A 276,834-nucleotide genomic window follows, 5' to 3' on the forward strand; every position below is an offset into this window, starting at 1 on the left:
GACATAGGTCCACATACGTCCGTATGTATAAGTCCTAATAGGTCACTAGCACGCATTCCAACACCTTTGAAGGAAATTCGAGTCATCTTGCCGATGAGACATGATTCACACGTGCCATATGTAGAAAAATCGAATGCGGGAATAGTCCCATTATCGACGAGTTTTTTCACGCGTTTCTCATTTATGTGTCCCATTCGACAATGCCATAGATAGGTTTGATCTTTGTCACCAACCTTTATTTTCTTATTATTCACGTGTAATACATCCGTGGTTTGGTCTAAGATGTAAATTTCATTCATGGAAACTGCTTTGCCATAAATCATTTCATTAAAAGAGAAAATACAGCTATTATCCTTTATTGAAAATGCAAAACCGTCTTTAGCAAGTACGGAAACAGAAATAATGTTCTTGGACAAACTGGGTACATAGTAACAGTTATTTAAAAATAATTCAAAACCACTAGGGAGTTGGATTACATATGTTCCCTTCGAGACAGCAGCAACTCGTGCTCCATTCCCGACTCGCAGGTCTACATCACCTTTTTTGAGAGGTATGATGTTCTTTAGGCCCTGCAAATGATTACACATATGAGAACCAACCCCAGTATCAAGTACCCAAGTTCCGAAATTTGCATGGTTAATCTCAATCATATGAATATAAGATGACATACCAATAGGAACAACGCGGCCTGCTTTGATGTCATCACGGTAGACGGGACAATTCCTCCTCCAATGTCCAGTCTTGTGACAATGGTGGCACTCTATGTCACCGCCCTTACTCTTTGCCTTGCCCTGTGAGCCACTAGTGTCACCAGGCGCACTCTTACCGTTTCTTGGCTTTTTAAACTTTGGCTTACCTACAGCTAGGTCGCCATGAGCCTTGCCCTTACCTTTACCCTTGTTTGAAATCATGAGAACATCCTGCTTCATGCTCCCACTCAATTTCATATCCTTCTCGGTCTGTACGAGAAGGGAGTGTAGCTCATGAGGACTCTTTTTCAAGTCATTCATGTAGTAGTTCGCCCTGAAAAGGGCAAAACCTTCATGAAGAGAATGAAGCATACGGTCAATGAAAATGCTCTCACTGATTTTACAATTCAGTGCCTCCAGCTTCTCGACATTCTCAATCATGTGAAGAATGTGTGGGCTAACCGGTTGGCCCTTCTGGAGTTTCGCATCAAAGAAGCGACAGGTATGCTCATATGTAACGATTCTCGGTGCTTTTGAGAACTCGTTAGTGAGCGTGGTGAATATCTTGTTTGCACCTTGGGCAATGAAGCGTCTCTGCAAATTGGTTTCCATTACAAAGATGAGTACGTTCTTTATCGCACCCGCTTCCATAACGAAGTCACTATAAGCGAGTGACTCATTGACTCCTGCATTGGGGCCTGGGTTGACCGGTATTGGCTCAGTTAAGTACTTGAGCTTACCGTCAGCAATGGCAGCATTCCGTAGTGCCGCCTCCCAGTCCGCAAAGTTGGACCCGTCGTTTTTCAGACGTGTGAACTGATTCATCTGGTCCACAAAAATTTTAAGCAAGGATGCGCGATCAAGTGTGGCACTAGGCATTGGGATTGAGTTATTTCCAGCCATTTAGTTGTAACAGTATTATCAAAATAAACGTGTTCTACACTGCGAGAAGAAGAATAAAATTAATAAGCATGTGTATCGTTTATATTTTTAAGTCTAATGAACTATTGTCATAACGCGAAGACTCAAAACATTTATACAATTGGCCTCCCTCAAGAATTATATAAATGATCCCAAGACTCAATTCTCTTTAAATTGATAAGCTAACCTTTTAGCTAATTCTACCGTTAGAATTCTTGGTCGATAAATTTCTGTAAATTCTATCTTTAGTCCATCATAATCACGAGAAACTCTTCGAACTATGATGTTGAGGTAAACTAAGTCAACACAACTACTTACCCAACGTAGAAGGGGTCATATTATGCCTACCGACGAATAAGTGATTCATAGTTGTTTGCCCTTATAAAGACTAGTCTCAATTTCCGTTTTAGAGAAAGATCTCATCAACTTTATTTTAATTCATTTTAAGTGAACTAATATCTAGCATGCGAGAATGAATAAACTAAGGTGATGGCTTAAAAGTCTGTGACATCTGTATATCCATGAAAACTAACATACAACCTATATGAGTCAATTTTCATGCATTTTAGTAGTAGGTTGTTTGGTTTTAGGCGGAATATGATGCATAAACTATCATGTGAATGAAAAGCAATACGAATGAAAACGTAAAAATAATAAAAGTCCTAGTGTGGCCTATCCTATCAAAATGAACAATAAATACAAGTTTGGAATCCATCCTTGGACCCGAGAAGCTTGTCTTGATGTTCCATCTTGATCCATGTAGCGGGAGTGAGCTCCAATCTCCATCTTTAGTCTTCTTTTGAAAAATACAATAAATAAAATTTACATAATAAACCTATTTATTACATTCTAATTTCAAAACCCAAAAACTAAAGAAAAAGGAGATTCGAGATCTCATAATTACATAAAAAATCATGTTTCCTTCATTACGAAAACATAATTTGACTAAGGCCACACTAAGTATTACAAATTACAACTGGTTGCAAAAATACGTAAATTAAATTCATTCAATCGATTCATTCAACAAAATTAAAATAAAATGCATCAACTAAAATAAATTAAACATACATGACACAATTCCTTAATTATGTTGATTAATTTATCCAAACCACCTATTTAAATTAACAAATTAAGTGACAATTCCTCAATTAATCACATTAATTTCAAACTTAATTCATATTAAACTTGTAATATGAATTTTATCCATCAAAATTTTAAACTGCTTTAAAATAATATGGTATCTTTAAATTGTGAACCGTTTCACAATAACTAATTGGCCAAAACAAACAAGTTTTTTTTTTTTTTTTATTATTTTTTTTTTTTTTTGTCTCAATAACGGCAAAATAAAAAAAATAAAATTTTGTTTTTTTTTTAATTCCCAGCTGCTCACGGCTGGAATAAAAAAAAACAGCCTAAAATTTTTCCCAATTCGGCAATTTGGCAAAAAACGAAAGAAAAAAAACTTTTCTAATTATTATTTTTTTCTTTTCCGACATTTCAGGAAAAAAAAAAACAAACACAAAAAAAACAAATTTTTTTTTTTCCTTTTGAGCTCACGGCAAACCCTAAAAAAATAAGCCGTCACTTTTTTTCTTTTGCGGCAAAAAGCCCTAATACAAAAATTCGATGAAGAAAATGTTTACAGTTGCTATTAGAACATGATTTAGCAAATGAATTAATGAACATGATTAATCGTATATGCTAAAACTATATAGCAAAAACAAGTTCTTGTATCATCGATATGATGATTCTATTTGCATTTTAACTTAATCTTCATTAAATCAAAATCTACCAATTTTTCATATGATAATTTCAACTGATTAAAACAATGACATGAAAAATGAAATTGGAAATAAATCATCAAGCGAAAGAAAAAAAACGAAAAAAACAGACCGAAAAAAAAAATTACCTCTCAGCAAAAAAAAATTGGGATATTCTCTCGTGTACCCCTCAACTTTTTCATTTTCTATGATATGCCCCTATTTTCATGCCAAAAAACTTTGACCGTCAATAATTCTTGGCTACAACTTCAGAATACGATAAACTTTTTTTTCCAAATTGACCGTCTTTAAGAGGTCTTTCGTTTGAAAAAAAATTCACCGCCGTCTCAACTCGTAGTCGGGAATTATGGTCGGTCAAAGTTTATTTGTTAAAAAATGTTTGACCAACCATAACTACCGGCTAAGAGTTCAAAAGCGGTGAATTTTTTTTTTCAAATTGAAGGCCTTGACGAGATAATTGGTTTGGGAAAAAAAAATTACCGTTTTCTAAACTCGTAATAGAGAATTATTGTCGGTCAAAGTTTTTTTGCAAAAAATGAGGGATACACCATAGAAAATGCAAAGGTTCAAGGGTACACGAGAGAATATCCCAAAAAAATTTTAGCCGAAATATTTTTTTTCTTATTTTTCGAAATTCCTCATATTGTTTACATACAATTTTATGAAAATCATCAAAATTAAAATTCGTGGCCTTGGCTCTGATACCACTTGTGGGATTTATCTGTATGAATCCCTTTATATTCAAGGATTATAACGAATTTTATGAAGATGATCACTAGTCATAAAATAAAATTACATAAACAAAAGTAAAGGATTAAGAAGTAACCTTCGGTCCTAGCAAATATGGCCTATGAACAATATCGCAATGATATTCTCCTATCAGTTGCACCCAAGATGATATGAGATATGCCCTTTGATTGTGGTAGAATCGATCAAAATTTTCTGTAAAAATTTAGGTTATTTTTGTGTTTTTCTGATGAAAGGAGAGATTAGGTTAAAAGAGAATTAGGGTTAGAAAATGATCTCCCTTTCTCCTCTTATGGAAACCGAAAATGGGAGTGAATAATGGAGATATTATCTTCCCTAATTCGGCCCATATCACCGAAATAATGAGTATATTTTCCTTATTTTCGGTTATTCCAAAAATGTATAAAATGTGTTAAATAAGGCCCTAAGTCCTTATAAGAACCCTTGGATGGAAGGGATGGAGGGGTGAGATTACATCTAAATTGGATGGCCACTAACCAATCTACCCTAATTTGCTCCTCATTGCAATTAAAGTTCTCACTAATCCACTCATCCTCCTCCCATAATCATAATCCCCTCCCTCTCTCTATATCTCATTTCCCTCACATTTCCTCTCATAATACCTGACAAACAAAAAAAAAACCAATTTATCTCTAAAAATCCCAACAAAATTAAAAACCAAAAAAAAAAAACCTTTCTCTCCTCCTCACCAACTCACCAACCCAGCCACCCCACCACATCTCCTAACCCGGCTCACCAACCCAACCACCTCTCCCTCTCCTTCTCGGTGACCACGAGGCCACCACTTACGCCCACCACCAGCCACAACCTTCACCAGCCGTCCTCGTCCAGATCGAACCGCACAACGACAACCACAATCACAAACCCGACTACACCACCCGATCAACAACCCAACTCACCCCAAAAAGACCGATTACAACACCACACGCCACCATCCCCTCATGCCGACACCACCCACAACCTCCATCAGTCGTCCTCCCTCCTCTCCTCCACCACCGCAACCCTTTTTTCTGCGTTCTCTTTTTTTTTTTTTTTTTGGTCGTGGTTCTGCTGCCGCCGCTCTATCCCTCCCACTCTTCTCTTTTTTGTGTTGCAGCTTTTTTTTTTTCAATCTATGATTTTTTGTTTTTGATGTTTACAATTTGAATTTTGAGTTTGTGTTGGTTTTGGTTTTGTTTTATGGTTTTTTGTGTTGCAGCTTTCTTTCCCATTTTTTGTTGTTCATTTGTTTTTTTGGTTGTTCATTTTTTCAGATTCTTTGTTGTTCATTTTTGTTGTTCATTTTTTCAGATTTACCTTTTTGTTTTGTGTTTGTTTTTTGTTTTTTGTTTTTGTTATTTTTTTTTTTATTTTTTTATTTTGTTGTTATTGTTATTTGGTTTTGTTATTGTTATTTGGTTGTTATTGTTATTTGATTTTTTGGACTAAAGTTATACATCTTGTCTATTAAAGTTATACACTTCGTGCATTAGAGTTATACACACGATATTTAAATTTGGTTTTTTTTTATTGTTATTTGGTTTATTTCAGATTTCGGGTTTGGTTGGGTTGTTGGTTTTTTGGTTTTATTATTGTTATTTGGTTTTTTGTTTTTGTTATTATGAGTTTTTTTGGTTTTTGTTATTATTTAATTTTTTTTTCAGATTTAATATTTGTTGATTAATTAGGATTTTTCATATTTATTTGGTTTTTATAAAAGTTATACTATTTACGACTAAAGTTATACACTTAAAACATTAAAGTTATACACTGGGTGCATTAAAGTTATACATCTTGTCTATTAAAGTTATGCACTGCGTGCATTAAAGTTATACAATTTTGGACTAAAGTTATACAATTTTGGACTGAAGTTATACAAAAAATGACTGAAGTTATACAAAAATAGACCAAAGTTATACAAAAAAAGACTAAAGTTATACAAAAATTGTACTAAAGTCATACACCAATGGACTAAAGTTATACAAAAAAGGACTGAAGTTATACAAAAATAGACCAAAGTTATACAAAAAAAGACTAAAGTTATACAAAATTTGGACTAAAGTCATACAAAAATGAGCCAAAGTTATACAAAAATAGACAAGAGTTATTCAAAAATGCATCAAAGTTATAAAAAAATGAACCAAAGTTATACAAAAATAGACCAGAGTTATACAAAAATAGACCAGAGTTATACAAAAATGCACCAAAGTTATACAAAAAATGGACTAAAGTTATAAAAAAAATTGGACTAAAGTTATACAAAAATGAACCAAAGTTATACAAAAATGAACCAAAGTTATACAAAAATTGACTAAAGTTAGTCTATATTTGTCTAACTTTAGTCCATATTTGTATAACTTTGGTCCATTTTTGTATAACTTTGGTTCATTTTTGTATAACTTTGGTTCATTTTTGTATAACTTTAGTCCATTTTTTGTATAACTTTGGTGCATTTTTGTATAACTCTGGTGCATTTTTGTATAACTCTGGTGCATTTTTGTATAACTTTGGTTCATTTTTGTATAACTTTGGTCCATTTTTGTATAACTTTAGTCCTTATTTGTATAACTTTAGCCCATATTTGTATAACTCTGGTGCATTTTTGTATAACTTTGGTTCATTTTTGTATAACTTTGGTTCATTTTTGTATAACTTTGGTTCATTTTTTTATAACTTTAGTCCAATTTTTTGTATAACTTTGGTCTATTTTTGTATAACTTTGGTTCATTTTTGTATAACTTTACTCCATTTTTGTCTTAGATGAAAAAAAAGTATCTCACAAAAAAAGAACGAGATTTAAAACACGAAATCTTAAAAAAAAAGTATAACAAGAAGCGATTTAAGAAAATGACTAAAAAATGATAACTAACAAAATAAAAGACAACTAAAATAAAATAAAAGACAAAAAAAATAATAAATGGAAAAAACAACTAAAAACATACAAATTAATACAAAACGAAAAAAAAAAACGAGTTGAAAAAAAAAAAAAAAAAAAAAAAAAAAAAAAAAAGGTCAGCGGCGGTGGGGTGGCGGCGGCAGGGGTGGTGGGTGGTTATTTGGTGTCGGGTGGGGTGGTGGTGGGTGGTGGTGAATGAGGAAGAGAGGAATGAATGATTTATTTGAGTTTTTTGATTTATTTGGATTTTTTGGGTTTTTTATTTATTTGGATTTTTGGGTTTTTTTTATTTATTTGGGTTTTTTTTTAGAGTTTGAGAGAAGAGATAAATGAAATGTGTAAGATGAAAGAGAAATGGATGAGTGGAAAACAAATATATAGGAAATTAGTGATTAATTAGAGTGGATTAGTGAAGGAGGAGAGAGATGGTGAGATTAGCTTATAAACACACTTTTTGGGGTTGATCTCATCCCTCCATTTCCCTCCATCCAATGGCACATAATAGAACTTATGGACTCAATATAAATGTGGACCTTAGTTGATCTCTTCTCTCTCTCTCTCTCTCTATATATATATATATATATGTCGAATTTTAAGAATAAAAAAATATGAAAGTTTTAAGAAAAAAAAATATTAACTCAGCTCTTAGTATATTAGTATAATCTATAACATAATTTTATCATTAGTATAACTTGCAATATAATTTTATCCTTATGTATTAAATTATATTACCTGAGAGTAGTATTACGTAAACCCGTGCACTTTTTGCACGGGATTAAAACTAAGCTAGTGTCTTATTATATCTAAGTTATGTTATTTAACCTATTAATTTTAAGACGGATATTATCGTCTTAACAGAGAGTCAGAGATTAGCTGCAAATTAGGAATATCTAGTCTTTAAATTAACCTCTAAATTTTTTATTTAGTAAATAAATGAAAATGATTGTCTTAAGAGCTTTGAAATTAGTGAGTACTTGTATATTATCACACAATTAAGGTATTTATACTACATAATGCAACATAATGAGGCGTAGGATCAATCAAAGTACAGTCCGTCTTATTATAGACGGACACTATCCGTCTATAACTATAGACGGATAGTGTCCCTCTCACAAATTAAAGTGGGTAGTGCAAGTAGGGGTATCCATTTTCCACCCACTTGCACTACCCACTTTAATTTGTGAGAGGGACACTATCGGTCTATGGCTAAAGACGGATAGTGTCCGTCTATAATAAGAATTTGTGATCAAAGTAATGGTCAATAAAGTGTAACACGTGGGGATAGAGTGAAACCTGGATTTACATAGAGCATTACTACATTAAGGGAATAGTACTGTACAGACTGCACAGCATCTATTGTCCATTAATAGTTGTGGTCGTAAACTAGGAATATCGAGATTATATAAATATATGCAAAGCGTTTGCCGTATTGCTTGTTACGGGCTAATTCCATCACAAGCTAAAAACCTTTTACAAAAAGAGAGAGAGGACAAGGTGGGGCACCCTCCATTGCTTCCCCCATTCACCTCTCATGGATATTTTGTGAGAGAAAATAATATCCGTCACAAGCTTGTGATAGATATCGCCGTCTTCAATGAAATTTTGTGAAATATATGTCATCAATTATTTGATGAAACTAATTAAGGTATATGTATACTGTTGGGTGCAAACTCATGTCCCATATCGGTAGTGTAAGGTGAAAGCTCATCTTTATAAGTACCGACTAAATATAATAGTATAGGGCCTTTTGGGAAGAAGGCCAAGAGTAAATCCGTGAGGACTTGGCCCGAAGCGGACAATATCATACTATTAGTTTTATACGCGTACAAAAAATATACGGGTCGTAATAAGAGACGTTATAATTAGATACAGGAGCATATCGGTTGAGCGCGAAAGTGGTAATTAGGCCCCTTAACTCTGATCAATTGTGAAATTAGGCCCCATAACTTTTATTTGGAGCAATCAAGCCCCTTAAGTTTCATCAAAAGTGAAATTCAACTCCATTTTTTAAATTTACACAAGAATTTTAATTAAAAACAATTTATATTAGTATTAAACAATTTATTAAATAACTAAAAATTACTAATTGCAACTTTACGAATTTTTACATAATTTATTAATCATTGAAGAGCACTTTTACATACATATTTAGTAAATTGTTTATAATTTAATAACATTCATACATACTATATAATAAATTATCTATATATTATAAAATTCAAAATAAAATAATTCTCAATATTTAATATAAATATAAAAGTTCTAAAATTATAAAAAAAAAATTTATATTTGATAAATTATATTAAAAGTGATATGAATATAAGAATTTGGTGAAAATTATGAAAATGGGGTTGAATTTCACTTTTGGTGAAACTTAAGGGGTTTGATTGCTCTAAATAAAGCTTATGGAGACTAATTTCACAATTGAACAGAGTTAAGGGGCCTAATTACCACTTTCCCGTATAATTGAGCGTGATTAAATATTCAATACCGTGACAATATAAATAGTCAAATTAGGAATTCGAATATTTGATAAATATTAGATTTAAATATCAGATAGTATACATCTGTATTTTATTAGTAGAATTTTATTTTAGGTATTTGACATGTTAGACTAGTTGAATGTATGTAAATTGTAACATTTTATGTAAATTGTGATATTTTAACTTATATTTTAACATAAACTAGGAAGAATAGTTAAATTAGGAATATGAGATTGAAATAGGAGGAATTATTGAAGAGAGATGATAATTAAATTTACATATTATAAAAGCTAAGTTTTTTAAACACTTCTAATTGGTTGTTGAGTTCCTACATGTGGGTCCCCCATATTTTATATTCCATTTAAATACACTCTCTCCTCAATCCAGTTCATATTTCTATTTTAATTACTTATGTTAAAACATAAGTTAAATTGTTGCAATTTACATACATTCAACTGGTCTAACATGTCAAATACCTAAAATATAATTCTAATAAAATATGGTTGTATATTATCTGATATTCAAATCCAATATTTATCAAATATTCGCATCTCCAAATATGACTATTCATATTGTCACTGTAGTCTGTATTGAACACTTAATCACGCTCAATTACATACTCATGTATCTAATGATAGCGTATGCTATTACGACCCGTACATTTTTTGTACGGGTATAAAACTAGTAGAATAGAACTCATGGGGGGATCCACATGTTAAAACTCAACAACCAATGAGAACTCTTTAAAAAACTCAACTTTTATACTATATAGATTATGGACTGTGGACATTAATGCAACAGAGGCCCAACACGAGGTATTTACGCTTCCGCACAACATGTACCTTCACCACTTAGGTTATTTCGTACTCCCATGTCTCGATCAATAATTAGTTTTTATTTTTTGCATATGAAGAGACCCTAAAAAATATGTTAAAAATGAAAATTGATAACTATTAACCGACACACTCAAAAATAAAAACTGATAGACTCGAGCCGAGAAATTTAAATTTCCTACAAATTGAAACTCGTATTCATGCTTGAAAAAGAAGTGGTATAAGAAAACCATATTATATATATATACACACACCATAATAATGTTAACACGAGGTTTAATATTCACTAATTTAAACGAATTTTAAAAATGTTTACTGAATTCAAATTTAACCGTGTGTTAAAAACCGTAAAACTTTAAAATAGAATCTTTGGAAAATTGCAAAAAGAGAGGCGCGGTTTCCTTCTCAAAAATCATAATCCATGTGATGTTTGTCATTGCATGTTGTAGTAGTTGTTGTTGCTAAAGATGAAGTGCCCTTTAATTTACTTTGCTCTTTCTCCCAACTTTTTCTTTAGATGTAGTGCGGTATGTGGCCTAATGCCCTAATGTGACTATGTGAGGATAAAAAAAGTTGCACATTTTCGAATATTGTACATAATTTTCTTAGGGCTTGTTTGATTGCCTATCTATTTCATGGGAAAATTAAAATTCCATGAATTGTAAAAAAGGGTGAGTGTTTGGTAGTCATTTTCTTTGACAAAATATAGGAATTCAATTTTTTTAGGAGTTTTGAATGCTTATATGATGTAGGAGTTTGATTACCTACTCCCCCAGGAGCGTCTCGAATAATTCGGAGGCCCCGTGCAAAGTGAAAACGGAGGCCCTACCTACTCCCGTAACTCCCTCCTAGGTAGTTGACAACTCCTAGGAATACAACTCCTACATCCGCAACCAAACAAGTTTTCCGGATTCATGTGAATTTGTATATGGGAAAATAATTCACGTGAATTGCATTTTTCGGTGTTAGTCAAACTCCAAGATGAACCAAACGAGGCCTTAGTCTGAAAGTCAAAAGGGCATCAAGGAGATTTATGTTATTATGATTATAGTAATGTCCTGTTCTTTTGGACTTAAAGTCACTTAGTTTAAGTTCACTTCAGATCTTATAAGTTCAGTTCACTTCAGTTCAGATCCTTTAAGTTCAGTTTAGATCATATAAGTTCAGTTCAGTTCAGATCTCATAAATTAAGTTCAAAAAGTTATATACGGAGTATTATTTTAAAAACCGACACAAAAACATTTGACATTAATTATTCGATACATATATACATTATTATTTTTAAAACAAAATTATCACTCATCTCATTATTTTTTTATAGAAATGTAATCGTAGTATAATGTATGAACAAACTAATATATATAAAGCAGAAAAATGTTATTATCTTACCTTGTGTTTTAGATTATATTTTCTTATCAATATTCTCTTTTGGCAGCCCACTAATTTGTTGTACAAATTTTGTTTAATATCAATAAAAGTTTGGATTTTTTATAACAACAACAACAATAATAACAATAATAAAGTTAAATTAAATTAATTTAAGTTAAATTCGGATCCTGTAAGTTTAGCTCAGTTCCTATAAGTTCAGTTCAGATTCAATAAGTTCAGTTCAATTCAGATCCTATAAGTTCAAAAAAGTTCAGATCTAAGTTCAGTTCAGATTCTATAAGTTCAGATACTATAAGTTCAGTTCAGTTCAGATCAGATCCGTTTTAGTCCAAGAGAATAGGGCATAAGACATTTTCGGTAAATTGTAGACTTCTAATTCAATAATGCAAGACCTTCTACGATAGCAACGTTTAGTTTTTCATGATTTTACCACACCTATAGTTGATGACTTTTTTTTGAGGGAACTATAGTTGATGATTTTTCATGATGAGTTATTGTCCATATTGAAGTATTTTGAAATAAAACGGCATCTTACATTCGTCATTGAGTTCATAAATACAGAGTAAGTTTGTACTATACTAACTATAGACGAAGCAAACGGGTACAAACACCTAGAGCTGCAAAGGAGGCCCAATCCGTGATCCAAATGACCAGAAAAGTGTTACCGAGACTTAACACAACTTGAAGTGAGCTGAAATGATATGATTGACTCAAAATGATCTAATTAAGGTATATCCTGACCTAAAATGACCCAAAATGATCTAGAATAACCCGACTCAAAACATAAATGACTCGAAATGACCCATAATGAGTGGATTTTAAAATCAGATTTTTAACAAAAAAATCGAATATTTATTGGATTTTTCTCAACTGTTAATTTGGATAGATTTGTAAACATAGAGACAAGTTTAAAATCGTTGTTTACTGACACAAGAAGTGTCACTAACCGAACATGAAATGAAGATAAGTGTATCAATCAACAAGCTGGAACACCAGACAATAGTTTGCTACTTGTAGAAGCTACACTTCACATCACCCGTGTCAAATTAATTATCAAACTATATATGGAAACTAATTTTTGACTAAAAATAAAATAATAAAAGGCCCAAAATTTCAAGTTGCAATCATCAAAATTGTAAATATCACAACTAACCGTTTTTCAGCTTGTGACAGATAATGTCCGCTGTCTGTCATAAGCAATACGCTTTGTATATCACAAATTCATATATTGATTTCATATTTATAGACTTAGCTGGTTTAATTCTAACAGAAGGTCATGCTTGTGACCTTTTACGACCACTCTTCCGCTTGCTCTTCAAGCTTTTGGCTAAAAGTGTCCATCACAAATGAGATTTTGTATAATCTAAAAGAAGTCTTTGTTCTGTGATTGTTATTTGTTTACATTTGTTTAAAATACGTTTCATAAATAACAGAAAAAGTAAATAATTGATTGAGACCAAAAATTCAAATATCTTTTCACATTTTGATGTATGGATTGAAAATTTGATAATATGAAACTAGTGTACGAAAAACAAATCAAGCATTAAAAACACAATTTAATATATAAAAAACGGGCGAAAAATAAAACATTGGTTGGATATAACTTGTATCTTTATTCCTTTGAATTTTTGTTGTTAACCATATACCGCAAAATAAAAGGTACTCCTATCTCTATATGTCCCTTGGACCTTTTATTTATTTTTCTAAAACAATAATTAAATTTGACAAAAGAAAAAACAAAAATAGGAAATAACTGTTCTCAAAAATAGCTTACACGGCACTCACCAGTTGCTCTTGCTCCCCCATGTGCTTCTGCCTACCACCAGATTCCGACCCGACCCGGTTTTGCTATCATGGCCCGATTCAGCCCGGCCCGTAACTTCCATTTTTGGACTTACCCGGAAATTGATTACCAATCTCACTTGATCAATGATCCAATGTCCATATCTTCAAAAATTCACCATTACATCTTTGAAAAATAAAAAAATAAATTAAAACTCAACCCCACAATATATGCTTCCCAACCACGTGTCCACATTAATACTTTCGCGAATAAAAAAACCGTCTCATCCTGTAAGACAGAATTATTCTATAACTTGTATGAGACTATTACAAGGTGTACAACGACTTTATAACACGATACAAAATTATTATAAATTCGGTGTACGCCTTGTAACTGTCTTATGTAAGACTAACTGGATTAATCTCATCATTACCGGAATTATTATCATTATCATTATCATTACCACTTCCTTCATCATCGTCGTCGTAATCATTATCTTCATCATCCCCGCTGTCATTACCGCCTTGCCACCGCTGCTCCGCCCGGGCCACCGTGGTCAAATTCTCGACCCGTGTCGGTTGAGGCACACTGGTAGGACTAAAACTGGTAACATTGTCAATCCTAGGAGTTTTACCACGGTAAAGAGCATCTAATTGGTGAAAATAAGGACATGTTTTAGAATCCTCTGGCCGTCTTTTATTACTTTCTTTAACTTTCTTGAAATACTTGTTTATATTCTCCCATTTTTCCTTGCACCTTTTCGTGTTCCGATTATACCCCAGCTTCTTCATGTTGGCTGAGATCTCCTCCCAAAGCGGGCCTTTGGGCCCGTTTTCTTGGTATTTCTCGTCTAATTGAGTCCTTAGACTGATTAATGCTTCCACCTCGGCTTTCGGCCATCTTGATGAACTTGCTTCTATTGGATCATTCTCACCACCAGCTTTGCTCGCTGTGTTCACGAGCCGAGTTGGTGATGGCTGAGGCTGAGGCTGAGACTGAGGCTGAGGTTGAGGCTGTGCTTGTATTGGTATTGCTGCAGGCAATACCTGAGATTTATTTGGTAGTTTTTGTGAAGGTTGGGATAAATCCGCGGTGCCAGTAACCACATTTGGACTCTGGACAATCCGCGGATCATTACATAATTTTTGAAGAAATTGCATCAAAGCAGCATCTTTAGCCGCGGCCATAGACCGCTCTTGAACAAGAACATCGTGTTCTCGATTCAATCGGTTAACCTCTTGAGTCCGCCAAGCCTCATCCCTAACCAATCTATCCCGCTCCCTTTTCTCAATCGCCTCAAGAAACCGCTTTTGCAATTCCTCTTGTTTATCAATTACCTCCTTAGTCAACCTTTCAAAAAACTCCTTCCATTTCCGCTTCTTCCTCCTCCTCCTCGTTCCTACCACCTCGTCCTCGTCTGATCCAGACAACGACGAGGATGACAGTGTTATCGACGGGCTACTATAATAAGTCGGCGGCACTGGACATTGTTGTTGTTGTTGTTGTTGTATTACTCGTGTTACATGTGGTTGCGCGGTAATTGGCGTAACCACACTAGATGTAACAGTGATTCCAGCTGGGACTGGATTAGTCCCAGCTGGAATCACCATACTAACCGGAACCGCAGCCTGAACAGGTTCAGGCTGTGGTTGCGGAAATGAAGAAGAAGAAGAAGACGGATTAAGTTGTTCTAAAGCTTGTAACTCTTCAAAAAATCGATACGTCTTACCATCTGATTTCCCAACTCTACCATCTTTAGTCCTCTTATGATATTTATAAACATTTTCAAACTTCTCTTTGCATTTCTTTGAACTTCGATGATATCCAAGCTCCCCCATTTTCCTATATATTAATTAATTCAACTAATTAATTCCTCAATTTTTATTATTTTATCCGATAAATTTAACGCAGGATAAAACTGCAGAAAAAAAACGTATACAATCAAATGGAACAGACAGAGAGACGTATCCAGTACCTGGAGACGTCTTCCCATAAAGGGCCTTTAAGAGTGGAATCACGGAAAACAGCATCCATATCAGACCTTATCTTAAGCAAAGCAAGTGCCTCTTGTTTCGGCCACCGGTTACCGCCTGTACTCCGGTCACCTTCGTAGAATTCACCACCGCCACCGCCTCCGCCATCGGCTTTATCGTCTTCTCCAATACCTCCACTCATAATTGAGCTTCCAACCGGTTCAGTGGTTGAACCAAGCATCAAAACTTTATGTTATACGTTTTATTTTATTTTATTTTATTTTTATTTTTTTGTGAGTGAGATAAGAGGAGATATACACAAGGTGAAGGTGGTGAGGTGGGGAATAGAGAGAAAGTGAGGTGATGTGGGGAAAATGAGAGGAATGAGGGGGTAATAATTTATTTTTGAAACAGAGTTTGGAGGGTTAAAATTTTAAACTAACTATTGTTGGATTTTTTTTTTTTTTTTTTTTTTTTTAAATAATGTTTGTTTTGAGTGATTTAATTTAGTAGCGGAGCGAGGCGAGATTGAACGGTTTCGATCAGGATAGGAATTAAAAAATGCTACGTGTATCGGTTCGAATTTTTAACAATTATTGAAGAATTTGTTACTTATCTGGTTAGCTTTATAAATCAATGTATACTCCCTCCATTCAACTCCACTTTACAAGTTTCTTTTATCACGTTTGCCAACGCAGCTTTTACACGATAAATATCATTAGCTGCGTATTTGCAAAAATTATAAAAGTTAGATATTTTTAATGTACTCTTAAAAGACGAATCAAATAAGATCCCACGTGAATATATTTTCACTTATGTATCAAGAGAAAATTAAAGTTGAATGTCCGCTTGTGAATAGTGCGCAAAATAAAAAGTTGCAAAGTGGAGTTGAATGGAGGGAGGAGTTTTTTTAGGGGTCGTTTGGTTACCCACTAAACAATGCAGGAACTTAAATTCATGTGAATTGCAAAATGGGTATATTGTTTGGTTACCCAATTCACATGAATTGGAAGTTCCCATGAATTCCAATTCCTCCACAATGGAGGAAGTTGTTTACCTAGGCCCCCCTAGGTAAGTTAGAATGCCTACATGAATTGCACTTCCTCCCTGGCAACCAAATATTTTTTTGCAATTCACATGAATTCCAAATTCACGTGTTTTATGACTTCCTAGGAAATACAAATTCCTATATGCAACCAAACGACCCCTTAGTTTGATTTGGTCCCGCAAAAAAATATTAAATAGTTAATCAAATCTCATTTTCTTTTAGTTTATGTGAATTTAGTTTTGACCCGATTATGAATAAAAAAAATGTCAGAATTTTAGTTTAGAATTAAATTATGTTTGATTAAGTTTGATTTGATCGATTTAATTTAGTTTTAAAACATATCCATTACGAGTAATTTGTTTCTTGTCTTGTCAGAATTTTGAAATTCCACTACATATTTTTTAACTTAATTTGTTACCCAAAAAATAAATAATATATTTACATTTTGGGGGAGTAATGAAATGAATACAACGCAAATGAGGAAAGGGGGAAGAGGGCAATATGGTTTAGTTCAATGAATTTCAATATTTAATAAATGGGTTGTCATTATTTAATCTCATCAAATCTCCGTTTGTGACGGGTGTATCCGTCATAAGGTTGCAACGAGAGTAATAATTTGTTTTGTCTTATCTATTCACATGGGCAGTGGCGAATTTAGGGGGATAACAAGGGCGCTCACACCCACTAGACATTGAAATTTTCGAATTTCTTAGGTAAAATTTCTGATTTTTTTCGAGATTTACTTTACGGAATTACCAGTTTGTTCCCGCTGCAATTTTTCGCCCCCTGGCGAAAAATCCTAGTTCCGCCACTGCACATGGATAGTACTTGATTCGTCGTAAGTTATAACGATTATGCCCGTCATAAATATGTCCGTCATAAATGAGAATTTGTGATTTAATTTTATTAATTTATTTTTGATGTGGGGATCTGGCTGTCTAAATATGTCAATTTTTTTAATTAGTAATAGTACCTTTTAGCTGTAGGAATCTTTACTCCACATCTCTGCCTTTTTTTCTTTTTTTCCTTTTTTTTTTGTCTGTCTAATTTTATCTAGTTTATTTATTTTAAAATTATATCAACAAAGTGGTCCACTTCTGACTTTCTGAGGTGGAAATGAAGTGGGCAGTAATGCAATAGTGTAATTGTCACTACAATATACTCCTTGTTCTTCGATTTTTGAATAAACCTCAAAAGAAAAAAAAATCTAAAATAATGTGTGAGAGTGTGACATGATTATTCATATATACTCGAAGTGGAATTTCTGGTGTTTGTATTATAAATTCACAACCGTTAATAATCATTTTTGAGATGTCGAAAAAAATTAAATTTAGTTATGAATGTAATGTCGGAGTCAGGGTGTGAACTTAACACAAGCAAAATATTAACGGGGATGAATGGGCTATGGTATAAACAAAACTGAGAATAGGAAGAACATTTTAACTAAATGTATCAAATCTACATCCATTAGCTCGGACGAGTGCTCCTATTAGGCCCCTAATTGGCTAGTTCCACCATTAATTATGAATATATTTAACAGGTTAGTTTTTTTAACTCTTTGAGGATGCATCAATTTACAACTAAAGACTCTGAATTCTTATTTAAGACGAGCAAACCTAAAAAGTGAAAATGCAACTAGTTAGAATTTTGATTTATACTACATGGTTCTTTGTGTTTTTCGCTTAGTTTCACTTTTTAAATTTTGTTCTTTTGAATTTAACTTTTTAAAATATTCTTTAATTGAATTTATAAGATTTAACGTTTTTAAAGATTTAAACTAAATTTAAAGGATCTCATTATAAAAAGTGGATATAAAGTGTTTGATTGATAAGTTGTTCTAATAACATTGCATATTGATTTTCCACTTATAGCTAGGTCACACAAAACTGACCCGATCCGAATAACTCTAATCGATATTCGAACTCAAGACCTAAGTTTGACCCGAACCAAATAGATCCGACCCAAAATAACCCGACACGAATGTTTGTTGTTACACACTGATTATTATGCATAAATAGCTTGATAATAATTGACCAAAAAATGATTCGAACCCGATCCGAAGTCTGCAAACACAAAAGTGACCCGACCCAAACTCCCAACTCGAACCCATCTCAGTTAACCCATTTACCAGATCTACTTATAACAATGGCAATGTAACAACAAAGTTAACAAAGTTGGTTGATATGAGTGATAAGGGTTATCAAGTCTTAAACAAGTGGCCAGAGGTTCGATTCCTGACTCTTACGAATGAAAAAACCAAACTTGGGAGGAATCTACCCATTAAATTGCTTTTAGTACCCCAAAAGAGATTGCCTAGCTGTCGCCTATCGGTTACGTCTAAAGGATACTCTGGTCAAGACAAAAAAAAAAAAAAAAAAAAAAAGTTCTGGTAACAATGTAACATAACAGGATTGAAGCACATTGGCCCCGAGAAGCAGGCCCACGATGCCCCACCATTTTGCTTATTTTGGCGGAATGATTGGGCCGACACTACAATTGTGTGCTAGACTTGAATTGATTCAACCCAAAGTCTAGGCTCTAGCTACCAATCACTCTTCTCAAATTTTTTTTTTTTTTTTTTTTTTTTTATCCGAGTTAGTCTTCCTAAAGATGGATATATTCATTTTAAATGTAAAACGTGTCGACTACTACCATATATAGGTGGATACGCTAAGAGTTTGGCATTCCCTAAACATTCTGCCTTTTTTTATCCAGTCCATATATTTGACCCGTTTTATTGATTAAGACGATTATGAGCATCTTAAACAAGAATTTGTAATTAGGGATGCCGTTGGGGAATGACGGTGGTGGATGTAGATTCCCCCATTCCCATACGCAACAAAAATACTCATACCCATACCCGCCCACCACCCACGGTGGACACAAGTTTCCAAACCCATTCCCACCATTTAGAAATCTAAACCCATACCTATCTCATTTATCCACTAACCCGCTATATCATAAATTTTCATCAATATTTTTTCTCAATAAAATGTAGTTTAATTTTTCGAATCTCCAGAAAATTTTATTTTAACTTGATAACTTAAATTTTCAACAAATTGTTAAAAAACACTTTATAAATGGTCATACTAAATATTAATTTTATTAAAAGTTGGTGGGTAGACGACTAGACGAGTATGAGATGGATAAGACGCAAAATTCACCCCTGCCCCACCACCCATGACGGTGGAATTTTTAGTCTCATGTCGCACCACCATCCGCAAAAGCTCTATCCATATTCTTTCCAACGGGAACGGACACCGTACAATACTCACTTCGTCGCTTATACCCGTCCAACTGACATCCCTCTAGTCCCACTTTATTGCAAGTAACATTAGGAAATCCCCCTTTTTCTACCAAAGTCCAAACAAGAGACCAATTACGGAAATACTCCCTTCATCTCCGTTATTTGTTGTCTTATACTATTTTTGGTGTCTAAGTCAACTGTTATCCGTTTTATTTTAAAATTGCATTTAATGGACAATTTGATCTTTCACACTCAATTTGGTTCATTATATCTTATAATTTGGGCCCGCCTCTTTCATTAGTCTTTGTGCCAAAACCAAAGGACAACAATTAACCGGTACAGACGAGTATAAAACTAAAGAGCGTGGTTTTCATGTTCTCCTTGTACTTTCAACGCATTTCATGACTCATGTTCATCATTTGAAACCCCCATAGATAAGTTACATACTCCTTTCATTGGTTATGTTCGTTGACATTTGACCTTCTCCTTGCTTTATGGCATTCAAAAACGTTTATGTTACTGTAGTTTGTTGTGGAACTTTGGATTTTAGTGATTGGTTTTTGACATTTCACGTGAATTAAGGTTTTTTTTATGTGGTTGATTGTGTATTTATAGTTTTTGGGTGGTTTTTTGTGATCAACATTAGTTTTTAAGAATTGGGTTTGAGTTAACTAAACTACCCATCTTCAATAATTCAAAATTTATCGAAAATTATTTTAGTATCTGTGCATCGCACAGGCAACCATCCTAGTATAATAATATGGCGAGTAATAATAATCTATCATTAGGAAATGTGTTGTCTTTTGGTGGTCCTAGTTGTTTAGGCCTTAATTTACAAGGACCGGTGGTGTCGCGACAGGAGTTAACATTAGGACTTAATCATGATTTAGGGAAAAACCCGGAGAGTGACGAGGAAGGGAATAGTTTTAGTGAAGAGGGAATAATGGACGGGCATTGTGGTTCGTGTAAGGTGAATAGGGTGCATTGGCCGCGAGTGAAGTGGGTTGATTCGATGGTTAAGTTGTTAATTACCGCGGTGTCTTATTTGGGTGAAGATGCTCTTGTAGAGAGTGATGGGTTTGGGGGGAAGAAAATTTTATCCCTTCATAAGAAAGAGAAGTGGAAATTGGTGTCGAAAGTTTTGGCTGAAAGGGGTTGTCTTGTTTCGCCTCAACAATGTGAGGATAAGTTTAATGATCTGAATAAGAGGTTTAAGAAATTGAATGATATTCTTGGAAGAGGGACGGCGTGTCAGGTTGTTGAGAAACCGGGGCTTTTAGATATGATGGATCGATTAACTGAGAAAAAGAAAGATGATGTGAGGAAAATTTTGAACTCGAAGCATTTGTTTTATGAGGAAATGTGTTCGTATCATAATAATAATCGGTTGCATTTGCCTCATGACCCTGATCTTCAGCGGTCATTGCATTCGCTGTTGAAAAGTACAGATGATGTCGATTTCTGTTGTGAGATGCATAGACATGATAATGATTTCGAGGCTGATGTTCATGAGGGGTATGACGAAACCTATGGTAGGGTTTCGTCTAAGAGGGTAAGGTTAGGTCGTGGTTTAGACGAGTTTAATTTTGTGAACCCAAATTCGGTTCAGGATGTCAGAATCGGCTTGCAATTGCATCCTGAAAACCCACAAACTGATATGAATCTGGGTTTTCCTGATGGTCGTAGAGGGTCTTTTTCGGAGCAGCAGTGGTTAAAAGCCTGGTCACTTGAATTAGAAGAGCGTAGGCTGAAAATTGAAGCGGGGGCACTGGAGTTGGAGAAGCAGCGGTTTAAGTGGCAGCGATTCTGTAAGAAAAAAGATCATCAGTTGGAAATGTGGAAGATAGAAAATAAGAAAATGAAGCTTAAAAATGAGCGTGCTGCGTTAGAATTGAAGCGTAGGGAGATGACCATTAACTGTAACCGGTGATCAAATATTCCGACCTCTTTGGTTTGCTAGCCGCTTTTGCTGTAGAAATTCTTGCAAACGAGACTGTCTACCGCTGAAAAGTGGGAAACTCCGGTGTCTTAATAATTGCTATATTGTCTGAACTTAGTTCCTGATAAATTTCCCGTTTTATAATTTCGGTCTTTTTTCAGTTTCAGTAATTTAAATTGTCTTGTACTGGCATTTAAGTTTCTCTGCTTAGCTTCTATAATACTCCGTATGTCTCGAACATATTATTTAGTAATAATGAGATTTTCCGGGTATGAATGCATTCAGCGCTGTACTGTACAAAGTTTTTTATTACAAAAGTGACAATCAGTTGATGAAATTCTGGTTTTTCAACGCGCCTGTACACTATGTCGTCTTAGCGGATAATACACTATTACACTGATAGCTTTCGGAAAATTTCACCTTTTGGAATCGCACAACCAAGGTGCGAATAGTTTTTTCTGAACTGTAATGACAAAGATAGGATTTAGGTCGGGTTGGATAGGACTGCAGGAAAGAGGACAATAGCACAGGAGTTCAGAAAATAAATTCTGATGCAGTATGTTATGACAACCGGAGGCGTGCTTTTGGAAACAGTATTCGCAATCATGAAGGGACAGTGGCAGGCGCCATGCGCAGACAAGTTAACCGCCACTGGAGTGCAGATATCATATCATTGAGGCCAAGGCGAAGGAGTTCGGCCTGCTAATGGCACTGCATCAAGGTACTCCGTATAAAGGATGTTGAGGGTGCAAATGTCGCAAGTTTTAGTTAAAATTTTCAATTTTGTTTCGAGTTTATCTTTTTTTGATTAAAAAGAGGGTATAAAACCCGAGACCTACAGAGAGTAGGGTCCCAAACAAGCAAAACAACCCAAAACAATAAGACACAAAAACACCAACTACAAGCATTCTCATCTCACCCTTAATCCACTTTCTAAATGTCAAAAGCCTATTCTTTTCCTTCCAAGTTCTAAAAGATTTTCAGTGTTGTAGTCATTCTTCCATAGCGTATGGCAACCGTTCTTTCCAATCTTTGCACCCCATTCCAACTCGTAAAAGCACCCCTTTTCAAGCCTCTCGAAATTATCTTCCTTTCATTGCTCCCATAAATGACCATCCACAAAAAGAAAGTCACACCATTCCAATAAAGCCTCCTCGAACTCACACGGGTAGAACCGAGTCATCTATCAATCACCACACAAACTTGACCAAAGGTTCCAGAACATAAATGGGGTGCCTTATTGCTGTGATAATTTTCGTAATAATTGTCGTCAAGACTCCTCCATACTCGAATTCCATGCTGCTGTAGTAATTTTCGAGAGGACTCGGAATTTCCTTACCTTCCAGATATCATACTCCATTTGTCCCCCCATACACCACGTACTCGTCTAAGATTATTAGCAACCCACAAAAGAACCAGAAGCTATTTCTTAATAGGTGTAGATTTACCCCGACTCCTAAAGCTCCTTAAAATCCAAGCAACACATCTCATCTAGTACACTTCTATTTTAATAGCTCCTCAATACTAAGCATTTTACCCCCGCCGAATCCCAACAAAACTCCAACTTCTCTTGACTTTCGACTTTCCACTTCAGGATCAGATTCATAATCATCCTCAGACCATGGCTCAATGCTATCAGTTGATCCCAACTCCACTCCTTCAGTAATCTCATTTAATAAAAGCTGGTTTCTTGCCTTTGATTTCACCATCTTTTTCCTAACACCAGAATTACTGTTTTTTAACAATTGATGGCTGACTCCTCGTTTCTTCCCCTTATTTCTAACAACTCTTTGGAATCCAGGAGGGCAGTCCTCCTCACTACTCAAGGGTACGAAAGATTTGTCAAAATTTGTATTAGACTTACGCATTGCAATTAATTCTTTATCCTCATTAATATCATACATCACAGTACCAATATGGGTAACTGACTCTTCAGTTTCTGCAATACAATCCCTGCTCACAGGGGAAACTTGAACACCGACCCCACTTGCTGCCACATTATCCACCCCTACTGCATCCCCTTCCTCATAAGGATCAACTATGTTAACATTACCGCTCGTCAAACTATCATCCCACTGGAACGATGACGAAATACGATTGACTCCCGGTTGTTTAATGTAACAGGTAGTAAGATTGGACCCTTCCCTTACATAGATGGACTTTCCAATACATTGCTCCTCAATGCTTATATACAATACCTACGAAATATAGGACATGACGTTTGTATCAACCATCATTCGACATGACACAAAGCTGTCAGGGTTCTCCGAGCTAGAGTCTAAGCAAACTAGCGTCCCGAATTTAGACGCAATCAACTCACACGTCTCTCTTGACCAAACTTGAGGCGGAATACCCATCACTTCTACCCAAATTCTCCTAGTATCCCCCTGTTGGTAAATGTCCCATGGGCTAATATGGCTAAAATCTTAGTTATTGAAAACCATTGAGACGTCAGGGCTTGAGAAAGAACCTCCACCGATCTTGGTTCATCGCTTTCACCAACTAGGCTTCTTTCCAATTCCTCGAGGATAGACGGATTAATTTTGGCTTTTATGAATTTATCCTCATCAATTGGTTTTAATTCATCCTCTACTGCATTTTGCTGGTGCCTTCTAGCCCGCCAATCCCCGTCTAATGGACGGTTCCCAGAGCTCTTCCATACATCATTAGCCTTCCCCCCAACACGGTCCTTTGACTCCTTCTTGAATCTGGCCTCTTTAACGAAGATTTTGGAATTGTAGATCCATTTTCCCCTCAAAATCCTAATAGCTCTAAATGCTCTTGCTGGTCCTTTCATCTTCACAAACCCAAAATGGTTCGGATTTGATCCCCTATATTTTCTGGATATGTAGATATCACTCACCTCCCCAAATGGTGTAAAAAGCTCCTTAATCGTTTCCATTGATGCCCTCGGATCTAAATTATCGACAAAGATCGTAATTACTTCATCTTTCTGCCTCCATTCCTTACTTCCTGTCCACTTCGAATCCTCCCCTTTGTCTCCATCGAAAGTAATGATTCCATCTCCTATTGCGATTTGAGTAGTATCGTGGACGTCCGCCGGTCCCCCAATCTTTCCAGAATCCGTCAGGCGACCCCATACCATCTACCGCAGCAGCTCCCGGAGCCTAGAACACCATGATGTCTAGTATACCCCCTGTTTCGAGTTTATCTTAGTATTATTTTTTGTTCGCCCTCGCTCGCTGGAATTTTTCGCCCCTCTAACCCCAAATCCTGGCTCCGCCAGTGAGTGTGTGGAAACACCGATGCTTTTAAAAGAATTGTAAAGAGATACTCTGATTTGAACGGTTTTTAGATTTAACTTATTAGAACCTAGAGTAGTTGTAACTTGTAATTATGTAAATCAAAATCATTCTTAGCCAAATATAACCTGATACAACCCAATTTGTTTCAACACGCCTAAACCAAATCAACATTACTCATAACCTGAAAAAAAAAAAAAGTTAAAAACTCGAGATTGAACAACAATAAATTACTCTTAGCGGCTTAAATTTAATTATCTCCACGACTCGACAATTAACTTTTATAATCCAACCCTTTTACAACCGGATCTAAAACCCAATTAATCCAACAAAAACCGAACCAAATATATTCGACTCAATTTAACACGGTATATAACCGACCCGATTAACCCGACTGCAGTTTCCTGCCTGCCAAAACTTGGAATAATCGTCTTTTTCCCTCTTCTCACTCCAAATTTCCCTACATACTCTCTTTCTCTCTCTTCGAAAATGGCGGAAGAAGAAAGCGCAGTAAAGGAGCCTTTGGACTTGATTCGACTTAGTCTCGATGAACGTATCTACGTCAAGCTTCGTTCTGATCGCGAACTCCGTGGCAAACTTCACGTATGTTTTTTTAATTTCCCTAAAATTATGAATTTAGTGTAATTCATTGCTTTGTTATTGTTGTTATTCAGCTAATTTAACTTTGATTGTTGTTGTTTTTAAAAATTATTGAGTCTTTATTGTTTGATACTAGAATTAGGGTTTAGAAGTCTACTATTGGAATTAGGGTTTATTCATTTAGTGCTGGAATTAGGGTTTATTCATTTAGTACTGGAATTAGGGTTGATTCGTTTGGTATGGGAATTAGGGTTTACTCGTTTGGTATGGGAATTAGGTTTTATTCGTTTAGCACTGGAATTAAGGTTTGTTCGTTGGTGCTTTGGCTTCCAAATGTAGTTTTAAGGAGGCTATGCTTGTATTAGAGGTTAATTAGGAAACAAAGATGTTGGGATGAGCTTAGAATTGAATTTTTAGGGCTTTATGGAATTAGGGTTTGTTAGAAACAGTTGGTGTGCTGGAATTTGGGTTATTACTTATTAGGTAGCTTGCGTTTACATTACATTGAATTTTGTATGACAGTTGGTTTAGAGGTGAGGACTTTGGATGAGCTTGGAATTGAATTTTTGGAGTTTTATGGGATTAGGGTTGTTTTGGACAGTTGGTAGAATTTGGGTTATTAGGTAGCTGGCATTTAAATTGAATTTGGTCTAGCAGTTGATGTAGAGGTAAAATTACGGGGACAAAGGACTTGGGATGACCTTGTAGTTGAATATTTGAGGGTTTTAGTTTACTATGTTACTCCGGCACTTCACTTAACTGCCGTGTCGCGTGTCAGACACGTGTCGGCATCCGACACGACACGACACGACACTTCGACACTTCAATTTAGACCACAAAACAGGAAAATTCACCCCAAATCGCCGTGTCTGACATGCCGACACGTGTCGGCGTGTCTGAGTAACAGTAGGTTTTATACATTTAAGGTTTGTCATGGACAGTTGCTAACATATGGGTTTATTGGGTAGTTTGCGTTGAAATAGACTTTGGTTTGAGTGTTCATTTTTGAGTATTCGATAGTTGGCCACTCAAGTTGGACTACTAGAATCAATTGAGGTTTGAGGTAAAAGAAGCTCACGGTGAGGTGTTTGGTTCATGAGACAGGATAGAAAGTGAAATAAAAGGATCAAGGATGACAATGAAAAGAAAAGAAAACTCGTAAATGAAAGGCCTGGTGGTGACGATTTGTATAGATGCGAAGGGAAAAAGGGTCTTGCCCTTCTTTTATGGATTTTGATGAGCGCTATGTTTTGTCAAACATTGATACGCTAATAGAAACCTTGATTATCACCATTAATGAGTGAGTCGACAAGCCACAATCACCTCATTTTGTTTGGGAAAAGTTAGTGACAAGCTGGAAGAGGACAATGGTGATACTTTAGATGAGGACCATACCAAATGGGTGACAAAGGTGATCTTCACATACATTATGTATTATGGTCTACAAGTTCATAAAACATGTATTGAGTCTATTGACTACCAAGACCTAGGCATAGTGGCAAATCTTTGAGGGAAAAAATTAAGAGGCTCAGTTTGAAGTTTGAACCCATGACCTGAAGGTTGAATATTCATCACTCTAGCATTGAGGCAAGGGAGGTTATATGATAATTTATGCACTTCTATACACTATAATCTGCCACTGCTAGGCCAATAGCTGATATTTTCACAGCGTAGAAGACCTTTGATTTCTTTTGAATTTTATTAATTTTCGTTATATTAGAACTTCGGTGATATCATGTATAGAAGTTTGGTGCCGTGGTCCAACGTATGAGTTAGTGGATATTGAACACTTTGGGTATAATATTTGCAGTTGTCAGGGGGAACAGGGTGGTGAATTAGTTTATTTATTAAGGGGGATTGAGGTGTTTGGGGGTGGGCCTCGGGTGGTGGGAGCTGTCATAGCGGTCTCAAAGGTAGTTAAGTATCTTAGTGAATGGAATTGGGTAGTGGTGTCTACTGTCTTGGGCTCAGGTGTACAATCGGAGCTGTAGGTTTGAAAAAATTATGATGTGGATGCATGAGGATTGAGGGAATAAAAATTGGGAACAAACTAGTGGACAGAAATTGAAAAAGAAAAGTGAATCAAACACTAGCAGACAGAAATGCAATCGTGTCTCCCTTTCATGTACTCCCTTAGAATTTAGAAATAGACTGGTGTGCTAACTTGCAAAGTTCCCTGCCTGAGGATTGTAGCTGCCTTACTGCCGTTTTAATTTCTGTATTCACTTAGTATCGCATAATTCGCATTGTTCACTTGTTCATCATTCTAGGAGTCATAAACTGTACTTGCCCTATGTCTATGAATCTCCAAAGTGGCATATCTGTGAATTTGAACTGATTCACATGTATTTCCGTATTACCACGTATTGTGATAATTTGTTAAAATCCTTCATATTACAGCGTAATAAGTGCTCGTCTTGCGTATTTTTTATGCGTATTACGCGTTCGTATTGGGCTTTATGAGCTAGGCATCCTTGGCCTGACTTTAATTAAAGCAATAATGAGGTGTTTTCATAATTGCTAAATGTGACAGTTGGACTCACACCCCCTATCGGATACGTCTATCTGATCCCGAGTGACCTGTACTTGCCTAATGTGATCTTTCAACTTTTTAGCAGCTACAGTGGGTTTTTATTTCCTTTCACTATGTTCAATCATTATGAGATGAGGCTTGTATTTGCTGCTAATGCATAAAATGTATTCACTTTAGCTAAATTTAGTAAGGGTACCAGGGTAACTTGAATTGTGTCGATCCTAACAGCCTTTATGAAGAATGAAATTAGCATTCCTTTTATTCCTTTTCCCTTCTAAGTTAGTGGCATTGCATTTTCATCATTCGCAGGCTTATGATCAGCATTTAAATATGATTCTTGGAGATGTGGAAGAAGTTGTGACAACTGTTGAAATAGATGATGAGACTTATGAAGAGATTGTGCGGGTATGCCATTTTTACACGTTCTTTTTTCCCCGTAGAAAAATATTGTTGAAATTGGAGAAAAAGCCTGTTGACCTGTCCACCCTGGAGATATCCATTTAAAACTGGTCTCAACGACATCTTAAACCATCCAACTGATTAATCTGTTCTGTTTCTGAGAAGGGATTTGATAAATATTTGACAGCGTCAATGAAATTGACATCAAACCTAGTTGCTATGACACTTTAATGCAAAAATTTTCATCATAGCGGTATATATATGTTTTTTTTGTAACCGTGTTAAAGCATTAATTTCTTTGGCTGAAAGGGACCAGTCTGCTCAAAATACCTGTGTGATACATACTATTTACCTTGATTTTACTGAATCCATTGAGAAGAAATAGGCATTCAGCGGAGCCAATATTTTATGTTGCTTTGGCTATATTATAATGTCCGCAAGTGAAACAAGTCCTTGTACTTTTTTTGGCCTAAACCATATTGGTCTTGATGATAAATTGAGTTGAGGGGGCTAGACGTAATTTTCTATAAGCTCGCGAATGTTACCTCATAGTGTTGGGTGGAACTTACTGCAGAAAGGCTATTCAACGTATCTAATTGGTTGTTTTGTTGTTCTAATGCTAATCTAGTACCTACCTATTCTGCGATGATGTTTCTCACAAATTGCTTATTACTCTGTTTTGCAGACCACAAAGCGTACTGTTCCATATCTCTTTGTTAGAGGAGATGGCGTTATTTTGGTATCACCACCTCTGAGGACTGCTTGAAGGAGTTATGGGTTTCGGATCATTGGACCTGTGTGTCGGTTGTTGCACTTTTTGTTATCTTACACCAAGATGTTGTAACACTTCCAGGATGAATGTGAGCCTTAATTTAATTAGTATTAACTCCTATTTATATTTCTGCCTGAAAAAGCTTTTCTTTTGTGTTTCCTTCTGTTAGATGAATTTTTCATTTTTAATTTTTATTAATGGATAAAAGGCTAAAAGCATAGAGAGATCAAATCTGCTCGCCGATTGTTGGTTTTATGTCAACATATTGATCCACATTTAGATATTTTTCATTAAAATGTTTCAGAAGGATTAATTACCAAAACAAATGAATTTTACGGAGTATACTTGTGGAAAATTCTACGATATTTAAGGAGTAAAATACAAGTATATTTCGAGGCCATAACAAATGAATTTTACGAGCTTCTTGTGCCCACGTTTTGAGTATAGTGATGATCTATGATCTCTACGAGTAGAAGATGGGAGTAAATAGCTGCATATTGTGTCTAGAAGGTGATGACTTATAGGGACGGGCCATGTTGCACTCCGAGGCACGTCCCAAGGCCACCCACTCATTTCATGAAAGAAGGTGATGACTTATAGCTTGCAGTATTGGAAATCAAGCGAGGTCCTTGAAGATGTGATTAACAAGATCCGCCTAACAACTCCATCCTGTGCTTGAGGCACCAAGTCGCAACACCACATACATTGCATTGTATTGCACAAACTGAGAACGAAGGTGTATTTAAGTTGTCAGATTTCATACTTCATAACACAGCTAAAATATTGGAATGTTTGCACCACTTATGTTTACTCGATTGATGTACATTACGTCACCACTGAGAAAACGGATATCACGACAAAGTAAACCTCAAACAATGACCAATCGCAAATTAAAGCTCTACAATGGAAGAAGTCACTCGAATAAACTACTTTTCAGAAAAGGACTTGCGATTTAATTTATCCTCAGCTGATACAATGGCGTTATACTTGATTCAGTTCGATAAATGGCGTTCATAAATTTGCAAAGCAACCCAGTACATTAATACAATGACATAACACAAGGTATTTTTCTTATTAACAAAACAAAAAAAAAAAAGAATTGACACTACACTGACGCTTGAATAAAATATGCATAAAGAATGAGACCAAAACTGTGCAAAAATAGAGGCGTAGATAGAAAGAAAGAAATAGAATAGAATAGAATACACAGACTGGAATACAAGGCTGGGCTCATCTACGGCGTTGTTGGGAGTAGGAAGGGGAAGAAGTAGCAACTTGGGCACCTCTGTAATTCTTGCTGGGAGAATCCAAAGGTCCCCTGAAGGATGCATATGCTGATTTCGCCACATCTGGGACCGAATCCAACGGTAGAGATTCTGCAAAGCATGCTGTATTGATACGTGTCCTCTCAAGCTCTCCTTCTAGAAGCTCTGCACTACACACCTGTCCGAGTGCCTGAAAGATAACGAACAATATGATACGATGACAACTTGTAAAATCAAGAATCATGGAACCACGCTTAATTTGTTTCATATTCCTGGCAAGTCCTATCATAAATTATAATTTCGTACTTGAAACAATAAAAGGGAGAATTGATCGCAACATCACCCCAATGCCACAATGGCGAGGTACTACAGTCGCACAAAATCTTATACTCCTACCCGTGAGATAGCAGCACAGACAGGTTGTACCAATATAACCCATAATGAAAATTGTATTGAGAATAACATCAAATAACAAGCCGTTTTGCTTTATACAAACACTAATATGCTATTAGAGTATACCCAATTAAAAGTGAGTTCCAGAACAGTATTGAGAGCCATCCTGAGCCTCCAAGGCAAAGGAAGCGACGACAATTTATCCTCCTATTTATCCCTCATCCCTTGTTACTTTTAATTAAAAAAATTCAAGCTTCTGATTAGCATGGAATGCAGAAGCTGCAACCAAGCAATATATACTTTGATTATAGTGTCACTGGCTTTTGTGAATAACAGAAGCAGAGAACACGGATATAGAACTAGGGTAGTAGCGCAGTAGAACAATGTGTAAGAAAGTGTGTACCAGAATTCTTCTATTAGGATTTTGCTATACCTTACATATTAATATTTCCCCCTCGTTTAGAACTTCCCTTCTTTCCTTTTTTTTTTTTTTTTTTTTATTAAGCACATCCTGAGAATATTGCATAACACAAAAATCCACTTACAATGAGGTCATCTGGAGACATGCCTAGTCCTTGCTGTCTTTCATCAGCAAGAACATCTTCACCACCACGAGTCGGTCTCCTATGATGCCCAGGATTCTCAACAGCCTCCGTCATACTTTCAGTGGCTTTTTCAAGAAGTGTGCCTTGTAGTGATTTTAACGATTCACTCGCATCATTGGTAAAGTAAGGATTTAATACTGTCTCAAAGTATTCAAGCTGCAAACAACGAAGCACACATTTCAAGATATAATAGAACGTGCGAGGATAGTTAATCCATTCCTCTAAGAGAATGTGTTGCATGAGTAATAACTACAATGGAACTTGTTAGCAAGTGACAGAAAACCTTTGGGAACAGATAAGACATTCATCAATCTTGAGTATCATACTATCATGATCATACTGTTTGTTGACAGTTACCAAAAATTTAAGTCACTAGATACTTGTTGAACAGGATTACCAATATGCCATAATACAAGCAGTATGTAGGTTTTCCCAAGGTTATTATACCATGCCTTAGTATAGTTTGTACTCAAAAGCACTACTGAAAAGGTCATATATCGAAGAGTGTCTTCTTTAGCAATTGTTGACTTATTAATGAGAATCATTAAGGAGTAGTCATCTACGCTATGCGAAGACACTAGTTTTGTTGTGCACATTAAAGTGAAGGGCAAAAGAACATTAAATATTGTCAGTTGTCATCTCTGTATTTGTTCCTACTGAATACTTACAACTGCAATCAGCTTCTGCACAGTTTAACATTCAGAAAAATTCTTCCTAAAGCATACCTACCTCAAGCATAAGCTGACAGAAACCATTGACATCCAGTGACTTGAGTTCTTTGCTCTCATTTTCATGGAATATGCTTAGAAGCGTATCAATGAGGCCTTCAACAAGAATACCAAGTGTCTTGTCAAGAAGCGGCTTCGCACCACAAAAGACCTGCATCGAAGGAACAGTTCTATAAAAAAATGTATAAACAAATAGGAGATGATTTGTACCAGGAGTTAACTCCTAAATCTTAGGCTTGAAGACTTCGAACCAGGAACATACAGGAGTGAAAAGTGTCAGGAGCAAACTTATCACTTTATAAAAGAGTTCCAGAAAAGGAGTAACAGAAATCACAAGAGAATATTTTTCTCATCTCATAAAAAGAACAATTTTTGAATGATTAGTCAAGGTTAACAACGCTATATACAGGCCCAAGGAGGATATGTACAAGTTGAGATGTGATAATCGTAAAATACCAGATGAGCTAGTAAATACCTCAGCATGCACAGCTACAAGTGTGTGTAATAATTCAACAGCTGCATCACGTACACCCTGCATTTATATGTTCTTTAATAAGAAGATAATCTATCAAAAGTTAGCAGTTCACCCAACTGATGAATTCAGGACTTACTTTGACTGAAGGGGCTGCTCCCCAATATATTCCGGCATCCAACAAGTAATTCATTGCAGCTGTTCTGATCAAGTTTGCCTGATAGCAATACAAAAAAATTTAATTACACCATGTCCGTGAATCAAAGGTGTTTGAAGGGATTTTGCTTCTAAGTACTACATATTCAGATGCTAAACGGTTAATTCCTTAGAGGAAGGGGATAATTACCCTCCTATATCGAGGATGAAGTAATTACATATTCAGATGCCCAATGGCTAATTCCTTGGGGCAAAGAGATAATTACCCTCCTGTATGGAGGATGAAGTAATCAACAACAAAAACCAACACCAAGAATACTACTACTACTACTACTACTTTTTTGCCATCTTATCTTTAATAGATACAACTCTTAATTACACAATAACACCCATTTTTTTTATACGGAGTAGATCATTTCTTATATGTCCAGATATCCACTATATCATATGCATTCTACATTCATCTTGTGAACATGACGATGTTTTACGGTCTAGCACTTGGTGCTATATACAATGCATATATCATTGCAGTGCGGCAAAACCGTTTGAATATATGAGGTATGCGAGGCTCACATAGGAACTCTATCAAGTTACACCCTTACAATTCAACCAACCAATTTTAATTCTATGAGCTACATGTCTATCCAATTCACCATCATTTTGGATAACAAATCCTACATGCCGAAAAAGCCGGATTTGTTAACAACCTTTCCATCTAAGGTGATCATTCCGACTTTTCTGCCTTTGTTCCCATTAAACCTACACTTTAAAAAGTCAATCTTACTCCTGCTAACTTAAAGCCCTCAGGCTTACAAATTTTGCCTCCAAAGGTTCCAACTTCCTCTCAGCACCTTTGTTCGTCTCATCAATCAACACATTATGGTCCGCAAACATAATAGACCATGGAATTATTGGAATATCGCCTTGAACTAAGCTCGTCAATTTGTCCACGACTATGGCAAAGAGAAATAGACTAAGAGCTGAGTTGCTAGTTCAGAACTGAGAAGTGCTTTGAGAAAAAAGAAACATTTTCCTTGGATATGAAAACTGAATAGAGCTGGAGTTACTAACTGAAGACTACCGAAGAATCAGTTAAGCGCTGATCTAAGGGTTTCACTACGACTATGGTAAGAAAAACAACCATTGTAATAGGCTTTAAAGACAAAACAGAGTGAGCTAAATTCCAGTTCTTTGAAAATTTTAAAAACTGCATCCTGAGACAGCATAGAAGTGCCTAAAAGTCAGCGAGTAAAAGTGGAAGATTCAAAGATAAGAAGCGAGAGCTTCACTAATGCAAGTCTGCTCTTACAAAAGAGATGCAATAAATAGAGCCATAGAGGTATAGACATAAAATTCAATCATGGCACTGAAATGCGAAAAACATGGTCATCTACTTTAGCCTTATATCTCTCACACTAGTCTTCTTACTTAATGTGACAAAAAGGTCAAGAAACGAGTAAAACAAACCTAGGAAACGACACTATCATCTAGTTATGAGCAAGCACTAAGTTGGTTTAGAAAACAGAATAGGACAACATCCTTACAAAAAAGGAAGTTCTGCTGGTATCAGAGATAAATAGAGAACAGAAAGCTTGCAATCTGGCTGAAGCGCGTCAATTACCTTTGCGAGAGTATACTGTTCAAGAACCTTTTCTTCAAGAGCAGAAAAGGCCATTACCAAATCGACCTTGTCAGAATCCTCATCGTCTCTTTCCCTGCAATGGCAAAATGGAAAGTATATGACCGGTACTGACATACAAGCATGTCTTTTTTTAGAAGTGAACGACAAGCATGTGAAGCAAGCAAAAATTGTAGAAAGAACTATCAGAGTAACCCGTACTTGATTTTACAGAGCAGTTAATGCTATCAAAAAACAGGTCAAAGACTCAAGAACACTACTTCGGTCAAATTTCATATCTAAGGACATCCACCAGACGTTGTAATGCTTAAAAAAAAAAAAAAGTAAAAGTGAAAGTAGCATACAAATTTTGTAGATCAATTACTTCCAAAGTCCTAACTTCTTTTAATGATTAGATTATGTACATTAAGTACCATGTATAACATTACATAATCCGTCATTTTGGGCTCTTGAATCTCCCAAAGTTTAGATGATTGACAGCTAACATAGAGAAGCAGAATGCAAGATAGCGACATAGAAAGTTCATTCAGTAAGCAGACCAAGGCATGAGAAAAATACTAACCCAGAACGAGCCCATATATGTTTGTATTTATTGTAAAGCTCATAACACAGTTCATCTTTGCAGTATCCAACATTACTCAAAACCATGAGCAACCGTTGATGAGGATCAACAATACTTCCTGGTGAAAGATCTGAAGACAATTCTGGATTTTCATCAGAATGCCCATTCAGCAGATGTGGACTGCCTCTGTTTGATCTACTTTGTGACAACTCACTTCCAATACGCTCAAGATGACCTAAAAATCGGATATCATCAAATATTATGCTCCAAAACTGTTTTTGTAAAAGATTCTTGAGCATATACCAGAAATTAATAAATCAGACAAGTACTTTCACGTTTTTTTTTTCATTCTCAAAATTTGGAGTGTTAAGGATTATGTGCATGTTTAATGCTACAGAATGGAACACCCACATACCAGCAAAATCCAGGAAACAGTTCAAAAACGAAAGTCTGACTGATTCTTGAATTTCTTGGAAAGGAATAAAGACATCCTCTGCCTTCGCTGCTTCACTCTTTAACGCCTGAAGCATCCTGGAAAAGCATGGGATTTTATATTATGGACAGAAATGGTGCCTAGAGAAAAAAGGGAGAAGTTATTTTGCTTTGTGAATGACCGCATTAAGCAGGTCATCTTGAAACACAGGCAAAATAAAGACACACTCACTGATATATCAACTCAAAAGTTACACAAAGTACATGGGGATAAAATGGTTACTCGTGTCCCCTAAGGTATAGAAGTCAACAAGAAAAATCAACTATTACTTCTGGAACACAGGCAAACACACGGTACCGACCTACTGACCTATTTAACTCTAATGGTTAATCTAGATAGCTAGGGGTAAAATCGTTTACTCATACCTCCTACATATTGGACATCCACAAGAAAAATCAATGGTCAATCCTAAAACACGGGCAAACACACACCACTTGACCACTGACCTGTCTCAAATATTAAGCGGTATAGGTGAGGGTAGAATGTTAACTAATACCCCATACAAAATGCAACACATACTAAAAAATTCAATGGTCAGCACTCCTGATTAGCGAAATAATTTTGGACTTTGGGAATGACAAACTGCATTCACTTACAATTACCTTCTGGCCAATAACATTATCTCTATCAAGGCCAAATCAAACAGCTTAAACTCCAAACTCAATCAGCATCTTCTTTATTAGAAGAAAGCCATTAACGAACGAGCATAACGGATTGATTTTGATTATAAATTACCAAATGCTCGAACATACCATCTCTACAGATTACAATTACCCTCCTACATGCAGCATAGAATTACTCTCAATCACATATACTTACTGATGAACTTGATCTATTGCTGAAATAACAATCGAACGGAATGCGAGAGGCAGGTAAGAGATCCTGTAAGGAGATTTATTCCTTTCAATTATTGAAACTGAAACCCATGTTTCGTCTCTTGACAATTCTTCAATAGTAGTCCTCATCCATGAGCACAGCCTTAGTATGTAAGTCTTTGAAACTTCTGCATGAACTGCTCTGAGTGCCATAACTGTGAAGACAAGAAAACACACTCTGAAATAGCATCAGGCAGCAGATGCAGCATAACAGTCATAACTAGCAACATCAGAGTGTATGATACCAATAATAGCAGGAGCTGATTCTTTGGCTTCTAACACCTGGCAAGCCTTGGATATTTCCTTTATGGAGTCGCTCATATATGTTTGAAGAATATTTGATTCGTCAAACTCACGAAATGTGTTGAGGACCTGCATCATGTAACCGCAAATAAATGGTCCATAACATCACTACTCAAATAAACGACTAATCTTTGCACTGAAAAAAAAATCGACTAATCAGATAACTAGAAGATGACCTACGAGGCTACAAGGCTACGAACAAGTTAATATTCAACCAATGAAGGAACATCAAGAGGGGACAGTGGTAGTCAATTGAGGCCTAGAGCCAATGATAGAGGGTCTCCTCGGGCTTAAATGCAACAAATGCAGCGTCTAGAGACACTTTTTGAGAACAACGAATGTATGGGTCACTGGTGCGACAATATATGAGAAGGGTTTTATAAAACTGAAAATTAGGTGAGCTTGCAGCCTTTTACTGAACTTGAGCCAGCACCTTTCTCGCAGGATCCTGATGTGAGAATATGGAATTTAGATACTTGTGTGACATTCAAGTGATTCAACTGTGAGTGTTTTATGAAGGTCATTCGCTTGGCTGGTGGTTTCTACTATCCGTCCAGATATGAATCTAATATGGAAAGAAACGATCCGCTGGAAATAAAGGCTTCTGTTGAACCTACGGCATCCGAGAAAATTAACATTCTTAGGAGTGCTTACAAGGCTCTTAACCCTCACGTTTGTATCATTTTGGGCAATTTCGTAAGTGGCTCTCCTATTTTCTTTCATAGAAAAATTGTGTGCGCCTTGCGGCATAAGCATATTGCCGTCTCTGAGAAGCAATGGGTGTTAAGGAGGTGTACTATTTTGGCAAGTGAGTCAACTCCTATGTTTTCACAAGCGTGCATCATAACATTGAACATTCTTTCGGTAGGGTAGTTTTCTTGGCTCTCTAAGGCCAAAAGGCAAAAGCAGTTGGTGCTCTCTAAGACCTGAAACATTGTTCTAGCTTATTTTACTGACCCCCAATGTATTTAACAATGCAACCTGTTATTTTCTTCTTAAATACAGAGATATTATATATAGGAAAGTTGGCGCATGGCGCAAATAGACTGTGCATGTGAAATTGTGAAGAGACATCAGTAGTTCCACGACGAAACATTAATATGGGAGGGATGCAATTCTTAGACTATATCTGATTGTCTACACAATAACCTAATTCTTCTATTAGAAAAATTAAATTATAGTATAATCTAGGAAGGTAAAGAGGACAGGAGCAATATACCTTAACCTCATAAAGAGATATTGTGCTCCGCATCATTCCAGAAACTTCATCAAGGGAATGACTTGAATACTTTGCATCGCTACCTTTTTCCTCTATTTTATTTGAGGCAGTGACATTTGAATCCACAGCAACTTGTGAAGACTGAAATTGAATCATAACCATTATTCAGCTCAATGACAACCACGACCAGCATAACAAACATATATGAAGCATCACTGATATGTACAAGTCAGCAGAGCAACAGTTTCAACTATTCTAAAGCATAAAGCGGTCGAAACATCATGCAACATATTTATGATTAATCGAGGAATTTACCATAGACGCATCAACGAACCAAGTTTTTTTATATCCCAAACAACCACCCCGTTTGTGAAAAGTGATAGCTGTACCTTAGCAAATAGCGCTACTAAGATCAAAACAATACTAAAACTGCATTCCGGGGACATTACATTGCAAAAAAAAAAAAAAATTAATATCATATCGAAAGATTTTAAGGCTCAGAAGTTTCAGAAGTTATTGCTTTTAAGAACTAGTCTTGCTAGCTAGAGACGGTGTACGAATTGGGAGTTCCTTTCTAAAGAAGAAGAAAAGGCTAATACTGCACAAATGGAGAAAGAAGTCTAACCTTTCTCTTATGAAATATCCAATGTAAACTAGACAACTAGCATCTACTTCAGCAACGAAAAGCATCATAAAAAAAGTATGCAATGAAACCAAGTGGTTCCTCAACAATCATGAGACTAACAGCCTGTTGCAGCTACACAGGATCAACTATCAAAGTATTGTTGCACAAACCTAAATTTAGTTTATGTCCTTATATAGAACATGATATCACACAGCGCACAAATTTATTAACTAAAATAAAAATCGAGCTTTTACAGCAACGAAAAGCATCATAAAAAAACGTCTGCAATGAAACCAAGTGGTCCCGCTACAATCATGAGACTAACAGCCAGTTGTATCTACACGGGATCAAGTATTGTTGCACAAACCTACATTTAGTTTATGTCCTTTATATAGAACATGATATCACAAAGCGCACAAATTTCTTAACTAAAACAAAAATCGAGCTGTTACCTACATCATACATCTAATGCTTAGGAACTGCAGGATAACAAATAGCTTACAGCCCTATTCTCTTTGTCAAATGTATCAAATGAACAATCACCAAATTGTACACAGGGTATCCTATGAATCACCAAATAACTATGGCATGATTAACATTTGAAACAGGATACTTTTCAGTAATGTTGTGTCATTTTTTCCAGTATAGCATGTAAACAATGTACATGACAGAAACAAGGAAGCTCCGCGGATCATTCCAGTATGAGCATGTAAACAATGTACATGACAGAACCAAGGAAACCTGCTCCGCGGATCATTAATCAGGCAACAGAGCTAACGTACCTTGGCAAACTTTCCACTGAAAACTGAAAGTGCTATTTTCCAGAAGGCGGGTATGTAATGAATGAGAACGGCTGATAGCTTCTGTATGTACTTCCTTTTCAGAGCATCAACTTCTTCACTTGTCAATTCAGTTGAATGACATTCTCCAACAAGGTGAAGGTCCCCATTTGCATCTGCCTGGTATCACAAGAGGATTATTCATAGCCCGTATAACTCCACCAATTATTAGCATAAAACAATCAAAGTTCAGCTCACAGGATGACTAGATCCCTCCAATATTTGTTTCCACTTAGTATCTGAGTCTGCTCGGTCTTGAATTGCATGCTGCAATGCTTCTAATGTAGCCTCATAATCGATAGTGCACTTTTCAAGCAAGCCCCTGATTCTTTGATTCTGCAGTAACATTTAAAATCATATCAGTGACTTCAGCACAGATAACAACACGGTAAACTAACAATGATAACAGGGCCAAAATTGACGATGTAAGACCAGTTTCTTTAAGCGTCACACACACACACACAAAGATCCAGTTAAAACCTCTAATAACAGCGTGACAGTTGAGAAGCATTCAAAAATTAAAAATTGAAAGAGTTAAGGCTTGTAATTCCCTTCACATGCCATCAATAGTAGCTCATGCATCACAGGAAGTCAAGAAATACATTATTTTTTTCAAACAAGACAGCATTTAATGCCGTAAGATTTAAGATTCTCACTCATAATTTAACAGACTAAAGAAAGTAAATATAAGTGATGAAATGGCATAATCCTAAGCTGGGACTATTGCATAAGTTCAAGAAATGAAAGATATTTAAAATAAGGGAGTGTGTTAGTTATCAATGCAGTGTTTTCTGCCTTCTGCATGTCCTGTACTCCTGTATCCTCGAGTATTATTCCCTCCTGTATTCTCAATGCTTCTCTACATCCTTAATGACTTTTACACATTGTTTGGATAGAAGGATCGGGAGAGGAAGAGGGGGAGAAGGAGGGGGAAAGGAGGGAGCCAACCAATTTTCTTGTTTGTATAGGGTTTGAATGATTGAGGGGGGAAAGGAGATAGGAATAGGGATACATTTTCCTCTTCTAGTACATAGGATCGTTTGGAGGGAAAATGCACCTCTGCTTCTTCTCTCCCCTCCCTTTCCTCTCCCTCTCTTGCCTTCCACTCCCTTTTCTCCTTTCTTGCTAAAGCTTGACCATTTGTGCTTAGGAGGGAGAAATTATATACCAAACTCAAGGCCTAAGATCACAGTATTGTTTAACAATCCTTAAAAACAATCTATCATAAGAACCATGCATCATGAAGGGGTATCTTATACAAGGGGACAAGGGCTCCTGACCTGTAAGTTGAGGTAGTGCCACACCGGATCTGACTCAGGTTCCAGCTCCAGAAGCAACCTCACTGTATTTTCAAGCTACAAAGACTGTACATTAGCCATTCACTGATACCAAATAAAAATAACAGCAGAGGAAAATGAAGACAAATAACAGAAGGGGAATAAAGACAAATCAGCAAATGTAAATGATCATAAAAAAAGGCCACAGAAGTCACATCCATCCAAGGAATAAAAGTGTCGAATTGTTTGCAGTTTAGGTAAAACTTGCAAAATCCCAGTTGTTGATAAGTCACAAATGTAACGGGTGATGGTCAATACGACCGGCCTCAAAACCATATACCAACTGCGTTTAATTTTCGCATCTTCATAAGATTCAAAACATTTCAATATATATTGCATATATCTCTCTTACAACCTCTTTTTCAAAAACAAATACACCAACTGCAAATACAATGTTTGCAAAGATTTTTAACGGAAGCAACGGTTAGTGCGCTGTCAGTCGTGGAAATATCGGTAAAATAACAGCAATATAATGCAATACTAGATGATGGGGCAGAAAATTGACATTATTCTATAGAGTTTTAGTTAGTGAGAAATAGCAGAACGGCAGCAAAAATTATATTACATAATGGAAGCAGTTTTATACCATGCATCCATGATCCACCATATGCGATAATGCAATGTACTGTTGTGAGTGCACCCTTTCACCCAAAAGCCTAAGGCCTAAGCTGATGTTTGAGGTTCAGTCAGTGGTTTAATATCCTATATTGCCGTGTCAAGATTTGACTACAGATCATAGGCTTAGAATTTAAAAAATATAAAAATTCATGCCCTGAAGTTATCATGAAGATTTTATGTGCAAATTCAGGAAACAAATGCTGCTCAAACTAGAACTCTTGGCTCCAGCTGTGTATATGCATCCAAAAGCGGAATGTCGCGCTTGCCACGAACAAGCTATCTCCTCATATATAATTATATACATCATCTTGCTACAGTTACATCACCCGTTAGTCAAAGGAACCATCTCCCAAAATGACACAACATGCCTCCTTTTAGCCTCTTTTAAGAATGTCAATATAATGCCTTTCGTATTCTCTGAATATCTGGATAACCAACTCAGTCAACTGAAAGAGTTTCTCATCATAATGAAAGAGTAAATGGTAAGAGCAAACTAGCCAATCAGGTTTTTCTGCGCCTGTAAACTCCTAATGCCGTTGTCTGGTTTTATATTGGTAAGAGCAAACTACCTCAAACATCTCTCATTGTACATCCTATTAAAGGAGAAGCTTCGTAAAATATAATCTAAGAAACAACCTTATAAATTTGGATATATAGCAAAAAGCTTAACCTTGAAACTCCAGAAATAGAAAGGCATAACCATAAATATAGCTACTTCGACAGCCCTCCAATGCTTGTTTTTCAAACAACTCAGGCATAATTGAACAGTGAAAGGCAGAACCAAACTACTGCACAAAGCTAAGCTTATTTACCCCTCTAATAGATAAAGAGAAAAGGCATAACCTAAACTGGGCAATTTATATTAAAAATCCAGGTCTTGCTTTAGACAAAATAGAGGATAGATGGACCAAGTGTCCTGTCTGCACTTACAGACATACCAAACAACACACCCCCTGTAAACTTTCCGCAGAAAGAAAAATAATTCATAATGGTAAGTAGTATTATACGAAAGATAAAGCAGACATCAGAAGGATGTCAATCTGTGTATTATAGTCTAGGAAGGGAACAAGCCCGCCTCTCAGACCAAAGTGATAATTTGGGTCAAGACATTGCATTGTGAGTTGTGAGTCTGTGAGCCTTCGTAATGATTTTTTAAGGTTAGTTATGACCGCATTCTGGGTTGACAATTGACATCAGCTGCACAACAGCGAAGATTAGAGGCCATAGCACGATTTTGGGATTCAAATTGGAAGAGATATTTAATAGCATGACTGACATCGAAATCACAATCCAGCAACTCTCATCTATAGCACATCACACAAGAGAAGTAATCATACATATGTTTTGTACGGATCACTGACCAGAAGTCATAACTTTCAACATTTTTTGTAAAACTGGTCGTATGTAGTTAGTCAACTTACATCTGTTAAATCTATTTGTGGGTCTTCCATTGTTTTGTAAAGTGTGCCCTTGAACTCATGCATCACTTTTTCGACTTCTTCAAGCACACGTTTCAATATTCCAACCTGGAAGTAAATCAATATACCCTTAGCTAACATGTAGATGAGAAATCATTGAAAACTTATGCTAATGATCATGTTGAAAAGATTAACAAGTACTCAAATCGCAAGAACCTGCATGTCAAACCATTTTATTGTGAGTATTCAGGTTTTAAACGACCTATAACAAAGACTATAAAGTGATCCTCTTCCATTTCAATCAAAATTGGGGGAAATATAAAGAAGATAAGTAAAAATAACATCAAAATACATAATGAAACAATTTACAATGCTCCGTAATAGAAAAGAACCACTATTCAAACACCAGTGAAAATCATGGTATTAAAATAGAGTAACAGAAACGAATCACGGTAGAGTACTCCGATGCAAACGACGGGCGGTTTACTATGGTTTGTATTTTACCAGTCAAACCAGCCCATTGATTTGCTATAAGTTGTGGTGAGCATATGTCCATCTAGGATTGTTTCCATTGAACAAATACCAACCATGTAGAGGTTGGTTTGATCAAATGTTGCACTATAGGCAACTTTGAAAGGTTCTTCACACAGTAAGCTCAAAAACCTTGCAAAATAATGGCCAATATATATGTTATCGGGTAATAATGGGCAAACACCAACAATGAAAACAAACCGAAAGGCTCCCTATGGATGCTAGGCTATTCGCTATAGGGCCTAAGGTCATGAGTATTATAGACAATTGTCTCCAAAGTAACTCCGCCAAATCTACAGTTTAACATCACCAGTCTGTCCATTTTTCCGCTCTTTCTTCTCATGTCATTGCGAAACAAAAAGGCATAGAAGCATTGAGAAGTTTATCTATATCTATTGACACCAAAGGAAGTAAGGAACATTAGAAGAAAAGAAGTCCTCCTAAGCGACAGAAGTACGAAAGGCACACTAAATTTCATGCTTGCCACGAAAAAAAAAATTTATGGAATGGGATATAAGACTAGCAACCAATTTGATGCAGAACTCATTTCCCGCGTCATAGGTACGATTATAGATAGAAGAAAAACCCGGAACCACTGCCAAAATGTAGATGAAGTTTGAAAAGAGAACTAGAGTCTTTATGGCATAGGACAATAGTAAAATCTCCCAACTAATTAGTCCACCATATAAAAACAATGATCAGTCTCTAAGCTATTCCTGCTTCATATGGCAATTCATTAGTTTAACAAGACGAGCTTCAGAAACATAATGCAGGAGCAGAAAAAATCCCAACAAAGTCCGAGTGCAACAAAATTTTACATATGTTCACAAATCACACTAACCCATTACTCACACACCACCTCATGAGCACGTAACTTAAAATGCACAATCTCATAGTAATTACTGAATGAGAACAAAAAATGTGCCAATAGCATGGCGTGATCCATTGTCATCCAACAAGAATGTTAAAAAGTTAGAAGCTCAACATACATGGGATGGTAGTGCAATTGACTTTGCTTTCTTATATTCCCTAACTGCCAAGTCATATTCTCCATTACTGATACTAGCACGAATTGTACTAGGCAAGTTGAATAACGTTCGGAACCTCTGAAGCATTCCTTGAACAGATCGGATCTTTTCTGCTTGAGCCTTGTGTAAGTAAATGAACAATCATGTTACTGCACTGAAATGGATAAAAACCAGTGAACCACTACGTAAAAAATATTTGTATCACTCACCTGTCTCTCAAATAGTGGCTCAAAAGCGCGTGTTGCAAGAGAACTCACTCCTTTGATGATATTGTAAAGGTGCATTGTTCCAGCACCCTCTGGGTCTTCTTCGATCCGTTTCAACTTTGATTCAATATCTAATCAAGATAGTTTCACTGATAATAAGGCACATACTAAGCTACTACACGCACATGTTAATCAATAACAGCCAGTTGCTAAGTAAACTGGAGACATGTATAAAATACCTATATCAGTGACATACCATCAATAGTTGTCTTGCAGGAAACAAAACAGTCAAAATTTTCCTTCACCAGGTCTTTTCTCTGCTGGGTACGACCTTTCAGATCAGTTTTTATATCAAGGGCGCCAGCCTCGAGATCTGCTGCACTTGTATCTTGATGTATCCTAGAAAGAAATAACTTTGCGTCGAACCTTTCTGAAAAATATGCCAACTTTTCTGCAGAAATTTGAGTACGAATTGAAACACTTAATGACACCAAAAGCAACTGACAACATCACATTGGATAAAGAGTTGGGTAAAGTAGCTGTAGAAATAAAAAGCAGAAATCTCAAGGACCGTGACAACGTTAAATTCATTAAATAAATGATTCCAGTGGGGAACCAAAAAAAAACTCGAGAAATAAAAAAGAAATACCTCGGAGATTATTATCGATGTTCTCCTTTTCTTTAGATGGAGAGCTGTCCAGCATATCTGTTATTAACCTCAGTGTTCTATTGTCTATTATCCTGCCAATGACAACACAACTCATGTTAGCATGAAAGGTCAGATGTTGAAGGAAATAAGATTCTAATGCTAGTAGAGTTCAAGTAACAGTTTCTGTACATGATCTAGATTGGGAGAACTCACAATTGACTATTGAAAGCAAATAAAACATACTTCCATTTTGCTAGTACATTACCATAATTAAATATGAAAGACCCGTCACACGGCTGTTTATTGTTTGACGGGCCAGCTATTTAAGTATCTATCAATATGAATCTCTCTCCCTCCAATATAATCGATCATTTTACTCACGCATTTTTCTCAGCTTCATTTTTCTTTGGTTTATCAATTTGCAGGTTATCTCAAAATGAGTACATCTAGATTCAAGAACACTCCAAGATCGCGACATGATCATAAGTGGGATCCTGCTTTATGATTCATGTTAATTATTGAAAAGTGACATAATGCAAGAACGTTTAAACATTACGGACATACAAAAGGGAAACTTCATGGTTCAACAATACCTCTAATAGTTCACATCAAGTGACGTGTCAAATTTTACAGTAGGAGGCAAAATCAAGGGACATAATCTCAGCAAGTAAGATCGATGTTTTAACAAGAGCAATTAGCAAAAGCAACGACTCCTAAATCAAATGTCACTTATCCATTACAAATTACTTTCAAAATAGCATCAAAAGTAAGATGACCCCAATCCTAGTGGCTTAATACACTCCTTCAAGAAGCAATGAATTTTGGCAAATATTTCGCAATTCTTCTCAATGTTAATACACAAGTCTACAACAATGAATTGAAATGGGCCACCAGTTGAGTTTCAATAGAGCAACGACTTCTAAATCAAATGTCACTTATCCATCACAATTTACTTTCAAAATAGCATCAAAAGTAAGATTACCCCAATCCTAGTGGATCAATACACTCCATGCCTCGTGGAAACGATTGTAAACTAGTCAGCCCTTTTTTTGCCAGCACGGCAGGTTTAAGCTCTTCCTTTGAGACCACAGGAATTGCTCTAGCCTCGCGCATCTCTCGAACCCTACGAGCAAGCTGGCAAACAGAAAAGTCTTAGTAACGCAGAAGCTGGCGTAAAGATACAATATAAGAGCTTACAAACTCTCCAAATATTTGTCAAGAGACAGAGTAAGCCGATAATTGTGCGCAGCTGCACATGCATGAATAATCTAACAGTACGTCGTTTAGCCCAGTGGATTCAGCATTAAGAAACAGTTGCAAAAGCTAGCAAGTAGATACAACCAACACGAGCAAGAAAAAATATGAACTGAAATTCCTAGAGCACAAAACCAGACTGAGAGCAGTCAGAATGATGCAGCACAGCTCAAAAACATAGACACTTAAAAATTACATAATTTACCCACTCTTGCTATATTCGTGTTTCAAATGGAAGACCAACAATACATCACAATTAATGTATTAAAAACAAGATATAGCCAGGCAAACCATCTCAAAAACATTGAAGATCTACATAATTACTAAAAAATCAAACTTTTGGAAGCATAGTGTATCCCACTTTGTTTAGAATACGCACCTTAGTGATGCTGGTGGCACAGTTAGTATGTGATAATAAATATCACTCAAACATCAGAGAGTAATTCTTTTCGACAATGCATTCCCTTCATACAGCCCTTACGTCCAAGTAAAAATAACAACCCTAACAGCCTTTAAAACTATCAGAGCTCCACCTAGTCAAGACAGTGCAAAAAAAAAAAAAAAAAAAAAAAAAAAAAAAAAAACTTCCATCTAAGTCTAGTGTTTGCCGAAACGTGTTGTACTAAGACGAAACATTTTCTATACAAAAAGTATATATAGTTAAAAGAATGCAAATAGCTAGCTCACACCACTATCCTCCCTAATTGCTTTGCAAGTTGCAACTTTGAACCATTACAGAATCTCATTTTGAGATTGCCATAAGCTTAAGACGGCTTCTTCCACGCAATGAAGTTCATCTAACATAGCTATAATAACTACACACTTGACACTCCATTCATTAATATTGACCCTTTTTCCCTCCTTATTAGTCCCACATTAATTGCGCCCTTTCAAAATATAATAAACAAATGGCTAAATCATCAATTACTCCCTTTTATAGTACACTTTTTCAAAATTACTCCCTTTTATAAAAAAATTTAAAAATTACACCCAAAAAATTGCTGAAATTTTTAAATTGCTCCCAAATCCCTATTTTTGTACATTTAGGACGAAAATGCCCTTGATTCGCAAAATTGGGTCATTTTGTTTGCTTCATATCTGGAGTTTTACATAGACAAAAATTACGTTCTTTATACGGATAGAATCTTGAAGAAGTCTACTTTCCAATGGCGTTGGAATCAATAAGTTTTACCGTGTGAATTTTGCCAAACAAGCCTTCAAAGCGATACGATTTTAAGACCGAAATTCCTGTTTTTCCATTCGTGTCTCGATATTGAGGAGCCATTTCCATGGTGTTATTTTGATTTAATGTAAACGCCCTTTCACATGGTTGTAGCCCTTTGAGTCTAGTTTCCGAATTGGTAAGGTAGACTTCTGGGTGATTTGTAGTTTGTGGGGAATCGCAATTCTCGTGGAAAGACGCAAATCTGTCTTAAAATCGTATCAGTCTTTGAAGGCTTGTTAGGCAAAATTCACACGGTAAAACTTATTGATTCCAACGCCATTGGAAAGTAGACTTCTTCAAGATTCTATCCGTATAAAGAACGTAATTTTTGTCTATGTAAAACTCCAGATATGAAGCAAACAAAATGATCCAATTCTGCGAATCAAGGGCATTTTCGTCCTAAATGTACAAAAATAGGGATTTGGGAGCAATTTAAAAATTTCAGCAATTTTTTGGGTGTAATTTTTAAAATTTTTTATAAAAGGGAGTAATTTTGAAAAAGTGTACTATAAAAGGGAGTAATTGATAATTTAGCCTAAACAAATTTAGCAAACATCCAAAATTTCCCCCACTTAAGTAACTATTTCTCCCCCATTACAATTAACTTATATCCATCTTCGTTAGTCAAGTGATAAAATTGTTATTATAACACTTTTTCTTAAAACATCCCAAATACAAAGTACGAATAGGACAATAAAAGTGGGATAGAGGGAATATTATTGATATTGTAAACTTAAGACGGTCTTAAAGCAAGACTAGCTCTCAAATCATTTATATCCATTTCGCAATTCTATACTCACTTCAACTGAATCAGTATTTATAAATCTCATAATAGCTTATCAATAATGTCAACCAATGTATTCACTTTCTATGCTCAGAAAACAACCTGATACTATAGTAAGTTAATAACTACTCGTGGATTGTAAGCTTAAGACGATCTTAAAGCAACACTAGCTCTCAAATCATTTACAATTTTACATCCATTTTACAAACCTATACTCACCCCCACTCAAATCATCATTAATCAACTGTTCAATCTCACAATGTCATACCAATACAACAACTTCAAAAACAAAAACAAAAACAAAAAAAAAACACGATACTATAATAACTACGTTGTAACCTTCAGACGGTCTGAACTCTTAAGCAACGCTATCTCTCAGATCATTTACGTACATTATGCAAACTATACTCACTTCACCTAAATCGTCATTAATCAACCCTCCAACCCATTATGTCAACCAATGCAAGAACTTTGAAACCTCAAAAAGTAACAAGATACTATAATAACTACGTTGTAACCATAAGACGGTCTTAACTCTTAAGCAACACTAGCTCTCGGACCGTTCACATCCATTCTGCAAACCTATACTCGCTTCAATCAAATCATCATCAATCAACCGTTCAATCTCACTATGTCAACCTACAACTTTAAAAATAAAAAAACAACGCTATATTATAATAACTACGTTGTAAGCTTAAGACGGTCTTAAGTGCCCTCGGATCAATTACATTGATTTCTATACTCACTTCACCTAAATCACCATTAATCAACCCTCCAACCTCATAATTTCATACCAATACAACTTCTTCGAAAACTCAAAAAACAACACGGTACTATCATAGCTGCGTTGTACGCTTAAGACGGTCTTAGCTCTTAAGCAACACAAGCTCTCGCGTCATTTAAATCCATTTTACAAACCTATACTCTCTCCACTCAAATCATCATCAATCAACCATCCAATTTCAATTTCACACTGTCATACCAGTACAACAACTTCAAAAACTCAAAAAACAACACGATATTATAATAATAACTACGTTGCAAGTTTAAGACAGTCTTAAGCAAACACTAGCTCTCAAATCATTTACATCCATTTCACAAACCTATACGGCTACGGCTATACCAACTCCACTCAAATCCTCATTAATCAACCCTCCAACCTCATAATGTCAACCAATACAACAGCTTCGAAAACGCAAAAAGCAACATTATATTATAATAATTACATTATAACCTTGAGATGGTCTTAAGCAAGGCTAGTTCTCGGATCATTTCCATCCGCTTTGCAAAACTATAATCAGTCCACTTAAATTATCATTAATCAACCATTCTATCTCACACTGTCATAGCAAAACAATAACTTTGAAAACTTTAAAAAAAAAACGATACTATAATAACTACGCTGTAACCTTAAGACGATCTTAACTCTCAAGCAACATTAGCTCTTGTATCATTTACATCCATGGTTACCGAATTCGCTATGAATACGTCCTTACCAATTCGCGATTCGCTCTTATAGAATGTGTTTTATATGTATTTTCAGTAAGCAACATGATAGAATTCGCTTTTAACAATTGGCAATTTGTAGGGCACCGAGCGAATTACCTTCGGTAGCCGTGAATTACATCCGTTTCGCAAGCTTATACTCACTTCACCTAAATCATCAATTCATCACAACTCAATCATTCAATCTCACAATGCCAACCAATACAACAAAATCTCATTTGAGACCGTCTTAAGCTTGAGACGACCTACTGATACTATAATATCTACTCTTCTGGTTGTAACCTTAAGACGGTCTTAAGCAACACTAGCTCTCGGATCATCTACAACCAATTTGCAAACCTATACTCACTCCACTCAAATCACCATTACTCGACCCACCAACCTCACAATGTCAACTAATATGACAGCTTCGAAAACTCAAAAAGCAACATGTAAGCTTAAAGACCGTCTTAAGCAACACTAGCTCTCTGGCCATTTCCCTCCATTATGCAAACCTATACTCACTCCACTCAAATCATCATCAATCAACCCCCTACCTCACAATGTCAACCAATACAAAAGCTTCCAAAACTAAAAAAGCAACCCGATATACTATAATTAGTAAGCTTAAGACCGTCTCAAGCAAGACTAGCTCCCGGATCATTTCTAACCATTTTGCAAACCTATACTTATTCCACTTAAATCATCATCAATCAACAATTCAGTTTCACAATGTCAACCAATACAACAACGTTGAAAACTAAATAAACAATGAACAAACAATTAAACCTAAATTCAACAAAAACTCAATCAAATTACTATAAAAAACCGCACCTCAGCTTTGAAAACCTATACTCATTGCACTCAAATCATCATCAATCAACCCCCAATCCCATAATGTCAAAAGCTTTGAAAACTAAAAAAGCAACTCGATATACTTTAATAGTTACGTAGTAAGCATAAGACCGTCTTAAGCAAGACTAGTTCCCGGATCATTTTTAACCATTTTGCAAACCTATACTCACTCATTCAAATCACCACTAATCAACCATTTAATCTCACAATGTCAACCAATACAACAGCTTCATAAACTCAAAAAGCAACACACTACTATAATGATTACGTTGTAAGCTTAAAGACGGTCTTAAGCAAGACTAATTCTCACAATGTCAGCCAATAGAACAACTTCGAAACTCAATAAACAACAATGATCAAACAATTCAACACAAATTCAATCAAATTACTAAAAACCAAACCGCACCTCGGCTTCATTAACATGCTTCCAACAACCAGGCTCACCACCATCCCAACCACCATCAGCTTCATCCTTCGAAACACCTCTCGCTTTCCTCGGTCTCCCACCATGATTCGACGCTTTTGACGATTCCTCATCACCAGACGAAATACTCAACAACTCAACCTCCGAATCATCATCCTCATCCATCGACTTCGTATGCCCCCGCCGTTGCGCAGAATTAGGGTTCGCATTCGAATTTCTCGCCGCCGACGATGACGGAGGTTGAACGTAGCTAACAACAGGTTTAGATGACTTAGATGGTGGTTTCTGGTAATTGAGATCGCGTTCTGATTGTTCTTTTAATGCCATTTGAAGAAGCTCGTCTTCGTCTAGATCACTATCGCTCGACATTTTTGGGGATTTTTGGGGATTTAGGGATTTGGGGAAATTGGGGATTTAGGGATTTAGATCTGGAAGAAAGTAAAATGTAGTGTAATGTAATGATGATTAATTAAGTGGTAATTAATAATTAATTAATTGATGGAATTGGTAAATAGAATGATGAGTATGATTAAAGTTCAACGGGAAAGAGAAAGAGGAGAGAGGAGGTTGATTTTTCGGTGTTAATCTTGTTTCAGGACGATGGTGCTGGACTGTTGGTGTTAGCTGTGACTGTGCCACGTTTCTCGTTTGTTTTTCGACCTCCTCTTTACAATTGCGGATTCTCCATCTCATTATGTGTTTTATAGGGGTATATATGTTGACAGTCCGTCTAATCAAAGATGGTCACTATCCGTTACAAGTTGACAGATACTGACCCTCTCACCACAAAATGCAAGTGGGAGGGCAAATGGGGTATCCATTTCTTTCTACTTGCACTATCCATTTGAATTTTGTAAGAGGGACATTATCCGTCTTCAACTTGTGACGAATAGTGTCCGTCTTCAATGAGATTTTGTGATATGTTGAATACGTACGAAATTATTAAGTCACAATCAACAATAAAAAGATCACGAAATAAAATAAAGTATACGAAAGATTAATCTCTCAATAACTTAGGGTTGTTTGGTTAGGGGTGTAAAAGAAAGGGAAAGGAAATGAGAAGGTTTTATACCCTTTTTGTTAATGTTTGTTTTGTCTATTTTATCTTACCCTTTCCCCACTTTCATGATTGCAATCACCCATAAGCTCTCTAAATTGATACCTCTAAACCCCCGACTCCCCAAGGGTATCATATTTCATTCTCTCTTTAACAACTCTCACCACTCACCACCACAATCATGCACCATGTACATCCACCGCCAACCACCATTATCCACCTCATATGTCGTCGGCATCACCATAGTTATCGGCACTGGGACCACACACGTTCCCTCGCTGGAGACCCCCGAAGATCAACACCACGTCGACACCATCAACACCGACACAACTCGTCGGTTGTCCGTTTTCTCTCTCGTAAAGCGCGCATTTGTCGAGATACGGCAACTATTACAGTGGTTGTGATGGCGGTAAAGAAAATTAGGAAAGATTCAACAAAATCAACCAAAATCAAAATCACAAGTATATTACTGGAGAATTGAATTGAAGAAAATTATGGAGAAGGGTGATTATTGAAAAGGCAAGAGGATTAATTGTGTGTTTTTATTTTATAACCCACCATTTACATGGGTTTTCTGGTGTTGTCGGGGGTGGGGAGGAGGTTTCGAGTGGTGTGGTGGGTTTCCCAGGTGTTAGTGTGTTTTGTAGATTGGGGTTAGTGCTTGTGCAACGGGACTGGAGGTGGCATGGTAAGAGGGTCACCGGAGAGGTGGGGCGACGACGACATTATTGATGGTGTGACAGAAGGTGGTTTGTGGTGTTGGTGATAGTGGACGTGGGGAATACGGTGGAGGTTGATTTCTAGTGTGTTCATTCCTTTTATTTTGTAAATACTAGATAATGGCATCTCCCATTACACCTCTCCTTCACATACACCCGAACACAATGGGTATGCGAAAAGACGACATCGTCACATCCTTGAGACGAGATTATCCCTACTAACACACGTCCAAGTCCGCTCTACATTCTGGTTCTTTGCTTTTAGCACGCCGTCTACCTCATTAATCGCCTCCCCACGCGCACTCTCAATGATCAGACACCCTACTTCAAACTTTTTAACACTCACCCCGACTACACCAAACTCTATAACTTTGGGTGCCTCTGTTACCCATGGTTACGCCCTTGTGACAAACACAAAGTGGAACCTCGCTCTCTCCCTTGTGTCTTCGCTGGCTACTCCACGACACAAAGTGCCTACTATTGTCTCGACCCAAAACTCATCGCATTTAAACCTCCGTTCGTTTTATTGACGATGAGTACCCTTACTCAAGCCTTGTCAACACCCCACCCCTTCTCCATCTACAAACATCGATGAATGGCGTCGCCTCCACATACCGCTGCTGTCAGCCCCACCCTCACCCATACCTCAACCAACTCCTTCCACTCCTCCCTCCACCCCGCGGACTCCATAGTCCCACAGTACTACCTCTTCCCCTGTCACCACGCCCACTTCCGCTGCTACCACTCCCTATTCACCTGACACCCACAACTCTCCCTCTACTTCACCTGTCACTTCACCATCTGCTCCTGCCTGCACAACACTCACTGACCCTTCTTCCTCGCCTTCGACCACTACCCAACCTGTCAATTCCCACCCATACCATCCTCATGTGACACGCCTAGCAAACAATATCCGTAAACCAAATCCCAAGTACGCGAAAGTCGCCACTTCTCAACCGTCATGCCAATACCTTCTCAACACCACCAAACAAGCCCTTATCCTACCCCTCTGATGCCATGCTATGCAAAAGGAATTTGATTCTCTTGATCGAAATCAAACATTGTCTCTTGTTCCTCAACACAATATCATCAACGTAATTGGGTGCTGATAGGTTTATCGCGTACCTATGCAAAAATAATTTCCCTAGACACAAGTTAATGTAGTAATAGGGGTCGAACACAAGGAAACGGGAATTACGTCGTGAAATGCTATGAGTGGATTTTTATCAAGGTCGATAACGATTTGGGTTTTTGGTTGGTTTGGTTGTTGATTGATAAAAATGTAATGTAAATAATATGATAAAAGATAGTCTAAAGGGTTCGGGTCACTCATGGAAAGGTCAACATAATAACATGATAAACTTGGTACTAATAATTTTGTCAATTGCTTAGGCTTAAAGATACCCATTTTACGACATTAGTATCAACCATAGACCGGGTCCTAGAAAAACTCTTGTCCATGACTAGGTCGTCCTACCACACATGTTTAGTCTAATTCAATTCCGTGCCTCTCGACTTTAGAACGAATGAACATATTTTATCTACGACTACGGCCGATAATCAAAGATTAAGCGTAACAAAGCAAACATGTGATGGAAACAATTGATCAATATTATTATGAACTTTATTTAATCATATTATATGTTTGATTTTGCATGGCTCCCCTAACCTTTAGACTAGGAAATTTAGCTATTCATACTAAAATGTAAAATGCAAACTAAATTATGAGAAATGTTAAACATGGTTATATGATTTATATTAATTAGATGATATAACATATGAAAGGAATAATGCTAATATAAAAAGAGATGATTGATTATTATGGCTATGTCGTAACTAAAATAACAATGTAAATTGCAAACTTGGAATAAGAAATACCTTGTAAAGGAGAAGAACAAATGACTAATAACCAAAAGCTTGAATAACAAAGTGCTTGAGAATATCTTGGAATACAAAATGTTGAAAGATTAACTAAGGAATGCTTAATAAAATGTAAACTAAAATGAAAACTAATGAGAGAAAATATTTTGCTTAAGGCTTATTGTGAGTAAACTTGGACGTAAAATTGGATGCCCAAAACCTAGGAATACCTCTCCTAGATATGTAACCCCGATCGGGGTCACCCCACCCCGATCGGGGTCATGTGTCTCCGGGTGATTTCTCTTAGTTCCTCTCTTAATTGCTTGAGGAATCCAAAGTTTATTCTTTAATGCACCTTAATCACCCGGATAAATGCCTCATCTATCATCTTTAGAGCCTCCAAAAAGTATCTCATGCATGTTGGAATCCTAAGCTTTCCATCTTGACTTGGACTTTGATCATTGGGCTTTGACTTGATTGTTGACATCATTTGCATTACACATATTGATCCATAAATTTCTCAATGCAAAACTCAAGCAATCTTTACACACTTAGTCCAATATTTGGCCTTGTTTAGCTTAGTGAACTTGGTGTATAAAATGATAGGAAAAAGCCTTCAAATGCTTAGATTCCTAAAAAAATATAACAAACACAACCATACACCTAGAACACGAGATTAGCTCAAAAATACACTAATTAAAGTATAATAATCAATAGAAACCGAGCTAAAATGAGGGGTAAAAGTGTATATAAAATGAACATATCAGGTGCAAATGCGTGTATCATATTTTGGGTCTTTTTAGTAAGATTAATATTGTTCTAGATCTAATAATATTAGTCTTTTAAGAGATTACCTTGGGTATTCACTTTTGGGAGGGATTCTATTTTGGATCCTTCTTCATCCATTATTAGGAAAGCTCAAGAACAAGTGAGAAGGAGAACTCATTTGCCCTAATATCCGAAATCCCAAAGTAAGAAAGACGATTCCATCTCTTATCTTATTTATGTTTGCATGCATAAGATCTAGTTTTAATTTTATGACTAAATTAAAATGTCACATATATGAATATGTTAATTAATGAGATTAATAAATTCTAACAAGTGGTATCAGAGCCTTAGGTTGTTTGCATGCAAATCGGTTTATAGTTTTTCCGAGTTATATGATTAACATACAAAACTAATTAATTTGGATTTATGAAGATAAACCTTAAAATAAATTTGCATGTCAATAGTTTTTGGTCCTAAGTGATTTTTAGGACATTTTGGTTTATTTATGGATTTTATTGTTCATTTTATATAATATTGGCATTAAAATGTGATTTTTATGATAAAAATGTCATTTTTGGACGAAAATTAGCTAAACTTCGAATTTTTCAGTGATTTTTGGATATATTTTCACATATATTATCTACTAATGGTCTGTAAATTTTCATGATAAAATGAGTTGTTTTGCTCGAAATATGGATTTTTCAAGTTAAAATCGTATTTAAATGGGTAAATAGGTTAACATGAGTTATATTTCGAATCTAGTCATGGAAATTTAATATGTTGTCACATGCAATTTTATAAGATGTGTGTAAAATATTTGGCTATAATGAAGTCTTTATGCATGATTTATGAATTTTTGATGAAAAATCACATAAATAGTGACTATAATTAGTAATAATGCTAAAACATACTTCATGACTAATGGAAAAATGTCACATGTTGCATTTTATCATATATTTCAGATCTAAAAGTGAAAAGTTGATGAATATATTTTGCTCATATTTTTATGGTCATAATTGTTAAAACCGATAAACCGCAACATTGTTTTTCTCGATAAATTTTCGAAATTTTTAACCTAAGTTTTGAACATTATGAGTGTCATGGTATTTTTCCAGAATGTTCATGAGTTTAAATTTCAAATTTCGAATTTATTTGAAATTTTTATAATTTTATTTGAAGTTTATAGCATAATTTTGTATTTTGGGTCCATTTATGAACAATATTAAGAAATCAAGGTTAATTATTGTCAAAATGTTAGTGGAGACTAATTTTGAGTCCTAAAAGGTTATGGTAATTAACTTATACATAAATATGAATTTATGTAATTATTGTGATTTTAAAAGGTTAAATCACGCAAATCCGTAAAAACCGATTAATACACGATATTGGCTCTTTAAAGGCGATTTAGCATAAAATCTAGCATGTTCATACATATTATAATGCTGCATTTTATTTATGATTGTCATATTTTAATTTTATGTAATTTTTGAATTATGTAATTTTACTTAGTATGGCCTTAGTTTTAATTGATATTGCCCGAAATGTATGGAAATATCGATTCGGTTGTAATTATTGTGATCTCGTATCACCGTTTTGTAATTTAATAGATTTATTTTTATTTTTAATTACAAATGTATAATAGGAAATTATGTAATTCATTTATAATTTTATTTATTACTTTGTAATTTCCCGGAGTTTCCATGAAGACGGTGTTACCTCGAGATGCGTGCCAAGACCGAAGTTCAAGGGACCAAAGGAGTTGGTTTCCGAATTTGTAATAGTTTATTAGATTTACTATTTTAGGAAGGCCATACTAGGATTTATTTTTATGCTTTGCATTTTATTTATATGTTGCATGCATCGCTAAATCGCCATAACTAAACATACATTTTAAATCGAGTATATCGACCGTGTCAATTACAATTATCGTAGTTCACCGCTTTAGTTCACTTAAAACGTGATAGATAGTAAATTGACATGACTTTTCGCTAAAATAAACAATTGAGACTTAGCCTTACAAAAAAGTAGAAACCATGAAAACCTATTTCATGAGGGAGTGCGCTCGGCCCTACCGGGGTACAAACCTTGTTACGTAGGGAAAGTGGGTGATAAATGTCTATCCACATAATTAATGTTGATAAGGGATGTATCGGCCCTACCGTGCCCAAGTTGATGTGGATTTGGATCATAGACACATTTATTCGAAATTTGGATTGAGCTCGACGGAAGTATTCGTGACCGTAGTCGCATGTGTTCCGGGCTAAAGATAAATATTAATGTAATTTTATCGACCAAGAGTTCTAAAAGTAGAATCGATTAAAACGTTAATCCACCGAGTTATATTGATAAGGGATGAATCGGCCCTACCGTGCCCAAGTTAATATGAATTTGGATCTTGGAATCATTTATCAAGTTGGGTAGATGTCACTAGATAAATGCTTTAAAACTTGTTTAATTTAAAATTTACGAGTTTTATTATTATTGAAAACGACAAGTGTTTTATTCCTTCTACTTTGTTTTGTAGACCACTATTATTTCTCATAACAAATGGCCACACCAAACACCAACGCCGCACCTCTCACTAATGTTTCATGGCTCCGATCCTACATGGATCGTTGTAAACTTGAAAAGAATGGGTCAAATTTCTCCGATTGGGATGCCCAACTCAAATTAGCCGCCCAAGGTGACGACAAACTTCGTTACCTCACCGAGGCCTATCCACCCGAACCTAAGGCTAGGTCGAGTGCCGCCACTAGGGAAGCATATGAGGCTTACCACAAAGAGTCCGTCGCTATGAAAAATGTGTTGATTTTTGCTATGGAGGCGGACCTCCAAAGGAGAGCCTTTCAAATGGGCACCGCTTATGAAATCTATTCCAAACTTGTGACAATGTTTTCGCAAGCACCGAGGATCGTCCAATATGAGGCGGCCTCGACATTCTTTGATCTCGATTTTAAGGAGGGTCAAAAGGTTAGCCCTCACGTGCTCAAATTGTTGGAGCTAGTCGAGACATTGAAACTTCAAAAGGTTGAAATCCCCAAAGAGCTCATTGTAGATAGGATTCTACACTCCTTATCCAAAGTCAAAGCGTATGTTCAATTTCGAGTGAATTTTAACATGCAAGACAAGGACGTGTCTCTTGAAGAGTTGCACAAGTTACTTGTACAAGCCGAAAAAAACATGGGGCTAAATGTTAACCCACCTAAGGATGTGCTTAATATAAGCACTAAGAGCAAAGAGAAGTTCAAGAAGAATGGGAAAAAGGGTAAGAGCCTAAGAGGCAAGCTCTCATGTCCACTAAGGCTAAGACTTTTGAAGTTAGCACTTCCAAGACCAAGAACGGTCCTCTTGATAAATGTCATTATTGTAATGGTGTTGGACATTGGAAGAGGAATTGTTCCAAGTATCTTGGTGACATCAAAGCTGGAAAAATCACTCCAGTAGGTAAATGACTATCTTTTCTTTTATGTTTCTAATTCAACTATGGTATTTTGATACAAAATTGTGATAATGTATCCCTTTTTTATTGTAAATAGGGCATCCTCCAAGCAAAGACAAGGGAAAAGAGAAGCAAGCTTGAGATATCATAAAGGAGCTAGGAGTAGCTACCAATGAAGCTTGACTTTTATTATTGTCTTTATTTAATGTTATGAATTTTAGAACTATTTTGATTTCCGTGTTCGACATGGAAATGGTTGATCCTTTTTTTAAACAATGGTTGTATTTTGGATTATGGTGGTTTGGCTTGCAACCCAAGTCACCCCTTTTATCGTATTTGTATGTTCTAAAAATTCGTCTTTATATGCTAAATTCTCCTAAAGGAATGTCAATTACCAAGTACGCCCATCAAATCTAAATTCTATTAGTCAATCTATGAGATAATCCTCCTTCTACTTCAAAATCATTATTTGTGTCTCATAAGCTATCTTTGAATATCTAGTGTATTTATTCTAAAGATAGAGTGGGAGAAAAATGAAGACACAAAGAATACAAAGAATAATTTGTATGCTTGAGTAAATGAGATCTACGAAAGAAAGAATGATTTGTATACCTAAATAGATAGTATACACGAATAGATGAGATCTATGTTCTCGAATAGATGAGATTTACATGACAAAAGAGACCAAGTGAAGTAATCAAAAGAATATGTTCTTAAGATAACTACACGAGGAGACCAAAAGAAAGTTTTGATAGAAAATGACTAAAGAAGATAGAAAATAAGTAAAGAAAAGTCTCAACAAGACATTTTGAGTTGTATGACCTACATAATTAAGAGTTTCAATATTGATATTTACTTAAAAGCCTAAATGAAACAAAGTTGCATCTTCGAATATAAATGAGATTTATAACTAAAAGTTGCAAAGGGAGATATGCCGATATCTACAAAAGCTAAGTTAATTGTTAACCACGCTAGTGTCATTACTTAACCTCATTATGAAAATGAAATGGTTAAACCTCCTTCCGAAAAAGGTATTTTGAAAAGGACGTGTATTAAATGGGATTTCACATTTAAATAATGACATTGCTACGCATCATTATAAAAATGAATGAGTAAGAGATTAAAATCTCTTTCCATAAGTTTAAGATTGAAACCTTTTCAAAATAGGTATTTTCAAAAGATATGTTGGGAACATATATGGTTTTAATCTTAATAACTTGGCAAAGCAAAATGTATTTCAATTCTTGAAATGTTTCGATTGAGTGGGAGTTTGAAATTATCATGTGAAGATATGAAATTTAGTGGGAGCAATCATCTTGATCAAATTTATAACTCATTACTCATCGAGAATGACGAGCTAGTACTATCTTTCACAAATAAGTATTTGAGTTTTCAATTCTGGATGAAAATGGACTAAGATGAATCCAATCACATCATGGGATATTGGAAAGGCATTGAGACATGCACATCAAATCAACAAGAAACGTAGGTTATTCATATCGATGAAAATGGAATTACCATAAGCAGTCATGGTCATTCATTGAACCTATGAATGGTTGATTACATGATTAAAATTACTAATGTTTCCGCCATTAGAATAATCATGCACATGTCCAATAATGAATCATATGCTTAAAAGCATGATGGGTCATTGGTAAGCCATAGAAGAATCGTCATAAATTCTCGAGGAGAACTAATGAGCTATTCTAGTTTTTGACAGAACATTCTGTCATGTGACAAGAAGTTGCACATATTGAAGTTCGAAAACGCGTAAGGATTTATGAAAATCCTAAGCTATTTAAGCTAAAAGGAGAAATAAGAAGTTTGGAAAGATACTTGGTTATAGTAAGAAGTTACTCAAAACTGGTATTTTCTAATATGCTAGGACTTATGAGAAGTGCTAGGCTAATCATCTTGACAATTTTTGCAAGACCCTACAAAACGTATACCTAGTGCATTGCGAGTTGGTAGAATACTCGACCAGTGCAAGTTATATCATCCACCACAATTCGTTGGTTATGTGATAAACAACAAAAAAGTTCTTTCAAGATAAAGAACTTAAACCTAGGTTGGGAACCTAGATGTGTACTTTGTAAGGTTCATGCTATGAGAGATAACATGAATATAAAGGAAAGTGTAATACAAAAAGTATGAACACATGGACACATGGTATGTTAAACTTTTATTGCAATCAACAAGTGTTTTCACACTTATATACATCACAGGGTAGTAATATGGTATTGACTACCCGAATATGATGTCTACATTTGTCGTTTGAGTTATTATTAACTCACCTTATACACCTTGTTACATCCAAACGGGTTGTAGAGACAATTGAACTCCGTTAAAGTGAACACGGATTAGCATTGTATTCGCCCATAGTCACTTACATGAGGTGACGTCTCGAAGTGACTAGAGTGTGATGCGATTGATGGCAAGTTCAAGTGCCATAGAGTCATATGAGAATGACTAGTCGATCACATAGGCAGACTGTTAGGAACACCTTGTCGGGCTAATGACCACTTATAGAGTTCTGGCAAATTTATATAGCCTGGTCGTGGCAAGAGCTACTATAGTATTTTAATGAGTCGATTCTTTTGACTAAAGACTGTTCGCCTAAGGTGGCACAGTTTCAGATTAACTTTGATTTATGTTACTACGACCTTCGTAAATGGGGTCAAATGGGCATATTTTGGGTTATGATGGCTGTGGCTAGTCGAAGGGAATTAGTGCGATAGGAATTGTCCACCTCTTGTCAGGGTTATAACAATATCTCAAGGCCACTCGAGGAGTAATGAACTGGAAATGCGTGGCCACGCTCGGAAAGTATCTATGGTAGATAATTCCGGTCAATCAGTTATTCTCCAGATCGAGGAAATCACTCTCGATATGATCACTTGCAAGTACGGCCTGAAAGACACCTTGCATTGAGTGAGAGATAGTAATAGGACAAGAGAATTGGTGACGTACACTTGTCGAGGACAAGTGGGAGATTGTTGGAATATGTGTCCTCCAACAATAATGCGATCACAACTGTTGATCATGATGATCACATGTTTAAATCTCATTTTAAGAATACATGTGGGATGTAATATTTTACAGTCAACTGGTCCACACATATCGGTAATGATTGGCTGATTAGAGTTTGACATTACTGTCGTGCGATGGTGGTGATCAGTTGAACCCCCTAGGTCATACCTAAAGGGTGACACTCTTAATTGATTATTTAATTGATCGTATGTCGATACGAGTTAATTAAATTGCTTAAAATTGACGGACGATTTTGTGAGTATTATTGACGTGTCTTATTGTAATTCGATTAAATAAGATACGGTCTAAGTAATCAAATTGTTTTATTACTTAGATAAAATTATTGTTTACGAAACAATTAAAACATAATGAATAATTTGTTATAAATACAAGACGTTGTGATTTATAATTGATAAACCGTTTTGGTACAAGTAATTATGAATTACTAAGTCAATTTTGTACATGACGTATTTTTATTAATACATTGATTTTTAATGTGTTAAAAATGCATTACAATTACACATGACTAGTAACATGTGACAATTGACAAATATAAAATGGACCTCCCTGTGGACAGCGGGCCGCCCACGGGGGCGCTTGGAGTGAAGGGGCTCGAAAACAAGCGTTTGCATTTTGTAAGGAGTCGCCACCAATTTTTATGGGAAATTGGAACCGTTCGAATACCTCGTGTCATGTCAAGACACAAAGTAGTGACATGAACACTAAGCAATCGTTACCCTTAGCATTCTATGTCTAGAATGACTCTCGTGGATGCCAATGAACACGGGTGCTCACGGAGATCTGGAGTAAGGGGTGAGGGTACGTATTAGGAAGCTCTTTTGATCGAACACCTAATCCCGCCCGCCTCGATAGCGGCCTCTACTAATGATTAGGGAAGTTGTCTATACTTGATATATCGTCGGCTATATGCATGCAATGCAACATCCATGAATTAATCCTAACATGTGAAGAATTTAACTAAGTCGGTTAACAAATAATTAGCAAACAATTGATGTCGAAGTTGGAATTAATGCTCATTTACATGTGAAGGCATACAAATGATACAAAATACAATAATTATAAATTACAATAATGAAATTTACATTAATTACATTGGGAAAGGCGATTTATGTCGAAAATACCTTTAAAACGGATAATTTGGGAAAAGAATAAAAGAAAATAAAAATAACAAATTAACGAACAGGAATTAGCGTGATAATACGGATATTAGTGGATTAATACGTAAGCTAATTAAACTAGGTCAAGGCGAAACAGGAGTTCGGGTGACAGAATTCACCTCGAACAGCGCAGCGAGTAATCGCGCCCTTTGGAAGAGCGCGCAGCGATTCTTTCGCGTCTGTTTCCAAGGGTGAGTTCTCGTCGTAGTGAAGCCGGAACTGCATACCGTTAATATTATTTGTTAATTTAATGGATCGATTAATTTATAGACTCGGATGGAAGTGATTAATGGATTATTTAACATGTGATTGGGTCATAAAAACAGTAAAACATGGATGAGACAAAAATAAGACGGATTAATTACGTGAAGGGTCGATGTTAATGAATGATTTAAACTAACTGAACGAATTATTAACTAAACATGACGAATTGATGGCGAATTAGTGATGAACAATGAATAAACAGATGCAAATTTATCAACAACGAATTCCAGAAACTCAATATGAACGAATTGAATCTCTAAAATCCGAATTGAATATTAAATGACGAAAACCCGCAAATATGAATTATAAGGGATTTAAGTTGGTTTTATGACGATTTAAACATGTTAATAATGATGGTTAATATACATATGAATTATTAAACTATTATGTGAAGAATTAACAGACGAACAAAACAAAAGAAATTAATTTGATACGAATTACGAGAGGACGGAGGAAGAAGAAAGAGGCAGAAGGCTGCGGCAGCCCTCACGAAGAGGCGCAGCAGTGATGCGCTCCTTCGAAGAGGCGCAGCGATTCTTTGCGTCTTTTCTCGACGTCATCTCTCGGAAATCCGCAAAAACAGGTTTTAAAGACGGTTTTTAGAAATCGATTTCAATGGTGTTTCCGACATAAACCTTACAATTGTTATACAATAATAAAAATACAATAAATAAAGAGAATTATTACACCCTCAGACTTACATGTTGACGGAACGAGAAGAACTAAGAAGATCGATTAGTGAATGCTCGACGCGAATGCAAGGAAAGAGTGCCCTCGTAAGAGGAAAACGATTTAACAAATTGATTAATTAGGTTGATTGAGTGTAGTGGTCAAATTGGTCGGTCATGCAACGGAGAGGCTGGTACCCGGAAAGATCCGAGCTTACGTGGTCGGAAGTCCAAGCACGTAGGCGCCAATTAGTAAGAACAAAGTCTAGAATGCAAAGGGATAAGAGAAGGGCGGACACTCGCGTGAGAAATATGAGGAACGAAAGCTCCTATTTATACTAATCACGTGAAGGAATAGGGTTTCGGAGACTCTTTGGAAGTGAATCTCGGAAAGATATAAAAAAGATACGTAAATCATGCAAAGAAGGGCCTGGGAAGAGGCGCAGCAGCCACTGCGTCTCTTGGAAGAGGCGCAAGAGACACTGCTGCGTCTGTTCCCAGGAGGTTTCCTCTGTTTAAGAAAGATTTCCGTGTTTAAGTTATGGTAGGACGGATTTAATTCGATTATCTTTTGAATATTACGGGATATTGTTTGCCAAAAGATAAAATTTGATAAATATGGAATAGAAATATCGGAACATTCCGAACATTCGACTCGGGATTTAACAAACTATCGAGAAAATGGAGACGGTTTTTGACCCGGACTCTGAATGTACTCTAATTACTGCCAAAACGACCGTATCGGCACGTAGATGACAACTAAGAGGTTGACATTTGATATTTGAGCAATCACTTGACGATAATCTTACGAACTGTCACAAATCGTTCCGCGAATCAAACATGCGGCCCAATCATCACCGGGTGGTTTGCGAGGGGTGCAGAAACGAGGTGTCTACAGAGCCCCCACTTTGACTGAGGCTTGGACAAGGCGAAAGTCAAAGTATAGCCATCAGGTCAATCGAAGATTACAACCTGACGACTATGGCGACGCGAGGCGGCTCAAGGGGTCTGAGCCAAGGACCTGTCGTCGGGAACATTTTAGAGTCTGTCGACTATCGGGGAGGGTCGTTTAAAGTCCATTAGACTACGTAAGGAAGCTCGCCAGCCATAAGAAGAAACCATACCTGAGACTTCTTTCTCGAGATGCTTCCGGAGTTTGCGTAGGAGCTAAGATTAAGCGTAGGAGCTAAGGGTAAGACCTAAAAGTTACATAAAGATTTTTGCTAGGGTATAGGACCCTAAAGGAAAGCACCGACGGGAAGGAGGCCAAATATAAGTTTCGACCTAAGGGCAACTAAGGTTTGGGTATAGGAACTTCTGGAGAACGACACCCTGTCGAACTCCGCGGGGAAACAAGAAATATTGGAAGCAGCAGGACGTCGGTAGAAACTGCTGGGGGAATCCGCTTGCGTTGGTCTCAAGCGAACTCTTGCAAAACTTGGGGCTGAATCTGCTTGCGTCGGTCTCAAACAAACTCTTGTTGGGGAATATATTGACGACTAGGAACATCTTGATCGTCGGGGGGAAAGTCTTGAGTGAGCAGTACTGCAAAATACTACTGCGCCAGATAAAATGGTTGAGCAATACTGCGAAATACTGCTGCGCGGGATAAAATGAACTTGGACAATACTGCGAAATATTGTCGCACTGGATAAAATATGGGCCGGAACGAAAGGAAATCGTCGAAACGGACCAAAATGATAAAATGTTATCGAAGAAGAGGCGCACCAAAGATGGGCCCACGAATAACGAACTCATAACGGATTTTTGAAAATCCATATGGAGGGAAACAAAAGAAGAGGCGCAGCAAGAGCTGCGTCTCTTGGAAGAGGCGCAAAGACACCGCTGCGTCTGTTCCCCAAGTTGGCAATTCTGCGTAAAAACGCGAAAGTCAGAAGGTTTTCATTTCATTATTTCGAAACACAATTCCTTCAATTTCTCTCTCGAATCTTCACCATTTCCGTCAAGGTTGGATTCAAAAGCTTGCTTGGAATATGACTAATCGAGGTATGTGCTTTAATCTTGCATTAATCATTCATTTTTGTCGAATTTTGAGCCGCAAATATTAGGGTTTCCAACCCTTTTGATCGAAAATTTGGGGCTTTTCCCCCAAATGGATTTGTCTTGCCAAATTGATACTAGGAATGAGTAGTAGGCAATGTTAGGAACATAACCATGTATTTACTTCGAATTTTCATCGAGTTTTGAGCCCTTGAGCGAATTTTGAGACGGTTTCACAGCTAGATCATAAATTGCTTCGAAAATGGCCTTAGGATTGCCCATTTGTGATGAAATTTGATATTTGGGACCCTTGGATGATGGGTAAACTTCCTGCCATCTTGGAAGTTTGGTTTGTGACAACTTTTGCAGGACACTCTTTAGGGCATAATCGCCGTTATAGCGAAATGCTGCCGAATTTTCGACTCGAACTCGGAACTAGGTCTTTGACTTGGACTTGACTTGACCCTATTCATCACATGAGTGATTGAATTGGTGGGAATACGGCCAAGGATGGCCAGAAAGGGGCGATTTCCGGGCTTTGAAGACTCGAAATACTGCTTTAACCAAGGCTTGTCATCATGTGATGCGGCCTGGATTTGCTTTAATCGTTGCAGGTGACGATGCTTCTACTTCCGGGAGAGATCCCATGGATGTAGATACCGCTGTTGTTGAGGAGGCTTTGGAGCAGGCCTTCACCGCTGCGGTGATGGCTGCTGCAGAGGAGGTTCCCGAGGAGGAGGCCGCTGGCGAGGAGGAGACTCCGAGACGGGCCCATCTCGGACGAGGAGGTCGCCAGCTGAGAGGAGCTCCCACGTGGGCTGAGACCTGGGAGAGTAGGCACCTTGTGTGGGCTGCAGAGGGTCACTTGTCCTACAGGACGGTGAAGAGCTTGGTAAACAGGAATTCCCTAACTCATTACCTATCCTTTTCTCTTTTTATTCAAATTTCTTTCAAATTTCACTTAAAACTAAAGATAGCTTCGTCTCAAATCATAATAGGAGGCCGGGAACATCCGGTCGTTTTCGGGGTACACGACAGCGATGGAGCATTACGAGCGGCTGTCAGAGGAGGAGAGGGCCATGATCGAGCGCGGAGCGTTTGGTCCTCTGGTTCAGGTCTGGAGGGATATCGTGAAGAGGAAGTTGCGGGCCAACCTTAGCCTGGTCCGCGCTTTCTTGGATCGATTCTGGGATACGACTTCCACATTTCACCTTCCTTTCGGTGAGGTGGGAGTCACCTTGGAGGACTACGGCATGATTTCTGGTCTGCCGTGTGGGACTGAGGAGATGGCGTGGCCGGAGACTGGCATGAGGGCGGATTCGGCCGAGGCGAGGAGGTTGATCGGCTGGAACCTGTCGCCGAAGGCTGTGGCGGTGCCGGGTTTGGTACCCAGTACCTATGTTCGAGATTACTTTGCGGGGAAGACCCCGGCATCGGTGGTGATCGATGGGAGGGAGACGGCTCCTCCTCCTTGTACAGCCGAGCAGAGGGCTCGTCTGTGGCTTTGGTGGTTCTTGTCTTCGATCTATCTCGGAGACAAGGGTGAGAGGCTGTCGACGAAGCTTCTTCCCTTTCTTTCTGACCTGAGTTCCCTAGGGCGCCGGGACCGGGTCATCATTTTGGTTTTTGCGGTCTTCATCCGCTTCATGAGGGCCATGGTTCGTCCGGAGTTGATGGAGAAGGGGACTTCTCCTGGCGCTGTCGGACCTGGGCTACTGTTGGAGGTATGAACCTGCCTTTAGATCAACGTAAATTCCTTCATTTCATCAAAGATCGAAAGATCGTCATTGACTATTCTGTTTTACAGGCGTGGGTGTACTCCTACTTTCCGGGCCTCGCGCCCAAGAGGACGGAGCCGTTGGAGAGAGCCTATCCCGTGGTGAGGGATTGGGTCATGTGCCGGACGAAGAGCAAGCGTTCTTCTCACAATGTCTACCGGCGGGATGTGAACGCCCTTCAGCTGAGCAGCGTGAGTATCCCGTTTGTATTCATTCATACTTTTGCCCTTTGCTTCAAATTGATCATAGGAATGACCTTTGCCTTTGTATCGTCGCAGTGGGTGCCCAGACCCTGGGCGGAGTACGCTGGAGCGCCTCCTTTTGTCGCTGAGGTCCTTCGTCCCAGGAGCTCGAGTCGGCTGCTGTTGTGGACGTCGATGGGTCCTGTATGGTACCTGGGCGAGCGGTTAGCTCGTCAGTGCTTTCGGGGCGCGTTGACGGTTCCCATCGATCCTCCGAGGACGATGTTCAGGGAGCCTTTTGAGGCTGAGAGAGAGGCGGACTTAGCCGGTGTTGGTGGTGACGACCTTCTTCTCCCTGATGAGGATTACTCGGCGTTCCTTTACGGGAGGTTGGCCTATTGGCCGGTAGTGGTGAGTATCCTTTGCTTTCTCGTTGATTTGATTTGATTTTGAAAAATAAAACGACGAAGGGTCATCGATTAACGAGAGCCATTTCATCTTTGCAGGAGGTTGAGGCGGCGGGCATCGAGCCCCCAGAGTACCCCGAGACCCTCGAGTACACTGACGCCACTGGGAGGACGACGATCTCCGAGCTACGTGACTTTGATGTGGCTGTGACGGATGCTGGCCTAGACGACTAGCAGCATCTGATTCGGAGGGTGAGTTCCCATTTTGCACAGTTTTCGTGTAAGAACACGTTTGACTGAACTTGTTTAATTTGACGGGAATTTCCTTTTGAAATGCAGGTAGCGCCATCTCGGTTCGTGGCACTATGGAGGGTGGCCAACCGGCTACGAGCTACGGCCATTGAGTGTAATACCCCGTATTTTTATATAATAAATTAATCGGATATTATTAATTAAACGGATATTATTAAATGGATATTATTATATATTAATTATTATACATTTTATATTACTAATTAAGTCGGGTAAATTGTCGAGTCGATAATTATAATAAGTTATTTTAATTAACCCGCGTTGTATCGATATAAGTTAATTGTGTCGGGTTTATACGGAATTGTCCAGTCCAATTAATAAATAATAAGACCATAATCATAATTAAATATTATGACCTAACCTTGATTATTAATTAGTACACTAAGCCTACCATATTAAATAATTGGACCTAACATTCCTACAATATCTACCACTAATCGTATGATGACAAAATAAGAACAACACAACAATTAAGCCTACAAATACCTACCCATTACCCATCTTTACCTTACCCTATATATATTATAATAACCCACCTTGGCATCATCATATTTGTTTGTCAATTCTCTCGGTTGCTTTGAGAATTATTGCGCCTTACCATGCGTTAGACTAATACCCATCAACAATCATCCGCTTCTTTAACTATTCTGGATTATGGTTCATTATTTTAAGCGGGTCGGAACATATTTAAGGTAACACGATTCTACCGATCCTAATATATTTATTATTGTTCGAGGTTGTGTGAATTCCGTGCTAACTGTTATTAGTTTATTATTATTTTTCGTGTCTTGAATTTTATTTGGGTTGAATTACTAGTTACCAGTAATTGTTACTTTACTTTCATAGCTATTACTTTATTTTGATAAGTTAATCTTATTGTTGGTGAGATGGGTTCAATTCGAGGGGATGTAAGACTAGCTCGTATTGATGGAGATGAGATGGAATTATAGTTCGAAAGGTCTTAGTCGGGTTGTTAATAAATAGAGCTTGGTATTAATTGGATTAGCCTTTCATTATTGATTCCGATGTGCATGGAGTATACCAGACCACTATGAATGGATGCAATGGTTTCTTTATCAATAGTGCACAAGTTTATTGACATTATTATAAGGATATTCTTAATTTACGAATTGTGGAACGGTGTACTGTTATACAGAGAGTTCAAATTTTAGTATTGTGTTTAATTTGTCGTATCCTTTGACCTCGACCAGTGGGTGAGTAGCTTAGAATTATACTCTAAGTGTTGAGCAGTTCCTTTAATGGAATATTTGACAATATCGATATTGAAATTGAGATGAATATTGGTTACTGGTATTGAGTTATGGGGCCGTTGAGCCGAGTTATGTTTACGGTCCAGTGCGACCATGGTTACTGAGTTCTTTGAGTTTGAAATCGATATTGAGATAAAAATATTGTTTCGCGGTCTTATCCGCCAGTTCACTCACCCCTTGTCTTTGGTCTTAGGTTCGACGATGAGAATACGATATCTGGTTACTTGGGAGTATTATATTATGAGACGGAGTAATGAGTGATATGGAGTAATTAGTTGAGATTGAGATTAGTAAAGGGGAGTGTTTTATTATTCTCTCTGTTTATTTATATTTTTATATGTCTGTGTTTCCACGCCATGACCAAAAACTATTCTGCTTATATTGAGGTATTATCTGTTACTCAGCTTTCCGGCTGACGTGTTTTCTCCTTTTTGGGCTACTCGTCATGGGGGTAGTTCCTTTCTGTCTTCTGGTTTTATTTCAGGTTACTTCCGCTGCAGTTTAAAAGGATTTTATTTCAAGAGAAGATTTTTATTAGAGACTTTATAAAATTGTGGTTCCATTTGTATTATTTTATATTTAAAAGAAATTTGTATTAAGAGACTTTGTATATTATTTATAATATCCTTGTATTTCGGCCAATTTTGTATGTAAAAGTAAGTTTTAATTTAGCCGAAAATCAGGGGTGTTACAATTGGTATCAGAGCGGGTTCTTTCTTGGTCAGGTGTTGAGATCGTCACATCTTAGCACCGCTCTTTAAACTTTCTAAACTTTTCTTAAATTTTGAGTTGTCATTTCATTCATTTTTTTGAAAATTTTACGTTCGAGGACGAACTTTATTTTTAAGGAGGGTGGAATGTAATACCACTCAAATTTTCAATTTATTTTTATCGAACTTCGGATGTAATACCACTAAATTTTCAATTTGTTTTATTTTCTAATATCGAACTTCGGGGACGAAGTTCATTTTAAGGGGGGAAGACTGTAATACCCCGTATTTTTATATAATAAATTAATCGGATATTATTAATTAAACGGATATTATTAAATGGATATTATTATATATTAATTATTATACATTTTATATTACTAATTAAGTCGGGTAAATTGTCGAGTCGATAATTATAATAAGTTATTTTAATTAACCCGCGTTGTATCGATATAAGTTAATTGTGTCGGGTTTATACGGAATTGTCCAGTCCAATTAATAAATAATAAGACCATAATCATAATTAAATATTATGACCTAACCTTGATTATTAATTAGTACACTAAGCCTACCATATTAAATAATTGGACCTAACATTCCTACAATATCTACCACTAATCGTATGATGACAAAATAAGAACAACACAACAATTAAGCCTACAAATACCTACCCATTACCCATCTTTACCTTACCCTATATATATTATAATAACCCACCTTGGCATCATCATATTTGTTTGTCAATTCTCTCGGTTGCTTTGAGAATTATTGCGCCTTACCATGCGTTAGACTAATACCCATCAACAATCATCCGCTTCTTTAACTAAGGTAACACGATTCTACCGATCCTAATATATTTATTATTGTTCGAGGTTGTGTGAATTCCGTGCTAACTGTTATTAGTTTATTATTATTTTTCGTGTCTTGAATTTTATTTGGGTTGAATTACTAGTTACCAGTAATTGTTACTTTACTTTCATAGCTATTACTTTATTTTGATAAGTTAATCTTATTGTTGGTGAGATGGGTTCAATTCGAGGGGATGTAAGACTAGCTCGTATTGATGGAGATGAGATGGAATTATAGTTCGAAAGGTCTTAGTCGGGTTGTTAATAAATAGAGCTTGGTATTAATTGGATTAGCCTTTCATTATTGATTCCGATGTGCATGGAGTATACCAGACCACTATGAATGGATGCAATGGTTTCTTTATCAATAGTGCACAAGTTTATTGACATTATTATAAGGATATTCTTAATTTACGAATTGTGGAACGGTGTACTGTTATACAGAGAGTTCAAATTTTAGTATTGTGTTTAATTTGTCGTATCCTTTGACCTCGACCAGTGGGTGAGTAGCTTAGAATTATACTCTAAGTGTTGAGCAGTTCCTTTAATGGAATATTTGACAATATCGATATTGAAATTGAGATGAATATTGGTTACTGGTATTGAGTTATGGGGCCGTTGAGCCGAGTTATGTTTACGGTCCAGTGCGACCATGGTTACTGAGTTCTTTGAGTTTGAAATCGATATTGAGATAAAAATATTGTTTCGCGGTCTTATCCGCCAGTTCACTCACCCCTTGTCTTTGGTCTTAGGTTCGACGATGAGAATACGATATCTGGTTACTTGGGAGTATTATATTATGAGACGGAGTAATGAGTGATATGGAGTAATTAGTTGAGATTGAGATTAGTAAAGGGGAGTGTTTTATTATTCTCTCTGTTTATTTATATTTTTATATGTCTGTGTTTCCACGCCATGACCAAAAACTATTCTGCTTATATTGAGGTATTATCTGTTACTCAGCTTTCCGGCTGACGTGTTTTCTCCTTTTTGGGCTACTCGTCATGGGGGTAGTTCCTTTCTGTCTTCTGGTTTTATTTCAGGTTACTTCCGCTGCAGTTTAAAAGGATTTTATTTCAAGAGAAGATTTTTATTAGAGACTTTATAAAATTGTGGTTCCATTTGTATTATTTTATATTTAAAAGAAATTTGTATTAAGAGACTTTGTATATTAATTATAATATCCTTGTATTTCGGCCAATTTTGTATGTAAAAGTAAGTTTTAATTTAGCCGAAAATCAGGGGTGTTACATTGAGGCACTCGTCGGCGGTCGAGGTCGTCAGGTATGAACCTCACTTGACTTCTTTTGATTTTTGACTATTTCTCCTTTTGATTGAGTTGATTGACATGAGTCAATTTATTGCTATTCACAGGTCGACCGCGAGTCGGGACGAGAGTTGGCCCAGGCTCGGGAGGAGACGGCTCGTTTGTCGAGGGAGCTCGAGTTTCGGGATGCCGAGATCGCTGCTCTTATGGCGAGGGTCGCCGAGTTGGAGGGCGCCCAGCAGTAGCCTGTGTAGTTTTGTACATCTGATTTTGAACACTTTTTGGACTCGTTTTGGGGTGCAAGCCCCCAGTTTACTTGGATCTTTTTGACTTGTTTGGGGCGAAGCCCCCAGTTTGCTTGCACATTCGGACCTGTTTTGGGGCGAAGCCCCCAGTTTGCTTGTACATTTGCTTTTTTGTTGTATATACGATGGCCTGAGCGCCTTTGCTGCTGGGTTGTGTTGTTTGTACCTGCAGGTTAGTTCTCGAACAGGTTTGGTAGACAACGGTTTACGCCGTCGCTACCGGAGTTTACATAGAAAAAATCACGCAACATATACATTTTATATACACATAAGGCCTTTAATTAGTGCAAACTGACCGGACGGTAGGGAGGGCTACCCCCTAAAAAAAAGAAAAAGAGAAATCTATAAGTTAAAAAAAAAATGAAATGAAGAAATGTAAATATTGAATTTATTAACATAAAAATAAAGAATAAATTATGTCAAAAAAAGAAAGAAATGATTTAAAGTGTGTTGACATGGCGGAAGTGTCGATGTCGCCTCGAAATGCGTGCCCGCGAATTTAGGAAACCTGAAGCATGGTAAATGTCTCGGATTTACCAAAATAAAATCCCGTAGGAATAGGAAATTATTCGATGTAGGATTAGGAAAGATCCAAACACGGAAATCACAGAAATCTAGACTGGGGAAGAGGCGCAGCACGAGCTGCGTCCCTTTGAAGAGGCGCAGCAGGTGCCGCGCCTGTTCCCAAGAAGGTCGGTTCTGACGGATTTTTTGAAACAGCAATTGGTATAAATAGAAGCGTCGACGAGGCTTTAAATTATATAATTCTTCCGTCTCTTCTTCGTCGCCTCACATAAAATTCTCAAAACAAATTTTCAAGAGAAAATCATCATCATGAATACTTTGGAGATTCGTTTGAAGGAATGGACCAATGAATTTTCGAACACGGAGAAGCATGATATGGGTGCTTATAACCTTGGGTCTTTGTTGAGTTTGAAACTCATTAAGGTTGTAAAACCGTTCTTGGATGCTTGCCTTGATTATTGGGATCCAAATTATCATGTTTTTGCGTTCCCAGGAGGTGATATTTGTCCTTTTCCAGAGGAAATTGCTGCTATTGGCGGGTGGGACCCTGAACATTTACCTGCTATCCCTTCTACTGCTCAAGGGTATAAGAGCAAGTTTAGAGATTTGCTTGGACTTACTAGACTCGAAGTGGATCGTCTTGTTACTTCGAAAGGCGTGCGGATGTTGGATTTTATAGATCGATTCATCAACAGGGCCGACCCTACTGTCTCTTATGTTGCTAGAAGGAGAGCGTTTGGCTTCTGTTTGCTTCATGTGTATGTCTTTCAGGGACATGTTGACGAAGAATTGCGAGGTGACCCCCGTCTATTGGGTCTTATTGAGCAAATGGAGCTGCGCAGGAGCCCAGCTTGTCTATGCTTAGGGGAGATTATCTTGGGTTTGGATAATAGGAAATCCAACCGCGATCTTCCATTTTTGGGGAGTCCCGTCATTCTACAGGTAAAAGACACCTTCTTTTTTTCTTCTTTTTTTTTTTTCTTTTCGTTTTTTTGTTTTTTGTTTTTTTTTTTTTTTTTTTTTTTTTCTTTTTCGTTTTTTGTTTTTTGTTGTTTTTTGTGTCTAATACCTGTTTTTGGTAGGTTTGGCTTATGGAACGGCTCCGATTGCTCGAGCCCCCAGTTCATCCACTTTCCTATCATGCCCGTATGATTTCGATGAGGACGAGGTTGTACATGGTGGACTTCACCCGAGTCTGCGACTATTGGAAGAACAAGCTGAAGACTGATGATGGCCCTTTGATCAGGTGGGTTGTACCGTGGTGGCACCTCAAGTCTGTCACTGGAGTGTCTTCTCTGGATCCCACTAGGTCCGTGCGCATTCCTGGATTGGAGTTTATGGTGTGCATCTTTCCTGAGAGGTTGATGAGGCAAGTTGGTCCGGCGAGATGATCCCAGTGCTTGACACCGTCCATCCCCAGATCGCTATGGCGCTGACTACCGAGAGCCGAAGAGAGTGGGCTATGAAATGGGCCCAAAGAAACATGTGGTTCTTGAGCTTCTCCGCCAATGCTTTGTGGGTGTCGGATTCCTATCTGAGGTGGAGAAAGGCTGCAACTTCGGAAGAGCGCGAAAGACTGAGGAAGCGTGAGCCCGTTGACTACAAGGTGCGCGAGGGAGAGAGAGAGAAGGAGAAGCATCTGACTGAAGGAGAAGAAGAAGCCGGGTTTCAAGTCATTCATCCTTCAAAGAAATCGAAGACTACTCCTGTCGCAGAGATGGTGGTTGGCAAGAATGGAAGAGTCCGGCCTCGAGAAAGACCGTTGGTGATTAGGTCTGAAGTGGTGCAAGAGCGCCCGGCTCGAGGTCGTGACAAGAAATATGACAAGACTGACAAGGGCAAGGGGAAGATGGAGGAATAGCCCAAGTCTTATTATTATTATTTGATTATTATTATTATTGTTGTAATAAAAAGGAGGGATTTTTAGAATCCTAGCCTATCTATTTTTATTATTTGTCGTATTATTATTATTAGAATTTGAATAAATGAAATAAAAAATGGTTATGAAACCGTTGGTATTTTCTATAATTATCCTTGTCGAATTTCAAGTGCAATGCAAATGTCCTTCTATTTACATTTTAAATATAACGGTGGGTTGAATCCCGTGAAGGATTGCCTACGTATTCACTTAGAAAAAGCGAAATCAAACCCTTGCGCGTAGTTCGAGTAAATGTAAAAGGATAATTGTTCGAAGCAAGAGCTTGTAATGAACGTAGAAAATAAGCATGAGCTTTGCTTACTCGGGAGGTGCGAATTTAGTTTGTTTGATGATATGAGGATGACAAGTTTGCCAAGATGCAAGAGCATAGTGACATTCAAATAGGCCAGGGGCCGTTTATTTAGTGCCACAAGAGCGACACTTAGGTTTACGCGAGGCGCGTTTTTGTTCTATCCTAGGCATAGTATCGTTTCAGTTGGTCGAGATTTGTGGGGTTTGAAAACTCATTCCCATCTAGGTCTGTGATTCTAACCGCACCCCCTGGGAGTATAGATTTGACTAGATATGGTCCGGCCCAATTAGGTTTGAATTTTCCCCTCGGGTCGACAGGTAAAAGAGCTCTAACCGATTTGAGTACTAAGTCTCCTTCTTTGATGTTTCTTGGCCTGACTCTTTTGTTGAAAGCTCGTTTGATACGTGCTTGATATGTTTGGACATTATGTAAGGCACGTAGCCTACGCTCATCCAGGAGGATGAGTTCTTCGTATCTATCTTTCTTCCAATCGGCTTCCGGGATTTGACTTTCTAGGAGGATGCGTAGAGATGGTATTTCGAGCTCGACTGGTTGTACGGCTTCCATGCCGTAGGTCAAATAGAAAGGAGTAGCCCCAGTGGGCGTCCTGACTGATGTACGATACCCCCACAAAGCGAAGGGTATTTTGCTTGGCCAATCTCTGTAATTGTCAGTCATTTTCTTGAGGATTGTGACGACATTCTTGTTAGCCGCTTCTACCGCGCCGTTAGTCTGTGGTCTGTAGGGCGAGGAGTGATGATGCTTGATCTTGTATTTGGCCAGCAATTGTTCGGTTTCGGCTTGGAAGTGGGACCCATTATCGCTGATGATCTCATGTGGGCAACCATATCGACAGATGATGTTGTTCTGTATGAACTTTGCCACATTTTTAGCCGTAAGAGCGGTGTAGGAAGCTGCTTCTACCCACTTGGTGAAGTAGTCAATTGCTACTAGGATGAAACAGTGACCTCCTGTTCCGGCTGGGGTTATTTTCCCGATTATGTCAATTCCCCATGCGGAGAATGGCCAAGGAGATGTCATCGTGTAGAGCAACGAAGGAGGGACGTGTTGTACATTCCCGAAGATTTGGCAGTTGTGGCAATGCCTCACATATTTGATGCAATCGGATTCCATTGTGGTCCAATAGTACCCTAGACGTGTGATTTTCTTTGCCATCATAGGCCCGCTCATGTGAGGACCGCATTCTCCATCGTGGACTTCTTCCATCACCTTTCGTGCCTGTGAATGATCAAGGCAACGTAGGACTACACCAAGAGGTGTTCTTTTGTACAATTCTCCTTGCATTAGGATGTATTGGGAAGCTAGTAGGCGTATAGCTCGTTGTCCCCTTTTGTCCATATCTGGTGGATAGGTACCATTAAGCTTGAAGTTTAGGATTGCTTGGAACCAGGGTTCTTGTACGATTTCTTCTTCATCGGTAATCTGATGGACATATGCCGGCTCCGACCGTCGTTCAATACACAAAGGCATTTCCGTCATGTAATCTGGCATGTTTATCAGAGATGCGAGTTTTGCAAGAGCGTCCGCAAATTGATTTTCTTCTCGAGGTAGGTGTAAGTAGGTTACATGATCAAAGAATTGAGCCACTTGGTCTATCCTAGCTTGATAGGGTGCTAGGCTTTCGCTTCGAATTTTCCAGGATCCCGTAACTTGGTTGATGATCAGTGACGAATCACCGTGCACTCGGAGGTTCTTGATGCCTAAGCTTACTGCCGCTTGTAGTCCAATTAAACAAGCCTCATACTCTGCAGCGTTGTTTGTCACCTCGAAGTCGAGTTTGACAGCAATCGGTGTATGCTCACCTTCAGGATAAATGAGCAACACTCCTATCCCAAATCCTCTTAGGTTTGATGCTCCATCAAAGTATAGATCCCAAGAGTCTATATCAGTTTGAAGTATATCCTCGTCGGGAAATGACCAAGTATCTATGGTTTGTGCGTCGTTGATGGGATTTTCTGCGAAGAACTCGGCGACGGCGCGACCCTTTATAACTTTCAGTGGCACATATTTGAGGTCAAATTCTGAGAGCATCATGGTCCATCTTGCCAGACGTCCGTTGAGAACGGGTTTCTCGAAGAGGTATTTGACTGGATCCATTTTGGAGAATATCTTGACAGAGTAGCTAAGCATGTAGTGACGTAGCTTCTTTGTTGCCCACACAAGAGCGAGGCATGTCTTTTCGAGTTGTGAGTATTTGCGCTCGTATTCCAAGAACTTCTTACTTAGATAGTAAATAGCTCTTTCTTCACTTCCTACGGTTTGAGCTAGCATAGCGCCCATGGCGGTTTCAGTTACTGTGAGATATAAACCAAGAGGTTGATCTCGTTGTGGCGGCATGAGCACTGGTGGTTTAGCCAATATCTCCTTGATTCTGTCGAACGCCTTTTGACAATCATCGTCCCACATGGTGTGGTCTGTTTTCTTGAGTTTCTTGAAGATAGGTTCGCAAATCATCGTAAGTTTCGATATGAATCGACTTATGTATTGCACTTTTCCCAGGAATCCCTCGACTTCTTTTTTCGTTTGAGGTTGTGGCATTTCGATCAGAGCTTTGATTTTGGAAGGATCTATTTCTATGCCTCGTTGGCTAACGACGTATCCCAGGAGTTTGCCAGATGTCACTCCGAATGTGCACTTTTGAGGGTTGAGTCTCATGTTGTACTTCCGTAGCCTTGCGAAGAACTTGCGAAGGTTCGCAATATGTCCCTCTCTTTCCTTGGATTTGACGATCATGTCATCCACATATACCTCGACTTCTTTATGCATCATGTCATGTAGGAGTGTAGTCGCGGTGCGTTGGTATGTAGCTCCGGCGTTGATCAATCCGAACGGCATTACTGTATAGCAATAGGTTCCCCATTGGGTGACGAACGCGGTTTTGTGCATATCTTCCATGGCCATTTTGATTTGGTTATAACCCGCATATCCATCCATGAAGGAAAGTAATGCGTGGTCTGCAGTATTGTCTACCAATATGTCAATGTGAGGTAGAGGGAAGTCGTCTTTTGGGCTTGCTTTGTTCAAATCCCTAAAGTCAACACAAACTCGGATTCTCCCATCCTTTTGGGTACGGGTACTATGTTAGCTACCCAGTCAGAATACTCGGAAACTTTGATGAATCCGGCTTTGAATTGTTTGTCAACTTCTTCCTTGATCTTTAGAGCCCACTCTGTTCTCATTCGTCGAAGCTTCTGTTTCACAGGTTTGAAACCTGGCTTAATCGGAATCCTATGCTCGGCGATATCCCTGTCGATCCCTGGCATGTCTTTGTAGGACCAAGCGAAAACGTCTTTGAATTCATTTAGGAGGTCTATGAAGTCGGCCCGTTCGGTAGAGCTCAAGGTAGTCCCTATCCTAAGTTCTTTGGGTTCTAGTTCAGTTCCTACATTGATGGGTTCGGTGTCCTCAATTACGGGTCCCCCTTCCCCTTCCTGTAGTATTTCTTTGGCTACGTAGGGAGGTATCTCGGTCAAGTCTGGGTTTTGGTCATCCTCAGTATCATCATAAACGTAATTGCACTCAAGATAACGCAAAGAGTAAGCGAGAACCGATTTATTCATATTAAGATTTGAGTAAAGTTGAAACAAAGAAGCCAACTGATCCATGGTCCGTGGCGGCAAAGGGACGATAATTGGGGCATTTCCGAACTACTCGTGACTACTTGAAAACAAGCTAGGAGAAACGAAGGGAGTGGGGTTGACGATGGGAATAGACTCTCTAATGACTTCTCTAGACTTTGACTCTGACTCCGACTCCGACTCTGATTCGAACTCGTCGTCTTCTGGTTCTTCTTTGAACATCTCTCCTTCTCCAGTGGTGAGCTTGAAGAGTCTTCCTTGATTATTAGTCCATTTGATCGATTTTCTCCACCCTTTCTGCTGCTTTGTGTCGATTTCTGTGATCAAGGTGGTGGGGTTGAAGCGATCGTCTTGAAGTATCGTAGTAATGATCTCATCCTGCGCGGCCCTAACAAATCGGTCCTCTCCAAACAGGAGATTCGTGGTGGAGTAGTTCCTTTCCTCCTTGATTGCATGGATTTCATCTTCGATGGGAGAAATGAGATGTGAACAATCTAAGGTAGATTCATCACTTGTAATCACTAGAATTCCAAGAGGATTCTGAGTGTTGTTGGGCTTACCTCCTGGTGGGATTGGAAGTCGACCATCTTCAATCATATCTTGTAGCACGTGTTTCAACTTGTAGCATTTTTCTGTGTCGTGCCCCTTGCCCCTATGGTATTCACAGTAGGAATTTTCATCCCAGAATTTGGACTTCCTTTCGGGTTCGGGAGTAGGTCCAATGGGTTGGAGTTTACCTTGCTTCACTAGTCTTTTTAGAGCATTGGAGTAAGTATCCCCAAGGTTTGTGAACTTCCTTGGTGGGCTAGTTTTCTTGGATGGCTCGAGAAGGTTAACTTCGTCTGTCTTGCTAGTAGAGCCGTATGAACGACTCGTGGACCCTTGGTATCCTCGACCTACCGTTTTGGACAAGAGTCCTTTGCGGATGTCATCTTCAATTCGTGTCCCTAACACGGTTAAGTCTTTAAAAGTCTTGATGTTTTGATATCTCAAATGGTTGGCGTATATGGGCTTGAGATTGTCCACGAACTTTTCCACAAGAGTGGCCTCATCCGGGCGTTCAACTAGTTGAGTACTAGTCTTCCTCCACCTACTTAGGAAGTCGGTGAATCCTTCTTTGTCATTTTGGGTAAGAACCTCTAGAGTACGCATATTGACTTGGATCTCGGCGTTATCCGCATATTGTTTTGAGAATTCGATCGCGGCGTCCTCCCAAGTAGCGACCTTTTTGTGATCTAAAGTGTAGAACCATTGCTTCGGGATGGTGTCGAGAGATGAAGGAAAGATCCTTAAGAACATCTCGGGTTTGATGCCTTTGATAGACATGTAGTCCTTGAAAGCGCGGATGTGGTTCAAAGGGTTCTCATGTCCTTTGAACTTAGGGATATCCGTCATGCTAAAGTTAGTGGGCAATTTGGAATTGACGGCTTCATACTTGCGATTGTTTTCCCTATAGATGTCATCCCCCTTAAGGTACATCAATTGCTCCTCTAGATATTGGAGTCTTTTCTCAGCTGCGGTGGTCCCCATGAGAGGATTCTCATCCTTAGACTCGTCATCGGAAAATTGTAGTGCTTCACTTTTAATGGGAGGTAGCTTTCCCTCTACATCAAAGATACGGCCTTCGATAAGCTCAAGGCGGTCATAGGTTTGTTCTTGAGTGATTTGCATTTGGGCTATCGCGGCTAGGATTCGATCATTACTTTCTTGAATTTGCTGGAGGTTCGTATCATCACTTGACCCAGGCATCTTGAAAACTGGATAAGAGATCGGCGACGAATCAAAACACGATCGACCATTTCATCACACTTTGCTAAAAGAGGAGAAGACTTGACTCGTGAAGTGGGTGTGTGCCACTTGTGTTAAGTGAGTTTTGAAGAAAGACAAGGTCTTTAAAAAACGTGTGTCCTAACCAACCGTAGTGTAGTTGTAGGAGTGGACTCGAGGTGAGGTTTGAAATGGGCTTGAGGCCCGAATTTTGACACGACAGAGCTTCGACTGGATTTGTACTAATTAAGGCCCTATTTCGAAATTCTTTGATTGAAAACGGGTTTTGATTTTTTGAAAATTCGTCATGGTTTTGTTTAGAAATGGTGATCACATTAAGGTTTACACATTTATACAAGCATTATAACGGGATGCTGAGTGCATTTAAAAGGGTTTTGGTTTAAAGGGTGGGTTGCCATACCGAACCATCAAACCCGAAGTCTGTGGAGAGGCTCGTGCCAAACAAGAGTAAGGCCGATTCCTAGTCCATTTCCTCAAGTAGTGAAGGCCCTTGATACAAACAAGAGTAAGCATCATGGTATGGATGACGTCAATCGCTATCCATCCTTAGGCCCAAATAAGAATTAGGACCGTTTAGACGGGACGATTGGTCGAATGGGTTGGGTTGGGCCTAGGAAGGCCGAATAAAACGGTCTAGGAAGACCGAGTTATGAAAACCGACAATTGTCTTGTACAAACTTATTCCCTAACCTTGTTCAAGTTTCACCCTAGCTACACGTAAGTGTATTCCCAGTGAGTCGCCAAAGCGTGGACAGCGGGCCGCCCACGGGGGCGCTTGGAGTGAAGGGGCTCGAAAACAAGCGTTTGCATTTTGTAAGGAGTCGCCACCAATTTTTATGGGAAATTGGAACCGTTCGAATACCTCGTGTCATGTCAAGACACAAAGTAGTGACATGAACACTAAGCAATCGTTACCCTTAGCATTCTATGTCTAGAATGACTCTCGTGGATGCCAATGAACACGGGTGCTCACGGAGATCTGGAGTAAGGGGTGAGGGTACGTATTAGGAAGCTCTTTTGATCGAACACCTAATCCCGCCCGCCTCGATAGCGGCCTCTACTAATGATTAGGGAAGTTGTCTATACTTGATATATCGTCGGCTATATGCATGCAATGCAACATCCACAGATTAATCCTAACATGTGAGAATTTAACTAAGTCGGTTAACAAATAATTTGCAAACAATTGATGTCGAAGTTGGAATTAATGCTCATTTACATGTGAAGGCATACAAATGATACAAAATACAATAATTATAAATTACAATAATGAAATTTACATTAATTACATTGGGAAAGGCGATTTATGTCGAAAATACCTTTAAAACGGATAATTTGGGAAAAGAATAAAAGAAAATAAAAATAACAAATTAACGAACAGGAATTAGCGTGATAATACGGATATTAGTGGATTAATACGTAAGCTAATTAAACTAGGTCAAGGCAGAACAGGAGTTCAGGGACAGAATTCACCCTGGAACAGGCGCAGCAGGCACTGCGCCCTTTGGAAGAGCGCGCGATTCTCGCGTGCTCTGTTCAAGGGTGAGTTCTGGTCGTGAAGTTTGAAATCGCATACCGTTAATATTATTTGTTAATTTAATGGATCGATTAATTTATAGACTCGGATGGAAGTGATTAATGGATTATTTAACATGTGATTGGGTCATAAAAACAGTAAAACATGGATGAGACAAAAATAAGACGGATTAATTACGTGAAGGGTCGATGTTAATGAATGATTTAAACTAACTGAACGAATTATTAACTAAACATGACGAATTGATGGCGAATTAGTGATGAACAATGAATAAACAGATGCAAATTTATCAACAACGAATTCCAGAAACTCAATATGAACGAATTGAATCTCTAAAATCCGAATTGAATATTAAATGACGAAAACCCGCAAATATGAATTATAAGGGATTTAAGTTGGTTTTATGACGATTTAAACATGTTAATAATGATGGTTAATATACATATGAATTATTAAACTATTATGTGAAGAATTAACAGACGAACAAAACAAAAGAAATTAATTTGATACGAATTACAGAGGACGGAGGAAGAAGAAAAGAGGCAGGAACTGCGGCAGCCTCACGAAGAGGCGCAGCAGGTGATGCGCTCCTTCGAAGAGGCGCAGCAGTTGCTGCGTCTTTTCTCGACGTCTGTCTACTGGAAATCCGCAAAAACAGGTTTTAAAGACGGTTTTTAGAAATCGATTTCAATGGTGTTTCCGACATAAACCTTACAATTGTTATACAATAATAAAAATACAATAAATAAAGAGAATTATTACACCCTCAGACTTACATGTTGACGGAACGAGAAGAACTAAGAAGATCGATTAGTGAATGCTCGACGCGAATGCAAGGAAAGAGTGCCCTCGTAAGAGGAAAACGATTTAACAAATTGATTAATTAGGTTGATTGAGTGTAGTGGTCAAATTGGTCGGTCATGCAACGGAGAGGCTGGTACCCGGAAAGATCCGAGCTTACGTGGTCGGAAGTCCAAGCACGTAGGCGCCAATTAGTAAGAACAAAGTCTAGAATGCAAAGGGAGAAGAGAAGGGCGGACACTCGCGTGAGAAATATGAGGAACGAAAGCTCCTATTTATACTAATCACGTGAAGGAATAGGGTTTCGGAGACTCTTTGGAAGTGAATCTCGGAAAGATATAAAAAAGATACGTAAATCATGCAAAGAAGGGCCTGGGAAGAGGCGCAGCGAGCCCACTGCGTCTCTTGGAAGAGGCGCAAAGACTGCTTGCGTCTGTTCCCGTTCAGGAGGTTTCCTCCTGTTTAAGAAAGATTTCCGTGTTTAAGTTATGGTAGGACGGATTTAATTCGATTATCTTTTGAATATTACGGGATATTGTTTGCCAAAAGATAAAATTTGATAAATATGGAATAGAAATATCCGGAACATTCCAGAACATTCGACTCGGGATTTAATGACTATCGAGAAAATGGAGACGGTTTTTGACCCGGACTCTGAATGTACTCTAATTACTGCCAAAACGACCGTATCGGCACGTAGATGACAACTAAGAGGTTGACATTTGATATTTGAGCAATCACTTGACGATAATCTTACGAACTGTCACAAATCGTTCCGCGAATCAAACATGCGGCCCAATCATCACCGGGTGGTTTGCGAGGGGTGCAGAAACGAGGTGTCTACACTCCCATTTTATATAAGTGCCGAAATGGAGGGAGTATTGGGTTCAAATTGTGTTAATTATTTTTAAGTGGAAAACATGATGATTGCAACCTAATATAGCCATGCATACTTATTCTTTCTTGGGTAGAATAACAAGCTCATGCATTGGCTCTACTCTCCCTATGCCAACCGGTTTTTGGAGGTGTAAAATGCCAATGGTTTTTCCTCTTATTCATTCACTACTTCACAATAAAATTTCTAGTGTAAGAAATATAAAATTCTCTCTACATCTTATGAAAAATTAGAGAAATAAATCTCCAAAACCTTCCTCTCTTGGCCGAAATTACAAGAGACCAAAATAAATATTTTGGGTCTTTTTAGTAAGATTAATATTGTTCTAGATCTAATAATATTAGTCTTTTAAGAGGTTACCTTGGATATTCACTTTTGGGAGGGATTCTATTTTGGATCCTTGTTCATCCATTATTAGGAAAGCTCAAGAACAAGTGAGAATGAGAACTCATTTGTGCCATAATATCCGAAATCCCAAAGTAAGAAAGACTATTCCTTCTCTTATCTTATTTATATTTGCATGCATAAGATCTAGTTTTAATTTTATGACTAAATTAAAATGTCACATATATGAATATGTTAATTAATAAGATTAATAAAATCTAACAGATACAACCACCCGGCTTTGTCGACCCCTCAAAACCCGATCAGATATGCAAATTAAACAAAGCCATTTATGATCTCGAACAAGCCCCGAGGGCTTGGTATACGGAACTCAAAAACTATCTACACACTTTTGGTTTCCTTCAATCTTTATTAGACTGCTCAGTGTTTATTTTAAAAACCAAATCCACTCATCTTTATGTTTTAGTCTATGCCGATGACATTATTGTCACCGGACCACACCTGATTGACATACAAAAATTCATCCATTGCCTAGCAAATCGATTTTATATCAAAGACTTAGGACACCTTTCATATTTCTTAGGAGTTGAAGTTGTTCCTAATTCACTTGGATTACACCATAACCAATCTAAGTATATTAGTGATATTTTATCCAAATACAATTTGACTGATGCTAAACCCGTATCTACACCAATATCCACCCACCAACCCATGATACGAGATGATGGTAATCCCATTGTCAATCAGTCTGACATCGAGCCATTGTTGGTAGTCTCCAATATCTGTCATTAACACGTCCCGACATAGCTTATACGTTTAATGACTTGCTCAATTTTTACATCATCCAACTAATACACTTCACTGGACAACCCTTAAATGTCTTTTACGCTATCTTAATGGTACCCTCACTCACGGTATACAACTCTACCCTAACACACCCATATGCTTACATTTCTTTTGTGATGCCGACTGGGCTGGCGACATAGACGATTATGTCTCCACCTCAGGCTACATTATCTATCTAGGTCGCAACCCTATTTCATGGTCTTCAAAGAAACAACGTGCATTGTCTCGGTCATCAACCGATGCTGAATTTCGAACCTTGGCTGACACCACTGCCGAGACACTTTGGCTATGCTCCTTACTTACCGAGCGTGATATTATTATCACAAAACCACCTGCTATTTATTGCGATAATCTTTCAGCTACATACTATGCGGAAAACCCGGTGTTTCACTCAAGATTGAAACACCTTGCCTTACCATTTCACTTTGTTCGAGAACAAATTCAACTACGACCCATCCGGGTTCAACATATTGCAACTTGCAAGCAAAGACATCAGCTTGCTATATCGTACTCGTTGCCATGAACTATGACTCAAGATAGGACTCTTGCCACGCACGTCCAACTTGCGGGGGCATATTGAGAATATACAAGGCAATCAATCACAGTCCCATGAATCAAAAAATCTTTGATATGTTTACATTGTAAATATAGAGTGTATCATATTAGGAATTGAATCAATTAGAATAAATCATGTAATTTCTTACCATATTTTCTCAAGCCTTTGCATTATATAATGTACATATCATCCCCTATTTATTAAATGAATAGGAGTCTATACGTTTTTTCCCGCCTAACATTATAACCTGTAAAAAATATACTCTAAAATCATTGCTATAATTAAATATATACATCCCACCTAAATCATTGCTATAATTAAATATATGTCACGCCTAAATGAATAATATCACTGTAAAATATACTGTAAGAATATAAAAAATATACTCTAAAATTATTGCTATAATTAAATATATGTCACACCTAAATCATTGCTAAAATTAAATATATGTCACCCCTAAAAGAATAATGTCACCGTAAAATATAATGTAAACATATATAACAAAGGGAATTCTCAATCATTGTTGTAAAAATATATGTCAAAAGCAATTCTCTATCTACTAAGAGAATAGGCATTCTGAAAATTTTTCCCACCAAAGTACACCGACTCAAATATGGAAATAAATGTTTCTTTCATTAAACAAATATTTTTATCAAATTAATATTCTTTTCATCAAACTATAATAATTTCAATCAACTCTAAATTATACTTCTTTAATTAAAATAAAATAACATAGCTATCAAATTATAAACAAATAAAAAATCTTTCATTTGTGATATTAATAGATAAGTATTTGGCTCATCCTTATTATGTACAAAACTAAACTATAAACGATTATTATTAATTTCGCGACAAAAAAAAAAGAAATTTATTATAATAATTGGACAAAATCGAGAAAATGAAATCTCTGACTTTGATGTATAAAAAAATTCATTAAAATACATATTTCATACTACGTAACATCCCCTATCCCCTCATTTACTAAAAGAATAGGTGTACTCACAAATGTTTCCTCCAAAAAGCATCTTTTTAAATAAGAAAGCTATTGATAATTTAATTGTATTTACTAAATAAGGAAATTAATAATTATAATAATGTATTTTATTGTATAATTCTTTACATTAAAATTAATCTTTTAATCAAATAATGTATTTTATTCTATTCATACTATGTATAAACAAAACTATAAATTATTTTGATTACTTTCAAAAGAAAAAAAATGTAGAGAATTTATAAATTGGAATCATTAGCTTTGTGGTATAAAAAATACCTTTTTAAAAACAAAGATATTTCAGCACATTACTCAATTTTCTTGAATTAATTTTCAGTTTTAATTTTTTTTTTTTTGCTTGAAACAAAATACAATAACGAGAAAAATGAACAATTAATGAGATAAAACTATTATTTAACAGTTCAATTTTACTCAGTTTTCTTGAATAATTTTACAGTTCAATTTTTTTTTCTCATATCAAAATATAATGACATCAAATATGAAAAATTAATGAGGTGTTAATTTAGCATGATTAAGTAATACAAATAAAAACTCTATAAATACCGCGCATCCATTGCGCGGGATCTAAACTAGTAATGTAATTATTCATTCAATAATATAAACTTTTACAGATCGAATCTTGACCTTATGGTTATAAAATGGGGTGAGCAACCACCACATCAAACCCATTTAATTACAATTTGTCAAATTGTATATGCCACCAACGGACCCCCCTACCAATAATAAATCCATCAACAAAGTAGGGAGTAAATGTCATCACTGTCTCCCTCAAAAAAAAAATGTCATCACTGTCAGTGCAATAATTTCTTGATCCAGATTCCAGAGTATCAAATATACTGATAGAGAAAACGAAATTGCGTGTTGGCATACTAGACTATAGTTACCCAGGATCACGAGGCCTTGCCATTCAAAATTGCTAAACGTCGCCCCTATTTTCATTTCATTTTGACAAGTTTGCCCTTTCTCTCTCTAAAAACTATTAAACATAATTTTTTTTATCTGGGGAGTCGGAAATGGGTGACGATAACCCATTTTTCCGATACATGTGTGAATCGTATACTAATGAAAATTACGACGGAAAGCAATTCCAAATTAAATGATTGGAATGCCGAACAACATTATCGATATTACAATGAATATGCTAGTTATGATAAAGGCGAGGGAAGTGGTTATGGTTACGATGATAACAACATGGGTAACACGGAAAGGAGAAGCGGATTTGGTTACGATTACAACAACACGGAGGATAAAGTATTAATCTAGTATTTTAATTTAATTCACGTTTTTTTTTCTGTCGATTAGCAAAAAAATTGAATTCGGTCAAGTATATGATTATGCCCAGGCAAAAACGTGTGAAAAACACGTTTAAGCCCAGGCGGAATCGTGTAAAACACACGAAACAGACCACGCCTGAACGTGTGGATCACACGAAACTGACCAGGCCTAAATGTGTGATCTAAACGATTCAGCCCAGGCGGTTTCGTGTTTTTCACATGTTTTGGCCCAGGCATCTGCGTGTTTTTCACATGTTTTGGCCCAAACCATTTCATGTTTTCTACACATTTAGACCATTTTTTTTTACAATTCGTTATTTATTTAAAATTTAGGAAAATGCCGAGGAAGCCGATGGAGACGGTATTGATTATAGTGATAAATTTGTCTTTGATTATACATTTCACACCTTCGAAGAAGCATTTGATCATATTAATGATGTTGCTTATGGGTTGGGGTTTCGCTTGATAAAATATAAATATCACATGGAAAAAAATCCTCCGTATAAAATTGTTGCATGTGAGCGTAGTAAACCTTACAAAAATAATGCGAAGGATCCCGAAAAACCGCAAAGAAAGTCAAAAACGAAGAGATTAAAGTGTCCATTTGCAGTAAGGTGATAAATAAAAGAGTTGGTGGGTGAGAAATTGTTCCTAAGTGCGGGTTTCATAATCATAATTTTGGAAATTATCTTGAAGGTCATACACTTAGAGCAAAGTTAACTGATGAACAGAAAGAATTTATTAAGCAACATCGACAGTCTCATGTGAAACCTGGGATGGTTAGACATGCATTTAGGCTTAGGTCTTTGTCACTGATCACGAGCGTGGTCTAATTTCTGCACTCCCTGAAGTATTTCACACGTCCTATCATTTTCTGTGCCTATTTCCCATTTACAATGCAGTTGAGGCCAAAACAACAATCTTGGAAAAGAATGGTAATTTTCGGAAAGCGGTAGCACATGGCGCTTGGAGAAAATTTATTGAAGCTAAAATGTTTGATGAATGTAAGTTGGAGTGGAATGAGCTGAAAAAGAAATATTGTAGTCATCCTGCACTTATCAGTTATCTTGAGTTGACATAGTGGCATAAAATCCATATGTTTGGCAAATGTTTTACTAATTTGGTGCTTCATTTTGGTAACACAACTTCGTCTAGAGTTGAGCCGACGTATTCTCAATTGAAGATGTGGTTAGGTTCAGCTGAACTTACTCTTGACAGCTTGTGGAAACGGGTTGATGTTATGATGCACGGGCAACATATCGAGATCAGAAAGACTCTGGAAGATTCTATAAGCAAGAGAGTTGTCAGTAACTTGTATTATGGGAATATATTTTCAATGTTGGGTGGAAGAGTTTCGGGGACCGCAATTGAAGCAATGCAAGTGGAATATAATCGTGGGACTGATTTGGGTTGTTACTTGGAGGAGTATTGTGGTTGCACAATATGGACCACTCATAAGTTGTTGTGTGCTTGTAAGTTACATGCAACGGTCGCGGAAGGTAGAAAAATTCATCCAAATGATATACATGGTTTATGGTCAAGGTTAGCTTACACGGAATCTAGTCATCATCGTTCTAGCCCTAATTATGTCATGGAGGAACTTTCAATAAAGTTCGGAAATCTCACGTTTCTGTCCAAAGAGATGTTATTGAGACACTATTCAGTAAGTTGTATCCAGAGGACGAGGTTGTTGAAGAACCTGAAAAAGTTGAAACATGTCGTGGTCCTCCGAGGAAGTCAAATACCCGTAATAAATCTGGCGTCGAACATGTAGACGTAGTCACCCTAGTACGACAGCAACTACCGATGGAGGTATGTTTTTCAATTGTTTTTTCTACCGATACACAGTCGATGGTCGTCACTTCGCGATGATGACATTGCTCATTATGTAGACATTTATACTGAAAGACTCACTCTTTGGATGTCTTATGTTTATTCGGGTCTGTTGCACAGCCCTTTTGGTAATGGAAACGAATCTGAAGTAATATATATGCAATTTGAGAACAATTGATTATTAATCGTATCATCTATTTAATTTCGTTGTTTTTCTTCTCACTCATTGTCGCTTTTAATTAAAACATAGTTAACGGAAATTGTTGGTACAAGTTAATTAAAACATAGTTAACGAAAATAAGCGTAAATATTTATCTAAGACTTCGTCATTTAAATAAAAAAAAAAAATTGGCTCCAATGTGTAGAAAACACGTTTGTGCCGAGGCTGAAACATGTTGTCTACACGTTTTGGCCCAGGCTGAAACATGTAGAAAACAAGTTTGTGCCCAGGCTGAAACATGTAGTCTACACTTTTTGGCCCAGGCTGAAACATGTAATCTACACGTTTTGGCCCATGCCATTTCATGTTTTCTACACGTTTAAGCCTTTTTTTAACAAAAACATTTCGTGGGTGGGAATTTGTTGTTGGTGTTGATTGTTGTTTTCTTGTCCCGTTTTTCTGCTTTTTTTTTTCCGATTTTTGTTGTTATTTTTCAAGCGGATTTGAATTTCTTGTTTTTTTTGAAGCGGGTTTTGAAGCGGAAATAGTTTGAACACGGAAATGAAAATAAAGGAAGTGATGGTGTATAAAGTAGCAAAGGGCAAAATAGTAAAATTAGGAGCAACGTTTAGCAAAATTAGAAGCGACGTTTCGCAAACCCCTTGCCATTTAAGAATAAAACCATTACTTTAATGTTTCTTATAATTTTGGTGAAGAAAGAAACCTTTAATGCATTTAACTTTTCTTTTATGTGTGAAAGTGTTGATATGCAATGATAATTATGTGTGTTAATGTATATACTCTCCCCTTTGACATGTAGGTGTAATATGTGTATACATGATACATGTCAATGAATATTGAGTAAGGTTGGAGAGAATATTATTTCCTAGATTTTAATGTCATTGATCGAAACCGATCCACGATGTTGTCTAACATTTAGTATGAATTTAATTATCCACGAATATTATTTAGGGGGCGTTTGGTTGGGGGGAATAAGAAAAGGGAAAGAGAATAAAAATGGTTGATTCCTTTTGTTGTTGTTTGTTTGACACAAAGAAAGGGTAACCCATACCCCCCCCCCCCCCCCTTTACCCCCAAAACCATTCTAATCCATACCCCTCTCCCCCTTGGGTAAGCCCATAACCCCATAATCCCTTCTTCCTCTTACTCCCTATTTCCACCACTCCCACCAACACCCACCACACCCTCTCACACCGTCAACCACTACCACCTACCACCTACACCCTACACCCACCACACCGACACAACCACCACCAGCGACGCCGACACAACCACCACCAGCGACGCCACCTGTCCACGCTACCCCATATCCTCAACCACTAAACACCACACCAACACCTTCAGTAACTCTCCCACCCCACCAACCACCACCAACCACCACCAACACCTTCCTCGGCCACACCACTGCAACTGCCCGACGCCGGCCACACCAGATCTGGTGTTTTAAGGGGTGGGGGAGGAGTTGTGGTGGAGTTTTTTAGAATGAATAAGGTGTTTGGGGTCGGGATTGTTGTGTTTGTTGAGGGCGTGAGGCGCGGTGATTAGGTTCGCCGTGGGGTACCGTGAGGAAGATCGTCAGCGCCGTTACTTGTGGTGGTGTCGGTGTAGATAATGGTGGCAGGTGGTGAGTAATGGTGGTGGATGTTGGCTTTTAATTCCCTTTCCCTCTAATTGTCAACCAAACACCCAAATATAATATGGGTGATCCCATTCATTTCCCTCTCTTACCCTTTCTTGATTTCATTCTCTTACCCTTTCCCGTACCAAACTCCCCCTTAGTATTCTAACATTCTTCCTCGGATCCAACTAACCTCAAAAGTAACATGTACTTTGGGTGATCTTCGAGCCGTCACTTTGACCGGATTTTTGTTCTTATATACACGATTCTTTTCGGCAGAAAATTTTATTTTACAAAAGACATTTTCCTAACAAAATTAAATATGTTAGTTTTAATACTCAAAGTCTAATACTTATAATTATGTTTACGTTTACTGTCAAAGTTTTCAAAAGTTGAGCTCCAAAAAATAGATGTTTGGGTTGGTTCGGGGATAGTGATATTTATTTTTGTAACACTAAACCATCTCCAACCATAATTTTTACACCTCCTCATCTCACTCTCTCTTATCACTTTTCACTCATCCAGCTCATTATTCTTCAACTTTTCAATTTACAACCAAAACACTCCTCCAACAATAATTTACACTTATTCCTCATCACTCTCTTTCATCATTTATCTCTCTTACTTTAACATACCCCACACATTTTTTTACATTAAAATCTATTTTCGTAATTTGTTCGGGTTTTCAACTCGATAATTAATCGACTTCGGTTTTATTATAGAAAAAACGAATTAATTAGTGGTGTGGTTATGTTAACTATACATCACCTATGCATGGCCACCGGTGAGATATTCGCAAGCCCGCTTGAGAAGATCAAATTATACGAGATTTATTGCGGTTATATTGAGGAGGAGTTATGGAAGCCAAAGGATTCTTCATCAGAAGGTTATTCCACTGACTAAGGAATTAATTAGTGGCGTGGTTATGTTAACGGTAGTCTTTCAAGTCTAATATATGTCGTTGTCATGAGTTGTCACCTTTATTTATGTGTTAGCTTTATTTCCGTCAGCTTTATTTACGTGTTAGCTTTATTTTTTGTTAGTTTTATTTATGTGTTGTCAGTTGTCAGTTATCAATATAATCGTTTTTATCAATGTTATTCAATTACCCCACAAATTACGAATTTTAAACATCCATTAGAAAAACGATATCTAATAGAGTAAAGTAAATCATAGAAAGAAGAAAAGGAAAAGTATGTCAATATATATCAAATATTATTACCTATTTGTAGAGAAAAAAAATAGAAATTATGGTGTAATTATTTTTTTGGAAAAAACTTAATTACATATTAGTTATTAGAAAAAATAAAATTTTGAGATAAATTAACTAACAAAATACAACCACCATTAAAATAATCCTCTTTATTAAAAGAACAAGCACAAAGCTCAGGTGTCGCTCTATGGTTGAAAGCCAACTTTTCAAAGGTCATTTTTCATTCCTATTTTTCAGCAACCACGTACGTACTAGGAATTAATTAAGACCATCTGATTTGTTAATTGCTCAATATGAATAATCATAATAGTACAAACCTAAAAATATTAACAGTAGAATATTATTAATAGTACAACTCTTATTAATATGGAAAAATATAAAAAGACAAATGCTTTTAAAAAATAAAGAAAAGAGAACGGAATAAAACTGGAAAAAAAATTGCTTCAAAAAAAATTCAAGGAAAAAAAAGACGATAAAATTAATTTTAAAAACAAATATATTTGATAAAAAGGACTAAACAAGATTTAAACCTAGCAAAATGGGACTAATAAAAAAAGGCGATAAAAAGGACTAAAATACAAAGGCGATCAATATATATTGGGCATTTGGGGCCAATATATAACAAATACATTTATCGCCTTTTTTAATTAAACAAATACAACAAATATATTTAGGGAGTATCTTCATTATCAAATTAGTCAATTAAATTTTTTAAAAACAAACAAAAAAAATCATTAATCACCTTGATTATTAATATTCTCCTTAAATATATATAGGTGGGTTATTGGGTAATTAATTTTGTGATAATTTAGTTGGAACAATTATTAGTTTTTGGAATAAAATGGAGAAGGGAGGAAGAAAGAAACTGATGAAAATATTGAAACATTGGTATACACGGAGTATTGGAATTATACATGATAGTGATCACTGAGCGGCGGAAGGCAAGGAATGAGGGAATGTGAGGATTTATAATTTTATGAGGGTTTTTTTACATATTTAAATACAACACAAATTGTTATATAAGGCCGTCTTATAACATAAGACCAGCCCATTTATCAAAAGTCCAATATGAGAAAGAAAATCACATAGTTCTCAATAAACCAACTTCATCCCACGATTGTTTGCCTCCTAGCTGCATGTCATCCCACCATTGATAATTTGATACCACCTACTCACCTAGAATGACAATCTCCGATTAAATCCGACCACATATGTCGACTATCCTCTTTGCGTAGCTCCGCACAAATATTTATCTCAAAGCCATAAATTTCGTGTTTAAGACATTCCGTTTTCAAAGTAAAATTGGTAGTTAATATCTAAAAACTTTAAGCGATAATTAATCTTAACTGGTAATGAAAAGAAACAAAATAAAAACTTGAAATTTTCAAGTTAAAATCCTGGGTTTCAAAGTTAAAAATTTTAAAACTTTCATGAGTCAGTTAAAAGTTGAGTTAACTACTAGTAGTATGCTTAAATAATTTCAAATGAATAATTTTCAACTTAAAATTCAAAATTCTTAACATAAAAACACCGGTATTCAAATTAAAACTAACAACTCGTCAAAGTTATAATTATTGAATTTTAATTTCAAAATCTGAAACTTATAATACTAATTTGAAAACAAATAAGTTTTCAATATAAATGCATGTGTAATCAAGTTATAATCATTATATTCAAACCTATCTTCGTCATCGTGGCTCGGAAGAAAAATACCGAATCGTTGTCGTCGACGTTCTTCTATAGAGCGGTGATGAGATAGTACCTAGAGTGAAGATAGTGGGCGAAAAGGTGTTGTTTTTGTGATTGCAACGCTGGTGGGGCAGGGACGGAGGAAGTGGTGGGGATGGGGTGGCGAACTAGCGATGAGTTTGATGAGATTAATTTTGAAGGGAAGTCAGAGAGTGTGTTGGGATTTATTTTGTTTTTTATTCTCATATTATTAGTGTTAATGGATTAATTCTTCTATTGGGCCCGTCCTTTACTATATGACGGTCTTAAAGGAGAGTTACTGTTATCACAAAAATTATATTTATTTAACACAAATTTTTATTTATGAAGATTACTATCCGTCTTAAGTTTAAGACGGATTAAATATCTACCAAATTATATGGGAAATTGTCTAAATAATCCTAAAAGGTTTTTCTTTATTACCATCATGTGGTAGTATTTAACCCGTTTTACACTTAGGACGGATAATTTTCGTTTTAAGCAAGATTTATTGTTTCTATGGCGTGAATAAAGTTTCTTATGGTTGGTATTTTTAGCCAAGTGCAATTTTTTTAGTATTTCAGTATTTATTGAGTTAGACGGTGTTACATATATATTAAATTTTTTTTTTTTTGGTCAAGATTAAAAATTTCTTTTATTGATAACAATAAATGAATAATTTATCACTGAAAAGGCCCGTTTTATTATGTCAAACAATCTTATTAGAGAATTTGTGCACTAACTTATATATGGCCAAATGTTTATGGAGTTCTTTGAAACCCGTTTCTCAAAAATTATGAATTTTATAGAACTACTATTGGACTTATTTTAGAATTGGTGAAGTGTTTACTGTTTAGTGAGGGTTTTTGTTTGAAAGAGGGTATTGTAAGTTAGGGAGACTTAGACCCGTCAAATGAAGTTGGCAGACGGGTTACGAGTTTTGTCATTTTGAGTTTAGTAAAAAAAAAACGGGTTAGATTTATTTAGGTTTGTTTTATTCGGGTTTATATGGATCGAGTTTCATACAGGTTATGGTCGGATTAATGTCAGAATGAGTAAAATATCGACTTTTTACGGATATTTATTTTCTATAATTTTAATCATAAACACATAGTTATTTTTTAATTCTTATAATTATCTAATTAGTACTACATGATATTAGTTAAAATAAACGTTTTTTTTAAATATATTAATATCCAAATGTTATACGAAATCCTAAATTGATCAATTATCACACGCAAAGTGTTATACTGACTATATTTGGTAAACTTTGATTTAAAACAGATTTTAGCAATAATCATATAGTTAATGTGGTAATTGTGACATTTTATATTTGTTATATAAATAACGTTATTTATTTATAGTGCATCTTATATTGATACAATATTTGAAGTATATAAAGTTATCATTTACTTTTTAATTATTACGAAGTATATATATTTATATGCAATATCACAAGTTTATTTAACAGTTCGACAAAATCATTTTACACGTACACGGGTCACAATTTTGACTTTATCATGTTTCACTAACTAACAATTGTACTACATGTAAAACGGGTCAAATAAATGTTAGTATTATCTAAAATTTTAAAAAATTGGTTTTATATACTCCCTCCATCCACTCCAAAGATAACATGGACCCACTTTTCCTCTCACAAAAAGTGGGTCCATGTTACCTTTGGAGTGGATGAGAGGGAGTATAAGTCTAGGTTTTTTTTTTTATAAAGCCGCTCTTAGCTATAAGAGAATAATATATCGTACTATGACAACTACTCAGCCAATTACAACGCGGACAACATCAACAACTACAAGAGAATGACTTATTTATAAATACATTCAACTTAAAAAAACATAATTAATTACTGTAAAAAATTACAACTTTTATAATAACAAAACTCAAATAACCAACCCGTGCAATTTGCACGGGTTTAAGACTAGTACTCCTTACAAAGTGGGTCCCACAACTTTTTAACATTTAATTGTATAAAATTATGCAATTGCAGTGAAAATTGTCCTTCAGCTTTGCGCGTTTCATTCCTCTACATTTCGCACATCGCTTTCTTCCACAACAATTCGCTGAACTAAACTCATGGTTGGAGCACTTTTATTCCTCCATTATCCTCTTAATTTGTTGAGGAGTTTATTCCTCATGGTTGAGGATGCTCTAAAGTCATAACTCATAACTTATTAACCCTAACTCAAAAAGTCATATAAAAAAGACTGTCCACATATTTTATTGTATATGAAGTTTTTGAAATAATTTATTTTTTGGAGGGTGTCTATGTAGGGCGACCCTAAAAGAAGGATGGAGTACAATTTGTACATGTAATAATACTAGTGGGATCTGCGCGTGCGCCACACGCGCGATATCCAACTTTTCTCGATGGTTACGTTAATTGTAGTTGATTTTAAAATTCAAACCTTTTAACATTTTTCAATTTTAGTTTCTATCTAAGCATGTTTAACCGCAACAAAAACTCAGGAGCATAGCATCTGAAAACGCAAAAAAAAAAAAAAAATCCACATATAAAACTATCGACAACAATGACTCTTATGCGTCCTTCCAAAACTTAGTTTGTGATAGCGTCAAATTGATATTCATTTGTGAAATAGTTGTAAGAGAAGTCCGTGCAAGATGGTTTGTCAAACACTGAAGCAAAAAATTAAAGGAATGGCTAGTGGCCAACAAAATCGGCAAAGTAAATAATCAATTTGTGATTATCCATATTATAAAATGAGTTGATTTAGCCTGCACCAAGAGTTGTTTGTTGGGGAATAATCACATCATTCTTGTAATGGAGATGTACTTAATACCATATACTACTCCAAAGCTTTGATATGCTTCTATAATCCCCTATATACTAAATAAATAGGAAAAACTTGACATTTTCCCGCCTAAAAACACCTTTCCTATTTTGATATAATTAACTCTTATTTACTTTCCTATTTTGATATAATTTACTATCTACAAAGATTTGTTATTTACTTTCCTATTTTGATATAATTTACATTCTACAAAGATTTGTCGTATAGAGGAATTGTTTCTAGATTTTTTTGATAAAAATGTCGTTGACTTTGTGTAGTTAAAATATACTCCCTCCAATTTCATATGTTGTTCCTCTTTCCATTTCCGTCCAATTTCATTGTTATTCTCTCTTTCCTTATTTGGACAAGTTTGTGTGGTCAAACATCAACTACATGTGAGGTCATGTATATTGTGTGGTCCAAATTCTTGGGCAAAAAACAAAAGGGAACAACATATGAAATTGGAGGGAGTATGTTATTAAAAAAAATCTCCCCTCCATTTTTAGTCTTCCCATTTATTTTCTCTTGATCTCCTAGACAGTACATATATAACTTCTTTTTTGCTTGAAATGATATTTTATGAAAGAAAAGAGATTTTGATAAATGGGAAGATATAAAAAAAAATGGAGTATAAAATAATATCACTAATTTCGCGTAAAAAAATATTTTCATTAAAATACACATTTCATGTCACTACATAAACCTCTTGATTAATTTTGTTGTTTTAATTTATTCTCTCAAATCAAATAAATAATGAGAAATGTTACAAAAGTGATGAATTGTCAATTTATAATCTATAAATAATAATAAACTAAAAACTAAAACTTTATAAATACCGTGCATGTAATGCACGGGGTCTACACTAGTTCCTTCTGTTTCATCATAATTATTCAAAAATAAAAATATCACAATTATTATTTTGACTATTTCGTGTTCGTCTTCAAGAAAATCAACAAAGTTTTACTTGGGAGAAGTCAATATTATCAGCAAAATCAAAACGAAATATTTCTCGGGAAAATTTATAATATTGTGGAGGCAATTCCTTAAATACTTTGTGAGTGTAAATAACCCATTGCCAACAATTATCTCTATGAAACTTTCAGAATATAGTGGTACGTTTCGTATTAAACAGACAATTACTCAAAATCAGACATTACATGTTTTACGCATATTCCCAGCTATCAAGCAAGCAGGCAGACTAACCCAATCTCAAACAGTAAAATCGAACTGCATTTACAATTTTCAAAGGGATAATCAGTGGATAGCGGAAGTGAGTAAACCAAGCAATCAATTTATGTCGCTAATATAGCGAACTGAAGAAATAGGCAGTAAAGTAAGATAAAGCAAAAAAAAAAGTTCTCCGATGAAACGCCAAACCAATACATACCCTATAATATTAAAAAAAAAAAAAAGTAAGATTTAGTACCTACTCTAAATATCAATAACTTCTCAGGTATTTATACTTGTAAATTCCAAGTCACTTATATAACACCAATACACTACAAATTACTCTCAACTTGTATTGATCATGTAGGCTTTGGTTTGTGCATCGATTAAAAAACGAGACATTTATCATCCCGTGTATTCCATAGCTTTTATTTTCTGGTTCATAAATGACATCGTAGATCCCTGCAAACATCACAAGCGCCATAAGAATCTGTAATGATTAAGTGACCAAATTTAAAGAACAAAGGAGATGTGTGTACACTACCAAATATTGTTGATGCTAATATAATACCATAGTACTTGTCAGACTCTTCGAAAGATCGCCTTACTCTTCACCAATACCTAATCCACTAACACGAACTTGTATACTTTCCTTCTTAAAGATTATACCAAAAACATGCTAAGCGATCAATATAAAAACTTTGTATCACTCTCGTCACACATAACACTAATAAAAGAGTTGTTACATATTTAGTGTACAGTGATACGTAGTACCATACTACCACCTTTGTAAGCATAAGACGGGGTCACTACAAACAAGCTTTAAAAAATCAAAACACGATGGACAAATACGAATGGAAAGGAGTAGAGTTTTAGTTGGGGTAATTCATCAATCACCGGTAGTCAATAGTTGTGACTTGTGACAGCAATTTTGATTAGTAATTAACTCGACCATAATTCCATGATCTTTCACACAATCTATGTAGTGACAGCAAGCAAACAAAACCAAACCCCATCCAAGGGAAAATCGCTTGGCGTAAGTAGATAAATCAACTGATTTATTATGTTAATATCATAATATGGGGAAAATTTTCAGTAAACTTGAAAATACATAACAACAGAGAAAAGGGGAGAGATAGAATTCAGAAGGCAGAGTAAATATAACCATTAATTAACAATAAAGAGAATCGGTAGTATAAGGTGGTACCTACGATGGCTGGCGGTGATACCACTGAAAATCGGGGCGGTGACAAAAGTTAGCAACATCGTGACGAAAATAGGAAGATGTTAATGGTGGTTTGAATAAGATAACAAAAGAGAGGAATAGTGGAGATGAGTCCAGATGCCTGATGATACCACTGAAAATCAGGACGAGATTGTTGAAGGAATCCACTAATGATTAAAAGAGAGGACTAATCGAGTATGTTGGTTGATAATGGCGCAAGAGAGAGAGGGAGCAGTAATACTGTGGAAAAATGGGGAAGCTGTGGATACAGAAGATGGAAGCAACACTTAAATGACAATTGCGTAAATTGTGACGTAAGCAAAAGGTAGAAGCACGCAGAAAAGCATGTCACAGCGCTATCCTCTTTTTTTTTTTTATAAGATATAAGATATGAACCAAACAACTAATATAATCTAAGGGTCACCTATTCATTTCCCTTCTTTTCCCTTTCCTCATTTCATTCTCTCTCCCTTTGTTGATCCAAACGCCCCCTTTATTGAAAGAACGTCCCTCACAAATTTTGGTGATCTGTGTTTATGTAGGAAGCAATGCACCTTACTTTAGTTTTTTCATATAAAAATTGCTGGAAATTTGTCGGGCTACTACATCAGCGATTCTATGTGAGAATCAACATGAGACCTCATTTGGTTGTTGTTTTAGTAAATAAGAAAAAAAGATGAGATATGAGATTGCATAAAAAAGTTGCGAGTGGGGGAAATCTTGCTTTTTACAACTTCTAACCCGCAATCCGAATTACCCGGCCCGAACCCAAATTAAGGACCCACATCTACCTGAAACCCGAATCGACCGAACTTTTTCAAGCTGAACTGAGTCCTTGAAAACAACCCACCCCGAGATGTCCTGACCTAGCCCGAATTCTTGAAAACACAAACTGACCCATCAAGATTAAAAATACGACGTTTCTTATAAGGGGATTATAAATGTTGTCGAAGTCAATTAAACGTTCCTCCTGCCTTTTTGAATTTATGACCACATTTGGAGACTTAGTGAACCTACAACAAAAAATAAAGCATCTAGTAGTTAACACATACCTCTAAACTAACTCAACCACAACTTATATGGTATCGCTTAAGAGAAACATCTGCAAAACGGATGTATCTAGTGTTGGAGTGTTTTTTCACGATTGAGAATACACAGTTGATTTGTTAAGGGGTTGGAAAGCTTCATAATATACTACTCCATTAGAGTAGATATGTTAATTTCGCTCGCATCTTATCAAAATTTGAGCCATCTGATCTTAAAAACGGATAAAAAGCCGAACGGATAAAAAATCGACTTAAATGAATGACGAGTGTAACGAATGAAACGGATGACGGATGAATAGTTGGTTTGGATGAAGCAATCCCCTATTTACTAAATGAATAGGTGATCTCTATCATTTTCCCGCCAAAATGCATATTCTCAAAAAAGGAAACTAATGATAATTATATTTATTCACTAAATAAGGAAAATAACAATTACAATTTAATTCATCTATTATATTTTCATTAAAATTTATCTTTTCGTCAAATTATATTAATTTCACTAAACTCTAAGCTATAATATTTTAATTAAAATTGTTGAGGTCTCTTCCCATACGTGTGTGAGGAGCATTGTCCCACATCGGTAGAATAATAGTGAGGGGACTAGCTTATAAGTAAGTGAGCTACTCCTCCTATATATCACCAATTGGTTTTAGGATGGAACCTCACTTGCTTGTGGGCCGGTCTCATGCACCTAATTCTATAAGCCCACTGCGGAGGACTCAACAAGTGGTATCAGAGCCGATGGTTCGGCTTGGGACCGCAAGGTGCGATGTGGTGACGGTGCTCGAGATGGCGCGGAGTAGCGTCGTGGTTACGGAGTAGCACCACCGTTGGACTCTCTCCCTTGGTTGACCAGAGATGCGGAGTAGCATCGTGCTGAGTAGCCTGGTCGGCCCGACGCGTGGTTGTGTCGGGTGCGGAGTAGCGCCAAGTGAGAGGGAGTTTCAGCCAGCACACACACATGTGAAAGGGGGAGATTGTTGAGGTCTCTTCCCATATGTGTGTGAGGGGCATTGTCCCACATCGGTAGAATAATAGTGAGGGGACTAGCTTATAAGTAAGTGGGCTACTCCTCCTATCACCAATTGGTTTCAGGATGGAACCTCACTTGCTTGTGGGCCGGTCTCATGCACCTAATTCTATAAGCCCGCTGCGGAGGACTCAACAAAAATAAAATAAAGTTGATATAAAACTATAAGGGATATTCTACGGTGTACCCCTGAGTTTTTCAGTTTTCTATGTTATACCCCCTTTTTTTTTAATTCTACATTATACCCCTAAACTTTTTAGTTTTTCTCCATCATAACCTCGTTTAACTCTCCATTAACTTTATCACTATCAAATGTCGATACTTTGACCTTTATTCTAACTTATTAATGTTGTATCACCATTGTATATGAGAAACATCATAAATCAGTTTTAATAAGCACCAACTACTATTAAAAACATATGTTATGAGTCATGACATGATAATGGAGATTTTTTGAACTTTTAGTTAGTTTCGTATACTATCTCGTGGGCTAATGAATAATTCGACGAACTAATAAGTAAATGAGTAAGTTATCGAGTAATTGGAATAATAAATAGACGATTTAATAGGTCATTTAAAAAACTAAGTTAGCAAAGACAATAAATAAGGTCATGGTATAGACTAATGTATAGAGTTTAGGGGTACACCATAGAATATAAAAAAAGGAGGGGTACACGGTAGAAAACCAAAAACCACAAGGGTACACCGTAGAATATCCCAAACTATAAATTGCTAAATCTTTTACTGATGCTATTATTAACGAGTTAACTCATATTCCGTATAAAACCAAAACTAGAAATCGTTGTTATTACTTTCGTGACCAAAAAAATTGAAAATAAATAAATTGAAACTCATTAGCTTTATGCTATAAAATTATTTTCATTAAAATACATTTTAACTCATTACTCAATTCTCTTAACTAATTTTCAATTATTGCTTTTATTTATCAAAGCAAAATAAAATGATGAGAAATGTAAACAACTACGTATAAGATAGCACTATTATATAAGTAATTTTATATAAGAACTAGTTTTGGGACCCGTGGAAATCACGGGGGTTTTTTTTTAGTCTTCGGTGTTTGTTTATTTACTTTTATTTTTTAGTCGGTTTAGAACCGTAATGGTGTTGGTCTATTTTTGACGGCCAATTTTAGTTTGTTTTTGCTATAGTTGAGCGAAAAACTTTGATACTGTGTTTTTATATGGGTACGATAGGAGACACAGTTCTTTGTCTATTGTTTTCCGTTTATTGGAAATGATTTAATGTATATATGATATGATACGGTTTTTTAGAAGTTGTATTGGTGGGGTAATACCGGTACGGTGTATACGGTTTCATGATGGTTTTAGTCTATTAATTTTGAGAGAATGAGAAAAAAACGAAAAAAATTTAAACTATTCAATTTATTTTGTTACACGTTGACCACATAGGCACACAACCACATAACATATTATATTTCCCATTCCTCTTGCATTTCGCATTAGATCCCCAATTTGGGAACCCTAACTGATCGAATTTTGCCTCATGAATTGATCAATCGTATTGTCATTCCATCCCGTTTCTGTTGTTGTCATTCCGTCCCCTTAGTTGGTTCCCCAATACATCCACCAATTCTCAATTATATCCCCAATTTGTCAATTGTTAATGTTCGACTCCTGTCAGACGAAGTCCTCAATCGTATTATCATTCCGTCATGGTTTGGCTGTTGTCATTGTTCCCGTTTTGCATCTGGTTTTTTGTGTTCCTCGGTATATCCATTCGATCTGTTGGGTTTTATTCGCATGCATCCCCTTGAGCCCTATTTCGATTTCTGCTGGTGTTTGTCAGTCACTTGTTTGTCTCCATATGGGTAATTTTGTGCTTTCGGCTACTGTGCTGGTAATCCAGCTTTCGTATACAACAGAAAATATAGATAACCTGTTATGCAGGTTAGGTCCATGTCAAATCTTATTAACACCAAACACAACCAAAACTGCTACAAGTATTAGTTTAAATGCTTAAGAGAAATTAAAAGAAATTAGGCTACATGTATGCCAAAAAATGGAGTGTGTGTATTATTAGTAGGAAATTCAAATTGTGGTGAAGACCTAGAATTGCCATCTCTAGAGCACATCACTATCGATGTATCCCCCCAAATGAAGTCATTCTCGCAAGCTTTCATAAGAGCTCCCAAATTATAAGAAGTGAGAGTCAATTGGAAGTCTTATTCATTGACCAAGAGTGAAGATTTGAATCAATTACTACAGTTTCTAGCAGATCAGATGACAGTAGATTCGGGAGTCAATCCAAATCCTAAGATACAGATCGAATCTAAACTGGATCCTAAATTGGATCCTAAATCGAATACTAAATTGAATCCCGAACCAGATACCGAATCTGATTTAGGTGTGGAAATTATGACAAATCCTTAACTAAGGTAATTCATTCTAAATACATCTTCGGAAATCAAGTTAACTATAAGATAAGGACCTGAACTTTCACATATTTTTCCGTTAAGGATCTCAACTTTAATTTTGCACAGTTAAGGAATTGAGTTGATGAATCCGTTAACTTTTCCGTTATCTCAATAATTATACTCCTTTAGGACAAAAAAAGCATGAATCTGGAAATCATTTCATTAGCTCGGCCTCTTGCATGTCAACATGTACCCAGTACCCCTTATGCCTTTGCTTCATACTTCTCAATTCTTCGTTCATGGCTATGCATCCAAGTCTCCACAATGACAACCTCAATGGGTTCAGTCATATCCGATATTCCGTATCAAAAGCTCTTCGCCCAATCTAAATTCATCAACGCACGCTTTCTATAATCTAGTGGCGACTTAAAGTATGTTGCTCAATTGCTCATTATTCAGACAGAGCAAAAAAACTCTTGTTAAATACTCCTTTTGTGCCAATCATTTATTTGCCCTTTTAGTGTCTATTATTTGTGAGGGGGTATTTTAATCAAAGACAGACAAATGATTGAGACGGAGGACTACAAGAATCAATGACTACGCCGGCAAACTGAAAATTATTTGACAAAAAACTTGCGAGTGATTAATTAACTCAAACGCTATCACCTTTTGCACTACGAAATTTAAATAGGAGATGAGGTTATAACTAAGACTGCAAAATTTTTTTAAATCTGTTGAAAATAAGTTGATGGAATTGATAATAATAATAATAATAATAAGAAGAAGAAGAAGAAGAAGAAGAAGAAGAAGAAGAAGAATAAAAGAAAACAACCAAGAGGATGATAAAGTGAAGGCGTGAAAGGGAAATTGTGAAAAGTTTTTCAATGGGTTCAGTGTTTTGCTGAACAATAATGTCAAGATAACGGCAAAAGTGACGGAAGCCAACCATGAGATCCTTAACTATATAAAATTAAAGTTTAGGTCCTTAACGGAATACGAAAGTTTAGGTCCTTATCTTATGGTTAACTCTTCAGAAATCATACTCTTAGACACTCTATGGTACACATTTCAATTTCAACTGCAATAACATTAGATTAAGATTATAATTTACTCTTCAATCTCCAACCCATCTCTGTTTTTTCAGCCAATAAACTCCTCTCCATTCACATTCCTCACTACTTAACTCTTCATGTTTTCTTTGAGTTTGCTTCACTGTTGGTATCTCTCCAAACTCTATGGAACCCTGAATTCTTTCTTCTAATTCAATCTGTTATTAACTACTCTTACATTCTTAAGATCTGAACTTCAACTTTCTAGTTTTCATTTGGTACATCATTCAAAAATCTCACATTTTTTTATGATAGCGAACCGCAACAACATCTATATTGTTTTGAAGCAAAAACATCGACTATAAAACTGAAAATTATGTAGAAACTCAAAGTAGTAGTACCTTAGTCGTTTTTTAGGAATCCATATCCAACAACAATCTTAATTATTGGAGTCAATTATTCTCGGACTGATTCTGAGCGGACTTCGTGGAACGATAACAAATAAGAACAAATTACAATAAAGCAGTGAAAATAAAGAGCAGGAAAAACGCGATGCAATCGTCAAATTGTAACCAAAAATCACACACACTATAAGTGGAGTTTTATAGATGATGAGAAGATATACCTGTGGCATATAATATGAGCAAACTCAAAATTTCTCCAGTAATAATAAGAACCCGTTTCCCTGAAAATAAAAACAATAACATATACTCGTTTTTAGATTATGCAAACTAATTCAGTAACAAATGGTGAGTGATTTTGCTTTCAAAACCGAGATGAGTATCAATCAATTTGAATATAAAACCTACATAACGTGAGGTAATTTGGTTAGGCATATAAATTTTTAATGGGTAAAGTATTCATGACCATCGTAAATAGAGGAATGACAATAATCCGTTTACATGTCTATATGATACATCAAACAAAGAAAGCAGAGTACTAACCCGCATGAAATTCCCATTAGCAAAGAGGTAGTATATATAATAGAGATGAAATATTGGGTAACAAATAACGGTGTAATTTGATGGTGAATAATGGTGATGTCGGTTTCGGACAGAGGTATACGAAGAGAACGAAGATAAAGAGCCGATTTATGTACTGCTTTCTTTAATTTAGATACTCTGATTGTGAATAATTTGGATGCCGATCAATTTGAATTAAAGGGCACTAAATATGAACTTTCAATTGTTTTCTCCAGATTGTAATGAAGATAAGCGAGAAGGGAGATGAAGGAACGCATGTTTTGTTTTGCGTTCCTTCCTTTCTTAACTGTTAGGAAAGCTTTAGTGGGTGATGACGCGTATGACATGTGTTATACTCTTAATCCAGCTGGCTTTTTTAGTCCTACGTGGAATTGTCCACATGGCGTTTATTGGCCATTTTAGAGGAGACTTTTTTTTTTGAGGGTAAGATGCCCGAAGGCATTACTTTATTAAAGAACGATCAAATAAAACAGCAGCGTTAGCCGATGGTGGCAAACCAGACGACCACACAAATCTACCAGCTACTCTAGGAACTAAATGCGCTAGAGAATGAGCTACACAATTGTTAATACGACTAGTGTGTAACCATCTAACCGACTGAAATTGAGTACTTAAAGCAAGAATGTCTTCAACAATATTATAAAAGATGCTGCGTCCTTGTTTCTTCGACCGCAAAGCCTCGATCACAACTGAGCTATCGCTCTCCACCTCCACATCACGCATGCCTCTACGAACTGCTTCCTCCATTCCGTCAAGCACAGCTATGGCTTCAGCCTCGTGGATCTTCCAGCACACGTCTCTTACGGTGGATAAACCCCAGAGAACCTCACTCCGTCCATCCCGACAGACTACCCCCGTCCCAACTCCCTCCCCCTCTTTCACACCCGCATCCACATTAATCTTAACGTAGCCATCAGTCGCCGCTTTCCACCCCTCTCCATTGCTCAACTCTCCAGCCTCATCTCTTCCTCGTCTTCCTCTAGCAACAGTCGAAGTCAGCTCAGCTCCCACTCTTTCATTAAGAACATCCCTTACCCGTCTCACAACACCATCCGGGTCAACCCTTGCCTCATCGAAAATCACCTTATTGTGGTGTTCCCATAAAGCCCAACATCCCACCATAAAGGTACCACTCTCTGCCTCACTTCTCTCCTTCCACACTCCCTCCACTCATTCCCGAATGTCACCACTCTCACCACTTACACCATGCTCAATTCCCAACTCTTCCCAAACCCATTTTGCCACCCCACAGTCTCGAAATAAATGCAGACTCGACTCGATAAAAGAAGAACAAAAAACACAAGAAAGACACTCACCTCCTATCCGGGCAGCGATATTTGCTTTTGTGGCTAGAGCTTCACTACACATTTGCCAGAAGAAGAGTTTAACGCGGGGCCAGACCGAAACCTTCCATAAACGATTCCAAAGCCATTTACCACGTTCCCAATCAGACGAGCTCACCATGTCGCCTACATCACCAACCAACATCTTATACGCACTCTGAACCGTATAAATACCCTACCGTTCCTTCCCCCAAAACCAAATATCGCTTTGCCTTTGCGAACTGATTCATATATTGGTTATCCGTTCTCGCTCAAAAGGCAAGAGTAAGTGAGCAATCTTCTCTTCATCCCATCCCAACCCGTCCGTTCTCATGAGCTCCCTAACACACATCCCCTCATTACCCGGTGCACATGGAGAAATAATTCGACCTGACTGAGTATGAGGAAGCCAAGCATGTCCCCATACCTTTGTGTCATTCCCATCCCCTATCCTCTTTCTTAGTCCACTTTCCAAAACCGACCTTGCTTCAAAAATGCTTCGCCAGGTGTAACTGGGATTGTTTCCCATCGAGGCTGTCAAGAATTCTCCCTCGGGATAATACCGGGCCTTCATCAGCCGGGACCATAAACTGCTTGGATTGGTGGTAAGTCGCCATGCCTGCTTACCCAAGAGGGCTAAGTTAAAGAGCCTGAAGTCCCTAAACCCGAGCCCACCAACGCCCTTTGGTCTCACCATCTTATTCCACGCAACCCAAAATATCCCCTTCTTATTCTCATCATGTCCCCACCAAAATCGTGACACAATCGATCTTAATTCTTCGCAAAAGTTCGCCGGAATTTTAAAAACACTCATCACATAGGTAGGGAGTGAATTGGCCACAGCCTTTATAAGAACCTCCTTACCAGCCCTAGACAAAATCTTCCCGCGCCATCCTTGTAATCTTTTGCAAAGTTTATCTCGAATAATGTCAGTGATCACTTTCTTCGACCGTCCAATCACAGTGGGTAACCCGAGGTATCGCGGTTGCTCCTCTACAATATTAACACCTAGCCTTCCCGCCACCTCAGCTCTCCGGCCATCTGGGACACCCTTACTGAAGGATACAATGGTCTTGTCTAAACTCACCAATTGGCCTGACGCTGCCTCATACTTCCTCAAAATACCGTTCACGATGTCAGCTTCCTCCACGTTAGCTCGGATGAAAAAAATGCTATCGTCCGCGAACAACAAATGAGAAATGGAGGGAGCTGCGGGTGCCACTTTGATACCGTGAATAGTATCGTGCTCAATAGCCCTTCGCATCATATTGGACAATGCCTCTGCGCACAAGAGAAATAAGTATGGGGATAGCGGGTCTCCCTGTCGCAATCCTCTATTCGGCCGAAATTCCTGAGATGACTCACCATTAATCAAAACCGAGAACATAACCGTTGAGACACACTCCATAACCCGGTTCACCCAAGCCCCATCGAACCCCATAGTAACCAACACGCGGTGAAGGAAGCCCCATTCAACTCGGTCGTAAGCCTTAGCCATGTCAAGTTTAATAGCCATATGCCCCTCCACGTTCCTATTATTCTTCATATGATGGAAAACCTCAAAAGCAATTAGGATATTATCGGAGATAAGACGGCCCGGCGTGAATGCACTTTGATTTTCCGAGATAATATCACCCAAGAAAAGCTTCAAACGGTTGGCTAAGACTTTCGAGACTAACTTATAGACAACATTGCATAAGCTGATCAGTCTAAAGTCTCTTATCTTATCCGACGCTTTTTTCTTTGGAATTAAGACAATGTTAGTCTTATTAACTTCCTCAGCCGACAAATCACCTCGCAAAATGCCAAGTACTGTAGACATCACACTCTGTCCAACAACATGCCAGTATGATTGAAAGAAAAGTCCATTCATTCCGTCCGGTCCCGGAGCCTTCAGTGGGTGCATTTGGTTTAGAGCCTCAATAATTTCCGCTTCGCTAAACTCCGCTTTAAGAAACCTGTTCATCCGCTCCGTAACTCTTCCCTCAAGACCAGCTAGAACTTCATCAAACTCAGTGGGCATAGACGATGTAAAGAGCTCCTGGAAGTAGTCATTAGCTACCCTCGCTACCTCTTGTTGACCCGTTCGCGTTCGACCATCGTCATCAATTAACATACCAATATAATTCTTCCTTTTCCGCTCGCTCGCTCTCGAATGGAAGAACTTTGTATTGCGATCTCCATCCTTCAACCATAAAGCACGAGACCGCTGTCGCCAGTATTGCTCTTCTTGTCGATATAGCTCTGAAATTTTTGCCACCAGTTTCCTTCTTTGCTTGACCTCACTCTCAGTTCTATTCCCCACATTAAGCCTGTCAAGTTGCCTCCGTTTATTTTCCAAGTCCCGCCTAATTTTGCCAATGCTAATTTTCCGCCAAGCCTGTAATTCCCGAGCACACTCCCTTAACCCGTTCACCAAATTCCCGTGCCCCCTCGCAATTCCCCTTTCCACAGCCTCCTCACATCCCGATTCACCAACCCAAATTTGTTCAAAGCGGAATCTGCTCCTAGTCTTTCCCCCAATCTCCCTTCGGTCAAAAATTAATTTAATTGGGGCATGGTCCGACCATTCCCGTTCCAAGTGATGTAACTTCGCATACGGAAATAAGTCAAGCCAATCCTCCGTACACATTGCTCGATCAATCCTACATTGTCTATTCGCATCACCCACTTGACCATTATCGAAAGTAAATTGGTACCCTTCCCACGCGATATCCTTGAGGCCGCAACCATCAACTGCCACTTGGAAATTATTCATCTGCCACTGTGCCCGACTCCCACCTTTCATTTCCGTCGAAAAGAGAATTTCATTAAAGTCCCCAATACAAACCCAAGGTAGCGTGGATTGGCTATGCAATAGACGAAGCAAATCCCCGGATAAGTGGCGATCTGTAACAGCTGGCCACCCATAAAAACCCGTCACTCTCCATTCTCTTTCCCCTTCCCGAATGTGAAAGTCCATATGATGGACTGATGCCGAAACAAAGACACAGTCAAGCCCTCTACGCCACATGAAGGCTAATCCCCAGATCGTCCCATGCTATCAACCTCAATTCCATCATACCCATCCAGTTTCTTCCGCACCCTCCTCATATCACGACCACAAAGTTTCGTTTCACATAGAAAGATCATGGTCGGGGCCTCCCTACGCACCAACGCACGCAGGGCAGTGACCGTGTCGGGGTTGCCCAAGCCCATACAGTTGAGACTTAAAAGACTCATTGGGACCGGCGGGGTTGAGCTCCCTCAACCTCCGCCTCAGGTAAAATGACGCCCCCGTCGTTATTAAATTTTAGCCTCTTCTCCCCATCAAGACTGAAATCACTTGTTCTTTCATGTTTTCCCAGAACCCTCGTCCCTTCACCCTCTATCACCATCCTCCCCTCCCTCGCCACCTTTTTCCACTCTCTTTTTTTACCTCCTGCCCCACCATTCTTAGCTCTCGACACCACCCCTGCTTCCAGACCCCCCTCACGTTCGTCCCCTCCTTCCTCCTCTCCCCTACAATCACCTCCTTCCATCGTCCTCCTCGTCACCTCCTCTCCACCCCCTCTAGTCAGCTCCCCCTCCTCATGACCACTCACCATCACTTCGCCCCCATTTAACCGCCTCCCCGACTCCTCTACTTCACCATGTACAGTCAACAGCTCACCCGTTACAGCTTCTCCACCATTAGTCTCTTGAAGAGCCCCTTCCCCCTGCCCGTAACCTAGCTTCTGTTCCCCCGCCTTTTTCTGTTTAAAATCTATCGCAATAGATTTCAGTCTATCAATCATCTGTGTAATATCTAGTTCTTCCTCACGCTTTTTAACCTCATCAAAACATGCATTCAGGTCCCTTCGTGCCTTACCCGCATTCTCATTTTTTGTCTTAGTAACCTTCCAAGCTGATGCTCGAAGCCATTCCCCAAACCGTAACTCCCCTTCCTCATAAGGTCCATTGTCACAGTCCTTTTCTCCATGTCCCATTACCCCACACCCATAGCAAAAAATGGGAAGCCTCTCATATTTCACATCAAAACTGACCACCCGCCCATTCTTCATTTTGATAGGTACTACTGCCTTCAAAGGTTGTCTGACATCATGAATAATGCGGATTCGCACAGCCCTATCAATCTCGCAATTCTGGCCACTATAAGCTTCCATTAAGGTGCCCAAGCATTCACCAATTCTCCGAAGATTAGACTGACTCGATCGACCCGAAATTGGTAAATCATAAACCCTAGCCCATATTGGAAAATGAACAAGTGGGACATCTGATAATTTACCTTCTCGATTCGGCTCATTAAAGCACCAAACAAACTTCTCAAAGTGCCATGGCTGCCCTTCAAGAACCCGTGCCTTATCCCGCTTTCCATCGAACTTAAAGACGAAAGTTTTCTCCTTCGCATCCACAACATTCCCAAGCACCGTTTTCGATGGATTCCATAGCCTGACCATAGTTTCGACAGCAGCCTTAATATTAATGGCTCTAGACGCCCAAAGCTTTCCCACTAGCATAAACTGTTCATTCGATTTGCCTCCTTCCGCTTCGTCGTCCCATACAAACACAGGTTGCTCCCCTTATTCCTCATTATCAGCTATCCCTTTCCCGTTCCGAGACAAGCCCCGCGTGTTACTCTTCCCTGGTACCTGCATAGAGAAACAAATAGCGCACAAAAAACACAAAAGGATCGCCTAATCTCACGAAAAAACGTGAGAGGAACCCCGAGTAGAAGGAAAAAACCCTAAGAAACGTTAGACGGAACCCTAGACCTTTTTTTCAATTATTTTAGAGGAGACTTTTAATTATATTTATAGATAGATATTAAACTAAGTAGTAAGTACCGTGCATTATGTCAAAACTAATTTAACACCAAATGTGGCAAGTGGAACCCGTATAAGTGTATAAACTGTACAAGACCAGGTCCATAATCTCTTACTTCACCAAACGCAGTGTTTTTCACCTGAAGGCTGAAACCTAACATCAAAGGTATACCTCCCTAATTTAATTGACTTTTCTCTTCCCCAAATTTTATTAATTCTTCATTTTAATCTTCATCTCATTGATTCAATCTTAATCTGTGCTGTAATCTTTCTCATCAATTCAAACCCTAATTATTAGCTTGTTCATTTTCATATTTGTATTGTAATTGTTTGCTTCGCATTTTCATTTTTTTTTCCTGGTAAAAATAGTTAAGGATATTGGATCTGGTTGCTGTTGTAATATTCACGATGATCGTAGTAGTTACTTTAATGTTAAATTGGTTAATGCTATTGATATTGGTTGATTAGGTCATATGATTAAGGATATTGGATTTAGGGTTTGATTTGGGTTTGGATTTATGTTATTTCTGGACTATAATGCACTTGTGATTCAACTTTGATGTTTCGTTTCGTACGGGATAGACGGATTCACATGGGCTTAGTGTTACTTACGGTTTATCGATGTTTCGGTGTAATTTACGGATTAAATTGTTGATGAGAGGTGTGTTAATCAGCGGAGTATAGGTGTTGTTGATAGCTATTTGATTATTGAAAAAACGAATGGGTGAGAGAATCGATATGGATATTTGGATGCGATTGTTGTTCTCTAACGTGCAGTGTCGCGTTGGATACATTCTAATTCTAGTACCCGTGAATTTAGAATATGCCTGCATTGTGATTTTTCATGATTTTGCGGGTTGAGTTTGCGTTCTGATTTGGTGAAAAGTTAAGACTGGAGCTTTCATAGTAGCCTTTCGTTTATGAAGCTCCTTATATGTACTCCCTCCATCCTAGCCGGTAGTTTACGGTTTGCTTTATTTCCCCTCGCAAATCAAAGTAAACGTAAACTATCCATTGGCACAGAGGGAGTATGTGTTTTTGTGCGATTGTTGTATTCCGCTTGCCTTCTGGAGTTTCTTGATGATTGTTGCACATTTCGTTGCATTTCTATCATGATAAGATGTAATACATACTAGTGACTTGATTTAAACATGAATTTTATTGTACTTCACCTTGTATGCCAATACATGTATCCACTTTGTTTATCGTTTTATCATTGCATCTGTTGATTTTGTAGTAATACAATTGTACCTCGTGTTTGCAGGAAAGAACTATTTGTGCTAATTAAAGTTACAGACACATCAATATCTAATGTGAGTATATTATCTCTTTTTCTGCATGACCTAATTGATATCATTGTAGCGTTGTATTATAGACCCTCTTATGTTCGGTGGATTAGTTACTTCTGTGTCCCTTTATTTGTATTTTGTTTGTATCGAGTTTTTATTTTTTATTTTTTTTGCTTAAGCTAGGTGATTTGGTCTATTAATCTTTTCTCACTGTTTTTGGTCTATAAATTTTGAGTTCATTTGTATTGGTTATTTGTTTTATACTCAATTTTTTTTTATGTTGCTCAAGCCAATCTTTTGGTAAAAGCAATTTTTTGAGTTAAATTTTGATGCTTTCATCACGTCTAAAATATCAAGATTCTCATCTCAATTTTCAAGCCGTCGGTCCTGGGACAAAAAACCTCAACTGGAACTTGTTTTAATGGTAGACATTTGTATTCAAAACAGTCTATACTTGTGCTTCTGTTACCCTTCATACCGACTATGTTCGAAGCACAATTTGGCTAGCCATCTTTCTTTATTTTGGTCGATGCTCGTCATCACTGCATTACTTAGAAAAAGATCTGCAGGAAGTTCCATTTTTGCTGCATGAACAATATTTACCCAATACTTTAAATGCTCCTGTCTCTTTTAGGTTAGGGAGGGTGTGTCTCGTGTACAGACCTCCACATTACAACCATATGCAATTTTATACCTCTAACCTCTTATACTTTTTATAGAAGTGAAACCTTCCATTTTTTATCTGCAGGGCTGACGAGGACCCTATTGATCCCAAGAAGGAACTTGAAGAAAGCATTTGCAAGCCCAAATGTGTGAAATCTTTACTCAACTACCAGGTTAATGTTGCTGAATTTTTGGAACCCTAAGGAACTTACAATTCCTTACTCTGCCTGCTTCTTTAATATTTTTTTTAGCCTCTGTGAATTTGAGCCAAATTAACTTGGCTTGGGACATTTATTTGCTTTGAATTTTTATTCAACTGTATTCAGTTTTCTATAACGAGGGGACGAAATGCATAATCAGGAACATTTTGTTTAACTAATAAAATAAAATAAAATCAACAAAATTGGTGGGGTATTTTCTAGTCGAGTCCTGATTATTGGATATTAGGGAAAAATATGCTGTATAGTGTGTTTCTTCACACTTTCTTACAGGTCTTCAGTCTAAGTTGTGGTAACGGATTGGTGGTTGTATATAACTTTAGCATATTTTGACAGCCGAATATAAGTTTTTCTAGTTGCTTATGACCAATATTAAGGCAACGTACAAGGGTTACCTGGTGTTACTTTTAATCATTATTTCGCACTTTGTTTTTTTATTACGTTTTGAAGGCGGGTCCTAGTGGAATATTGTTGAAGTTCGTTTCTATGACACTGGGGAAGAAAGTGAATTTCAAGGGTTGGATTACTAACTTACTACCTGTGAACAGAGGGGGTTTGTTTATTTTGACATTAAAAAGCGAGTGATCGGCCTTTGTTGCTAGGTCTAATTGATTGACCTCATTTGACGTTGGTGGTCAACAGATGTTTATTTTGACCATCATTAAAGAGAGTGATCGTTTGTATATGTAGGGTGTGTTCTTCTCAACTTATTTTTTTGAAATTGTAGAAAAGTATATTTTCAGAAATATTCAGTTAATACATAACTAGGAAACACGGCAAGTCTAAAAGTCCAGGAACAGTTGTGTCTTGAGAGTAATTAATTCAACAAAATCCAATTTCAAAGATACAAACCGTTCGAGGTCTCTAAATGATTTATTTGGCAGAGTTTGGGGTCTTTTGATGAACAAACTAGGGGCGCCATTCTTACATTGTGTGAGCTGATATGCAGTCATGTGTTAAGAGAATCAAGGATGATGAAAGTGGGAGTAAGCACTGCACAGGACAGTATTTCGACTACTATTCTTGTATTGATGAATGTGTAAGCTCCCTTATTAGCTTGTTCACAAAACCAATTTATTGACTTTTCAAGGCCGACTATCGACAGGAATCCTTATGTTGGTTATGTTTGCTTGTGAAAATAGGTTGCGAACAGGTTATTCGCGAAGCTGAAATGATGATGTTCTATGCACATATTGGATGGTGGGAGCTTGAGGTTTCCCTATCACTTTTGTTTTTCAACAGAGACAAAGTTTTGACCAATTTGAACCCTGTTTTTTAATAATAGTGAATGATGCGCCTGATCTGGCATTTTCGAACAATCAGAATCCGACATCTGTGATACTTTTTGCTTCATCTGCATTTTAAACCAAAAGTGAAGTATTATGTTGTACCTCAATATTTCTAGGGTTCCCTTGTTCAAGTCGGCATAACATTACCTTATTGCTAGTATCAACGCCTCCTTGTACCAGATTACATCAGCGTAACATACTCCACAGTAAGTAATTTTAATGGAAGCGTCATCATTTGCAACAGCCCTGAATTCAGCATAACATACTTCACAGCAAGTTTGATGCACCCCCAAATAGTGAATTATACTGCAGTTATGCTGACGAAGATATATACTAGTCAGGAAATGGAACATTTATTTCATGATGATATATATACCTTCGACTAAACTTGATAGATGAAAGAAGGGTTTTTTTTTACGTAGTACCCTTGTACTTCTTCGAATTCTACGTGGTACCCTTCGCTTTTCAAAAATATCAGAGGTACCCCTACACTTAATGAAAACATCTTACAATACCCAAACTTCTGTAATTCGCCTTTTTAAATGTTTAGCTTATGCATTTTTTATTGATTTTTCGACAAATAATTTGTTATGCCATTAACATAAACCTAGTTTACTCAATCGTAAACATATTTTCATTACAAAATTTAACTTATTAAAAACGTAATTTTTAGTAGTTTGGGTATTTTAGGAACATTTTACTAAGTTTAAGGGTACCATTGGTGTTTTCAAAAACGCAGGGGCACCACATAGAATTCGAAAAAACACAGGGGTATCACGTAGAAAAATCCATAAAAGAACTACAGATGGATCTCTGGCTGCCCATCTGCGACAATTTGCAGGTGTAGTTTCCAACTCGTGTCCAACCAGTCTGTTCGGAGTCACTAGTGTAATTATTAAACTTTAAAGATGAATCAAAACAAAACAAAATTCATTGAGTCTTGTATTAACAATAGAACTTGAAGTCATGTAACAGCTCTAAAACAGAATGTGAAAACTCAACATACCCATGATTGTAACACTAACCGGAATCATATAAACAGAATGAAATCGATACGATTTTGCATAAAAAGAAGTATATAGTCATAAAACCGAAACCAAGATGTAGGTAATCTAAGTTTGGTCAATGTCCATCGACTTAGACGATACATTACTTGACCACAGCTTGATTGTCTTATCCTGAGACACGGTAGATATATGTTGTCCGTCTCCTGATATGTCTAAGGATGTAACCTTGGCTTCATGTCCGGAGAGTGTTCCGACAAGTTTGAAGTCCTGAGACGACCATATCTTAGCCGTCATATCATATGAACCAGTCACCAAATAATATCCGTCTTGGGGTTCAAACTTGACCTTTGAAATAAGATTTGAATGCGCGGGAATAATATAAACAGATGTTTTCTTTCGTAAATCCCAAATCCGGCAAGTATTATCCTCGCCGCCAGTAGCAAGATGATAACCGTTGGGAGAGAAATCAATACCAAGAACAGGCTTGACATGCTCTTCGAGAGCAAGGACATTTTTTCCAGTCCGAAGATCCCAAACAAGAGCACGACAGTCCAACCCACACGAAGCCGCAAGTGAACCGTCTGGATGAAAGCATATTCCATACACACCTCTGCTATGTCCTTCTTGAAGAAGCAATTCAGTACCGGTATTAATATCCCACATATGCTTCAAAGCTTGCAGTGGCTAAGTAATCCTCCGTTGGATGGAATGCAATACGAGCAAGCCGGTCTATATGACCTGTAAATGTAGTCAATAGAGTACCCTTAACGTCCCACAGACACGCAGTTTGATCAGCAGAAGCAGTTGCAACAATATCAGTCACAGGAGAAAATGCAATGTCAGTTGCAAAGTCAGTGTGTCCTTTTAAAGTACAAGCTTTCATTTTCCATTTAACGAGCATGTTGCAAGGAAATTTGTATCTTTTGAGAATGAGCAGCCAGTGAGAGGACGATAATCGCCAATCTCACTGGCGTCAAGGACAAACGTTGCTGCTCGATTGAGAGCCGGGAGAGGATCATCCCTCATAGTCTTAGCACGCTGAAGACGGTCAGAGGCTCTAAGTACAGAGAACTTGGCAATAAATTTACGAGCCTCGAATAATTGTTTTGAGCCTACAGTGTAAAATTTATCAGCCTCTTTAGCCGCCATAGTTGTTGTTTTTTCTTGTTCTTGTTCTTGGGCTTTGATTAGGCTTTCCAATTGACCGTCAGCATCAAGCTTAGCCATAAGCATTCGAAGACGGTCTCGTCTTTCCATTTGTCTCTCGCCGAAAAGAGTAATTGGTTCGCCGAGGAGACCGAGTCGAGTTCTAACAGCAATGTCGTTGGTCGGTACAGCAAGGGCAGTCGCACGTCGATTCATCGACAAATCGTAGCTTGCCATTGGAGGAATAGTATATACTGTAAAATTGTAAATAGAAGGGTATTATGTTTCTCCGTAAGGTCGATATTTATAGTGTAAGATAAACTCGTACCAAAGATCTAAATCCTACCATTAGGAAGGAATAAGAGATATAGTATATTAGATTGAGAATATACCATATAGCTTACCGCAAAAGTGGTAATTAAATTGTTTAATTGTGAAATTAAGCCCTATAAATTATATTTGGAGCAATCAAACTCCTTAAATTTCACTAAAAGTAAAATTCAACCCTATTTTCATAATTTTCACCAAATTTTTATATTAAAATTTAAAATCACTTTTAATACAATTTATCAAATATAAAATGTTTTGTTTTATAATTTTAGAACTTTTATATTTATATTAAATATTGAGAATTGTTTTATTTTGAATTTTATAGTATATAGACAATTTATTATATATGTATGAATATTATATAAATTATAAACAATTTACAAAATATGTATGTAAAAGTGTTCTTCAATGATTAATAAATTATGTAGAAATTCGTAAAATTGCAATTTCCATAGCAAAATCAAAGTCAACAAAGAAGGAACGCAATTCCGGAATTGATTGATTCGTGACGGAACTGAACTCTCCTCCATACACTTCCTAGTAACTTTGGAAAAAAATGTTGGATCCAAAGATGGCCCTACTCTCTCTCCTCCTACTACTCCCACTCTCACTCCTGCTCCTCCTATTCATCATCACCCGCCCCCGCTCCACGCGCGTCCCTATCAAAAACCGTCACGCTCTCATCACGGGCGGATCTAGCGGCATAGGCCTGGCCCTGGCTCACCGTTTCGCCGCTGAGGGTGCACGTGTGACTATCCTAGCGCGAGACCAATCTAAGGCCGGACGAGCGAAGCGAGCGATTCGACTCTCAACCGGGGTAGACGTCACAACCCTCTCGCCGACGTCGGGGACTTTGATGCGCTTAAGAAAGTCTTGGATTCGTGGGTCCTAGTATAGATGTGTTGGTTTGTAATCAAGGTGTTTTTGTTCCAAAGGAACTTGAATCTCGAGCATTGGATGAGATTAGATTCATGATTGATGTTAATTTGATGGGTTGTTTTAATCTCATTAAGGCTGCATTGCCTTTGATCAAGTGTGATCGGGATTCTCGTGGCCCTGGGTCTATTGCTATTATGTCGTCGCAAGCCGGTCAGGTAATAACGTGTTATATCCGTCTTAATTTGTGTCGTCTTAGTTGAATCTTTGTTGTCGGTCATATTATGTTTTGTTTTTTTTTTTGAAGGTTGGGATATATGGTTACACCGCTTACTCGGCTAGCAAATTTGGTGTTCGGGGCTTGGCGAGGCTTTGCAACAGGAAGTCATTGCAGACGATATCCATGTGTCCCTCATATTCCCTCCCGACACCGAAACTCCTGGTTTGGAACAAGGTTTGCTACCTCTATTCGTTTGTGTTGCAAATTAGTTAGTATGGAGTATTATTGAACCAGCTATCGTAAGTTCGTAACCCACTACGAATTAATTGTTGTTATGCAGAAAACAAGTTGCGCCCGGAGAGTGACAAAAATCATAGCAGGTCCTCCGGCATGATGAAAGTGAAGATGTTGCAAAGAAAGCTATAAATGGCATCAAAAGTGGCCGTTTTATCATCCCTTGCAACTTTGAGGGCTTCTTATTGTCTTCATCGCTAATTTGGTTTGTCCCCACGACATCATATCTCATGGCATTTCTGAAGTGATTTTTCTTTGGTATTCTACGCATTGCAGCCTGTTTTTCCAATGGGATTTGGTATAGAAATATAGACAAGTGGCACTCGAAAAACAAATAGTGAGTCTCTTGTCACTTGGTTCATATTTGTTACTTTTGAGTTTTTTGGATCTTCTCTTTTTCATTGTTTTCACACCTCCAATTGGTATTCAATATGACAAACCTTGGTCATCCGATTCCAAATTATTTTGGGTCTGACACTTTGTTATTGTTGTTGTTTGTTACGAGTGCTGGATTAACAGATTTAGTTTCTTGATAGTGATTGGCATTGAATAGATGTATATCATCATGGCCAATTCCTTAATATAACTTGAGTTCAACTCATTTAAGTTCGATCTTCGCTCATGTACTTACTAACCCAATAACCTCAAAAGAATAACTGCCCCATTCTGACTCATTTATTATGAGACCATCTCATATGAGAATTCGTGTACATGTAGAGGCAAAAGCAAAAGAAAAGAGAAAAGATGAGGAATTGGTGGTGGGCTAATGGTGAAGGGAGGAAAAATAAGGTGGTGAGGAGCTATAACTCGTATATGTGGATAGTGCATTATTCTCAGGGAGGTGAATAACTATGAACGGGTGTTTGGTAAGGGGTATAGAGGGAAGGGTAAGTGAGTGGAAAGTAATCGTTCCTTTTGTTGGTGTATGTTTACCCCATTTTTCCACTCTCTTTCCCTTCTTTACCCTAAACTTCTCAACCTCCTTTCCCCCCACCCCTAGGGTAACCTATTCCCTTAGGGTGTGTTTGGATTGAGGGATTTGGAGGGAAAAGAAAGAGAGGGAGAGTAGAGGATTTATAATCCCTTGTTTGGATAGCAAATAAGGGTGGAGGGAAATGAAGGGGGAAAGATTTGGAGGGATCCATTTTCCCTCTTTCAAAGCAAATCAAAATCTCTTCACAATAGGCAAGATTTGGAGAGAAATTGTATCCAAACACCCACACCCCATTTCCCCTCCTTTCCCCTTCCCTCCCTTTCTCTTCCCTCCTTCCCCCTCCCCTCCCTTTCCCTCCACTTTTGTTATCCAAACACACCCTTACTCTCACTACCTCTTATATTCCCCCCATTATCAGCACCCACCACCACCATGACACCATCCATCACCACCACCGCCCTAGGACCGCTACCGCGCTGTTGTCGGCGCTCCCACTACCCTACCAGTCGTACAAGCCACTTATGCTCCCCTATTAGAAACTCACCCCACCCCAATGATAGGTAGATATTTGTCGCGGTTTCCCTCTATCAAAACTATTTGTAAAACCCAATTAAATGTAGTATTTAGTCGGGGTCGAACACGAAGACGGCGGGGGTTTCTACTAGGTTCAACTAAGAGTCGAGTTTAGTCAACAATAAAGTAAAGGGTTATGATTTCAACCACTAGAGCAACCAAATAAATGATAGAATGAAGATTAATACGATGATTAGGAAACTAGAGTCTTCGGGGTCACCTAAATGAACTAGGGGTGATAAGTCGATAAGAAGTCTAAGGTGAGGGTTTGTCTAAGAAGCGGTTACCAACTTTCGTTGAGCAACAACTAAATCAAAACATGCAACAAGACTACCCGCAAATTTTCATTCAAAGGAAGAATTAAGCTATTAAGACAAAAAGACACAAGCTTTCACTCATACAATTCGTCGAACACCCTGTGTGCATAGTTAAGAAAGACAAATTCCAACATCAAAGACTCAAACTTATCAACTAATTATGCCCACTAATCCTATTTAGGCTCCCCCTAAACTCTAGAAGGTAACTACTCACTCATATTTGGGATAATCATACAAATAAGAGAAAAAGAGCAAATAGCATAAAGAGAAAACATGATGAATGTTATAACAATTACAATAGACAAAAACAAACGTAAACAAATGATTAACAAGTAAATAAGAGAGGAAATTATACCAACAAGGAAGAAAGTTGATTGCTTGATTGAATAATAAGAAGGTAAACCTTCAAAATCCCCAATACAATCTTCAATACCAAGAGTAAACTATTGATTCTAGCTAATAATAACTAATTTTTGCTAATTACTAAGGAAAGATTAGTACTTGATTAAGAAAGGATTACAAGAAATTAGGAAAGTGTTTTTTGATCTAAAGTTACGTACTTAGCAATAATTGAGGAGGGGTATTTATAGTGTCCTCCTAAAATAATTTACAAAAAGGGGAAATTAAGACAAAACACGGGCAGCAGCGACCGCCAGCCGGTCGACCGGCGGCCGGCTGCCCATCCGACGCCGAGGAATCTCGTTTTTGAAGCTTGAAAATGGAAATGTGACGTTCCGCCGGCCGGCCGGCGGCCGGTTGCCCGGCTCAGGGTCACTGGTTGTCTTTTTCACCTCTTTGTTCTTCGCTATCTTCCTTTTATGCCTTGTTTCTTCCCAAATTTCCTCTAGCTAGATCCATTACCTACAATAGAGCACAGGAATCGATAGTAGCGGGAATATGAGCAAAATGGAAGAAAAAGGCCTAAGATCGTGCCTAAGTAGTCCAAAAGATTAGCAAAAGAAAGGGTAAAAAGGGGCCGAATGTTCATTCATCAAATCTCCCCACACTTAAACCTTACTCGTCCTCGAGTAAGCTTATTAAATTAGTCTAAGACCCGTAATATAAAAGTACTGTCTAAACAAATAATATCCGATGAAAGGCAATTAACGGGCCTTCTCCGTCCCTTCAACTCACAACGAAACACAATGAGGTATGCATTCTGATGCAAGGCAAGTTGGGGCTTGCAGAAAATTTTTGACACATCTAACATTTAAACACAAATCAACATATAAGATGCATCACAAAAAGTCAAACCGCTTTCCTCATCTAAGCGGCCGTTTTACTTTCAAAAACCGAACAAAGAGAATCATTAGTGGAGGATGTCGTCTCTGGGTCTTACCGAGGTGTCAATTCCCTAATTTTAGCTCAAGTAACCAATATTGACAACACGGGGCCTAAGAAACAAATTCTAGGCGGGAAAGGGGAAGTACTTCGCTATACTCCCAAGAATGACACGACACACGCAAGATTCGACCTAAAATCAAACCCATGACCAAAATGAGACCAAGGATCGACACTCACGGGTTTCACTAGTCACTCAAATGAAAGAACGGGGTGATTTTTGTGACAAAAAGTAACCAAAATCACTCTCCTAACTCGACTTGCGAAGCATGCCCGCAATCTAATATGGTACTCCATCCTATATCCGCAAGAGAAATGTCAATTTGATGCACACACAAGAGAGACAATCGGGTTGTAATGGGGCTTGGGTTTGGTGAAAAGGGGGTGGTGCAAGCACCATTTTTGGGAAATGTGAGGCTAAAGATCATGTAGTCGCCACATCTAACCAATTCGCTAAACTCAACCAATGCAAATGAATTCCTTCACAAAATATGACAAGATTGTCATTTTCAAAAATTACTCAATATTCTTCAAAACAAACTCAATTTGCAAATTACCAACCCTTTATTTGAGACAAAAATATACATTCTTTTCTTTTTGCTTTTTCATTTCATTTTTCTCTTTTTCTATTTGTTTTTCTTCTTCATTTTTTTTTCTTTTCTTTTCTCTTTGATTTTCTTTCTTGCATTTTTCACGACTTGTTCACCTCTTATTAGACAAAAGTAGCTAAAGTTGCATTTCACTCATGTGGCATTAAGATCATACACCTCAAGGAGAGTCAAAATTCAACCCAAATATACTCCACAAAAGAACCACAATGACGAACTACTCAACCAAGGTGAGTTGTTTATGGGATGTAGTTGTTTTGTTGGCAATAGAAACGATATGGTTTAGGCTCAAAATGGGTTAACAAAAGGAAACAATTGACTCAAGGGCATAACAAAAGCTTATTTGGCTATTGTGAGGTTACTTTATTTGAACAAAAATGTCTCAATATGCGCACCGACACTTCTACGGCAAGGAATGAGCACCATACTTATGCGTTTTGACATGACATACCACGTAAGGAGAACTACTCTCATGACCAAAACGGGACCGGTTTGATGGACCGGCCATAAGGAGGCTCTATCCTCACATTTTAGTAGCTATATCGGATCAAGGTCAAGTCTCGGGCCTAATATGGTCTCACAAGGTGGTCGTTACTTGGTTGTTAAGCTAGACTTCCGGGTTTTTGCAAGCAAAAACCCAAACATGCGTCATCAAAAGGCACGAGCTATCAAGAGGAAAATGACACGGGCAAAACAATTATCATCATTGACGACATATACCCTCCACATTTAGACCATCAATGCAACTATTTACATACGAGATGCAACGTGTATGAAATGCAACTAAACATATGAACAAACTACGTGGATGCAAGAGTGAACACATATATATACATATCTAATCTAAATGCATACAAGTTCTAATCCTAACAACACACCAACAACACAACCATATCCAAAACGGTTCCCAAAAGGAACACCCACATCACAAATCCCATCCTCCTCCATGCTTATATATACAAAAAGAAAAGGAAGGATAAAGGAGAAAGAATTGGAAGAATTTTACCAAGCGTCTTCTCCGATGATTCATGTGTTGCCTGTCTAAATGGTTAGGATAAATGCAAGACAATGCAATATATGTAATATAAACAATGCAATGTTTTTGTAATTTTTCAATTTTTTTTTTTTTTTTTTTTTTTTTTTTTATTTTATTTTCTCAAATTAACAAGCAAATATACACAAATATAAACAATATTAACAAAGTGGATATTTCCCTCCCCACACTTGAAATTTACATTGTCCTCAATGGAACAACGTATAGGGAGAGAAAAGGAAAAATAAACAACATATTTTTGGTGGTTTTTGATTTTTTAGAAATTAAAATGCATGTTTTTGGGGTTTTTTTTGTTTAGGCCCTCCCCACACTTATTTATTTACATGGGAGGGCAAACGGTAGAATTTTAAAGAAATTACGTGTTTTTGTTTTTTTTTTTTAGGCCCTCCCCACACTTATTTATAGACATGGGAGGGCAATTGTGTGAAATGAAATTACAAGTTTTTGGTTGTTTTATTCATTTTTTTCATTTTTTTATTTTTTAGTTCGTTTTTATTATGAAAATGCAATGCATGCTCTATTCTATATGCAAAATTTAAATGACAATACAAGGTATGCTAAGTGAATGCAATTACTAAATGTGACAATATATTACAAAATTGAAATCTAATGCAATCCTATATGATGCAACTAAGTGAATTATCAACTAAATGCATGCGAAAAATTAAACGTGAATTAGAAAATTTGGATAATAGGGAGAGATCGTACTTGTCATTTGGATTGAATATGTGGAGCATGCCAAAGGCTTTGGATTTTCAAATGGGAGCAAAAGCCTTATGATGGTGCAAGGCTAGGAATCACCGAGAGCCCTTTACTCTACTTCATCAACTCAATTCTCAAAATCAATATCATCCTCAAAATCTACATCATCATTACCCCCGTCACGAATAACATCATCGTCGGTACTCAAGTTCCAACCTCCTCCGGACCCCGACGCCCCCGCGTCACCATGAAATGTAGGAGCCACCCCACTAAACCACGTGCCACTGTCATGATGAACCACGGGAGTAGGAAAGGCCGGGTTACTAAAGTAATCCGACTGCATGTGGAACCCTCCGCGAATAGTCGGCTCGGTGTAACCATGGGTGGGCCATTGGAAGTAATCCGGGTGCGGCCCATCCCTCGTGACAAACCCGCGGCGGGCATAATCATCATAAATAGGGTAATTCCCTACTCCTTGGTTATAGTAGATGTGGTCAAGCCTTCGGTCCACCGCGTCAAACCGAGTATTCATTTCACTTTTTATTTCACCCAAAGCCAAGTTTAAGTTGTCAAAGTACCCTACCAAAGTAGGGTCAAGGGGAGGGTGCTGATAGCTCGGTTGGTGAGACGTGGAAGGCATAGAGTGGGTGTCAAATTGTTGTGGCAAAGAGGTAAAGGTGGACGGGTGGGATTCCGAAGTCGGGCCATGGCGCTCTTGCTGAGAAAGTGTTTGCCGGGCACCCCCGGTGTGGTCACGCTCATGTACCGTGAGGAGGTAACTAGTTTCGTCTTGCTTGATTGTTGTTGCTTTGGTATTAGGAAGGACAATTGAATCCTTGTCATCGATTTGCCAATATTCACGATTATCGGCGGGGTCAACTTTAAACCATTCCAGAGAGTGGGTCAAGTAGTATTTTGATAAGACATTAGGTTCTTGAACCGGGTTGTACAAAGACTCGTCAAACCCACCAATATCCTTGGCCAATTGGGTAATCATCCCGCCCACAAAAATTCCCACACTTTGGTCCGGGAAATTAGCCAATTTCCGAAGGTGTAGCACAAAGTGGTGAGCAATGTTAATTTGAAACGGCTTGGGCTTCTGGAATAGGTAAGAGCCAAGGATATTTAGTTCATCGGTCCTTACGGACCACGGCTCACTCCTAGCAAAGATGGTCCACCCCATAAATCGATGCCAAACCCTTATAGCCGGAAAATGAATAGAGTTGGCACTCCTTTTTCCTACCGTGGGGTCGGGCTTACCCGAAATAGCCTCCCAAACCCTTGAATGATGAAAGTCGGCGGGTTCCCTATAAGTATCCATGTAATTCAAACCAAAGGCCTTCCCAAACCTCTTTAAGGACATAGTGTGGTTTCGGTTCATTAGACGGAACCTAATCTCAACAATTTCCCCGGTGCTTCTCCTTTTGTCAACTTGAAGCGAACTCAGAAATTCCCATGTAAGACAAGGGTAAGTCAATCGCTTAAGGGTGTACAAGAATCCCATTCCCACCCCTCTAAACAATTTTTTAGCATCGGTATCTATCCCTAGGTCCTTCATTGTTTGGCTACAAATAAATTTAGTAGCATGTATGGGACGATTTTTAAACAAGAGGAACTTACATTTTTGAGTACCGGAAGCAAAAACCAGATTAGGGAAGTCGGGATCCGGTGAGGTATCCGTCACTTGTGCCACCCCGAATTGAGCTGACTCCTCAATGGCCCTAGCTGTGTCCGCCCTTGTTCTTTTGGAAGCCATCTTCAAGTTATGTTGAAAGGTAAGTTTTTGTGAGGGTTGAATTGGGTAATTAGAGAGGATTTGATGTTGAGGGAATGTAGAGAGAGAGAGAGTGAATTTTAGAGAGTGGTGAGAAAAATGGTGGTTGAATGAATTTATAGAAAGCGGAAAAGAGGCTGGGAGCCGGCTGGCAACCGGCCGCCGGTCGACCGGCTATCGGTCATACAGTATAATTTTCAAAAAATCTGATTTTTGTGTCAAATTGGGCATGTCTCGGCGCCGGTAGGCCGACCGGCTGCCGGTCAGCCGGCCCTGGGTCATTCTCCCTTCTTCTTTTCGCCTTTTTCAGCTTGCTTTTCCTCTAATTCTCAACAATAAATTTCAAAGTCCCATTTTCGCCCATTTTCTAGTTTTCAACTTTCAAACCGACGGCTCGTGTCGGGATCTTGGGCGAGGCTAGGGGCTCCACCTCCAAACTCAACTTCATCAATAATGTCTAATGCAAACTATCTCAAATTCTATCTACATGCATGCTATGTACAAGTGGTGGTTCTTGAGGAACTCCACCAAACCAAATTAGTTTCAAAATGTTCAAATTTCCCTCTCCTCGGGGAGGGGTTCCCCGAGATAGAGTACTTCAATCGGACCTTTGATGTCGCCGTCGTAGTAACGCTTGACTCTTTGACCATTCACCCTAAAGGTACCTCCCTCCTCACTCCAAAGCTCAAAGGCGCCATAGGGGAATATCTTCATCACTTTGAAGGGTCCGGACCACCTTGACTTGAGCTTGCCCGGGAACACCTTTATCCTGGAATTGAAAAGGAGAACGAGGTCTCCAACACTTACCTCTTTTTTCATGATCTTGGCATCATGCCATTTCTTAGTTTGATCTTTGTAGATTTTGGAGCTCTCATAAGCCTCCAATCTCAACTCTTCAAGCTCATTCATTTGGAGAAATCGCACTTCTCCGGCGGCATCAAGGTCAAAATTCATCTCTTTAAGAGCCCACCAAGCTTTGTGCTCCAACTCCACCGGCAAGTGGCAAGCTTTCCCGTACACAAGCTTATACGGGGTGGTGCCAAGGGGTGTCTTGAAGGCGGTTCTCAATGCCCATAAGACATCCGGAAGCTTTTGGGACCAATCTTTCCGGCTCTTGTTGGTGACTTTCTCCAATATGGCTTTGATTTGGCGGTTAGAAACCTCCACTTGCCCACTAGTTTGAGGGTGGTAGGCAAGTGCGGTTTTATGCCGCACTCCATGTGATTCAAGGAGAGCTTTGAAAGTACTTTTTCGAAAATGAGAGCCGCCATCACTTATGACCACTCTTGGGGTTCCGAACCTTGGAAAAATTGTGCCTTTGAAGAGCTTTATCACAACCTTGCTATCGTTGGTGGGGGTGGCAACCGCTTCAATCCACTTGGATACATAATCCACCGCAACCAAGATGTATTCATTTCCGCAAGAGTTGGGAAAGGGTCCCATGAAGTCTATTCCCCAACAATCAAAAAGCTCAATCTCCAAAATGTTGGTCAAGGGCATTTCACTTCTTTTCCCAATATTCCCAACCCTTTGGCATGCATCACAAGATTTAACCAAGTAGTGGATGTCTTTGAACATGGAGGGCCAATAAAAACCGCCTTGGAGGATCTTGGCAATTGTTCTAGAGGTGGCCAAGTGTCCCCCGTAGGCGGAATTGTGAACCCGGTCAACAATCTCCAAGCCCTCCTCTCTTGTCACGCATCTCCGGAACATTCCATCCCCACACTTGCGGAACAAATGCGGGTCATTCCAAAAGTATCTCCTAGCATCATTTTTCAATTTTCGCCGATCTCTTGGTTCCATTTCATCCGGTAAGAAACCACTCACAATGTAGTTGGCAAGATCCGCAAACCAAGGGGTTTTGACGGTAACTTCCATGAGTCCATCATCCCGCAACCACTCATTTATGGGTCCACTATTATCTTGTATTCCATGATCTTCAACGGTTAATCTTGATAGATGGTCGGCCACAACATTTTCCGACCCGGCCTTATCCTTAATTTCTATATCAAACTCTTGGAGGAGTAGGACCCATCTCAAGAGTCGGGGCTTAGCATCTTTCTTCACCATCAATTGTCTCAAGGCGGTGTGATCGGAGTAAACCACCACCTTAGACCCAACAAGGTATTGCCGAAATTTCTCAATGGCATGAACAATGGCTAACATCTCTTTCTCGGTCGTAGCGTACCCACATTGTGTCGGGTCTAGGGTCTTGCTTGTGTAGTATATCACATGGTGCCTTTTATCCACCACTTGCCCAAGAACCGCTCCAACCGCGAAGTCCGAAGCATCACACATTATCTCGAAAGGAAGGCTCCAATCCGGTGCCCGGATTATGGGAGCCGTCACCAATGCATTCTTCAACCTATGAAAAGCCTCAAGACAAGATTCATCAAAAACAAAGGGGGCATCCTTAAGGAGTAATGAGGTTAGTGGCTTTGCTATTTTTGAAAAATCTTTGATGAAACGCCTATAAAATCCGGCGTGGCCTAGAAAACTTCTCACTCCCTTTACATTGGAAGGAGGTGACAAATTCTCTATAATGGCAACTTTAGCTCCATCAACCTCGATACCCTTACTAGAGACAATGTGACCAAGTACAACCCCTTCCTCTACCATAAAATGACATTTTTCCCAATTTAGGACGAGGTTGTGCTCCTCACATCTCTTCAACACATTAGTTAAATTTTCAAGACCATGATCAAATGAATCTCCATGGACACTAAAGTCATCCATGAAAACCTCCATACTTTTCTCTAGAAAGTCCGAAAAGATTGCCATCATGCACCTTTGAAAGGTCCCGGGCGCATTACAAAGCCCGAATGGCATCCTACGGTAGGCATACACTCCTATTGGGCAAGTGAAGGTCGTCTTTTCTTGGTCATCCGGGTGGATGGGAACTTGGAAAAACCCGGAATAACCATCTAAAAAGCAATAGTATGAATGCCCCGCAAGCCTTTCTAGCATTTGGTCAATGAATGGAATTGGGAAGTGGTCTTTGAGGGTGGCGGCATTGAGCTTGCGATAGTCAATACACATTCGCCACCCGGTCACGGGTCTAGTAGGTAGGATGGTGCCATCCTCTTGTTCAACCATTTGCACCCCCCCTTTCTTTGGTACAACATGTACTAGGACTAACCCATTTACTATCGGTTATTTGGTATATAATACCGGCCTCTAGAAGTTTCAACACTTCACCTTTTACCACTTCGGCCATCTTCGGGTTAATCCGTCTAAGGCCGTCAACCTTGGGTTTACTACCCTCTTCCAAAACTATTCGATGCATACACAAACTCGGACTTAAACCCTTGATGTCATCAATGCTATATCCAAGTGCTCCTCTATGAGTTTTCAAGATTTTCAAGAGTTTCTTTTCTTGGGATTCACTTAGGTTAGCATTAATGATCACCGGGTAAGCCTCTCCCTCCTCAAGAAAACAATACTTGAGAGAGGGAGGAAGAGATTTGAGTTGTACCTTTGGAGGGAGAAATCCCTCCACCTTCTTCAAAAGTTCCTCATCAACTTCATGGTCCTCCTTCATGGCTTCATCATGCAAGGAGATTTGAAAGACTTCTTCCATTTCTGATTCTTCACGGGTTACCTCATGTACCACTTCATCTACCAACTCAATCGTGCTCAACCGTTCCATCTTAGGTCCTTTCATCAAATTAGTTAGGTTAAACTCGACATTATTGCCCTCGATTTGGAAGGTTAGCCGCCCATTCTTCACATCTATTAGAACTCCTCCGGTAGCCAAAAATGGCCTACCTAAGATGATGGGGGTGTGGCTATCCTCCGGAATATCGAGGACAACAAAATCGGTAGGAATCAAAAACTTTCCAACCTTGACGGGTATGTCTTCAAGCACTCCCATAGGGCGCTTGACGGACCTATCCGCCAATTGGAGAGTCATTGAAGTGGGAGCAAGGTTTTGAATTCCAATTTTCTTGGCAACTTTTAAAGGAATAACACTTACACTTGCTCCCAAATCACAAAGAGCTCTAGATATGGGTACACCACCAACTATGCAAGGGATCGAAAAGCTTCCCGGGTCACCAAGTTTAAGGGGCATTTTATTTAGGATATGAGCACTGCATGCCTCTTCCATAGCCACTATTTCTTGGTCACCCAAAACTCTTTTATTCGTTAAAATATCTTTCAAAAATTTTGAATAAGTTGGCATGTTCATAATCACCTCCGTAAAGGGTAAGGTAACCTCAAGTTTCTCAAGCATGTCACAAAACTTGGCATACTTAAGGTTTTCCCTACTCTTTATGGCTCTTGAAGGATAAGGGATTTTAGGAACAAGTTGAGAATTGGAAGATACCTTAGGAGGAGTCGAGTCCTTTGTTACCTTTTTAGAATGTTGCAAAGGTACCTCTTCAATAGCTTCTTCCTCATAAGGGAGGTCTTCCACATTTCCATCAACATCCTTGTCCACTTGAATTCCCTTTCTTGGCAAATCTTCACAAGCCTTCTTCCCTTTCCTGGCTTCACTAACTTTACCCGACGTTTCATTGGGTGTGCTTTCTTCTTCACCATCCATTTCCAACTCATCTCCCTTGGGAACTTCTTCAACTCCATTCTCAAGGTCTTTGTAAGGGTCCTCAAGTTGGACACCGCTTCTCAACACCACCGCATGAGCATGGTGGCTATTTGAGGCATCCTTGGAGCTTTGTCCTTGGGCGATAAACCGCAAGGGGGCGGGCGTTGTGGGTTTGCCATAGCATGAGAAGCCATCCGAGATTCCATTTCCCTCATGTCCTTAAGAAGGGTAGCCCTCAAGTTTGCTTGCTCTTGTTGGGTTACTTTAGCAAAATTAGTCATTTCTTGACTATGTTGAAGTTGCATGTTTTTTATCATCTTCAAAAGCTCTATTTGAGAGAGCTCACCTTGGGGCTCTTGATGAGGTTGGTTGGTTATGGGTAAAGGGAACCCATAGTCATACCGAGCATTGGGATCTTGATTGTTGTTGCCTTGTCCCCCTTGAAAGTTAGCTCTTGGAACGTTGTTGTTGAAATTCGATCCTTGCCCTTGTTCGTGAGTCCCTTGAGCATACCCTTGCCCAAATCCTTGATTTGCTTGATTTCCTTGGTTATACCCTTGGTTGCCACCATAAATTTGGTACCTTTGTTGTTGGTTTCCATAGTTTTAGGATTGATTGTTGCTCGACCATTGGTTTTGATTCCCTAGATTATTTCTTGGGTTTGGGAAAATTCCTCTTGGTTGAGCAAAACCCGGTGGATTGTTCTGGGTTGGTGGTTGGAGATGTTGTGGGTTTTGGACATTGGTACTTCTATAGCTAAAGTTGGGATGATTCTTTAACCCGGGATGGTAGAAATTTGTATTAGGATTGTAGGTGTTCGGGTTGTTGTAAGGTGGCCTTGGTGGCCTAGGATTGGTGTTAAAACTTTGAAAAGCGTTAACCTCTTGTGCATCCTCCTCATAGACTCCATTGTAATTGTTTGCACATAAGTCATATGTATGACCATTTCCTCCACAAAGTTCGCAACTTGAACTTTGAACCACTTCCTCCATGGGTGGCCCATGTGAGGTCCCGGCTTGGTTCAAGTGATTTATTTGAAACTTCTCAAATTGCTTTGTGAGCAAATCAAGCTTCGCATTAGTTTCGGAGTTGGAGGAGTTTTCCTTTGGAAATTTCCCATTCCGTCTAAGCATATTACCTCGAGTGCCATAGTTCGCCTCCGAGTCCACCATCTTCTTTATCAATGTCGTACCTTCCTCATCATTCAAATGATCAAATCCTCCCCCCGCGGAGGCATTTACCATTTCCTTAGTCCTTGGTAACAAAGTTTGGAAAAAGGTTTGGGTGATATACCAATCCGGTATCCCGTGGTGAGGGCAACTAGCAATGAGGTCTTGATACCGGTCCCATGCCTCACCCAAGGATTCTCCATCCTCTTGTTGGAAAGTGTGAATCTCATTTCGAAGCATGGCGGTTTTGGATGATGGATAGTACTTGGCCATGAATGCCTTGGCTAGATCGTCCCAAGTTGTGAATGTGTTCGGAGGGTGAATATTTAACCACCGGTCCGCCTTACCCGTCAAGGAGAATGGGAACAACATCATCCTCAAAGTGTCTTCGGACACCCCATTTTTCTTCATCATGGCAACTTTCCTCTTAAATTTTCGGAGGTGAGCATGAGCATCCTCTTCAATATGTCCCCCAAACAAGTCCTTCTCAACTAACCCGACTTGAGCGGGGTGTATTTCAAAGTTAGCCGGGGCCAAGGTGCCAAAATTTATGGGATTGCATGAATCATTATGATTGGGCCGGTTATGATCTCTAAGAGCCATTTGTGGTGGAGGAGGAGGTGGTTGTATACGATGTGGTGGTGATTGAGGTGGGCTATTTGGAATTGGGAAGTGATGAAAGGGGTTTTCTATTAAATTCTCAATTGTGAAACTTGGTTGGGTTGCGATTGTGGTATCAAAATTTTGTGGGATGTGTGAATTCGGTTGGTCAAAGTTTGCTTGAGGGGAATCGTTCCTAGCTCTCTCAAGGGTCCTCGTCCTTAAGTTTCTAAAAAGCCTTTCGGGGTCGGAGTTGAAGAGAAGAGCTTGGTGGTTCCTTCTAGGCATACACTTGACAAATTGTGAGTCTCCTAGTGTTTTTTTTTTTTTTTTTAAACACTAGGGAAAGGCAAGAAATCACACACTCTACAAAGAACACACAACTACAAAAGCAAGCTAACAAATTGAGAAAAGACTAAAGCAAGAACTCTAAATAAAACTAAGCATAACCTTACGCCATCCCCGGCAACGGCGCCATTTGATAGGTAGATATTTGTCGCGGTTTCCCTCTATCAAAACTATTTGTAAAACCCAATTAAATGTAGTATTTAGTCGGGGTCGAACACGAAGACGGCGGGGGTTTCTACTAGGTTCAACTAAGAGTCGAGTTTAGTCAACAATAAAGTAAAGGGTTATGATTTCAACCACTAGAGCAACCAAATAAATGATAGAATGAAGATTAATACGATGATTAGGAAACTAGAGTCTTCGGGGTCACCTAAATGAACTAGGGGTGATAAGTCGATAAGAAGTCTAAGGTGAGGGTTTGTCTAAGAAGCGGTTACCAACTTTCGTTGAGCAACAACTAAATCAAAACATGCAACAAGACTACCCGCAAATTTTCATTCAAAGGAAGAATTAAGCTATTAAGACAAAAAGACACAAGCTTTCACTCATACAATTCGTCGAACACCCTGTGTGCATAGTTAAGAAAGACAAATTCCAACATCAAAGACTCAAACTTATCAACTAATTATGCCCACTAATCCTATTTAGGCTCCCCCTAAACTCTAGAAGGTAACTACTCACTCATATTTGGGATAATCATACAAATAAGAGAAAAAGAGCAAATAGCATAAAGAGAAAACATGATGAATGTTATAACAATTACAATAGACAAAAACAAACGTAAACAAATGATTAACAAGTAAATAAGAGAGGAAATTATACCAACAAGGAAGAAAGTTGATTGCTTGATTGAATAATAAGAAGGTAAACCTTCAAAATCCCCAATACAATCTTCAATACCAAGAGTAAACTATTGATTCTAGCTAATAATAACTAATTTTTGCTAATTACTAAGGAAAGATTAGTACTTGATTAAGAAAGGATTACAAGAAATTAGGAAAGTGTTTTTTGATCTAAAGTTACGTACTTAGCAATAATTGAGGAGGGGTATTTATAGTGTCCTCCTAAAATAATTTACAAAAAGGGGAAATTAAGACAAAACACGGGCAGCAGCGACCGCCAGCCGGTCGACCGGCGGCCGGCTGCCCATCCGACGCCGAGGAATCTCGTTTTTGAAGCTTGAAAATGGAAATGTGACGTTCCGCCGGCCGGCCGGCGGCCGGTTGCCCGGCTCAGGGTCACTGGTTGTCTTTTTCACCTCTTTGTTCTTCGCTATCTTCCTTTTATGCCTTGTTTCTTCCCAAATTTCCTCTAGCTAGATCCATTACCTACAATAGAGCACAGAAATCGATAGTAGCGGGAATATGAGCAAAATGGAAGAAAAAGGCCTAAGATCGTGCCTAAGTAGTCCAAAAGATTAGCAAAAGAAAGGGTAAAAAGGGGCCGAATGTTCATTCATCACCCAACAACCACCACAAAAATCTAAGAAAACCGCCCCTACTCTTAATAACACCAGGTGGCGTATTGCCGGCGCTGGCGATTGGTTAGGGTGGTGTTGATGGTGTAGGAGAAAATGGGTGATTTGTGTTATTTCCCTTCTTTGAGCAACCAAACAAGGATGATAAATGGGGTAATCCTTTTCCTATATCTTTCTCGATTCAATTTCCTTTCCCTTTAATTTACCGAACGCCCCCCTCAGTCTATTGTTTCTTTATTAGGTAATTATTACCCTCTTTTCCTACATATCTGGCTTTCTCCACCACTATTACCTCCTCATTTTTGAATTCTATTGCCGAAATAACAATTACCATCATTCAAAGCAACCCCTTGGAAATTGGGTAGAGGTAGAGGTCGAAGAGTTGTTCATTCCTAAGCATGTTTCTGTATAAACTATCTGAAATCGTGCTACTTAAATATGGTTACTTTATACAGGCATTCGCCACTTGATGTATTATTCATTTAGTATTGCATAAATCATAAATCATAATCAATTGTTTTTTATTTCCTTGATTTAGGATCTTGGAGAATGTTCAGAGACTGAAGAGTAAAGAAGTTGCAGATTTCCGACTTTGTAATAGATCTTAGTGTAATATTTGGCGTTCTTTGTTGAAGTTCAGTTATTCTTCCACAATTTCGAACCTAGATTCCACGGACTCTTGTTTCGGTTTTACTGATTTCTCAAGTAAGCTTGAACTATAGATGAAGAATTTCGAACCTAGATTCCACGGACTCTTGTTTCTGTTTTACTGATTTCTATTCAGCTGTCCAAATGTGGAACTGTGGAAGTGAGAACAACTGAACAACTAGAACATATGTAGACTTTTTTTGCATTTAATAAGTGCATTGTGCATTTCTGAATAGTATTATCATATCCAGAAGCTTTCAGCTGATATTGGCTAGGGAAATGGCAATTCTGATATTATACCAACCAAGCCCTGGCGGAACAGCTCACTCTGATCATGTACATTTTTCGGCACAAGAATTAAGGAAGAACAGTGACATTTGGTGTTAAGTGTTAAGATGTGAAATGATGTGAGTTAATTAATCATAGTAGCTACAAATAGATAAAAAGTGAGATTTAAGTTGGGAGACCCTGAGCTCTATCGAACAAGGAAAGTGGAGTAACAATTACATGGTTGGTTGAGAGCGAGTACTCCGTAATAGGTAATACTCCAAACAACTTCTTCTTATGAAGTAGTGATAGTAACATTGAGAATGATGATGTTCTGTATTGGTCACAAATTCCTTCAGGAAGATTCACAATAAAATCAGCAATAAGGTTAATTCGGAATGAATTCAATGAGGAACCCGAGTCGTTTTGGAAATTAGTGGTGGAAGACTTGGGTCCTCAGAGAATCCGGTTGTTTCTACGAGGGACCCAAGTCTTCCACAAACAACCGGATGACACTACATCATTTAATTTAATGTATAATTCTATGATGATACTAATTAATTCCATAAGTGGGCATGTTAATTTTAAGGAAAATCACTATATTCTTGTGTTTTCTAAATTTAATTACTTTAATTTAATGTAATTTCCATAAATATTTTTCATCCAGGCATCTTTATATTATACTTTTAACCAAAACTATATAATATTTACATTGAGGCCCCTTTATCGTGGTTCATCACGGTCTTTATCGATTTAAAACTATATAATATAATTAATTTGTATAGATTTCGTTAATTACATTGAAGTCCTCGATTTACGGAATTAATATATAGTATTGATTGATTGATTTCTGAGATGTGGTAAGTGGAACCCGTATAAGTTTACAACTTTATAAGACCAGGTCCGTAATCCTCACTTCACCAAACGTACTGTTTTTCACCTGAAACCTAGCATCAAAGGTATGCTCCCTAACTTAATTGACTTTTCTCTTCCCCAAATTCTATTAATTCTTCATTTTAATCTTGATCTCATTGATTCAATCTAAATCTGTGCTGTAATTTTTCTCATCAATTCAAACCAGGGGCGGATTTGGGGGGGGAAAGTGAGGGCACGTGCCCTCACGTGCGCGAAAAAAAAAAAAAAAAAAAAAAAAAAAAAAAAAAAAAAACGATAAACATGAACCACACAGAGAAAGTCAGAAACAACATAAACATAAACCACACAATGACACAAACACAAAGGTAGAACTGTAGAAGACGATAAAGACAGTCCGTCGTCCGTCTGGCTCATCCCTCGCTCATCTTTACTCCGGCAGTCAGTCCGTCACCGTCTGGCGTCACTGACGTACTCGGTATTTCTTCTTATAATCTTATTAATTCGATTAATTTGTTGTTGATTCTTGATTAATTAGATTAGTTTGTTCTTAGTAAGTTAGTAGTTATTAGTTTTGATTAATTCGATTCATTTCTTCCCCAAATTCAATTAATTTGTTTTTATTAGTTATTAGTTTGATTAATTTGTTCCCCAAAACCTAGATCCCAAATAACATAACAGTTAATCGGGACGGAAGAGTATTGAGACGTAGTACAGAAGTCAGAATGTATGACATTACCTGAGAAAATGTCCTATGCTTTCCTCAGTTCCTGCATGCTGTTTTTCTCCAATTCTTTAGCAATTATCATTAGGGAAGTTTAAAAAGGTTACATTTTATCAAATGGCTAATTTAATTGAGTTTGACCAAACACAAATTCTGAATCTAAAGTTGATAGCACGCTTATTACGCTCCATGATTAATTAGATTAGTTTGTTCTTAGTAAGTTAGTGGAGTATTAGTTTTGATTAATTCGATTCATTTCTTCCCCAAATTCAATTAATTTGTTCTTATTAGTTATTAGTTTGATTAATTTGTTCCCCAAAACCTAGATCCCAAATTTGTTCTTATTCAATTAACTTAGCTTAGAATTTGTTGTTTGTTTGTAGATTGAATCATTGATGATGAACATGAATAGCTTACAATACTTGTGGAGTCGAAAGTCACAAATTTTTTTTTTTTTCTTAGTGTCCACAATTTTTTTTCTTAGTGTGCCCCCCCTTTACTCAAATCCTGGATCCGCCACTGATTCAAACCCTAATTAATATCTTGTTCATTTTCATATTTGTATTGTAATTGTTTGCTTCGCATTTTTTTTTTTGTTAAAAATACTTAAGATCTGGTTGCTGTTGTAATATTCACGATGATCGTAGCAGTTACTTTAATGTTCAATTAGTTAATGCTATTGATATTGATTGATTAGGTCATGTGATTGATATTGGATTTAGGGTTTGATTTGGGTTTGGATTTTTGTCATTTTTTGGACTATAATGTGGTTGTGATTCAACTTGATGTTCCGTTTCGTACGAGATACTTTGATTCACATTGGCTTAGTGTTACTTTCGGTTTATCAATGTTTCGGTGTAATTTACGGATTAAATTGTTGATGAGAGATGTGTTAATGAGCGGAGTATAGGTGTTGTTGATGGCTATTTGATTATTGAAAAAGCGAATGGGTGAGAGAATCGATATGGATATTTGGATGCGATTGTTGTTCTCTAACGTGTAATGTCGAGTTGGATACATTCTAGTACCCGTGAATTTAGAATATGCCTGCATTGTGATTTTTCATGATTTTGCGGGTTGAGTTTGCGTTCGGATTTGGTGAAAAGTTAAGACTGGAGCTTCCATAGTAGCCTTTCGTTTATGAAGCTCCTTATATGTACTCCCCCCATCCTAGTCAGTAGTGTACGGTTTGTTTTATTTCCCCTCGCAAAACAAAGTAAACCTAAACTATCCATTGGCACAGACGGAGCATGTGTTTTTTTGCTATTATTGTCTTCCGCTTGCCTTCTGGAGTTTCTTGATGATTGTTGCACATTTCGTTGCATTTCTATCACGATAAGATGTAATACATACTAGTGACTTGATTTAAACATGAATTTTATTGTACTTCACCTTGTATGCCAATGCATGTATACACTTTGTTTATCGTTTTATCATTGCATCTGTTGATTTTGTAGTAATACAATTGTACCTCGTTTTTGCAGGAAAGAACTATTTGTGCAGTAGTAATACAATTGTACCTCCTCCATACACTTCCTAGTAACTTTGGAAAAAAATGTTGGATCCAAAGATGGCCCTACTCTCTCTCCTCCTACTACTCCCACTCTCACTCCTGCTCCTCCTATTCATCATCACCCGCCCCCGCTCCACGCGCGTCCCTATCAAAAACCGTCACGCTCTCATCACGGGCGGATCTAGCGGCATAGGCCTGGCCCTGGCTCACCGTTTCGCCGCTGAGGGTGCACGTGTGACTATCCTAGCGCGAGACCAATCTAAGCTGGACGAAGCGAAGCAGGCGATTCGACTCTCAACCGGGGTAGACGTCACAACCCTCTCGGCTGACGTCAGGGACTTTGATGCGCTTAAGAAAGTCTTGGATTCTGTGGGTCCTAGTATAGATGTGTTGGTTTGTAATCAAGGTGTTTTTGTTCCAAAGGAACTTGAATCTCAGGCATTGGATGAGATTAGATTCATGATTGATGTTAATTTGATGGGTTGTTTTAATCTCATTAAGGCTGCATTGCCTTTGATCAAGTGTGATCGGGATTCTCGTGGCCCTGGGTCTATTGCTATTATGTCGTCGCAGTAGGTCGGGTAATAACGTGTTATATCCGTCTTAATTTGTGTCGTCTTAGTTGAATCTTGTTGTCGGTCATATTATGTTTGTGTTTTTTTTTTTTTTTTGAAGGTTGGGATATATGGTTACACTGCTTACTCGGCTAGCAAATTTGGTGTTCGGGGCTTGGCCGAGGCTTTGCAACAGGAAGTCATTGCGGGACGATATCCATGTGTCCCTCATATTCCCTCAGGCAAAACTCCTGGTTTGGAACAAGGTTTGCTACCTCTATTCGTTTGTGTTGCAAATTAGTTAGTATGGAGTATTATTGAACCAGCTATCGTAAGTTCGTAACCCACTACGAATTAATTGTTGTTATGCAGAAAACAAGTTGCGCCCAGAGCTGACAAAAATCATAGCGGGGTCCTGGCATGATGAAAGTGAAGATGTTGCAAAGAAAGCTATAAATGGCATCAAAAGTGGCCGTTTTATCATCCCTTGCAACTTTGAGGGCTTCTTATTGTCTATCGCTATTTGGTTTGTCCCCACAGACATCATATCTCATGGCATTTAGAAGTGATTTTTCTTTGGTATTCTACGCATTGCGGGCTGTTTTCCAATGGGATTTGGTATAGAAATATAGACAAGTGGCACTCGAAAAACAAATAGTGAGTCTCTTGTCACTTGGTTCATATTTGTTACTTTTGAGTTTCTTTGGATCTTCTCTTTTTCATTGTTTTCACACCTCGATTGATTCAATATGACAAACCTTGGTCATCCGATTCCAAATTATTTTGGGTCTGACACTTTGTTATTGTTGTTGTTTTGTTACGAGTCTTTGGATTAATGATTTAGTTTCTTGATAGTGATTGGCATTGAATAGATGTATATCATCATGGCCAATTCCTTAATATAACTTGAGTTCAACTCATTTAAGTTCGATCTTCGCTCATGTACTTACTAACCCTTGATAACCTCAAAAGAATAAGCGCCCCATTCGACTCATTTATTATGAGACCATCTCATATGAGAATTCGAGTATGTACATGTAGAGGCAAAAGCAAAAGAAAAGAGAAAAGATGAGGAATTGGTGGTGGGCTAATGGTGAAGGGAGGAAAAATAAGGTGGTGAGGAGCTATAACTCGTATATGTGGATAGTGCATTATTCTCAGGGAGGTGAATAACTATGAACGGGTGTTTGGTAAGGGGTATAGAGGGAAGGGTAAGTGAGTGGAAAGTAATCGTTCCTTTTGTTGGTGTATGTTTACCCCATTTTTCCACTCTCTTTCCCTTCTTTACCCTAAACTTCTCAACCTCCTTTCCCCCCACCCCTAGGGTAACCTATTCCCTTATGGTGTGTTTGGATTGAGGGATTTGGAGGGAAAAGAAAGAGAGGGAGAGTAGAGGATTTATAATCCCTTGTTTGGATAGCAAATAAGGGTGGAGGGAAATGAAGGGGGAAAGATTTGGAGGATCCATTTTCCTCTTTCAAAGCAAATCAAAATCTCTTCATGATAAGCGAGATTTGGAGAGAAATTGTATCAAACACCCACACCCCATTTCCCCTCCTTTCCCCTTCCCTCCCTTTCTCTTCCCTCCTTCCCCCTCCCCTCCCTTTCCCTCCACTTTTGTTATCCAAACACACCCTTACTCTCACTACCTCTTATATTCCCCCCATTATCAGCACCCACCACCACCATGACACCATCCATCACCACCACCGCCCTAGGACCATTCTACCGCCTGTGTATTTGTTGTCGGCGCTCCCACTACCCTACCAGTCGTACAAGCCACTTATGCTCCCCTATTAGAAACTCACCCCACCCCAACAACCACCACAAAAATCTAAGAAAACCGCCCCTACTCTTAATAACACCAGGTGGCGTATTGCCGGCGCTGGCGATTGGTTAGGGTGGTGTTGATGGTGTAGGAGAAAATGGGTGATTTGTGTTATTTCCCTTCTTTGAGCAACCAAACAAGGATGATAAATGGGGTAATCCTTTTCCTATATCTTTCTCGATTCAATTTCCTTTCCCTTTAATTTACCGAACGCCCCCCTCAGTCTATTGTTTCTTTATTAGGTAATTATTACCCTCTTTTCCTACATATCTGGCTTTCTCCACCACTATTACCTCCTCATTTTTGAATTCTATTGCCGAAATAACAATTACCATCATTCAAAGCAACCCCTTGGAAATTGGGTAGAGGTAGAGGTCGAAGAGTTGTTCATTCCTAAGCATGTTTCTGTATAAACTATCTGAAATCGTGCTACTTAAATATGGTTACTTTATACAGGCATTCGCCACTTGATGTATTATTCATTTAGTATTGCATAAATCATAAATCATAATCAATTGTTTTTTATTTCCTTGATTTAGGATCTTGGAGAATGTTCGAGAGGCGAAGAGTAAAGAAGTTGCGATTTAGACTTTGTAATAGATCTTAGTGTAATATTTGGCGTTCTTTGTTGAAGTTCGATTATTCTTCCACAATTTCGAACCTAGATTCCACGGACTCTTGTTTCGGTTTTACTGATTTCTCAAGTAAGCTTGAACTATAGATGAAGAATTTCGAACCTAGATTCCACGGACTCTTGTTTCTGTTTTACTGATTTCTATTCAGCTGTCCAAATGTGGAACTGTGGAAGTGAGAACAACTGAACAACTAGAACATATGTAGACTTTTTTTGCATTTAATAAGTGCATTGTGCATTTCTGAATAGTATTATCATATCCAGAAGCTTTCAGCTGATATTGGCTAGGGAAATGGCAATTCTGATATTATACCAACCAAGCCCTGGCGGAACAGCTCACTCTGATCATGTACATTTTTCGGCACAAGAATTAAGGAAGAACAGTGACATTTGGTGTTAAGTGTTAAGATGTGAAATGATGTGAGTTAATTAATCATAGTAGCTACAAATAGATAAAAAGTGAGATTTAAGTTGGGAGACCCTGAGCTCTATCGAACAAGGAAAGTGGAGTAACAATTACATGGTTGGTTGAGAGCGAGTACTCCGTAATAGGTAATACTCCAAACAACTTCTTCTTATGAAGTAGTGATAGTAACATTGAGAATGATGATGTTCTGTATTGGTCACAAATTCCTTCAGGAAGATTCACAATAAAATCAGCAATAAGGTTAATTCGGAATGAATTCAATGAGGAACCCGAGTCGTTTTGGAAAATTAGTGGAAGACTTGGGTCCTCGGAGAATCGGTTGTTTCTACGAGGGACCCAAGTCTTCCACAAACAACCGGATGACACTACATCATTTAATTTAATGTATAATTCTATGATGATACTAATTAATTCCATAAGTGGGCATGTTAATTTTAAGGAAAATCACTATATTCTTGTGTTTTCTAAATTTAATTACTTTAATTTAATGTAATTTCCATAAATATTTTTCATCCAGGCATCTTTATATTATACTTTTAACCAAAACTATATAATATTTACATTGAGGCCCCTTTATCAGGTTCATCACACGGTGCTATCGATTTAAAACTATATAATATAATTAATTTGTATAGATTTCGTTAATTACATTGAAGTCCCTTGATTTCTGGAATTAATATATAGTATTGATTGATTGATTTACAGATGTGGTAAGTGGAACCCGTATAAGTTTACAACTTTATAAGACCGGTCCAGTAATCCTCACTTCACCAAGCGTCTTGTTTTTCTGAAACCTAGCATCAAAGGTATGCTCCTAACTTAATTGACTTTTCTCTTCCCCAAATTCTATTAATTCTTCATTTTAATCTTGATCTCATTGATTCAATCTAAATCTGTGCTGTAATTTTTCTCATCAATTCAAACCCTAATTAATATCTTGTTCATTTTCATATTTGTATTGTAATTGTTTGCTTCGCATTTTTTTTTTGTTAAAAATACTTAAGATCTGGTTGCTGTTGTAATATTCACGATGATCGTAGCAGTTACTTTAATGTTCAATTAGTTAATGCTATTGATATTGATTGATTAGGTCATGTGATTGATATTGGATTTAGGGTTTGATTTGGGTTTGGATTTTTGTCATTTTTTGGACTAGGATGGGGGGAGTACATATAAGGAGCTTCATAAACGAAAGGAGCTCCTTATATGTACTCCCCCCATCCTAGTCCAAAAAATGACAAAAATCCAAACCCAAATCAAACCCTAAATCCAATATCAATCACATGACCTAATCAATCAATATCAATAGCATTAACTAATTGAACATTAAAGTAACTGCTACGATCATCGTGAATATTACAACAGCAACCAGATCTTAAGTATTTTTAACAAAAAAAAAAAAATGCGAAGCAAACAATTACAATACAAATATGAAAAAGAACAAGATATTAATTAGGGTTTGAATTGATGAGAAAAATTACAGCACAGATTTAGATTGAATCAATGAGATCAAGATTAAAATGAAGAATTAATAGAATTTGGGGAAGAGAAAAGTCAATTAAGTTAGGGAGCATACCTTTGATGCTAGGTTTCAGGTGAAAAACAATACGTTTGGTGAAGTGAGGATTACGGACCTGGTCTTATAAAGTTGTAAACTTATACGGGTTCCACTTACCACATCTGTAAATCAATCAATCAATACTATATATTAATTCCAGAAATCAAGGGACTTCAATGTAATTAACGAAATCTATACAAATTAATTATATTATATAGTTTTAAATCGATAAAGACCGTGATTTAACCCGATAAAGGGGCCTCAATGTAAATAGTATATAGTTTTGGTTAAAAGTATAATATAAAGATGCCTGGATGAAAAATATTTATGGAAATTACATTAAATTAAAGTAATTAAATTTAGAAAACACAAGAATATAGTGATTTTCCTTAAAATTAACATGCCCACTTATGGAATTAATTAGTATCATCATAGAATTATACATTAAATTAAATGATGTAGTGTCATCCGGTTGTTTGTGGAAGACTTGGGTCCCTCAGAGAAACAACCGGATTCTCTGAGGGACCCAAGTCTTCCACGGCAATTTCCAAAACGACTCGGGTTCCTCATTGAATTCATTCCGAATTAACCTTATTGCTGATTTTATTGTGAATCTTCCTGAAGGAATTTGTGACCAATACAGAACATCATCATTCTCAATGTTACTATCACTACTTCATAAGAAGAAGTTGTTTGGAGTATTACCTATTACGGAGTACTCGCTCTCAACCAACCATGTAATTGTTACTCCACTTTCCTTGTTCGATAGAGCTCAGGGTCTCCCAACTTAAATCTCACTTTTTATCTATTTGTAGCTACTATGATTAATTAACTCACATCATTTCACATCTTAACACTTAACACCAAATGTCACTGTTCTTCCTTAATTCTTGTGCCGAAAAATGTACATGATCAGAGTGAGCTGTTCCGCCAGGGCTTGGTTGGTATAATATCAGAATTGCCATTTCCTAGCCAATATCACCAAAGCTTCGGATATGATAATACTATTCGTAAATGCACAATGCACTTATTAAATGCAAAAAGTCTACATATGTTCTAGTTGTTCGCTTGTTCTCACTTCCACGCTTCCACATTTGACAAAATTAATAGAAATCAAGAAATGTAAAAACAAGAGTCCGTGGAATCTAGGTTCGAAATTCTTCATCTATAGTTCAAGCTTACTTGAGAAATCAAGAAACCGAAACAAGAGTCCGTGGAATCTAGGTTCGAAATTGTGGAAGAATAATCAACTTCAACAAAGAACGCCAAATATTACACACGGCATCTATTACAAAGTCGGAAATCGCAACTTCTTTACTCTTCGCCTCTCGAACATTCTCCAAGATCCTAAATCAAGGAAATAAAAAACAATTGATTATGATTTATGATTTATGCAATACTAAATGAATAATACATCAAGTGGCGAATGCCTGTATAAAGTAACCATATTTAAGTAGCACGATTTCAGATAGTTTATACGTAAACATGCTTAGAATGAACAACTCTTCGACCTCTACCTCTACCCAATTTCCAAGGGGTTGCTTTGAATGATGGTAATTGTTATTTCGGCAATAGAATTCAAAAATGAGGAGGTAATAGTGGTGGAGAAAGCCAGATATGTAGGAAAAGAGGGTAATAATTACCTAATAAAGAAACAATAGATCGAGGGGGGCGTTCTGTGAAATTAAAGGGAAAGGAAATTGAATCGAGAAAGATATAGGAAAAGGATTACCCCATTTATCATCCTTGTTTGGTTGCTCAAAGAAGGGAAATAACACAAATCACCCATTTTCTCCTACACCATCAACACCACCCTAACCAATCGCCAGCGCCGGCAATACGCCACCTGGTGTTATTAAGAGTAGGGGCGGTTTTCTTAGATTTTTGTGGTGGTTGTTGGGGTGGGGTGAGTTTCTAATAGGGGAGCATAAGTGGCTTGTACGACTGGTAGGGTAGTGGGAGCGCGACAACAACATGTAGTAGCGGTCCTAGGGCGGTGGTGGTGATGGATGGTGTCATGGTGGTGGTGGGTGCCGATAATGGGGGAATATAAGAGGTAGTGAGAGTAAGGGTGTGTTTGGATAACAAAAGTGGAGGGAAAGGGAGGGGAGGGGGAAGGAGGGAAGAGAAAGGGAGGGAAGGGGAAAGGAGGGGAAATGGGGTGTGGGTGTTTGGATACAATTTCTCTCCAAATCTTGCCTATTGTGAAGAGATTTTGATTTGCTTTGAAAGAGGGAAAATGGATCCCTCCAAATCTTTCCCCCTTCATTTCCCTCCACCCTTATTTGCTATCCAAACAAGGGATTATAAATCCTCTACTCTCCCTCTCTTTCTTTTCCTCCAAATCCTCAATCCAAACACACCCTAAGGGAATAGGTTACCCTAGGGGTGGGGGGAAAGGAGGTTGAGAAGTTTAGGGTAAAGAAGGGAAAGAGAGTGGAAAAATGGGGTAAACATACACCAACAAAAGGAACGATTACTTTCCACTCACTTACCCTTCCCTCTATACCCCTTACCAAACACCCGTTCATAGTTATTCACCTCCCTGAGAATAATGCACTATCCACATATACGAGTTATAGCTCCTCACCACCTTATTTTTCCTCCCTTCACCATTAGCCCACCACCAATTCCTCATCTTTTCTCTTTTCTTTTGCTTTTGCCTCTACATGTACACGAATTCTCATATGAGATGGTCTCATAATAAATGAGTCGAATGGGGCGCTTATTCTTTTGAGGTTATGGGTTAGTAAGTACATGAGCGAAGATCGAACTTAAATGAGTTGAACTCAAGTTATATTAAGGAATTGGCCATGATGATATACATCTATTCAATGCCAATCACTATCAAGAAACTAAATCTGTTAATCCAAAGACTCGAACAAACAACAACAATAACAAAGTGTCGACCCAAAATAATTTGGAATCGGATGACCAAGGTTTGTCATATTGAACAAATCAATCGAGGTGTGAAAACAATGAAAAAGAGAAGATCCAAAGAAACTCAAAAGTAACAAATATGAACCAAGTGACGAAGAGACTCACTATTTGTTTTTCGAGTGCCACTTGTCTATATTTCTATACCAAATCCCATTGGAAAAACAGCCCGCAATGCGTAGAATACCAAAGAAAAATCACTTCAGTAAATGCCATGAGATATGATGTCGTGGGGACAAACCAAATAGCTATGATAGACAATAAGAAGCCCTCAAAGTTGCAAGGGATGATAAAACGGCCACTTTTGATGCCATTTATAGCTTTCTTTGCAACATCTTGACTTTCATCATGCCGAGGACTCGCTATGATTTTTGTCACGGGGCGCAACTTGTTTTCTCGCATAACAACAATTAATTCGTAGTGGGTTACGAACTTACGATAGCTGGTTCAATAATACTCCATACTAACTAATTTGCAACACAAACGAATAGAGGTAGCAAACCTTGTTCCAAACCAGGAGTTTCGGTGTCGGGAGGGAATATGAGGGACACATGGATATCGTCTGCAATGACTTCCTGTTGCAAAGCCTCGGCCAAGCCCCGAACACCAAATTTGCTAGCCGAGTAAGCAGTGTAACCATATATCCCAACCTTCAAAAAAAAAAAAAAAAAAAAAACACAAACATAATATGACCGACAACAACATTCAACTAAGACGACACAAATTAAGACGGATATAACACGTTATTACCCGACCTGGCCATGACGACATAATAGCAATAGACCCAGGGCCACGAGAATCCCGATCACACTTGATCAAAGGCAATGCAGCCTTAATGAGATTAAAACAACCCATCAAATTAACATCAATCATGAATCTAATCTCATCCAATGCTCGAGATTCAAGTTCCTTTGGAACAAAAACACCTTGATTACAAACCAACACATCTATACTAGGACCCATGTAATCCAAGACTTTCTTAAGCGCATCAAAGTCCCCCGACGTCACCGAGAGGGTTGTGACGTCTACCCAGGTTGAGAGTCGAATCGTCGCTTCGCTTCGTCCGGCCTTAGATTGGTCTCGCGCTAGATAGTCACACGTGCACCCTCGCCGCGAAACGGTGAGCAGGGCCAGGCCTATGCCGCTAGATCCGCCCGTGATGAGAGCGTGACGGTTTTTGATAGGGACGCGCGTGGAGCGGGGGCGGGTGATGATGAATAGGAGGAGCAGGAGTGAGAGTGGGAGTAGTAGGAGGAGAGAGAGTAGGGCCATCTTTGGATCCAACATTTTTTTCCAAAGTTACTAGGAAGTGTATGGAGGAGAGTTCAGTTCCGTCACGAATCAATCAATTCCGGAATTGCGTTCCTTCTTTGTTGACTTTGATTTTAGGGGCGTTTGGTTGGAGCTTTTGGAATGGATTGGATTGGATTCAATCCATTCAAGTGTTTGGTTGGAGCATTTTGGAATGGAGTTAGATACTTGATGGATTCTAACTCCATTCCAACCCCTTGGATTCCCATACCCACATCTTCCCCCAAGTTTCTAACTCCATTCCACCCTATATTGTTTTTCTTCTCCATTACAAGGTTGAACCAAACAACTACAAACAAGTATGGGTATCTAACTCCATACCTCCATGGATTTACACTCCATTCCCGCCTAAAAATATTTCCTAGAATAGTGTTTGATATTTTTAGCGTATAATATATGTGAGACGTGATAAGTTATAAATGCATATAATTTTTTGTATTTAAATATTTATAACATTTAATATTTCACATTTTGCACAAATTTATCTCCGATCTTTTTAGGATAAGGAAATTCTTTTTTTAAAGAACTTATTGATAAAAATTTATTGACTTTTTATGATAAGAAGTTGCGGCTAAAAAATATGGTATTAGTAAATATTTGTTAAAATTCATTGACTTTTTATGATAAAAATTTGTAACTAAAAAATATGTTATATTAGTAAATATTTGTAAGTTAACATCATTAATTTCTCGGTAAAAAAAAAAACTCATTTTATTATTTCTTACATTTAAAATTTTATTTATTTCTCTAATCAAAATACATTAAGGAGAAACGTGAAAAATAAGTGAATTGTCAATTTAAATTCTATAAATAATACACTAAAAAGTAAAACTCTATAAATAACGTGCATATATTGCACGAGATCTATATTAGTAACTCTATAAATACCGCGCATTCATTGCGCGAGATCTAAACTAGTTATTAGTAGTTAAATAAAAAATTGTGGGGCCAAAACATATAGAAAAGTAATAAAATAGGAGTAAAAGAGTTGTGTAGGGTTTGGTGATAGAAGAGAGAAATGAATAAAATAAGAATAAAAGTTTCTAAAAATAGAAAGGGGAACATTAGTTGAATAATCCGTTTCGGGAAAGAGGGAACATTATAGTGACTGGGAGGGAGTATATGGGTATAAGAGATTCGAATCTAAAACCTAATATTTCGAACCCGAATAACCTGACCTGACCCAAATACTTGCAAATCGAAATTAACCTGACCCGGATTGACTTGATCCAAACCCAATCTGATTAATCTATATACTAGAATCTGTTAGCCCCCTAGCTCCACCACTAAGCAAAGCTAGCATAATGTACTATTGTGATGGTGTAAACCAACAAGGACGATATCACTACTATAAAGGCACAAAGCCAATGCATGCAATAGCACATACATCCACTTCAAATAATTCATTTGCCATTTTGACTACATAAAGCATATCTTGTTTCCACTTATATTCCCATTAATTTGTTTTTTCTTTTTCATATATTAAATCTAGTGCGTGGAAAGGTCAAATCTGGAAAATGAGAAAGGTCGAATCTGGAAAATGAGATAGCGTCATCTAATGGTATCTGATAATTCATTCTGATACCACGCACTCTCTCGTCCCTCATACTTCACATTGTGGTTTTTACACATTTCTCGCTTCATATTCAAAAGCATTTCTTGTTTCCACTTATATTCCTATTAATAATTTTTTCTTTAGACTTACTACATAAATAGTACTCCCTTCACATTTTATTGTTCTACCCATTTGCCTTTTTAGAGGTCAATTTTTAGAAACTTTGACCATTAATAAAGTATAAAATATAATATTTCATAACATGATATTTACATGGTTAACTTTGTTATAAAAGTTTTTTCAATTTTTTTTATTTTTATCCCAAAAAAAATACATATAAATGGATGAAATGATGATCAATGTACCGTTTAGGAGACCGTGTATAAAGCAAATGGATAGAACAATAAGATGTGAAGGGAGTACTTCCTAAAGTTCCTATGTAGTAGTGCCTCAGTGGAAAAGGGGAGTCCAAAAAATAAGATAACATCACCCGGTGTTATTTGATAATAGCGATACCACTCTCATATACTCCGTATATCATAAATTGTGTGAGGCCTACGTAAAGGTGGTACTAAAACTCGGTACTACCCAATAGCGTCCGAAGATTGTCCACCCCAATAATCACTACCCCATGCATACTTACCAACACACTATATATAACCTCATTTAACAAACTCTTCTACTCAGTTCTCACTCATTATCAACTAATCTCTAAATTTTAGAATGTCGATCAAACAAACAACTCTTTCACCAACTAAGTTGGCAACACAAAGTAGTAATCTTGATGAAGAAAACCATCATAACCATAACCATAACAAAAACGCATATGACTACTCGAAACGAGCGCAATGGCTACGAGCAGCAGTCCTAGGGGCGAACGACGGGCTTGTTTCAACCGCGTCCCTAATGATGGGAGTTGGCGCGGTGAAACAAGATGTTAAGGCCATGATACTAACAGGGTTTGCAGGGCTAGTAGCAGGGGCATGTAGCATGGCCATAGGCGAGTTTGTATCGGTCTACTCGCAGCTCGATATCGAGGTAGCGCAAATGAAGAGAGAAAGGATGAACCCGGGTGGCAGCGGAGAAGTGGAGGCGAAGGCGAAGGCGAAGGATGAGGAAGAGCTGCCGAATCCAGCGCAGGCGGCCGGTGCTTCAGCATTGGCGTTTTCTGTAGGGGCAATGGTGGCATTGTTAGGGGCATCTTTTATAAGGGATTATAAGGTTAGGCTTGGTGTTGTGATGGTGGCCGTCACGGCGGCGCTTGTTTTGTTTGGGTGGCTTGGGGCTGTTTTGGGTAGAGCACCTGTTGTTAAGGGTTCTATGAGGGTTTTGTTGGGTGGTTGGGTTGCTATGGCTATTACCTTTGGTTTGACCAAGTTGATCGGGTCGAGTCTGGTTTAGGTTATAAAGCTTAAAACCGTAAATGAGGATCAATTATCATTTTCATGATGCGCTATATTTTCTTCTAGCTCATAATCCTAAATCATATTCTTCGAGTATATTATATCAAGTCAACGGTGTGTAAGAAAAGGAGACGAGACACGAAAATGAGATAGTACTCTCATGTATCATGGAAAATCATGAAAAAAATTACAATAGTAGTAATAACAAAAAGATTGGGATGTGGATTTGTTACTCAACATTTTAATTAACAGGACCAAATGATATGATATGCATAAACTCCGATCAGTGTTTAATGTAATACTAGTTGAGATCCCGTGCTAAAGCACGACATTTGAGAGCTAAAGCGCAACATTTGTGAGCTTGGCTTATATAGTAAGAATTTAAAATATTTATATAAATGAGTTGTACTTATAATAAGTTGTAATGTACTGATTATAATGTTAGTGATATTTTCAAGAAAAGTGTATTATTTAAAGGACTTTTAGATTAAATTATTTTTGTGCGAACCTTTTATTATTATTAAAAATAATGAAAGCCGACTATTATGGAAAAACATAATCTAATATAGGGTCACTACTTATAGGGGATATGAGCATTGAGTTAAAAACGAAATGTAAGTAAATCGCATATTAACTTTATAACGGAAACATATATAAAAATAATGCGACACATCTAAACGGACGAAATGTAAGTAAATCGCATATATTAACTTTATAACGGAAACATATACAAAAATAATACGACACGTCTAAACGGAAACATATATTAACTTTCTTTTATTAGTCAATCAATCTCAGTTAAGAATGTAGTATAGAAGATTGTATCAATTGAGTTGAATAAACTTGTATAGAATAACATGGGTCCCACTTTCTTTTGTTAGTCAATCAATAGCAATTAGTATAATTTTAGCATGGCCCACCACTATGTCAATCAATTGAGCGGGAAAACATTGAGAATTTCTTATTCTTTTAGTTTAGTGGGGATGATTTGCTTTTGCTTATAAATGTGGTGTTCAATTTCCTACTTACTTTTACTCAGTGAAAATTTGAGAATATGAAAGTAAATAATTTTTTTATCATGTAAGGAAAAGATTGAAAATATTGCCAAGTCACTAAGTTTTAAGGACAAATAAAGTGATTAAATTCTCTCAACTTATCTTAGACCTATAAATTGCAGTTATGATTAGGCTAAATCGAAGGGTACTCGATTCGACTCAAACGCAAACCATACCCAAAATTACGTAGATTTGAATAGGCCAAATCGACACCAGACCTAATCACCGAAATGACATTGAAACCTAACTTTGTAGCTCAACTGGTGACTGCATGGCAGCATGCCCATCTGATGTGAAAATAGGGTATGCCCACAAGAGTGGTCGATTAAAGGTGCTCGCGGAGGAGTAATAGTGTGTAAAAGCGCGTGCTTAGCCTTCCACCATCCCCAATATTGTTGCACCGGCGCGTACAACACACCTCAAACTTGCCCACCCTGGCACCCACCAATTACTCTTTAAGTTCTTTAAGGCACAATGTCCTCAAGCTTATAGAGTTATAGTTATGCTTATGCTTATGATTTTGTTGTACTTTCCCTTGTAATTGTGGTGCAACTGCAAGAGTAAGTTATAAATTAAATTTTCTTTGACAATGTTATAAAATTGTACTGTGCAAATACTTTGTTTGACAAATCACCTAATCAGAGAAATCAAAGTTACATTACATATGTAGATACGGACAATTATAAAATGCTTAAGGATAATTTAATTAGGTGGTTTGTGATAATAATTTGATTAAACCGAGCTTATAAAATCTTTCACTCTGTTATCTTGTCGAGTTTTAATGTTATTCCTTACATATAACTGACTTAAATTAAAGGATAATGATAGGACATCATCGGATCATACTGAGTTTCAATACCACCCTCTCATATATATTACCTTATGTTTTGATGTTACTCCTTGCGTATAAGTGACTTGAAGGATAATGAAAAGACTTCACCAAATAATACTGAGTTTCAATATCACTCTCTCATATACACCTTAAGCTTTGATGTTATTCTTTGCATATTTTTAAGTGACTTAAATTAAAGGATAATGATAAGGCGTCACTGGATGATACTGAGTTTCAGTACCACCTTCTCATATATACCAATAGCCGAGAGAATTGTATAGCACTAACCTTATACGTTTGAGAATGTGGTACTAAAACTCAATACCACCGAATACGCTATCTCATTTTCGACTTTTCGTCTCTATGATATTAATCTGTGTTATTGAAAGCACTCAAGGGTGACATACAGTGCAAGTGCGCAACATTGATTGAACCTTTACTTGTCTTTGATTTTGCTTCTCGGTCTTTCTCACCACTTTTAATAGTAACTAAAGACATGGTCAAAATGCAGAGCTTTGTTTCAAGCAAGCTTTCATAAGAAAACGACATGATCGAATTAAAGCAAGAGAGCTTGACCATAAATTGCTATATTAATGCCTTGTGATTTTGACACAACAAAACCAATCTTTAATTTTCGTATAAAATATAGGGAGTACTTCTTAGTACGTAAAGCATTCCTCATCTGCTTTTGCACACGATAAGAAGGCAACTTTCTCGTGAGTGCGTGGGCAAATATGAAATATGCTGTGGCGGAGCACAGATTTGGATTTGCACGAAAATTTCAGTAGGAATGAACAAGTAGTGTGTGACTAAGGTAAAACTTAAAAGCAGTGGTAGAGCCAGAGTTTGCAGTTAGTAGCGCAAAAAGTTCCAACTTCGATCTTAAAAAGTACTGCTTAATAAAAACAATTCAATCGGCACAGGCGCTTGAGTTGTGAATTGTGATACTCTTCACGCGTGTTGGAGTTATGACTCGAATTGATGAAAGTAACATGATGTAAATATGACTAGAATCGACTGTTGTCCCGAACTGTTAATGAAATACAAAATTGGCGCCATCAAAGTGACTCGACAGAGAACTAGGTGATTGAAACACAATCCCAACGAATTGAAACGACGACTTATACAAAAGATCAAATAAGTCTGTTGTACGCATACATTGGCGTCATTCCACGTTAAACACTTCATTTAGCGACAGTTAGAGCATAGGCCTACAAAAACAACAGTTCTACCTAAGACAAGTTGCTAATTTAAAATTCGACCAAAGTTTACAATGGCCTCATTCCAGGTTATACGCGTAAAGCTTATTAACCCGACCTATAGCATTTGATCTGAAATGGCCTGCCTTAAGCTGTCTTCTAGCACAAGTGAGCCAATATTAACACACCTTACATAGATTCGAACATATTATACTTCCGTAGAACCAACCCTAACCCAAAACATACGAGACGACTACCAAATATTCTCCAAGAGAGAAAACGGAGCAGCATACTATGCTTCAAATTCATATAGCCTCCCTCCCATATAAAGTGCCTCCATACTCGGTTTGGATTAGTAACTTCAAAATTATCACTCTTTGTCCAAAATATAACCTCCTTCCATTGTTCTTCGCTCTATTTTTCTCCTTGAATGACAACTAAGCAAACAATCCTTACTCCGCCATTAAGTAAGAAATTGAATTGGAAAGCATAACAAGTGCAGTAACATACGTAACATAATTTACTAACCTACTACAACGACCCATGTATAACCCATATATAAGGCTTTAATTTCTTCAAACCCTACAAAATGCAGAAAAGTACAAACCACAAACTGTTTCCACCTTTACATGGAGGAGAAATTGGAGTCGAGGGATATGGAACGTTGGTGAAGAGGAAGCAAGAGACATGGGAATATTTGCATTAAATATGGGTTTCTTCAGAAACTTCACCAATTTTTGCACTAGGGAACTACCCAAAAATTTCGAAAGTGTAAAGACCCTTTATCCCACCATTTATCCATTTGCAAAAGTCTTTAAAACACTAAGGTGGTGTTATTGAGCAACCTAAAAAAAGGGCCTCCAAAAATAAAGTAGTACAGCATAATACTTAATTTTTGGTTTAGGATGAGATGAAGCGAAAAGTATCACATGTCAAATTCAGATTCTAGCGAAATTGCCTGTAGGTCAGGCGCATCATTCACTATTATTCAAAGAATCAGATTTGAACTTGCTCAAAACTTGGTTATTCTTTTGAGGTTATTGGGTTAGTAAGTACATGAGCGAAGATCGAACTTAAATGAGTTGAACTCAAGTTATATTAAGGAATTGGCCATGATGATATACATCTATTCAATGCCAATCACTATCAAGAAACTAAATCTGTTAATCCAGCACTCGTAACAAACAACAACAATAACAAAGTGTCAGACCCAAAATAATTTGGAATCGGATGACCAAGGTTTGTCATATTGAACAGTCAATTGGAGGTGTGAAAACAATGAAAAAGAGAAGATCCAGCAAAACTCAAAAGTAACAAATATGAACCAAGTGACAGTAGACTCACTATTTGTTTTTCGAGTGCCACTTGTCTATATTTCTATACCAGTCCCATTGGAAAAACAGGCCTGCAATGCGTAGAATACCAGCAAAAATCACTTCTGTAAATGCCATGAGATATGATGTCTGTGGGGACAAACCAGCAGTTGCGATAGACAATAAGAAGCCCTCAAAGTTGCAAGGGATGATAAAACGGCCACTTTTGATGCCATTTATAGCTTTCTTTGCAACATCTTCAGCTTTCATCATGCCAGAGGACCCTGCTATGATTTTTGTCAGCTCTGGGCGCAACTTGTTTTCTGCATAACAACAATTAATTCGTAGTGGGTTACGAACTTACGATAGCTGGTTCAATAATACTCCATACTAACTAATTTGCAACACAAACGAATAGAGGTAGCAAACCTTGTTCCAAACCAGGAGTTTCGGTGTCGGGAGGGAATATGAGGGACACATGGATATCGTCTGCAATGACTTCCTGTTGCAAAGCCTCGGCCAAGCCCCGAACACCAAATTTGCTAGCCGAGTAAGCAGTGTAACCATATATCCCAACCTTCAAAAAAAAAAAAAAAAAAAAAAAACACAAACATAATATGACTGACAACAGCATTCAACTAAGACGACACAAATTAAGACGGATATAACACGTTATTACCTGACCGGCTTGCGACGACATAATAGCAATAGACCCAGGGCCACGAGAATCCCGATCACACTTGATCAAAGGCAATGCAGCCTTAATGAGATTAAAACAACCCATCAAATTAACATCAATCATGAATCTAATCTCATCCAATGCCTGAGATTCAAGTTCCTTTGGAACAAAAACACCTTGATTACAAACCAACACATCTATACTAGGACCCACAGAATCCAAGACTTTCTTAAGCGCATCAAAGTCCCTGACGTCAGCCGAGAGGGTTGTGACGTCTACCCCGGTTGAGAGTCGAATCGCCTGCTTCGCTTCGTCCAGCTTAGATTGGTCTCGCGCTAGGATAGTCACACGTGCACCCTCAGCGGCGAAACGGTGAGCCAGGGCCAGGCCTATGCCGCTAGATCCGCCCGTGATGAGAGCGTGACGGTTTTTGATAGGGACGCGCGTGGAGCGGGGGCGGGTGATGATGAATAGGAGGAGCAGGAGTGAGAGTGGGAGTAGTAGGAGGAGAGAGAGTAGGGCCATCTTTGGATCCAACATTTTTTTCCAAAGTTACTAGGAAGTGTATGGAGGAGGTACAATTGTATTACTACTGCACAAATAGTTCTTTCCTGCAAAAACGAGGGTTTTGTTGGGTGGTTGGGTTGCTATGGCTATTACCTTTGGTTTGACCAAGTTGATCGGGTCGAGTCTGGTTTAGGTTATAAAGCTTTAAATCGTAATTGAGGATCGACTATCCCATTTTCATGATGCGCTATATTTTCTTCTAGCTCATAATCCTAAATCATATTCTTCGAGTATATTATATCAAGTTAACGGTGGGTAAGAAAGGAGACGAGACACGAAAACGAGATAGTACTCTTATGTATCATGGAAATTCACGAAAAAAATTACAATAGTAGTAATAACGAAAAGATTGGCAATAAGTCTTGTTTCAGACGGTCTAAAATAAGGCGGACAAAATGTCACCATTTTTTAAAAATATAATCTAATCATTTAATGACAAAATGTTATAACTAAAGTTGTCACTTTTTAACCTGAAAATGATGGCAACATTTTATCAGAAAATAGTACTCCCTCCTATACTATATGATCTTACACATTGGTTTTGGACCAATATTTAGTGGCTGATAGTATGGGTAGGAAAATAAAGTAGAGGAGAGAATATGAGGTTACATGTTATATTAACCACATATGATAGACAAATAAGGAAAGTGGAAGATCTTTGTGAATTTTCCGTTTTAGGAAATGTGGAAAATGTTAGTGAATAGGAGGGAGTAACATTTTATCGTAAAATTACTACATTTGGTCCGTCTTATTTCAAACGGGAAATAGCCCGTCTGAAATAAGAATTGCGAAAGATTGGGATGTGGATTTGTAACTCGACATTTTAATTAACAGGACCAAATGATATGATATGCATAAACTCCAATCAGTGTTTAATGTAATACTCGTATGATTTGCTTTTGCTTATAAATGTGGTGTTCAATTTCCTACTTTACTCAGTGAAAATTTGAGAATATGAAAGTAAATAATTTTTTTATCATGTAAGGAAAGATTGAAAATATTGCCAAGTCAATAAGTTTTAAGGACAAATAAAGTGACTAAATTCTCTCTATTGATCTTCCTGAACTGGTGACTGCATGGCCATAAATCAGTCGCCAAATTTAAAATTTCGGTCACCACGTTTGATTCCCTTTTTAAAAAAGACAGTCGCCAGATTGGCGACTGATTTCAGTCGCCAATTTGAAAATTAGTCGCCAATTTGGCGACTACTTCTATTAGTCGCCAAATTTCGATCGCCTGTTTTAGTTTTTCTTGTAGTGTATGCCCACCAGAGTGGTTGATTAAAGATTTAAAGGTGCTCGCGGAGGAGAATAGTGTGTAAAAGCGCGTGCTTAACCTTCCACCATCCCCAATATTGTTGCACCGGCGCGTACAACACACCTCAAACTTGCCCACCCAGACACCCACCAATTACTCTTAAGTTCTTTAAGGCACAATGTCCTCAAGCTTATAGTTATGCTTATGATTTTGTTGTACTTTCCCTTGTAATTGTGGTGCAACTGCAAGAGTAAGTTATAAATTAAATTTTCTTTGCCAATGCTATAAAATTGTACTGTGCAAATACTTTGTTTGACAAATCACTTAATCAGAGAAATCAAAGTTACATTACATACGTAGATATGGCCAATTATAAAATGCTCGAGTAACCAAAATTGGCTGGTGTGAGTGGTAGGGCTCTCATCTCTTAAACAAGTGGTTAGGGGTTCGATTCCTGACTCTTGCGAATGAAAAAACCAAACTTGGGAGGGGTCAACCCATTAAATTGTCTTCAGTACCCCGAAGGAGATTGCCCTAGCTGTCGGTAGGGGGTACTCCTTGTCAACACCAAAAAAAAAAAATGCTTGAGTAAGGATAATTTAATTAGGTGGTTTGTGATAATAATTTGATTAAACCGAACTTATAAAATCTTTCACTCTGTTATCTTGTCAAGTTTTAATGTTACTCCTTGCGTATAAGTGACGTGAAGGATAATGAAAGGACTTCACCAAATAGTACTGTATTTCAATATCACCCTCTTATATACACCTTAAGCTTTGAAATTATTCTTTGCGTATTTTTAAGTGACTTAAATTAAAGGATAATGATAAGGCGTCACTGGATGATACTGAGTTTCAGTACCACCCTCTCATATATATACCAATAGCCGAGAGAATTGTATAGCACTAACAACTCAATACCACCGGATACGCAATCTCATTTTCGACTTTTCGTCTCTATGATATTAATCTGTATTATTGAAAGCACTCAAGGGTGACATACAGTGCAAGTGCGTGACATTAATTGAACCTTTACTTATCTTTGATATAGCTTCTCGGTCTTTCGCACCACTTTTAATAGTAACTAAAGACATGGTCAAAATGTAGAGCTTTGTTTGAAGCAAGCTTTCATAAGAAAACGACATGAACAAATTAAAGCAAGAGAGATCGACCATAAATTGCTATGTTAATGCCTTGAGATTTTGACACAACAAAACCAATCTTTAATTTCCCTATAAAAATATTGGGAGTACTTCTTTGTACGTAAAGCATTCCCCATCTGCTTTTGCACACGATAAGAAGGCAACTTTCTCGTGAGTGCGTGGGCAAATATGAAATAAGCTGTGGCGGAGCACAGATTTGGATTTGCACGAAAATTTCAGCAGGAGTGAACAAGTAGTGTGTAACTAAGGTAAAACTTGAAAGCAGTGGCAGAGCCAGGATTTGCAGTAAGTAGCGCGAAAAGTTCCAATAGGGATGATCGAGTAATGCCATAAAGTAAAACTTGAAAAAAGTGCGAAATTTAAGTAACATTTTAGAAGCTTCCAATTTTCATCAGAAGCAAGCGGGCGTCCTTGCTAGCACCCCAGCTCTACCACTGTTTGAAAAGCTCATGCCCAAGAATAAGCATATACAACCATGTTTCACTGGCTCATACAAAAAAAAAATGTCCGGATAGGCGATGAATATATTGTTTCAACGAAACAACCATCCAACATTCTAATTTCGATCTTAAAAGTAATAAACACACTTCAATCTGGAACAGGTGCTTGAGTTGTGAATTGTGATACTCTTCACGCATGTTGGGAGTTATGACTTGAATTGATGAAAGTAAACATGATGTAAAATGACTAGTATCGACTGTTGTCCCGAACTGTTAATGAAATACAAAATTGGCGCCATCAAAGTGGCTCGAGAAAGAACTAGGTGATTGAAACACAATCCCAACGAATTGAAACGACGACTTATACAAAACATCAAATAAGTTTGTTGTACGCATACATTGGCGTCATTCCACGTTAAACACTTCCTTTAACGACAACAGTTCTACCTAAGACGAGTTGTTAATTTAAAATTAGACCAAAGTTTACAATGGCCTTATTCCACTTTATAAACTTATTAACCCGACCTATACCATTTGATCTGAAATGGCCTGCCTTGTCTTCTAGCACAAATGAACCAAACTAATCCAAAACATACAAGACGACTACCAAATATTCTCCAAGAGAGAAAACGGAGCAGCATACTATGCTTCAAATTCATATAGTCCCATCCATATAAAGTGCCTCCATACTCGGTTTGGATAAGTAACTTCCAAATTATCACTCTTTGCTCCAAAATATAACCTCTTTCCAAATTATCATTCATATTAGCGAAACTGCCTGTAGGTCAGGCGCATCATTCACTATTATTCAAAGAATCAGATTTGAACTTGCTCAAAACTTGGTTGTCTGGGAAAACACTAGTACTAATAGTCATAGACCAGTACATTTCAAAAGCCAGTGACCAGTACATAACAATAATATGTGAAAAGGAAACCTCAAGCTCCGACAATCCAATACGCGCACAGAACATCATCATTTCAGCCTCGCAAATAACCTGTTAGCAACCTATTTTCACAAGCAAGCATAATTCCAAAATGAGAATTCCAGGCTCTAAAAAGTCCATGAATTAGTTTTCTGAACAGATAAGAGATTAGTTTTCGAACAGGCTAATAAGAGAGCTTACACATTTATCAATACAAGAGTAATAGTCGAAGTATTGTCCCGTGCAGTGCTTACTCCCACTTTCATCATCCTTGATTCTCTTAACGCATGCCTACATACCAGCTAACACAATATTAGAATGGCGCCCCAACCTACCCATCTAAAGACCCCTGCCAAATAAATCTTTAGGAGAACTCAAACTCGGTTTGTATTTTTCAAATTTGATTTATTAGAGCTTAATTTATGACTTATTTTTGCTGAACTTTTATGAGCTTACAATGTTTCCTGGCAATTAAAACTGAACTTTTCTGAAAACATGAAAACTTTTTTACAACTCTCGAAAAGTAAGTTGAGAAGAACATGGCCAACAAGCCTTATATAAACCACTGAATTTAAATGGGATGAATAAATCTATGCTGGCCATAAAGCAAGGGACTAAATGTACTGTGCCACAGACTAGTGAATGCAGGCCTAAAACACCGAGACATTCTTAATACAAGTTGACTGACGCAGAGTAGCTTTTTACAGCTGAAGTATGGTCAACATAAACTGGGATTAAACCAGAGATTCCTTTTTCTTCTCGAAGGAAAGAGTAATTGGAAAACAACACTGGGATCTTAAGACAAGCAGTACTCTATACAATACACTGGTTCAGGTATCCAAATTCTATTGCGGGCCATTCATAGCAGTTTCAAGATCATTTATCATAAGATCAAGGACTGGAACTGAGAAAATGTATCATGTAAATGAAAAATCCCTAATGGCCAGTGTAAATTCATACGTATGTAATACAACACATTCTATTATGAGAACAAAATATATCAAATTTCAAGACTCGCCACTATTTCAGCCATTCACAAAAAGTAGAACTAACAGTCAATCACAAAAAATTAAAAGCCGGTTAGCCGGTAGAGGCAAATTACTAGTGCTTAATTAACCTAATAATTTCGTGAAAGGGGAAACTCCTGGATAAACACCTATTCTGCTCATGCCCCTAGGCCCTATCCACAACTGTTTCTTGCAATTAGATAACCAAATCCATCTCCTCTCTCCAATTTTTGCACAATCTCCATATAAATGTTCTCTTCCTGTGACTAACAAAATATAATATAACAAGCCACCTCTGTTCACACATAATAACCCAACCCTTGAAATTCACTATGATCCTTGTTTCCACAGTGGTATAGAAACAACCTTCAGAAATATTTCACTAAGACCAGACTTTAGATATAACAAAAAAAGATGTGTAGCACCAGGTAACCATAATCCATTGCCTCGAATACTGGCCATAAGCACCATCGAACACTTGTAATAAAGAGGCTGACAAATTAAGCTAAAAATCAACGCTTCACCACAACCTACACAGGAGGACCTCGAAATTCTTAACAAGAACGTGTCCAAAGAAACACACCATACTGCATTGGTTTTCCTGGTATTCGAATAATCAATGGCTCAGGAATGAAATACCTCACACATCCACCTAGCCACCTAGGTCCTAGCACACGCATTTCAGTCAAGACTCGAGATATTACTCATTATTGCTCTGTTTCGGAACCATTCAGATCTTGAAATAGGTATTTACTTAGAATATTTTTCCAGAAGTTAACGGATTACAAGCCAGGTGCATTCCAAAGCTAAAAGAATTAAAGGTTGTGTTCTCCCAAGATATCTCATAATATTCTGATGCTTGTTATCTTCCAGCACAATTATCAGATAAACACTAAGATACTTCAGTAAAATAGAAGCTCGTGCTAGGGTTCCTTATTGACCAAATACAAAAATAATTAGTGGTAGGAAAGAGAGGTTGGACTAGGAAATTAGCATAGAATGGAACGAGGTTATTTCTTTTATTAATGGTCAAGACTAAAATGTTAAGTTGGTGTGAGGGATAAGAGGGCGGGGGAGATAAAAAGTATTCAAAAGAGGTAGGAACATTGAACTCAAGTTGTTAAGATTGAGCCAAAAGTAAAATCATTTGAGTATCCACCTTATACAGGATAAGTACCACATACCGCATGGCTACAGAAACAAAAAAAAATCCAGGTCGTGCTACCAGAAATAAAACTTGTTTTTAGGAAAAAAAAAACACAGAACACACTTTCACAAGATTCGAGATCAGATAAAATCCAGCAGCAAAAACTGGTCTTATTTTTAAAAAGTGCACCTTTGTTCTTTTTTTTACGCAAAAAATTTACAGATCGACTAATTCAGCGGAGAATAATATTTGATAAGTAAAAATAATAAAAAAAAAAAAGAGAGAAAAAGATGAATACAACAGCAGCAAAGCCTCAACTCAAAAATGGTTTTAGAAACTTAACAGGAAACTGTAGATAAGGAAAAGAAAAAAAGGAAACATGGTTAAAAAAAGTCAGTATAGTCACAAGTACATAAACTGTGGAAATTTTTTAAAGAGAGGACAAAATTTTTTAAGTAAAGCAACTAAGTGCAGAAAGATCAAAACAAACTGAACTAAAAGCACGGGGAAATAATATAGAAAACTGAATACAGTCGAATATAAATTCAGAGCAAATGGATTCAAACCCCCACTAATTTGTCTTGAAGAATGTACTAAACTACTAAATTTAATTTCAGAAAGGTTAAGAACAATATATCAGTGAAACAGGCGGAATAGTAAGCTATTTAAGGTTCCAAAAATTAAGCAACACTAACCCGGTAATCGAGTAAAGACTTCACACATTTGGGTTTGCAAATTCTTTCTTCAAGCTCCTTTTTGGGGTCAACAGGGTCCTCGTCAGCCCTGCAGATACAAAAGAAAGGTGTCACTCGTGTATAATAAGTATCAGAGGCTGGCGCTATAAATTGCACGTGGTAATAATGTGAAGGTCTATACTTGAGCACCCTCTTTCTAACCTAAAACATACTAGAGCTTTTGACGAACTGGATCAGAGATGCAGCAAAGATAGAAATTTCCTCGGTTATTTTTCTAAGGAATACATGGAGGTAGGAGCATTGACCAAAAAATTAAGAAAAATGGCTAACCAAATTGTGCTATGAATATAACAGTATAAAGGGTGGCAGAAACACAGGTTAGACTATTAATGCTAGTTCCAGAAGAGGTCCTGTCCCAAAATGATGACTTGAAAATTGAGATGTACGATTCATGCAATTTTAGACATAACGTAAGCATCAAAGTTTACCCAAAAAAGGGCAGGGGAATTTAACACAAACTGATTTTCAGAGAAAGGCGTCAAGAGGCAACTGGACCGGGCCAGACATTGTATTGCTCATAAACGCTATCCTTGTTGGAATGGAATGGAATATAATCATGCAGTAAGCCTAAGTGCTTCACAATCCCAACCATTACCATCATAATTTACCTTGGCCAACAAAAAAAGAGCTACGGTTCATCATTAATTCTTCAAAACCCTTTCATTTTTTCTACAATTTTCTATGTTGTTCTAAAGAAACTATTGGCTTCACCACTTCTAACACCTCTGGCCACCCACCCCCAGAAAGGAAGAAGGCATAACAGAATGAAGAGTACTGTAGATATGAATGGAGTACTAATAGGCTAAATCCATAGGTTCACTATCAAAACCAAATTGTAAAATAACTTTTCCATATCCATGTGGAGCCGCCAAACAGCGCACACTACCATAATTAAGGAGCAATAATGCAATAAATACTACCAACAGAGCAACTTTTTTAGCAGAAAAAATATTGATCCCACGCGCACACTAAATTTAGGACCTCATGAATCATGATATCTACTATCTAGTATCTCTAGCTCTTGAAGCTCCCTTCAACGATCTCCTATAATACAGTCAGCAATTCTGCAGTTCTGGTATATTTTTGTTGGTAGAATTCAAAACCAGGCTTTACCTCACAATGGTCTTATAAAGAGCATCTACAAATTTAGGGAAAAACATAACAGCCAACACATACTTATAAACTACGAATAAGAGAAAAAATTAAGTATAAGACATCAATAGACCAAATCACCAAAGCTTAGAGAAAATAAAACCATCACCTAGAAGTCTAGAACTCTAGAAGTAACCAAAATATAAATAGAAAATATACGGATGGCTATTAGGTTATGAATAGTAATACCACAAGAAAGAATAACAATTAGGTTATGAATAAAGAGAGAGATATATACTCACATGGAAATCGATGTGTTGGTAATTCAATTAGCACAAATAATTCTTTCCTGCATTGACAAGCCAAATTGTCTTACTCCGAAATAAATAGTCGCAATGATGAGAAAGTAGACAAAATGGATACATGCATTGGCATATATAAGCTGTGTACAATTTAAGTCATGTTCTAAACCCGGTAAATACTAACTAGCACGTTCTATATCTAACCAAAAACAAATGCAATGAAATCGGCAACAATAACCAACAAACTCTAGAGGGCAAGCGGAAGAAAATAATCGCGCAAAACAGTGTATATAAGGATTCCATCATCGAAAAGTAACTTTGACAGGTTGACTATCCAATTCATAACCAAATCCAAAGTTCCTACAAATCTCAAACTATCAAATCATGACAATTTCAATTTGTTATAAAATCCTAATGCCGGGCAAATTCAAAAACTAACTACTACAATTATGCATCCAACAGGACACCAGACATAAGAGAGCAACAATCGCTACCAAATATCTATATTGATTCTGTTGCCCATTCACATATTTCAATAATCAACTAGCCATCGACAATACTTAAGCTCCATTCATCAATTACATTTCTCATCAACAACGGAATCCATAAATTACTTTGGTGTATCGATAAACCGAAAGTAAAACTACAGACGTGAATCCGCAAATCGCATACGAAATGCAAATTCAAAATTGAATCACAACCGTAGTACATATAATCCAAAAAAAATGACATAAATTCATAGTCAAATCAAACCCTAAATCCAATTTTGACGTGGCATATCAAACCGTAAATCCAATTTGACATAATCAATCGTATTAACCAATTGAACAAAGTTTTTACCACAATCAGAAATATTACAACAAGAACTAGATCAGGAATACTTTTTAAATACATAAATCTATGCGAATCATACAATAATCAAGACTAAAGCAACTAGGGTTCTAAATGATGAGAAGATTAAGACGAAGCTTTAAATTCAAATTCAATCAACGAGATCAAAATCAAATTGATCGATTTGATAAGAAATGGGGAGAAAGAAAGATCGAAAATGGCGTAGAGGTTACCTTTAATTTAGGGTTCAGACCAAAAAAAACTGCGTTTGAAAATTTGGGGATTTTGATGATCCCAGATTAATTATATGGTCTCCCTAGTTAAACGCGAATGTTCGAGGGACCGACCCCACACACCGATAGAACCCGAAAATAAGTTGACTCGAAATCGACCCGATTCAAACTTAAGATGAGAAGATAACAAGTTAAAGAGTACTTCCTCCATTCAACTCCACTCTACCACTTTACTTTTTCACATTTGCCAACGCGTGTTTTATACGTTAAATATCGTTAGCTACGTATTTGCAAAAATTATAAAAATTAGATATTTTTAATGTACTCGTAAATACGAATCAAACAAGATCCCACATGAATATATTTTCACTTACGTATCGAGAAAAAATTGAAATTGAATACACTCTTGTGAATAGTGTACAAAAATGAAATTGGTAGAGTGGAGTTGAATGGAGGAAGTATTATTTTTCAATTGGTCTCCCTTGTGACGGTTACCATTTGTGGCGGATATTTTGTGAGATAAAATGGTAACAAAATGGGTTAGTGGAGAAAGGGGACCACATGAATAGTGTTGCAGAGAGAGAAAAAGTGGGTAATTTGTGAGGTAAAATGGTATCCGTCACTCAAAAGTGACGGATATGTCATGTCTTCAATGAGAATTTGTGATTATTTTTTTCCAATTCTAATTCTTTCCGAAATATAGTCAATTCGAGATGATCCGCGACCTAGTTTTTTTTTTTTTTTTTTTTTTTTTAGAGGACATCTAACCTAGTGATGACTAAAGAAGGCGAAGGACTCGATGACGAATTCGGGTTAGAATGATTCAGACTAGAAAAATGGCATCTTTTGTACTGGTTTTAACTTACAATTAAGGGACTAGCATACAGAGTATTTACCTAATATTATACTCCCTTCTATTCTACATAACCGTCTCATTGTGAAAATGGCACAAGAATTAAGAAAATGAGTTTAGACCACACAAAACGTATAATAGGACAGTTATGTGAATAGACGGAAATGGAATTGAATTTGGACCACACAACGCTTACCAAAAATAGACAATGGGACAGTTATCTGACTAGACGGAAATGGACAATGGGACGATTATCTGGAATAGGAGGGAGTAGTTAGCATGGAAGAACATCTCTAAATTTGAAGATATAGGATAATATATGTTCAAAACGAGAACGTATGATGTCGCAAATCGAACACGATCCGACTTTTAACCCGTAGTTGACCTCATCCGACGTTTACTCAATTCGCTTTAATAGATCCATAACCAACTCGAGTGACCTGGTAGTCAGCTTCATTCCGGACATCAATGTTACAGTCTTACAGACACAAAATGTGTATGCTGAATTGCATTGAAAAGTTGACTTAAATTAACATGATAGAAAGATACAAAAATTATAAAACTTACAACTATAAAGAACATTGATGATCGCATAATTATCTTATTAACAACTAATTGGGAGTTTGCGACCCTAACACTACTTTGTCTTAATTTGCCCTCTAATTATTTGAGCAAAGCTAATCTACGTGGATAACTCTAATCGTTGAGCTACTTGCTTGTAAGAAATTACAAGCAAGTCCTTTTTGTCAACCATTGGAGATGTTCTTAAACTTGATACATATAAGAGCAAGTACAATGGTAAGAGCATCTTCAATGGTAAACAAAATTCTACTAGCTTAACTTTCCACATCACATTTTTGAGCTTCAACACTTTTAAATTACAAACTCCTCCGATGGTTAAGCTATAAGGGCATTAGCAATAGAGGTTTGTCAACGGGTTTGTGCGATGACATGTCCACTATTTTTCAGGTTTGTCAACAAACCTCCTATTGCTAGGCATGGGTGTTGAGGTTTGTTGTTGGGAATGGTTACTAGGTAGTATACGGGTTTGTAGAAAGAGAGGGTGAGAGGAGGAATAATATGTGTGGGCCACCTTATGAACCTTGAAAAGGTTTATTTATTGTTGACAAGAGGTTTGTTGTATAAAGGTTTGTATTTTTGCTGATTTGGCAATTGACAAACCTCAAAATGGGTTCATCTATTGCTAATGCCCTAAGAGTTGTTGCTTAAATGGATTTATATACATTTATTTAATTGGCGCATATCTCTTTGTGGGCCCATTTGAGCTACTAGCTCCATGGAGTTAGTTGCTCAAATTAAGCCAGTCCATGTGAAACTCTCCAATGGTTGAGCAACTAGCTTAAATTTTTTAGAATTTGCAAGTAAGTCCTTTTACTTAATGCAAGTGGAGAGGCAAATTGAGGTATCCATTTCCCATCCACTTGCACTATCCACTCTTATTTTGTGAGAGAAACACTATCCGTCTACAACTTTAGACAGATAGTGTCCGTCTAAAGTGGAGACTTGTGTACTAGTAATTGTACTCTTGAAACTAATTGAAGCTCAAAACAAGTACTCAGCAGCTGAATAGCCACCTGAATTACCATTCCAAGGGATTTGCACTTTGATCATATTCTCTTCATATTCAAATTTCATGTCTTCTCCATTCACTCGGCACGCTTTCGGCTTTTTAGACGAAAAGACTCTCATTTCTCCTGCTCCTTTGGCTCCAACTCGAATGCTCTTTCTTTCAATATCGTCAATGATGTCAAAGGACTTAATAGCTCCTCCGGAGTTAAGCATGTTCACCAGCCCGATTGGAGCAAACTGGATTGAGTCCCAAGGCAGAATTGTCACCGGAGAGACGACTATGAGCTCGTAATCAAAGGGTTTCAGTGATACTTCTACGGTTTCAGACATTGTAGAGAGCACTAGCTTGTTTCCCTTGCTAAAATACATTGCAAACAACTCCACTCCTTCAGTCGGAAATGAATTCTGACCATTTTTCCATTCTACATCTTTCGGCCCTGCCTTACACGTAATTTGTTTCGAGTACTTAGAGTAGCATTGGTTCCTTCTGAATTCGCGGTTCCATCCTCCTCCTTGACAGTTGAATACTCCAAGTACTCCATTAAACTACAATCGTCACACACAATATTTCAAAATTCCGTAGATTCACAAAACAAAGCAATCAATTCTCTCATCATTTGATCTTTCAGTTTTATTCTAGTAATTTCCATCCGATCTTATTTAATACAGAGTATAATTCAATTAGACATGTCAAACGGGTCGGGTGGGTCGGGTCCCGGGTCAGGTCAAAAACGGGTCGGGTCATTCGGGTCACGAATCTGGGTAGGATCAGAATATGGGTCAAGAAATAATTTCTAACGCCTGTTTTAACGATTTTTTTAAATTTTTTTTTTTTAAAAAAATGTAAAATATATTTAAAATTGATATTCTAATCATATTCAATGTTTACATTAATTATATTAACATAATTAATTATTAAAATAAAGTTTTTTAATAATATTTTTATTATTAAATATTATAAAAGTTATTTAGAATTTACTTTTTAATTGTGTGTTATTTGAAGTAATAAAAAAATAATTTTTTGAACTTTTTTTTCAAATATAATATATAAATATGTAATATTTTAATAAAGTTCTTGATTTACCTTTGACTCAACGGTTCGACCCCTTCGGGTTAAGTCTCGACCCTAAAATAACGGGTTATTTCGAATTCGGCTCAACCGGGTTGTCGGGTCAAATTTTCCGGGTCTTGACCCTGAAAAAACGGGTCGGTCGGGTTAGAATTAGTTACCTTATTAAGGTTCCAAATTTTGAGCATTGTTTTACCATCATGCAAAGGATCCACAAAAAGGCAATCCCTAGTAGGCAGTGCATAATACTCGCAACGAATAATCGACGCATCAGGCAATACAAGTCTCTTGAGCAGAGAAAAGTTATGCTTCCCTACAGCATCACTAACATAGATTGGACCACCAGATATAGCGCGAGAAGCAGCATGAAACTCGGCACAAGGGTGCGTCGATTGGAACATATCCCAGTCAGGGTGTATAAAATTGCCCATCCATAAGCTATTATAGGCACAATGCACCATATGACATCCCTGTAGCCAATATGTACCATTTACGTCGCCGTTTGGATCACTTGGCCAAAAATCATCCCCTGTGATATAATAAGGCTGACACCAGATTAATGCTCTGTTTGGTAAAACTAACTGAAAGGTAGTTGGAACATGAAGATGTAATTGAAACCTGAAAATGTAGGTAACTGATAAGGTAGCTGAAAATTAGGAACTAATAAGGTAGCTAGCTGATTATATAAAATTAATGACAAACTAACTGATTTTGATAAATTGTCGTAAAATAATATGATAATTATTTAATAGTATAGATTTAAGGGGTAAAAACAGAAAATCAAATCAAATCACGTACTTGAAATCTCAAATGCTACTCTAGGTAGCATTTCATTTCAAGTAGCTTATTTGGTTAAATAAGCTACTTGTCAATCGCTTACTAAAAAATAAAATACCTGAAATTTTAGTCAAATAAGTTATTTTGATCAAATCAGATACTTGATCTGCCTTACCAAACTAGGAATTAATTTTTTTCTCAAAACTCGATAATATGGAGTTACCATAGATTAGTTATCCATATACTCCGTATAGATACGAAATACGGAGTAATAAGGTAAACGTACCAACACGGCCAAGACAGATGGTCTCGGTACCAAGAAGCATAAAATCATTGCATTGTTCCATGCTAGCAATCACACCATTGCCTTTGAAGTGCTTTCTTACTGATTCTGTGACTGCCTTGTAGTATGTTTTCGCAAGTTCAACTCTTCCTCCGTCGTCCTCTGCTATGGTTTCTAGCAACTGCACATAAACACCACAAAACATTAGTCAATTTCTTACGGATTCTTAATTGCCACACCAGCAATATGTTTCTGACGGAATTTGAACACAGGTCACGAGTACCACCGCTCATAACTCTACCAACTATATTAGCCGACATTCGCATTTGCGGTGATATATGCTATATGCATGCACATTTGACACTGAGACATATAATGATCCTAATTCCTAAACATGAAGTAAAATTCACAAAAAAATAACTACTCCCTCAAAAAATAACTCCTCCCTCCGTCCCGGTCATTTGTTTATTATTTTCATTTTAGAGTGTCTCATTTAATTGTTTACCTTTTTATATTAAACATGCCTCTAATGGATTATTCCCTCTGTCCCGGTCATTTGTTGTTCTTTTTCATTATGGGGTGCCTCAGTCAATTGTTGTCCTTTCTATTTTAAGAATGAATTTGATGAGTAATTTGGTCATTCACATTCAATTTATTCCACATGTCATTTAGTAATTGACCCCTTCCCCCTTTCCTTGGTCTTTGTGCCAAAACCAAATGACAACAAATGACCGGGACGGAGGGAGTATTTGATAAACTAGTTTCATTATTGTCTACTTGTCATCTAATAGTACAACCCTCAAATGGTCCATTCCCTTTTCTTAATCTTTGTGCTTAAAATAAAGGTAAACAAATGACTAGGACAGATGAGTACATTTAAAATTAAGCTGATTACTTACATGAATAACATCAATTTTAACCCCATCAATGCCACAATCCTCCAAGTAAGAATGCAAACCTTCATACAATTCATGAGCCTTTTTAGGATGAACCAACCCAACACCATTATTAACAATCTTATCAACAGCAAGATCATCCATTGTCATCTCCAAACCCGGCGACAGTCTCGGGTTTACGACCCGAGACTCCGGTAATCCCGGAACATTGGGCCTAACCCCACCCCAATAGCCCATTAAAGCATGCCAAACATAGACATGCTCAACACTCTTGAACTCATCTTTCAAGTCCCTCACAAATGCACCCATTCCCTTATTGGGCCTATCTAATTGGGCCGACCCGATTTCTTTTGGGCTTACGTAGTCCCTAAACTTATGGTTGGCCTCATACTTGACTAGTCTGCATGGCATTTGTTCACCGGCCGAGGTCCGGTTCATCCCTTGTGGGTCTGAAATCGGGTCGTCGTCGTGGCAAATAGATTGCCACCCGTCATCAATTAGCACAAACCCGGGTGGGGCCCCGTTTTCGACTAGACCTTTTACACCTTCCCATACACCTTCAGGGTCCACATTTGAGTAAAATGCGTCCCAGTACACCAACCAAACTTGTCAATTATATTAGGAATATTTTTATCCTGTAAAAGGTTAAACGTCGCTAAATGAGCCTGAACCACGCTCATAGCATCCTTAACTAACTTAAACGGGTCAAAACCCGCTTTAATAAACAACACAGAGTAAAACATATCCCCAACCACTTTACTAGACCCACTCTCCACACACAAATCAATATAATCCTCAACCCGACCCGGTTGAAGAGAGGCTCTAAAAGACCCTTCAATAATCGGTATAATCACAACATAAGGCCGACCCTGATCCGTAAGACCCGATTTATTTAAAATCATTATTTGTGTCTCATGTTCAAGGTCACGTCCATTCGACCCAACCCAATGTGTAGTCCACCATACCTTAAACCTAAAGATACTCATAAAAGGTATTCCCTTAAGTTGGCCTAAGGGAACCACATGCCGTGATTCGGGTTTCGACACGTAAAACCCCAAAAACAGACCATTTGAGTCTAAAATAGGAGTGTTGGCGTTGATATTGGAAGGTACATCAGAAAGTATCACGTGGTTGTTTACTAAAATGTTTGTTTTGTCTAAGTTATAAACTATGGTTGATGATTGATTAGAGTTGGGTGGAACAACATTAGACGTGCTAACATGGGTGGTTTTGGTTAAGTTTGGTGCCATTTTAGAAAACTTGGTTATTATGCATGAAAAAATGTATACATCTGTGATTTGTGAAGTAAAGGAAGTGAGGTGGGTGTGAGGGAAGAGCGTAAGACAAATTTGGGATGTGTATGTGTGCTATATATTGAAAGTTTTTGGGCATGAGAGTGTACACTAGGACGTTTTTGTGAAAGTAAGTGATGAGGTGCAACTCATGCAAGGTTATACTCCCTGCATCCCGGTTAATTGTTGTCCTTTGATTTTGGCACGAAGATCAAGGAAAAAGAAGGGAGTCAATTACTAAATGACAAGTGAAACAAATTGAGTGTGAATGATCAAATTGCTCATTAAGTTCATTCTTAAAATAGAAAGAATATCAATTGACTAAGACACCATAAAATAAAACAGGACCACAAATGACCAGAACAAAGAGAGTACATGTGAGCTCCAGGGTGGGTTGGTGGGAGTCAAAATCCTCTCTATTTCCTAAAAAGAAATGGAGAGTCAATCCTATCAACGGACGAGATTAGATTCTATCAACATCGAACGGTTCACGATTTATACATAGAAAAAAAGGGTCAATAGATTATAGAGAGGATAATACGGAGTATTATTAAATGGGTTTGTAAGAGGAAATGGAGATAAAGGAAATGGAGAGGATCTTAATTGGGTTGGTGAAGAGTGTGGGTAGAATACTCTGTCTTGTACTCTTGTGATGCGAAGGCCGGTTATGGTATATGACGTAAGATGCAAAAACCTTGATTTTATTTGAAAGTTGAATATAGGATTGTCAAAATAAATCTGAATCGAAAATCGATTCACATTACTCAAACTAATACGGAGTAGTATTTAGTTGAGAACCTGTAATGATTAAAACAATTTACCCAACTGAATTGAAATTGAGCCAAATTCATTATACTGAAACGACGCCAAACCCAAATTAATCGAACCATTTCATCCAGAACCAAATTGAGCCAAATTAAAGAAACAAAAAAATGTCATGATGCTTATGGCTTATGACAACCAACATAAATGTAATCAAATTCTTTCACATGCAACTTAAATACGATTTACCCCAAATCTCATTTATCGACCTAAGGTAATACGAGCAGATTAAGCTGATTGACCGAAATAAATCTTAACTAGATCAAAGTCAAATCAAAACTCCTCGAAATGAAACCAAACTGATTTAACTCAATCAACCCCCAAAGTGACCAAATCCGATTCATTTAGTCTTTCTTTTCACATGATGTGCTAATCCGTCGACAGCATGCGACTCTCACAAAAAGGAGAGGGACAAAGTCAAAGACCCCACATGTCTTCCCACTCACCTCTCAAGGCGTTTTTGAGAGAAAACCAGATCCGTCATGAGCATGACGGATATCGCCGTCACAAATGAGAATTTGTGATCCAGTTAAGCCCACCACATAAATCTAAACTATCATCAAATTTACCTTTCAACGACTTCCTACTATTACTCGTAGCTCATAACTCTAAGAAGGAACAAAAATCTCTTTATCTTCATCTATCATGTACAAATATTTTCTTCACCTTCTCATCGTATCCGAACCGCATAACCCATTTATCACATTTAGTTTAGTCTACTGCCACAACCCTGAACTATCATCAAATTTCCCTTTCAATAACTTCAACTATTATCTCATGACTTTAAAGACGAACAAATATTTTCCGCACCTTCTCATCTTCCCATAGAATAATTCATCTAGAATTAACTTAATTTTTTTTACCAAAAATGTAACATTAAACAAGATTAAATGTCCTTTTATAGCACAAGTAGCCTTTACATTGATTTGTAAAGATTTAATCCATGATCAAGATTGATGAGCAAAGCAAAGCAATTAATTGTCCAATACTAACAACAAAGCGTCTTGCTTGTGACGGGTTAATCGTCACAGTCAAGACTTCTCACAAAAGAGGAGAGAGGGACAAGGTAGACTCCCCACGTGTCTTCCCACTCACCTTTCCATGGGTATTTTGTGAGAGAAAACGGTATCCGTCACAAGCTTGTGACGGATATCGTCCGTCTTCAATGAGATTTTGTGTACTAACAATTGTTCCAACTTTCTATAAGTCCAAGTCCAAGAACAAGTCATTCTTTTTTCCTCCCTTTTTCTCTAAAAAAACCATCACATTCTTTCTCTTCTCTCTCCTCTTTCTTTGGAACCTCCTACCTGCTTCACTAATGGCGGACATCATCACCTTTTCTCTCTCCTACTCTTCCGCGACTTCCGACGCTTCTTCACTCTCTTGCTGACGCAGTTACGAACTGACGCTTTCGCTTCTGCATTTTTTTCCGACGATTTTGTGTTTTCAAGCTTAGAAAATGGAGTTTATTGAAGGTGTAGGAGAAAGTTCTTCGCCTCCTCGTAGCTATGGCGGTGTTGGTGGAATACTGTATGATATTAGGAATGATGTGTATAATCGGCTTATTGAAATTGGAAATGATGAAGCTGTTACTAATCCTGATTTTCGTGATGTTTTGGATTCTCACTTCAATCGATTGCCTTCTAGGTATAATTTCTTGTTAATTACTTTTATTATTGTTTGATTATGTTGTATTTGTTGATAATTTAATTTAGTTTAGTTCGATTGAGTTCGTAACTTGTGAACTATTCATTTATGCGGATTTATGTATCGTCATTTGATTATGTTGCGGCGAAAACGGATTTCACGCAAGTGTTCGTCTATAATTTAGTTTAGTTTAGTTACACTAGTTTTGCTCGATTGAGTTTGTAAATGTTGCGGAGAAAAGGAATTTGTGCAAGTATTTGTCAATGATTTAATTTAGTTTAGTTTGATTGAGTTAGTAACTTGTGAAATATTCAAATATGTGGATTTATCTATCGTCATTTTAGTATGTTGCGGTGAAAAGGAATTTTGCGCAAATATTTGAGTATGATTAAATTAGTTTAGGTTAGATTAGTTCTATCGAGTTCTAACTGTCAAATATTTAGCTATGTGGATTTATGTATCGTCATTTGATGATAATGCAGCGAAAAGGAATTTTGCGTGAGTATTTGTGTATAATTGAATTAGTTTAGGTTAGTTTTGTCCGATTGAGTTTGTAACTTGTGAAATATTCAGGTAATTAGGTATCATTGAAAATTAGTTATGTTGCCGAGTACAGTGATTTTGCGCAAGTATTTGTCGATGATATATTTTAGTTTAGTTTAGTTTGATTGAGTTTTTGACTTGTGAAGTATTCAGCTATGTGGTTATGTATTCTCATTTGATTGTGTTGTGGAGAAAAGGAATATTGTGCAAGAGAAAAAGAATTTTGTGCAATATTTATCTATAATGTTGTTAAGTTGTGAAGTGTAGAGGTGTGTGGATTTATCATTAAAAAGATTTAAGATATGTCGTATTTCTTTAGTAAAGGAATTAGTTTGGTTGAGTTCAACAATGTTGAGCAATTCTTGATATAATCATATAAACACTTATAACGCTGAACTCAAAAGTTTATGAAGCCTAAAGGAGAGATGAAATTTTCGTGTGAAGTGTAGAGGTGTGTGGATTTATCATTAAAAAGATTTAAGATATGTCGTATTTCTTTAGTAAAGGAATTAGTTTGGTTGAGTTCAACAATGTTGAGCAATTCTTGATATAATCATATAAACACTTATAACGCTGAACTCAAAAGTTTATGAAGCCTAAAGGAGAGATGAAATTTTCGTATGATTTCATGAAGTTAGGTACACCTTGAATTCAAGTTCATTGGAACATACATAGTCATCTCGAGCTTGTGTGAGTTGATATATGGTTGTCTATTAGTAAAAAAAAGCTCTAGTGATTGATTATTAGTGGAAAATAATTCTGCTAAGAATTGGGAGAAAGAAAGGTTTGAGTGAGAGAGGGGGATGGACTGTTATTAGTTCGTTTTAGGACGATTTTTCATGCCGACCTTTTCTAGTTTTGTGTACTATTTATTCTCTTACAAATACATTTGCTCCGCCTGGTTTCTTTCAGGATCAATAGGGGAAAGAAATTAAAAGTCCACAGGTTTTCTGTGTGATCAACTCTAGTCTGTAGTTTGATCTTTAGATGTTTGGTTATGTTGACTAGGATTATATATTGAAGGAGATTGAGTTCTTCCGATAATTGCAGCAAAAATAATAACAAAAAAGAGTAATTAAGAATTTATGCCATCATTTTTGTTCTTCCTTGAGTTGTGTGCTTTATAGGTAGATATAGCGAGCCTCTATTTGTACTGTCTCATGTAGATTCTTGGTATGAGAGAGATTGTGGATTTAACTCTTGTTGATTAGAATGTGAAAACACATTCCAAGTTGTATTAAGGGGCCATTAGGGCTGAGCGCCTGAGCTGTAGCTGTTTCTCGAATGTTTTGGCCTTGTTGCTGTATAGCTTGCATGCCGCCTATAGTTGGCTAGTTGCTGATCTTTTGAAAATATTTAATTAGGATTAAAATAAAGACTTGTGCTAACATGTGGTAATTGATTCTTTCTGCAGTTATGGTTTGGATGTTAATATTGATAGAGCAGAAGACGTTCTATTACATCGAAAGCTTCTTGCGTTGGCAAAGGGTTCAGAAAAGCAACCGGTTTTCCATGTTCGTTATTTGGAGGTAATATATCTGAAATCAAATTGTCTTCAATCTTACATTGAGGACTGAGGAGACATATTGCTCGAGGAACTACAATGAGGATTTTCTCCGTTAAGTTTGTAGTTTTTGTTTTTCACTCCCCTTAGGTAATTTGGGTTTTTCTTTGAGATTTTAGATTGTAGACCGCCCCAATAATGACCTTTTGATGAATAAGGAAAGAAACATATTGTTAAGAAAGGACTAGACATAGGAGTGCATATAGAGGACAAATTATCCTTAAAGAAGATGGAAGTGGACAAATAAATACACACAGGAAAGCTTACTATGACGACCTTTTTTATACCATTGTTTCAATAGTTAATGCTGATTTCAATTCTAGATGGTCTTAATTCCAGAAGGATCATTCAGCTTAGCTTCATCTTGTAGAACACTTTTGATGCGCTACAATTTTACTCCTTTGTTCCAAAAGAGTGAGTAGTTCTAAGGCAAGACCTCCTTATCCTTTAAGACTGCTTTAATGATGTGATGTTAATACTTAAATCCTTCACCCAATCGTAATTACTAACCCTAGCTTTTACCAAATCTTAAATAATCTAATACTTCACCCTGTGTGGCATAAGAAAATCGTACGAGGGCTTGTAACGTTACATAATAATGGCCATTTCATACAAAGTTACGTTATTTCCATTTTATAATGCAAGGTGAAAACGCCAATATTCCAGAGCCCACAAGTGATACTTCAAAATATTCCAGCATACTTTACTATATTTCCATGAGTTAATGTGTCCTAACTCCTAACCATCAGTTTTACAGAAAACACAAGAACATCTGTAACAGAAAAAGAGGCCATGATAGAAAACGTAAACTACAAACTTGGAATATTAACTCAAATTTCTGATGTAAAATAGCTAAGTGAACCAAAGCATCTGTATTATATTACAGCCACATTGGCTGCAATATTGCATCTGCGACTCGATAACGCCCTTTCATGACTGTTACCGTGATTGGTAGCTCGTTCTTGTACCATTGGCTACAGTAGCATCCAAGTGGATAAAATATGCTCTCCTTCAGCATCTTGTTCGTATGGGTGGATAAAATTTGCCCTGTCTAAGTTTTCACTACCATCTCAGTTACAGTCGTACGTGTTATCTCTCACAGTATTTTCTTTACTATGGACGAAGTCAGCGTTCGCTGTAAAATACTAGGATTCTTAATGATCAAGGTAGGGTCTAAATCTTGTGGTAAAAATGAGGTTTAATGTCTAGTTTGTTGACATATTATATGTTCTGATTGGCATGTCCTATATGAATCTAATCCTTTTTGGCTTATAAGGTAACTATATGTTGAACCGATGTGATGAAATTACCCCTTTTTCATCATGTGTTGGTGTTTTTTTTATGGCTTTGGCAATCCTTCCTTTTGATTATTTCTTCTGTTTTATTTCCTTCATAGAACTTCTGGAATAAAAGTGAGAGTGATGAAGACCATGGCGGTGAAAGTGTGTCATCTGTTTTAAGACCACTCTCAGATGTTAACCGTGACACATGTGTGCATAACCGGTATTTAGACTCTTCCTTTATGTTAATTTAAGGCTCTTGGACGTTTGTCATGTTTCTATTGTCATATGTTGATCACAACTTATGTATCAAATAATTTGCTGTGTACATCCAACGCCCCCTACCTTGCCGTGGGCAGGAGACCCTTTAGGGCACTGGAGTAATGGTTGATTATACTAGTCTAGCCCCTCTTTCTGCAACATATGGCTTTCTATCTTTTGTTCTTAACTGGTTTCGACATCAATAGTTACTGCATTTATTATTTTGATTTGGATTAGTGATGAAGTGCGGGAATTTGAGCCTTGTTCTAAACTTGAAGATCTCAATTTGGAAGTTAGACAAAATTCGGAAAAGAGGTACCTAACCAATGCCCTGATAATTTGTTCCTTGGTCATTTTTGTGTATTTGTCCTGAACTCGTAACCCTTGGGGAGGAAATTTGGTGAGAGATCGTGGACCTAGTTTGAAGCCTGATCCATTAACGATGAAAACGAAATGTTTTTGTATATTTGGAAGGACATGGTAGCTTGCTATCAGCTAGTTTTCCTTATCTTGCCAAAGGTGTTATAATCAGTACAGGGATCAAGTATTAGGACAGTATTTTATAAGAACTCATCCTTTATTACGAGTATTTGTTATATTTTGACTGTCCAATGGCGAGTTGGTAACAGCTAAAGCTTTCGGATAAGTTGCATGAAGGCGCATTGTGTAAACAACAATACAACAACGCTTTGAGATTTAGTGAATTTTTTTATTATTTTCACAGTTGATATTGTCTAATACATTATTGATTTGTCAAATATCTGTATTGTTGAACTAAATCAAAATTGGTTTCATGCTTAACTTTTGTGAATCGACTAAGGAGATAGAAGAGATTATTTATTTTCTGATTCTTTATTTTGTGGTCAATTGCTGAATAACAAAATCTTTGATCTAGTAGAAATGAAATTTTCCACACCGGGGTTCCTTCGTTGTAAAAAATGCAACTATGAAACTTTTATGACTAAACTGCTTTAATATTCTAATGCTGCTAAGCACTTAATGAATTAAGTGCTCGTATAACATGGTAATGTGACGTAAGGTTTTTACTCTGTAAGATTTTCATCTTAATTGATGCCGTAAAGCCTCTTAAATATCCCGATGATAGACTAATGATACTGTTTGAATTTAAGGAATCCCAGTACTAAAAATAAATAGTGGCCTTTTTGGTTTCTTATCTTTTTTCTTCCTAATTCTTGTCCAATTACATAACTGCATAAAATTCGATAGCGAGGTACGATTTGGTAAAACCAGGTTGAAGAATGGTTCATATGCATTATCTATGAAACTGCAAGGTTTCGTTGATGTAAGTTGAAAAGCTTTTGCTATTCCAAATGCGAATCGAATGACTAGCTTGATTTCCTTTACACGTTTGGATGCAATCATATAGGGAAAAGAGGGCCGGGGATGGAATAAAGGAAAAAGGAGGGAGGGGAAAGGGAGGGTGAATAGGGTGATTTCGTTTTCCTTTTGAATATTCAGTATGTTGGGAGGATTTGAATTTGGATTGTAGGAGGGAGAATGGATCCCTTCATTTCCCTCCCTTCCATTCCATCCAACTCAATTTGCTAACCAAACAAAGGGAAATCTTCCGCCCCTTCCCTCTCCTGCCTTTCCTTCCTAGTCCCTTCATCCAAACATGGGGTTAGTCCTATTGTAGAACGTATTTGAATGGATCTGACTCAACTGAGGAATGCAATTATTTTATGACATGTATGTAGCCCCATTGCCCCACTTTTCTCCTCACAGAAAATGGGTCCATGGGGCTAATTCAATAAAATGGAGGAGTATTGTCTAATCTTAGGATGTAATGTAGAATGGAACAGCAACTCTTTTACTGCTGCTGCCTGTTGTTACTTTGGATAGCTAGTTTCCTGCATGGCGGACCGCATTTTACTTATTATATCTGTTCTGTAAATTATAATTCTGGGTGGTAGGCTCCGTAGTGATTCAGTAATCACTGTTTGTGTAAAATATAGTGTTTTTTTTTTTTGCAAACTGTAACAGATTTTTTCTGTAGGCAGGAACATGTTCTTTTTCATGAAGTGATATTCTCAACTCCAGATAAACCCAAGCTTCTTAGTCAGGTATGTTCAGATGAGAGTTCTGCGCCTATAGGCCATTCATCCTTTTCATCTGAAGCATGTGATATACTTTGTATATTAATATCAGAGATATTATTATCATTAAAAGTTCATGAACAAACTTGTCTAATCTCAAATAATGTGGCCATTTGTTATGTTATGCAACTGTTCCTTCCTCCATTGTGATATTGCTCTTAGTGGTTCATGTTTACTAGAAAAGCTGAGAACATTTACTAATGGTCATATATAAGAGGGAGTCTAGAAACATTGTCATGGAAACAGTTTTATGAGCCTTAACAAATTAAGCACCCTGTAAATACTCTGTATTTAATTGCTCTGTAGATATATGGTGCAGTGTGAAGATCGTATCACCATCCAACCAATTTCACTAGATCCTTTACTGCTTTTATTGGACACTCTAAAAAGACTACTAACAACTTCATGATGTGTGATATTTTTCAGCTTTCCGCGTTGCTTTCTGACTTGGGGCTTAACATTCGTGAAGCTCATGTATTCTCAACAACTGATGGTTACTCTCTGGATGTATTTGTTGTGGACGGGTGGTCTATTGAGGTACTATTTCTCTACTGCTTGAGTTTAGGGCATTGTGATATGAATTTTATAGTTCTCGTTTTTTCTCTTACTGTTTCTTTTATTTGTATGTATTATTTTTTATCACCTATTGGTCTCGTTGTTAGACTTTTGCTGATACCTGAAACCCGACTCTTTTCACATACTAAAAGAATATTGGATACTTGAATATTTTCTCAGCTTCTTTTGGGGTGGATGTGGGAGTTTTTTTTTTCATCGTGATTGGAGGGAGTCTTGTATGGCATGATATTGATCAGTAGAATGTGCCTGCATCATTACTTTCTTCTGATAATTTTAACTTTATAAGTATTAAAACAATATCGATCAAAGACATGGAAGGGGTAACACCCATGTACTAAAAGACACCAATGGGGGTGACACATTTACAGAAGAAGTGTTGGATGCTGAAGCTCTAATGGTAATGTCATTTACATAAAGAAGAAAAGTCGTGTGCTTTTTCTAATAATCACGCACTCACGCGTTACACATCGAAAGAAAATCTAAATTGAGCCTCCTTTAATAGCAACCCAGAGTGTATGAGATATTTACACGTTTAGCTGACGGATTTATATTCTACACGAAAGTTTACTTTATAACGTACCTCAAATAGAAGCTGTATAAGCTGTAGCCTGTAGGACCTCAAGGACTGAGGGGGATGTTGCTTGTAGGCAAGAAAGGATCAAAGGGAGAGCTGCTTGACATGCAGATAATTCTTGGGAGTGGTGCTGCAGAGGAGTATCTGCTTTGCAAGTGGTCAATGAAAAAGTGATGTGGTTGGATTTGGTACCATGGATTTAAAATGTGTTATTAGTTGCAAAGAATTGGAATTAGGATATCGCCAATGTGGCTGCAATTTTAAACGTGTTTACCATGTGTTAAAATCTCGACTTTGTCTCAAGATCCGAAAATTAAATTTGTTTTCCCTGCTTGTAACATATCTTCTCTTATTATATATCCAGCATTTGCTAATATTCCGGTTTATCATTAAAAAGTTCATGTTTCCCAAAACTTTTCCCTACAAATAACAGTTATTATCTAATCGAACTGTGGTAATTAAGTAACGGCAATATTTTGAAATATCGGTTGTCTGTGGCAAAAATATCGGCATTTTGATCTATGCGTGATATAACTTGAAATAACTCGACGGCATGTAAAAAATAATCTCAAGAAACAGTTGAAAGGAAAATTAATCTCAAGAAACAGTTAAAAGGAAAAATAATCTCAAGAAACAGTTAAAAGAAAAATAATCTCAAAAAACAGTTAAAAGGTTCATTTTACCCATTGTATAAATCTCCCATCTTCCTGTTTCTCTTGAATCTTCACTTAATACTTAATAGCATACCCAAGCATTATTACTTGTACTACTAATCTCTTCCTGGATAAATTTTGACTTATCCCTCTTTTATAATTGAGTAATGTGCTTTGGTTGATGACTTTGTACTGTTTGACTTTTGTGATTGTCGGGAATACATGTATCAAATTTTGCAGCATTTGTGTACCGTTTAGCCTAATAGAAAAAGAGTTATTAAGTTCAAAAACGATGGTTCTTGAATAAGGATGATGGGTAATTATTATGAGGCGAATGGGGAGCATATTCCTTGCTTTTTGTTTGTTGTTATCCTGAACTACCGCTGGAGACATATTTTATGCTTTATGGGCTTGTCTTGTAATTGTATATTGCATTAATACTTTTATGCAGCAGGATCTTCATTTCAGTCAATTTGTTGTTGACTTTGCGATGTTATACTCAGGATGCTGATAGCTTGCACAAAGCTATGGAAGAAGCAATAATCAGGAGTGAGGTAAACGTTTACATTCGTGATTTTATTTGATTTCATGTTTCTGAGAAGCTTGTTAGGGTCATTGATTGCTGTCATGTTCATTTTTGGCCATTTTTTTAGTTTTGCCTTTGATTATGTCACCAAAGGGAACTTCAGTTATGATAAACTTGTACGAATAAATAGGGCTCGTGGTCTGGCTCAGTGCATTCTCAGTTCCCAGTGGATAATGCATTAGCTACTCAAGCTGAGCCGGGGAAATGGGAGATTGATAGAAAGCTGTTAAAGATAGGAGAAAAGATTGCATCTGGATCTTGTGGTGATCTGTGAGTTGAATTGCTTCTCATTTTTACAGTATATGTTTTTTTCTCTGTTTTTCTTTTTTTGTTTGCAACCTAATGTTTCTTTTTATTTCTTCTTTCTGGTCATTGACAAAGGTATCGTGGACTTTACCTTGGTCAAGATGTGGCTATCAAGTTTCTCAAATCTGAGCATTTAAGTGAAGGATCAGAGGATGAATTTGCTCAAGAGGTTGATATACTAAGGTGAGGTGTTGATGTTTCTTTCAGTGATAATTATTGCTCTCTAATGCTGAGGCATCCACATATGTGCTTTAAGGTGACAGTAGACGAGAAATGAAGACATAATGTTGCAACACCTAGTGGACCCTTAAAAGCTCCACCGTTTTATACCGCCATATCTAATAAGAAGGCAGCCGTTAACATTTTAGCTGAAATCAGAGAGGTCTATCGACTTGGTGTTGGTAAGGAAATATAAAAAGTTGAGAACATGGAAGAAGGCTGACAACCCAGTCTATCAGTCACTACTTTATCCGTATGCAAACTCCCTGCTAGGTAAAACAAGAGATAATTTCTGACAAATAACAGTACACATTAGTAGCGAGTGTCAATCGATACTAAGAGGCTTATTCTAGATGGCCCACGATAAATATATAAAGCAAAAAATTCAAAGGAGCTTTAGAAGCAAGAGTCGTCGTGTGTTGGTAATATTTTTTTTGTTATCGATGGCTTGATATTTTGTTAATTCTTAAGTATGAGGATGTAGTGTAATGTGTTGAATGAAGACCCCTTCTATTGTTTCTGCGGTATCACCAAAAATAGTTTTTGTGTGCAGACAAGTACAGCATGAAAATGTGGTCCGCTTTATTGGTGCATGTACAAAGTCTCCTAATTTGTGCATTGTGACAGGTATTGTATTCTGTACTTTTTCGTAAATTTTAACAAGGATATGTAGGAAGTGTGATATAAATTTGAATTGTGATGAAGTATCTAGCATTTGGCTTAGTAAATTTCATCCCCCAAATTTTATCATCAAGAACAATGGAACCAGAAATATGGTGTGGTGCAGTGGGAAAGGAAAATCAGTAATGCCACCCGTTTGTTTTTGGAATTTTTTTTTCTTTGATAATTACTTAGTTTGACTTTTCTTTTATACTGATGTGGATTTGCCGACGTCCATGGTGCCTGTTTGTGCTGTTCTTGACTGCATGATTACGATGATTTACTTTGTTGTTCTTTTCCTTGCGCAGAATACATGCCTGGAGGAAGTCTCTATAACTATCTTCACAGAAATAGAAAGAACTTGCAGCTGTCTGAGCTGTTGAAATTTGCAACTGATGTTTCCAAAGGGATGGAATACTTGCATCACAGTAATATAATCCATAGGGACCTCAAAACAGCAAACTTACTCATGGATACTCTTCAAGTATGTGCTTTGTATCTTACAGATTCTTAGTTAAGCTCTGTGGTCACTTCGAATTTTTTCCCGTAACTCTATGCTTTCATGTTTGATACTTTGCCTGACGTGATTTGTAATACTGTAACTATCCAATCAAAAGTTGTAGGTTGGTATGTGGCACCAGTATGAATGATTAAGTCTATGGATTGACATTTTGATGACGTTTTATCTACTTATAGATTTGTTAATGATAAAAATGACTGTTGACCATAGTGCCCTGTAGTTTATGCTCCTATGGAAATTATTTTTTATATTACACTTTAGAGAGTAAATCTGTGTGAGTTGCTTCCACGGTTAGTCAGGTTGCCCTTGATGCTTCAATCTTCAAAACAAAACCCCGGCATAATTAAAACTCTGATAACGGGAAATAACTGTCTAACCCTTGGCCGTGTTCAAAAATTCTGATGCATGGCCTGAAATTGGCAACATCTATACTCTATAGCTTCTTGTTGTTCATTGCGTTCAAGATATTCAATGCTCCTCTCGGATATTGTTGTAGTTAGGAAGTACTAGTAGCCTAAGTGTGATAGAAGTACTAACTTCGTTCAGCTATTAGCTTCAAGGGGAATAAAAAGGTGGAGGTGTGAGTGAGAGGCTTAGACTAAGGCTGAGTTGGGATTTGAGAATGGGGAAAGCTGCTCTATGAATTATTCATCTAATTTAATCGGTGATTCAACTTGATGTTATAGATGTTAAATGCTGTGCTCTCTGAGTATTAGCCTCTCCCTTCCTTACTCTGCACTACAAAATATTTCTGGTTGTAAATTTGTGACCATAGGTTCAACCTGAAATTCTGAGTAGTGGTTTTAAATGATGTTGTGGCTTCAGTCCTTCATTCTTATTTTTTGAAGCTCTGAAAGCTGATTTTTACTTTGTTTCTTGAAGACTGTAAAGGTGGCAGACTTTGGTGTTGCTCGTTTTCTGCACCAAGAGGGAGTGATGACTGCAGAAACTGGAACGTATAGATGGATGGCACCTGAGGTTTGATCCTGTTAATTTTAAAGAATATTTTAGGGCAAACATTATTTGGTGTGTATGAGTCTTACATTACAGTACTTTTTCCTTATCGGCTCTTGACGAAGATGTTTATCTCCCCCTCCCTCCCACCTGTTCCTCGTTCTTTTTGTATATTCATTGGTAACCTGCACATTCTCCCCTTGAGCATGTAGCGAGTAGTGACCGCAATGGGCTTTTCATTGTTTTTTGTTTCTTTCTAAAAAAAATTGTGGTGGGGTTTTCATTTTGGTTAGGTTTTGTATTGTCTTTTCGATGAGCCAAAATGAAAATTGCATCGAGAATTGCTTGTACTTTGCAAGAGAAAGAAGCGCAGCCAAGAGTCATATGCTTTATTACATCATAATTCAAAACCAAGGCATAAGTGTCATTGCCTTCACTGGAAATCTGGAATTCTGTCAAAAGATTTTTTTTTTTTTTTGTTATGTTCTCACTTCAATGATGCCTTGAACTCTGAATAAATTGGTTTATGTTCAGGGTTTAAACTTAATCATTGAAATTTCTCTTTTTTTTTCCTCAAGTTCTTCAGGGTTTGAACTTAACATTGAAATTTATCTTTTTTTCCCTCAAGTTTGTGAATTAGAGTTCCTTATCATGTGCAAAGGGATTGGTACTGAACTGCCGAGTGTGATATTTCTATGTTTCAAGGTCATAAATCATCAGCCGTATGACCAGAAAGCTGATGTTTTTAGTTTTGCCATTGTACTGTGGGAACTCGCAACAGCCAAGGTATTATTTCTGACGTTCAGCTTTCCTCTTCCAAACATTGTAATAATGTGAATATGCAGCTGTGCTGAAATAGTTCTGGAATTTGATCTTTAGGTTCCATACGAGAACATGACTCCGTTGCAAGCTGCATTGGGAGTGAGACAGGTACTAAAAACACTATGCATGACCTTTGGTTAATGTACTAACCATTCTATTAGCACTGTTTAGAATCTTAACCTTCCTATGTGCTTCGCAACTTTCTTAGTAGAGGCTTATGGCAGACCCTCGTACTTGAGATTCAACCTGATCCTGCTACCAATTAACACCCTTTTTGTTCTGTTTTTTCTACTTGATAAAATTCCTGATTTCTAAGCTACCCGACGAAATTTATTGTTCCAATTTGACTTTCATAATCAACCACTGTGGTATTCAAAGTATTAGACTCAGCTATGAGCTATCTGTGAAAAAACCTAATCTTTTCTGCTTAAAAATGAAAGTTTCCAAGTGTCCTACACATGTATGAGCGTCCATAGGAACACGAGGTAATATGAAGAGTAGGGATAACATAGGGTAAAATGAGTGAGCCCTTGTAGATATTTGTCAACTCTGCTAGGCGTAGCTTTTTGCAAATTAGGGTAATTGCGGGCACAATTGCGCTTTCTGCTAAGCCACAAATGCACGTCAGCAATATCACTTTTTTTATCATATTGGTGCAGTTTGTATTTATACATCACACTTATTTTAACATCTTTCTCTGTTTACTCTTTCACAGGGATTACGTCCAGAGCTTCCTGAAAACACCCACCCGAGACTGTTGAACTTGATGAAAAGGTGTTGGGACACGGTTCCTGCCAATCGCCCATCCTTCTCTGTTATACGAGTAGAGCTGGAAGAGCTTCAACTAAGTGTTCAGGTATGTTGCACTAAATTTGGCTCCCCTGCTTTTCAGTTACTCTATATCAATTTTGCTCTTTTATGAATTGTTTGCAGGAGTCTTCCTCTAATACAAACAGTAACTGAAAATCACGCATAGTGGAGACTGGAGACGACATATAATATGGAATTGTAGAAACGGCTAATTTGATACACAAATATATAGAGGTTGGTTTTTCATTGTTTTGGGATTTTCGGACTGGGTTTGAAAGACACGACTGGGAGAATTAGTTTAGCTTATTAGCTATATGCACTGGTATAGAAAGATCAATGTCGAAGGGGATACAGAATTGGTGTGTTATGCTGGCGTCTGCAGAAGACTTTGACAATTTGATCTCGTTTGTAAAAAGTTACATTTTGACATTTTGAGTCCCACGAACAGTTGAAACTTGAAAAGAATTCCACGATACAGTTGTCGTTTTATGGTATCTCTATATGACTTCAGGTTATATCTGTTGATAGAGCGATGGCTCCTCCTTGCATCATCAAGATTCTATCATGCCTGTCGTGTATGAAAATGAACCACTGCGACCTTCATTTTTATGGAGCATGTTACTGTTTCATAATGAAAATGTAGGTTTTCCATAGCAGGACTCTTAATCTATAGAGTTGTCTGTGTTTCAACGCAGTCTATTATAATTGTCTTTTCGAACTGTATGCTTTGTTTAGCAAAATTAGATCTATTGAAACCCTTGTCTCCGTGAAAGCTGTGGGAGCCTAGCCTTTACTCACTCTAAATAGAAAAAACAACCAATTCAAGGGTTAAGATCAAAACCCAGGCACCTTCCAGACATTTTTTTTACCATGATCGGGATCTCTGGGCCATAGGAGGAAAGCAGGAGTTAGTTCCTCTCCGTAAAAACATAAAGTAGAACGTTGGTGACAACTGACAACAATGGTGGTGGTTGCGTTAAAAATAATTCTCCGTGTTCACAACATTGATACTCCGTATTAAACAGTCCCCACTGATATGTTGTACCAATAAGATTTTTGTTGTACCGAAAATAACTCCTGCTTTATTTTGAGACTTGCCACATATATTCTCATCTTTATATACCGGAAATATGTTTTAGGGTACCTAATGAGGTGGTGATTGACAATGATGATGAAGTTGAAGGTGTGGTAGAATTAATAGTGTAAAAATGGACTACTGCGTTTTCATATACAGTACATGATTAAAATGGGTTTTATGAGTACATAAATTAATCGGTGAATTTCATACTAATAGTACATGATTAAATTAATCGGTGAATTTCATTCGGATAGTGTCCTGCGTTTTATGAGAATTTCATACTAATAGTACATGATTAATCGGTGAATTTCATACTAATAGTCCATTTTTATGAGTACATGATTAAAATGGGTTTTATGATGAAAACATACTAATAGTGTAAAAATGGACTACTGCGTTTTCATACTCATATTACTCATATACCCTAAAACCCTCTTTTTTCGAAAACATATATTCTCTTCTAATTTCTAATATATGACTAATATGAGTATGAAATTCGAACTAGACCGTATTTAAGAAATGTTTTTCAACCCCAACTCATTACAGTTTACTTTTACCAACCCCCCACCACCACCGCAAACATTTCGCCCTAACAGTGATATTCAAGCGTTCAGAGTTGAATCTGTCAATATACTTCATATGACATTACATTAACGCCCTCAACATCTACCATCCCGGCTCCTCCCTTGCTCTCTCGTCCCACATCAACCTAATTCCTACATATTAGGTTTTTCGGTTGAGGATGAAACCAAATTGGGTACAAATTCGAGGGCTATTGCCTATTTGGAGTTGGGTGGAGTTAGGAGCCGTGCCTGTCAATCCATTTAGGCCGCTTTCTGAAAGATGACAATTATGCAAGTAAAAATCAAACAGCTTTACTATTGGCACAGTGGATTCAATATCTGAAAACTACCATCAGTTATCTGAAGTTCAAAAATAATAATAAAATAAAAATGCTAAAAGTTACAATGCCTCAAGAGATCCTAATCCTACACCCTTCATAACTCATTAAGCATAAGCACAACAGACATTTCAAGTGTGTCGTAAAAGCAACCTTGAAGGCCATTGGTGATTGGCTAACAATAAAAGGTTACTGAACCACTTGATTTTCATTTGCAAGACCTAACGGCGGCCATGTAACCCCGAACCAGATCGAGGACCAGGGTTCCGAGAGAACTGGATGCGCAGATGAGCAGAGTCTCGATCATCTTCATCCACCTTGTACCCTGAAAGAAAACACATACACCATTACTTGTGTTGTCAAAAAGATCTTTTTTTTTTTTTTTTTTTTGACAACAAGCAGAGAATAGCTTACATTATTCCAAATGTTACATAGTAGGCTATTCGACTAAGTAGCACTAGAAACCTGACGACCAAATCTAGTACTACCAAGCCATTCCTAAAGATTACATAAAAATTAACAACGACAAAAACTAGCACAAGACAACCTAAAACGAGAGCATCGAGGGCATGTTGGTGAAGGAAGGAGGAATAGCCACAGGCCATAGAACAAGCTTCATACACACGGAAGACCTCCAAATACCGTCGATACATACGAGCCGCAGAGTGACAATAGCAAGGTGTACTTACACTTGCGAAAAGAGCGTAGAAAGACAAAGTGGTAAGCAAGACTACAAGGTCCGCCACCGGCGGAGATAAAACTCCTACACCTTAGAGATCGAACCCTCTGATCGTAGGACCAACAGATCAAGAGCTCCGACATGCAATGTCCAACACGAACACGAACCCACGAGGACAGGACACCCATGCTCATAGTCGGTTGCGAAGAAACCATAACCCTAAAAAAGATAAGATACACGACACTACGAGCTACCCCAAAGATTAGAGGACATGACACCCATAATCCAAAGGAGGTTTTTATTAAAAATAACAGAGAAAAGAACAGCAACATGAAAGATGAGACATAAGCCACCGAAGCCATCCAACCCAACTAAGGCCAACCCGACCAGACCACACCTCAAACACACCTCAAACAGACACCAACTCCAACACTGACCCACTCCACTCCAGATCAAGGCGTAAGCAACACAGCAACCAGGGCAGTCAAAAGAGCAACCCGCCAACACCAAAAAAGACACAAACACCAACGATGGTCACGTGCTCACCCAGGCGAAACCCCCACAACAACACCAAAAACACTTTCAAGCAACCACACAAAGGACCAGAGAACTAAAACACGCAAAAAGGATCAAGGACACTCCAACGAAACCCGTTTCACCAAACAGCACCTCCCAGAACCACCGCCAAACAAAAACAAACAGCCAGCCAAAGAAAAGGAGCTACACAGCCCTACACAAAAAAAAGAAAAAGGGCCAATAGGTGGGGGGAATGGGGGGAACACCAAAACAGACCCAAGACAAGCCCACAAAGAGCAACAGAGAAGCAGACGGATGAGCTATGCTCATCAACAGAGACGGATAAACAAAACAAGAGAGCCAACCCAGAAGTGGGGGGAATGGGGGGATCACCACTGGGTTGGACATCAAAGACGACGGTGACAGGACAAGGGGACAGAAGGGCGGGAACGACAGTGAACCAAAATCCTAACACGATGGGTTAAATCCATCTCAAAGACTGAAAAAGACCAAAACAAAACAACCTGGGAAACAACCATACCGGGGGTGGGGGAAGAAGCCACGGGCCGGGGATCACACCCCGGAGATGCGAGCCGGAACGAAAGAAACGAGGAACAGGAGAACGTTGGGGAAAAGGAGAACCACCAAGCAACCACCACAAAGAACACCCACAAACACCCAAAAACAACCCCGGAGCAGGGAAACACCGAAGATCAGCCACGGAACGGAATCAGTGAGGAGAGGCGATCAAAAGAACGAAGAGATGGTCATTCGCCGGAGATGGGCCAAGGGACGACCCAATCTCCGGCGAAAGGTTGGCAGCAGGTGGGAGGATCGAGTGTGGACGGAGGCGGCGGCGGCTCAAATAATTAGGGTTTTGGTTTGGGTTTTTTTTTGGGGGAAAAGGAGAGAGTTTTTAGAGGGAGAACACGTTAATGTGGAAAATGTCAAAAAGATCTAAGGCATAGTCGTAGGTAGGTGCTGGTCTTGCCACTGTAATAAAGCTAGCATCACCACCACAACAAAGCCTTAATGCCACCGTAATTTTGGGTCCGCAAATTTAAATCAATTAAAAATGATATAGAAAACAATGTAATATAGTGAAGGGGAAAAATGGGGAAGAAAACACAATAAATATAATATAACGCTGTACAGAGAAGTTAAGAAAGTCCTAAAATTGTAGGGAAAAGAGTTTTTAACCAGAGAGTTTACCAAAAGAAATGAGACTGATATGCAATTATGCATAATGATATGAATTATTTAATCAAAAGAAAAGTAATACAAAATATTGGGGATAATAAAAAGAGATCCAAGTCAAAAAATTTGTAAAATAAGCAAATTACTCCATAATATAAAAATAAATAAAACAACTAAACCTCATCATGTACCCAGATTCTTTCTCCAAAGTGTCTTTTACAAAAAGAAAAAGAAAGACAAATGATTACAATACAAAATTACCTTGCAAGGCACTCATCGCTGTTGCGGCACAGGCTGCATCAACAAAATCCACAAAGCACAGAATGATAGGATCCCCGCTACGCTGCATAACACAAAAAACTTGTTGCATAAATGATGGTAACATAAACATAGACTACTACAGAGCTAATGAATAATACGGAGAAGATTGCTATGGGTAGTCACTCTACTCTTCGCTTGACACCTGTTCAAAACAATCTATACAATACTGCCAGATTCTGCAACATATATTCAAGGGCCTATTTGCAAACCAACTGCATTATTGGGCAAAGAGTAGAACGACTAGCCATTCGCAAAGGCACATGGCAGCCCTTTAATGCAAACAGGTCATCACAGTGATGTGAGTACACTCTTTAGAAGTTTCATGTTTACAAACAATCAGAGACGGAATAAATGAAATTATGACTAGTATTCTTGTGACCACAGGAAGTGTGGAGTACATAGCCTAAACCCAAAGCAAATTCATACATAATTTCCACTACCAGATATCGCAACTCCCACAACCAAAAAAAAAAGTCATTGTGAACTGAGAAATGGAAATTCCTTCCCGCACCCTTGTATTCAGTTAGTATGCGCTCTCGCTGAATCATAAGAAATAAGCGTGATACTCTAATCCAATACTCAAAATCGCGAACAGTTAAATACGGAGTATATAGAAAAAAAAATTATCGAACTTCTTGTTGCAAACCATTGAAAAACTACAACTAAGGGTAACACCAAAGAGACAACCGACGAGATGAGCTCTATGAACTGAAATAACTTACATGTTTAGCATCCTTAATCACAAGCCGCACTTCTCTATATCCCACAAAAGGGCGAAAGATATCTGAACTTGTTAAGGAATGTGCAAAGTAAACCCAATTTGCAGTAGCAAACGGAAAGAGATTATTAACATTAATGTACGTGAAAAAGGATACGAGCTACTTCCCTTTTAGTGATATTTGATGGAAGTCCTTCAACGTATAGTGTGTTTGAAGCATCAAAAGGAAGTCGCGCAGTTTCACGTACTGGTCTAGGCATGGGCATAGTATCAACAGGACGCTGCTGGACACCAAAACTAACACCTCGTCCATTCATAACTACCTCTTGAGCACCCGGTCCAGGACGTCCTAGGAGAGATGGTTCTCCCATAGAGGCACCTCCTCCCATGGAAGGTCTAGAGAAAGTATTAGCCTCTCCTTGACCGTAAGACGCGTTTTGCTTCACATACCCCAAAAGGGAAACAACCAAAAGAAGGCCAATAAAACAGGAGCATATTTTAGCAAGTATGGTTATGTAAAAGCCATTTATAAAACCCAAATAAAGGTTGACCTAATAGGATTAAATATACTACCGTGCTCTGGAGGTAGCGATCATAGGCTGACCCTATTGATTCGGAGTCCTTTGCAAGCCTGTGCCCTGCCTGATTATCTTGTGATGCATAGTCATGCATATCAGGCCCAGGTGCCATCCGAGAAGGTGGCAGGTCTGTGGAACCAGGATACAAGACTTCAGTTAAGGATTGAGATATCGTTTTTATCGAACAAAAATGAATGGCTAGCATTATTGAGTCGCTGGCCCTTTGGTCAAATTTTGTACCTAACTAGTCGAATCTAGCAATCAAGTACAAGCTTATTGGTATGAGGTAATGGAGGGAAAATAATTATGAGTGATACAAAATTACAAACGACAACTAAACATTGGTCAGAAACAATAACTGGAAAATCACAACTGATATTAACTGAAACACAATAACCAACACTAACAAAATCTGTGTTTGCATAGTCACATAAAGCAGTCCATGCAAGCACGGATTACCAAAAAAAAGATGGGAGGCGAACCAAGAGAGCTAAGACAACTTAGTTTTATTAGGCATGAGGAGCACCAAAGCGTCGAAGGCCCATGGCGATAAAAAACAGGGGGTGAGGCGAAGGCACACATCTCATGCACACAACTGACAAAAGGTACACTGGTTTTGCAAATTAATATGTATTTACAAAGAAAATGTTCCAGCTAACACCCTTCTTGAGCCTGAATTGGTGGAGTACAGCGAGTAAAAGCTAGGTTAATGGGGGCAGAGGGAAGGGCATAATAAAAGAAGATTGAGAAAAGTATTGGAAATTTTATAGCATCGCGTCATTTTGGTGACTCCCCATGCAAAAGGCACACCTTAGGGACCTCGAGACATTTTGGATAGTGTCCTGGTAGCGGTGAGCCTTTGAAATAAAAGCGTGTAAGGCCCGTTTTTGAAAACTAAGTACAAATAGCCTATATGATACAGATAGTCAGATACAGTCAAAGCCTCAATGGCAACAAGTGTAAGAAGATAAAACTACCACAAGCAAGATACTGGAGCACCGGAATCTTGAAATCCAACCACAAACCTTGTAGACTGAGAAACGTAGAAAATTATCCACGATATCAGATCTAACAAAATGGAACGGCAAAAAATACTAATAGAGACAGGTATAACAGTTTACTTGAGAGAGAGCAAAATATCTTCTTCCTATCTAATTAAATTGTTTTCTTCAGTTTTATTATGCCCTGGAAATAACTTGGACGAAATAAACTTGTATAATAGTTCAAGTTAGCTTTTTCCATCACGTACACGAAAACAAAAATATGATTAAAATTTCAACCATTCATAGAAATTCATGTTGGAGTTAAACATCCCTCGGAGTAGCTTTCAAGTAAATGAACCATACTTAAAAAGGGTTTGTGGTTAGGAGATGGAAATATATAGCGGTATTGGTAATAAAACGCGGTAGCATACTACTGCCAGGTCGCACAGACAATGGCATACTGTGTACCATGCCAACCATGGCTTATTTTTGAACCATTGAAGTCAACAAGATCCGTTGCGGTGGTTATACTGGCCAACTACCGGGCAGACCATTTACCATAAAAGCCAAGTATCAGCCACATTTAAAAGGTTCGTTACATAACAAAAAAATATTGTGCTGGAAAATGTTCCATTTAATAGCAAGGATTTACCACCCATAGTACAGTGTAAGCCACAAACTAGGCACCTGAAATATCTTAAGCTATCAATATTTCATTAAAAAAGCATTGAATTACAAAAGAGGAGGTGGTTGTAGCTTTTATCTCTCTCAAATGCTTAGCAGACTTGCCCGTGAATATGCAACATAGACCTAACATACTTGTCCTCAAAGATGAGTTCGCAAGTACTAGTTCGAACAAGTTATTTAGGAGAGCTATTTTCATGTTCTAAAGCAAAAACAATCTGCAATAGTTACTAACGAGTCTTCATCTCTCCCCCAACCTTTAATCAAAGTTTTTTTATGTTCCGGACATCTTCTTATACATTAGCGATGCTTTCTTAGTGTCCTATCCTCAACACAATGAACGCAAAAAGGATTTACATAGCCAATAATGTGCGGTTAGAATGTATCAGTTTCTAATGCAACAAACGGCAAGAAAAGTCATAAACATGCATCATATACAACAAAAGGTGGGATAAACTCATAAAAGCATGCACTAAATAAGAAAAAAGCCTAGAATAATCTCCCCGTTAACACAATCCACTTAAAACAATGAAAACAATAAACAAATATGAAGGCAAGCCACTAAGACCATTGACATAAAAATTTGCCACGACACAGAAACGAGATTACCTATCAAGGGATTTTTTAGTATACTAATACTACTACTGAATGTTCCGCTGATATTGACCGCATTTATACCATGATAAAGTCTCAAACTGATACAGTACTAGAAGTAGGACTATCCCATTAAAACACACATGCACATGGAAATATGGAATGGAAAGGCCACAATACACAAAGATAAGCCTATAAGCCCACCAAATAAAAAAGTGTACCAGATTCCTTAGGTTCCTTGTGGACCATAAACAACCAAATTAGACATCTTTTTCTTCAAGTAATACAACAAAATGCCATATACACCTCCAAATTTAGCTACCTACTTTTCCTTGATCCAAGCAAGGAAGGCAAAGATTTGAATCCAGCTCTCTCAAAAGAGAAACCAAGGTTTCCACAGTTACGCACATACGGAGTTATTTTCACCATAACCTATCCAAGACTATTTCCAAAGAGACGAGAGTGTATTAGGGACCCATACAATGACTTTGACCAGGCCAACAATGTAGAGGTCATCTTGCAGTTTATCAGATTCACCTGACCATAACTCACTTGACACCAAACTTGACTCGACTCACCCATATGATAAGTCGACTTTGGATAAAAAGAATTACTCTTCAATCGTACCATTTTGACTTCCACAGAGAAAGCAACTAGAAGACAACCTTTAGATATTCTATTTTGACAGGGAAGAGGAGCATCACAAATTATAGATCTGACTTTAGCTCATAAGAACTTTCCTAATGAGAGAAACTTATAAATCACTACAACTAAGAATAGGAGTAGCTCTGCAATTGGACAAACTCATGGAGACGAAAAGAGCAGCAAAAGAGAGGACTCTAGAGTTTGTTTAGGTTAGTGATTTTGTCGGAAGGATAAGCAGGGAAAGGTGGGGATGATGAAACCTTTGTACCGATCCCATTCGAATTGAAGAGGGGGGCAAAGTTAGGCGAATCCATTTTACCTTTCTCAACAAATCAAATCCTTCCCTAGTCGACAAGATATTTCCCCCCTACTTTATTCACTCATTCCTCGTCTATATCTTCCAAGTTCCACCTTCCTCCGTAGTCCGAAGTTATTTTCTCTCCTATCTCTCGTCTTCAGTCTTCCCTCCCCGCTCCTACCTTACGCTATTAATTTATCGTCTAAATAAGCTCTTAATCAGCATACAAAAAGGACAGTAATTACAAAATCTATAATTTCAATCCCCTCATAGCACCTCAGTTAAACTCAAACCATCATAAACTCAAACCATATCAATCATTTCTTATCTATCGCGAACACACGAACTAACACTCTAATCGTAAAAAACAATACAAAATATCAAATTGGCCTATTCCAAAATTCCCTCTACGCTCTCACTATTCTTCTCGCAACATCATACAATTCGAAGCGATAAATCAACAACAGCTACAATCATAACAGATCTAAACATCCCACAAATCACAGATAACAATTATCAAACATGAAATCACACAAATTACATCATTCAAATACTCGAGATAAATTAAACCTAATTCAATTTGAAAAGTAACAGTAAAAGAGATAAAATAGACTACCGTATTCAGTACGTGGACGCTTCATCATGCCGGAAGAAGGAGGATACATGGAAGCTTGTCGACCACCCCAAACACCATCCGCCATCTCCGATTTCCGATTTTGTGCAAGGAATTGTGCAGAAAACTACGATTTTCGGGAATTCAATTGAAGATTGTAGCGGAAAAGATGTAAACCCTAATCCCCAAATGTTAGAACGAAAGAATGCGTTCGCAGGAAATCGCTAGACTGGCTAGTAGGCTACAGTGTGAAACTGATGCGATGCGTTTTTCGTTTGCCAACTTGTTAATTGTGTCTACAAATATTGAGTCCATTTTTGAAATAATGGTTAAAAATAAAATATTTGTCGTTTTGGGTCGATTTTGAAAATATTTGTCAAAATAGTGTCCACGTAGGCTCGGGATTTCTAAACTTGAAATACGCCACTACTAATGGCGTATTTTGTGAAGGAAACACGCCATTAACAGTGGCGTGTCTTTACAACAATTTTTTTCCTCAACTAACTGAACTTAAAAAAAATATATATATATATATATATATATATATATATATATATATATATATATATATATATATATATATATTACATAAGACACGTCATAGGGGGTGGCGTGTATCCCCTCTGAAACCCGCCATTTCCAATGGCGTGTTTGTTTTAGTCCATTTTTTAATGAAGTTTATTTCCCTACTCATTATAAACACAACATTGGCAGTGGCGTGTTTTAGGTCCAGAAATCCCGAGCCTACGTGGACACTATTTTGACAAATATTTTCAAAACCGACCCAAAACGACAAATATTTTATTTTTGACCATTATTTCAAAAATGGATTCACAAATATTGTGTAAATCGAGTTTTTGTGTTTTTTTTTTCGAGTAGGCCTTGATTAAGACCGTTTTAATTTAGGATCGTGCTTTTATTGTTGCTTATTTTAAATCAGTATAGTGAGTATATTGTTTTAAGTTGTGTAACTATAACTGTTCTGACACGTGTTGAGTGTTGGATACAGCTATTTTGTGCGGATTTTACAATTTATTGATCTAAAGTGAAGTGTTGAAGTGTCGAAGTGTCGTGTTGGTATCAGACACGCGACACGACAATAAGTGAAGTGTCGGATTAAGGATTTAAGTTAATTGTCATAAAATCTTAATCAAGAATTTGTAATTTTATTCTACTAGTAGGTTGTTTAGTAGTCCAAATTTCAATACATTTGTAATCATTGACTATATAATAAATAACTTTCTCATAAATCCACTAAATTTTTATGAGACATAACATTTACAGAACTATAAACTAAATATAGAATAAAGGAAAAAGAAATTAATAATTAGCTACACCCTGTGAGCAGTTTTAAGCGTGTATTATTGAGAGACCGTCTCACATGAAAATTAGTGCTAATTTAGTCGTCATAATAATCAAAATATGTAAGTAATATGATCATTTGTATTTAAACCTTTTAATTTCATGACTGCATCTATCGATTGAACAATAAATTATTATACTTTGTGTTATTTAGAATTAACCATTGAGTTTGGTTGATATTGAATCGTTTAAGAAATTAATGGTGAATTAATTCTAGGAAAAACACGAGGTATAACTCTAAACTTTCTTATTTTATAAGTGGAAATATTACCTACAACAAGTATTTCTTAACTATTTGCAACTATTGTACTACATAATATTACGCATAATAGACGCGTAATCAAATGTAAAACTATACACGAAAGAAATAAAGTATATGAGAACCCCGCGAAAAACTAAAAGACCTACGAAATAAATATACTTTAATGGGAGGTTAAATAAAAAGCATGATTATACTTGACCTGGGTTTTTAGTGGCTATTACCGAGCTATTAAGTCATTTTGATTTTGAGCACAACTCATTTATATTGTCGGCATTCTTAGGTTTGTGGTTAGAAGAAAATATTACATTAGTACATTTGATTAAAAAGGTGTTTTTCTAAATTACATATTTATAAGGTAAATGTTGACAATCGATCCTTTATTTGAATATAAATGATACACATGTTATTGCAAATTAATTTATTAACATGTGAATAACTACGGGTCATTTCCAATTATTTGATTTCAAATTGAGCCTATCATAATCAAACGACTCGTTGCTTCCACTTAGGGGAAGGGGTTCGGATTGGAAGCCCTTAGACATGCCCCTAGATAACCAGTTTGACTCATTTATATCGTTCCTCGATAGTGTTGATGCCTATCCAATGCCCTGGTAATAGGATCTCTGTCTCTTCAAAGGAGCATTATTTTGTCTTTACTTACATAAATGTTTAATACCCTTAAAACAAGTCTGAAGGTGGCAGCTCAATCAAGGCGAATGAATATGAAGTCTCGATAAAAGGCTTTCTCAATATTTTTTTTTTCAAGAAATAATCCCGCATAAGCTTTCAAAAGAAGTAATGCATTTGGTTGACCTAACAAGGTAACAAAGAGAAAAACCCCTATCCATAACTTCTATGTCCTAATCTTCTATGTCGAAGCTTTCAAGTTCTCGAATCAGATCAAGCTCTCTTTTTACCGTGTCAAGACTTACACGTAGTAATATCGATTTACGAGTAGAAGATTTCTAATATCTAGTGTGATTTAAAGTCCAGACAATTGACGTCAATTTCGAGTATGTGATCGACAATATCAAGTGGAGTCAACACACTTGCAGCTAGTCTTGCTCGTGACGGGCTTAGCCCGTCACAAGCTTGTGACCTCTCACAAAAAGGGAGAGGGACTAGGTGGGACATCCCCGTGTGCTTCCCACTCACCTCTTAATGAACATTTTGTGAAAGAAATGGTATCCGTCACAAGCCTGTGACGGATATGGCCTGTCTTCAATGAGAATTGGTGAGACACTCGAGATTTGAGAAGCCAAACTAGATCATCCAAGAACATCGTCGTGTACCTTACACATCAAACAACAACTTCTCACAATAAAACTCCCAAAAAATCAAAATCAACCACCATTTCCAAATTTCCACCATGTCAATCACCATGGAACCTCAAAACTCCATTTCCACAATTTCTCTCCTCCAATTTTCACCCCCTTCACATTCTTCATCTTCCAACATTTCCAATTTCAACACCAATTTTTCTCACCTCAACACCCTCTTAATTTCTTCCCCAAAAAACCCTAAGAAAACCCTAAAAAATTCCCCAAATTTCCTCTCAACTTCCATATCAGTTGACCTCAATCTCAACAACCCACCTCCTAAAATCAACCTTCAACCAAAAGGGCACAGTCAAAATTACACTTTTACCCTCAAAAACCTCTCAATTCTCGAACGTGCCCTTATTGGTGCTTCTGCAGGTGGTGCAGCAGGTGCATTCACTTACTGCTGTCTTCATCCGCTTGATACCATTAAAACTAAGCTTCAAACTAAGGGTGCAAGTCAAATTTACAAAAATACCCTTGATGCTGTGGTTAAGACTTTCCAATCCAAGGGTATTTTGGGGTTTTACAGCGGGATTTCGGCGGTGATTGTCGGGTCTGCTGCATCTTCTGCTGTGTATTTTGGGACTTGTGAGTTTGGTAAGTCATTTTTATCGAAATTTGATGATTACCCTCCTTTGTTAATCCCACCTACTGCTGGTGCAATGGGTAATATTGTGTCATCTGCTATAATGGTGCCTAAGGAATTGATTACGCAGCGAATGCAAGCCGGCGCAAAAGGCCGGTCTTGGCAAGTTTTAATGAAAATTTTGGAGAAAGATGGGATTTTGGGGTTGTATGCTGGGTACTCTGCCACATTGTTGAGGAATTTACCTGCTGGAGTGATTAGTTACTCGTCTTTCGAGTATTTGAAAGCTGCGGTTTTGGCAAAGAAGGGAAAGTCGAAATTAGACCCATTTGAGAGTGTTTGTTGTGGTGCATTGGCTGGGGCGATATCGGCTTCGTTGACAACTCCATTGGATGTTGTCAAGACTAGGTTGATGACTCAGATGGGTGGTGTAATGTATAGTGGAGTTTCGGAGACTGTTAAGCATATTTTGATGGAGGAAGGTTGGGTTGGGTTCACTAGAGGAATGGGTCCTAGGGTTGTTCATAGTGCTTGTTTTTCGGCTTTGGGTTACTTTGCGTTTGAGACTGCTAGGCTTGCGATTTCCGAGCAGTATCTTAAGCATAAGGAGTCCCAAGAGCTGGTGGTGCCTGCTGCTTAACCTTGATGGTTTTATGTAAGATGGTAGATTGGTGATTATTCTCTTGAAAGCATTTTGTTTATGTTTCTGTAGGAGTGGTTTTTTTGCTTTATGTAAGCTTTAAGCGATTTATATACTATGCCGGCTAGCGTTTTAGTAGAGGTAAACTGCTGTAAACATCATAATTAAATGAGGAGAATGAAATTTGTTGGGGATGTTTTGATCTATGAGTTCTACATGAAAATGGATGAATAAAGTATAAGATGATTTATACAAGGCATTTTGTCACGTTGCGGACTTTTAATTGTTGCATTTGTGTGTCATTTGACATAGGTGTAATGTTTACTCATGCGTTGTTTGGATCGGGGATTTGGAGGGAAATGGAGGGAAGGGGTTTAGAGGGAGACAATTTCTTTTGTTTGGGACTTTGGGTAGCAAAATGGAGATAGAGGGATTTGGAGGGGAGGGAAAATGGATCCCTCCAACTAAGGATCTAGAGGCAAAATTTCCGCTTCCCTCTGTTCCCCCTCCCCTTCCTTCCCTTTCCCTTCATTTTTGGTATCCAAACAAGACCTTAAGTAATTATATGGGTGCGTGCATATTCTTAGTGTCCTTACTCCTTAGCTATTTATCAAAATAAAATCTTTTTTTTTTTTTTGCTTAAATTGAAGTGCCTATTGTCTTCATTTATAACTGTCAGACGAGCTCACAAGATAATAGAAGAGTTCTGATTAGCATAGCATCGACGTTTCGCGTGAATGATATAGGTAATTGATGTCCATAGGTGTATGTGCTTCTTCATCTAGTGTCTATCATTAGTTCATGATTTCTCACCATGACTGAAGACCAGGTACCTGTGTCAATTTGTGAGGATCATGAGACATTGCTTGTATAAATCATTACTGCGCAAAAATGAGGATTTATATAAATGATAAAATTACATTAATTTTAAGTTTTTAACTCCATTTCCGTATAAGCTGTCCAAGCCAAACTAGCTACTTTTATGTTTTCTCCTCATTAACTCTGATGTAAAATTCCGAAGTATGGAGTAAATTGTTTTAAGAAAATAGATGAAAAAGTTATCTTTGACTATAAATTACACATATGTTACTCCACCTCTTCATATTACCTCGCACACTCCTGTGTAACACCTGCACACTTGGACAACTCATTTTATGGCAAAAACGTTAGGACTTTTCATAAGTAGCCAATTCTGACAACGTGACTGTTTAGCAGAGGGCTGGATGAAGCCACTGTTACAAAGTTACAATCATACAACCCAGGACTCTAGGGAATTAAGAACCTGGTAAAAGTGGAATCACGGTAATGTATGCTTTCTGTTTACAGGGTGGTCAACAATTGCATTTGCAGAACAACAGTATGTGAACGATGAACCTCTGTGCCAGGTATGAGTTTTCTATTCCTTTCCCACTATCTACCTGCGTTGCATTTGAAGAATTGCTCGAGACTGGTTCAGTCTTATTTTGGTGCACCAATGTTTGTTTAATGCTATAGAAGCTTTGCTTGGTTGCTCATCTGTTGAAATTCAAATCTTCTAGTGATTCTGAATGTCTTCATATGATAGCTTTTACAAGACTTGGCAAAACTAACTCCACTGGAATTGACACAGCCCAAACTCGTGAAGAACTACCCAAATGACTATTTTGAAACAAAAAACCTTAGTGATTACGACTAAAATTGACCTTACCTGTAATCATTGATGCATACTAACTGTATTTCCATCCTGAAATTGACCCTATAACTTCTCAATTGAAATGACCAATTCCATGCGACATTGTGACCCTGATTCGGAAAGAACTGCCCAATACGAAGTTACTAATTTGAATCGTAAACCTTAGTAGCCACTAATTGCCCTGACATGTAGTCAGTGACCTGAAAACTATATGAGACTATCATTCGAAATTAAACCTAATAAAAGGGCACTTAAAATTACCAGAACCCATGACGACTCGACCTGCATGATCACATGTAGTTTCTGCTAGGTTCTTTGGGGAATATGTCATAAGATTTTGTTTACACATTTAGGAATGAAAAATTCTGTTTTTCAGCATGTCCACATGTTACTGGCAGCCTAATGGTCAATATTGGAAATGAAATGGTGTAGGAAAACACTTACAAGGAGCTGCGAAAAACTTATGGTTATGACTATTTATTATAACCTTTGTTTTTGATGTGGTGGATAAGTGGATTAATTGAATTCCCTCTCATGTTGGGACTATGAAAGTCGGGGCCCCTGAAAGACGCTGCAAGTTTCGCACCCAAGTGACATGACCCAGAAGTCTGGAAAAAGAGAAGTTAATACGAAGGTTCCACTTGAATAATGATTTTTCTGTTATCGTTTGGATTTTGACCCAGGTGGAACGTGGAAGTGAGGTTGTCCGGGGCGATGAGTGTTGATTCTTATTTGGCTTACAAAGATCGCTTTTGAAACTCATCGTGAGAGATTTGCTCTCACCCACGAGGACAAGGGTGAATTCGAGGGTGGGTAATGATACGCACGGACGCACCTACGAGATGACAGTTAAAACTTAGATATATTTTTGGTTATGTTTCACATATGTTGCTGAGGTTATTATTCTACCTCTGCCTCTATTTTATAAGCTTGGTTTCCCAGTTTATGTAAACATCCAGATTTTGATGATTTATCAGGGTATCCACTATCTTGCTTTTTTTCTAGAGCCTCTTCGTTCTTCCTACCTGCAGTTAGCGTCCTAGGTGCTTATTCTTCACCCTAAATCTACAGATTCACATCACAAAGTCGTGGAATCGGGATTTCATTCTTGCAACTTTACTCGTAATTTTAAACAATGAAACATTTCTGGATTGAATTAGTAATCTGAATTGACTTTTTGCGATTTACCTAGTTTTTATTTTCCCCGTGAAAAGTAACAAAAATTTTCTCACTTATTTCGATCTTATGTGCTTCAGCAGTGAAATTAAAGAATGCGTATGAAGTATAGCCAAACTCAAATCGGAAAGACAAAGGGACCAACTGATCAGAACCAGGAGAATACATCAATATGCTCAAACAGAGACACCTATTCGTTCTTCAAGGGAAGAAAATCGACATTTTGCTCTTCTGCATTTCGCCAGCTCAGTTTCTTCTGCTGTTAATGACCTTATCAGGTAAATATTAGCCATAATGATATTGGGTTGAGAATTACATGCATTTAAATGCTGCTTCACAATATATGATTACTGGAGAATTGCTAGTTTTGATTACTGGAAACAAATGAGATTAGATTTTCTTTTATTAAACATTATCCTTTCATTAACATATAATCTTTTCATAAAACTATGATTTTTTCAATCAAACTTAAACTATAATCTTCTAATTAAAATAAATTAAAATTGGTATAAACACATAAGTTACAAATTGCTAAATATTTCATTTGGTGCTTATAAAGCAAAATTATAAATTGTTGTTATAATTTGCTTCATTAAAAAATAAAACATTTTCTGACATTACTCAATTTTTCTGATTAGTTTTGCATATGTTTTCCCCCCCTCAAATCAAAGTACATCGAGGTGAAAATGGTTTCAATTTAATCTATAAGTAATAATACACTAAAAAGTAAAAATCCATATATACCGCGCATACATTACGCGGGGTCTAAACTAGTAGTATATTATTACTGCAGAAAATTTAGTGCAACATTTTACTTTATTCTATTATATTTCAAAGCGATAGAATATCTACATTTGACTCCATTTGAAGTGGAAAAATATGCTTCTACACTGGGAAAATAGGAAGAAAAACACCATGTTGTTTAGCTTCTACGTGTTTAGATAACCTCAAATACTGTCATTAAAAAAAAATTGGAAATCATGTAAAAGTTACTTAATGAGTTGTTACTTTGCGATCAATCAAAGACTGCAAAAAGGCACACAATTCTGTGAAAATTCCTTAAATGCTAGTATGAAATGCTACTTCAATTAATTGATAATCCCATATGGAAAGCTAAACCATTGCCTCGAAAACGACTCCAGTATTGTCATGCCATTTCACTTGCTGATCAAGTTTTCCCCTGAAAGAATTAACTTTTTGGTCAACTTCTCCTCTGTAATACTTCACCCGTGATGCCACCACAGTATTGACATCAGGAAAGAGCCTCATTGCACCACCAATACAGTGTGTCATCCATTGCGTCATTGGCGAAGTACACACGCTCTGATCGAGCAACACCACATGCTTAATCCCACGAATTGTATCATAATGATATTTGTCATCTTTCATCTTATATAATTCTCTACCCTCCATGTGTAATTCCAAATACTTGGACTGCTCGTTAATTATATGAAGAAATTCAGTGAACATCTCATCTCTCAGATCGTTTAGTTTTAGCTGCACGATTGATTTCTTTGGAGCAAAATTGTTTGTGATGAAGTTTGGCGGTTGGCTTCTTACTCGCTCAAATGTGTGGTAGTAGATGAAATCCTCAAGGCTAGGAGCATCAATACTAAGCTCTAACAAATTAAGAAGATTTAGTTCCATAGTTAAGCGCTTAAGACAATGATTTGAAATCCTTAACCTCTTCATGTAGTGCAAAGGTCGCAACTGTAAGCGTTCTAGCCGTGGGAGATATGGAAGAAACGGGTCTACAACACCTTCTTTCACCCTTACATCACGCAGAGTTAAAGTTCTTAAACTTTCTGCATTAATAACATCCATGTGAAATTGATCTTCTCGAGAATATGTTCCTGCAGAATAGTACAATGACAGAAGACAAGGTAGATTGATTACAAGCTGCCCTTCTAGGAACAAGGTTTGTACCAGGTAAAGCTTGAGAAGTTTGCTAAGACCGCGAAACTCAATAACCGTGCCAAATACATGGCATCGCTTAAATTTAAGCAGCTCAAGAAAAGGGCAATTGAGTGCGAGCATGTCCACGGTACTCTGGTGTACAGCCACGCTTTTGAGCCCAAGTGACTTTAGAGAATGCACATTGACATGGCAAGGTAATGTAAACTTACATGGCTCCCAAAAACAATTATGGGCAATCTCGAGTTCTTCGATCTTAAAACTCGAAAAGGCAAGTTTCAGCAAGCTATACAGCTTAGAGCTATCCTTCAAGTAAGGCATGTAAAGGGAGAGTCTTTGGAGAAGGTGCAAGGTTGAAGCAGGGCCTTGCTTGCTGTGCAAGGAAGCCCGTCTTTCAAGAATTTGAGTTATAAAATCACAGAAATAGTTTTGAATCCGCTGTTCTTCATGGATGGGTAGGAGTACAGAATTATCTCTGAATTCCCGAGTTTGTTTGAAAAATTGTTTGTCGAAATCTAAACAAGGCTGGCTACGCCAGTCATGTTGCCAAGTCTTTGATAGTTGGGCTGTGGCCATAGCCTTTGCTGTCGGTACGAGGGAGAGGATATGGTGCCGGATTGATTCTGGTAATTCCGTTGAGTTTTTGTTGTTCATGATTGTTGCCGGCTTGCTGCTATGCTAGGGTTTATGGATATGCTGATCATATACGTTCAGGTATATAACTGAATCACTTAAATGTATGCCAATTGTTCCGACTTCCGAGTACGAATGCAAGAGTGTGTATTTGAGACACTGAAAATATCTACTTCAGATTGGGAAAGAAAGTACTCCTGTAAGGTTAAGGAGTCGGTCTTGAATTACGAAGACCCAACCTAAGACCCACAAATAAGTCCATATAGATGTTTTTTCCTTTAATTTCTTCACCTATGAATTTCTCATATGATTTTTTTCCCAAAACATTGAAAATATAAGCCATTGCCGAGCATTGATGTGAACGTTTTAAAGTGTCCTTTTTGAGCTTATTTACTTAATAAATGTCGTAGGTAATGCATCACACCTTTTCTTTCGGCAACCGTGTTTGTGTACCATTGCTCTAATTGGATATGGTATCTATATGGGATAAGCTTTATATGACACTCGCCATGGAGCAAGGCGCTTCTTTTGGCCATCGAGCTACATATTAGGTACTTATTTTCAACATCTTAATATTTTTTCCAATTGCATGCAGGTGCTCATTATGAGAATTGTGAGCCACCCTCATATAGTCATTCTCATTGAGCTAATTGATAACCCACACACTGATCACTTCTATACGGGTATTCTCCACCACCTATTCAATTACCCTTATCATCTATGATTTATATGCTGATATTGTTCTTCTTCTATTCAGTTCTCTATTACGTTGAGGAGAGTCCACCAGGTGGTTTTAGGGGAGGCTATTGCTAGAAAATATCTACACGATATTGTTCTTCTTTTATTCAGTTCTCAATTATGTAAGTTCCTTTTAACACTATTATAACGTACGTCACTTTCAGAATACATGTTTTCTTTAAATAACCGGTCCTATAGAGTTTATAAAAAAGCTAATTAAAGCAGAAGGAGAAGTAGAGAGAGGAGGGAAGGATGAGGAAACGAATGAAGAGCGAAGGGAAGGAGGGTCGGGAAAGGATGAATATATGTAGAAAAGCCATAAGAGAGGGAGACATCTATGGAATTGGGGGTCGAGAAAGGATGGGATGGATGATATGTGATATCTAAATACTTTTCGCATAATCTGCTTAGACTTTTAACCTACAACGTATGAGGATAACATAGGTTGGTGGGTTGTGAACTATAAGTGCTTCTAGCTTTTCATTTTCATAACCTTCTCGCTTAACGAATAACGATTCACTTATTTGAAGCTGGGCTAATAAACTCGATTTTTATAAAGGTAAGCACCTCTTGATGGCTTGGTGCATTATTGCAGTGATTAATCTTTATCAGGGATGTTAATAAGGTGGGTGAGGGCAGTGGTTATTATTTTTAATGTTCGCCACCTCTCGCCTCAATGACATTCTCACGTGAGTCACGTCTTTTATCTAAATAGTTGCCGTAAATGGTTTCAGATTTCTGAAATGCACGCCTTGCTGCGGGCGCCAGTTTAATTTGCAACATTTAAATCTGAAAAGCGCGATATCAGACCCCATAGAAAATCCTAAGCACGACTCGAAACCCGATTTATCTTAAATTGGTCCAACTAGAAAATATCACTATTTGCCTATTTTGGAGATGTAAAGGTTTTATTTTGTTCCAGGGAGATTCAGATTGGAAACTAGAGGATGAATTTGATACGTTTACGATTTCAAAAGCTGTTGATCTTGCTAAACATCTTGTTCATAGTCAGGTAAAAGTTTACGTTATTCTACCTTGTATCATTTTGGGATAATGTTTCGTGTTTATTAAAATGAGTTAGTGGTCGGGAGTATGGGGTTGGTACGATCATAATAATGCTTTGTTACTGTAGGTGGTGTGTTTGCTGTGGGTGGTAATAATGCCATACTCACATGAGTTATTGTATTGATCTTCAAATTGATTCCTGTGGCAGGGATGATGTTTGAAGATGATGTAGAGTTCCGGAGCTAGACCTTGTGTTGAGATCTATGGAGAACCTTCTTTGGATTGACTCTACTGTGTTTGTGTATCTCGTTTGGAATGACGCGTGTAGTAGGAGGTAACTATCTGTCTGAAATCTCGGTTTTTATCTACTTCGTGCTTGTTCTGCATTTATCCGTTTCAGCTAATACAATTGTATTAGGAAATGGCTTTGTGATCTTGTTCCTCGACTAAAGATGTTTTCTTGTCTAGATATCTGCGAAGTTTCTAAAAGCGGATCTGAAATTTAAAAAAAAAAAAATGAAGATCATTACTAATGTTAGAGTCTTAGATACATTGGCATGCCCTGTTTTGTGTCCGATAAGGCCCGTTTTCATCCCTGACATCGTACACAGCTGCAACAGTTTTGTGATACATCTCTAAAACTCTATCCCTTCCACTTTTACATGCTGTTGCGTGTCTACTAACTTTGTTGTTTTACATGATTTACAATTTAGAAATTGGTTATGGTGCATGTTTAGATAGACTAACTGGGTTCATTTATCTTAGATTTCACATATGTTTATGTGAATCATCCCATTTTTCTCGAAATAGGGAAGTTTGTGTTTATGTGAATCATTCCATTTCCTCAGTGTTTCTATGTAGCAAGGACTTAAAGCATTATTTCAAATGTAAATTGAAGATGTTGGGGTTTTTCTTATGATGGACATGGCACACATAGGTAGGCTTGTTTCTGCCTACATGGTTGGTGATCCATTCGAGTAAGAGTGGAGGAGGAGACGGAGGGGAAAGGGAAAGGAAAGTAAGACAAGGAAGAGAAGGAGGGAGGAGGAGATGAGGAGGATGTGAGGAAGGAGAAATGGAAAGAGGCTGAGGACTAGGAGAGGATAGGGGAGGTGGCTGAGGAGGTAAAGAGAAAGTGGAAAGTGAAGGGGGCACGGAGGAGGAGCAGGAGGGGGATGGTAGAATTATGAGAAATATGTCGACCTTTTGCTTGCTTTAAAGTAAAAAAATTCATAACAAGGGAGAATGATGTTGGCCTTTTGCATGATTAAAAGTAAGAGTTTTTAGCACTATTGTGAGTTGTTTTTTTTAAAAAAATTAGCTTTTAAGAGTTACTATTCACAGTTCAATTGTTATTTTAATCAAATTTTAGAGGAGGACTAGAGGAGATGGAGGTGTAGGTCTTACAAAGGAAAACTTGGCTCATCTAGGAAGAGACAAACTTATTAGGTGATTAAATAATCATGCATGTTACCAAAAAGCCAGCAATCTTATCGTTCTTGTCATCGAGTATTGTTGTATGGTGATAAAGTAGAAGCTGTACTGTGTCATTCCCCTTCTAATAGGGTGCGATGTGTGGAGAAGTGAATCTGGAAGTTTGTGGTTGTTGCTATAGTGTTGTTTGAGAGTTGTGTATAGGTTATAGGTGTATAATGGATGATATTTGCTTTTGTTATACCTGTGTAGTGACTCTTCTTTGTTCTCATTATTTTGTAATGAGAAACTATCCTTTCTAAATTTAAACGACATGTTGATAAAGATGATGATTGAGTATTTATTGCCTTTGTAATGCCCTTAGTTTAGAAACCTATGGTTTGCTACCTTTATTAGATTTCTATCCTTGTTAGATTTCTAGTTGTATTATCCGTACTTTCTCAATAATGGCATTGATTTGTTAAATGTCAATTATGAAGGTGAGACGACTTTGAGCAGAATCACTGCCAGAACGTGATTGAAGGAGCTAAGAAGAAGGAATATCAGAAGGTAAAAGCTGATATAAGTTTCTTCTTTGTTTGTTTTACAACTCCAGTTCTCCTGCAATTGATTGACTATAAGTTGATTCGATGACTTTGATGAACTTCATAAGGTATTGTCAAACTATTTGCCTCTTAACCTTGCGATGTGGATGAGGAGTCTGGTTATAGGAGAGGGAAAACCACAAATAAGTGCGGCTTTGGGAAAAAATAACGGGGGTTTAATCTTTCTCTCATTTTTTACCTTTCTTATATTTTCCATAGTTCTATTTTTGATAAGTAGTTGGTTTCTAATCATCTAATCTTGCTTTAGTAGATGTGATATGGCTACAAATGCTTTACATGACCACAGTTTGATTTTGTGTGTTTGATATCCATGATTTCATGAACTCAAGGTTTGTAGTTTGTGTTACATTCGCTGCATATGTCTGGCCTGATAGTTTGCACTCTATATAACTGCTCTTTATTAATTTCTGCAAAAATAGTACATGGTAACTCACAATAGCTAAGGTAGTTTAACAAAATTTCCAAAAAAAAAATGCTGCAGTATCAGTATCCGTCACAATACTTAAGTAATTTTACAATTTAGTGCAGGTAGGACTGACTTTCACTACTGTTCTTCATACAAACTTTACTCGACAACCACTGTTTCAATAACACCAAGTTTCACGCCATGAGGAAAAATGGGTGCACGGCAAGAAACTACGCCCAGGTTCCATACGCATCGGATCTAAGCATGATGCCAAGTTCCTGACTAATGCAAAGGTTAATAGTGCATAGTATAATGTCAAGATTGCCATCCAGAAAACCAATGCACTTTAAGAAGCCAAGCGAATGACCGCAGTGTCATGTACGATTTGTAGTGTCTTCCCGTGTCTGTGTGTACTTACTTCTTCATGTGTGAGAATCGAGGAGTAAAATAAAATAATTTCAATGTTGGTCTATATGCAGTGCATAGGGTCTGTGCTTGTCTGTGTAGAAGCACGTGTTGCTATTCTGTGTAAACAGGGTATTTTTGGGTGTAATGCATATTATACTCTCTGTTAGACCTCCGTTCTCTTTTCGCTGATAGTGTAGCTATCACGCCAGATATAGTTTTCAAAGGTTTAAAAAGGGAAAATTGTGAGGGGTACATCATTTAAAAAATTACCTTCAACTTGAGTCTTGAATTTATGAATTGCTCGAGGTATGAAGGTATCCTCACCATCATGTCCCTGATATGTTGAGGTGTTCTTCGTTCACATAGTAACCTGTTTGCCTCGCTGCCTGTACCATATTATTTGTGGTCGAGTGTTGTTCTTGAAAGTAGAGTCAGTTCACGCCGACAATTCTTGAAAGTAGTGTCCTATAGTTACTCATATACGCCGATTGTTTGTATATGCTAAAATAAAAGCAAACTAATTATCGAACTTATGCACAGGCACAGCAGACAACAATTGTATAATATGCACTACACCCAAAAATACCCTTCTATAAAACAGTTATCGCCCTTGCTAACTGCAATGATTGTTGACAACATGGGAAACCAAAGCAACAAAACTATTAACCAACTACTCGTAGAACGGTCCACGAGGAAACTACACTCCATGCATGATTCGATACGAATTCAAATAAACGAATCACAATATCTTGAGGTATCGCGCGCGTCGAATTCAAATAAACGAATCACAATATCTTGGGGGTATCGCGCGCAACGCGCGCGATACAACAACTAGTAGTTTCAAACGTAAGAAAAGAGGTCGACAATGATAATTTTGGAAAGGCCGAGACGATTACCCCGAACATTCAATGTATTTAAAAGCTAATGAGACGATTGTATGCATACACAGTCACATACTCCGTATTATGTAACTAGACCCCGAATGGCTTAGAGTTTACTCCCAACTTGGGGAAAAAATACTTACTTGGACCGATTTGTGATCATAAATTTCTACCCGACCACATTTAGTCAATTAATCGTATGCTTTTGAGAATTTACGGAAAAGAAAGTTGGCTACAAACTAGCATCAAGGGAGGCATAATTCTGATCATTATCATGTTTCGAACTTGAAACAAGGCTTACAAGGGTCATCAGATAGCCCTCTTTACAATTTGAGGGCGGTTGTCCAAGAGCCTTACACGGAATTTGTACTGTCCAGGGTCCTCCATATAGAACACTTGTAAACATCGACTAATACACAAAATCCGTCTCTAATATCAATTCTACAGCTGCTAAAACCACAAAAAGCATTGACAGACCGAGTGATGATATAATCAAGTTACTGGATTTATTATCGATTACAACATCCGATACAACGAGAGAGCACATTTCCTGATGTGCATCACTTATATTACACAGAAGGCAGAAAACAAGCAAACAGAATTTAAACAAGTTATCAGTTTAAGCATTCACCGACGTTTTTTCCTTTTGTACAGGGATCAAGCTAGTCAGCTTATTATCTAGACACCCGATCTTGACAGGCATTCTTGGGCTGCAAAAAACCGTCCCAAGAACTGCTCTGCTATATTTTCTTCACTTCATACATCACTGTACATATATTTAACTGTGTTTTGCGGTGGAGACGCTAAAATTCATCTCCCGGCACTGACCAAGGTTCTGTCCTCGCTGTCTCGAGAAGAGTTCGGGATGGTTGATGGGTTACAGGGAGATGGGGCTTCGCCTGCGCCTTTTGCTTCTGCCTCCTGATATACAGGCTTGGGTTCGGGAAAGATCTTTGTTGGCAGCCAGAGCAAGAAGCTCCTTCTCCTCTAGACCCTTTGGTGGGCCAAGACTGCACTTTGGCGCGTTATACTTGGCGAGAGCATCCTTAAACTTCTTAATCTGTGATAAAAGGAAACATCAGATTATAATAGAAATTGGGACAGACATTATCAAGTATCAAAACAGCTATTTTCGACAGTGGCACCTGGTAGGAATAAACTGGATCGAGGTTACCAGGAACAGCGGTATACTCAATCTCACCAATGACGGGAAAAGGGAAGTATAAAGCAGCAGACTGTACTAATCACACAGGTTGATTCAGTCCAATTAGATATTTAGATTGTCTGGGTCAAGCAAACATCTAAGTTTTCACTTTCTTTTCGTCTCACAAATCTCTAAGATTTAGATGAAGGGTTTGAGGAGAACAATTTCCTAGTTTAATAAAGTAACGCGATAAAGAATTTCCGTTAACCGAATTCTCACCAAGTATAAGTAGCGTAGTTTTTTCCATATCAATTTAACAAAAGGAACCTCGAATGCAAATCTTAACAGCATAAAAATGGAGAGAAGTCAGAGAAACACTGACTCACCGTAGCATTGGTACAACTAAAGCTACAAACGCGACCTTCAGAACCTCTGTAAAATCGGAAGAAGGGAAGAACATGGACGTTAAGGCTATAACACATTGATTTATGCTCCTCATAATTGACATGGAGAAACTGAACATCAGGATTCATCTGTGCCAACTGACATACCTGCAGAAGACCACAAAAGACAATTACTTACACATAACTATCGGAGACTCAAGACACTCAACTTATCAATCTCCGACTATAACTCTACAAGTAGTTAAGCCTGCATCCTATTTATAGGATTGGCATAATGCCACGAGACCTATTTCTGCATGAACAGGACAGACTCTTGCATTTACTGCATTAATTAATTTTCGTGGCATTAAAGAGAAAGGCCGTGGAAATATTAACTCCCTATTTATATTGTACCCATATGACTCAACTCCTCGCATCAACATTTGGGATATTTACTCACAATATAAATTAACTACCAACTATGAAAAAGTAATCGCTGAGACAGTTATTTTGATAAATCAAATTGACATTTTTTAATTTGCATTTCCTACATATAAATGGAAAAGCTAATGGTCAAAGTTGTCATAGCTTGGCCATCCAAGACATGGAAGGAGTAACATTCAACTAAGAAACAAAAGCAAGTGTCATTATCGAGTTATTTTTCTGAGACGTTGCCCCTTCACGCCCGTCTCCTTCCGCTATAGATAAGCAATATGATACCTTAGGATGAAGAGCTTTGCACCCTCCACATCCAGGAGAGAAAAAGTCGACCACAACCAATTGATCTCCAGCTTCGAGTAACGAGCTCACCAGTTCTTCCGCGGAAGTTATCTCTTTCATATTCGGTTGAAGTCCCTTCTCCCACCATTTCTGTGCTTTACCAATGCTAAGACCCATCTGTAAACAATGAACACTTCAAACCATCTAATCTACCTAACACAAATAAAGTACATAATCTACTAAAGAATCCATCGGCACATGCTTTTATGAAAAAAGTTCGATTTAAATCTACCTCTAACTATTCATATTGTCGCCATTTGATTTTGTTGGTCAAACTATACACTACCTACAACTTTGTTCAAAGTCATAATGTGAAAATAGGGATTTCAAAAAATCAAACATGTGTATATTTAAATTTTACGTACATGATGAAAATTGCCGTTTAAAAGCCTCTTGGAGTAATTACAAAAAACAAAAGCAGGTGACAAACCGGAAAAATTATTAGGTATACCCGGTCTATGATGACGTGGTACACCCTAATAAGTCCCTAACCAATTAAAAAGTCCCTCTTTTTATTATATTCCCTCTTATTCCCTATTTTCTTCCCTATTTCCTTAAACGGATTATTCAGATTTTCTTCCTCTTTCCTATTTTGGAAACTTTTACTCTTATTTTATTCATCCCTCCCTTTTATCACCAAACCCACCCAACTCTTTCACCCATATTTTATTCTTCGCCTTAATACCCGTGCCCACAAACAAAGGGATTCTTCTTAGTTTCTACGGAAAACGCTCAGAAACCAAATATTCTAATTGGTTTGGTGCACGATAACTTTCGACTAGAGGTAAACGAAAGTTAGAAAAATCGAAACTTTGTCCTAAAAGGTCCAAATTTTTCAATAACCGGGAGGGCAACCACCCCTGCTAGCCCCCTAGTTTCGCCATTAGTAACAAATTCATCTGAAACCCCAGAAAAAGAACATACCTTATACTCCCTCCGTCTTATTCATTTGTTTACCTTTGATTAAAATATCTCTCACAAAGAATAAAAAGAGTAAACAACTGATCGAGGCGGAGGGAGTACAAACTAATTTCGAAACCATCTACTGTAGCAATAATTTCAATCAATCAATCAATTGATTAAAAAATTAGCTGTTAAAGAACATAAATTACAACAACAATAACAGAAAATTGAATTGAATTGAAAATCACAAACCTTAGCATCAATTGATTGAGATTTCCCTCTTTTATAAGACCAAATATAATCATCATCTCGAACAACAGCTAATTTTGAACCCAAAAAATCAGTTTTTAATGATGAAAAACCCACAAAATTATTTTGATTTTTAACAATAATTGAACATGTAATGGGACAAATTTGGGATTTGTTGTGATTATTATGACGAGAAATTGGGGAAAATATTGCTGATTTGCTAAGAATTTCAGCCATTGATGCGTATTAATCACTCAAAGAAAAGGATTTTAGTAAAATGCAGAAAATTGGGTTTGTTGAATGAAGTGGAAAAGCTACCCGCTTTTTAATTTGTTACTCGTTGAGGGGCTCGGAGTTGTTAAAACAGTTTATTTTTTTGGCGGTTTTAATCCACAGCTCCATACGGACATAACATAATATGCAACCCATAATCTTTTTTAACGGGCCGGATCGTCAAACCCCAGCAACAAAATCATTAAAACCCCTCCATAAACCCTAATTTTCATCCTAGACAACATTTTCCCTCAATTTCTCCATTTTCTTCCCCAATTTTCTCTCTCCGCCGTCAAACCCTAACAATGTCGATCCAACCACCGCAACAACCACCGCCGAAAGTCCCAACCGTCGCCGTCTTACGTGCCGTCGACGCTCTTCTCAAGCACAAATCGCAAGAATCAGCTTCCAAAAACCCCCAATTGTTACCTTCTGATGAATTCCTCTACCTAATCCTAACCCTAACAAAAATCCCCCAAAAATCCCGCGTTAACGCCTTCAAAATCCCCTTACCGAACTCGTTATACTCGCCGGAAAACTCGGAAATATGTCTTTTCGTCAATGATGCGAACTCCAAGATCGCGAAATCGAAGGTTGAGGAGGAGAAGCTTCCGATTGCGAAGGTGATTAAGTTAACGAAGCTGAAGAAAGAGTATAAAGCTTATGAATTGAAGAGGAAGCTGTGTGATTCTTATGATTTGTTTATGGCAGAAAAGCGGATTATTCCGTTATTGCCGAATGCAATTGGAAAGGGATTTTATAAGAAGAAGAAGATTCCGGTACCGATTGAGATGAGTAGAGGGAATTGGAAGGATCAGATTGATAAGATTTGTAGTTCGGCATTGTTGTATTTGAGTACTGGGAGTTGTAGCGTGATTAAGGTTGCGAGAGTTTCAATGGAGAGAGACGAGATTGTCGCGAATGTTGCGGCCGCCATTGAAGGGATTGCGAATGTGGTGCCGAAAAAATGGGGGAATGTTAGGAGTTTTCATTTGAAGTTAGCTGAATCTGTTGCTTTGCCTGTTTATCAGAAGGTTCCGGAATTAGGGTTTAAGATTGGTGGCGCCATTGGCGATAGTGAGGAGAAGGAGAAGACAGTGGTGGTGACGGTGAAGAAGGGAGAGGGATTGGTTAAGTCGAAGAAGACGGCGAAGGGGAGGATTCATGAGGTGAAGTATATGGATGAGGTTATGATTGGGGAAGAGGAGGTTGACAGCGAGGGAGAGGAAGTTGTCGACGAGGAGGAAAAGGCGGTGAATGTCGGGAATAAGAGGAAGAAGAGTGGTGGCGAGGAGGAGAAGAAGGTGAAGAAAGGGGAGAAGAGCTTGAAGAAGAAGAAGACGGATTTGAGTGGGAAGAAATCGAAGAAAAGCAAGGTTTAAAGTATGATCACAGTGTAATTGTGATGGTTTTTGTTGCATTTAGTTTATGTCTGCGGATTATACATCCTAATGATGTTTTAAGGGATGCTTACTTATGAAATTTGCTTTATAATTTTAGAATTTTTACTAAAAGTTTAGTGTTTTTCATCATGTTGGCAGTTACGGTTCTGGAATCTTTATCTAATTTGTTAGACCTGTATGATGATATTCGATTTTACTTGGTTAATTCGTGCAAATGATGGATTCCTTGAAGCGGTTATCCTTCGGTATCATAAGTGTAGATTATGTAATGATTCTGACATTGATTCGGAGAGGTGGTGTTAATTTAGACATGCTGATAACTGATGAAGTGCTGTTAATTTTGAAATCTATGTTTTACTGTGTCGAGTGTTTACAGCTGTTCTTTTTTGCCTTGGACATCATGGTTCGTTGGAATGGAAGTTGGTGATAGTTTTTGGAGCGTCATTGAGTGTTACTGACGGATTTGAATTTGCTGTTTACTATGATAAATTAGATTCCAGTGGGGGATTCATTGCTTAATCAAGGAAAAGAGGGCATTTTGATTCCGGATCTTGTTGAGGTACATGCTGTACTCTTTCGAAAGCTATTGATTTACGGAAAATGATGAAAAACTGAATAAAGTGGGATTTTTTTAAGTGCAAGTTGGCATTTCAAATTGGGGCATTATCAGTTTGAGTATTTCTTTGTTTACAATTGAGGATCTGTTTTCTGTTGCTGTGAAGGTTGTCGGTCCTTCAATGATTGATCAATGCCGTCATCAATATGAAATACAAAGTGTAGCGTTGGCAAAGACAGGGAGTAAGTTATTTGCAAGGCATTGAGTGCACTATCTTACTTTGTTTCACTATTTATGTTATTTGCTAATTAGACATAGTCATTCTAAATCAAATCAGAGTACTTGAGGTAGTAGTCTAGTAGACACAACTCTAGTAGTTTAGCTCACACTTGGTTCATGTTTTCAAGAGTGACTGTTGCAACTCTTACGGAGTCTAGTTTAGGAATTTTATTATAACTCTGAACTTAAATGCAGTAGAAAACCGATGCAACTTCAGTTTTCCCCTCGTTGTAACATGAGTGATCCATTTCGACTGTTAATAGACTCTAACTTTGCTTTTGCTTGCTAGTAGCTTGTATGCCTGCAGGACCCCAGTGTCCCGATATCCATGTTTACAAATGCAGTGTTTTGCTGCTTACTTCTCTAATCATAACCTGTTGTCCAACACACTGATTTTGTATAGGGCATATAAACCACATTCCTTATTGGTATATCAGTCCGTCTTACCTGTATCTCTCTTCTTTGTGACTTGTTTGGTAGTCGGTTCGTGATGTACTCATGGGCCTTAGCACATGCTTTTAACCTGCGTTAATGCTCTCTATGTCGCCTGCTAATATGTGAAAATAGTGTTTCCTTTTTGGTATTAGATAGTCCTTTCATTTGATGATGAAATTTCTTATGGCTATCCGATAAAACGATGATGTAGCTATTCTTCATTCAATCATTGGTGGAGTATGTAAGTGAAAGTAGAACTAGGGTATCAAGCTCTAGGCACTTACAGAGATTTACCCGAGTCGAGATCTCTTAGCAGATAAAGGATTGTAATATGTAAAATATTTGCTAAGAAAATCACATGCCTGTTCATGAGTACTACAGCACATGGAGTATAGACTCCTATCTGCTGCAAATCCGCTTGCTTTTTTGGCATTGTAACCTTTTTCTCTAAGGTCATTAAAGGCGACTAGTTGATGATGAATATAAAAAACTGATGGTTTTGTCAATATACATTCCTATAGTGTAATTCTTAGCGGAGTTGAAGTTTTTGTATGATAAATATTCATAATTGCTTTGCTTTGAATGAGCTTAACTTAAATTCTATTATTTTGCTATCTGCAGGCGCCGAAACTTGTATTCTGGGAAGTGTTGACTCTCATGGTCACCTAATTGTATCGTTAGTTAACACTGATGCTAAAGGTAGAACTTGATTTTTCTGTTGCCGTTCCCCGTGATCTTATTGTATGTTCGCTTCTAGAGAGAAGCATTTGACTATCAATTTCAAAGAAGCAAAAATATTGTGTGAAAAATTGTTGGGAGTAAAAGTTTCACAGTTGCAATTCATATAATGTTAAAAAATGTATAGGTTAATAAATTTTACTTGTATAATTTTGGAGATATTAAGGGTCAAATGAAGTTGTCTTGATTTACAAAACTTATCATAAGAAACAGAGCTAGTATTAAACTTGGGTTGTTAAATTTGCATTAGAGTTTGTTGTACATTTCTGATCCCCACCAACATAATCTCCAACTGTCTTTCGGTATATGCTATTTTGGTGAGCATAATGTGAATTTAGAAACTAATTTTTCGTCATAGTACACTAAGGATTTTATAGAGGTGAACGAATAGCTTTAAAAGTTCTTTTGTTTCTGGGTCGAAATGATAGATTAAATTTATTGTTCTGGGATCTGTATGACACTGATAGAACCTCTATATTCAAATAAAAATTTGAACTGGAAGCTATATGATCCTTTCTTTGATTCAAGTGGACTTACTTTATGATTTACTGCATCGTGGTAGATACACAGAAGCCGACATATGTTGCATCACCTCAAGACCGTGGAGTCGGAGAAGGAAGCTGGGCGGGTCTCAGCTTCAGCCCTACTCAATGTTCTACGGTAATTTACATACTTGGTTATGGTTCTTGGTCCATTATAGTATTTCTTTTCTCAAGTCTCTGCAAATTTTGCCTTTTCAAGGAGGTTTTACTACGGAGTAATTTTTTGAGATTTTACGGAGAAACCTAAATAGATTGGATGGTCGAATGTATTGTATATATTGGCCGTTATAGACATATCGGCAGTTATGTAAAGAATTTCAACTCTCCACGCTGATTTTTTTCTGATATATAAACGGTTGCCAAAATGGCTGATATTTGACCTATGTGGCCGATATTCGACCGATACTGTAATTGACCGATACAAGGCCATTAAAGCCAATAACTGGATACGGGCTTATATGATTGGGTACAAAAAAAGCCGCGCTAAATCGCGACATTGGACGTGCTACCATATCATAATACACGACCGCGATCCTGCTCGATTCCGCAATTAATACCATGACACCTACTGAATCATCATCAACTCGGTGCTCCTCATGCCTTATAAAACTTAGGCTAGCAGTGAGCCCATTTTCTGCTTAAGAAAGGTCTAAATTTGGGGGTGAACTTATTGTTCAATAAAAAGGGAAGTGTGTTTGAGTTGCTGATAGGGTACTGAAAAATTCTTTTCTGAGTTGTTAATTCTAGTTAAATAATGGGAATATAATATTTAGTGTAATTGTGTCTCTTTCAGGTAGCTGTAGCACGCAGTTTCCCCAAATGTATTGATCTTTATGACCAAGAAAATCATATCAAGTCAATTGTTTTTCTGAATTTATTTCATCGTAATTTGTCTCAAAATTTATTAATAGCGGATGGCATACCCAAGCTCCATTAGGGCCCATTCAATACAAACTCTTGTTGAATACGCGGGCGGATCTGGGGCAGAACCCAGCAATACAACCTACACAATCACAATAGTTAAAGTTAGCTGCTATTAACCAAGCACAATGGCAACACAAGGAACCACCCACAATCAACTCCATGTTCATGGACATGGCTCCAGGGTCCCAAGGACACTTTAGAAATTAGAACCATCTTTTGTTTGTTTGCGCATTCTGCTAAATTTTAGTGTTGCATAAATATAATTTTTATATAGTAATGACCATATAATTCTTCAATAGGACACCCACCATAAACAATTTTATTTTGGGACTGCTGCTGCACAAAACTGAAGAAAACGGGGAGTAAATTACCTGTCCACCACGCTCTATAGTACGCCAAATGGCATGCTTGATCAGATGAATTCCTTTCTGATGCGTTAAGCGTGTAATTATCCCCATTACAGGGAAATCACCTTTCTTTAAGCTAAGCCTTTGTTGGAAGGCTTCTATGGCTGCTCTTTTTCCTTCAACAACGTTTTCTGATGTATAAGGTACCTGACATTACACACAAGGTAGCGTTATGTCACAATCAGGCCAATTTCTGACTCCATATTGACAATCGACAAGGAAGAAAAATTTACAATGCGTCATTGTTACGGTCCATTGCAAGTTATGGAGCTTGGGTATGCCATCGGACATATCATATTGGAGGATTGTTGTAAAATATTAATAGCGGGAGTAGTGAATTTGTCTCAAAATTTATTTCATCGTAATTTTAGGATATGTGATAGAAAAATATATTAATGATAAATTTATGCGTTATGTAACTTTAAGTAATTCTATTTAATGAAAAAAAATAATAGTAAGTAAATGTAACCCGGGCGAAGCCGGGCACCAATACTAGTTAACCAAAATACCGTTTACCAAACAGCGCCTATGTGATCAAACTATATCAAGTGGAGTCAACACACTTCAGATTTGAGAAGCCGCAACCAAATCATCCAACATCATCATCGTGCACCTTACACATCCAAAGTATCCAACAATTTCTCACAATAAAACTCCCTAAAAAAAAAAAAAAAAAAAAAAAAAAAAAAAAAAACCACCATTTCCAAATCTCCACCATGTCAATCACCATGGAACCTCAAAACTCCATTTCCACAATTTCTCTCCTCCAATTTTCACTACCTTCACATTCTTCATCTTCCAACATTTCCAATTTCAACACCAGTTTTTCTCACCTCAACACCATCTTAATTTCTTCCCCCAAAAACCCTAAGAAAAACCTAAAAAATCCCCCAAATTTCCTCTCAACATCCATATCAATTGATCTCAATCTCAACAACCCACCTCCTAAAATCAACCTTCAACCAAAAGGGCACAGTCAAAATTACACTTTTACCCTCAAAAACCTCTCAATTCTCGAGCGTGCCCTTATTGGTGCTTCTGCAGGTGGTGCTGCTAGTGCATTCACTTACTGCTGTCTTCATCCTCTTGACACCATTAAAACTAAGCTTCAAACAAAGGGTGCTAGTTTACAAAAATACCCTTGATGCTGTGGTCAAGACATTCCAATCCAAGGGTATTTTGGGGTTTTACAGCGGGATTTCGGCGGTGATTGTTGGGCCTGCTGCATCTTCTACTGTTTATTTTGGGACTTGTGAGTTTGGTAAGTCATTTTTATCGAAATTTGATGATTACCCTCCTTTGTTAATCCCACCTACTGCTGGTGCAATGGGTAATATTGTGTCATCTGCTATAATGGTTCCGAAAGAATTGATCACGCAGCGAATGCAAGCCGGTGCAAAAGGCCGGTCTTGAAAATTTTGGAGAAAGATGGGATTTTGGGGTTTTATGCTGGATACTCTGCCACATTGTTGAGGAATTTACCTGCTGGAGTGATTAGTTACTCGTCTTTCGAGTATTTGAAAGCCGCGGTTTTGGCAAAGAAGGGAAAGTCGAAATTAGACCCATTTGAGAGTGTTTGTTGTGGTGCATTGGCTGGGGCGATATCGGCTTCGTTGACAACTCCATTGGATGTTGTCAAGACTAGGTTGATGACTCAGATGGGTGGTGTAATGTATAGTGGAGTTTCGGAGACTGTTAAGCATATTTTGATGGAGGAAGGTTGGGTTGGGTTCACTAGAGGAATGGGTCCTAGGGTTGCTCATAGTGCTTGTTTTTCGGCTTTGGGTTACTTTGCGTTTGAGACTGCTAGGCTTGCGATTTCTGAGCAGTATCTTAAGCATAAGGAGTCCCAAGAGCTGGTGGTGCCTGCTGCTTAACCTTGATGGTGTTATGTAAGATGGTAGATTGGTGATTATTCTCTTGAAAGCATTTTGTTTATGTTTTTGTAGGAGTGGTTTTTTGCTTTATGTAAGCTTTAAGCGATTTATATACTATGTCGGCTTGCGTTTTAGTAGAGGTAAACTGCTGTAAACATCATAATTAAATGAGGAAAATGAAATTTCTTGAGGATGTTTTGATCTATGAGTTCTACATGAAAATGGATGAATAAAGTATAAGATGATTTATACAAGGCATTTTATCATGTTGCGGACTTTTAATTGTTGCATTTGTGTATCATTTGACATAGGTGTAATACTCCTGCGATGTTAGGATTGGGGATTTTGAAGGAAATGGAGGGAAGGTATTTAGAGGGAGACAATTTCTATTGTTTGGGACTTTGGGTAGCAAAATGGAGATACATGGATTTGGAGGGGAGGGAAAAATCCGGAAAATGGATCCCTCTGTTTCTCTCCTAGAAGACAAATTACTTCCCCTCTAACTAAGGATCTAGAGGCAAAATTTCCACTTCCCTCCGTTCCCCCTTCCCTTCCTTCCCTTTCTCTTCATTTTTGGTATCCAAACAAGACCTTAAGTAATTATATGGGTGCGTACATATTCTTAGTGTCCTTAGCTATTTATCAAAATAATTTTTTTTTTTTTGAAGTGCCTAATGTCTTCATTTATAACTATCAGACGAGCTCACAAGATAATAGAAGAGTTCTGATTAGCATAGCATCAAGGTTTTGTGTGAATGATATAGGTAATTGATGTCAATAGGTGTATGTGCTTCTTCATCTAGTGTCTATCATTAGTTCATGACTTCTCACCATGACTGAAGACCAGGTACCTAGGTACCTGTGTCAATTTGTGAGGATCACGAGACATTGCTCGTATAAATCATTACTACGCAGATAAAATTACATTTATTTTAATTTTTAACTCAATTTCCGTATAAGCTGTCCAAGCCAAACTAGCTACTTTTATGTTTTCATTCTCATTAACTCTGATGTAATTCCAAAGTATGGAGTAAATTGTTTTAAGATAATAGATGAAGAAGTTATCTTTGACTATAAACTACACCTCCATCTCTTCATATTACCTCGCACACTCCTGTGTAACACCTGCACACTTGGACATCTCATTTTATGGCAAAAACATTAGGACTTTTCTTAAGTAGCCAATTCTGACACTTGGACACGCCATTTTAAGACAATAACGTAGCCGTTTAGCAGAGGGCTGGATGAAGCCACCGTTACAAAGTTACAATCATACAACCTATGACTCTAGGGAATTAAGAACCTGGTAAAAGTGGAATCACGGTAATGTATGCTTTCTGTTTACAGGGTGGTCAACAATTGCATTTGCAGAACAACAGTATGTGAACGGTGAACCTCCGTGCCAGGTATGAGTCTTCTTTTCCTTTCCCACTATCTATCCGCGTTGCATTTGAAGAATTGCTCGAGACTGGTTTAGTCTTATTTTGGTGCACCAATGTTTGCTTAATGCTATAGAAGCCTTACTTGGTTGCTCATCTGTTGAAATTCAAATCTACTAGTGATTCTGAATGTCTTCATATGGTAGCTTTTACAAGACATGGCAAGACTAACCCCACTGGAATTGACACCGCCCAAACTCGTGAAGAACTACTCAAATGACTATTTTGAAACAAAAACCCTTAGTAATTACGACTAAAATTGACCTTACATGTAATCATTGATGCATACGAACTGTATTTCCATCCTGAAATTGACCCTATAACTTCTCAATTGAAATGACCAATTCCATGCGACATTGTGACCTGATTCGGAAAGAACAATCCGGAGTAGACCAAAATATGCCTAATACGAAGTTACTAATTTGAATCGTAAACCTTAGTAGCCACTAATTGCCCTGACATGTAATCAGTGGCCTGAAAACTATATGAGACTATCACTCGAAATTAAACCTAATAAACGGGCACTTAAAATTACCGGAACCCATGATGACTCGACCTGCATGATCTCATGTAGCTTCTTTGGGGAATATGTCATAAGATTTTGTCTACACATTTAGGAATGAAGAATTCTGTTTTTCAGCATGTCCACATGTTACTGGCAGCCTAATGGTCAATAATGGAAATGAAATGATGTCACTCGCTAGATTATGGATTTGTGCTTTAGAACACCCCCACCCCCACCCCTAGCCCCCTCACCTCCCACCACCATCACCATCGTTCTCGTCTCGTTCTTAGTACCAGCGGTGTTTTTTGGCAACGTCTCCCTTACGGACAAGGCTGATCTTGATGGGGGTCAGTGATAGTGTTCATGGAGGACAGTGTGTACTGTGAAACGTGTAGGAAAATACTTACAGGGAGCTGCGAAAAACTTGTGGTTATGACTATTTATTACCTTTGTTTTTGACCTGGTGGATTAATTGAATTCCCTCTCATGTTGGGACTATGAAAGTCGGGGCCCCTGAAAGACGCTGCGAGTTTCGCTCCCAAGTGACATGACTCAGAAGTCTGGAAAAAGAGAAGTTAATACGAAGGTTCCACTCGAATAATGATTTTTCTGTTATCGTTTGGATTTTGACCCAGGTGGAACTTGGAAGTGAGGTTGTCCGGGGCGATGAGTGTTGATTCTTATTTGGCTTACAAATATGGCTTTTGAAACTCATCGTGAGAGATTTGCCCTCACCCTCGAGGACACGGGTGAATTCGAGGTTGCGTAATGATACGCACGGACGCACCTACGAGATGACAGTTAAACTTGGATATATTTTTGGTTATGTTTCACTTATGTTGCTGAGGTTATTATTCTACCTCTGCCTCTATTTTATAAGCTTGGTTTCCCAGTTTATGTAAACATCCAGATTTTGATGAATTATCAGGGTATCCACTATCTTGCTTTTTTTTCTAGAGCCTCTTCGTTCTTCTTGCCTGTAGTTAGCATCCTAGGTGCTTATTCTTCGCCCTAAATCTACAGATTCACATCACAAAGTCGTGGAATCGGGATTTCATTCTTGTAGCTTTACTCGTAATTGTAATCAATGAAACATTTCTGGATTGAATTAGTAATCTGAATTGACTTTTTGCGATTTACCTAGTTTTTTTTTTTCCTCGTGAAAAGTGACAAAAATATGCTCACCTAGTTGATCTTTATATCAATTATTTACTTATTTCGATCTTATGTGCTTAGCAGTGAAATTAAAGAATGCGTATGAAGTATAGCCAAACTCAAATTGGAAAGACGAAGGACCAACTGATCGGAAGCAGGAGAATACATCAATATGCTCAAACAGAGACACCTACTCATTCTTCAAGGGAAGAAAATTGACATTTTGCTCGTCTGCATTTCGCCAGCTCAGTTTCTTCTGCTGTTAATGACCTTATCAGGTAAATCTTAGCCATAATGATATTGGGTTGAGAATTGCATGCATTTAAATGTTGCTTCACAATATATGATTACTGGAGAATTGCTAGTTCTGATTACTGGAAACAAATGAGATTAGATTTTCTTTTATTAAACATTATCCTTTCATTTACATATAATCTTTTCATAAAACTATGATTTTTTCAATCGAACTTTAAACTATAATCTTCTAATTAAAATAAATTAAAATCGGTATAAACACATAAGTTACAAATTGCTAAATTTTTCATTTGGTGCTATTATTAGATAATGATTTAATGCATAATTACTCCATATAAAGCAGCAATATAAAATTGTTGTTATAATTTGCTTCATTAAAAATTTAATTTTCTGTCATTACTCAATTTTTCTGATTTGCATATTGTTTTTCCCCCTCAAATAAGTACATCAAGGTGAAAAATGTGTCAGTTTACTCTATAAGTAATAATACACTAAAAAGTAAAAATCTGTATATACCGCGCATACATTACCCGGGGTCTAAACTAAACTAGTATGAGTAGTATATTATTACTGCAGAATATATTTCAAAGCGGTAGAATATCTACCTTTGACTCCATTTGAAATGGAAAAATATGCTTCTACACAGGGAAGATCGGAAGAAAAACACCATGTTGTTTAGCTTCTACATGTTTAGATAACCTCAAATACAGTCATTAAAAAAAAATTTGGAAATCATGTGACAGTTACTTAATGAGTTGTTACTTGTGATCAATCAAAGATTGCAAAAAGGCACCCAATTCTGTGAACATTCCTTAATTGCTATGAAATGCTACCTCAATTAGTTGATAATCCCATATGGAAAGCTAAACCATTGCCTCGAAAACGACTCCAGAATTGTCATGCCATTTCACTTGCTTATCAAGTTTTCCCCTGAAAGAATTAACTTTTTGGTCAACTTCTCCTCTGTAATACTTCACCTGTAACGCCACCACAGTCTTGACATCAGGAAAGAGCCTCATTGCACCACCAATACAGTGTGTCATCCATTGCGTCATTGGCGAAGTACACACGCTCTGATCGAGCAACACCACATGCTTAATCCCACGAATTGTATCATAATGATATATGTCATCTTTCATCTTATATAATTCTCTACCCTCCATGTGTAATTCCAAATACTTGGACTGCTCGTTAATTATGTGAAGAAATTCAGTGAACATCTCATCTCTCAGATCGTTTAGTTTTAGCTGCACGATTGATTTCTTTGGAGCAAAATTGTTTGTGATGAAGTTTGGCGGTTGGCTTCTTACTCGCTCAAATGAGTGGTAGTAGATGAAATCCTCAAGGCTAGGAGCATCAATACTAAGCTCTAACAAATTAAGAAGATTTAGTTCCATAGTTAAGCGCTTAAGACAATAATTTGAAATCCTTAACCTCTTCATGTAGTGCAAAGGTCGCAACTGTAAGCGTTCTAGCCGTGGGAGATATGGAAGAAACGGGACTACAACACCTTCTTTCACCCTTACATCACGCAGAGTTAAAGTTCTTAAACTTTCTGCATTAATAACATCCATGTGAAATTGATCTCCTCGAGAATATGTTCCTGCAGAATAGTACAATGACAGAAGACGAGGTAGATTGATTACTAGCTGCCCTTCTAGGAACAAGGTTTGTACCAGGTAAAGCTTGAGAAGTTTGCTTACACCGCGAAACTCAATGACGGAGCCAAGTACTCGGCATCGCTTAAATTTAAGCAGCTCAAGAAAAGGGCAATTGAGTGCGAGCATGTCCACGGTACTCTGGTGTACCGCCACGCTTTTGAGCCCAAGTGACTTTAGAGAATGCACATTCACATGGCAAGGTAATGTAAACTTATGTGGCTCCCAAAAACAATTATGGGCAATCTCGAGTTCTTCGATCTTAAAACTCGAAAAGGCAAGTTTCAGCAAGCTATACAGCTTAGAGCTATCCTTCAAGTAAGGCATGTAAAGGGAGAGTCTTTGGAGAAGGTGCAAGGTTGAAGCAGGGCCTTGCTTGCTGTGCAAGGAAGCCCGTCTTTCAAGAATTTGAGTTATAAAATCACAGAAATAGTTTTGAATCCGCTGTTCTTCATGGATGGGTAGGAGTACAGAATTATCTCTGAATTCCCGAGTTTGTTTGAAAAATTGTTTGTCGAAATCTAAACAAGGAAGGCTAAGCCAGTCATGTTGCCAAGTCTTTGATAGTTGGGCTGTGGCCATAGCCTTTGCTGTCGGTACGAGGGAGAGGATATGGTGCCGGATTGATTCTGGTAATTCCGTTGAGTTTTTGTTAGGGTTCATGATTGTTGCCGGCTTGCTGCTATGCTAGGGTTTATGGATATGCTGATCATATACGTTCAGGTATATAACTGAATCACTTAAATGTATGCCAATTGTTCCGACTTCCGAGTACGAATCCAAGAGTGTGTATTTGAGACGCTGAAAATATCTACTTCAGATTGGGAAACAAAGTACTCCTGTAAGGTTAAGGAGTCGGTCTTGAATTACGAAGACCCAACCTAAGACCCACAAATAAGTCCATATAGATTTTTTATGACCCATTATGATAAATTTTACCAAGTTTTCTATAAAAAATAACTCTAGTGTATCTTGACCTGTTAAAACTTGTATTCCTCTCCCCATCTTCGAAAAAATACAACATTTATTTTTTAATTTCGAGTTGTAAGAATTTTACCATATCTTTAATTTCGGTTTTCATAAATTAATTTAAATATTAGTTCCACTATCTTGCTTTTTTTTTTTTTTTTTTTTTTTTTTTTTTTTTTTTTTCCCGAGCCTCTTCGTTCCCTTCGCTGTAGTTAGCGTCTTAGGTGCTTATTCTCCACCCTAAATCTACAGATTCACATCACAAATTCGTGGAATCGGGATTTCATTCTTGTAACATAATATTTCTGGATTGAATTAGTATCTGAATTGACTTTCTGTGATTTAGCTACTTGTTTTTGTGTCCCCCTCCCTGAAAATTAACATAAAATATGCTCACCTGTTTGATCAATTGATCTTTATAATTTTATATCAGTTTTTTTTTTTTTTTTTCTTTTGATAAGGTAAGAACACTTTTTTATATCAGTTATTGTTTATTTATTTTGATCTTATGTGCTTCAGCAGTGAAATTAAAGAATGCGATGAAGTATTGCCGAACTCAAATCAGAAAGACGAAGGGGCCAGCTGATCGGAAGCAGGAGAATGCATCAATGTGCTCAAACAGATACACCTACTCATTCTTCAGGGGAAGAAAATAGACATTTTCTTCTTCTGCATTTCGCCAGCTCGGTTTCTACTTCTGTAACTTGCAAGCCAACATTTTCTTCTGCTGTTAATGACCTTATCAGGTAAATATTAGCCACAATGATATTGTGTTGAGAATTGCATACATTTGCATGCTGGTTCACAATATATGATTACTGGAGAAAGTTTAGTGCGTCGTTTTACTTTATTCCATTATATTGCGATAGAATATCTACATTTGACTTCATTTGAATGGAAAAATATGCTTCTAAACTGAATTTACTCCCACTGACCTGTCCTGGTCAATTGTTTACCTTTGATTTTGGCACAAAGACCAAGGAAAGAGGAGGGGGCCAATTACTAGATGACAAGTGGACCAAATTGAGTGTGGAGTATCAGATTGCCCATCAAAGGCATTCTTAAAATAGAAAGGAAAACAATTGACAGAGACACCCAAAATGGGTAGGTAAACAATTGACTGGGACGGAGAGAGTATTTGGGGCCCAACAATTTATCTGTCATGAAATATATACTCCCTCCTATTCTATATAAACTTCCATCTTTCCTTTTTCATCTATTCACAATACCTTCCCTATTTCCTTATTTAGAAAAGTTTTATACTTATTTTAATCCCCTTATCCCACAACAATACTCCACCTCACCCCACAGCAATACTTATTTTAATCAACTTACCCCACAACAATACTTATTTTAATCACCTCACCCACAATAATACCCCACAATACCTTCTCTCTCTCCAATTACCAAACCACACTACAATACTTTACCTTATTTTAATCCTCCTCCTTAATTCTAGTGCCCCCCATGAATAGGGAAGTTTATCTAGAATAAGAGGGAGTAGTTATTAACAACCGTATATACCTTATTAACAATAGTATGTACCATGGTGAAAGAGAAGGTCTATCGGGGTGCCCAAGGCAAAAACGAGATAAAAATAACCTTAAATTTTATTACGAAAAATAGACGACAGAAATAGGGCCCCATGTATAATTTCGTACCGGGCCCCTCAAATCTCCGAGACGGCCCTGCACCTGTGACACCACCACTGTCTTGAGATCAGGAAAGAGCCTCATTGCACCACCCAGACAGTGTGTCATTGGCGAACTAAACACGCTCAGACCGAACAACACCACCATATTCATATATGCAATCTCTCATTTTAAATAGTTCTCTACTGCTCATGTGTAATTCCATATACTTGGACCGCTCGTTGATTTTTTGAAGAAATTCAGTAAACTTCACATCTTTCATATCTTTCAGGTTTAGCCTCACGATTGATTTCTTCGGAGCAAAATTGTTTGTGATGAAGACTGGCGGTTGTCTTCTTACTCGCTCAAACGTGTGGTCGTATATGAAATCCTCAAGGTTAGGAGCATCAATACAAAGCTCTACCAAATTAAGAAGATTTAGTTCCATAGTTAAGCACTTAAGACCATGATTTGAAATCCTTAATCTCTCCGTGTAGGGCGAAGCTCGCAACTGTAAACGTTCTATCCGTGGGAGACATGGAAGAAACTGGTCTAAAAGACCAGTTCAAGCTTGAGAACTTTGCTAAGACCGCGAAACTCAATAACCGTGCCAAATACATGGCATCGAGTAAATTTAAGCAGCTCAAGAAAAGGGCAATTGAGTGCGAGCATGTCCATGGTACTCTGGTGTACCGCCAGGCCCGTGAGCCCAAGTGACTTTAGAGAATGCACATTGACATGGCAACGTAACATAAACCCATATGGCTTAATAAAATAATGGATAAACTCGAGTTCTTTGATCTTAAAACTCGTAAAGGCAAATTCCAGCAAGTTATGCAACTTCGACTGATTATCGTCCAAGGGAGGTATGAAAAGAGAGTCTTTCGAGGAGGTGCAAGGATGAAGCAGGGCCTTTCTTGTTGTGCAAGGAAGCCCGTCTTTCAAGAATTCGTGCGATGAAATCACAGAACAAGGTATGATTCCGCCGTTTTTCATGGATGGGTACGAGCGCAGAATTATCTCTGAATTTCTGAGTTTGTTTGAAAAATTGTCGGTCCAAATCTAAACAAGGAAGGCTAAGCCAGTCATGTTGCCAAGTCTTTGATAGTTGGGCTGCGGCCATGGCCTTTGCTGTCGGTACGAGGGAGAGGATATGGTGTCGGATGGTTTCTGGTAATTCCGTTGAGTTTTTGTTAGTAGGGTTCATGATTGTTGCTGCTAATGCTAGGGTTTGCAGTTAATGTATTATACAACTGGTTGTACATACAAGTGATACAACTTATTCAATGTAATTGAGCTTTCTTATAAACTTATCGAGCTCTACTAACAAAATTATCGAGCTCAATAACTTTGTGTAAGAGCTCAACAACTTTGAGGCGGTTGTACAATACTACTATACAACTGGTTGTAGGATAGTATTTGTGATGTGCTGATCATATAGATTCAGATATGTAACTGAATCAAGTATGCCAATGTTCCGACTTCCGAGTACGAAGGCAAGAATTTGGGCTTGAGACCGCTGAGAATATCTACTTGAGACTGGGATAAGAAAGTACGGAGTATATGGTTAAGGAGTCGGTCTTGAAATTTAGGGCTGTTCATTGGTCCGGGACCGGACCGGACCGGACCAAACTCTTTGGACCGAAGACCAAAGAAGGGTTAAGAGGTGGACCGAGGACCGAACCATATTAATATTGGTCCGGTCCGGTCCGGTCTGGATCATATAAACGCGTGGACCGGACCGGACTGGACCGGACCAAATGGACCAAATATTATTGTCATTGACATGTTTTAGCATATAAAACTAGAACTCGAGAAGTTCGTAACGATCAAAATAAACAACATTATTTTCTTACTAGATTTAACTACATAATTACACATCTTATAATACGTGTAAACAAATTAGAAAATAAAATCAATAATATTACAATTTTAAAACTTCTTTTCATACATAACTTCGGTCTATGGTCCGGTCCGCGGTCTATTCGATTTGGTCCAGGACCGGACCGAAGACCAAAGTCGAGTAAATAGGTGGACCGTGGACTGGACCAAACAAAATTCGGTCCGGTTTGGTCCGGTCCAAATGGTCCGGTCCGGTCTTTGGTCCGGACCACTAAGTGAACAACCCTATCTTGAATTGCGAAGACCCAACTTAAGACCCAAAAGTTTTTTTTTTTTTTTAAAATTTTTTTATTGATCCTTATTTAATGGCTCATTTATGAAATTTTACCAATTTTACTATAAAAAAGGTAGTCTCTTATCAAATTGAATTCATTGGGAGACCAATTACGAATTGAATAAAAGGGGTACGGTTTTGAAAGAATCATTTTGTGGAACATCCAAGACCGTCTCTCACAAATTTTAGTGATAAAAATAACTGGGGTCTCTTAACCCTCTAAAACTTGCATCCCTTTCCCCTATCTTGTAAAAAATAAATTAAACAATTATTTTTTAACTAGGGTAGATTCCGCGCAATGAATGCGCGGTATTTATAGAGTTTTTATTTTTGTATTATTTGTTCATGTTAAATTAACACCTCATTATATTTTGATATGAGAAAAAAAGATTGAAACGTAAAATTAATCAAGAAAACTGGGTAATATCGTGAAATTTATATATTAATTATTTTTTTAATCACAAAACTAATAATTTTATTTTATAAACTTCTCAACTTGTTTTAATGGTTTTTTTCTTCTCACGAATCTAATAATCTCAGTTGATATTTTTATTTTATAGAAAGCAAGTAATATGTTCAAATCATTCTCTAACAAAAAGTTTAACAATTTGTATTTAGACTTGTATTTTATTTTAATTAAAAATTGTTTTAATTTGATGAAAAGTTATATTTTAATGAAAAATTAATAGTTTAATGTTCATTTGTTTTCTTATTTATGTAAATAAAGTTTGAATTGAATTTTTTTTTTCCTTATTTAGTGTGTGTTTGGCCTAACTTGTAAAAGTGTTTTTGGATTTAAAAACACTTTTTGGCCAAACACATCATTTTTTAAAAGTTAAACAAAAAAATCCCAAAAGATAAAAATTCATATTTTTGCCCAATAGAAATAGAATCAGCAATTTGTCGCGTCTGCTTTTGAAAAACACTTTTGAAAAATTAAGCTTAGAAAACAAAAACTCATTTTTGAGAATTGAGACCAAACATACTCTATTAATTAAATGGAGTTTGGAGGAAAACTTTTTGGTAAAGAATATGATTAAAAATAGATAGTAGAATGTGTTTTAGACCCAAAAATTTTAGGTTTGTTACACTTTTAGTATATACTCCGTAGTAGATTTTGAATTGTAAGAATTTGACCATAACTTTGAAATATGAAGATTCTTCACGGTTAAGAAATGTCCATCTCATGACGAGATGAGAGAGTTCATGGTTAAGAAGACCGAGGGGAAGGAACTTAATTCCCTTCCTGTTCAGGTTGGCCAATACTTTATTGGTGGGTCGAAGACTTGTTTGATCCTAAGAACCTTCTGTCTTTCAATTTGACAACAGAATCGTTTGAGATTGTAATTTGTACAAAAGTACTACCAATGGTCATATTTCTGAATATTTTTTTATTTGTCAACTTAAGCAATGTTTGTGTACTTGTTGGCTGTGGAATGAGTGCCTAAAATCAAACCATGACTTTAATCAACAGGCGCGATATATTCTTACACAAACTCTTGCATCCCCGAACCATTATAGATCTTACAAGTTACAACCACAAACTAAGGACACGAGATTAAGAAGTCAAATGTCGAGTTTTTGAATTTCAAAAATCCAATTTAATTAAGATCAATGAATTATGAATAGTGGTTATTGTTATTCTTGTAGTGATCGATCAAAATTGAGATACATACAAAAAATAACAATTCAAAAACGACGTTAAAGTTTATGAAGATAACTTTACGACTTTTTATGATCTAATCTGATTCGAATTCAGACTAAATTAAATGATGGACACCAAAATTCTTACCTACCTCACTTCTTGCGTATAGTTGCACAATACATCATCGTTCAAAGCAGGGGCTAACCTAGAAATTAAATTTTTAGATAGCGAATTTTTCTCGTGTTGTTTTATACTTATGGTCACGGTCTCATATATAAGAATTGAATTTTGAGCTTGTAATATTCGATAATCTTAACCATTTTTGAAAATTTAGGGTAATGAATGCTCCCCTTTATACTACTAGTTAGACACAAATTCTCATTTGTGATGGACATATATCTGAAAATTTAGGGTAATGAATGCTCCCCTTTATACTACTAGTTAGGCACAAATTCTCATTTGTGATGGACATATATCTGTCGCAAGCTTGTAAAGGATCAAATATTACCCGTGTGGCTGTGTGGGTAGATAAAACAATAAAATACTACTATTTTATCTTATATACCCACATGAGTAGTACTTGAATCATCGCAAAATTATGACGGATATATCCGTAATAAGGGAGACTTGCCGTAACACACATCTTCTTACCTACTTCACTACTTGCATATTAATTCACATCCATTACACGCTATTCACTACATTATTCCAATAGCAACTTCATTGATGATGATCTCACGTAAAGTTATTAATTAACATGTGGTGTAATCTAAATTATAAACTGAGGGCTAAATACAAAGAATTAGCAACAAGTCCAACAATTAATTAATGCATTAACCACAACCATCCAAAATATTCATAACCTAATAATGTCCTAAATTTTGCTTTTGACTAATCAAGACAAAATTATTTGACTTAATGTCACAATATTTTATTTCTTCTAAGAAAAGGTCATAGAATCAACCAAAAATTATTGCATAATAAATGAACGTGTAACTACTCAAAGGATTGTCTCATACTGTATAAAACAGTCCTGCCATGTTTGGTAAAGAGCTAGGTTGTACGTACACTTCTCTTAATCAGCCTTCCCGTGTTGAACACCGATACTCCTTGGATACACGCTGAAACATGTCGGACGCCTATAAAGCCGTGTCTAACTTTCAACATTTATTTGGGCACGTGCGTCCATGGTATTTGGGCCGTGTCCGACGCGTGTCCATAATATTTGGACATCATTTGGGGTGAATGATGTTCTTTAGACGGGAAATAAGCTGTTGAAATAGCTTGATTAGAAGATGTGTTTTGATGGAAAATGAAAATGAGTTATAATCATGGACAAGTTTTACCTTTACTTATTTAAATTTAATATCAAATATTTTTATAAAAATAAAATCGAATGTTTATAGCTATAAAATATATATTTTATTAAATTTATATAACGTGTCCCGTGTCCTAAATTTCATGTGATGTCGTGTCACGTGTTTGTGTCGTGTCCGTGTCCGTGTCCGTTTTGGTGCTACCTAGGTAAAGAGTATATTGAGTGAAATTTGTAGATTCCGACTTAAACAATGCTTGTTAAACGTTATATTCTTACCGCATATAAGTCAAAATCTACTAATTTTGAATATGATGCAGCATATTGTAATGACATCCAATTTATACATGAAACAAATTTAATAATTTTCCAATAACCTGCTAATTAGCAAACACTCTTTCCTAATTTCGATAATTTGATTTCATAGTCAAACTTACTACTGAAATCCATCAACAAATACCGACATGATTCAAAAGACGATTTCAAAAATCCAACGTAACACGATCCACAATAATAATTCCATTGAATATTTCTAAAAGAAAAGTTCACAATTCAAAATTTCTTACTAACATGATCACTCTATCTATCTAATTAAAACACACCATTTCTTAATGAATATATAATTAATTATCCATTCAATATTTGATGTAAAAGATCAAGAGAACCAGGGGAAATTACAGCTCCAGGAGAAGTAAAATTATTATTACTAGTAGAAAATGGACTAGCCACGTAATTACTACTCCCACCTACGTAATTCCTATTATTATTACCTTCATGTTGATAATTATAATTAGTACTGTAATTATAATTATTACCATAATTTAAATCATTAAAAAATGGTGAAAATAAATTTGGTGAAATTGGTGGAAGTGAACCTGGTCCGGGTGATAAAATACCCGGAACAAACACTCTTGCCCTTTCTATCCCTTCATCGTCACGACCCATATGTGCCATATCCTTACCCTCTAGGGGCATTTTCGTCTTTTCAATGCTAGCGAACCGTGCAGCGGGTGATATGGCCCCACTCACGTAATGACTCGCCATGGATGACGATGACGTGGCATCAGGACCGGTTAGCCGTTGTACAAGCGTCATGAACTCATTAGGGTTTGCATGGATTACCTTAGGAGACACCGTATATATTATCACAGGCTGACGTGGCTGTTGCTGAGTTGGCTGGTTTTGCTGATGTGGCATCCCAGCTGGTGGTGCAACGGGTGGTTTTTTGATCTTAACGGATTCTTTTCTAACCTTTAAAGGGGCCGGTCTAGGGCCTAGTAGCTCTTTTCGAGGCGGTCGGCCGCCTCCCGAGTAATCTAAGGGGTGGTGGTTATCCATATTGTTGTAAAGATGAAAATGTATGTTATTAGTATGTTATTAGTATGTGATTAAGATTAATTAATTTTATTTAAGTACGGAAACATGTATATATATAAAGGAGATAAATCTAGGATAAAGATTATGGATACTATAAAGAGAGGAAGGAAGGTGGAAATGTATAAGTCAATGGAAACATAGGAATTAAATAATAAGATTAGTGGTTGAGTAGGTTTGTGTTTGTCTTGTTCTTGATAATATTTGCAAGTTGATTTTAAGTAGGTTTAGGTGGTAAGAAAATTCTATTGTTGCATGCTACTTGGTTAACTAAACTACTTCAATAGGCTCACATGTGACGGATATATCCGTCATAAGTTTGTGACGGGTCAGTATCACTCACATAGGTAGATAGGACAAAAAGGAGAATACATAAAGAATCACAAATGAGTTATCTTTATCCTCTCAAATAGGTTTTATTTAACCCGTGACAAGCTTATGACGGATATCGGCCATCACAAATGAGAATTTGTGAAACTACTTAGTGGTGTTAGTATTTTGTCTCACTCCGTCCCGATCAGTTATATATCTTTGGTTTTGATATAAAGATGGAAAGAAAATGACGAAGGGATTATTTATAGATGATGTTATTGAGCATAAAATGAACAATGAGTTACGTAGATGATCAACTTACTCTTTCAAAATATTTTTAATATAGAATGCTAGCTAAACAAAAACGCCAAGTGAGAAAAGTGAGAAATTCATAAATAGATGAGATTGATAAACAAATGACCGGCATGAAAAGAATACTTGTATAATAATGTTAATAACATTGATTAGATATAAAAGGTTGATTTCGTGGGGTTGTGAATGTTTGAACTTGAAGAAATGTTGTTCTTCATGGACGCCATTAACAAACACAAGAAAGCTTTAATGCTAATGTAGAGAGAGTGATAGTTGTTTTAAGAGAGAGAATCTAAATAGAATGTGAATTGTATTATGAACAGATAATTACATTGTCTTATGTACATGTGTATTTATAGTTGCTGTACAATAGTCTGACTATGCTAATTGATGGGGCATATTCTGCACCGCTGACCAAAGTCAACACACTGAGCAAGGTCAAAGATATCCACAGCAAGTCAACGACTTAGACTGTCTAGCCGATGCATCCCATCGGCCTGTCTCTTGGGTCTCGGCCAGGCAACCAGCCAGCCGGGACACATACCCGCGTACTCATATCCAAGACCCTCTGCCGGCCTGCCATAGGTTCATCGGCCGAGGGTAGAACGGTCTTTCCACCTGATAAGCCACTTGGCCACTTGGCCACTACGTGACAAAAGGTGAAAGCCTATAAATACTCCTCAACCTTCTTTGAGGAAAGGATCTCACAACTAAACCAAAATACACTATTCATCTGGTAACATCTCTCTTATCTCTCTACAATACATTCCTAGCCAATTAGCATACAACTTATACCTCTAAGTTCACTGACTTGGGCGTCGGAGTGGGTACGCTTGGCACAAAGCCAAGCCCTCAGTTCGTTCATTGTTGCAGGGGAGGCCGAGGGAGACGATAGAAGCACGGAGGGTCTAACCCAAGACATTATTCTACAAGCCACGGGTGGTAAACGATACTTGCTCGGAATTATACCCGGAACAATTGGCGCGTCTCGTGGGGAAAAGACACTACTGAAGCTAGTCACATTCATTCCCAAAAAAAAAAACACAAAACAAAAACCCACCCAAAAAGCTAAGAAAATGTCGAAACAACAAGATGCGTCGTAGAACCGACGAAACCGCATTTTACCAAGATGATACTTTCAACAATTTCGAGTCGTATGACCCTCCACCGGCGGTGTAATCCAACCGGAGTTCGGGATGCCATCAATACCCGACACGCCATTTTGCCCAACCAACCAGGTCACCATCATGGGACATGTGGTTGACGTAGCAAGGTTGAAGATGCTCCTAGACCTAATTAGTAATACGCCCGCTCACACTGTCACGTCGACAAGAGCGGCGGAAACTGTCCGGGAGACCAGGGCCCAAAATATGACCCCGAGAAATTTGAACGGAGCACTAGGAGAAGCCGACCCAGTCAAGACGCCGGGGGAACCCAAAGTGGGCGCGGTAGACCTAAGTCCTTCCCGCACTCGGGGAGGACACGGCCCCGCCACACGAACGAGGCTCACCCCGAAGAAGCCGGAGAGGAGTCCGACTCGGCAGAGTTGGAGAAGAAGCCCGAGTCGAAGAAGGAGCCCCTCCCGTCACGGAGGAAGGAGCCAGGTTAGGGACGCAAGAAGCCGATCGCCGCGTGTCGTTCGACACATGGTTAGGCGCACCCCTCAACGCCTACGTCTTAGAAGTCCGGTGCCGAACAAGCTCAAGCTACCACCTCGTCGTATAAGGGAGATGGTGATCCGATCGACCACGCCGAGGCTTTCGAGTCTTACATGTCGGTATGGGAGCAGCCCGATGAGGTGCGGTGCCGAATTTTCCCAACAACTTTGCATGGGATGGCTCAGAGTCGGTACAAAGGACTTCCGACGGCTCGGTGTATTATTACGCCGACCGAAGGGCGCTTTCCTAGCCCAAGTACTCCTGCAACAACAAGAGAAGGGCCGTAGAGACATCGACCTCCCGACTATCGACGGAGAGGGGGCGAGTCTCTCCGGAGCTATGTGAAGAGGTTCGATGGAAAAGTCCAGCAGATTCGAGAAACTAATCCCGAGTGGCAGCCTTCCAGATCGATGAAGGGCCTCCCACGGGGAGCCTTAAAGAACGAGCTCATCAAGAGCGGAGGCCTAGCCACGGACGCCGCGAGAAAGTTGGCCGACCAGGCCATCAAGGTGGAAGACTACCACAAAACCACGGGAAGATCCCCTTGGCCGAGCACTCCGAAAAGAAGAGTCACAGGCGGGACGGCCCGGGACGAAGGACGCCGCGACAACAACGGCTCGCGGTCCGAAGGAAGACGCCGCGAGAATAACAGATCACGGTCGGACAGATCCGACCGGAAACAAGACTCGGCGGGCGCCGGGTGGAATTCAGGAACGTACCACCAGAGGCGGTATAGTGAAAAAACCCCTCTCATCGCATCGCCCGCCGAAGTCTTCGCCCGAGCAAAAACGAGGGCCGAAGTGGGAGAGACCCCCAAGCCAAAAAGTGACGGTGACACGAGCCAGTACTGTGAGTACCACGGCCACACCGGCCATTTAACCAACGACTGCCGCCATCTGAAGAATGCCATAGAGGAGCGATCCGGAAGGAAGCCTCGGCAAGTACGTTGCAAAAGGCCAAAAGACCGACGCGGCGGTTCGGATAGGAAGTCCGTCTTCGAGCGAATTGGCGTAATTCATGTTGTCATCGGGGCAACGAAACGGAGGGTCCGCTCATGGGCACAAGCGGCACCTAAACGAGCTATACCAGGCCATCAACTTTGTGCCCAACTCAAGGATCCCCTCTGCAAGCATCCCCGATATGACTATCGGAAGAAAGGACTACGAAGGGGTCATCGCCCCTCACAGCGACCCGCTTGTAGTCAATTTGGACATATCCAACCACCTGGTCAAGAGGTGCCTGATTGACACAGGTGCATACACGAATATCATGTTTAGGGAGTGCTTTCTCGGCCTTGGCACGAAGATCAAGGACTTAAGCCCCCGCACCAACCCCTATACGACTTCGGGGCCGGACTGGGTGCCGCCGGGATCAATTAGACTCCGGTGACGTTCGGCGAAAAGAACGCGGCTAAAAACATCCTAGCTGAGTTCATCGTCATTGACGGCTCGTCTGCCTACAACGTTCTCATAGGCCGAGTCACCCCGAGCGAGGCCGACGCAGAATGTCCATCCGGCCCTAACGCCGATGTATGTCTCGGACCGGGGGGAAGCGCATAAGCTCGTCTCCAAAGACGAGAAGGATGAGGTGGTCAACGTCCAGATAGCCGCCCGAGGTTGCAACATGCAATCCCTCAAAGAGGCGAAGAAGTCCGAAAAAGGAAAAAGCCCGTCCTTACAACAGGGGGGCGACCTCATGGATACGACTAGTGGCTGATTGGGGGGATGTGCCTGTGATGAGCCGTTAGGGCATTGGTAATCTCGTAAAATTTATGTAGCTGCGGAGGTGTCCGAAATAGCTGTGGACACCCCGACGCATGTTTTTCTTTTTACCTAGTAAAACCATCCAAGCCTTTCATCAAAGCAGAATTTTGCCATCAGTTATCTATCAAGAAACAGACGCCGGCTCACACTGTCATACCGACAAGAGCGGCAGTCTCCATCAAGAAACTAGCGCCGTCGCAGTCACCCCAAGTAGTAGACGCCACGGCAGTCACCCCAAGAGGTTTGATGCCGTCGCAGTCACTCCAAGTGGTAGACGCCACGTAACACGCTATCGAGAAATGTACGCGCTCACACTGTCATACCGACAAGAGCGGCAGTCTCCATCAAGAAACTAGCGCCGTCGCAGTCACCCCAAGTAGTAGACGCCACGGCAGTCACCCCAAGAGGTTTGATGCCGTCGCAGTCACTCCAAGTGGTAGACGCCACGTAACACGCTATCGAGAAACAGACGCCGGCTCACACTGTCATACCGACAAGAGCGGCAGTCTCCATCAAGAAACTAGCGCCGTCGCAGTCACCCCAAGTAGTAGACGCCACGGCAGTCACCCCAAGAGGTTTGATGCCGTCGCAGTCACTCCAAGTGGTAGACGCCACGTAACACGCTATCGAGAAACAGACGCCGGCTCACACTGTCATACCGACAAGAGCGGCGGTCTCCATCAAGAAACTAGCGCCAGCTCACACTGTCGCACCGATAAGAGCGGCAACCACCCTCGTAAGGCGGATACCACGACAGTAACGGCCGTCGCACACTACGTTCGCAAAAGCAAAAGTGTCTTGGAAGCATTGAGACACAGTCGAGATACACACTTTAAGACGGCCCCGGCCAGGTCAAGACGGAAACGAAAAGAGCGCTCAATTAGGAAGACGGGAGAACTCTGACAAAGATGAGATAAAGACCTCGGCCAGGCCGAAGGCGAAAGAAACGAACTATTATTAGAAGATAAGTTACAAGAATTACAAGTGAAAAGAATACAGACGACGGCCGTCCCCACAGGGATAAGCCGAAATATAATCTACCAAGGCTGTACAAAAAGAGGCAAAAAACTAGCATTATGTTCAGGAACCGAGAGATAGCGGAGAGGAAGGGCTGAGTAATTGACCCCCGGAAAGCTGAAGCAGACCTGCTGTAAACTTGTTCTCATCAAGCAGCACATGGTAGCATGTGAGGAGCTGAAACAGATCTGCTGTAAACTTGTTCTCATCAAGCCGCGTCTTCTTCGGCGGGCAACCCAGCAGCTTTTCTAGCAGCCTCAGCCTTGGCCTCGGCATCCTCAGCTGCCCTCATCCTTTCGGCTTCTTCCTTGGCTACTCTAGCCCTCTCAGCAAGAGCTGCTTTCTCCGCGGCCGCCTCCCTCTCCATCTTCGCCTTCACCGCCTCCTTGGCCTTCTCCGCCGCGGCATCCACCTTAGCCTGGAGCTTGTCATCAAGCAAAGACGTCGAACTCCGCCCCACGGGAAGGAACCATCAAGAGGGAAAATCTCCCCGATAACTTCCCTAGCAGCATCTTCGGCCAAATCCCGGAACTCGGCGCACAGCTTGGGAAGCAGGTCGGTTTGCAGCATCTCGATGTCCGCCTCCTTTTGCTTGATGATGGCATCTCTGCCCCGAACCACCTCCGCCTGAGCCTTAAATAGGTCCCGGGACTCGTTCCTCTGCTTGAGGTAGAGGTCGGCGCGCCCCTGAGCAAGCTCACATTTCCTCCGCAGTTCCGCAGCTTCGGTAGCCGCAGCCTCGGCTTTAGCCCTCTCAGCAAGGACCTCCTTTTCAGCGTCCTCCCGAGTTTTCTCGAGAGCGCCTTCTCGCCTTCTCCCCTAAGCCTCGCTCGTTGAGGAGATCCGCTTCGCCGATGCGACCACCGCTTTGTGGCATTACGCTCATGAATGCCCGAGCCACGGCCTTCTCTTGCTCCCCGAGACGAGCGGCGGTAGCCACGTTCCACCTCGCCGGCCTTGACTCCCTAATAAGCTTCGTGCCCTCCTCTATAAGCTCGGAGACGGAAGCCTTCTGGGATGAAGGGACGACGGTGGCAATTTGGCCACTAGCCTGTGGCTGGGAGACGAAAGCCGTCCGAGATGAAGGGTTGACGGTGGTGCATTGATCACCAACTCGTGCGAGAGGATCCCACCGCCGCCGCCCAACGCCACAAGCCGGATAGGTACCATGCTTGGGCTTCTTGGCCGGAGGAGGCACTTCCTTGCCCGCGGTAGAAGCTGTCCTTTTCCTCCTACAGATAAGAGGAGGTCCCTCCGCATCAGAGTCCCCCTCATCAGGAATTTCAACAACCTCCACCTTCTTAGGGGAGGGGACGGGAGCTGAAACCGGCGCTGCTTTCCGCGTCCGACGCACCACACCGGTAACAACCCTCGCCTGCGCCTCCTCCTTGCCCAAGACCTTTAGCCGCTGCTCCATAAGATCATTCGACGACATCCTGCGGTCATGGGCTGGAGCCTTGGGATGCAAATTAGCAACGGTTTTATCTTTGTGTAGCCCCATTCTCCGAAGAAGATCCTCAGGTAGTTCCGGTCCAAAGTGGTCTACGAAAGAAACAAAGCAAAAGTCAAGTAGAAGAAATGAATCGAAGTTCGAAAATCAAGAAACATTGAGAGCGGCGGAGGGCCTCACACCGACCCCACTCACCCCGTGCTAGGGCCGGTATGAGGCCGACATAGCAGAGCGGCTCATCCTGAAGAATGATCTGCGTTGGGGGAATCCATCTCTTCGGCATCCCACGCTTGTCCACCTCAAAGAGCCTCATTGCCAGTCTCTCATCCTCCGTAAGAGGGACCCTGCTAGCGTCCATTTTAAGATGCTTACGAGTGACCCATCTGTCATGCTCCGCCCTAGTCTCACACCGCAGATTAACCCGGTGCTGGAAGGAACGGGGCAGCGGATAGTCATTCGGCACTTTGACATACACCCACTGACCTTGCCAGCCCTTGCAAGAAGAAGGTTTGTCAGCAGAGACATAACCCTGCTCCGTTTGTACACTGTACCACCCAACACGGCCGCAGAGTGACGGTTTGAGATGATGGAGTCGGCGGAATAAATTCACCGTCGGAGCCTCTCCCTTAAAAAGACAAAGCCAGACAAAACCAATTATGGTCCTCATGGCGGCGGGTGCGGTTGGGCAACAAAGAACGTTCATGGCTCTAATTATGGCCACAACGTACCCGTTCAGCGGAAACCGAAGCCCGAACTCCAAATGCCGCAGTACACGCCAAGATCTGCCCGGCGGAGGGCAGCATACAGCCTGACCCTCCTTAGGGATAACAATTTCGTATCCCCTACCCAAGAAAAAATGATCCTCGAAAAGTTTCCCGCCGGAACAACGGGCAAGCTTACGAGACCAAGCACGATCAAGGCAGATCTTACAGACATAGCCGTGATCCATGATGTACTGTCTCCCCTCACTAGGGCGGGACCTTTCCACTTCATCACCAAAATCATCACCAAAGTCGCCACAGGAATCAGAGTCCTCCCATTCCTCAAGAATTTGAGGATCAACTTCAGGAGAGGGAGACCTAGGGCCCCCCGACGCAGGTTTACTAGGTCCAGCATCAGCAGAAGACATGTTCACAACAAATTACTAACAAGAAAAAAATAAAAGTTCGCTTGTTTACCTTAAAGAAAAACACTCGCCGGGTCAAAAACTCCGAAGATCAAGAAGAAGAAAACCCTTGAAAGTTTGGAAAGATGAAGATTTTAGAGAAAAATTTTCGAAAATAAAATGGAGGCCAAAATCACGGAATAACTTCCCTATTTATAGAGAAAAGCCCATGAAGAAGGACCAATCAGGGCACAGCCCATGAAGTGTCAACCAATCAGCGAACACACACGTGTCAAGCATGCAACCGCGGAATGTCAATCGTCGCAACAGTTGAATGTCAATCAATGCAACAGTGACCAAGCGTCTTCAACAAGCCTATTCACATCTCTGCGACTGTTCATTTCAAGCAAATTCCTGGGTATCTACTCTCCACGGCCACCGATCAACCAAGTCATGGAGCACGGCCGGGGCAATCAAAGTCAACCAAGCACTCTCATTCTGGTCTCGGCCAGCGTCATGTTCCTTTTCCACATCGGATACCCTTTACGCATCCATGTGGAGGGGGGATATGGTATATAGTGCGGCCTAACAAGAGCCACGCCGGTACACAAGAAGACACCGATACAGGAAATTTGCGGAAGTTTGTGCAGAATATATGCTCAGCATACATCGGAGCCCATACCACGGCATAGACTACGCTGGGGGCAAATTGATGGGGCATATTCTGCACCGCTGACCAAAGTCAACACACTGAGCAAGGTCAAAGATATCCACAGCAAGTCAACGACTTAGACTGTCTAGCCGATGCATCCCATCGGCCTGTCTCTTGGGTCTCGGCCAGGCAACCAGCCAGCCGGGACACATACCCGCGTACTCATATCCAAGACCCTCTGCCGGCCTGCCATAGGTTCATCGGCCGAGGGTAGAACGGTCTTTCCACCTGATAAGCCACTTGGCCACTTGGCCACTACGTGACAAAAGGTGAAAGCCTATAAATACTCCTCAACCTTCTTTGAGGAAAGGATCTCACAACTAAACCAAAATACACTATTCATCTGGTAACATCTCTCTTATCTCTCTACAATACATTCCTAGCCAATTAGCATACAACTTATACCTCTAAGTTCACTGACTTGGGCGTCGGAGTGGGTACGCTTGGCACAAAGCCAAGCCCTCAGTTCGTTCATTGTTGCAGGGGAGGCCGAGGGAGACGATAGAAGCACGGAGGGTCTAACCCAAGACATTATTCTACAAGCCACGGGTGGTAACGATACTTGCTCTGGAATTATACCCGGAACAGATAATTATTCTAAAAGAATACTTGTATAATAATGTTAATAACATTGATTAGATATAAAAGGTTGATTTCGTGGGGTTGTGAATGTTTGAACTTGAAGAAATGTTGTTCTTCATGGACGCCATTAACAAACACAAGAAAGCTTTAATGCTAATGTAGAGAGAGTGATAGTTGTTTTAAGAGAGAGAATCTAAATAGAATGTGAATTGTATTATGAACAGATAATTACATTGTCTTATGTACATGTGTATTTATAGTTGCTGTACAATAGTCTGACTATGCTAATATATCTAGATATTTACATTGACTAGCTTTGACTGATTCTGTTAAGTATAACAGAATTCTGTTATGCTGAGTCATGGATGACTAGGATGCTGACTCATGAGTGACTGGACTGTAACAAACTGATTTCTTCTGGAGGTTTCTAGCAGCGTCTATTTGATTAGTATTTGCAGCTGTGCATTTGTTGTTGTTGTCCTCTGCCATATCTCCAATACCCCTCCTTCAAGTTGGACTTGGTGGTTCAGAGACAAGTCCCAACTTGCGTGCAAAATAGGTGTGCTGTGCTTCACCAAGTCCTTTGGTCATAACATCTGCAATCTGATGTGCTGTGCCTATATGCTTGGTCTGAATTAAACCTTCAGCTATTCGTTCACGAATATAGTGGCAATCTAACCTTAAATGTTTGGTTCGTTCGTGAAAAACTGGGTTAGCAGCTATGTGTTGTGCTGCCTTATTATCACAGTAAAGAGTAATGGGTAAAGGTGCTTGGACTTTGAAATTATGCAGGAGTGCTTCTATCCATACCAATTCACTAGACGTTTGGCTCATACTCCTATATTCTGACTCGGCTGAGGATTTACTAACAGTGTTTTGTTTTTTTGTTTTCCAAGATATGAGAGAAGTCCCTAAGAAGACACAATACCCAGTGAGAGACCTGCCACTGAATGCACAGGTTCCCCAGTCGGCATCACAGTAACTGACTAACTCCAATTTACTCTGAGAAGAATAGAAAAGTCCCTGATTAAGTGTATGCTTGAGATATCTGACCAAATGTAGGGCAGCCTGCATGTGAGGTAGTCTAGGTGCAGTTAAAAACTGACTCAACTGTTGAACGGAGTATGATATGTCTGGTCTTGTAAGATTTAAATACAGCAACCTTCCAATCAGGCGTCTGTATTCTTCTGGCTGTGCAAGAAGGTCACCATCATCAATAGAAAGCTTACATCCTCTGGGAAATGGGAAAGTGGCAGTTTTGCAGTTGACCATGTTGGTGTCTTTCAAGATGTCACAAATGTATTTCCTTTGATTCAAAATAATCCCTGCTGTAGATCTTGCGACTTCAATACCAAGAAAGTACCTTAACAAACCCAGATCCTTAATAGTAAAAGCTTTGTCTAGTAAAGTTTTAATTGATTGAATGCCTGACTTATCATCACCAGTGATAAGCAAGTCGTCTACATATACCAAAACAGCAATGAAAGAACCAGAAGCAGCAGTCTTTGTGAATAAAGAATAGTCTTCCTTGGATTGAACAAACCCATGAGTAGTAAGGAATTTGGTTAGCTCAAGATTCCACTGTCGTGATGCTTGCTTGAGTCCATATAACGATCTCTTTAATAAACAAACTTCGTTTGGTTGATGTTTAGTATATCCCTGTGGCACTTCCATATACACCTCCTCATCAAGAAATCCATGAAGAAAGGCGTTGTTGATATCTAATTGATGCAAATCCCATCCTTTAATGGCAGCTATGGCAATTAATGTTCTGACACTTGTAAATTTAGCAACGGGACTAAAAGTATGTTTATAATCTTTTCCTTCCACTTGATTGTATCCTTTGGCAACAAGTCTGGCTTTATACCGCTCAACAGATCCATCAGGGTTGAATTTCACTTTGTATACCCACTTGGCACCAATTGCCTTCTTACCAAATGGCAGGGGAGTCAAAATCCAAGTGTTGTTAGCTTCCAAGGCTTGGAGTTCTTTATTCATGGCACTTATCCAGTTAGGATCATTCTTGGCTTGATGATAACTGGATGGTTCATAAACACTCATAACAGCATTCAAGGATGCAACATACTCAGGAGAAAAATCAGGAAGATCAGATTTTTGCAGTACTGCAAAAGAAGTAGAGGTTGAAGTGTCCGCAGTAGTGGGAGGTCTAGTAGCAGAATGGTGTAGAGATGGAGGTAGTCCTTTGCAGACAAAATCTTGTAGAAGCACAGATGGTTTCTTGGGTCTACCAGAACAGCGTGTGACTATAGGTGATGGTTGATGTGAAGTGGCTTCAGAAATACTGTTTTCATTGGTACAAAAAGGAGAGTGATTTGTCCTATGTGAATTGCTAGCCGTAGTATTGGAAAGATTGCTAGATAAAGGAGAATTAAAAGTAGTATGTATATTATTATTATTTTGTGTAGTGGAATTATGAGAGGTAGTATGGATATTATTATTATTTTGTGTAGTGGAATTATGAGAGGTAGTATGTATATTATTATTATTTTGTGTAGTGGAATTATGAGAAGGATCATTGGAGGTTGTATTATTATTTTTATTACTATTATTAAAAGTATTATTATCAGACTTTGATTGATAGTTACTGAAAGTTGGATTGAAATGATCTTCAGAATAATGTCCTTGATTAGATTGATGTGGCAAAGGTAGAAAAACTTCAGAAGAGGAATGCTGATCCATAGTGCTTGACGTAGCATCTTTGAAAGGGAAAAAATCTTCTCTGAAAATAACATCCCTGCTCATCACAATCTTGTGTGTATCAAGATCGTACAATTTATATCCTTTTTGAGCAAAAGGATACCCTAGAAGGACACACTTCCTTGCTCTTGGTTCAAATTTATCACTATTCTTGACAGCAGCATAACATAAGCATCCAATTACCCTCAGATGCTCATAGTCTGCTGGTTTCCCAAATAACACTTCAACAGGTACTTTCCAAGTCAGAACAGATGATGGCATTAAATTGATTAAATGTGTAGCAGCCAGTATCATTTCTCCCCAAAACCTTTTTGACAAACCAGCCTGAATTCTTAAAGCTCTTGCAGTGTCTAAGAGGTGTCGATGTTTCCTCTCGACTCTGCCATTCTGTTGGGGATTACCAGGCAAGCTTTTCTGATGGACAATCCCATGGGTGGCAAATAACTCATGACACTCATGTTGAACTATTTCAGTTCCATTATCACTCCTCACAACCTTAATTTTGGACTGAAACTGTGTGCTAGCATAGGCAATGAAATAAGCAAGAGTATCCACTACTTCAGTTTTACTCTTGAGAAGAGTAGTCCATGTCACACGAGTGTGATCATCTACTATAGTGAAGAAGTAAGATGCACCAGTTAAAGACTTCAATCTATAAGGGCCCCATAAATCCACATGAATAAGATCAAATGGAGCAGATGCAATAGAAGTACTAGTATGATAAGGCAATTTGTGATGTTTGGCCAAAATGCATGTTTCACAGTGAAAGTTGTGATTTTTATTAATGTTGGTAGCAGAGTACAAAGGAACATGTAACAATTTGGATAGAGATACATGACCTAATCTGGAATGGGCCAGATGTACATCTGCATTATTGAAAGAGATACTAGCAGCACATGCTGTATTACAAGTATTAGTAGAACTATAGGAATGCCTACTAATAGATCTATTTCTGGCAAACCTAAGCTTATAAACTCCAGCCAACTTCTGACCAACACAAACTGTTCTTTCAGTGGTAGGGTCCTGTAAAATACAGGAATTATCAGTAAATGTAGCATGTAGGTGTGTATCATGAAGCAATCTACCCACAGACAGTAAGTGATGTTTGAATTCAGGAAGATAAAGAACATTTCGCAGGGTTATATCATCAGAAAGAAAGATATCTCCAACTTTGTGAACAAGTTTAACATCACCATCTGGTAAGGTGATTTTTATTGGCTTATGCAAAGATCTCATGGAATCAAACAAACTCTGATCATAGGTCATATGATCAGACGCCCCAGAGTCAAAAATCCAATGATATGTACTCAATGAATGATTATCTACTGAATGAACAACAGTAGTTGCAAGGGATATACCTGCAAAGTTCACAGATTGTGAACTTTGAGAATGGGATCCCCTTGCTTGTTCTTCTGGAACCTCTCCTGTTTTGACAGCTTTAAAAAATTCTTTGATAAAGGCTTTCATCATCAGTGGATTGACTTGTACTGCATCATCAGCAGTGTCATCAAAATCATCATCCATTGGAGTATTCTGATTTCCCTCAACATTAGCAGCATATTTCGGTCCTCCTGAGCCCTTGTAATTCCTTTGATTTTGATTTGGAAATCCATGAAGCTGATAGCATCTGTTAATGGTGTGTCCATCCTTATTGCAGTAGAGACAAGTGAGCTTTGGTCTCTTGTTGTACTCTCCTGAAGAATCTGCATTCCTTTGTTGACCATTATTTGCAGTATAACCTCCTTGAGTAGCATATGGTTTCTTGTAACCACCAGACTGTCCAGCTGCAGCATTACCTTCCTTCTTGTAGCCAGCAGTGGCAAAAGACCTTTGAGAGTTTCCTGCAGCAGAGCTCTCTGCATCATTTCTTTGATACCTTTGGAAATTAGACTTCTGAGCAGCAAGAGCAACATCTTCATGAATCTTGTTCTTTCCTTTCTCTGCAGCACTGATACTTTTCTGTGTTTCAATTTGCTGAATCCTAAAGAAAGCCTGATTGACCGTTGGCAAAGGATCAGAAGCTAAGATTTGGCTTCTCACCACTTCGTACTTCTTATCCAAGCCCATAAGGAAGTCAATCAGCTTGTGCCTATTGTCTCTTTCAAGCACTTTCTTCAGCAAGCTACATGAGCATTTACTCATTGCTCCACACTCACACTCTGGTAAACCATCAAGACTGTGTAAATCTTCCCAAACAGATTTCAATTTGCCAAAATATTCAGCAACTGACTGGTTATTCTCTTGAATAGTATACATCACATCCTTTCTTAGCTGATATAAGAAAGGAGCGTTAGCTTGACTGTAACGTTCCTTGATTTCATCCCACAGCTGCTTAGAAGACTGAACATAAAGCAAACTTTCTGAGATTTCAGGCACTAAAGAGTGTAAAATCCAGCACATGACATTGTAATCAACTCGAATCCAGTCTTGATACGTTGCTGCCGTTTCTTTAGGCTTCGGATAACGTCCATTAATAAATCCGAGTTTATTCTTCGAGATTAGCGCCATTTTCACAGCTCTTGACCACTTCAAGTAATGCTTTCCATTAAACGGTGAAGAAGTAAGGTTTAGACCAGAAATGTCACCAGGCGCAAGATATAAAGGATCTTGCATTCCAATGACTCCTGTGCTAACACCAGATTGAGGTCCTGAAGTAGCAGATTCTTCGATCGCCATTAAAATTGAACTATAGATGTAATTGAAACAAATTTACCAGAAATGTGATAAAGGAAAATTGTGAAGTAAAAATTGATATTTTTGTGAATTTTGTGTAATTTTGAAAAAAATAAGAAGAAATTTGCAGCGGAATTGGATCAAAAATAGCGATGATTACGCTAAAAAGATGAAGAAATGACACAGAAACTGCTAGGATCAGACCTTGCAGCTCTGATACCATGAAGAAATGTTGTTCTTCATGGACGCCATTAACAAACACAAGAAAGCTTTAATGCTAATGTAGAGAGAGTGATAGTTGTTTTAAGAGAGAGAATCTAAATAGAATGTGAATTGTATTATGAACAGATAATTACATTGTCTTATGTACATGTGTATTTATAGTTGCTGTACAATAGTCTGACTATGCTAATATATCTAGATATTTACATTGACTAGCTTTGACTGATTCTGTTAAGTATAACAGAATTCTGTTATGCTGAGTCATGGATGACTAGGATGCTGACTCATGAGTGACTGGACTGTAACAAACTGATTTCTTCTGGAGGTTTCTAGCAGCGTCTATTTGATTAGTATTTGCAGCTGTGCATTTGTTGTTGTTGTCCTCTGCCATATCTCCAATAGAACTTGACCAACTTTTTGTAAGAAGATGTTGTCAATTGTCATGCTACATATTGCTATATTAAACATTTATAAAATCATGTATACAAATGAAAAATGTTTTTGTGTTCTACAAGTTATTTGGTCATAATAGTTCTCTATTAACCTGTATAAGAAAAACATTCTATTGTCTCAATGAAATTAAAATTGTTTAATTTATAAGTTAAAAAACACTCCAATAATTTAGCCAATTTACTGTACTTATTTGGATGGATTCACATGTCTTACCCCCTATTTAATTATGTAATTTCAATTTTTCAAATATTAAACCAAAATTTTAGAAATAGAATAACCACTATTATCTTAATGGTTCCTTTTTTATATAGGTCTATTTTCTGTTTTTTATAGGTCTATTTGAGTTAGTATAGCTTCAAGAAGCAAATAGCTCAAACAAATTAAAGTCAATAATCTACGTGCACAATTCCAATGATGAGTTACTAGCTTGCAATTTTTTCAAAATTGTAATCAAATTTCCAAGTTAAACAATTAGATCGTTGCTCAACATGTTACCGTAGTAGATTTAAAGACACAAAAGATTAAATAAATAAATAGGGATTAAATATTATGAGAGGAAATGTCTTTCTACGATATAAAACCGACTAAAACAGCGAGTTAATTTCAGCATAAGCAGATTGTAAAAGCAGATTATAAATGACAGATTTTATCGGAAGGTTTCACTAGCATATTATAATTATCATAATTAATTTGAGTGTTTGATAATTGACAGATTACGATTAGTAGATTGTTAGTTTTCTTTGTAAAATGGAGAAAAATTTCCTATTTTGCAATATGCTAACCAATATGCTGGGTAAGCAGCATATTGACCCAAATATATATGCTGTTTCAATATGTTATTTACCAAATACTAAAATTAACATATTAATTGGTCAAACATGCTAAAACCCTTAAATATGTTAAAATTTGGTCAATATACTATTTACCAAACAACGTCTATAGCATGCATGACTTTCATTCTATTAATAGTTGATTATTAGAAGTAATGAAAAATGATGTCTTATGTAATGACTTCACCAACTCAACTAACAAGTTTAATTTTCCTTCATAGGAATTGACGAAGTACAAGATGGGTGTTATGACTGTTATCCGGCCGAAGAGGATGATCCAATAATTCAACATACACAAATTCTCATTGAAGACATGACATATCCGTCACAAGCTTGTAACGAATACCATTTTACCTTACAATGTACCCACTTTTTCTCTCTCTGCAACACTATTCATGTGGTCCCCTTTCTCCACTAACCCATTTTGTTACCATTTTATCTCACAAATTATCCGCCACAAATGATAACCCGTCACAAGGGAGACCAATTGTTCAACATATTACATATACAAATCTAAATGGATTTAAATAATCAAGTTCGCCGCCGGCTACCTGCTACATGCGGAGTATTGGAGACTTCTCTCAACTTCCTCAATTAAATAACTTGCCAAATTTAGGAGAAAAAGGATTACGCATTTGAGGTAGTACCTCAGTCCTTATAGTTTTTGAGCATATACTCATTTTTTCTGAGCATATTATCATTTATAAATATAGTTTTTGAGCATTATTATATTTTTTTAGTGTAATGTTTTAGTAAATGTGCTCAAAAACTTTATACTAAAGCAGAACTCAAAAACTTTAAAATAAAACTCAGAAAATAAACAATAAGAGGTACTACCTCAGATGTATAGTCTATGAACTGCAAATTTAGGGTACCACCTATAAACAAATGAGTGATTATTTATAATTTACCATCAAGATTAAAATCAAAATCAAAATCAAAATCAAATGTGTATTTTCAAATTGCAGTAGTATTAATCATGCAGTTTGGTTCACTAAGTGAATTTGTTTTTTTTTTTTCTAACGAAACGCCCACTTTTTCCTATGATAACATACATGACAATTTTGTTTGTTCGGTAAACTTTATTTGCTTTTAATTTTATAAGAGAATATTTGAAGAAGAAAACTTATGTAAAAAGTTTTGTCATGAAAAGATATTTTTGAAAGAGTTTATATTTGCTCGTATATATTGGGACATTTGAATAAAAAAAGGTGAGTATTGAAAATATGAAAATAGCGTATATGAAAAAATAGAGGGTTTGAAAAAATTGTTGACAAAATAAATCAATTAAAATTGATAATTAATTTAAACCATAATAAAATGAAATTACACATGCATAGTTTTTAGTCAACTAAACACTTTGTAAACAATTGTAACACTAAAATGAACTTTCAATTTGTCTTACTTGTAACCGTCTTCAACTTTATTATGATACCATTTTTATCATGACCTAGTATACCACTATAGTAATTGTCTTATTGCAACATTGACCATTTTTTATAATAATAGCAATAACCTTTTATCCTCGGTAAATCATATTTATTAATAAACCATATTTATTAATAAATCATTCTCAACATTCATATTATTTTGAGGTTTTAACCGTTTAAATATGATTTTATTTCATCTGTTCTAAAATAATTTTATATTATCACCGTTTTTCTAAAGACAAACTTATCTTTATTTATAAACATAAACAATTACGCTACTTTTATTATTTGTATTTTCATAAATCAATTTTTTTTAATTTTTTTTTCTGTAGTCAACCAAATGAAAATCCCCCTTATACTAAAAGAATAAGAGTTCTCCAAAAGTTTCCCGCCTAAATGAATTTGGCTATAAATGGGCTTTTATTATATCATATCTGTAATTGGGCTTTATTATACCATATCTGTTATTGGGCTTTCATTATATTATATTTACATTTGTATTATACCGAACTTTTCCTTTTCCACTGTTTAATACAAAACATTAATAATAATAAATTTACAATTAAATTTCAAATTTAGTTAAATATCAGTTTTATAATTATTATTTTCTTTACTATTCCTATCTAAAAAACTGCGCATTTGCGCGGGATCTATCCTAGTATACTACTAATTGAAAACGATTGGGGCACGCCGATGGTGTTCTAAAAATTTATCGAGCATATCATAACTTGTCATTTTGTCAATCAATTTAGTTTAAAATAAGATTAAGCTGATAAACGGACAAAAATATGTACCGCACTTGTACTATGGTCCATTGACCATTGGTCTATGTATGGACTTCTTTAAAGAAGCTTCTACGTTTTCATACAGTGAAATACTTTACTTTATAAAAGAGCCGTTTATTTATTTCTAATAAATATGAAATCATCTCACACAATCATATATTATATTAAACCAACAACCGATTGCCTCTTTGATTGCCACGTGTCACGCCCCAATTCCTTGCCACGTGTCATTCAAATATTTAAAGGGCCAATCATGGAAACAATTTTGACCTTATTTTAGGAGATATTCATGGAGTCATTTTATATTTTTTTTTTTAGAACTGGAGTCATTTTATATTTTAGGAGAAATTTATGGAATCGATTTATATTTTCTTAATTAGTTTCCTTCTAAAGTATTATATTCTAAGCACTCCACGTCTTTCATTGCCAAAACAAAAGGTCAACTTTAAAAATTTGCATCAAATCAGCCATATATCTCGGATTTAAACCCATATTTCAGTCATTTATAGTCCTTTCCTTTTTTTTTACAATGATAATTGTAATCTTCCGGGTCAAGGTTTTTTTTTTTTTTTTTTTTTTTTTTTTTTGGGCGAATCTTCCAGTTCAAGTTTCAAAAGTTACCTTAAATCTCAAAAGTTTAAATCTTGCCAATTTCAGTTCGCCAAAAATCTCGCCCTAATCTAATCGATTATACAAAATAGTATTGAAATATTCCTTCAATCACTTTTATACTTTCTTAGCATAACAAAAATAACAAAAACCATCTGCCACGTGTCATCGACAGATGCCTTCTGCCATGTGTCATTTGCAAATTAAGTATTCCATTTTCGTATAATTAACATAATTTCCATATTTGAAAGATTTTTAGAAGATTTTCCAAAACAAGAAGAGTATTTTTTCGAAAATCTATCCTTTTAAACTCATTATCATATATTACATATCAAAAAAACAATCTTTCCTAAAATCCCTAAAATCATGTGCAAAGATGATCATATAACTTGACCAAATATTATAACTTTGATTATAATTATCCTTTTCAGTGAATCAATATTAAAATTTATTTACATTAGAAGAGATTGAAATACAGGTAATTTTGAAGATAGAGTATGTTTGATGAGTAGAATGAAGCATTAAGAGTTGATGATAATTATGAAAGACCGAGTCATCCGTTAATACTTAATATTTTGCTTTCATCTTTTATTCTTTAGGATTTTTGGTAATTTAAATACTTTTCCTAATTTTAAAACTCTTCTTCTTTTTTTTTTACAAAAATATTATTTCATCCATTATAATTTTGAAAGATTTGAAGACGATTTTAATTGTTGAGAAAATGATTAAACGTTCTGTATTAGTTAAATCATTCTAAAATCCCAACGGTTTCACATATAAGGCGTCTTTTTATCTAAGAAAAACAATAATTTAATGCTATTAGTGAATAAATATGTGTTTTTTAGATAATGTCAATCACATTGTAAGACCGTTTTACAGAGCAATTATGAAAAAGCTTATAAATAACATCACTATTTGTGAGATGATTACTATATGAGAGGTTATATTCTATAAAAAAAAAGTTGTTACTATTAATAAATATATTATATAGATAATTAGATAATTAGACATTGAGCAATATTTTACGAAGATATGAAAGTATTGCTACTTGGTGGCACAAAAAAAGAGTATATTTTTTAATTTCATATATTAATTTGTATCCTTAACGCACACGTTCAAAAAGCATTTTTACTATTTATAGGAAACATATTTAAGTAAAATGAAACTTTTTCATTCCACTTTTAATGTCTTACTTTCTATTTTGAAAAAAAATTAAGAGAATTCGGTAAAATAACAGTTCTACTCTTAATTAAAATGGACGGAGACAATGTCCTTTTGAGATAGGGAGTGGACGAGTGGTAGTTACAGTTTTATGATTAACATTGGCTGTTAATCCATTTAACATACTAAATTTAAAAATGATGCAATTAATTTGGGTTAAATTTTAGAGTATGAATAAGATTGTTTGTTAATCCATTTAACATACTAAATTTTAAAATGAGACAATTAATTTGGATTAAATTTTGGAAAAAAGAAGAAAATGAAATGGAAGAGTAATTACTTAAAAATATTACCAACACAAACGTATTGCAAAAAAAATGAGTCATTTTTGCAACTTAGGAAGCTTGAACCTTAAGAGAATATCATTCAGTCACTTACGAGGTACGAGGTAATTAATCATGAGACTATTACATCAAAGAATGGAAAAATAACTAATTAAAATTGTGAAATAGCTAATCAACCGACCAGTAAGAAACTGATTAATTTTGTTACAAATACAAATTTGTTTGTTTGTGTCAAAATATAAACGACGAAAATAGAATTGAGGCAAATGGAAAAAAAAAATGGTTTACGACTGGTGAAGGAAATACTAAAACCTAAGAATAAATATCTTTAGCATATAAAGAGTTTTGGACAATTAAATTTGAGTTTGGTCAATTTAGATACTTAGTCTGTAAATTTAAACATATCATTATTTCACACCTAATATATGAACATACATGAACATTTTAATAACATTGTGTACTAAAAAACATTTTAATAACATTTCTCCAAATGAGTCCATAATATATCAAGTCATGAGCAATAGATAATATAGAGTTCTCAAAAAAATCAATTTAAATACTTAGTATTATTTTCAATTTATAAAAGTTGGAGTGACTTTAAAAAATTAGTCCATAATATATCAAGTTATAAGTTACGAGACGTACGGGGATGGTGAAGGGCAAGATGGAGCAGTATAGTTGGAGGACGTATGATACGAGAAAGAGGGGGGGGGGGTGTTGAGACAAGGTTTGAGATAGACGTCGGGTCTGAGGTGTTGGGTGCGGCCAGGGCGGTCACCACTGTGGTGGAGGGTCTGTTGGTGAATCTCGAGGTAATCGATCAGTGATAGTAAACGCTAGCTGCTTTTACATTTCAGACGTTTGTGGGTGGGAGAGAACATGACAGATAAGGTAGAGAATTGAGAGGATACCAAATAATAGCGGTAATATGATATAAAAAACGTACAACGATGAATAAAATTAAATGTATATTGCCTAAATTAACAGGTTATAAAATAACAAATAACTTTATATCCGCTTTTCAGATTTTACCCCTCATATGCTAAAAACTCGAGAAAAAAAAAGCAAGGTACTTCGATTAAAATTAAGCATCATAAAAGCGAACTATTCTTAAAATTTAGTTATTTACTAAACTAAAAAATACATAAAGTTGTTACTTTTAATAATACTTTTTATTACTATCCGTGCAGTGCACGGGTTCAAAGACTAGTAATTATTCATTACTATTGCCAAGAATACGTCCAAAGCTAGCTTCGACCTATTTAATCAACTATTGACAAGACATATTCAAAAATTTATAAAGTTCCTGCCTTCTAGTGAAGGATCACTAGTGCATTCGTAATCGGTCTCGATTAACGTGTGTCAGGAATCCTAGCCACGATTATCAAGTCCGGCACACGAAAGCAATAAAAGTAAGCAATACGATTACTGAAAGCAAAAAACAAGCAATATCAAGCTTATGGATGAGAAGTGGTTTTTATTGACTAGCACCTCTCATAGAGGCAAATTTGATAGTTTGAGTCCTGCAGCAGGATACATTAATTGTGCAGAATAGCGATACGTTTTGCAAACACCTAAAAACGTATCTTAAACTAAAAACAGGACTCCAAGATTCGACACGCAGAAAGTAGTCTTGGAGTACTAAATGAAACTAAAAATAGAAATGAAAATACATGAGTACAAATAAGAAATCTAAGGGCTCGAAATGAAAGGGCCGCAAGCGCGCAATTTTTAGGGATTAGCGTTATAACTGCGGCTCCTTACACTACACCTGCTTTGTTCATAAGCCAAACGTTCAACTTGATCCCGAGTTGACCTAACCTATTTTCAGCCAAAGCCAACATTAATACAAACGTCATGTAAAACGTTACTCTCTCCGACTCAACATGATCTTCAAGTTTGGTTTTTAACAAGAGTTTAAGGAAATCTAATTAGTACTTATTTTGCAATCTTCAAAACTCAAAAGGGAAATCTAATTAGTCTTTGGATTAAGATTTTGATAACAAGTGTACGTTCATATGTGAAGCGGGTTCTTACATAGTAGGGTCAAGAACATTGGGCCTCAATTATTGGAGTCAGTATACCCTTGACTCTCTCAAGTCTCTTAAGATCTTGAACCAAGTCAAATTCGTCCACTAATTTCACTAACCAAGCCATTCTAATTGTGCATTTTGGGCTCCATAGCCTTACCTTTTTCTAGAAGCATTTGGAAGATAAGAAATATAAGTAGTGTTGTTTATGGATCGTCCGGTTCCTTAATTCGATGTGTTTGATAATTTGTTCTGTTTTTTTAAACTGAAATTAATTAAATTGATTTGAACCGAACTAAATTAAACTGAATCGAAACTGACTAAACTAAATTGAAACTGAGTGAACTTAACTTACAAGCAATAAAAAAATTTAACAGTGTTGACCTGAACTGAACTGAGCCAAATCGAATTGAACCGGACTTATAAAAACCGAAATTAAGTCTGAAAGAATATGGTCAAGTCGAGCTCGATCTTAGGGTAGAAAATTATGATAGAGTCAATGGGGAGGTTAGGGAGACTACAATTTTACCGATAGGTTGATTAATTCACAAAAATACTTATTTTATAAAACTATTTATCATGATTACATCTTTCTCAATTTGAAATGAAATACAGGCTTTCATTGATAATACACTAAATTATAACTTATCTATTTTTAAAAACCAGTTTTTTAAAATTACTCTCTTATAAAAAAAATCGAAATATTACTCCTTAAGATGCACTTTTATCAAAAATCACTTCAAAACTCCAACTTAGGTGACTTATTCCATCTATTTTTGAACGTATTCTCTATTGTTATACCTTACAAAGTATAAATTGGCTAAACAACAAACAGAATAAGTTCATAAATAGAAGAATAAGTGACTTAAGTTGGAGTTTTGGAGAATTTTTTGATAAAAATGCATTTTAAGGGAGTAATTTTAGGAAAACATTTTATAAGGGAATAATTTTAATTTAATAAACTGGATTTTAAAAGGGAGTAATTTCTAATTTACTCTTGATAATATTTGTTTGTCTATCAACTCATAATTTTGTTATTAAAATTATCGAAAGAAAGTGAACAATAATATATATAGGTTCAAATTGAGTTCGAACTCGAATTAAAACTCACTACAAGGTGAAGAGCTCAATTTATTCAAGTTCTGGTGAACTCGAGATCGGCTCGTTATCTATTTGACCCGTCTCTCGAGTTTATGGACGAGGCCCTTTATAGAAGTTGTGTATATGATCTCTGTCTCCGTTCCGCCAACCATTACCTGGAGATTTTAGTTGAGATGGTTTACCTGTGTAACAAAGTGACAAACAGACCCAATCCTGCTTCATATCAATTCCAGTACATCTCCTTCTTCTCGTATATTTCGTCTTCTTTTTTATTTTCGTCGGGTTTTTTTAGCTGTTTTAATGTTGTAAAATTGTAAATTATTTATTTTACTGTCAAGGGTAGTGTTAGGCCCAGTTTAGCCTGGTCTGACTCTAACTTAGCCTGACCCTACTAGGCTGATTAAGACCTCCAGGGGCCGGACAAATCTGACTACTATTTGACAGATGAAGAGTATTACAGGATAAGCGAGGCTATTAGATCTGGAAGAAGAGCCTGATAGTAAGTACGGAATAGCCTGGTGGGGCATTCAAACAAGCTGGATTAAGAAGATAAACAAAAAGTGCAGTTGTATGAGTCAATAACCGTGTCCTATTCTCAAGGAAGACCAAGTCCAACCATGAAACTATATCATCTATGAATCATGACGGAAAGAAGAGGAAAAGCTGAAGATTGGTTGAGAGTGGAACGGGTCAAGCGAATTAATAGGGAGCGTGCCCTATTAATCCGGCAACAACTCCTACAATTGGGAAAAACGTTGAGGATGAATATAACGGTAGCATTTGTAGAACTATAAATAGCAGAATCAAACAATTGTAAAGACATTCATTATTAGTCGATTATTTACACTTGATCTCTCATTTTTATTCCTCAATATTCAGCTACACACACAAGATTGTACTCAGCTTATCAAAATAATACAAACATTATTCCTTATACTTAATTCTTCCCTTGTTATTCACTCATAATATTCCAAACTTATAGAACTAGATACCCAAATTACTCTTTGATCAAGCCGGATCCGTTCAGGGGGAAATCTGCTAAAACAATTGGCGCCCACCGTGGGGCATCTAGTTCTTTAATCAAAAATTCCTTTTACCATTCTCCATTTAATATTCACATACAAAAATGGTGGAACTAACCCCAGAACAACAACTAGCGGCTGCCCTGGCCAAGATCAAGGAATTGGAGACAATCCAAGAGAAGGCGACCCAAACGGAAATCATGAGGCTTAAGGAATCGAGTCGACTGAAAAAGAAATTGGAAAATCGGGCTTCGGGTTCCAAGACCCGATTTGAGCCAGAACCCCATTCTCATCCATTATCAAAAACATTGACTTTTCCAATTTTGGAACTCCGGAGAAGGATACCTTATCGGTGCCGGACCACTCCCAATGATGAAACAAACAAAACGAAGCAAAGAATAATGATGGCTATGCTTCAGGAAATTCAAAAACTCCACAACAAAATAGAAAATATACCAGGAGTGCCAGACCCCGTGGCTGAAGTAGAAATTGACAACTTTGCTGACTCGCCCTTTGCAGATGAAATTGCAAAGATTGATCTCCCCAAGAAATTCACCGTCCCATCCATGAGAACTTATGATGGAACCTCTGATTCACAAAATCACGTTGTTATATTCAAACAGAAAATGCTAGCTGCCTCAATACCCAGTGAACTCAGGCAGATCTGCATGTGTAAAGGCTTTGGTACAACCCTGACCGGAGCAGCATTGTAATGCACTAGTAGAAAAAGTGACATTGACATCGGTTATTTAGGCCTATTTATATCGGTTTTGGTGCGATGCTTCTGGGGGCGTTGTTTATTGAATTTATAAGCAAAACATCGGTTTTACAACTGATGTTAATGGTTTAAACTTACACCGGTTCTGGACCAAAACCGATGTTAATAGCATATAAATTACATCGATTCTTCACCAAAACCGATGTAAATAATTCTTTTTTACATCGTTTATAATTAGTAACCGATGTAATTTAATGATATCAACATCAGTTGTACTTAGTAACTGATGTAACTTATAATTACATTAACATCAGTTGTACTCAATAACCGATGTACCTAATTACATTAACATCGGTTTATTAAAACTTCTAGAACTGATGCTAATACTTCTTATAATTCATGAGGGCAATACGGATTCAATAATTTACACCCGCAACTAAATGCTACATATAATACGCTAATAAGCAACATGAGCTTTGCTTCCAATAATTCAAACAAACACATCCATTTATTATATACCAAAAAATATCAAACGTATTACAATAATTCCGTCCATTCATAAAACTAGTTAAAACACTACTAAATGCGTGCCACGATACAAAATGTTAAATGTTTTCAATTAGAATTCCTACGAATCAAACCATACATTAGACGTTCTTTACACAATAAAGCGACCAAAGCTCTCGAACCTCATTCATTTGTTCAATTGTTATTTCCGCACCTGAAACACACTACATAAAAGATGAGGCTTAGGAAAATATAGGCAATTTACAAAAAAAAAAAAGGAATAATTGACAATAATAATCCCACCTTTTGTCTTTCTTCCCATAGTAATCCCATCTTTCATTATTCTCATATTAAGCCCACCTTTATGGTCTACCTTCTACAAATAAACCACAAGACTTGCTACCTCTTTAGCCAGTTGCTTTACTTTTTTTATTAATTAAGTCATCCCCTTTAATCCAGCCTTCAGCTCATATGTAACATGTAATGCCCATCTCTATCTTTTTTATCCAGATTTTAAATTTTCTAATACTTCTCCCACCTTTCTCCTTCAACTCACCAAAAGCTAATCTCGCTTTAGTGAATCCACTAGCGTCATTGCCCAGCACCGGAGTAGTCACTGTAATTGCATATTGGCGTAATCACCGTATTGGAATGTACAAGATTTTTAAGGAAATTAAAATTTTAAATTGTGTCAATTAGTATGGTGAACATTTTTGGCTCCCTCAATACTCTTGATTATCAGACGACTAGTTAGATTTTATGAAGTGGTTAAGCTAATTGAGAAAAATTATCTAATCATGCGCAAGACTAATGCTAATTTCAAAGAATTTAGTCTAAGAATTGTTCTTATGGGGGGTATTTTTGGGTGATTTGAAACGAATTGATGGCTATAAGAGAAAAATTGGTAGTAATGCTCTTAAAAAAAAAAAAAGAGAAGAATGACGGATTTCGGAAATGAATAGAGAGAATGAGGACAAATTTTGAAGGGTAAAAGCTGAGGCGAGACTCGAAAGAGTATGAGAATGGTGGAGAAGGTAACCGAGTACTTTCAGAAAAACATTCGAGATGAGTCAGAAATAAAACTCACTATCAGTTGTTAAAGTTGAAGAATTTTAAAAGCCAGCGTCAATAAAGGATAAGCATGGTGTGATGGCGATGAATGATGGAGATGCGGAAAAGGTGATTAAATTACAGTGGAGGGTGGAGGATGATTTGGGTTAAGGGAGATTGTATTAAAAGAGGGAGTTGACCTGATATCACAGGTAATATTTTCACAAGGATTGTTTTAAGAAGACATGGTAATAAGGTGGGATTATATTGAGATTAATGATAGGTGGGATTATTTTAGGAAGAAAGGTTAAAGGTGGGATTATTATTGTCAATTTTTCCAAAAAAAAATACAAACAATATGAGTTTGTGAAATGTGGGAATATTAACTTTCAAAACAATAAATAAATAGCCCCTTATCGCTTAACACATATATAAACTCAGGTAATGTAAAATTTTAGGGCTGGGAGTTTGGGAAATAAAAAATACAGTTTGAGAATATAAAGCAAGTACCTTTTCTATGCCGTCCTCCGATAATGCGTAGCGTACGGTGATATCATACATCCACTTCATAACATAATAACCACACTCATAATTCCCTGGCTGTTGAGTGCACTATATTTATAGAAAAATAAGAGTTAAGTAAAGACTCTAAGCTCATATAATCTAAGTCAAATATACTACCACCATAAGGTAATGAATTATAATTATAATAATTAAATAAAATGACGTTATACGTGTTATAGTCACAAGTTAACAAGTTTCCGTATAAAGCAACATACTCCAGACAAGTCAAAAGACACAAAAAGGGCAAGATTCTGATCGAGGCAAAACAAGTAATCGTAAAAACCTACATCGGTAAATATCGCTAAATAGCATCACCAAACCTCTGCTTCAAGAGAGTCTATCCATGAGTAGTTCATTTTTCTAACATATCACGCGTAAAACAAAAATAGGAGGTGGGGTGGTAGTAGTTGGCGTAATTGAATTTCTAAGGAAAACTTCATACCTCAATCATTTTTATCTGGAGTTCATTTTTTTTTAACATATCACGCGTTCCCGCCCTAAAAGAATACCTTTTCCAAGCCCTGAAATTAATTGAATACATGAAATGTAATCATATTATCGACATTCATACATAACATAACTATAATTTATGTGGTTAATCGATTGAACTTACCATGATAAGCAACTTTTTATTTGCCATGTCTTCTTTGTCGCTTTATCCGAGTCAAAAATATATGCAATATTATCTCGAAGACAAAATACAACCAACATCCAATGCGAGCTATATCAAATAACAAAACTTATAAATCCTTTAATAAGGTAAAAAAAATATGTAAAGGAAAAAAAAATTGATGAAATGCAAGAATTTTTTTTGTAATACTCACGCCTCAAAAAAAGCACCCATCACATATCTCTTATCTTGTTGCTTCTTTAAAGCCTCAGTTAAGTATCTCTCCATCTCAACCGAAGAATGCATATATGTGCAAAGTCTATCGGGACACAAAAAACCAACTAGTTTTTCCGTCACTCCACGTTGTGTCCCATAATCATATAAGAAGCTACATTATTATAATGAGAATAAAATTTAAGTATATAAATATATACACATTTGTAAAGAAAGATTTAATTGAAATATTATGAGAAAAGTGATACCTTCCCCAGAGTTGAAGAATGGATATATTTAACCATTCATATCTAAACATCTCCCTAATATCATCAAACACGATTATCAGCTTAATCGGACTTTCGTCTGAATAGACTAACTCACTAATCTCTATAGTAAACAACGAATATTTTCCCGAAATAGCAGAACAGATCATGTCTTCCAATCTCTGACAGTGGGAATCCAAACGGCTCAACTCGTCCTTATTTAGAGGCCCCTTTTTGTTCTTTGTTGACTTCACCTAAAAATTATAAGTTTTAAAAACCAAATAAGGAAAATTACAAGTTTTAAAAACCAACTAGTAAGAGATTCATTACCGCCTCAGCAACCTGAATCTCCTTGCTACCACCACCAGACGGCTTTATTATCTTTCCTGGATTAACCGTGTCTTTAGTAGTCTTAGCCTGTTGAACCTTGTCTCTACCCTTAAGATCATCCTAGCAATTACAATTAATACTAACACTTAAAAAACAACACTTAATTGGCTTCTTGATAGTTGCAAAAATAATAACTAATAAATTAATTGCACATTTTATTACCTCGTCAGTTCCTAATAAAACCAATGATTTAGGCCACTGTGCAAAACTTCCAATAACCTCACCAACCCTTTCATGTCCATCCCACGGAATTGGAAGTAGTGCGTTCCCATCTTTGATATTATCAATGGACACGTGAGCATTTTCACGGGTCAATGGTGTGTTGTGAACCATCTTACCTTCTACCCATGGCCATATTGTTCCCTCGGCAACAACGTTCTTCGTCTCAGCAACATACACAGGCCAACCGACAAGGGACGGGACCCTATAGGAATAGTAAAAATGAAATGTAAAGTTTTATCTCAACAACTAGTAATATAAGATGGTCATTCATACTATACATATATACCTCTATCTCAAGGAAGCGATCATTAAGCTTGGTAGAATGAGAACTACTCTCAAGAAGGTGAGAGGAGGAGACATCCATCATCTTTGTAATTTCGTTGTCATCTAATGACTTTGATTCGAGATGAGACTTTAAAATTTCGGACACATGTTGTTTTACCAACCTTTTTACATCAACCATTTGTTCTTTTTTCACCTCTTCCTTAAACAACCTAAAATCATCCTCCGTATACACCTTCTTATTAACTCCCGGACTATTTGATTTTCCAAAAAAGCTAGTAAGACCAACTAAGCCTCCAACTCCTCTTATGAATCCAGGTCGGTCAAATTTTCCCGTTGCCTTAACCAACACATCTTCTCTTCCTGAAGGAACAAACTCCCCTTTTCTCTTCATCTCCTCCCAATAATTCTGCTCACATGAAAAAATGGTTAATATTTTAGACGAAAATTAATTATTCACACTGAAACTTGACCACAACTTGACAGTATTAACATTTGTGCTGCAGTTTCCAAGGTTAACATTGCATTTTAAGACTCCTACGATAACCCTTGACTATTTATAAGCAGATTGTACCAATAAGGCAAAGTAAGTCTACGAGTTCAAATACAATTCAGAACACACGGTGATCGAGAAATTATAATGGAAGCTCAAATACAATTTTCTATACAAACCGGCAGAATGTGAATACCGTTTGTATATCAAATTGAAGCATCCAAAAAATATTCACCAGACTTTTCTAAATGGACCAGCTGCTACTACTACGGTGCAGTAAGTAGCAAAAAAATTACGTGCTTCATGACTAGATAACTAAAATCATATAAATAATTCTACCAATCTAGTTCAAGACCATAGCAGGTCCAAGTTACCTTCATGAACATTTTAAGATCTTTTAAGACCACCTTCTCGCTTCCAACCCGAACTGCCAAATTTCATGTACAATAGCAGGCCGAAATTAAGTTACCTATAGTGATTGGTCTGAACCACAGATAAATTTTTAATTAATTGGTAGGCGGACTTAACCAAATCACATCTTCAAAAGCTGGACACTGTCAAAGTTCAGCTCTTTACTCTCCCGATTTCCTCTATCTTCTCATAAAATCTTTGAGAAGTTGAACTCATACACTACATAAGACACTGGACAACAAATACATCTCAAAACGTAAAGAAATAGTTAGTCACTTACAATTTCACTTATCAAATCTTTCGTTTTGCGATTTAAAGGTCCTTAGATGAAGGGGTATGTCCCTTGATCCACAAATAACCCCGATCCTCAAAACGTTTGATAACATCTTTCTCGGTCGTTTTAGGATCGGCATCAAGATCATTAGCCAAGGCAGCATTTAATTCTTCTTGATACCAACCCTCCAACTTACCCATATAGCCAGCTCTTCCCATAAAATGTTTATGCACATTATGCTTTTGGGATTCCCGTGGTTTTCTACTTTTTTCCTGCAATTTAATAATATATGATATTTTTTATTAGTAATAAACTTGAAAGAAAGAGATGGCTGAATATAATTAACAAACAATAAAATAATTCACCTTAAATTTCTCATCCATTCGCTGTTTCACAAACTCCTTCCAATCATCTGGTGTTATTCCTTTATAAAGAGTCAAAGGATCATCTAAAGGTACTTGTCTCCTCTGTTTTCTAGTTTTGTAGATAAAATAAGTAGTCAAGGTTGTCTTAAACAACCTCCAACTCACTCCCACGTTGCTTAAAACCTTCATACGCATCGCATCATCTTTGAAGTTCCAATTGGTCTATAAAAATAATTCATAAACATGGTAGAAAAGTTTCATTTAACTCAAAAATATTAAAACATCAAACTATGGCTTCTAATGTTAACGACTTTTGATGTCAAGGACAGTAGCAGCTATTTCTCAATAAACAAATCAAGAAAAGTCAGTAAAAAACGTACACTAACACTATGGTGCATCAGCAACAACCTTATACCAGAACCTCGAAGGCTCATCACATATGACCATAATAAACATCACATCATTTGGTTAGCATATGACCCTAATTAATCATAATGGCAGAAAACAAAAGACGAGACAATATGGAAAAATAACTAGCACAATTTGATTTTCAGATGCTAATCAGAGACAGAAACCAAAATGCTCAACCAACCGTCCATAATCAATAATTAAAAAATTCAGAACCTTTATGTCTTTCCAAATTGAATCTTTAATTCCCTCGGATACTTTAAACCAATTCTCATATGTGATCTTGATATTATTCCGGGCGATTTGACCAATATCTCTAACAAAATCTAGCCTCCATGCTCCAAAAGGCCTATCGTGCTCATCAAAATCAATACCCTTAGGCCCTTTATCTTGTTTTTTGGTCTTTATACCGGTTGTTGCACCTCTCCCTTTACGTTTGGGTTTTTTACAATGGTCATTTTCGCTCGTGGGGGCTTCCTTGTCCATTATATACCTAAGGAAATAAATTAAGAAAAATAGTTAGTACATACCAAATATGAAAAAAAAAAATTCAAAGAGATAAATGTTTAGACGATATAATTAAAAGAATGTGCTCTAACCAATTATTCTGCATTTAAATTGTTTTGATGCACTATGTGATTAAGTGTATGATATGGTCTACTTGCAGTGGGTAATGGAAATATCTGATAATCCCGGGAGAGAAGAGCCTGAACCTGCTTTCAAGGTAAGTTATCTGTCTTGAATCTTGGGAGAGTTGTATTCATGATAGAGTGACTGAATTAAAATGCTCATTCTAGTTATGGGATTTGTTAGTTAAGTGGCTATGATTCATTTGAGAACATGGATGAATATGCAATTATATATTCATTGGAACTTAACTTTGAGACCAGTAAGAAGCAGTCAGCCCAAGGCTGGAATTATGACATGCAAGTAAGTATATTCTTTGTACCAATATGTGTCCGACCTTAATAAAGTGTAGATGTTTGCGGCTCGAAGAGGTCGCTTTACTTCAAGCGAGCAACGAGAATGCCGGTATGTGTACTTTTTTTTTTTTTTTTTGATTCAAATTTTCAATGTTCATCCATGGTTGCCAAACTACTTTTTAAACTGAAGGAGGACTACAATTACTAATAAAAGGGGTGGTGTGACAGGGAAGAGTGTAAGGATTGGAAACTTCAATTGTTCCTTGCTGTCGTGTTTGATATATAAGTTTCTATTTTGATTTTCAGGTCTGTGGGCAAGACACAAATGAATGACCAATCTTCAAGGAGTCATTTTGTATTTACTCTCAGGATTTCCTCGTCCAACCATTTCAAGTTGACAAGTACAAAGAACAAGCAAATTGGCAGTGGCACAAAATTCGTTAATTTTGAAAATTGTCCACTATCTTATCTTTCATAAGCAACAGTCAGAACACCTTTCAGAAAGTGTAAAAGTTTAGCAGTGGCACAAAAGTTAAATAACTATGAGTTGGATTTAAAATTTTCAAAACCCCTCTTAAGATATCTCGAAAAAATGTAAAAATCCAATTTACTGGTGGATTATTAAAATATATGGTTTTGTTGTGCATTTGTTAACGAACAATAGAAGTACCTAAAATAACCATGAACTATTTAAAGTTATCGAACCATAGACCCTCATCATGATCTTGTCGCATATAAGTTTCATCACGTAAATCTTGAACCGATCGACGCTTGACTGAAACCGGAGGGAGTTCATCAAGTTGATCATATTCTTCTTCGTCAACTACTCCCTCGACACCAAGAATACGCCTTTTCCCATATCGAACCACGGATGAACTCTTATCTAAAGGATCTTCAATGTAGAATACTTGTTTCGCTTGAGATGCAAGAATGAAGGGTTCATGTATATGTCCAACAACATTAAAGTTTACCGAAATGAATCCCATATCGTCAACGGTGACACCCTTATCACAATCTACCCATTTACACCGAAACAAGGGTACACTAAAAGTTACATACTCAAGCTCCCAAATATCCTCAATTTTCCCATAGTACGCCCTTGTGATGTCTACGGGATCCTTACCCTTTCCAACATATTCTTTCGATGATGCAAGAAGAGTCACTCCACTATTTTGCATTGTACTCTTCTCATCTTGTCGGCTTGTGTAAAAGCAAAACCCATTGATATCATACCCTTCAAATGATGTGATGTTCGATTTAGGGCCATATGCTAACCAGCGTAAGTTAGCACTTACATTATGAGATTGTGTAGACAACTCACTCATCACCTTACCTTTAAACCACTCCGCAAAAGTTCGACTATGTTCATTCAACAACCAGTCATCGCGTTTATGTGGATTTTGTCGCTTCAGTAACTCCAGGTGCTCGGTTAAATAAGGATGGACCTCTGTCATATGTTGTAAAACATATAAATGTGCTTTCTGAAAAGAATCGCGGTCCACGCTCATTTGTTTCTTACCCAAAGTACCCTTCCCTAAGAGTCTGCCTTCGTGCCGAGATATGGGAACTCCAATAGGCTGAACATCTGCCATATAGTCAACACAAAATTGGATTGTCTCACATGCAATTGTTGCTTCAACAATACTACCTTCAGGACGACAACGATTCTTCATTCGTCTCTTATAAGTACCCATCTCTCGCTCCATCGCCCACATGTTTCGTTGAAACACCGGACCACAAAGTTTAATCTCACGCACTAAATGAATGACCAGGTGTACCATGATGTCAAAGAAAGAAATCGGAAAGTACATCTCTAATTCACATAAAGTCACAACAACATCCGCTTGCAAGTCATCTAAGGTGTCAGGATGGATATCTTTTGAGTTGATTGCATCAAAGAAGAGGCAAAGCTTGGTGATGACTTGCCTAACATGCTTAGGCAATACGGATCTAATGGCCACCGGCAGCAATTGTGTAAGCATAACATGACAATCGTGAGATTTCATGCCAACTAACTTACAATCTTTTATGGAAACAAGACGACTTATGTTAGAGCTATATCCATGTGGTACCTTGACCCCTTTTAAAGATTCACAAACAATCATCTTCTCCTTCTTAGAAAGAGTCGTGCAAGACGGTGGTATATAGATACGTTTTCCCTTCTCAATTGGTTTTAACTCGATACGCCCCCTAGCAGCCATGTCATTTCGAGCTTTCACCCCATCCTTAGTCTTATTCGGCATATTGAGCAATGTTCCAATTACACTATCAAACACGTTCTTCTCCACGTGCATAACATCAATGCAATGCCTCACATACAAGTCTTTGCCAATATGGAAGTTCCCAAAAAATTGACCTCTTTGTATGATATACTCCATCTGGTGGAGGTACGTACGGTTTTCCAAAAACTGTAGTTATATTCTTAACTTTATCGTAGTACTCTTCTCCACTCAGAAACACAGGGGGTTTCCTATGCTCCGTTTTCCCATAAAAAGCCTTCTTCTTCTTTCGATATTGATGATTTTCAAGTAGAAAACGACGACCACCTCTGTACGAAAATTTGCCACTGTGCTCCAACCAATCAGATTCAGTTTCATCCCCGCACACCGGACATCCCTTATCGGTCTTCAGTCGGTATCCAGAAAGGTTACCATAAGCTGGGAAGTCATTAATTGTACAATACAACATAGCATGCATTTGAAACCTAGAGCTAGTATTTGCATCAAACACCTCTACCCCAACGTTCCACAACATTTTCAAGTCTTCAATTAGAGGAGCCAAATACACGTCAATGTCATTTCCAGGTTGCTTAGGTCCCGAAATTAGAAGTGTTAACATAATGTATTTGCTCTTTGTGGTAAGCCAAGGAAGGATATTGTAAATTATCAACATTACTGGCCAACAACTATGTTGGGTACTTAAAGTTCCAAAAGGATTAATTCCATCGGTGCAAAGTCCCAATCTTAAATTTCTAGGCTCTGAACCGAATTCTGGAAAGGTTCGATCAATTGTTCTCCATTGGGGAGAATCAGCTACGTGCCTCAGTCTGCCATCTTTATTCCTCCCCTTTTGATGCCACAACATGTACTCCGCATCTTTTTTATTTGCAAAATAGCGTTTAAATTTTGGTATTATTGGCAAATACCATAATGTCTTCACAGGACTCCCCTTCTTCTTGCCACCATTACCATTGTCTACCCTCTTGTATCGTGACTCACCGCACTTTGGGCATTCTTGTAATTCACTATACTTTTTTCGGTACAAAATACAGTCCTTCACGCATGCATGAATTTTTTGGTAAGACGTAGATAATGGGCATAGTAGTTTCTTGCATTGGTATGTGGTGGAGGGAAGCTCGTTACCTTCTGGCAACATTTGACACAAAAGTTCTAACAAGGAAGTAAAACTTTTGTCACTCCACCCATTTCCGACTTTCAATGTGAATAGTTTCAAACACGACTAATAAAAGAGAGAATTTAGAACCATTCGGGTATAAAGGCTTCTTGGAATTATCAACCATTCTCTGAAAAATAATAGGGCACTCCACAATATCTTCTTCAAGATCCTTCATCAGCCCGTCAATATTATCATTATCAGGCTCTATATTATCATCCATATCAATATTTTCAAAGATTTCATCATCATTTTCTACCCCGACATCAATATGATCCCCATCTTTATCATTAATTCCAAAATTTACGTTGGTACAAATATCATTATCACTTTCTCCATGCCATATCCATACATTATAATCTGCTTTAAATCCTTTTAAAATTAAATGTTCCCGCAATTCATCCCTATAGTGATCCTTTTTACGATTTTGACATAAGGTACACGGACATACGAATTGATTATCTCCATGGAGTCTTTGATGTTCGACGGCACAACTAAGAAACTCCTCTAGTCGTTCAAGATAAACAAAATCATGCTTTCCATACATCCAACTTCGGTCCATAATCTAGTTAATAAACACGTATATGAATGGGTATCTACGTCAATGATGTATAATCACATTAAATGCACTAAACTGTTTCATGTAATAAAAATTAACCATCATTTAACGAGAAACTGAAATTGAATAAAGATATACATACCTTCAAGTGGCAATCAAGTAGCTTTGTAAGGTCGAAATAGAGAATTTTGGTGGAGAGAAAGCCTGTAAATAAGGATGATTTTAACCTTTATTAAAAATTATTCAAAATAAAAGTGTGAACTAAAAAAAAACATAAGAAAACAGAACACTAGACAAGTTACAAAACCTAATTGACAACATTAGGGACAAAAGTCCAAACATCCTAAAGATGACAAGATCAGGTGAACAAATTTGCACAAATATTTTCAAAGATTTCTTTATACCCTTACTTTCCATCACTAGGAAGGTTTGGACTTGCATTCCCAGTCAAGGGAACATCAGAGGAAGGCCAGAGATATGGTCTTAAGCATCAAACAAAAGGAAAAAAAAAAGAAACAGGAGTAAGATTTCTATGATAATTGAAGTGGAAGAAACTTATGCTGTGTTTAATATACTCTCTGCCCCTTTCCTGCGGGTCTTGTGGGGGTTCAGGTTGTTGAGGGATGAAATTGGGAGTTTCCACTTAGTTTGTGTACATTTTTTTTGGTTAGGATATCAAAAGTTCAAGCCTCTCGCTCGGGAAGGAAGAGACGGAGGCGGACCTAAGAATATGGGTTTCAAGGCCGTGGAAATAAGCGTTACAGACTCTGTGGTTTGACTTCCGCTCAATTCAATCATTCTATCCGAGTGACAGGATATGTTGAATTTTTTATCATTTTAGTGCTATTTAACAAACTATTTCACGTTTTGGTATCCATTTGAAACTATTTGTCCCAAATCTACGCTAAATTCGATACTTCACAGTTTACATACAGACAACTTAATCCAGAAATGGGAAAGCTTAGATAAACACTGAGTTTCTATCAATAGAAAAACCCCGGAAAAACGGACAACAGATGGCTTTCTAAGAAAATCACAGCCACGCCTGAATAGTAGTTGCAGACTGAATCATAAAAACCTATAAAGCCGCTATTAAAGTTAGCGTCTTACTGGTTGGTTTATGCCAGTTTTGTCATTTCAGGTCGCTGATAGTAGGAAATTTGTCGTCTACTTCCTATACCAAAACTATTTGTAAAACCCGAAAAAACGTAGTATTTAGTCGGGGTCGAACTCAAGGACGGCGGGGGTTGCTACAAAGCTCGATTAAGAGTCAAGTTTAATCAAAATTAAAAGAAAGGGTTTTGGTTATAATCACTAAAGCAAAAGACAAACAAGTTTATGATAATGAATACGGTTAATTAAAAGCTAGGGCCTTCGGGGTCATCAATATGGTTTAGGGGCAAACATGAAGATAAAAAAGGGTCAATGGTGAGAGATTAACCTAAGATGAAGAACCAATGTCTTGGCTATCTTAAAGGTGGCTACTAATTTTCATTAAGCATCACACCCCTCCTAGACAAACATCAAGACCCCCAAAAACTTTCATTCCAAGGGAGAATTAAGCAATAATGCAAGAAAGGCAAAAGCTTTCACTTGAGCAAATCAACAAACACCTTGAATGCAATGAATAGGAAAGTTAAACAATTTCACCAAAGACCAAAATATTCAAAGAATCATGCCCATAAATTCCATAAAGAATCACCCTAAACCCTAGAAGGGATCTACTCACTCATGTTAAGGGAAATTATGCTAAATAGAGAAGGGAAGCAAACAACACAAGGAGGAGACATGATGAATGCTATAGCAATATCAAAAGACAAGGAAAATGTAAACAAATGATAAACAAGTAAACGAAAGGAGAGGAATTATACCAACAAAAGGAAAGATGAATGCTTGATTGATTAATAAGAAGGAAAACCCTTCAAAATCCCCAATACAAACTTCAAAGAACAAGAGTAAGCTATTGATTCTAACTAACAATTACTAGTTTTACTAAATATTAAGGAAAGATTAGTGCTTGATTAAGAAAGGATTACAATTAATAAGGAAAGTTCTCAGATCTAGGGTTATGTGCAAAAGGGTTTAAGGAGGGGGTATTTATAGGCTATCATTGGATTAAGAGAGGAAAGAGTGGAAAAGCCCATTTGCGTGTAAAGTGCTCCTCTGCCGGCGGGGCCCTACCGTCGGCCTCCTCTGCCGGCAGCAGCGTTCTTTCAAAAAGCGAGAGAAATGAAGGTTGCGTAATCCCCGCCGGTGGGCGGCTTTTGCCGGCCTCGCCGGCGGAGGATTTCCTCTTCTTGAGATTTTCTTCCAATTCTTCATATCGGTACCCTCTGTAGGTTGACCACTCGCCGCCACCTGTGCGTAGCGCGTTGCTTGAACTTTGGCCAAAAACTTCTTCAAAAATTTGACTAAGTATG

General features: G+C 37.6%; 20 protein-coding genes, 1 long non-coding RNA gene, 1 other non-coding gene and 4 pseudogenes across 34 annotated transcripts; 13 read left to right on the plus strand and 13 right to left on the minus strand.

Annotated features, from left to right (window-relative positions):
* Positions 1–13,332: 13,332 nt before the first annotated feature.
* LOC141596309 (trihelix transcription factor DF1-like) lies at positions 13,333–15,895 on the minus strand. Of its 2 annotated transcripts, XM_074416424.1 has the most exons (3): positions 15,498–15,895; positions 13,986–15,364; positions 13,333–13,708 (listed from the first exon to the last, which is right to left on the minus strand). In XM_074416424.1, exons 1-3 carry the CDS (start codon positions 15,734–15,736, stop codon positions 13,689–13,691), a joined length of 1,638 nt encoding a protein of 545 aa, XP_074272525.1. In that variant the 5' UTR covers positions 15,737–15,895; the 3' UTR covers positions 13,333–13,688. The 2 variants fall into 2 exon arrangements, with proteins under 2 accessions (XP_074272525.1, XP_074272524.1); XM_074416423.1 differs by having other exon boundaries at positions 13,333–15,364; positions 15,498–15,894.
* Positions 15,896–20,550: 4,655 nt separating this feature from the next.
* Positions 20,551–21,720, plus strand: LOC141594614 (uncharacterized). The gene has a single exon (XM_074414619.1). It carries the CDS (start codon positions 20,551–20,553, stop codon positions 21,718–21,720), a length of 1,170 nt encoding a protein of 389 aa, XP_074270720.1.
* Positions 21,721–25,386: 3,666 nt separating this feature from the next.
* Positions 25,387–29,557, plus strand: LOC141596319 (sm-like protein LSM3B). The gene is made up of 3 exons (XM_074416436.1): positions 25,387–25,595; positions 28,435–28,530; positions 29,210–29,557. The coding sequence occupies exons 1-3, from the start codon at positions 25,482–25,484 to the stop codon at positions 29,288–29,290; spliced, it is 291 nt and encodes a 96-aa protein (XP_074272537.1). The 5' UTR covers positions 25,387–25,481; the 3' UTR covers positions 29,291–29,557.
* A 760-nt stretch (positions 29,558–30,317) lies between these two features.
* LOC141596318 (exocyst complex component SEC5A) lies at positions 30,318–51,948 on the minus strand. Its single transcript, XM_074416435.1, has 21 exons — positions 51,267–51,948; positions 46,240–46,391; positions 45,258–45,349; positions 44,865–45,059; positions 44,612–44,739; positions 44,364–44,522; positions 42,847–42,951; positions 40,751–40,825; positions 39,669–39,806; positions 39,414–39,590; positions 38,007–38,147; positions 36,730–36,856; positions 36,429–36,639; positions 35,532–35,647; positions 35,117–35,351; positions 34,537–34,630; positions 32,899–32,976; positions 32,763–32,819; positions 32,289–32,438; positions 31,500–31,715; positions 30,318–30,751 (listed from the first exon to the last, which is right to left on the minus strand). Exons 1-21 carry the CDS (start codon positions 51,651–51,653, stop codon positions 30,527–30,529), a joined length of 3,258 nt encoding a protein of 1,085 aa, XP_074272536.1. The 5' UTR covers positions 51,654–51,948; the 3' UTR covers positions 30,318–30,526.
* Positions 51,949–71,466: 19,518 nt separating this feature from the next.
* Positions 71,467–73,403, plus strand: LOC141594084 (uncharacterized). Its single transcript, XR_012522000.1, has 3 exons — positions 71,467–71,756; positions 72,791–73,060; positions 73,151–73,403. It is a non-coding gene; the product is annotated as an uncharacterized LOC141594084 (long non-coding RNA).
* Positions 73,404–88,998: 15,595 nt separating this feature from the next.
* LOC141596313 (cytochrome b-c1 complex subunit 6-1, mitochondrial-like) lies at positions 88,999–116,704 on the plus strand. Of its 3 annotated transcripts, XM_074416429.1 has the most exons (6): positions 88,999–89,009; positions 113,286–113,304; positions 114,403–114,451; positions 115,176–115,263; positions 116,258–116,347; positions 116,451–116,704. In XM_074416429.1, coding segments are annotated over exons 3-6 (213 nt in total). In that variant the 5' UTR covers positions 88,999–89,009; positions 113,286–113,304; positions 114,403–114,449; the 3' UTR covers positions 116,484–116,704. The 3 variants fall into 3 exon arrangements, with proteins under 3 accessions (XP_074272530.1, XP_074272529.1, XP_074272531.1); XM_074416428.1 differs by lacking the exon at positions 88,999–89,009 and having other exon boundaries at positions 113,236–113,304; XM_074416430.1 differs by lacking the exons at positions 88,999–89,009; positions 113,286–113,304 and adding an exon at positions 113,376–113,400.
* On the minus strand, positions 107,453–108,133 carry LOC141594615 (uncharacterized). The gene has a single exon (XM_074414621.1). The coding sequence runs from the start codon at positions 108,131–108,133 to the stop codon at positions 107,453–107,455; it is 681 nt and encodes a 226-aa protein (XP_074270722.1).
* Positions 116,705–116,979: 275 nt separating the features above from the next.
* Positions 116,980–119,173, minus strand: LOC141596310 (U4/U6 small nuclear ribonucleoprotein PRP4-like protein; annotated as a pseudogene).
* Positions 119,174–119,972: 799 nt separating this feature from the next.
* Positions 119,973–141,149, plus strand: LOC141596312 (3-dehydrosphinganine reductase TSC10A-like). The gene is made up of 3 exons (XM_074416427.1): positions 119,973–120,174; positions 140,614–140,758; positions 140,865–141,149. The coding sequence occupies exons 1-3, from the start codon at positions 120,052–120,054 to the stop codon at positions 141,053–141,055; spliced, it is 459 nt and encodes a 152-aa protein (XP_074272528.1). The 5' UTR covers positions 119,973–120,051; the 3' UTR covers positions 141,056–141,149.
* On the plus strand, positions 120,746–140,529 carry LOC141596311 (3-dehydrosphinganine reductase TSC10B-like). 2 transcript variants are annotated; one of them, XM_074416426.1, is made up of 4 exons: positions 120,746–120,807; positions 136,452–137,100; positions 137,684–137,787; positions 139,910–140,529. In XM_074416426.1, the coding sequence occupies exon 4, from the start codon at positions 139,981–139,983 to the stop codon at positions 140,512–140,514; it is 534 nt and encodes a 177-aa protein (XP_074272527.1). In that variant the 5' UTR covers positions 120,746–120,807; positions 136,452–137,100; positions 137,684–137,787; positions 139,910–139,980; the 3' UTR covers positions 140,515–140,529. The 2 variants fall into 2 exon arrangements, with proteins under 2 accessions (XP_074272527.1, XP_074272526.1); XM_074416425.1 differs by lacking the exons at positions 120,746–120,807; positions 136,452–137,100; positions 137,684–137,787 and adding an exon at positions 138,014–138,179.
* On the plus strand, positions 133,622–133,728 carry LOC141597808 (small nucleolar RNA R71). The gene has a single exon (XR_012523022.1). It is a non-coding gene; the product is annotated as a small nucleolar RNA R71 (small nucleolar RNA).
* Positions 141,150–148,017: 6,868 nt separating the features above from the next.
* LOC141596315 (3-dehydrosphinganine reductase TSC10A-like) lies at positions 148,018–149,502 on the minus strand. The gene is made up of 3 exons (XM_074416431.1): positions 148,627–149,502; positions 148,379–148,526; positions 148,018–148,271 (listed from the first exon to the last, which is right to left on the minus strand). The coding sequence occupies exons 1-3, from the start codon at positions 149,161–149,163 to the stop codon at positions 148,018–148,020; spliced, it is 939 nt and encodes a 312-aa protein (XP_074272532.1). The 5' UTR covers positions 149,164–149,502.
* A 1,596-nt stretch (positions 149,503–151,098) lies between these two features.
* On the plus strand, positions 151,099–152,543 carry LOC141594085 (vacuolar iron transporter homolog 2-like). Its single transcript, XM_074414280.1, has one exon. The coding sequence runs from the start codon at positions 151,466–151,468 to the stop codon at positions 152,141–152,143; it is 678 nt and encodes a 225-aa protein (XP_074270381.1). The 5' UTR covers positions 151,099–151,465; the 3' UTR covers positions 152,144–152,543.
* A 3,884-nt stretch (positions 152,544–156,427) lies between these two features.
* On the minus strand, positions 156,428–165,927 carry LOC141596316 (3-dehydrosphinganine reductase TSC10A-like). Its single transcript, XM_074416432.1, has 4 exons — positions 165,876–165,927; positions 157,224–157,834; positions 156,974–157,121; positions 156,428–156,867 (listed from the first exon to the last, which is right to left on the minus strand). Exons 2-4 carry the CDS (start codon positions 157,761–157,763, stop codon positions 156,575–156,577), a joined length of 981 nt encoding a protein of 326 aa, XP_074272533.1. The 5' UTR covers positions 157,764–157,834; positions 165,876–165,927; the 3' UTR covers positions 156,428–156,574.
* Positions 161,388–167,009, minus strand: LOC141596317 (cytochrome b-c1 complex subunit 6-1, mitochondrial-like). The gene is made up of 5 exons (XM_074416433.1): positions 166,940–167,009; positions 165,876–165,922; positions 164,422–164,509; positions 161,774–161,863; positions 161,388–161,655 (listed from the first exon to the last, which is right to left on the minus strand). Coding segments are annotated over exons 2-5 (213 nt in total). The 5' UTR covers positions 165,878–165,922; positions 166,940–167,009; the 3' UTR covers positions 161,388–161,622.
* A 2,287-nt stretch (positions 167,010–169,296) lies between these two features.
* On the minus strand, positions 169,297–173,657 carry LOC141596320 (putative galactinol--sucrose galactosyltransferase 5; annotated as a pseudogene).
* A 2,195-nt stretch (positions 173,658–175,852) lies between these two features.
* On the plus strand, positions 175,853–189,107 carry LOC141596321 (serine/threonine-protein kinase STY46-like). 3 transcript variants are annotated; one of them, XR_012522450.1, is made up of 16 exons: positions 175,853–176,168; positions 178,126–178,240; positions 179,672–179,778; positions 180,054–180,131; positions 181,834–181,900; positions 182,360–182,470; positions 184,240–184,290; positions 184,453–184,592; positions 184,704–184,811; positions 185,401–185,474; positions 185,816–185,991; positions 186,910–187,005; positions 187,610–187,767; positions 187,861–187,911; positions 188,519–188,659; positions 188,737–189,107. XR_012522450.1 is itself a non-coding variant. In XM_074416437.1 (16 exons), the coding sequence occupies exons 1-16, from the start codon at positions 175,981–175,983 to the stop codon at positions 188,764–188,766; spliced, it is 1,614 nt and encodes a 537-aa protein (XP_074272538.1). In that variant the 5' UTR covers positions 175,853–175,980; the 3' UTR covers positions 188,767–189,107. The 3 variants fall into 3 exon arrangements, 2 of the variants coding, with proteins under 2 accessions (XP_074272538.1, XP_074272539.1); XM_074416437.1 differs by having other exon boundaries at positions 187,687–187,767; XM_074416438.1 differs by lacking the exon at positions 180,054–180,131 and having other exon boundaries at positions 187,687–187,767.
* Positions 189,108–190,541: 1,434 nt separating this feature from the next.
* Positions 190,542–198,731, minus strand: LOC141596327 (RNA-binding protein 2-like). Its single transcript, XM_074416442.1, has 6 exons — positions 198,422–198,731; positions 194,597–194,730; positions 194,181–194,463; positions 194,028–194,089; positions 193,246–193,327; positions 190,542–190,917 (listed from the first exon to the last, which is right to left on the minus strand). Exons 1-6 carry the CDS (start codon positions 198,504–198,506, stop codon positions 190,814–190,816), a joined length of 750 nt encoding a protein of 249 aa, XP_074272543.1. The 5' UTR covers positions 198,507–198,731; the 3' UTR covers positions 190,542–190,813.
* Positions 198,732–201,304: 2,573 nt separating this feature from the next.
* On the plus strand, positions 201,305–202,794 carry LOC141596322 (protein MITOFERRINLIKE 1, chloroplastic-like). Its single transcript, XM_074416439.1, has one exon. It carries the CDS (start codon positions 201,412–201,414, stop codon positions 202,588–202,590), a length of 1,179 nt encoding a protein of 392 aa, XP_074272540.1. The 5' UTR covers positions 201,305–201,411; the 3' UTR covers positions 202,591–202,794.
* An 88-nt stretch (positions 202,795–202,882) lies between these two features.
* Positions 202,883–233,387, plus strand: LOC141596329 (uncharacterized). 5 transcript variants are annotated; one of them, XM_074416445.1, is made up of 10 exons: positions 202,883–203,975; positions 204,946–205,158; positions 205,240–205,305; positions 205,519–205,716; positions 207,298–208,066; positions 227,539–227,732; positions 229,319–230,090; positions 230,856–231,082; positions 232,260–232,364; positions 232,465–233,387. In XM_074416445.1, exons 8-10 carry the CDS (start codon positions 230,937–230,939, stop codon positions 232,682–232,684), a joined length of 471 nt encoding a protein of 156 aa, XP_074272546.1. In that variant the 5' UTR covers positions 202,883–203,975; positions 204,946–205,158; positions 205,240–205,305; positions 205,519–205,716; positions 207,298–208,066; positions 227,539–227,732; positions 229,319–230,090; positions 230,856–230,936; the 3' UTR covers positions 232,685–233,387. The 5 variants fall into 5 exon arrangements, with proteins under 5 accessions (XP_074272546.1, XP_074272545.1, XP_074272547.1 ...); XM_074416444.1 differs by having other exon boundaries at positions 230,859–231,082; XM_074416446.1 differs by lacking the exons at positions 202,883–203,975; positions 204,946–205,158 and having other exon boundaries at positions 205,167–205,305; positions 205,522–205,716; positions 230,859–231,082.
* On the minus strand, positions 213,851–217,285 carry LOC141596326 (thioredoxin-like 1-1, chloroplastic; annotated as a pseudogene).
* On the plus strand, positions 217,394–219,336 carry LOC141596325 (uncharacterized). 2 transcript variants are annotated; one of them, XR_012522451.1, is made up of 3 exons: positions 217,394–218,577; positions 219,091–219,156; positions 219,320–219,336. XR_012522451.1 is itself a non-coding variant. In XM_074416440.1 (1 exon), exon 1 carries the CDS (start codon positions 217,500–217,502, stop codon positions 218,574–218,576), a length of 1,077 nt encoding a protein of 358 aa, XP_074272541.1. In that variant the 5' UTR covers positions 217,394–217,499; the 3' UTR covers positions 218,577–218,802. The 2 variants fall into 2 exon arrangements, 1 of the variants encoding a protein (XP_074272541.1); XM_074416440.1 differs by lacking the exons at positions 219,091–219,156; positions 219,320–219,336 and having other exon boundaries at positions 217,394–218,802.
* On the plus strand, positions 223,055–224,549 carry LOC141596323 (protein MITOFERRINLIKE 1, chloroplastic-like; annotated as a pseudogene).
* Positions 233,388–237,488: 4,101 nt separating the features above from the next.
* Positions 237,489–238,662, minus strand: LOC141596328 (protein MKS1-like). Its single transcript, XM_074416443.1, has one exon. The coding sequence runs from the start codon at positions 238,439–238,441 to the stop codon at positions 237,731–237,733; it is 711 nt and encodes a 236-aa protein (XP_074272544.1). The 5' UTR covers positions 238,442–238,662; the 3' UTR covers positions 237,489–237,730.
* Positions 238,663–263,973: 25,311 nt separating this feature from the next.
* On the minus strand, positions 263,974–266,322 carry LOC141594086 (uncharacterized). 2 transcript variants are annotated; one of them, XM_074414282.1, is made up of 4 exons: positions 266,219–266,322; positions 266,048–266,126; positions 265,552–265,653; positions 263,974–264,205 (listed from the first exon to the last, which is right to left on the minus strand). In XM_074414282.1, exons 1-4 carry the CDS (start codon positions 266,314–266,316, stop codon positions 264,194–264,196), a joined length of 291 nt encoding a protein of 96 aa, XP_074270383.1. In that variant the 5' UTR covers positions 266,317–266,322; the 3' UTR covers positions 263,974–264,193. The 2 variants fall into 2 exon arrangements, with proteins under 2 accessions (XP_074270383.1, XP_074270382.1); XM_074414281.1 differs by having other exon boundaries at positions 263,974–264,215.
* A 4,826-nt stretch (positions 266,323–271,148) lies between these two features.
* On the minus strand, positions 271,149–272,756 carry LOC141594616 (uncharacterized). Its single transcript, XM_074414622.1, has one exon. The coding sequence runs from the start codon at positions 272,754–272,756 to the stop codon at positions 271,149–271,151; it is 1,608 nt and encodes a 535-aa protein (XP_074270723.1).
* Positions 272,757–276,834: the final 4,078 nt, after the last annotated feature.

The sequence above is a fragment of the Silene latifolia genome, chromosome 8 (assembly GCF_048544455.1).
Source record: "Silene latifolia isolate original U9 population chromosome 8, ASM4854445v1, whole genome shotgun sequence".
Lineage (NCBI taxonomy): Eukaryota > Viridiplantae > Streptophyta > Magnoliopsida > Caryophyllales > Caryophyllaceae > Silene > Silene latifolia.

What these genes read in the sequence shown, in the direction of transcription:
- LOC141596322 (XM_074416439.1), top strand. Translation starts at nt 201,412, where the DNA reads ATGTCAATCACCATGGAACCTCAAAACTCCATTTCCACAATTTCTCTC.
- LOC141594615 (XM_074414621.1), bottom strand. Translation starts at nt 108,133, where the DNA reads ATGGTGGGATGTTGGGCTTTATGGGAACACCACAATAAGGTGATTTTC.
- LOC141596317 (XM_074416433.1), bottom strand. An exon ending in AGTCTTTACTCGATTACCGG is followed by an intron (nt 161,864 to 164,421) that starts GTTAGTGTTGCT and finishes GCTGGTATGTAG; the next exon opens with GCATGCGTTAAGAGAATCAA. An exon ending in ACTCTTGTATTGATAAATGT is followed by an intron (nt 161,656 to 161,773) that starts GTAAGCTCTCTT and finishes TTGTGAAAATAG; the next exon opens with GTTGCTAACAGGTTATTTGC.
- LOC141596319 (XM_074416436.1), top strand. Translation starts at nt 25,482, where the DNA reads ATGGCGGAAGAAGAAAGCGCAGTAAAGGAGCCTTTGGACTTGATTCGA. An exon ending in AACTCCGTGGCAAACTTCAC is followed by an intron (nt 25,596 to 28,434) that starts GTATGTTTTTTT and finishes CATCATTCGCAG; the next exon opens with GCTTATGATCAGCATTTAAA. An exon ending in CTTATGAAGAGATTGTGCGG is followed by an intron (nt 28,531 to 29,209) that starts GTATGCCATTTT and finishes TCTGTTTTGCAG; the next exon opens with ACCACAAAGCGTACTGTTCC.
- LOC141596327 (XM_074416442.1), bottom strand. Translation starts at nt 198,506, where the DNA reads ATGGCGGATGGTGTTTGGGGTGGTCGACAAGCTTCCATGTATCCTCCT. An exon ending in CACTAAAAGGGAAGTAGCTC is followed by an intron (nt 194,090 to 194,180) that starts GTATCCTTTTTC and finishes TAACAAGTTCAG; the next exon opens with ATATCTTTCGCCCTTTTGTG. An exon ending in AGCGATGAGTGCCTTGCAAG is followed by an intron (nt 190,918 to 193,245) that starts GTAATTTTGTAT and finishes GTTTTCTTTCAG; the next exon opens with GGTACAAGGTGGATGAAGAT.
- LOC141596309 (XM_074416423.1), bottom strand. Translation starts at nt 15,736, where the DNA reads ATGCTTGGTTCAACCACTGAACCGGTTGGAAGCTCAATTATGAGTGGA. An exon ending in TTATGGGAAGACGTCTCCAG is followed by an intron (nt 15,365 to 15,497) that starts GTACTGGATACG and finishes ATTAATATATAG; the next exon opens with GAAAATGGGGGAGCTTGGAT.
- LOC141596321 (XM_074416437.1), top strand. Translation starts at nt 175,981, where the DNA reads ATGGAGTTTATTGAAGGTGTAGGAGAAAGTTCTTCGCCTCCTCGTAGC. An exon ending in TGGACGGGTGGTCTATTGAG is followed by an intron (nt 182,471 to 184,239) that starts GTACTATTTCTC and finishes TGTTATACTCAG; the next exon opens with GATGCTGATAGCTTGCACAA. An exon ending in TCTGGATCTTGTGGTGATCT is followed by an intron (nt 184,593 to 184,703) that starts GTGAGTTGAATT and finishes TCATTGACAAAG; the next exon opens with GTATCGTGGACTTTACCTTG.
- LOC141594614 (XM_074414619.1), top strand. Translation starts at nt 20,551, where the DNA reads ATGGCGAGTAATAATAATCTATCATTAGGAAATGTGTTGTCTTTTGGT.
- LOC141596311 (XM_074416426.1), top strand. Translation starts at nt 139,981, where the DNA reads ATGTTGGATCCAAAGATGGCCCTACTCTCTCTCCTCCTACTACTCCCA.
- LOC141594086 (XM_074414281.1), bottom strand. Translation starts at nt 266,316, where the DNA reads ATGTTGGTTGTATTTTGTCTTCGAGATAATATTGCATATATTTTTGAC. An exon ending in ATAAAAAGTTGCTTATCATG is followed by an intron (nt 266,127 to 266,218) that starts GTAAGTTCAATC and finishes AATTAATTTCAG; the next exon opens with GGCTTGGAAAAGGTATTCTT. An exon ending in CGGAGGACGGCATAGAAAAG is followed by an intron (nt 264,216 to 265,551) that starts GTACTTGCTTTA and finishes TCTTTTATGTAG; the next exon opens with TGTGTTTCAGGTGCGGAAAT.
- LOC141596329 (XM_074416445.1), top strand. Translation starts at nt 230,937, where the DNA reads ATGCATCAATGTGCTCAAACAGATACACCTACTCATTCTTCAGGGGAA. An exon ending in GCTGTTAATGACCTTATCAG is followed by an intron (nt 231,083 to 232,259) that starts GTAAATATTAGC and finishes CATATCTTTCAG; the next exon opens with GTTTAGCCTCACGATTGATT. An exon ending in TCGTATATGAAATCCTCAAG is followed by an intron (nt 232,365 to 232,464) that starts GTTAGGAGCATC and finishes CTCTCCGTGTAG; the next exon opens with GGCGAAGCTCGCAACTGTAA.
- LOC141596328 (XM_074416443.1), bottom strand. Translation starts at nt 238,441, where the DNA reads ATGGATAACCACCACCCCTTAGATTACTCGGGAGGCGGCCGACCGCCT.
- LOC141596318 (XM_074416435.1), bottom strand. Translation starts at nt 51,653, where the DNA reads ATGTCGAGCGATAGTGATCTAGACGAAGACGAGCTTCTTCAAATGGCA. An exon ending in AGCATGTTAATGAAGCCGAG is followed by an intron (nt 46,392 to 51,266) that starts GTGCGGTTTGGT and finishes TCTGTTTGCCAG; the next exon opens with CTTGCTCGTAGGGTTCGAGA. An exon ending in GAGCAGCCCCTTCAGTCAAA is followed by an intron (nt 32,820 to 32,898) that starts GTAAGTCCTGAA and finishes ATATAAATGCAG; the next exon opens with GGTGTACGTGATGCAGCTGT.
- LOC141596325 (XM_074416440.1), top strand. Translation starts at nt 217,500, where the DNA reads ATGTCGATCCAACCACCGCAACAACCACCGCCGAAAGTCCCAACCGTC.
- LOC141594616 (XM_074414622.1), bottom strand. Translation starts at nt 272,756, where the DNA reads ATGCACGTGGAGAAGAACGTGTTTGATAGTGTAATTGGAACATTGCTC.
- LOC141594085 (XM_074414280.1), top strand. Translation starts at nt 151,466, where the DNA reads ATGTCGATCAAACAAACAACTCTTTCACCAACTAAGTTGGCAACACAA.
- LOC141596313 (XM_074416429.1), top strand. An exon ending in AATCTTTACTCAACTACCAG is followed by an intron (nt 115,264 to 116,257) that starts GTTAATGTTGCT and finishes GCTGATATGCAG; the next exon opens with TCATGTGTTAAGAGAATCAA. An exon ending in ATTCTTGTATTGATGAATGT is followed by an intron (nt 116,348 to 116,450) that starts GTAAGCTCCCTT and finishes TTGTGAAAATAG; the next exon opens with GTTGCGAACAGGTTATTCGC.
- LOC141596316 (XM_074416432.1), bottom strand. Translation starts at nt 157,763, where the DNA reads ATGTTGGATCCAAAGATGGCCCTACTCTCTCTCCTCCTACTACTCCCA. An exon ending in TGTCGTCGCAAGCCGGTCAG is followed by an intron (nt 157,122 to 157,223) that starts GTAATAACGTGT and finishes TTTTTTTTGAAG; the next exon opens with GTTGGGATATATGGTTACAC. An exon ending in AACTCCTGGTTTGGAACAAG is followed by an intron (nt 156,868 to 156,973) that starts GTTTGCTACCTC and finishes GTTGTTATGCAG; the next exon opens with AAAACAAGTTGCGCCCAGAG.
- LOC141596312 (XM_074416427.1), top strand. Translation starts at nt 120,052, where the DNA reads ATGATTGATGTTAATTTGATGGGTTGTTTTAATCTCATTAAGGCTGCA. An exon ending in TGTCGTCGCAAGCCGGTCAG is followed by an intron (nt 120,175 to 140,613) that starts GTAATAACGTGT and finishes TTTTTTTTGAAG; the next exon opens with GTTGGGATATATGGTTACAC. An exon ending in AACTCCTGGTTTGGAACAAG is followed by an intron (nt 140,759 to 140,864) that starts GTTTGCTACCTC and finishes GTTGTTATGCAG; the next exon opens with AAAACAAGTTGCGCCCAGAG.
- LOC141596315 (XM_074416431.1), bottom strand. Translation starts at nt 149,163, where the DNA reads ATGTTGGATCCAAAGATGGCCCTACTCTCTCTCCTCCTACTACTCCCA. An exon ending in TGTCGTCATGGCCAGGTCGG is followed by an intron (nt 148,527 to 148,626) that starts GTAATAACGTGT and finishes TTTTTTTTGAAG; the next exon opens with GTTGGGATATATGGTTACAC. An exon ending in AACTCCTGGTTTGGAACAAG is followed by an intron (nt 148,272 to 148,378) that starts GTTTGCTACCTC and finishes TTGTTATGCGAG; the next exon opens with AAAACAAGTTGCGCCCCGTG.